This window comes from Bos taurus, chromosome 23, assembly GCF_002263795.3.
Source record: "Bos taurus isolate L1 Dominette 01449 registration number 42190680 breed Hereford chromosome 23, ARS-UCD2.0, whole genome shotgun sequence".
NCBI lineage: Eukaryota > Metazoa > Chordata > Mammalia > Artiodactyla > Bovidae > Bos > Bos taurus.
The window spans coordinates 51,972,226-52,233,449 of NC_037350.1; the positions used below are offsets into that span (position 1 = coordinate 51,972,226).

The window sequence follows — 261,224 nt, forward strand, 5'->3', positions numbered from 1 at the left end:
GGAGAGTCTGGGGCTGGCACCCAAGCCCATTTGCAGATGTTCCCCCTCCACCCCAGGGGGAACTGGAGTGAGAGTGAGTGGCTCTTTCTGCATTATTTCTTACAACTGCCTGTAAATCTACAACCATCTCAAAATAAAACCACACTGATACAGTTAAGGAGAAGACCTTAAGAGCACAGTGGAAGACAGCGGCGCCCACGACAGAGACGGAGCCCCGGACCCACTGGTCTCTCTGGGAGGCGCCAGGTGGGGCTGCCCCCTCAGCCCCACGCCCACTGCGAGAGTCCACGGCAGCCCTGGCTGGACGCCGGGCTCTCGTGCCTGGGTCTCACCTGCAGAAGCGTCACTTGTGGGTGGTGGGCGGGGCACGTGGGTTTCCTAAGCCCCTGGCAGTGCCGGGCGGGTGTCGAAGTGCCCGCCCCGCCCCCGCCCCATCCTGCTTCCTTCACTGCTGCGCCCTGGCGCTCAGATCAGGGGGTCCGGGGGACAGCTGGGCAGCAGAGAAAGAGCTAGCTCCGCCATCCCCCAGCTGTCAGGTTCCCCTGGGCCTCCTGGGCCCGAGGCCACCGCTCAGCTGCCCACGCAGAGAAGGTGCTCCCCGTCTGGGCCGTCACGGCCAAGCTGACGCCTATGGCCCGGCTGCCCCATCAGCTGCACACCCAGACCTTTGATTTCCACCCCAGTGTCTCCTGGGCCTTATCTTGCACTCTGTTCCAAACACAGAAGCTTGGGCGGTGGGGGGAGTGCTATTTTTTTGGTCTCCTCCAAAACCTTAATAGTTGTAACCAAGTTAAGAAATCTTTTGGACTCCAAGGAGATCAAACCAGTCAATCCTAAAGGAAATCAGTCCTGAATATTCATTAGAAGGACTGATGCTGAAGCGGAAACTCCAGTACTTTGGCCACCTGATGGGAAGAGCTGACTCATTGGAAAAGACCCTGATGCTGGGAAAGATTGAAGGCAGGAGGAAAAGGGGATGACAGAGGATGAGATGGTTGGATGGCATCACTGACTTGATGGACATGAGTTTGAGTAAACTCTGAGAGTTGGTGATGGACAGGGAGGCCTGGTGTGCTGCAGTCCATGGGATGGCAAAGAGTCGGACACAACTGAGCAACTGAACTGAACTGAAAGTGAAATGAAAGAGATTAAGTTATTATGCCTAAATAACCCCCAAGCCTGTTCCTTTAATCCTCAGGCTCTGAGCACCTCCAGCCCCTCCAGCGCCTCCAGTCCAGGGCCCTGAACTCTCCGTGGACTCACACAGCCAGAGACTGGGGTCACAGCCACCTCTCTCCAGGCCCCCTTTCCAACTCCTTTTTCCAGGCTGCCTTTTGTGATCTTGGGAGCATTACTTTCCTTTCCAGTTTTCAGTCCTTTTCGGTTCACCAAAAATCATCGTTCACTTCACCAGAAATCATCGTTCACATCACCGTTGAGTAGATACAGCTCCTGAAGAACCTAAAGTTGCTCCATGAAATATTAATACAAGGCACTTGGTTTCCGGCATGGGTTCAAGGAACAGATGTCACCTAAAGTGAGCTCTGCTGCTGCTGCTGCTAAGTTGCTTCAGTCGTGTCCGAGTCTGCAACCCCATAGACGGCAGCCAACCAGGCTCCCCCGTCCCTGGGATTCTCCAGGCAAGAATACTGGAGTGGGTTGCCATTTCCTTCTCCAATGCATGCAAGTGAAAAGTCAAAGTGAAGTCACTCAGTCTCGTCCAACTCTGTGCGACCCCATGGACTGCAGCCTACTAGGCTCCTCCGTCCACGGGACTTTCCAGGCAAGAGTACTGGAGTGGGGTGCCATTGCCTTCTCCACAAGTGAGCCCAGGCAAATGCGATTTGTTTTGTGGACACGAATCCTGTAATATAAGGGGAACAAAACTGAAGTCACAGGTCAGGAAACCCCTAGGATCTCAGCCCATGGAGTTGGCGTTGGGCCATGAGACACGTTTGCTCTGTAAGTCTTCATCAAGAAGTCAACACGTCCCCGGGTTCAGAACCAAGTGAGAGAGACACAGGCATAGATGATACTTCATATTCATAGAAGCTGGACCCGAGAGGGGCCAAGCTGGCCTGTACACAAAACCATTAATTATCAAAGCAGTTTGCAGTTATAAACATGCATTTTTGCCCCACTGAGTCCTACAATATCAACCTATAAAGCACATAAGAATAAGAATATTATTATACTCCAAGTCACATCTTTAAAGGGCATTTTACCTGAAAGTAAACATTGAGACATTGACAATAAGCACGAGTGAGTGTGTCCTCAGTCACTTCAGTCATGTCCAACCCCACAGCCCCATGGATGGACTGCAGCCTCCAGGATCCTCTGCCCATGGGATTCCCCAGGCAAGAATGCTGCAGTGGGTTGCCATGTCCTCCTCCAGGGGATCTTCCTGACCCAGGGATTCCTGACCCACGCATCACCTGCATGGCAGGCAGAGTCCTTACTGCTGAGCCATTGGGGAGACCCAACAATAAACATGAATGCCTTGTAAGTAAAACAGACCTTGTCAAGCCTCCTGGGTGTGATGATCATCCGTATCACTGGCCGCACAGATGCTCAGACATGACTCTAGATAGACATCTTCCGTTTGGACTTCTGAGGGCTGAGACCCAAACCAAGGTGAAGACAGACTTTGTCTGGATCTTGGGGCATCTGAGCCTCGGACCTCCCTCAGTAAAGAGAGATAGAAGGTGCAAGATGAGCTGTGGGATGGACCAGCCAGCAGAAAGATGGTTTAGTGTCTAGAGCCTCCTCACAGCCATGCAGAGCCACCTCCCACAGACCCTGAAATCTGGTCATTTCATCACCAGTTATAGACAGAAGGTATGCAGGGTCAAAGGGAAAAGGTCAGCTCCATCAAAGTCTGCTTCACTGATATTCAATACTTCTTGCAAAATATTGGAAAGCAAGATAATTACATAAAGACTAAAATTAGAGGTTTATGGTCAACTGTGAATTTCAGTGATTCTTATTTCCCTTCACAGTAATAAAAAAATGGTTGTATAAGAGCACACCTGGGTTTGGTTATAAGACTTCAAATCTTCCCCACTTGGAAGCACTTCACAACAATCTTTTAAAAAATATGACTAATATGCTTTGCCTGTAAGTCTTGGCATGGGTTACCTGAGAACAATTTCACTATCCTGGCTCATGGGCTAAGAAGTAGCCACTTTGACAAAGTTGCTGAGCAGCGTGGAGAACAGAAGAAGCACAAACTGAACGCGTCCTCCCTCCCTTTCAGCGTTAGGTTTGGTCCAGGCCGCTGCAGGTTTGGAAGAGGAAAGGTTTCCATGCAAACCATTGTTCGATTTCATTTATTCCAAGTCACATAGACGGGCGTTTTGAAGTTCCTCCTAACCAAACGTTCTGTGCATTTTTTAATGCATCTCCTCCTCTGAGACCACAACCTCTTCTCTACCAAGGTCCTCCCCTCCTGATTCAAGATCATCGTAGAACAAAAGGCAGGTGGCAGGTCGTGTCCAGCATCCCATCATGAGCTGTGTTGACCTTCACACCCTTCCGACTCCAAATCCATGGGAGCCGCCAAGACGGTTTTACATTTAATGTTCATTAATAATCCCAAGACATTCTGCCAATGTGGTAGTCAAAATCACATGACGACTGTTTTTCAAAATAACAATGAGAAGTGTGCAAACAAAAGCATTCCTGTGTGGAGTAGCCCAAAGTCTTCATGCTGCTGCTGCTAAGTCGCTGCAGTCGTGTCTGACTCTGTGCGACCCCATAGATGGCAACCCACCAGGCTCCCCCGTCCCTGGGATTCTCCAGGCAAGAACACTGGAGTGGGTTGCCATTTCCTTCTCCAATGCATGAAAGTGAAAAGCAAAAGTGAAGTCGTTCAGTCGTGTCCAACTCTCAGCGACCCCGTGGACTGCAGCCTACCAGGCTCCTCCATCCATGGGATTTTCCAGGCAAGAGTACTGGAGTGGGGTGCCATTGCCTTCTCCGAAAGTCTTCATGGGGCTTCCCAAAGGGACACGTCCTTAGTTTTAAGAATTTAGGCAAATTTAGAACATCATGAAGTTGATAGTGTGATTTGACTGGGGAAGTTGCAGGCTATTTAAGGGAAATGATGCGGTGCAACCTGATGTCTTCAGATGGTGTAGAAAATGTCCCACAGGTTAGGCTTGTCCTTTCTCTAAATTTAAGACCACAGAGGTATCCATGAGCTTCTTGGCTACCGAAGCGGGTCGTTACCAGTTTATGCTGGACCCAGTCTGTAGACCTCATGACTACAGATTTTAAAAAATGGTCACAGGAGATGAGTGCTGGCATGTAAGTTCCCCAGAGTGTGACAACAAGACGTTGGGAAGCCAGTCAGCACTGAGCAGTTCAGACTCATCTCATCCTGAGAACTTACCACCAAGAGTCACATTTTTCCAGAAAGCTTGACAGCGGCCAGTGGTGGGGAAAGACACTGACGATGGAGGAGGCCTGGAAGATTGCTGGGCTTTGGGCTTGGCACAAATAAACTCTGCAGGAATTTGGGCAACAAGTAGCAACTATTTGTCTCTTGTATTTGCTTGGAAATTTGTTGGAACAAAATCGTAGTGTTTTCCTGACACCTTTTCTGAGAAACTTTTGTTGACTTACTAATGGGAATAACATGGGACTGGGATACCATTCATCGCAAACCTGTTTTGCCCCTCACCATAAGGAAGCCTGGAGAGAAATGTTGCCCCTTATTCGAATTCTCCTCCCAGATGTTTAGGGTAATAATGTGCAGACACTGGGCAACCTTAAAAGGTGCAATAGATGTTACTAAGTGAGAGTGTTAGTTTCTCAGTCGTGTCTGACTCCTTGCGACCCCGTGGCCTGTAGCCCACCAAGCTCCTCTGTCCATGGGATTCTCCAGGCAAGAGTACTGGAGTGGGTTGCCATTGCCTCCTCCAGATGATTTCCCGACCCAGGGAATGAACCTGTGTCTCCTGCATGTCCTGCACTGCAGGCGGATTCTTTACTGCTGAGCCACTGGGGGAGCCCCCAATGCCTGTGTACATCCTGTGAAGCAAACTTGTAAACAAACGTGCTCTCACGACTTTAACATGCAGTGTTCAATACATGTTAACTGTCTGCTGTGACTCCTTCATAACGTTATTCCATAGCGCTCAGATTTTTAGTCACTAATTTTCTTATGAACATTCCTAGCTCTCAAGCAATGGTCAAGTTAAAGTCGGAAAGGCTTAAAACCATAATAAGATGCATGTGTCCTTCTAAAATTTGTGAGATGCTTATGAACATCCTTTTAAAGCCTCACCCATAAATCACAGACGTGCTTTTTCTAGGAAGGGTGTGGTGCAGTATTTATTCACCACATTTAGGTACCATTTCTTCCAACAAAGAGCAGAAGTGTATCCCAAAGCCCCAGTTACAGCAGGTAAATATTTCCATAAAGAACATCTGGCTTTTTGCAAAACCTTAGGTGGTTTCATGAGGGCTCCTCCCTTTCCCTGGCATGCTCCGCACTCGGATGGTGCAAATCCACTCCACTTGGGCTGTGGAGAATGTTTTCCTTTTACTTAAAAAACAATTTCTTTTGACTTGTTTTCTCTCCTCAGTATTCTGGTTCTGTTCCAGGCTTCATGGCCAGACTTGAGGTTCGGTGCTTCATTTTTCTGTCGTGTATGTTCATCTGCGTGTTTCCTTTACTCTCTAAGCTTTATTTTGTGCGTGAATGTTTGACGAGTATAATATACCAGTTAGTATCTATTATTTCCCAGACTCAGTTCTGTCTCATGATGCCAGACAGTTTATGTCTGTGAGGCTGATTCTTGGGGTCAGGATGGCAGATCCAGCACAGACTAAAGTCCTCCTCCTCTCTGACCAGATGAAAATGTCAGGCAGACTATAAAGTATTAGAGCCGACCTGCAAAGCCTGAAATAAAGCCCCAGAGGAAGCAGGGGCCACAGCAGAATTCACGACTGTAGTGCACGAGGGGTTGCAAGAGTCGGGGGTTTGACACTTGCTCAAGCGTCGAGTCAAATAGCAGGTCCCAAGCCTAAACAAGAAGCAGACCTGTTGTCCGCTGGAGGCTGGGATCCCGCAGCGCTGCCCGCGTGGACGCGGCTCTGAACCTCTCCGTCCACCGGCAGTGCTACTCCAGCCCCACCCTTGGCGCTGGCGGGCGGCTCGCGTCTGGTTTCAAGTTAGTGAATGGAAACGACGTTGCGAGATCTCCCAGTGCTACACCTACACAAAAATTCCTTTCAACCTAAATGTCCATCAACAAACGAATGGATAAAGAAAACGTGGTAGACGCATAAAACTGGAGTGTTATTTAGCCAGTAAGAAGGAAATCTTGCCACTTGCAACTACATGGATGAATTCTAGGGATTTTATGCTCAGTGAAATAAGCCAGTTACAGAAGAATTAACACGCATGACTCCACATAAAGGAGGAATCTAAGCTAATCAAGATGACAGAAGCAGAGAATGAAGTGGTGGTTTCCGGGGGCTGGAGGACGGGAGACAGTGAACTGTGATTCAACAGGTACTAAGTTTCAGTCACACAGGGAACACTCTCCAGAGGCTGGCTGTCCACTTGTGAGCTTAGAGCTGGCATAACTGCATGCTTACCGTTTTGTTATGAGGGTGGGTCTCATGTTCTGTGTTATTATCACAACGTTATTATCCCATCTACAGAATAATTTAACCCCAAAATTTTAAAATCTGGCAACCAATAAAAGAAACAAACGGTTCTGGAATAAAGCATCAAGTTCAGCAACTAATTCTAACCTCCCTCTTCTTGACTCTCCTCAAAAGAAGCCCAATAAGTGAGTCAAGTTTTTTTAGTGCTCAGTACCACCTCAGAACAGAGGACAAGCAAACTGTAGGGGAGCTTACTCCTGCCCTCTCCCCTTCTGAACAGCTGTGTGGACTTTACACCTCAAGGAGCCAGGCAAGACGAACAAAGCGAGTAGAAGGAAAAAGATAGCGAAGATTACAGCAGAAATAAATCAGATAAAAAATAGGAAAACAATAGGAAAAAATCAGTGAAACTGAGCTGGCTTTCTGAAAAGACAAAGTTGACAAACTCTTAGCTAGACTAACCAGAAAAAAAAGAGAGAAAACTCAAATAAATAAAACCAGATATGTAGAAAGAGACATTACAGCTGATGCCACAGAACGACAAAGGGCCGTGAGAGACTCTTACAAGCAATTATGCACCGAAAAACTAGAAGAGATGGCTAAATTCCTAGAAACATACTCTCTTTCAAGACTGAATCATGAAGAAATACAAACTCTAAACAGGTCTTTAACTAGTAAGGAGATTGAATCAATAAACAAAAACCTCCCAACCATGAAAAACCCAGGACCAGATGGCTTCTGGTGAATTCTACCAAACATTTAAAGAATTAATGCCAATTCTTCTCAAACTCCCCCTCAAATTGAAAAGGAATGAATACTTCCAAACTCATTTTATGGGCCCTGATATTAAAGTCAGACAGAAACATCACAAGAATAGAAAATTACAGGCCAATACTCCTGATAAATACATGCAAAAATACTCAGCAGAATACTAGCAAAATGAGAATTCAACAGCACATTCGAAGGATCCAGCACCATGATCAAGTGGAAGCTACCCCTGGGATGCAAAGTTGGCTCAACATACAAAAATCAAGTAATGTGGCACACAACACCAGCAGAATAAAGGATAAAAATCACACAATCTTCTTAATAAAAGAAAAAAAGGGTCTGCTGAAATTCAACACCCTTTCATGAATAAAAACTCTCAGGAAGTGGGAATAGAGGAAAAGCACCACAACATAATGAAAACCATAAAGGGTACTCACAGCTAACATCATACTCAGGAGACGGAGCTTTTCCTCTAAGGCCAGGAATGAGACAAGGACGCCCAATCTCAATACTTCTGGTCAACAAAATACTGGAGGTTCTAGCCAGAGCCATGAGGTAAGAAAAAGATACGCGAGGCATTCAAATTGGAAAGAAAGAAGTAAAATTGTCCCTCTTTGTAAACAACATTACCCCATATACAGAAAACCTTAAAGATTCCACTAAAAATATCTGTTAGAAATAATATACAAATTCGGTAAGGTTGCAGGATACAAAATCAACACTCAAAAATCAGTTCCATTTCTATACACCAAACACAAACTTTCTGAAAAGCAAATTAGGAACATGATCCCATTTATAATAGCACCAAAAAGAATAAAATACTCAGGAGTATAGTTAACTAAGGAGGTAAAAGACTTGGATATTGAAAACTATAAAACATTGATGAAAACATTAAAGAGAACACAAACAAATGGAAACGCGCCCTGTGTCCTTGGGTTGGAAAAGTTAACATTGTCCACATGTCCACACCACCCAGAGATCCACAGGGTCAGTTCAACCACTGTCAAAACCCCCGGACCTTTTCTATAGAACTAAACTGCACGATTCACGTGGAATCAGAAAGGATCATGGATTGCCCAACCCATCCTAAGAAAGAACAATGCCGGGGGCATCACACTTGCTGACTTCAAAATGTATTACGAAGGCACAAGGATCACAGCGGTTTGGCATCGGCAGGAGGCAGATGCATAGACCGATGGGACAGGATAAAGAGAGGCCAGAAATAAGTCCATACACAGAAGGTCAACTGACTTCAACAATATTCAAGGGGAAAGAGATTGTCCCTAGTGCTAGGAAAACCAGATAACCACATGCAAAAGAATCAAATTGTAGTCTTATTGTACCACACACACACACAAATCAACTCAAAATAGATTAAAGACTTAAACTTAAGACCTAAAACTGTGAAACTTCCAGAAGAAAACATAGAGGGAAAGCGTCATGACATTGGCCTTGGCAATGATTTGACAGAAAAGCAAAAGCAATAAAAGCAAGAATTGACAAACGGGACTACGTCAACCTAAAAGCTTCTGCACAAGGAAACAACAAGATGAAAAGAAAACTCCAGAGTGCGGGCCGGGGGGCCACATGTCTCCCAAGGGGCTGACCTCCCAAAATACAGAAGGAAAACGCAATAGCAAAAAAACGAACGACTGATTTAAAACGGGCTAACGACCTGAATAGACATTTCTTCAAAGAAAGCATAAAAATCTCCAACAGGTATACAAAACTGTTCCATGTAACCAAACATCAAGGAAATTTGAATCAAACCTCAAGGAGATACCATCTCATATCCGTCAAGGTGGCCACTATCAAAAAATAAAAGCCAACAAGCATTGGTGAGGACGTGGAGAAATTTAAATCCTTGTGCACTGCTGATAGGAATGCGAAATGGTGCAGTCGCTATGAAAACAGTATGGAAGTTCTTCAGTAATTAAGAGAACTACATGAACCAGCATTCCCAGCTGGCACTAGGGGTAAAGAACCCGCCTGCAAATTCAGAAGACATAAGAGACATGGGTTCGATCCCCGGTTCAGGAACCCCCTGGAGCAGGGCATGACAACCCACCCCAGTATTCTTGCCTGGAGAATCCCATGGACAGAAGAGCCTGGGGGGCTACAGGCCATGGGGTCGCACAGAGTTGGACGCGACTGAGCGACTGAGCGTGCACAAGCCCATCAAGGTGCTGAGACTCACGCCCTTCCTCGTGTGTAACCAGCACTGTGTCTCTCGCACAGTCCACCCTGCAGGCCCCTCGATGCACACCCAGGCCTCCTGGACTCCTGCCCTGCAAAGCGAGGTGTGATTTCTTCAGTGTATAAGCCCAGGAGCAGAACTGCTGTGTAAATGAGAGTGTGTATGTTTAACTAAGCACTGCCAGACATTTTATTTTTACAAGAAAATACTGAAAAGAACATTAATATTTTTTAAATTAAAGAAAAACACTTTAAACGCTGGCAAAAAAAAAAAGAAAGAAAGAAAGATTTGTTGTTTGGCCACCAGCCTTTTTTTTTTTTTAAATAAAGATATCAGCCATTCTTTACCCTAAAAACAGCATTACTACAGACCAGAATAAAGAAAACTTTCTCCACTGAATCACAGCCTGAGACTGAAAACATGTTTCTCCTCCGAGGCTGCCCATTTCCCGGCGGGGACGTAGCGGGGTGGCGTCCCCACGTCCCCGGGGCCCGAGATCCCCTGGGCCTGGACCCAGCAGGCACCTCACCCAGAACCTTTCAGGGAGCTGCGAGCTGATGGGGCCCAGTTTGTTCACACGGTAAAAGCTCAGACACCAGCCGGCCTAGTTCAAAGCTGGACATCTGGCAACTCTAAAAGCAAATTCAGTTGTCTTTCCTCAGAGAAAATTATGCATATCATATAATTTCTGAAATTAGGTTAAATTACAGCAAATTGTGGAGTGTAGAATTGGTAAATAAATACCACAGACGGACACCCCACCATCTGAGCTCAGCTCTGCAAGTGACACTATGCTTGATTAGATATGGCTAAACGCTATCACTGTTTACGATTTGCAGCATAAACACTGTGTAAATATCCTGTGGGAAAACTTACTTCTGTAGTTCACGGATTTATTTTGGTGTTAACTTCAAAAGCGACTACAAATATTTACGTAAAATTGTTTGCATAATTAGACCACCTCCACTTCTCCAGCACGCTCCTCGCCTCACCTTCGCGCGTCAGGGTGCCTGTCCTTCGTGTGCTGAGCGCAGGTTCCCTGACACCAGAGGCGTGGCAGCCGGGCCTGCAGGGCTCGGGGAACCTTGGCAGGTCAGCCCCAGAGTCAGTGCTCAGACCAACACCCCCGTCCCCGGCTTGTCCTCCAACACTGTCAGCCTCAGGCGCACTGCCGGCTTCACCTGCCTCAGCATCAGGAAACGCGCGCGTGTGCGCCCACGTGAGGCCGGACAGTGCTAAGATGGTCTTCACCCAGGTGTCTAAATTGTGCACAGCTTTAACATTTTATTTCGCCATCTCTGCATCATTACAGTATGATTCCAAGTCTCCTTACTGGGTAAGTTACACTAGCCCAGAGGACAGACGCAAGCCAAGCAATGCTCTCTGTGTAACCACAGAGCAGGCACGAAGCCTGTAACTGCTCAGGAGGTGCCTTTTGATTGTGAAAAATAAACCTTTTAAGGCAATTGTTCCTGATAAAAGTACACGGGTGCATTTGTGCTCTTATTTCTGAAGTGAGCAGGAGGGTTAGTATCGTATGTTATGCTGCTGCTGCGTCGCTTCAGTCGTGTCCGACTCTGTGTGTCCCCATAGACGGCAGCCCACCAGGCTTCCCGTCCCTGGGATTCTCCAGGCAAGAACACTGGAGTGGGTTGCCATTTCCTTCTCCAATGCATGAAAGTGAAAAGTGAAAGTGAAGTCGCTCAGTCGTGTCTGACTCTAGCGACCCCATGGACTGCAGCCTACCAGGCTCCTCCGTCCATGGGATTTTCTAGGCGAAAGTACCGGAGTGGGGTGCCATTGCCTTCTCCGATCGTATGTTATACTATAACACAAATTATATGAGTAACTGGAGACCACCACTCAGGGCAGCCCAGGTTTGTGTCTGGACGGGGAGCAAGGGTCTTCCCTGGTGGCCTTCCCTCAGGTCTAAGTGACACAGCTGGGGTCTGAGGCAGTGAGCTGCCCTGGCTTCAGTGGGGGGTCGGGTGACCTGGGGGTGACGGGCAGCCTTGGACAGGTAGGGAGGCCCCTGTGTGAGGCAGGGCACGCTGTAGCATGTGAGCTGTACAGCAGTCAAAAGCAGGTAGTGGCTGCTTGTTCCTGGAAAAAATAAGACCGTATCCTCCACTCGGGGTGAGTTTGACGAGAGCACCTGTATTACAGGGCTGAGGGTGGGCCAGATGACCTCTGAGCCCTCTGCCAGTTCTAAGACGCCAAGATTCTCCTTGTACATGGGAGATGCTCTGCATATTCGAGAGCTGACACGGCCAACACAAAGAAATAAGCCTCAGGAGAGACGGGGATGATGCAGCCACTGCAGCCAGAGCCGTGGACGGCAGAGACTCAGGCATCACCGCGGGAGGGAGGCCGCTCCTGCAGGTCCAGCCCTTCTACTGTGGCTGGGGGCGTCCAATCCCTTTATGCGTATTTGCTGTTGGCAGCGGCCGTGAGACCTGAAAGGAAAGGATGGGGCAGCGGGAAAACTGCAGAGTGAAAACCGTCAGCTTCACTCTCATCTCCAGGACGCCGAGGGCTGAACATCCCTGCAGACGGAACCCCGTTCAGGAGAACCAGACAGGTGACATTGTGTTTTGATGTCTTTAAAGTGTTTGTCCTGAAGAGGAAGAGAAAACAAATGAGCTAGTATGTTCCCAGTCACTGACCGTGTAAGGATCCAGTGAAGTGAAAGATTTTTCTTCATAAAGAAAGAATATAAAGTTAATCAATTTGGAATTTTTCTTTCTGTGATTCAAAACACATTTCTCCAAAAATTTTCCTATGTCTGAAAAATACATATCACCAGTTTTCTGAGTTTAAAAAAACGCTGAGTTAAAGAGTCAGGCAGTGTAGTTAGACATATATTCATGAAATATATATGAATCTGAGTGCCTGCTATATCATTTATTACACATAAAATTCCAATTTTGGAAATTCTTATGATTTTAATTAAATATTTTAATAAAAAACTAATTTTATTAAAACTTTAAAATATAAGTAATGTTTTATTCAGATGTCCAAACCCTAGTAATTGAACAAAAGGTTCAAACATCTGCTTCCAAAGCGGGCTCAGCAAACGCTAGACAATAAAACCATTCCTGCACCCTCCCTCGGATGTGCGAGCACTGCACAGAAGTCTCGGAGGAGCGAAGTCCCCTCAGCGTCCAGGCTTCCAGTCAGTCCGCCCGTCAGTCCATCAGTCTGGGCGAGCGCAGCGCGGAGACCGGAGAGGCAAGTGGACGAGGTGCGGACGGCGGGCCCCGACCGGAGAGTCCAGTCGCCAAGGTGTGTATACCTGATAAATACTCGCCAGAGACGCATTCCACGCTAAGATTTTTAAATGCCATAAGTTTCGGGCAACAGTTTTGTGAAGACACAATTCTAACACCACGTAATCCATTCACTTAAAGGGTAGAATTTAATGACTTGTCGTATTTCAGACTTGTAAATCCATCTCCACAATTATAGGATGTTTCCTCCCCCACAAAACTGCTCCCCTCCGCGTCCAGCCAACCCGCACCTCCTCCCCGGGGAACCCCGGCCCCCCCCAAACCCCCGATACACACACCCCACACACACACACCACACACACATACCACACACACACACCACACACCACAAACACATACCACACACACACACTGCCCACACACACCCCACACACACCACACACACACCCCACACACCACATACACACCTCACAACCCCCCACACACACACCCCACACACACACCACAAACACACACCGCCCACACACACCCCACACACACACATCCCATACACACCACAAACACACACCCCACACACACACCCCCCACACACACACCCCCCACACACACACCACACACACACACATCACACACACCCCACACACACACCCCACACACACACACCCCACACACCCCACACATACACACCACACACCACATACACACCTCACAACCCCCCCCACACACAAACCACACACAGCCCACACACACACAGCCCACACACACAGCCCACACACACATCCCACACACACATCCCATACACACCACAAACACACACCCCACACACACACACACCACACACACACCCCACACACCACATACACACCTCACAACCCCACACACACACCACAAACACATACCACACATACACATACCACACACACCTCACACACACACCCCCCACACACACGCCACACACACCACACACACACACACCCCCCACACACACACACCACACACACCCCGCACACACACCCCCACACACACACCCCACACACACAGACACACCACACACACACCTCACACACACACACCACACACACACACCACACAAACACACCACACACACCACACACACACACCCCCTACACACACACACCACACACACGCGCCACACACACCACACACACGTCACACACACACACACCACCCACACACACCACACACACCCCCCACACACACACCCCACACACACAGACACACCACACACACACCTCACACACACACACCACACACACACACCACACACACCTCACACACACACCCCCCACACACACGCCACACACACGCCACACACGTCACACACACACACACCACCCACACACACCACACACACCCCCAACACACACACCCCACACACACAGACACACCACACACACACCTCACACACCCCACACATACACACCACACACCACATACACACCTCACAACCCCCCCACACACACAAACCACACACACCCCACACACACACGCCACACACACCACACACACGTCACACACACACACACCACCCACACACACCACACACACCCCCCACACACACACCCCACACACACAGACACACCACACACACACCTCACACACACACACCACACACACACCACACACACCTCACACACACACCCCCCACACACACGCCACACACACGACACACACGTCACACACACACACACCACCCACACACACCACACACACCCCCAACACACACACCCCACACACACAGACACACCACACACACACCTCACACACCACACACACACCGCACACACACCCCGACTCCCACCCTCATCCCACCCTCCCACCGTCACCCCGTCACCCTCCTACCCCAGTGAACCCCGGCCCACCCCCATCCCCACCCCACCCTAATCCTGGACCCCCACACCCCCTAAACCCCCTCCGGACTCCCACCCCACCCCAGCCCACCCCAGCCCTTTCTCCCGGTGAGGACACTTCATGTAAATGGAACCAAACAAGACAAAGTCCTTTAAACTAAAGCCATTTTTAAAAGACCTAAAACAATTCACAGTCATGACGTCTTCAGACCTTGACACACTCTCTGTCAGTGATCGGGGCTCGGAGGGCGGGCACACGGGGTCTCCCGGCGGGGAGCCTGGCTTCCGGGGGCCCGGGCTCTGGGGGGCTCGGGCTCTGCCCACCGCTGCCCCCTGCCCGCACGGCCCGCCTTCCCGAGACGCTGCACCAGCACCATTAACTGGTATAAGATAGAGGTTTCCTATCCTTTCCCTAGAAACTATGAAGCTTTGAGTCAGTCCTAAAGCTCTTATCAAAACTTCACCCCAAAATGCCGCCTTTACTTTTTATCTTTCACAAGGACAGTGCTGAATCTTAAAGAATTTCATTTCAATCCTAACAAGAACATAAACTGGGAAAGCTCTTTCTTCACTATTTAAAAGAATAAGACCCTCTAGAGATGAAGATTTTACTAAAACCATGTGTGAAGACTACTGATTAAAAAGGAAGAAATATAAAAATTTAAAACATGCATAAATAATAGTACCTTATGTTAGATAAGTCATGGTCGAAAAAGTGGACGCGACTGAGCGACCGAACTGGACTGAAGGCTTAGAACTCCCGTGTGAATGCTATTTTTAGTTAGTTAGCAGTATCTATTGCTCTTTCAGAATTTCTAAATTTTTAAGTGGTTTTAAAATTGAAACTTTAATATTTACTGAATTTTTTTAACCTTAAGGGTTGAAGTTTTTTGAAATCTGAATAAACATTGAAAGAAAATAAAATTTACAAACCACTTTCTGTGGGCTTCATCATGTAATGTTTAGCACTCCAGCTTTGTAAACATTACAGTTATCTCTGGTTTGCTACTAAAACGGCGTAATCCTAGGACTAGTGCTTCAGATTCTGCAGTTAGCAGCGTCAGTAGGCCTTTAACCATTTTTCAAAACCGTCATCTCCAACCTTGCAGAAAGTTTAAGAAACTCTCAGAAGTGAATGCTCTATTTAATACACATTACTCTGAATTTCTCTCCTGATTTTAAAACAAAGAAGAAATACATCAAGAATTCCTTTTGGAGCAGATGCTGTGTTTAGGAGGATTTCAGTTGTTTCACTGTTACTTGTGTGTCCTGGGTGAGTTCACAGCAAGTACTTGATTCTGTTTTATGGAAATTTTAAAACATAGCCATGTACTGCCTAAGGCAAAGAAACTTTTAATCAGTTTATGTGTAAATAAATAAACTTTTGAGTTATAGGATGTGCATTGGGTTTACCACACTTTAAGTTTTTAATAAAATATTTTAATGTATAAATAAGATATGGATAATAAATTATGTCCTTTGAAAAATACAAAGTTTTGTATATGTGCAACATACAGGAAGAGGGAATTTTGCATTGAATCTGCATTTGGACATAAAGCTTTCTTTTCTGAAGGTTGACAAAGCAGACCAGGCTCAGGAGCCCATTCCTGCGCTCTGCACCAGGGACCTCAGTCAGCACCTGTCACTGGGGAGGAGGGGCCAAGCGGCGTCTCCAGCGTCGTCCCAGAGGAGACCAGGGCATTTCAGGGCTGCCAGGGGGACCTGTGTGTGTGTGTATGTATGTGTGTGTGTGTGCATGTGTATGTGTGTGCATGTGTGTGTCTGTATGTGTGTGCATGTGTATGTGTGTGTGCATACGTGTGAGCGTGTGTGTGGGTGTGTGTGTGTGCATATGTGTGAGCGTGTATGTGTGTGTGTGTGTGCGCGCGCGTGTGTGGGTGTGTGCGTGTGTGTGCATATGTGTGAGCGTGTACATGTGTGTGTGGGTGTGTGCGTGTGTGTGTGTGCATATGTGTGAGCGTGTATGTGTGTGTGTGTGCGTGTGTGTGGGTGTGTGCATGTGTGGGTGTGCATATGTGCGTGTGTGTATGTGTGTGTGCGTGTGTGTGGGTGTGTGCGTGTGTGGGTGTGTGCTGCCACATTTAAAGCATGTGGTACTCCCTACTCACTACCATCAGTTCCCTTTGCTGGTGGAAAAATGCACATACTTTAATATAGAAAATAATGCTGGGTGGGTCCCCTGGCCTTCTTTATTATGTAGCACTGCCCACAAGACTGATCCAGCCTGTCCCCTCTTAAATAAAACAGCCTCGTTTCTCATATGTTTCAAGCCTACAAAGAATATTAGCTTCTCTCATTTCCTGTGGGTTCTCTTTTAAACAAATATTTCTGTGCTTTTGTGTCTTTGCTTTCACTTTTGTCAAAAAGTCAAAGAGAAACTCTTCTTAAGTATTTTTATCAGTTAATTTATTTTGCATTTGGTAAGAAACTAGCTTAAGCATCCCTCCCGCCTAGAGAAAAGTAGTGACAGTCAGAGGATGCCGTCCTCTCTGGGCCGGGGGTGCTAGATGGCAGCGTCTAGTTCCACGAGCTGTGGGAGGGGAGCGGCTGTGCCGTAGGAGCTCTTTCCTCAGAAAACAGCCAGTCACCCTTCAGGCTCCACGGGCTGTGATGAGATCGGTGAGTCCTCTGTGGCCCTTGGACATCCTGGTGTGTACTGAGGAAGCAGCTGGAGTGTCAATGCAGCGAAACACACGTTCTGCTGAGGAGGCAGAGATTGGGAACAAAGACAAAGGCATCACGACAGAAGCAGCCACGTTGACAGCGGCCCCAAGGCGGGCGAAGCTACAAACCAGGAGCCTGGCCGGAGGGCGTGTGAAGGGGGAGTGTCTCCCGGAGACAGACGTGCTGTTCTGGCCTCTGGTGAGCCCGGTAAAGCCCCTGACAGAGTTCACCGACTACCCCGAGAGGTCCTGAGCACCTCCACGCAGCTAGGAGCTCCTGTTTTCGCTTCGGGGTGTCTGGTTGTAGCTCGTCTCTCACCAGCTTCTTCTCATACCTGCTTCTGCGTCTCAGACCTAAGTCCCTGTGGGGACCCAGAAACAGGCGGCAGTGACGGGCGTGTCCCGTCTGCATGCGGGGCCGGGGGCGATGGGGAGGCTTGCGTGCCCAGGGTCACAGCTCCGTCTGCACAGCGCACACTGGCATCTTCTGAACCAGTGACGTGTGAATGTGATGTTTCCTAAAGACCTCCCAGGAATGTTTTGAATGCATCTCACATGAACGTGGGTACGAAGCCCTGTGTGCCATCTTATCTGTGAAGAAACCATTTTTTAATTTCCCAAAAAAACGTGAAGGTGTAACCTCCAAATCTTCCTCTCTCGTTTTTGCTCTCTGCACCAGAGGACTGGGGCCTGACAGCATCTGGGGCTCCCCAGACAGAGGACAGGACTCCGCAGCTCCCCAACAGACAAGTAAGTAGACCAGAAGGAGGCAGAAAGGGCTGCAGAGGGCCCGTCAGCCTGGAAACCCCACCCTCCTCCAGCAGATCCCTCACTGCCTCCTCAGAGTGGACGTCATGGTCATCCTGGGCTCCCACTCCATACCCCACCCCACACGGACCCTCCCCAGCACAGCAGCCAAGTCAAGGAACGGGGTGAAGCCACCGTCACAAAAGTCACTCAGGAACGTCCAGTGTTAAGGAAGCATCTGACCCAAGTTGCTGCTGGTTTATGGGAGAGTCCACTTACTAGATTAAACTCAGAACTTATCATCACTTCTCATGACACATCCCAGACCAGTGTGCACGTCACAAATTCACGCTGATTTTGAACACTTAAGTGCTTCCTATGAACACAATAAAGAGTCACAGGTATATATGTATTTGGGTTTCCCTGGCAGCTCAGAGAGTAAAGAATTTGCCTACAGTGCAAGAGACGCTGGTTTGTTCTCTGGGTCAGGAAGAACTCCTGGAGAAGACGATAGCAACCCACTCCAGTTTTCTTGCCTGGAGAATTCCATGAATAAAAGAGCCTTATAATGCATATGAAAAACTGATATAATTAATTCCTTTAAATTTTGCTAAAAGCAGCAAAATGATTTCTAACTGTCATTTTAAAAAGAAAAATCACCTTTCCTAAGCAGACTATAACTGGGGTCTAGGGCCCTAGATACTTTAAAGAAAATTCTGGTGAACATACTGAATAACCAAGACACCCTGTGCCCACTGCTCAGAAGAGAAGGCTCAAAGCAAACTCCCACTCACCCTGCTTGTAACTGCCAGTTCTGCCCCGTTCTAAGCCTCTCTAACATAAATGCATCACATCACTAGGTGGTGAAATTGGAGGTGTCCCCAGATCATGGGCATAAACTATTTTCAGATCTATAGCACAGAAACCCAATCCTGGAGGGATAGGGTGCGCATGGCTCCACCACCCCCCATTGTGGGTGAGAAGGAGGAGGATGTTGTCTGTAGCAGGCTGACAGTCTACGGGGAGAGCACACACTCACAGGCTTCTGTACGACTGACTGGGCAGGTGAGCACACCTCCTCCCACGAAGACCAGGATTTAAAGCTATATTGATGACCCTGGTGGCTCAGCAGGAAAGATTCTTCCTGCAATGCAGGAGGCACAGGAGACACAGGTTCCATCCCTGGGGAGGGAAGATCCTCTGGAGAAAGAAATGGCAACCCACTCCAGTATTCTTGCCTGGGAAATCCCATGGACAGAGGAGCCTGGAGGACTACAGTCCATGGGGTCACAAAGAATTAGACATGACTGAGCAACTGAGCATGATGATAATCAAAGCTGATGAAAAATATATGAAGATTGGCACAGACTTCTCTTAGCAGATCTACCTAAAAGACCCCTCCTACAATTAGCAACCAGCACTATCTGTTTTTCTAGCACTGGATATGCATCCAAGGCTATGTCATTGCCAAGAGCATCTGAAGGAGGTTTGAGTCTGTCAGCCACTTAGCCACGCTGCTTCCCTTGGAAAAAGAAGTCCTTGCTGCTGTTTTGTGCAACTTCTCCTTTTAGAGCTCAAGTCCCATTAGACAGTAGGCAGAATAGAGCACTTCTCAATTTCCCCTCTACTCTAAGTCCTGTGTAAGAAATAGGACCCTAAACTCCTGAGTATTGGGCTACTGGCTCTGGTTCAGACTGACAGGAGCAGAGCTGACTTCATGGGAGGCGAAGGGGAAGGTGGAGTGGGCCCGCACTGTCTCCATTCTCAGTGACTTGAGTCCCCAGCACCCTCACCTGTCAGGGGAGGTGGAACCCAGGCATAACCCAGGCCTGCTTTCCAACCCCCCTCCCCCATCTGATGAGCAAACCCCCCTCTGTTAGTTCAGTTCAGTTCAGTCACTCAGTCATGTCCAACTCTGCGACCCCATGGACTGCAGCACACCAGGCCTCCCTGTCCATCACCAACTCCTGAAGTTCACTCAAACTCATGTCCATCGAGTCGGTGATGTCACCCAACCATCTCATCCTCTGTTGTCCTCTTCTCCTCCAGCCTTCAATCTTTCTCAGCATCAGGGTGTTTTCCAATGAGTCAGCTCTCCGCATCAGGTGGCCAAAGTATTAGAGTTTCAGCTTCAGCTTCAGTCCTTCCAGCAAATATTCAGGACTGATTTCCTTTCAGATAGACTGGTTGGATCTCCTTGCAGTCAGTCCAAGGGACTCTCAAGAGTCTTCTCCAACACCATAGTTCAAAAGCTTCAGTTCTTCAGTGCTCAGCCTTCTTTATAGTCTAACTCTCACATCCATACATGACTACTGGAAACACCATAGCCTTGACTAGACAGACATTTGTTGGCAAAATAATGTCTGCTTTTCAATATGCTGTCTAGGTTGGTCATAACTTTTCTTCCAAGGAGCAAGTGTCTTTTCATTTCATGGCTGCAGTCACCATCTGCAGTGATTTTGGAGCCCCCCAAAATAAAGTCTGTCACTGTTTCCACTATTTCCCCATCTATTTGCCATGAAGTGATGGGACCAGATGCCATGATCTTAGTTTTCTGAATGTTGAGTTTTAAGCCAACTTTTTCACTCTCCTGTTTTACTTTTATCAGGAGGCTCTTTAGTTCTTCTTCATTTTCTGCCATAAGGGTGGTGTTATCTGCATATCTGAGGTTACTGATATTTCTCCTGGCAATCTTGATTCCAGCTTGTGCTTCACCCAGCCCAGTGTTTCTCATGATGTACTCTGGCCGAGGATAAAGAAGGTTGCTGACCCTTCTTTGCAGGGCAGGCAGAACGGCCGCACTGCTAGGTCACAGGTTTGAACACTGAAAATCTTTCAGCAAAGACTGTAGGATTGCTGGTAAGGCAAGACTTAGAGAGGGTTTGTTCACAGGACAGGAGTTTGGAGAGGACCGTTTCTATGTTTCCTCGCAATTGTCACCTTAGAATTCTTTTTGCCTTCCATGAGCTTCTGTTACTTCTGCAGTTTCTTCCTGTTTCACCCTAGTTTCAGGTAAGTTATCAGACCTCTCTACACAGACTTCGGGGAACTCAGTACTGGTCAGCTGATCGATGGCTTGACAGCTATATCTTGTTAGTGGACTTGCCTAATATAAAAGTACTGTGCCCTCCTTTCCACAAGACCACAATTTATAGTAATACAGCAGTTAGGGCAGAAGGATAAGAAATGGTGAGCCTGGTTCTAGGGCTTGGGGAGCTGATCATGCTGAGACAGAGGATATCTGTCATTCCTCGGAACTTCCGCTCATGGGGGAAGCCTCTCTTTGGTCTCACATCCACAGCTAATCAAAATCGAGACAGGGTCAGGATGAAAGACTCCGTCCCACAGCATCCCACGTCTTGGTCTTCCTTTCAGAGTCTTCTAAGATCCACTTTGAGCTGGGTGTTGTATACTGTTCAGGGGCCCTTTGACCTATTCCTGTGAAATCAGAAGGAAGCCGGGTCTCCGTCTTCACCACACAGCAGCCCGCTGAGGTCTGTGAGCAGCGTCCCCGACCCCCGAGGCAGCCGTGGTTCCAAGAGCTTCCGTGCCAGTCGGTCCACACAGCAGACTGCTAACCCAGTCCCCATTAGCGAGTAATTCTAGAATTAGACGCCTCCAGGGAGAGTGGGTAACAGATGGGAGTTTACAGGGGACTTTATGGACCTTGGGGCTTCCCTGGTAGCTCTGCTGGTAAAGAATCTGCCTACAATGTAGGAGATCCCGGTTCAGTTCTTGGGTCAGGAAGACCCCCTGGAGAAGGGATAGGTTACCCACTCCAGTATTCTTGGGCTTCCCTGGTGGCAAAGAATCTGCCTGCAATATGGGAGACCTGGGTTCAGTTTCTGGGTTGGGAAGATCCCCTGGAGAAGGGAACGGCTATCCACTCCAGTATTCTGGAGAATTCCATGGACCGTATACTCCATGGGGTTTGCAAAGAGTCGGACACAACTGACCAACTTTCACTTTAAAGACCTTGAAGGTGGACAAACAAGTCCCAGGCAGGAGGGAGGAAGGGGAGGGGAATGAGGGGAGGGGAAGGGGAGGCAGGGAAGGAGGGGAGGCGACTGACAGGGCCCTGGACCCCTTCCAGCCCCATCCCATGTGTGGGCAACCCACATGGCACCTTGACTTTTCCAATATTGAGAGAAAAAGCAGCCAAGCTTTTATGTGAGAACGAAAAGCCTGAAGCACTTCAATTTCCGGTGTTAAACGAAAGAAGACACACGAGAAAAGCCAGTTCAAGTGCACGCCAACAGCTGGACAGAAGAGGATGGGCATTTAGCCTGAACAAAAGGAAAAGGAGAAACGGTCTCGCTATTTGGATGGAGCGGCCTTGCCTCACAGGTGTCTTTTCATAAATCCCTTGGGCGTCAGGGGTGGGATAGCAGGCCCGCGTCTCTCAGAGAGAGAACAGGCTCAGCCCTGCGTGATCGCCAAGCGCAGCTGTGGAGAGGTGAAGTCTTATTGCAGGCACAGACGGTGGTCTTCATTTCAGCCTGGGTGGGCCTGGAGCCCAGAGACACCCAGATTTCTCTGTGGGCCCACAGCCCCCGGGGAGCAGGGCCGCCCGCCCCACCAGGGCAGATCTTCCGTTAAAGTGCCCGTCAGCGAAGTCAGGCAGAGTGGAGTCAGGGAAAGCTACTAATCGATTCCAGACCTGCTTCTCTCAGGCCTTCCTGGGAACACTTGCTGGATTTCCTGCGACAGTCCTGCCAGGCTGTGACTCTGCCAGTCGCCGCTCCCGCGTCTCCTGGGAACAGGCTGGGGTGGCGGGCGGTGCAGAAGGACCTGGGCCGTCGCCCGGGCTTCCTGCAGGTGAGACGCGGGTGCCACCTGAGGGCCGCGTGGCCGCCACCTGCCTGTGTCCGGAAGCGCCTTCCCGGCACCTTTTACTGGCACTTGGATACAGCCCTTCTGGGAAGCGTAAGTGGACCACATCTAGTCGTCTCTGGGGAATCATGGAGAAGAGAGAACTGAAGGAAACTGTCAGGCGTGTCTGTTGGCCAGGGGCTCCCTGTGGCCTGGGTGGGGCGGCTTCAGTGATGCCGCCGCAGCAGACACCAGGCCGGCAGGGATGGCTGGTGCAGGAGACATGGCCCACGCCAAGCGACCGCCGGCCCAGAGAGAGGAGGCAAGAACAAACCGCCAAAATTTATTAGAAATGCAAGTTTAAGAAACACAGAGTTCTGACTGCAGTTTCACAGAAATAATTACACGGTTCCAGCACAGACAGCGTCGTGCTCTGGAGGAAGGCCTGGGGTGAGGAGCCACAGAGACAGACAGAGGTGCTGTGGCTGGGCGCTCAGGGTCCCATCACGGGGTCTGTGGGGCCCCGGCCCCGAGCACTCGGCCCAAGGCCAGACCACCATCCCGGCTCCACACCCCACTCCTCCTGCGGCCCCCTCCTCCACCCCCCACCCAGACGCCGGCCACACCCACGGGCCGCGCTTACCTGTAACAAGGTCTCTCCCACTCTTCAGCTTTGGAAACACGACAACCCTGTCCGTTTCAAGGCCAAGTTCAAACCCCACCTTCCCTGCCTGGTTCTCCTTTTCTCATCAGTAGATGGTCCGTTCCCGCTGCCCACGGATGCCCAGCGGCCTCACCAGAAACAGTCTCATCCAAGATCAATGGCTGCCTGTTACGGGTCCTGAACGGTTCTGCCGGCGGCTGAGCACGTAAACTGTACTTTCAGAGTCTGCGCTGGTCACATAGGCCTATCTGGATGATGGGGAAGGAGGGGGTCCGGTGGTCACGGTGGGCCCCCACCTCCGTAACCCCAGGAGGCGGGGCCCCACTCAGTCACAGGTCACACAGGACATGATGCCGCTTGTCATCACGAGGCTGTAGAGCTCTGCACCAGCATGAGAGTCAGTCTCCGCACGCCTCGAGACGGTCAGGCCCTGTGTTTGTTGACTGCCGGTCCTGGGTCTACACGGACGGGCCCTTTAAACGGAAAGCTCCACGGTTGTCATGACCCCTCCACCCCCGAGCGAGACGGGTCTCCAACACGCCCCCAAAGAGGACCTCAATGCACAGGCAGCAATGCTAGGTGCAGGGAAAACAGCAGGAATTTATTAAAAGGTCAGGGGACATGTGAGCACTTTCCCCCTGAGGCAGATGTAGACAGAGCTAGAAGAAAATTGGAGCATAAAATATATTACATTTCAAGCCAGTAAGCACTAGTTGAAAAGCTGTAAAGAGGTGCGGCTACACCGTGAGCCTGGGAGCCGGTCTGCCCAGCTCTGCTCCGGGCCTCGGAGGGTGCTGGGGAGGCTTAGGTCCGTGATCAGGGTTTACATTAATAAACCCAGTTTGTTTTGGAAGCAGATTTCTTCTAGAATGTCTTAATGGGCTATTACCACTTCTACTGAATCTCTCTCATTCCTACTTTTTTCTGGGATTTCAAGTTTGCCAACCACGGCAGTTTTGGGTGTATGGCTGATGACCATGAACCCTGTGAGCACAGCCCTCCCTGGTCCTGGGTCCCTGGGAAGGGCTTATATACAAACTCATCCGAAGGGGCTCCTGGGAGCAGGTCTCGCCTGACTCATGTCACAGTGCAGAGAGTGAGTCTGAGCTGCTCCTGTCAACCTTGAACTTGGATGTGAACCCCTCTGGGAACAAAACAGATTTGTTTACCATTCCAGGCGACCCAGGCATCCCAAGGGCACTTGACCCAGGCTGACGGTGAAACAGTGTGCCCCATCTTCCACCAAGACGGCTTTGCTCAGATGTGAAGGCTCGGCCTGTGAGCATCAGTTGGAAGAACTCTCATTCTGCCCCTGCAGACCCCACCCATGAGGACCCCGTAGGGTTTACAGAGCCTGCGGACTCTAATCAGACACGTGGTTGATGCAGAATGCTGGGCACTTTGCCCTACTTCCTACTTTGAATGTATTATTTTCTCCTTTTAAAATATTTTTTGCAGAGTGTAAAATTTGGATCAAGCCAAACCTCAGTCTTCATGTTTTATTTCTGAACGTATTGAGAGTAGACACTTGAAAATAAATGTCGAAGCACTTGGTCTCTTTTAACTAATCCATAACAAAGAATTTAAAATAAACTTCCCAGGACGCTTATCAATTACACGATGTACAAAAATTCCGCAAACACATGAAAATCTTACTTTTAAACATGTTATTTACATTATAAAAAAGATATCTTCAACATGTTTTTCTTCAACCTCCAGGCAGCTTTTCAGATGAAGTACCTCTAAATTTAAAGCAATGATCCTATTGTTAATCTGAAACAAAATTGCAATAAGTACACTCCAAATATTCTGGAAACATGGGGGAAATAGTATATTTATTGTATTTTTTCAGGCTAAAGATCAAACCTCTTATTTTAAATTTAGTTACTTTACCTAAAAGGTGTCTGGAGGTTGAGGGGAAACATATTAAGTATATTATTTGAAAATGTAACTAATAAACTATTTGAAATAAGTTTATCCTCTGTTGCCAGACTTTTCAGACAGCCTGGATATTATTTTGGCTCAAATAGCAGAGCATTTTACATGCTAATGAATTACATATGGGTCGCAGAATTACTGCCCAATAAAAACTAAAGACATGAGCTTACATATCGATCTACAGAAAGAGGTTGGTTAGGCAAGGGCAGGGCCAGAGTCTCTCTGAACCCTCGTCAGAGAAAAGAAACTTGAACAAAAGCTGGGATGGACACCGCCCCCAGGGACCAAGGTTCTGGAAGGCGAGAGGTTCCTGAAGGCCTGGGTCATCCAGCGATCCATCAGGCAGGCCCGGCACCCCTCAGCCCTGCTCTCCATCACCTCACTTACTCCACACACATCCTGAGTCTCTACCCTGCAGCAGAGTCACCATCCCGGGGAAGCTCTTTTGGGCATTTAGGCACCAAGTTCCTGAAAGGCACAAGGCTCACAGCACTGAGGCCCCTGCCCCAGATGCTCCAGACATGGGCCCAGGGTGCCGGTCGCACTGGGCACCCAACAGAGGAGACGTGGTCCCCAAGTCTTTGGAAGGTGGCTCCTGGGCACCCCACTGCTCACTGCCCCAAACCATCCCTGGGATGCTGGCAGATAATGCTAATGTGATGCTTCTGATGAAGAGACAAGCCCTACACATGGTGCTCAGTCGCTCAGTTGTATCCAACTCTTTGCAACCCCATGGACTGTAGCCCACCAGGCTCCTCTGTCCTTGGGGATTCTCCAGACCAGAATACTGGAATGGGTTGCCATGCCCTCCTCCAGGGGACCTTCTTAACCCAAGGGTTGAAACCAGGTCTCCCAATTGCAGGCAGATTCTTTACCGACCGAGCCATCAGAGAAGCCCAAGAATACTGGAGTGGGTAGCCTATTCCTTCTCCAGGGGATCTTCCCGGCACAGGAATCAAACCGGGGTCTCCCTCACTGCAGGCAGATTCTTTACCAGCTGAGCCACCAGGGACACACAGTTGGTGCCTTGCTTCCCTGGTGGCTCGAACGGTAAAGAATCTGCCTGCAGTGAGGGAGACCTGGGGTCAATCCCTCAGTTGGGAAGATCTCCTGGAGAAGGGAATGGCAACCCCCTCCAGTATTCTTGCCTAGAGAATCCCATGGACAGAGGAGCCTGGTGGGCTACAGTCCGTGGGGTTGCAAAGAGTGCGACACGACTGAGCGACTAACACTTTCACTTTCACACCTTTCACTTTCTTCAATTCTAATCTCAGTTTAGAATAAGCATCACAAAGCCACTGAGAGTAAAAGCACATTTGCCTTTCATCTCTGATGGGCTATGTTACACAAATCTGGGCTACATTACCTGCTTAGATTGTAAATGGGCAACATTACAATTTATTAATTGCCTAATGCCAGCTGGGGCTTCCCTGATAGGTCAGTTGGCGGGAAAGAGTCAGACACGACTGAGTGACTAACACTTTCACTTTCAATGTCAACTTAAGCGGTTTACATAATTGCTCCTGCAACTCCTACCAAGAAGCACCAACCATCCGTTTTCTCAGCCAGGTACACCCGTCACAGTCGTGGGAGCCAACGTTCACATACGGGCACATGCATATGAAAATCCCTCTGTTCTGGGAGACGTGAGGATGGTGTTGGGCGACACACAGGAGAGTCTCCACACCTAGTCCTTCCTCATGCGTCTCTGCTCAAAGTTCCCCCTATCAACACAGTCCACGAGGGACCGGGCCCCGTGCCATGCTGCTCATTCAACTTCCTTCACCAGCTCAGGCTCTCAGGAGGAGCCCCAAGACCTCCCCGCTCAACCTTCCCGACTGTCTATAAAGGTTGCCCCTCATCGCATCCCATGAAGTTCTCCCCTCCTCTGAACTCCGGCACTTGCTACGCACCCCTTCACCCAGTGATCACGACAGCAGACGTCACAGAGCTCCCGACTGGTCCTCGGCGCTTGACAAGAAGCTGCTGCCAGAACCCGCCGCTTTCCACTGGTCCCGACCAACCTGCTAGGGGGAGGCTGGGAGTGGCTACCGTCTCCGCATGGGGGTGGACCAGCTTCAGGCCCTCTGTGCCGCACCCGGGGAATCCTAGTGGGACTAGCTGGCGCCCACTAGGCTGGTCTCCCCTCTTCTGTGGTTCTGCCCTGGCTCTGGGGTCACCCCTAAACACACCCAGGTGGTCCTCAACCCTCATGCCGGCATCTGCTTCTGGGGCCCAAACAGAGACCAGCAGGCCCCACCGTCCCCCTTCCCTGGAGCTCTGGGAGGTTCTCCTGCCACCCTTCTGCGCTCAGCAGAGGCTGGGGCTTTGCAGAACTGACTGGGTCTGCATCCTCCTTCTCTGCCCTGAAACCAGCGTGGTAACTCATGAGGTCAAGACCCAGGTTGCCCAGGAGAGGCGGCTGCACGCCCAGAGGCCTATGGACCAGGCAGGACCGGCCTGCTGCCGACCACGCGGATTCCACCCAGAAGGAGGTTCCTGGGCTTACAAAGCACAGGTAGTGTCTGGGCTTCCTTGGCACCACTTCCCTAAGCAGGTCAAGGTTCTCCGTTGGATGGGCCCGGCACCAGGCGCTGCTCACCTTTCGTTGAGTGAACGCGCTGATTCTGATTCACAGAATCCACTGTTTACATGAAGACCCGCCGTCCACTGTCGGAATGAGAGCCCCACATGGTGCCCACTGGGCGCCCTCCCCCCCAGAGGGGGCCCCAGGAGACAGGACCCTTCCTCTCAGGCAAAGCCGCCCACGAGCTGCTTGGATTTCCACGATCACTTTTGCTGTCTCTCTGGATCGTTTACAAATTTTTTGCAGTTGTGTTTGGTCACACGTGAAGAAATTTTTCAAGCATTTTGAATTCGGTAAAAATCCAGAAGAAACGTTGCCAAATCTGTTCCCTTCTTGCATTTTAAGCCCATATACATTTAAAGGGATATTCAATCCTTTTGTTTTTGAACTGGTTACCCATACCCCCATTAAAGCGTTGTCTTTTAAAAGCTGTTTGCTATTCAAGGAGTCTTGGGAGCCCATTTAAAATCCTTTTTAAATCCTTCTTCTCTGAAACAGGAAGCTGCATTTTGCCCAGAGTAAACACTCTGACCTGAGTGCAAGCTCAGGTGTGTGAATCCCCAGGGGAAACCTTGATCAAGGCAGTCAGCATCAGAAAGCAATAAAAGGAAAATTAGAGGCTTAAATGCCACAAGGAACTTGTTTGTCTTCGATGACCAGAGAAGACGCCGGTTTCTCAGCATCTCGGGAGCTCCCGGGGCGGGCGGGCCGGAAGGCTGGCCTGTGGCTCCTTGCCCGGCTGCCTGGACTGCAGCCAGCCGGACTGTATGCGGCCCCAGTGACCATCTGGACTGTCTCACCCCTCACACTTCATGTCGCCTGTCACGGGCTCTTAGGGGGCACATGCCACCCAGGCCGGAAAAAGCGTGGTGAGCTCCCCTTTCTCTCGCTGCTTCCTGCCTCTTCATGCAGACGCGGACTTGAGGAAACCAACGGACGCAAGAACAAGCACTCAGCGGACGACCTCAGACGGCAGCAGTGCGTTCCTCCTCCCGCGATTCTGGAGCTGGCCACCCGGCCTCCTCCTGCCCAGGTACGACCACATCCTAACTACGAACACCTGCAAAGACCCTGTTTCCAGGTGGATGCGACTGAGATCCCAGGCGGGTCTAGGATCCCAGGTGAATGTGACTGTTGGAAGGATGCTCTCCCACCCTAAAGCACACCCCCTACTGGCCCCCATGTGGCTCTCCCACCCTAGAGCACAGCCCCTACTGGCCCCCCAAGTGTGCATTTGTCCCAAGTGCAATTTACACTCACCGCCCCAAGCTTCCCCAAGGTCTTATCTCAGTGGCAGCTCCAAGTGCAAAATTGCAAATAAATCTCATCGTATCAGCCAGATATGGATGAGACGCTGGAAAATTCGGAGGTGGGAGGACTGGCTTTCTAGTCAAGGCAAGGGGCCAAAGGGGCCGCCTGTCTCGGGCAAGTACAAAACAGAGTAGGTAAATTCTGTCAAGTTTCAAGGCCTGGTATAATATAGTAACATAATCAGCAGTATAATAATGCCCTGTTCTCCATGCTCTGGTGCCACAGAGACCTCAGGAAAAATGCAATCAGCTGGGAGGAACGCCAGCAAAAGGACTTCATAAATAAGCCAGTGACGTGCTAGGCTGTGTGGTGGGTATTCCGCACAGGTCTTCACAGTTAAATCACTGTACTTACCCAGAGGTTTCCCAACTTACATTGGGTAGCAGAAGTTGGGGCCCACGGGCTGGGCACAGTGGGGGAAGAAGAGGGCGGAGAGTTGATCCAGCCTTTCTTTCATATCCTGCTGTCTTCATGTCCAATTCCTCTTCCATCAGCTTGGCTAATTGTGCAGTTGGTTTTTTAGACCAACGACAGGACCTAGAGACAGAGGCAACCCAAGGCAGCAACTGTCAGCAGAACAACAAGGAGTCAGCTTTGGAGTGAGCCGCCCTCATGTGGACACGTGATAAAGGAGCCAAAATGGACCCGCCAGCTGGTGATCGGGGGCCTCCCAGGCAAGCAGCATGGGCAGCCCCCTGCCCCACACCCCTGCCCTACAAGCTGGGGTGCAGAGTCTCCATCCTGGGAATTCCAACAGAGCAGAGAGCCTCTGCAGAGGCCATCAAAACCAAAACACTCCTCTGCCCTTCCCAAGGACCCCAGGCTCTGCTCCACTTGGAAGCACCACTTCTTGTAAAAGACAAAACCAAGAGTTTCACGGCTGCACAAACTCTTCACCGACTCTTGACCAGGCCCAGTACTTGAGGTCCTTCCAGATCCAGCTCCAGCCCATGGCCGCCTGTGTTACCAGCAGGAAGCCCCCAGCCCAGACCCTCTCCTGAGACGTCCTCCTCTCTCCCTCCCAGACGTGATGCTCCAGTCTCCTCGCTGCTTTGGTAACTGAGGACCGCCACTGGGGCTCGTCTCAGGGCAGTTCTCTCACCATCGGTAGGGACGGAGTCGACTCAGGCTCCTCGGGCTAACATCACACGTTTGACGGGGCTGCGGCCCTACTGGGCTTCTGTGAGACACTCCGTCTTCTCTTCTTTCAAGCTCTCGGAGGCCCTGAATCCGGGGCTCAGGATGCTTCCTCATCTTCAGAGCTGGCCGTGTCCCATCTCTCTGACCTTCTGTGGTCACATCTCCCCCGACTCACTTTTCCTGCCACCGAGTCCACTTCTAAGGACACTTCTGGTGACCCTGGGTCCCCCTAGATAAGCCAACATCGTCCCCCTACCTCAAGGTCAGCCAGTTAGCAGCCTTAATTCCACTGGCAACCTGAGCTTCCCTGTGCTGTGGGAGGTAGGCTGGCCCAGTTTCCAGGCATCGCGGTGGGGCAGCTTGGGTCGGGGAGGAGGGGAATGTTTCGTCGCTCCCACACGTGGAGGCACCACGCCTCTGTCATGAGCATCTGCCCTTTGCTTCCGTCACGGCCTCACCGCAGGCTGGTCTGCACCATTGCCTGCTCACGGATGTATGCTCCACTTACTTGCTTCTTGAAGGCAAGGACCATGCTTTAAACACATCCTGCATCTGAGGTGACGTCTCGATACTGGCACGAAGGCTTCTCTGATGGTTGCAGTCTGCCCTTTCTGTGATTGTCTTGCAACCAGAGAGTCTCTTCACACGATGACCATATGATCATCACAAAGCCATCATCAAGGACACAAAGTCACAAATATCTTAAGTTATCAACACCTATCAAAGATTCTGAGGAATGCTACCGTTCTATACAATCTCAAAAAATGAAGCCAGTGATTTCAAGGCTAACAAGTTCAGACTCACTTTAACAAACCAACTTAACTGTAGCAACAGATCCATGATAGAGGAATCTTTTCACACTTTTCCTACAAATCTTGGTTTAAAAAAGGTGTAAAGCTTAAGATTTGGTAGTGTGGGATAGTTACGGAGAATTTCTTCCTATTATTCTCTATACTTTTGTGTTTATTTTATAATTTTAAAATATATATATATTTCAGGAGCGCTTAGAAGTAATACAATTAGCTTTGAGTTTAACAACTGAGAAGTCCCCCAAAAAAGCTCACGGAGAATGATCAACATTAAGAAACAACCATAGTAAAGTAGCTGGAATTTGGGAAAGAACTCTTTGAGTATCCAAAGTACATGGACAAGAAGCACACGTTAGATGAATCTCTCTGTGAAGAAACTGCCAGGCCAGCCTCAACTTCTCCCAAAGTCAAAAGTGACTCAGGAGACAGGTGACAGTGCCCGTGATGGCTTAGTGACACAGGAGAAGGCCCGAGACTGACACGTCAACTGAATTCTCACATAGGAGTCAACAGCAAGAGCACAGAACATGAAGGGACTCAGCTCCCGTGACCCTGGACTAAGGACACCACTGAAGGCTGGACTCGGGCCGAAAGCCGGCAGTGAGCACCGAGCCCAGCAAACTGCAGGAGCGGGAGTTTACATGCGGGTCGAAAACAGTGAATTCATGAATCTTGTCCGTGGAAGTAATGCCACAAACAGTGTGAGAAGAAAAAAAGAAGAAAGTACAAATAAAGCATAAATTTGCTAGTTTCATCCTCATCTTTTACTCTGGACAGACTGTGATGCCACTTGGAGCTGATGAATCAGGTAATAAAGGTATATTTAAAGATATAAGATAACATAAGAATAAAATAAAATTGCGTGATGGGGGAATAAAAAGGTGAGAAGGGAAAATATATTAATCATAATGTTAATAGAAGGAAGTCAAAGGATATTGTCTAAAGAAATGAAAACTTATAAACTTGATCATTAGAACAAAAATTTAGCCCATCCAAGTTATCAGAAGAAATAGTTAAAAAGGAAATAAAACCATATTATGAAACATTTAAATGAAGATAAAAGGTATATTGTCACCCTGCTTATTTAACTTACATGCAGAGTACATCATGAGAAACGCTGGACTGGAAGAAGCACAAACTAGAATCAAGATTGCCGGGAGAAATATCAATAACCTCGGATATGCAGATGACACCACCCTTATGGCAGAAAGTGAAGAGGAACTAAAAAGCCTCTTGATGAAAGCGAAAGAGGAGAGTGAAAAATTTGGCTTAAAGCTCAACATTCAGAAAACGAAGATCATGGCATCTAGTCCCATCACTTCATGGGAAATAGATGGGGAAACAGTGGAAACAATGTCAAGTTTTATTTTGGGGGGCTCCAAAATCACTGTAGATGGTGACTGAAGCCATGAAATTAAAAGATGCTTACTCCTTGGAAGGAAAGTTATTACCAACCTAGATAGTATATTGAAAAGCAGAGATATTACTTTGCCAGCAAAGGTTCATCTAGTCAAGGCTATCGTTTTTCCAGTGGTCATGCATGGATGTGAGAGTTGGATTGTGAAGAAAGCTGAGTGCCGAAGAATTGATGCTTTTGAACTGTGGTGTTGGAGAAGACTCTTGAGAGTCCCTTGGCCTGCAAGGAGATCCAACCAGTCCATCCTAAAGGAGATCAGTCCTGGGTGTTCATTTGGAAGGATGCTGATGCTGAAGCTGAAACTCCAATACTTTGGCCACCTCATGCAAAGAGTTGACTCATTGGAAAAGACCCTGATGCTGGGAGGGATTGGGGGCAGGAAGAGAAGGGGACGACAGAGGATGAGATGGCTGGATGGCATCACTGACTCGATGGACATGAGTTTGAGTGAACTCCGGGAGTTGGTGATGGGCAGGGAGGCCCTGGCGTGCTGTGATTCATGGGGCTGTGAAGAGTTGGACACGACTAAGCAAATGAACTGAACTGAACTGAAAAGGTATAATGTTAATAATCATGGCATGTAGCAACTGGTATAAGAATCAGATTAACAAGTACAAATGGCAAAACATACTTAATAATAGAAGCAGACTTAGAAGTTGTACCACAAAGCAAAACCCAACATTATGTTATATGTAATCTAACCATAGCATTTCCCACATAGCGCAGCGGTAAAGAATCCACCTGCCAAGCAGGAGACACGGGTTCAATCCCTGGGTCAAAAAGACCCCCGGGAGGAGGGCATGGTGACCCACTCTAGTATTCCTGCCTGGAGAATCCCCATGGACAGAGGAGCCTGGCAGCTACAGTCCATGGGTTGCAAAAGAGCTGGATACGACAAACTGAGCAAGCAGCCATATAACCATTAAAGTAAATGATGGTGAAAGATATTAGGCAAATACAAACCAAAAACTTTGTTTTTAATATTATTTAAAGCTGATTTTAGAGCAAAAGAATTAAGTCAAGCAAAGAAGGTAAATGCATTAAATTCTATAAGCCAAATAATATAGTACCTACATTCATAAATCAAATTAATAATTACTATAAGAAGAAATATACAGAAGTCCATTATTCTCAGAAACCTTTATTTCACATGTCTCAGCCCAGGACAGATCAAGTGACCAGAGAGATCTAACTAGTACAGCGAGGCACACCGCCGCAGCGACGGGACGCACCGCGCAGGTGACCTGCCGGGTTCTGTCAGACGGTCCTCCCCGACTCACTTGTCACCTGGATGGAAGGAAGCCCCTGGCGCAACCTTCCTGAAACCCGCGGGCCAGCCCCTCTCCCCAGCTGCACTGCAGTCCAGCCAGACCCATGCAGGTGACACTGGGCTGTCCACACAGAACGTCGGGTGCGTGGATGAGGATCCCAGTCGCACACAGTCAGAAGGGAGGGTAATGAGGTTCCTATTGGGCAGCTTCGTCCTTTCCCTGGGTTTCCTTCCCTGAGAATGACCTCAGGTCCCACCGCCTCTTTCCCTACAAGACCTGTGACAATTCCTCCCCAAATCCACTTTGCAGAACCCACTCAGAGCCTCGCAGTGACACCCACCTTCCCCGGGGTGGGTCTCATCTCCCAGGGCAGGCAGATTGCACCCCCAGACATACACGCCCAGGTCTGCTTTCTTAGGAGACCTTTCCCTGGACAGGGTACATACACGCCCAGGTCTGCCTTCTTAGGAGGCCTTTGCCTGGACAGGGTCTAAACTGGGCTTTTTCCAAAAGGTTTTTATAGAAATCCTATACCTAGTACCCATTGCAACTCTGAGTCTACAGTTCTACAGAAGCTACAAAAATGAACCGAACTTTACCTCCACTTGAGATGGGGAAGCCAGGTCCCTGGAAGAACGGGTGTCCCGTTCAGTCCTCAAAGCCGATGGGCGGTCAGCCTGTCCTCAGCCCGTCCTTAGACTTAGAGCCTGACCTTCTGACCATGAAAGAGCACCTCCCAGTGAGCACCGCCTTTCTGATTAAATTGGCTCCTTCATCTTTATTTTCTCACTGATACACTGAAGCTATACTTTATCCTGGAAAATTCAAGTGGCTGCTCTGGGGACGCAGGCTGTGAATGTGTACACACTGTGTGTTTCTTAGAAGAAAGAGCTCTAATCAATTCAAGGCGTCACTCTACCAAGATCGAGTTTTGACCCTGATACATGTCAGTGACTAATGTCATGCGTTTCAAAGCAAAATGTAGCCCGATATTGTCTGGGTAAACCAGGCATGTAAATTAACTCAGCCGTAAAACCTTCTTAAAAATTTTAAAAGAGACAGGCCTTGGCAAGTCATTAAACTGCAGAACAGCCTAAGTACTTCAGGCTGTCGGCGCTGCCCGCTGCCGGCCTGGAGGTTACGGCGGCAACACCCGCGGCCTGGCAAGGCCGGCGCCTCCGCGGGTGTAGACGTGCCCACACTTGTCCCTAAGGTCGTTGAGGCCGACCCCGCTCTCACGGAGGAGAGGACACGGAGAGGACTGTGAGGCGGGCGCCCAGCCCCATCTCCCGCCTCCAGCTCCTGGGCTCGGCTGGTGTAGAGGAGGCGTCGAATGGAAGCGGAGGGATAGCCGTTCGTCCTTTTTCTGTCCAACACAGCCGACTTTATGGCCAAGGCCATAACGGCGTCTTAACCCATGTGTGGCAGCTGGTGAACTGCATGGCATTAATGTCATGCCCAGAAATCTGAAATTTCTTTTTGTTATGCTTCGGTTTTTAATACAGAAACACATTTGAAATATGTTTTCCTGGTAGGGAATGAGATTGGCATAAAGGTAAACAACTGGAAGATCGTTCATAGCAATGAATTTGTGCAGTGGATTTTCATTCCAAAACTTCAGAAATTAGAGACTGTTCACCAGATGTTGTTAAAATTTTTTTTTTACTAATTAACTACTAAATTGCTAAAAGGTACACTCTGGCAAGTCCTCTTTTAGCTGAAAATGTCTGTGTATTGTTAGCTGTTTATTGAATAGAGTAATTATACTGCTTTTGCTGTTAAATGATATTGACATTTTTGAATGAAGGCTTTTGCCCAGAACTCCTTCCTTCCTTCCGACAGTAACCTTACATGTGACATTGAGACAAACAAACAAAAAGCTTGGACACTTGTATTCTTTTTCCCATTTCTCTTCCCCAGATTCTCTGGGTGTGATTCATGTTAGAACATACCTAAACATGAGGACTTTATCACTTATCATGGAGATGTTCGGGGTGAATCACTAGTGAGCTGGTGGCTGCTGGAGCTGGGGTCCATTTAGCCATGAAACAGCTGCTTTGCAAACGCTGGGGCAGCTGCTTGGTGATGGCAAAAAAGGGAAAGATGATTCTAAAATAGACAATACAACCACCATCCTTTACAACGTTGCCAGACTGTAATGCTTCATACAATAGGCTTCTTGGGATGCGGGCGCCGCAGCAGAGCAAAGCTAGTCTCCGGGTGGGATTGCCTGTTTGCTGCAGGCCTCGTTCTCCACGCAGAGCATTCTAGTTTAAGAATCTCTCAACTTATCTGTTATATGACTGGCCCTCCACAAAGCAGCTATAATTAGGCCACAGGAAGAGGGTCGTGGTGGGTCGCCCCTGTGCTCTGACACACTCCTTTCTTCTCTGTCCCCATTCCCACTGCGTAACAGAGCGTGACAGAAACTTGGCTCCACTGTCCCCCAGAACTCCTTCTTCCTTTAAAGACACAGTTCTGATTCCTGTGGAAGACACGAGTTGAATGCAGCCCTGTCTCACAAGGAATCTGTGCAGTGGTTTTCATTCCAAAATTCAAGGCAGATTTTTTTCTTTTAGGTTTCCCTGTCAAAAAGCAGATTTAGATGTCAGAATAAGTCAAATACAATCTCATGCAAAGGCCTAACACCAGCTGCGTCTACACAGCAAAGCACCAGTTGACGAACCAACTCCTTTAATCCAAGCCCGAGTCTGGAGGCGTTTGTTCTTCTTGAGCACCCAGAATGGCTCTCGGGAAAGCCCCAAGGTGGCCAGTTTCTTAGTGCGCTGTTTGCTCTGCTTACTTAAAGCCTATTCCTGTACAGTCAAGGCTTAACCATGAGGCTGAGAGATCTAGTCCCTGCCAGTCTGCTCCTCAGCACAGGTGCTGGGATGTCCTGAAATAAACAGGAAGACCCCAGCTCTGCAGTCCAAAATAGGCCCCTGATTCGAATGATCTCTGCTAGCTATGCAAACAGGCCTGGAAACACAGAGGGAATTGACAAAGGCTCCAAGTTCATCACAGTACAGGCGATAAACACCATAGAGCATTTGCGGTGGAAAATGGGGGGATTGAACGACTCAGAGTAGGAGATTACGTTCAGTCTGGAAAGACATGTGGGTGGCCGGTGGTGGGTGGACAAGCAGCGTGGTTGAGTTAGCCAGGCAGGTGAGGGGGACTGCCGCAGTCTGGCAGGCTGGAGCAGGACCTCTGGGAGTAGATGGGGGATGACCTTAGGTTGGCCTGAGTCAGGCAATGGGGTCCCTGGACATGCTGAGGAGTATGACTTTTGTCCAAGTGGCAGAGGTGTCTGGCTAGTCTGTGTTTCAGAATGATCACCCTATGACGTTATGGAGGTGGGTCGGAGGGACAGTAAAGAGAGACCAAGTGGGAGGAGAAGTTCTGAAAATTTCAGGCCAAGCCTCCTTGTTAGGTGGATGAGGATGCTGATGAAGGTGGTTCAGATTGCTGCCTCCATGGAGGGGCTCATCCCAGATGCAAGGAAGAAGGAGTTTGATCTGAGACCGGATGGTCTTAGGCGCTTGGGAAACACGGTGTCTGAGGGGCTTTCCTGGCGGTGCAGAGGCTAGGACGCTGCACGCTCACTGCCAAGGGCGCAGGTTCAATCCCCGGTGGGAGCTAAGGTCCTGCGAGCTCCTCGCTGATGCCTAAAAACCAGCAACAACCAAAAACATCGCAGCTGAATTTCCAGCAGATGGTATAGAATTCAGGAAGGATCACCAGAGCAAATATGTGTATTATGTATATGTGTGTGTATATACATATATATATATATATAATATGCATAAAATAGGGGCTTCCCTGGTAGATCAACTGGTAAAGAATCTGCCTGCGATGCAGGTGACCCCGGTTTAATTTCGGAGTCAGGAAGATCCCCTGGAGAAGGGATAGGCTACCCACTCCAGTATTCTTGGGCTGCTCTTGAGGCTCAGCTGGTAAAGAATCCGCCTGCAGTACTGGAGACCTGGGTTCCATCCCTGGGTGGGGAAGATCCCCTGGAGGAGGGAACGGCTACCCACTCCAAATTATATAAATATGTATTTTATATAGAATTATTCCACATCTCTAAAAGTAATACAGGCTTATTTTATAAAGTTTAGGACAATCAGCAAAGTGTGGAACGGAAGCTCTGCAGTGGGGCTGGAGGTACAGATTCAGCATTAAATGTCCTGAATGATCATTGCCCTCTTGTTCACATGTGAAGCATACATTTTCAAAGATTCATCATATGATAAAATGCATTGAAAGGCAAAACTTAATTGTACACAGGATGTAGTTTGACTTTCATGAGCTGAGAACAATCTTTAGAAACTGAGTCGCCATGAGAAGGAAGAGATCTGTATTAACTGCACAGAATCTAAATAACATTCACATCAACCAAACTGAGGCTTTGGGTGCGTGGGAACGTCCCTGCCACTCACCCAGCCAAGCAGGCCCTTTGGACACGGGACCAAAACCTCGCAGCTCATCTACAGTTGACACAACTCCTGTAATCACCCTCCTATTGTCTATGGACGGAATTCTAAGTTCTCAGGTAGCAGTCACCCTCCACACGAGCAAATCCAGGCTCCCAAATTCAAGAAGAATTTGGCTCTGTCTTTGGTCGTCTGTACAGCTAACGTGCACGACGAGGTGGGTCCTGGCTGAGGCGAGAGTACAAGCAGCCCCCACCGTGTCCATAGGCGAGTCTCACCCACGTGGAACCTACGCACGCCAGCTTTTTGCAAGCAGCCTGATTTGTCCAGGGTGCATTCCACGAGGTGCACAGTCTGGAGTGGACAGCTAGATGCCTTCTCACACATCACCTCCAAGGTCTAGACGGAGGACTCTTGCACTCAAATGGCTCCCTTCCCTGTTCATGAGGGCTGGTGGGAGGTGCTGGGGAGAAGCCACACTTGGGGGGCCCCGGGGGACATGGGTAAGACACTGTGAGTCTGTTCCATGGAGTGGTGTGCAGATGCAAGCTGGGGCTTAGCAGGCTGAGAAGCAGGAAGACGCCCGGGTGGGGCTGAGTCTTGGCAGCAGACATGCAACAGGACCCTTGAGGACCCTCTTGGGTTTAACAGCCCCCACCCAAGAGCCCCTGTCTCTTGAACTCAAGGGCCTCGCTCCAGGCCTCCCTGAAGCCCCAGATGCCCGACTTAGGAGTTAATAAGTAAGAAAACGTGAATGCCTGGTGTGCGAGGGAACAGAGGACAAGTTAAACAACAGAGCAGAGTCCGGGACCTTGGCTCCCCCTGAAGGGCGCAGGAGACAATGTCTGACATGCATTCCTAAGTGGTTTTAAGGAAACCAGACTCGCCCTGATGGAAACAAGCACGCGGACCCCTGACAGGTTAGGACCAGAAGGTTGAGGATGTGGCCTCCCAAAACACCACCCTGTCACCCCACCACCCACTAATCAAGAGGGTGTCCACAAGCTGATCGTGCTTCCCGAAACCCTCTGCCTCCTCCTCCCATAGAATGCCTTCCCTGACAACCACCACCACGTTCTGGTCTTCGGAGCCTGAGCTGCCTGTTCTCCTTGCTGGGAGCCTTCAGGAAACTGGGCTTTCCTTCAGCACAGCCCCAAGTCGGTAGATCAGCTTTGCCGGGCAGGGGACCCAGTTGAGTCCAGAAGCAAGAGGTCAGGGAGGAAGACAAGCGGCCTAGCTGTCAAGAGCGTCCACGGTGCTGGCTGGACGCTGGAGACAGGGTGAGTGAGGCACACATGGAAGGAGAGATCCAGGACAGTTCTCTGAAATGCAAGCAGGCGGGGTCTAGAGAAAGAAAGCGCCTGCAGAGAAGGGCCAGCCCCTTCATGGAAGGGTCTGCAGGGGAGGCACAGAGGAAGAGCCAGGCTTCAGATGAAGAAGGAGGAGAAATGCTGAAACAAGTGTTCAAGATATAAAGGAGTTCACTAAAAATTAAATGAGGGAGTCATAAGAACAGTCCAACTACTATTTAGATAAGGAATTAATTAATTAAAGCAAAAGGCCAGCGACCCATGTTAAAGCTGCCAAGCACTTCCCGTTGGGCAAGCCTGAGGCTGTACCACCCTCCTCCCCTCATGTGGGTACTGGGTGCTGACATGGAGGCAAATGCTTCACTAGGTCGCTCTTCGCAAATCACAATTTTAAATCAAGAACTTAGCTTGACTGTCCAACATCTTGTCAAATGAATTCTAATTAATGGCAGCATTTAATGCCCATCGGCCAGAACTTCAAACGCAAGGGTAGAATTATGGGAATTGACCCACTTCCCAGGGTTAAATCCCCTCCCACATAGAAGCACGTTCTCCTTCTGCGAAGCTTCGTAAGCTGGTGACACACTTGAACACTGCTAGAGTTCTGGTGTGAGGTGAAAAATTGACTTACGAGGACAATCCTTTCCCACTAAACACTCGCCTAGACGCTTTCTAATTCGGTGCATCAGGAAAAGCAAGGAAATAGGCGTCTGGCTTTGACGCTGTCATTAAATAAGTCCTAGGAAGGAACATATGACTTTTGAAATTATTAGACCTTAGTGGCTCGTAACTTCTCCTTGCGCTTATTTCCCTTGCCATATTATAGCATTTTTTCTTTAAAAATAACTGCTTTCCCTTGTTACAGAACACTCAGCTGATGGCAGCTCCTGGAAGCCGGTTTTTCCCCTTTGTCATGAAATTATTGGCATCATATCATCCAAAAAGTGTTCATTGAATAAAGGAAGCCAAAAGTGTTACAAGACCATCTTTCAGAACTAGTTGTTCTGGCAGTCTGATATAAAGCCTGGAGGACTGGATATCCACAGAAACCAGTCCTTGAGGGAGCAGGCGGTGTGGTGGAAGTGCCGGGTACCGGACGCCTGCCCGCCTGGCCGAGCCGGGCCCTGGTCCCCAGGCGGAGGCAGGCTCTGGAGCCTGCGGGAGGGCCTTCGGGTCTGTGCTCGTCCCGGGTACCTCAAGTTTAAGTCTCTGTGCTGCCCTCAGGAGTAGAGGGACAAAGCCGGGGCCTGTAGTGCTAGAAGATTCGCTGAGAGACCAGGAAACAGCTGGAGGAGGGGCATTGCTTCCAGCCGGGAGGGAGGGGGACCCAGGAAAAGAGGAGGCCCGCTGCACTCTACCCCACTCTCACCTGAGTGCTGGCGCCCAGGACTCGCTTTCTTTTTATTCCCCAAATTATCCACGCGTTCTTTCCATCAGGTTGTTTTAGCTTGATGTGAAATACCTTTACTGAAGTCAAGCCCATGTCAAAATATCAAGGGCAATTTCAAGTTGGAAAATGGCCTTTGTTGCCCACAAAAAGCACGATGAATATGTTAACCTCTGTGTGGCCACAGTCGCTCCCGAGGACGTGCTTTCACAGCCCTTTCACAATGACTGCCTCTCTGCTTCATCACCAGCACCCGGCTCTTGAGGAATCAGAGACGCACCGAGCTGGGCCTTGTCTGGTGCTGAAGCGGCCCATGTCCTCACTGTGCTGTCATACCCTCACAGGTGACCCTTCAGAATCACTGGGATCACTGAGAATGACGTGCAAGTTTCTAAAACCCAAATCCACATCCCAAGCAATGGCCACAGATGGGGTTTATTTTAATTTTCCAATACTTGAAAACAGCCCCAAAAAAGAGATGTAAAGTACTCATTTCAAGGAATGGCTGCTCAGCAGAATACGTGTCCAGCTTCCCAAACAACAACACTGAGGAGGCCAACGTTCACTCCAAACTCAAAAACTTTGTGTTATATTTTTAAAGTGATTTCCTTAATTTATATTATAACCAAATAATGTTTTATTAATGGGAGTTGTTTCTGACAGCCCACAAACCACTTATGGAAGATGCCAGCTGTTGAAATAGTAAAGTTAATATTTTCTCTCTTAAGTACTTGAAGAAATTAAAATAGATGTTGTGATTTGCAATTTTTATTAGATTCAGTTGAAGCATACCCATAGCCTTCAGACCTAGCATCCTGAGGACAGCTGCAAGCCAAGAGCAAATGGCCCTGCACACAGCTCTTAGGGTAGGACTCTAGACCGGCCACTCTGCCTCCTGCTCACCCCAAACCCACTCAGGCACTCCTGCCTGGGCACCTGTGCCCCTGCTGGCCCTTCCACACAGATAGCTCCAGCCTGGCGCCCCCGTCCAGGTCTCCGCGTCTTCCCTCAACGTCCTCACTTTATGTGAGCCCCTGCCCAGGCCCCCGGCCCCAGCCCTCCTCCTTGTCTTCTTTGGTGAGAAGATTCAGGTCCTGTTCTCTCAGCAGACGTCACGTATGCATTACGGGGCAGTCACCCTCTGAACACAAGGCGCCCAGACCTCACCCGTCTTGCGGCTGGACGCCTGCGCCCTGGTCTGCACCCCGCCGCGCCTCTCCTCCCGTCTGTCAACACCTGCTTTGCCTGTCTGGGAGTCCCGCGTTGGGTGCACAAACCTTTACAGACATCACATCCTCTTGCTGGACTGACCCTTTGCCACATAGCAACGTTTTTGTCTCTGCTCACCGTGTTTGGCTTGAGGTCCTCAGCACTTGCTTCCTCACGGTCCCTATCGCGTCTGACGTCTCCACACTCCTCACGTGTTTTGTTGTCCGTGTTCCCTGCTGGAGTGTAAGCCCTGTGCCCGCAGGGAGTTCTGTTTTGTTCCTGCTGCGTCTCCAGCACCGGAAGACAGCCCAGAACTCAGCAGACAGCAGGGAGTGTTCTCAAGTGAGCAGATAGAAGGGGGCTGCCCAAGCTCACCTGCTTCAGGTAGAAGCGCCGAGGGCCTTCGGGGAGGCCGGGGTGTCTGACACCGAAACCATCGGGTGGCCTCTGAGCCTCGCAGCCGCACCAGGATCATAGAGCAGGGGACACTCGTTAGCGCTCACACCCCGCTTTGCCCACCTTTTGAATTAGGTGAATGTTAGAGAAAGCTCCCTGACATCAGCAGATGTTGCCAACCCCCCCACCGCCCCCCGCCCTGTAACTCCAGGGCCGGGCCCCCAGAGCTGGAGCCCAGGGCCGGGAGCAGGCCCAGCGGCAGTCAGCGGCCGCCTCTCTCGGGCGCTTTCCACACCTTATTTTTTTCTCCTCATTTCTGCTGCTTTTCCTGGTGAGAGATCTAACTCCTGGCATTTTCAGTGGTGCGTGTTCACTAAGGAATGATGAAAGCAGTTAGGATCAGGACGGGAGTGCTGAGGCCTGCATGGTGACCAGGAGCCCTGAGCGACATGACAGCCCCCCGGACGGGAGCCCTGGCCCAGACAGCTCCTGCGGGCAACACAGGGTCAGCCCATGCTCGGGACGGGAGCCCTGGCCCAGACAGCTCCCGCTGGCAACACAGGGTCAGCCCATGCTCTGCAGGCTCAGCCGTGAAACCGCAGTGCTGTCCTGGCATGCAGAGTAGACGGGGATTTGCGTGGCTTCCTCCGCCGCCCAAGGTCCAGCTGCCGCCCGAGGTCCTGCCTGGCACCCCTTGAGCAGGCTCCCCCTCTTCATCTGGAGATCAAGGTTGCAAAGAGCTTCCTCCTGGGGTCCCCAGAGGCATCCACGGGACAGGTACTGCCCTGCCCAGGGCAGTCCTGCTGGACAGCGAGCCAGGAGCTCCCAGTGTCCACGAACAACACGGGGCCCAGCCCTGCCTCTTCTCAAGGTGACCACAGCCAACAGCACAGGAGTGGTGGCCAAGGTCAGGGTCAGGGTCAGGGCCAGGGTCAGGGCCAGGGTCAGGGTCAGGGCCAGGGCCAGGGCCAGGGTCAGGGTCAGGGTCAGGGTCAGGGCCAGGGTCAGGGCCAGGGTCAGGGTCAGGGCCAGGGTCAGGGTCAGGGCCAGGGTCAGGGTCAGGGTCAGGGCCAGGGCCAGGGCCAGGGTCAGGGGTCAGGGTCAGGGTCAGGATGGGGCTGAGCGAGCCTTTCCACTTGTCACTGTTTCTACCCTCAAGAAGAGCCGAGGTTTTATTGTTCACTTTTTTTAAAATCAGGTAGTTTATAAACAGAAGTAACACTGATTCACCACAAATGTGGGGTGCGTTCCAAACGGTTCTGTGCTTCCAAGTCCCCGGAGGCATTTGCTCCTTGCTCCCACAGGTGAGACAGCAGCTGGCTGGCCAGCGCCACCTCCTCCGAGAGCCCACGCGGCGGCATGAAGCTAACTCAGGTGTCCCGGCCGCCAGAGAGAAAACAGAAACACGAGTTCCCAAAGGGACAAGATGCCGCGGCTCAGAACACACGGCTCAGACACCTGCCTCACAGAGGAGCCGCTGCGGGCACCTCCCGGCCGGCCACCTGGCTTCCCTTGTCTCGTTTATTATTACTAACCATTTCAAAAACACTTTGGAGATTTTCAAGAAAGGGATAGATTGTGATCTCTGCATCGAGTGTGGTCCAGCAGAGGCCCACTGGCTTTTTAAAGGTCCCAGAGTGACACGGTTCGTCTTAACTGATATTTTCCTTTTAAAAACAACGGTCCTTTTGGGGAGCGCCCAGAAAGGATATTAAGGATTATGTTTGAATAAAAACACTGGAACTTGCTTTCCTGTGTCCCCTCTTTTTCAGGGAAGAAATCCTCTTGGAATGTGGAAAAGAAATGAGTTTGAGCATGCTAAATCCAGATCCCCCAGCCCTGACCAGCCCTCGTCATAGGTCAGCACAAGAGCAGAAAGCCCAGGATGCTCACCTCCCTCCGGGAGCGGGACCCTGCGTGAGATAGGCGGGTGGTCTGCAGCTCGGGTCCTCCTGTGAAAACAAGGGCACACACACACATGCTCAAGAGAGCTCCCTGAGGAGGCCTTCAGGGGATCCCTGGCCCCCAGTTCCTCTGGCTACAGCTGAAGAGCCTCGGACTGTTCAGACTCTCCCTGTGCATGTGCGTCCCCAGTCGCTCAGCCGTGTCTGACTCTTTACGACCCCAGAACTGTAGCCCGCCAGGCTCCTCTGTCTGTGGGATTCTCCAGGCAAGAATACTGGAGTGGGCTGCCGTGCCCTCCTCCAGGGCATCTTCCTGACCCAGGGATCACACCCGCGTCTGTTATGTCTCCTGCCTTTGGGAGGCAGGTTCTCTGCCACTGGTGCCACTGGGAAGCCCTCAGACCCTCCCTAAGTGACCCCAGGTGCCAGGCTCTGCTGTGTTCGCCTAACTTGACGCTTACTGGACTGGCCTAATCCACCCCTGTCTGAGAATAACCTCCCCGCTTCATACTTGATTCTCTTCAAACCCTAAACTGTGGTGGCCTCTCCTCACCATCCTCCAAAATGATCGTGAACCGGTGGATTTCAGGACAGCCAAGCCCCGGCTCAGTGACCCACACAACTCTTCGGTTCAGCCCAAACTTACTTGAGAGCATTTGTGAAGTCCTCACTCAGTGTGACAGCCTGTCTATCTGCAGGGCTGGGCCACAGGTACCCTCGATCGTGGTAGGAAAAAAACAGGTAGTTACGAGGGGTATTGCCTTCCAACACTGCCCCCCGCCCCCACCCCGAAAGACACACAGGTGTTATCAGTCTCCTGGGAACCGGTGAGACGCTGATTTCTCTACCGGGCATAAGTACTTCTCCTGAATTCTTGTACTAACTGAATCGTTTCACATATTAAAAATGTAATAAGTGCCCCCAGTTATGGAGAATTTTACAGCTAAAATGGAGAAATACCACAGTCAGAATATTTTATGAAAGAGCCAAAACGCGTGGTAAATTAAGATTGATTTGCATGAAACTTTGCAGATGCCCTATAATATAAAAAGGAAACACACTTTGCTTGAACCGCGTGGCTGTTTTATTCGATTGTCCCGTCTGCCCTGACTCCTGCTTCTGATCTAACACCTGTAAATGGCCATGGAAATTGTGTATAAAATGTACATTTCATATTGCAGAGGTAGGAAGTTCAAGCTGTATGAGAGTCTGAATTTTATTAGAGTTTCTTACTTATGCCTTTTCCCAGCCTTGAAAATGAGGTCAATCATTTCGATGACTTTTTGTAACTGGGAGGGTTTGGCAGGAGTTGCCAAAACAGTCAGCAAGCTGGGAGACATTGCTGGGCGTGAAGCACAGCCCAGAGGTGAACCAGACGAATCTGAACTTAATAGTCAACTTAATCTACTTTTAAATTAATTTCTTGAACAAACAGAAAAATTGGAGAAGCCCCCTGGTGGCTCCTGGAGTCAAGGGGCCGGACGAGGAAAGGAAGGCAGTCTGGCCCCACGGCCCCCAGGCAGCGGGGGCTCTGTGCTTTCTGTGGTCCATCCCAGCTTCCCTCCTTCCACAGTGGGACTCGATCCACTGCGACAAGCATCCGGAAGCTAAGGCGTCAATCAGAGCAGCTCTTTCCCAGGCCGCCACTGTGCACATCCCTCTGGCCGTGGACTCAGCTGGAGTCTTCTAGCCAGAGAGCTGGGCCACGGCTGTCCCTGCCGATGTGCTTGTCTCCTCTAGCTTCTTGTCTGGGCCCCTCTCTCCTCTCTCTCCGTATCTCCATCTCTGTGTCTCTCTGACTCTCTGTCTCTCTCTGCGTCTCTCGGTTTCTCTCTCCAGCTCTGTGACTCTCAGTCTTTATGTCTCTCCATCTTCATGTCTCTCCTAGTCTGTCTGTCATCTCTGTGTCTCTCCTCGTCTCTGTCTCTGTCTCTCCATCTCAGGAGGATGGTGCCCAGTCCCCCTAGTCTGTCTGTCATCTCTGTGTCTCTCCTCGTCTCTGTCTCTGTCTCTCCATCTCAGGAGGATGGTGCCCAGTCTCCACGACATTGTCTAGGAGAAAAGTACAGCCTGGGTCCGGAAGAAAGGGAAGCAGCCCGAGTCCTCACTGGCAGCCACAGTCGGGAAGAGGCTCCTCAGTGTTCGTGTCTCAGGCTCAGCCGTGCGTGGACACTCACCCAGGAATGCCCCCGGCCAGACTCCCAGGCATGCTGCCCTTGTTTTTATAAATGCAGGAAATTCCCTACGATTTTCAATCTAGAAACAAATGAGAGAGCTTTCCGAGGACAGGCGCCCGTGGCCCTGCAGGTCTCCCTGGCGCGCCCGGGTCTGCCTGCCCAGCTGCAGTCACAGCCTCAGTCGCGGGCGTCACGGGCACAGGAAGCAGTGCCACTGAGATCTTCACTGTTACTATTATTGTGCACGGCTCCTGTGCCAACGTTTCCAGTATCTACTTTCTAAATGGACTGAATCTATTGCCAGGCTTCAGGAATATGTGAACCGTGAACTTCCAGATGTTTAAGCTGGTTTTAGAAAAGGCAGAGGAACCAGAGATCAAATTGCCAACATCTGCGGGATCATCAAAAAAGCAAGACGGTTCCAGAAAAAAACATCTATTTCTGCTTTTTTGACTATGCCAAAGCCTTTGACTGTGTGGATCACAAGAAACTGCGGAAAATTCTGAAAGAGATGGGAATACCAGACCACCTGACCTGCCTCTTGAGAAACCTGTATGCAGGTCAGAAAGCAGCAGTTAGAACTGGACATGGAACAACAGACTGGTTCCAAATAGGGAAAGGAGTATGCCAATGCTGTATATTGTCACCCTGCTTATTTAACTTCTATGCAGAGTACATCATGAGAAACGCTGGACTGAAGGAAGCACAAGCTGGAATCAAGATTGCTGGGAGAAATATCAATAACCTCAGGTATGCAGATGACACCACCCTTATGGCAGAGAGTGAAGAGGAACCAAAAAGCCTCTATCTGATGAAAGTGAAAGAGGAGGGTGAAAAAGTTGGCTTAAAGCTCAACATTCAGAAAACGAAGATCATGGCATCTGGTTCCATCACTTCATAGCAAGTAGATTGGGAAACAATAGAAACAGTGACAGACTTTATTTTTTTGGGCTCCAAAATCACTGCAGATGGTGACTGTGGCCATGAAATTAACAAAAGCTTATTCCTTGGAAGGAAAGTTATGACCAACCTAGACAGCATATTAAAAAGCAGAAGCATTACTTTGTTAACAAAGGTCCATCTAGTCAAGGCTATGGTTTTTCCAGTAGTCATGTATGGATGTGAAAGTTGGACTATAAGAAAGCTGAGCACTGAAGAATTGATGCTTTTGAAATGTGGTGTTGGAGAAGACTCTTGAGAGTCCCTTGGCCTGCAAGGAGATCCAACCAGTCCATCCTAAAGGAGATCAGTCCTGAATATTCTTTGGAAGGACTGATGCTGAAGCTGAAACTCTGGTACTTTGGCCACCTGATGTGAAGAGCTGACTCATTTGAAAAGACCCTGATGCTGGGAAAGATTGAGGGCAGGAGGAGAAGGGTATGACAGAGGATGAGATGGTTGGATAGCATCACTGACTCAATGGACATGAGTCTGAGTGAACTCCAGGAGTTGGTGATGGACAGGGAGGCCTGGCGTGCTGCGGTTCATGGGGTGAACTGAATTGCTGAACTAGAACTAGAATCTAACCATCTGAAAAACTCCATCTGCCTGCTGCAGCAGCTCCACAAGCTCTGTTTGGTGTGAAAACACTCAAATCTTCTGGCGCCTCCACCAGAGCCTTAGGGACAGGGTGACCCCAGAACATTAAAACTCTGTAACTCTTCCTCCTCTATAAATGCGAACTTCCCATTCTTTCTTTCTTAATTAAAAAAAAAATTGCTCTTTATCTAAATAGCAAAATGATAACTATTATTTTAAAATTGACTTTTTAAAATCAAAGAAATGAAAGCAGATATCTAACCAGTTGTTACCTCTTCCCATCTACCACATGAATCTAGGCCTTCATTTTCAAACCTGCTTTCTGCTGGCAGTTTATGGCGCATGCCTGGGCTGCCCGACCCACCACTCAGGGTGTGGGCAAAGGTCCTGGGGCTTCAGAGTTTGGCAGGAAGCTCTCTGGTGCTGGGCAATGACATCAGGAGAGTCTGATGCCGGAACCTGGATCCCCAGCAGAAAGTGACTGCTTCACCCCGTTTGTTTTGAGTTTCCACCACCTGTTAGTTACTCAGCTTCACTAACAGCCCTAATTTGCGTGTTATACTCTGTTTATTGAGCTTTACTATTGACTACAACCTGGACTCACAAACTGCTTAACTAAGAAAAGTCTGAACAAAATGAACAAGTCCCAGGACAGGTCTGTGCACTAACTGGGTAATTACACATCCAATCCTTGGAACTGCCACTCCCGCCGCCCCCAGGCACCAGAACCCCCTGCTGGGCTCCAGTAACACAGTAGAGCTTTGGCTCAACTGTGGGACAAGAAATCCCAAGGGTCACTGTGATCCACTTATAAATTATAATTTCCCTCTGTGTAGAAGAAAATATTCAAGACCTATATCATTCACATACTTAGCAATGAAAACAACTTATTTTTGCCCTACTTTCTCAAATTGCTTGGAGGTGAAAAAATGTTAAACGGATAATATCTTTCAACACTGAATTGATTTCTCAGCTTAATTTAAACATGGAAATTATGTGCCAGATGGCATAATCAACATGTTCTGTTGAAAGACTGCAATTTTATTCCTATAAGAAAAAATAAAATAAGCGTTTTTCCACGTGGTCTACTCAGCAGGAAGGAAATTTTATACACTCTGCCTCCGACAATGCCATCTTTGACAAGAAAAATGACAATAGCTTTGAGTGTATGAACGCAGCCCTCTGTTCCACACCGCTGCCGGCCTGCACGGGAGGAAAAGGAGCAAAGAGAATCATCGTGAACGCAGTAAAACTTATCTTAGCGCCACTGGACATTTAAAGGCTTTCAGAAAAGCATTTCATTTCCAATCATGGCATAACTGTGTTTCACTCAATATCCTGAGCCTCATGCTATAAAATTGGAATATGCCCTGGCGCTCCCCTCCTGGGAGGTTGTCCAGAGACCTCCGAGTCTTGGGAGAGATGGGAACTGCCTGTTTTCACAACCCATTCCATTTTATGTGACATTCCCACTCTTGCATGACCATAAAGCGCTTGGCCGAGGAGCTCAGTCATGAGCTAAAGAGAAAATCACGATGTTTACGAAGAGTGACGTGCACAGTTCATGGTGCAAACATGAGTGTGAAGAGAAGTGGGTCGGGGGAGAGAAGGCAGGCACAACCCAGCAACTGATGGGCAACAGTGTTCCTGTGGGGAGAGCAGCCCTCTTCCCACGCAGATCAGCTTTGCTAGGGAAGACAGGTCGCTTCTGCTTCCCGTGAACAAGCATTTAATATTAGAGCAGATCCTTGGAATCAAATGTGTTCCAATAAAGCAAGAACCTCTCAGTCCACACTTTACGGGTTCAGTCGACACTCCTAACGTCACAGGGGCAAGTTCTTCTTTCAGCTCCAGGTTGAGACTGTTCCCTCCGATCTTTAAAACACCTGTATTTTGGTGCCTCATCAACTGTAGGCACCTCTGGCCCCAAAACGACACCCTGCTTGGCAGTATTTTGCTAGAATATGGTTTCCAATCTTCTCATATGAAAATAACTATTGAAGGTGCATTCACTTATCATATAAAATACATCTCAGAAGAACCATATTATGTTTATTCGGGCATCTAAATCTTATTCTGGAGTTTCAATTTTTCCCATCATTCTCATGATTACATACTCATCACCATATTCTCTTACACAGGATTGCATGATAGACCATCTTCTTTGAAGTTTACTAGGTGTCAAACAGATCACTATTTACATGGTTCAAAGATGACAAATCGCACCAGCTGGCATGTTAATCACCCCATACCTGCGATGTTACAAGTTCTGCAGGTCTGGGGTCAAGTATAAATATTCTAGGTGTTCCAACCATATTTCTATCCCCACATCAATGAAAATAGAATGAATTAAGGAAACTTATTTTCAAATGGTTGCTTTTTAGCTTACGTTCTAGAATAAGTAGCACAAATAAGTGGAACGTGGGGTGGAGGGAGCAACTCTTATTTATCAAACAAAGCGACAGAAGAGCCGCACTTCAGGAAGTGAGCAGCGTGAGGAAGAACGAGGCGCAGAGACTGCAGAGCCTGTGTCTGGAGCAGGGCAAGTTTCCAGAAGGAGGCCGCAGCGTTGCTGTCGAAGACGGTGCAGGGTCGAGGGTTCGGCTCGTCAGAAGTCGCTGCTTGGGAGTTAGGCTGTGAGGTGAGTCTGAGCCCAAGTAGCAGGATTTGGGGTGTGAACTTGCCATGGGAACATCGGCAACAGAGAGTCTTCTGCAGAATGTAGAGCAATCGTTCTCCATTTCTCTCCCTTGGAAGGAAGAGTGACTGCCTGCTCCATCGTTGCAGCTCCGCCCTCAGTTCTTTAAGTACTGTGTGTTTCTCAGATCTTTGTGTCCCTTTTGCACTCCACTTACTTTGCATCTGAACGATATTGAGTAGTCTGTGTCCTAGTGTTGACTTTTCCCCAGGGCAGAGCCTGAGAAAAGACTTGGGTGCAGTGAGGGCTGAGAGAGAGAGAGAAAGGGGAGGCGGGGGAGGCGGGCAGAGGGTGCTGAGCTGGCTGTGCGGATGGAGCTGAATTCTGCTGAGATCCAACTGGGTACCAGCTCAGCAGAAGTGCCCTCTTGAATGAAACCTTATTATATTTAACAAGCATCAGAATAATCATTTTCCTTAATGACCCTTCACAGACTCACAGACACACTGAATCTGAAACTCTGAGGGTGGGGCACAGCCCTCGGGGGTTTCTGGTGATGACCTCAGTCTGAGACCCTGTGAAGGGCACTTTCCTTTTGCAGAGACAAGGATGGGGGTTAGCGCTGGGGCTGTGGCACCCTCATTCCTATAGGGTCTCCAGTCAGAGAGGGCTCCCTCTGAGGGGACGCCCACCAATAGGCAGCACAGCTGAGAAAGGCTGGCTGGGCCACTGGAGAAACAGTGATTATCTGAGCATCAGATGGTCATCATCTATGATCTGGATGTAGGTACGGAACCAGCTGTGACTCCGAAAACCCTGCAGGACAGTGGCTAGAATTCCAAGTGTGAGGATCAGTTCTGTGGTTCTGGACTGACCTGTGGTTTCACACGAGAAAGACCCACAGCTGTAGAGGAAACCACAAAGGTCTGGGAATGGCAGGCAGAGGTGAACAGAGCCGCGGAGCGGTCTGCCACCACCACAAGGGGCCACAGGAAGCGTCGCGGGGAACTCGCTCCCTGCCTGGGAACTCCAGTTGCTCAGACGTGTCCAGTTCTTTACGGCCCCATGGACTGCAGCACGCCAGGCCTCCCTGTCCTTCACCATCTCCCAGAGTTTGTTCAAACTCATATCCATCGAGTTGGTGATGCCATCCAACCATCTCATCCTCTGTCATCCCCTTCTCCTCCCACCTTCAATCTTTCCCAGCATCGGGGTCTTTTCCAATGAATCAGTTCTTTGCATCAGGTGCCCAAAGTATTAGAGCTTCAGCTTTAGCATCAGTCTTTCCAGTGAATATTCAGGGCTGGGAACTTACTGAGTGTTTAAAATCAGTGAGCGGACTGCTCAGAAGGGGAAGGGAGTCTCCTAGGTTTCAATTCCACAAAGATATAGCAGTTGAAGCCTACATTTTTATTTCCCATTAAGGCCAGTTAAGAACATAATACAGCAGAGGGGTTATGTCAGAATATGTCATTGTTTCACTTTGGATTTGGATCCCATTTTTACATCTCTACAGACATTAGGAAGGGATGTGTCTTTGCAAACTTTGAAAAATACTGAAACTTTGTTAACAGGTGTGCTTTTACGGGAGAAATATTCAAATAAAGAGAAATTTTACTTCTCCAGCTTCAGCGTTTGGCATTACCACCAAGTCCACCACCTAGCAGACAGTGGCCAGAGCGAGAGGTGGCTGCCGGGAGGAAGGTCTGCTCAGGGCTTTGTGTGGCGTGTGCTCCCAGAGCCCTTAGACTCCCTCTGCTGGCAGCTCCTTCAGAGCCAGGGAACAGGGCATGTCAGGACTCCACAAAGAGCACTTAAGGTGGACTTTCAAGTCCTCAAACAGCTCCATGGCTAATGCCTGACCCCTCTGAGAAAAAGTACCTTTTCCTCACTGCACTGGAAATATAGGGACAGGGTTTTACTTTGTGGCAAACTTTAGTGCAGCATTTGCTTAATCATTCTTTAAACCAGTCCTTAATATTATAATTTTAATGTTAATACTTATACATCCTATCAAAGACAGTGTTTAATAGTCAAAGTGCAGAAAGACAAAAGTTCATTCTTTAATTGTGAATTGTCTGCTCTACAAAAATTAGGAAGACAGAAACTGTATATCTTTGCAAAGGTTTAGAACATTTAAAATTAGGAGAAACTTCAATTCTCTGACTTCAGTTTCTTTTTTTCCCCTTATTTCAATTGTTTTATATTTAATTCATTTTATTTTTTTTAATTTATTTATTTTAATTGGAGGCTAATTACTTTACAATATTGTGGTGGTTTTTGCCATACATTGACATGAATCAGCCGTGAGTGTACATGTGTTCCCCATCCTGAAGCCCCCTCCCACCTCCCTCCCCATCCCATCCCTCAGGGTCATCCCAGTGCACCAGCCCTGAGCGCCCTGTCTCATGCATCGAACCTGGACTGGCAATCTATTTCACATATGATAATATACATGTTTCAGTGTTATTCTCTCAATTCAAGATCAATATAGTGAAAATGCGTATACTACACAAAGCAATCTATAGATTCAATGCAATCCCTATCAAGCTACCAACGGTATTTTTCAGAGAACTAGAACAAATAATTTCACAATTTGTATGGAAATACAAAAAACCTCGAATAGGCAAAGCAATCCTGGGAAAGAAGAATGACCTGGAGGAACCAACCTGCCTGACTTCAGTTTCTTTGGCACCACTGTTTAAGCGCCAAGTCCCTCCGTCGAGACCACCCTGGGATGAAGCCCCTTCCCACAGCCTGGCCCTCTGCGCACAGCTGTCCCCTCCAGCTGCCCTGGCCTCTCCCTCAGCCGCCTGTTCTCTCGTCAACGCTCGCGAGCTTGTGGCGCCTTCCCTCCCGTGATCCAATGCACCCCACCTTCCTCTGGCCACACCCAATGCTTCTTCGATGCCCTTCCTACTTCCTAAGGGGGTCTGGGCCCCTCCAACCCCCCAGGTCATGAACCTCCACCTGCTGCCCCTGAAAACAGAAGGAAACACAACCCCAAGGCCTGCGAGACGCTGGGTCATCCAGTGCCGGCCAGACCTCTGCTCCTGCCCCCACCCGACCCTCACACCCTCCAACACACGCTCCCCACACCCGCCCCTCGCACCTGACCCCTCACACCCACCCCCTCACACCCGCCCCTCACACCCGCCCCCTCACACCCACCCCCTCACACCCACCCCCTCACACCCACCCCCTCATACCCACCCCTCACACCTGACCCCTCACACCCGCCCCCTAACATCTGCCCCTCACACCCACCCCCTCACACCTGCCCCTCACACCCACCCCCTCACAGTCGCCCCTCACACCCCCCACACACGCCCTCCGACACCCACCCCTCATACCTGACCCCTCACACCTGACCCCTCACACCTGACCCCCACACATGACCCCCCAGCTGCATCACCTTCTCAACCTCCAGGCACCTTCCCCATCTTGCATCATCTCACCAGTTGCTGTGTGGGGTGCTCCACCAGCAGAATGTACACTCATCCTGGTCAAGGGTCTCTTCTTGTTCAGCCACCACCAAGTTTGGATACAAGCACTCGCGACGTGGCCTGTTTAGTGAACCAAACAACGAAGGAGTCAATGGTGCGGTGAGCTGCCCGGGACTGTCCTGGTCACTCTGCTGGACCCCTGTGACCATCCCCACCTCAGCTCCACGTCCCCGGCACCAGGCAGGTCTCCCCCTCCTGCTCTCCTGGCTCTGGTCTCAGAGGCTAACGAAGGATGAGTGGAGACAAACATGGAGGCAACTTCAACAGTCTAGGAAAGAGCTAAGTGCCTGAGACACGGCCCCAGGAGGACTAGCGGACAGTGAATACACTAGAGATATTGCGGCGGTAGAACTGGCATCCCGGTGAGAAGCTGGGAGAGTCCCCGACAGCGGGGCTGCAACGAACGCCACAGACGGGGCTGCTTCAACGACCCACGCTCACACCCCCAGTTCTGAGGCTAGAACCCGAGACCAGGCGTCCTGCTTTCTTCTGAGGCGTCCTTTCTCCTAGACTTGCTGGTGGCCACGTCTCACAGTGTGTGTCTGTATATGGACAGCAGTCCTCGGGGATTAGGGCCCCACCAGTGACCTCCTCTAACCTTAATTACCTCCTGAAAGGTCTATCTCCAAATACCACCACACTGGGGTGAGGCTTCAACATGAATTTGTGGGGAACATGATTCAGTCCATAACAGGAAGAAGACTCATTTAGATTAAGAAGCATTTATAATGGTTTCCAAAATGATATGAGCTGCCTGATTATTCTTCATTGCTATTCAGTCTGTTCAGTTCAGTTCAGTCGCTCAGTCATGTCCGACTCCTTGCGACCCCATGAATTGAAGCACCCCAGGCCTCCCTGTCCATCACCAACTCCCGGAGTTCACTCAGACTCACGTCCATCGAGTCAGTGATGCCATCCAGCCACCTCATCCTCTGTCATCCCCTTCTCCTTCTGCCTCCAATCCCTCCCAGCATCAGAGTCTTCTCCAATGAGTCAACTCTTCGCATGAGGTGGCCAAAGTATTGGAGTTTCAGCTTCAGCATCATTCCTTCCAAAGAAATCCCAGGGCTGATCTCCTTCAGAATGGACTGGTTGGATCTCCTTGTAGTCCAAGGGACTCTCAAGAGTCTTCTCCAACACCACAGTTCAAAAGCATCAGTTCTTCAGTGCTCAGCTTTCTTCACAGTCCAACTCTCACATCCATACATGACCACAGGAAAAACCATAGCCTTGACTAGACGGACCTTTGTGGGCAAAGTAATGTCTCTGATTTTGAATATGCTATCTAGGTTGGTCATAACTTTTCTTCCAAGGAGTAAGCGTCTTTTAATTTCATGGCTGCAGTCACCATCTGCAGTGATTTTGGAGCCCAAAAAAATAAAGTCTGAACTGTTTCCCCATCTATTTCCCATGAAGTGATGGGACTAGATGCCATGATCTTCATTTTCTGAATGTTGAGTTTTAAGCCAAATTTTCACTCTCCTCTTTCACCTTCATCAAGAGGCTTTTTAGTTCCTCTTCACTTTCTGCCATAAGGGTGGTGTCATCTGCATATCTGAGGTTGTTGATATTTCTCCCGGCAATCTTGATTCCAGCTTGTTCTTCTTCCAGCCCAGCATTTCTCATGATGTACTCTGCATATAAGTTAAATAAGCAGGGTGACAATATACAGCCTTTGCTATTACAGATGTATTATTTATTTTATATATTAAGGACATTCAGTTCAGTTCAGCTCAGTCGTGTCCGACTCTTTGCAACCCCATGGACTGCAGCACGCCAGGCCTCCCCGTCCATCACCAACTCCCAGAGTTTACTCAAACTCATGTCCATTGAGTCAGTGATGCCATCCAACCATCTCATCCTCTGTCGTCCCCTTCTTCTCCTGCCTTCAATCTTTCCCAGCATCAAGGTCTTCTCCAATGAGTTGGCTCTCCACATCAGGTGGCCAAAGTATTGAAGTTTCAGCTTCAGCATCAGTCCTTCCAATGAATATTCAGGACTCATTTCCTTTAGGATGGACTGGTTGGATCTCCTTGCAGTCCAAGGGATGCTCAAGAGTCTTCTCCAACACCACAGTTCAAAAGGATCAGTTCTTTGGCTCTCAGCTTTCTTTGTAGTCCAACTCTCATATTCATACATGACTACTGGAAAAATTAAGGACATATGGTCATTTTAAAGGGCAGGAAAACCTTCTGTTACTTGAAGAGCACAATCTATAGATTAGCTTTAGAACAAAGGATCCCTCAGCTTCCAAACTACACCTGCAAACCTCTTAAAGCCAGTTTCTGTGTCATTTGGATAAAGTGTCTGGCGAGTTCCCTCCTTAAGTGCCTGAACTATCACTGCTGCCTCTCAATTCTTCTTGGAAAGATTGGGAAGTGCTGAGGACACCATGGTCCCTACAGAAGTGCCAGCTGAAGGCTGAGGGCTTGAAGATCAGAGCTTGCACACCCCAGGTGGGACGACATGAGTGATGGCACCAGGGTGCTGTCCCCAGGGGCCCCTGAACCTCCTGTACTCCTCCCGCGAAGCATACACAGGCCACTTCTGACCACATGGAAGCCCCTCCTGCCCCAGTCTCCAAGACCTCCAAATACCACACTCCACTGCACTGACTGCTGGGGCAGAATCAACACAGCCAAGCACGCCTCTGCTTGAAGCTCCATCACCCTCCAGCCCAATGGGCCCTCCTGCACCTCTCCTGGCCCCTCCATTTCCCCAGCTGCTCCATGCTCATGATTGTCCTCAGGACCCTTGCTCTCAAGATCACATCTGTGTCTCTAGCTCTGCCCTTGCCCACTTGGGCTTAGCCTTCATCCACGCAACACCTTCAAGCAGGATTCCTGCTGGTCCCCTCCAAGCGTCTCCATCACCACCCTTGGCACCGAACTCACTGTTAATGATGATAATGATACCCACTAATACATATATGCCCATTAGAGGCCACTCCTGTTCTCAACGGGAAACCTGCTCATTCTCAAGTTTTCACATGCTCTGCTCTGGGCTTCCCTTGTGCCCTAGTTTCTTAGGAAGGTTCCTCCTGTAGACGGAAGGAGCACAGTCACAGGACAAGGTCCCAGCTATGCTCCCATCGCAGGCCTCCCACCTGTCGGACCAGGGATGCTGTGAGTCTGCTCCTGAGCAACTTTGTCCCACCCCCTTGAGAGCCGTGCTTCCTTCTCTGGGAGAGGATCAGCTGGTGGAGATAATTTCCACAACTTCACACCAAGGAAAGACAGCCCACAGGAGATGCTGCCTCTCAAAACTGCAGCGGGGAAACTGTTCAAACACAACCTTAAGAACAGGCTTTGGTCGCAGATGCAGGGGGTCTGCGATGCTCTGGTCCACTCTCCCAGCCCGCCTCCACCCCACTTCCAGCCCTGGAAGGCACTCTGCGGCCAGCCCCGTCCCAAGGCGGTGGGCACAGGGTGGTGGCTGTGGACACATTTCCCTCCATCCCAGCTGTGGGGGCGTCTCTGTTGACCAGCTCAGGCGAGCGGCTCAGTTTCACAGCCGTCAGGACTCCGGGTAAACACGCTTGACTGATTAATGATAACAGCTCTTAAACCCCACAAACGTTTCCAGTACCAGAAATGTTTATTTTTTATACTAAATTAAATTCATTTTTCCTCTCACTCCCTCTAAGGAAAATGGTGACAAATTCAAATCCAGAGTGGCCTGCTCCCCTGGAGGTGGCCCTCTGCCATGACCTCTAAGCAGGCTCTGTTTTGGGTTTGTCTTTCAGCGGGAGGCGGGGGAGGGGGGTTGAAGGGCAGGAAAAGGGGAGTCCTGGGCAGTGCCCTGAGCCCACCTCTCGAGCAAGAAGGAACTTGATGAGTATTTCATATTCACCACGTCCATAGTTACTTAGATGGAAGAGAAGGAGCAACTGCCTGGTGCCAGACACCATGATGCTGGAAACAGAAGACATGGTCTCCACGGCTGATGATCAGAGGGGTTCACGTGCCCAGAGCACCGCCAGGCGGAACCAGGGCTTCACACATGTCTCAGGTCCCAAAGCCCATTTCCACCTCTGCGTGTTTATCCACACCGCCTCCAATGAGGAGGGCAGCAATACACTCTGACTTATACGGTGACTATTTTATTTATATAAATCATTCTGGTCTGGTCATTTTTCTGCTAAGAAATTTGTTACCTCTTGGAAATCTATATTGGACTAAACAGTCTTTGTGGTTCTTTCCATGTTGACCCAACCTGGCAGTTCCCACCATCTGCCCACTGACCAGCAGACAGATGCACTCGGACAAGTGTGTTCCTCCAAGGACCTCCTGCCCTGCACACCAAGCCTCTATCTCTGGACTCAGGGACATACTCAGTGCCTCCGGGAGCTGAGACAGGACAAGAAATTCAGATTTTGGGGAACATCATTTTAAAACACTGAGCTGAAATAAAGCCATGGTGTGTCAGTCAATTTCTAAGGACAATCAGACATTGCTTTTTTCCAGTTTTTTTTTTTTTTTTTTAATTTTAGTCATTGATGAAATTGTAAAGGCACATACAGTTCCACATAAAATAGGAATATATAAGGCTTAGCTGTGAATTATGATCTTCATGGAAAGAAGACATGTGACTTGCTGCTCAGGAAAAGTCGTCGTAAATGTTGGGCAAATCTTGACATCTCTGATTTTTTTCTACATGTTAAGTACAGGCCTGGATTTCCTTTGCTTCTTAAAGTGTGACTATTTCCTACATTATGTTGACATGAGGAAGGCCGGCAAGTTGGACTGATTGCTCTTCACTGAGCACCCGGGTTCAGGATCGCGGCTTAGCCAGACACCGCCGGGCACTCAGTGGGGACACAGGAGTGAGGGCAGAGGAACCATGCGAATGCAGGACTTGAGCCAAACTGTCAGCAACTGCTGGGAGAGACAGATTGCATTTCAGTACCTTGTCTCACATCTAAACAAACGAACACTCGCCCTGATGTAGTAAATATGGATTCTTTGAGTTTAAGGTTCACTCTGGAAGAATTCCAGGCCTTCCCCCTGCAGCATCTCAGCACGGTGAACCCATGAGCTTGGACTGCTGAGCTCCTGTTCATTCCTCAGAGCCCAGCAGAAAGGCCACCTCCTCCAAGAGGGCCTTCTGGATCCCCGAGGGCGCTCTGTGCAAGCTCTCCGACTATCTTAGAGACAGACCATCCTCTGCCCGACATGGCAGCCTTCTCTGGCGTTCGCCTGCGGGACACACGGCCCTGGTGGAGGTGACCTGAAGGCACCAAAGGCAGAGAGTTCTCCTGCCTCCTTCCTTCTAAAGACCCTCCTCTCATGGCACCTAGCTGATGCTTCTGACATTTGGTCAGATGAGGTCCCTGAAGCTGGGTGTGTGGGCCTCTGCCCTCCACAAGCCCACTATTTGAACTTAGTGCAAAAAACTGGGACAGTGATGTAGAGAACCCCGATCATGGTGAAGCAGTGCAGAAGGACGGGACCTCGTCTGCCTTCGCAGCAACACCACGTCACCTGAGTGGTGCTTTGCTGCCGTAACAATCCCGGACCCTCGGAACTGATGACAGCAGCACTTCTCTCTGGTTCTTGGGGTCCCCATCCTGGCTGAGGCTCTGCTCCACCCAATCCTTCTCCCAGGACCCGGACTGAAGAAGCCGTCTTCATCCAGAACAAGGCAGACGTCCTCCAAGAGGGGAAGAAGGGGACAGAGCCGGTGATGGCCATTCCTCCACTGCTGCTGCAGCTCCCCTGGGAAAACAAGCCTGGGAAAGAACAAGCCCGGGGGACAGGGAGCCCATCGCAGGGAAGGGAAGACTGTCACCCGCCACAACCTGTGAGAAAGACAAACCACCAAAGCAACTCAGAAAGAAACTAGCCCAGCAGGCTCCTGCAGAGTTTTACTGAAAACAGTCACTATATCGGCTGTCAGGTTCTAGGCCTCAACTTCTTCATCCATAAAATCAGAGGTTTAGTCCACGTGGTCTTGAGTCGAGCCTGAAGACTTGCCACTCGGTCATCTGTTTCAGTGTCTTATCCAAAGGGCAAACACCAACGTCATTTCTGTATTTCTCACCGAGTGTGGTGCATGAGAACATTTGCTGAATAAATAAGTTCAACCTAACGAATAACACACTTGAGTGGGAATTCCTCAGATGACTTCCCGGGAGCAGGTTTGATGGCTTCGGTCACAGCAAAGACGGTAGAGAAGAGGGAGAAGAGACAAGGAGGCGGCAGTTGGGGGCCTGGGGTACCTGGCTTGTGGAGACCCCCGAGGGCAGCTCCCTCCCCACAGGGCGGGACCCCAGATCTCCCCAGGGCTGGAAACTGCTTCACTTACGAAATGTGAAGGCATATATATATACATAGAGAGAGAAACTATTGCAAATGGAAAGAGGTTTCTTTTTTCCCCCTGTTTCTTATTTTGTGTAGGAAAACTGGATGAAGAGCACACCCCCAAACCATAAGCCTTCAATTATTGTAGGAAATGCTGCAGCATTGTGTGAAATGGGCATTCGTGACTTTACTGTGAAAAGGAAACGATAGCCTTTCAAACCTAACAAAATAGCTGATTTGCCAAGAAAATGTTTCCAACAAGAAGGAACTCTCCAGGAATAAAAATAGCCAGTGCTCAGGTCCCCTTGACTCTGTGTTTGTAAGGTGATGAATAATTGGTGTTTAAAAGCTCTCCTGCATTTACAATAAATGCACGGTATCCTTGCTTCAACAATGACAAAGCATCCTTTGGATTTCATGCTTTATCCTCAGCTGCAGACACGGGCATAGTCTTCCACCAGCCCTGATCCGCCTGTGAGTTCTCTCCCTGTTTTAACAATTGTAGTCCACAGTAATGCCTCAGTTATTTCACCCCTTGTTGTAAGAGTAAATCCAATGTATAGATTCACTTTCCATCAAGGTAGTGTGAAGGTGACTCAAGGCTTTTGTGTGGATTGAAATTAAATACAAGTAGACGCACAGCACAGATAAAACCCATCGAAATAACAGGGGCTGCTTTGTGAGCTCAACCAACATTGTGTGGCTGGAAAACAACCCTTTTTCTTTAACTAACTTCAACATGATGAGCTGAAAAACTCCAAATGCCATAGTGAAACCTGAGAAGTGAAAGAGAAAGCCAGTGAGGGAACAGAGTCAGGTACAGACACACAGCCCTGAAGAGTCTGCTGTCTTCCAGCTCTCCTGCCTTTAAACCAGTGACTAAGCATCTCAGTAACACACTTAAGGAAAGGAAGTTCTGCAGCGTCACTGTCTACCCCTCAGACACCTGTCCTCAGAAGAAGCCCACCCTCGCTTTGGGGCAGGAAGGGCCCCAGGTCCCCGGCTCATGACACACCCACCGACTGCAGGCTGTGCCACCACGGGGAGGCACCCGCCTGCCTGACACTGTGACTCACGAGCATGTTCCAATTCTTACCAAGTGTCTGGAGCGTGTCTGTTTCCAGCGGCTACTACTCCGTATGTGAGGGACAGTGAGAATGTTCAGGAAGCTTGGTATTTAACACATAACGCAGCAGAACCTTCAAGTGTTCCTCCACCACTACACTCACGAGCTGTGCAGCCTGGCAGCTCCCGGGCAGGGTGGGAGGCCGCCGGCAGCCCCAGCCTCAGCGCCCACAGTGGACTGCAGTTTTCCTTGGAGGCGGGCCATCTCCACAGGCCCTGCAGCTCCTTCCAGCCTCCTGCACTGCGCCGTGTCCGCGACCTTGCCTGGGGCGCCGGGACGGATCTCCTGCCACTTCCTGCATTCTGCACAAGCTCTAATTGAAAATTTGGGTGGCCTTGCTTATTTATTTTCCTGGAATGCAGTAGGTTATATTTTCATGGCATTTTCTCAGCAGTTCAGTGTTTCCATTTCAAACTAGGACAATGAGAAGAAAAGCCAGTCCTCGTCAGCAAAAGATGACTGTGCCTCATTTGGCTTTGCAGGACAGCGTTTATAAATTGCAACTAAATGCAAACCATCAGAAATGCCTGTTTTTTTCAGGAAACTAAAAAGACAAGTTGGCTTTCTCCTTTAAAAAAAGAAAGAAAGAAAGAAAACCCAGTGATGGACTCAGTTACCAGAGAAGATGAACAATGAATAGGAGGTAAAATTCAGAACTCTTTGGTAAAATTCAACAATTGACTGTCCATGTCTGAATCTTCATAAGAGGCTTTGGCTCAAATCCTCTGTCGGACTCCTGCGTGTAAGAAGGCTTCATGGCAGCACCAGAGTTTCTTAAAGATCACAGCCTGGCTGGCATGGGCATTTCTCTTTAGGAATATGAAGGCTAACAGTGGAATTTTTAATTTTATCAAGATGTTATCCCATGTTGTTCTAATAATCTACCACTGCTGTAAATTTTGTATTGCCTAATATTCAAAGGGGAATCTACTTCAATGAAGTTGTATAAAACACAATGTTGGCAAAAATTGAATTATACACATGGCTTAGAGAATTTACACCTTAAAACTGACTTTCCATTTCATCCTGAATGTGTGCGTCTTTCATTTCTGAGATGAGTGTATACAGAGAGAGTGAATTTTTAACATCTGATACATTTTGCATGAAATATTTTAAAATCATAATTTAGAACAGTTAAAAACAAATGCACATGTTAAGTAAATTAGTTAACAAAGACAAGTACTTTAATTTGACTCCCTGAAAGAATGCCAGTTGAGGGTGAAAAAATTTTCAGTTTTGCGTCTTATGCAGGGCTGGTCGAGGCCACTTTCTCAGTCGGGAGAGCTGTCTTCCCATGGTCTGTGCAGGTTTCTGCCCCTGGTGTAACTGATGGGCACACCAGTCACATGTCAGTTCACCCCAAATGGGACATTAGAAGACCTTTCCATGCAGCAAGACTTCCAAGGCTGCAATCTGAAAGTGAAATCTTCAGACATATCTGTGCTAATTAGTTTGGGCAACTGATGTGGGAAATAAAAGTTTTCATCCGTTCATTTTAATCAAACAACCAATAACATTAAATTGCTATTCTGAGTTACTTTTTAAAAAATGAAAAATAGTGCTAAACTGTAAAAAAAATCAATGACAATGCCACATATCTTCGTATGAAAATAAATACATGAAGGTGTCTGGCTGCTCCGGTGATCAAACTTATTAAAACTTCACTATAATTCTTAAATAGAACTCCTTTTCCATATATATTTTGTCTTAAAATTAAAGGTGCTAAAAGAGAAAAAATGTCTGCTGGGACTATGCAAATATTGCTGAAGTACTGATTTTGAATATACAGATGTGAGCTGAATAACATAATTATGGTTTTTCATGTGCTACTGATTATGTATTTGAAAGTCACTCTATAAGAAATGCTGTTCCTGTAATAACGGTAACACTTCATGTTTACACAGCTCTTCATAAACTACAAAAGTATTTTTCAACATATGTAATTGAGGTTCACAATAATTCTCTGAGGCTTGCTTGTTTAAAAAGCACATTAAAGTATGTACTTTAAGAAAAGGTATTAAAGGAAACTAAGTCTGTGTTTATTAAAAATACAGACACAGTAATGGAACCAAGTATGAAAATAGGAAAATATTACAGTTTAAATAAAGAAGACACTTGACCCTGGACAGCCGTGCCAAATGTTTAATCCAGTGTAGCTCTTTTGACCTGAACAGCTTAGAAAACAGGCTGGCAGATTTTCACTAATTTGGTAAATTCAGATAAATTTTTAGGATTTTTTCTTTTCATTTCACTTGTTTTAATAAAATGTTAAAAAGAAATCACATTATCCACATTCATATCATTTCTTCCAGTAGTGGTCTCTTCTCATGTCTGTCTTATTGGGTAAATTAGACCTCTAAAGAAAATAAATGCCATCGGATGCAGTCCATTAGGAGACTCGCCTTCTGCCGTTAAGTCAGAACAGACACGGGGGAAGGTAACACTTCACTACTTGTACAAAGTCTCAAAACTAACTTATATACTTTTAATATTTCCCGCTATTGTTTCCACTTTGCTGGAGTTAACAATAAATTTTAGCATGGCTGATGTGATGTGAAATGGCAAAATATTTTTAAAACGAAATGTACTTCACAGGGGAAATGAGAACCAAAGCCCTGCTTGTGACCAGCCCTGCCCTGTGTGGCAGAGAGCTGCTGCCGCTCCCTGAGGTCGGGCTGTGCGACACTGAGCTTGTGCGTTGACATAGCTCACAGCCGAATTCAGGAACTGCCCGGCAGACATTAATTCTGAAAATGTCTAAACTACTCCTGATAAAACTCCCAGCCTGGGCTGAGGGTTTCTATGACGAGGTGGCTGTTACCTGCAGTGCGGGCTCTGGGGGCACAGGCGGCCAAGAGGGTCGCGCAGAACAGAAAACTGAAAGCCTGAGTATGAACATCTCGTCTGTGCTTCCTCTTGGAATGTAACAACTCGGACAGCAATGAGGTGCACGAGCACTGTTGGAGACCGGGACTGCTGGATCTGTGTGTCGTTTTCAGCGTCTGACGTCCAACTGTACACAACTGACAGTTCACCTGATTCTGATTAGTTTATCCAAAGCGCAAGGCAAAATAAACCAGGTTGGTCCTGATTTCTTTTTCTTGAGAAAATAAGCTGGTTCTTCTGAACACTTTTCTGTAAGAGGCAAAGTGCAGTACGTAACTAAGAGAGCCAGACACCTAACAGACTTCCAGGCCAAGGCTCTGCCAGTGCGGACTGTCCACTCACTGCAGGACGAAGAGACGAAGCCCAGAGCCTCCCAAACACGGTTCCCCAGTTACACGGCCTCCGACGCTCTCAAGAGCTGTTGAAAGCAAAGCGCGGTTTACAACCTTCCTGTGATGAGGAGGTCGGCCACAAAAGAGAAGGGTGTCAATCGGAGAACGTTTTAAAAATTAGAACACTGCTGTCAGCATTCTTTTCACACACACAGAATTCTGCCGAAGGCCTCAATTCACAGGAAAGATTAAAGAGATGCAAGGAAAATAAATATTTGAACTGTGATTGATGAGACAGGATAACGCAGCTAGGTTAAACCAGGCTAAGACAGTGGAATCTGAACATCCAACGCCTGCAGCTCCCACAGCGCCCCAATCCTCACGCCGGCATCTGTGGGATTGGGCCTCCCAGGGCAGCCGCTCACTGTCCTGTAGTCTTATCAGCTGCTGATATCTCCAAACTCGGCTTTTCATTCTGTGGGTGTGTGTCTGGACATGGTGTGTGTGCGTGTATACATACATACATGTGGCTGTGTACACATGCATGTGTGCATATGTATATGTGTGGGTGTGCTTATGCATGTGCATACATGTATGTGTAGGTGTGTGCACACGTGTGGGTGTGCATGTGCACAAGTGTGGGGGTGTATACATGTGCATGTGTGTGTGTGTGTGCATAAAAAAGGTGGCCTAAAGAAGGTGAAAGCCAAAGCCCCTGAAGTCACTTAAGACTCTTTTAATTTTCTCAGAAGTGTTTGCTGTGTTGAGAAATGGAAATGGAAGGGGGAGTGTGCAGGAGGGGAGGGCCCCATATGTGGACCCCCCTATTCCCACTCCATCCGATCCCCCATCCTCACTCGTCAGCTGAGGGTCCTCGTCTGCCTGCCTGCTGCTCCTGCCTTTTCTGGTTTCCTAACAATTTTTCTCTACACTATGAAAGTGCAATTTTCAGAAAATCAAAAGCCACAGGATATAATCAACCCCTGTGAATCCATCATGAATTGTTTATGCAAAAGGGGTAAGAAGCTGACACCTGCTGCTCCTGTCACTGGTAGGTTCAAGGTCACCACCCCCTGCCCTCCAGGCTGGCAGCCCCAAACTGTCCTTAAGGAACTCCCTGCCATTAGGTTTACAGTGGCCTGAAGAGAACTCAACACCAGACGAAGAGGTTTACACCCCAGACTCCCACAGAGGCTGTACGTGAGGGAAGGTTTGGTCTGTTTCTCAGCAGTTGGTGACTATAATTAATTGTTATTATTAGCAATATTAATTTTAGTATAAATATTACAGGTATGTTAAAAAGCTAAGTCAGCCTAAATTCATATGCCAGAGTTACTAAAATGTTTTATTTTTAATTTTTTCATCTTTAAATCAGCTGCTTGTTTAGTCTTCTTAGAAGTGCAGTTCATTAAAATGGTTCTACAAAGAGAACTATTTTAATTTCCACTTTAAAAAATGTAAAGTTCCTAAAGGTTATAAAAGTTAATTTGCTGTTGCTGTTTAAATGCTAAGACAATATGAAATCTCACTGGGTAAAGGAGATGGCTTTGATTCCACAAAACAGTTACCTGGACCCTATATTTTATAAGCAAGGCCAGTGTTCTAAAAATTTAGGTTCACAAAATGTCATGAAATATGTAACATTTATAGTAATTTAAAACGTTTAACATGCAGTTATTAGATTCCTAGTCAGGATGGGCATATAGTTTCAAAGTACGTTTGAATGATTTGTTATTGTCCTTCTCCAAAATAGTGGTAATAATGTATATTTAATTGCAAATGTATTCTCATATGAACTTACCAAAGGCCTATATCTCTGTCTCCATAGAGACCACAACAACGTGAATGTGTGTGCACAGAATGTGGATATATATATTGCTTCCTACACGAATAAGGTTACATTAAAAAATTCAAAGGTTAATAGTGTATAGGTCACTTGCTTTGAAAGCAGCAAGTTTATCAGGGTTATTTCCACCCCTAATGGCTTACATAACTGTCAGCTCTAACCTTACCAATAACCCAGTCCTTTACTTGTCTCCGTTCAAAATTTACTGATTTAAGTATGTTAGCGTATGCTTGAAAAGCAAGCAGGAGAATCAGATTCTTCAGTGTTTAGCTGCTATTTTTTTATTTGTTAAATGTTTTCCCCCAAAAGATTCTCTCAGGCAATCAATTTGTTTTGGCCTGAATTGTAAATATTTATGAAACAGGACCTGCACACAAAAAATACCAAGACGAAAAACAGGATTTTTCATTTATCATCCTCAACTCCCACCAATCCAAAATATATTTTTCTTATTTTACTTTTGAAAAATAAATATTGCAAAAAATCATAATTATAATGTCTTTAATGACAGATAAGCTTAATTCACAGAAACCAGGAAAGGACGTGCAGGAGAGGAGAGCAGCACCCAGACTGCGAGGCGCTGCGTCAGTGCTTGTTGATCTGAAAGTGAGCTCGGATGGCTGCCAAGGGCTCCTACAGAGAGAGTGTCTGCATCACTGGTTGGACGATCAGTTTCATGCAGAAAATAAACTTCTGAAAGTGCTTTCTAGAATTCAGCTGCCTCTAGCATCAGTTAAACATAGATATCTTAAAACGTTTAAAAAAATTACTACCAGCTCTATTGAAGTAGAATTGAACACAAAAATCACACATATTTAATGTATACAATTTGGTGAGTCTGGAAATTAGACATCTTTAAAGGAAAGAGTGTGATGGTGTGTAAACCAAGAAAGGAAAGCCATGTGAAAATTCTGTAAGTAAAGGAGATAAACTAAAAATTCAAAAAGCTTGCCTCTGTTTGATGTAGGACACTGCTTGGTCTCATTCAGGAAGACATTCTCAATTCTTTAAGAACTAATTTGTCTCCATTTCTCTTAAAGTATGCCAACACCCCGGCGTGGCAGGAGGTGCAGACAGGGCTGTACAGCAATGCACTGCACCCTTTATATGGATGATGTCCCACTTTACATTATAGTTTCTGGTCTGAAATTATATTACTAGAAAAATTGCTGCCAATTTTTAAAAGCCAAATTTAAAGTCAGTCACTAGCTGGGCTTCCTAGGTGGCTCATCGATAAAGAATCTGCCTGCCAATCCAGGAGATGTGGTTCGATCCCTAGGTAGGGAAGATCTCCTAGAGAAGGAAATGGCAATCCATTCCAGTATTCCTGTCTGGGAAATCCTATGGACAGAGGAACCTGTTGGGCTACAGTCCATGGGGTTGCAAAGAGCCAGACATGACTTAGTGGCTAAACTACAGCAACGACAGTTACCAGCATGTTTATGCAAAGTACTATTAATTGGATGGTGTTTGATTTTTTTTCTAGCTATTAATCCATATTGTGTCTTGTCACACCATGGCTGGTCGCTCTTCTGTTAGACAGCGAAAGAGAATTAGCGCTTCAGACCAAGCCAGCATTGTAACCGAGGAAAATATGTTTTATAAATTCTGGTTCAAAAATTATTCTCCCAAAGAACAAAAACCTCCTTTTAAATGTGTTCTGACAAATACATGCTTACAAACAGAAGGCCACTTAACAGCAGTGAGAATGACACATTTAAACATATGCAAAGCTCAAATAATGTGAAAGGACTACCAGCAGCCACTGAAGTTTCCTTCCACAACCTGAAATCAGCAAATAGAGCATATACATTTCTAGGATAAAATATAATTACAGCATTAGAGACATAGTCTTCACAAATTTTCAAACAAAATTTTGTTAGGGAGACTCACAAGTCTACAGTTTGAAAAGCTCTTGAATATTAGAAAGACAGCATATGCACAGGGGGAAATCTGTCCGTGTGTCTGCACGTCTGAGCGCCTCTGCTAGTGGGGTGGGCACACAGCATGACTCGTGTGTGTAAAGTGCAACAGTGCAAACCAACACTGCCCCGCACATCTGGGATCCAAAAACATGAGGCCAAGCTTAGAAGGAATTACTTTATGGAAAGGTAGGAATTCAATAAAAACACAAGGCTGACAATCACCCCACATGTCTACATTACACTGTTCTTCTCTTTTTATTTCCCTTTACAGCTAACCTATTGTTGGTGTTCCACTCAAAACTGGGCCAGGGGAACAGAAGCAATGCAATCAGTTCACAGGGTTGCAGGGAGCTCGGAGGGGTGAATGTGATTCAGGACGGAGGGGCAAAAGTCATGCAAACAGCACAGGATCAATGACTGGCTTCAAGTTCAGAGAAAGTAACCTAGGAGTTCTGTTTTAAAATGGACTGCCTCATAGGTGGCAAATTTAAGGAACAAAAAATTCCTTTAATTGAATACCAAGAACAATTAATGTGACCCACTACCATTGGCACATAGAGTTATTCGGAAAAACGCCACTAGCTCCTCCCATATCCTGTCCTATACGTATGGTCAGATGGAGTTGCCAGAGGAAGGCCTGCAGTTCAGCCAAAATTCACTGTGGAATAGCTGCTTGTTGGGAAGAGGGGTCATGAGATTTGAGAGCTTAAAGGACTTTTCAGTGTCTCCAACCCACCGCCTTATTTTAAAAATGAGATGACCAGAACTCTCAAGGGGTCAGAGAATGTCTCTGATCAGGGTTCACATAAGGCCAGGCTCAGAATGTGGGTTTTTGGACTCTCAGTGTAATTAATCTATATCCCTATCTTCCTGTCCATGAAAGTGAAAGTATTAGTCTCTCAGTCATTTTCTGAGTCATTAGTCTGAGACTAAAGAGTCATTAGTCTCAGACTCTTTGCAACTCTGTGGACTATAGCCCACCAGGCTCCTCTGTCCATGGGATTCTCCAGGCAAGAATACTGGAGTGGGTTGCCATTCCCTTCTCCAGAAGGTGTTCCCTAGGGATTGAACCCAGGTCTCCTGCATTGCAGGTGGATTCTTTACCATGTGAGCCACCAGGGAAGCCCACTATGTATATTTAAACCAATGGCAATATAGTCAATTCCTGGTTTTTCAGGGACCGTGGATATTTGTTTCTTTATTTTTAGTATTTCACTGCTCAAACTCCACCAGGAGCACAAAAATAAAGTGAAAGTGAAAGTTGCTCAGTCGTGCCCGACTCTCTGTGACCCCATCTACTACACAGTCCATGGGATTCTCCAGGCCAGAATACCGGAGTGGGTAGCCTTCCCTTTCTCCAGCGGATCTTCCCCATCCAGTAATCGAACTGGGGTCTCCTACATTGCAGGCAGATTCTTTACCAGCTGAGCTACCAGGGAAGTGCACAAAAATAAGTTCTTACTCAAATCTACTGCCTACACTTTATGTTATCACTTTTGTTATAAGGGTCCAGTCAGAAAGAACAAAGGTATAGGCTGTTGTCTGAAGAGTGAATTGGACATTACCTTGGCTTTTAATTTTTTGTGTACTTGCCCCTCTGTGCCAAGCAAAGTGCAGAGGGAGCTCATCCCTGCTGGGGTCCAGCTGACAATGGGCCCTGAAGGCAGCAGCTGCTGCTTGCAGAGGGCAGAGCTCCCAGCGGGAGGGGGCCGGGGGCTGGGACGAGCCCCCCCGGTTCATGTTCACTACCCAAGAGAGGACAGCTTAGTTCACGATGTAGGTGAAACCTACCAAAGACAGGATGAGAAAACTGCCTTCAGGGAGTTTAAAATCTCTAATCGACTTTGTGGCAAACAAGGTGTTAGCTGAGTAATGAAGACTCAGATAAAAATCAAAGGAATAAGATTTGAGGCCAGGCTGACTATGTGTGCATGCGAGGCATTCCTGAAACTCCTGAGAAGTGGGAAGCCTTCACAAAGAAGTGTCCAGAGGACTGGGATCCTACATCAAAGCCGAGAGGCTGGCAACTACCTCTCCCTGCCTGGGTGGAACCGAAATGATGACATTCCTACACAGCAGAGGAGAAGGGCCACCCGGCCAGCCAGCGGCTCCGAGCCCCAGTTCATCAGGGCAGGGTCACATCAGTGGAATCAACTGGAAACATGGCACCATCTTCCATGGCCACTGACAGAGGCAAAGCACACAGGACCTTCAAGTGGAAAGTCTGAAGACAAAACACACACACGCAAAAACCTACAACAAAACAAAAAAAGCCCCCAACCACCTCCAACTGCCTAGCGATTTAAAATGAATTAAAATGCAACCTTATATTCAGTGAAGACCTTCAGTTAGAGCATAAAGAGGTCTAAATTCCTAGTCGGAGATCCCCAGCAGCAGCAGGACCTAGCAGGGCTGCACACCTCTCATCCCCCAGCAGTCAGTGACTTCCCACAGTTCCTCTGTTCTCCTCCAGACCACCTACAGACACCCAGGAGAGAGCCCGAAATAAACACAGCTGCGTCTTTGTGCCGGGTGGCAGCCGTGGAGTTACGCCATATCCTTGTGTAGACCAAGCTTTATTTACAGTTTTCTTAACAAAATATGCAAATAGAAGGTAAGCAGAAAAATATAAGGGCTCTGCTTTGCAGTAAAACTAGAGACATTTACTTTGAGGCCTTTGTGCTACAGAGCTTTGAAGCTGGAGACAGATAGATCAAGCGTCCACAAAGGCATTTGCTAGGAGTACAGGGTAGCAAGACTCTTTAACTCAGTAGGCCCAATCCAAGAATTGCTAAAACAGCCTCATGACCGTTACAACCTTGGAGGATTTCAAATCATCTTTGTGGTCTTAAACCATAAAGGATTCCAGCAAAGAATGACAAAGTTGGGTGGTACTCAATAAAACATCTCCACAATTCACATATCGTCACGATTTAGAGCACGCTTGGCTCACCACTGTTGCTTCTAAGTAAGCCGTGGCACATGTTGACACAGACCTTCTCTCAACTCTGCCACTATCATAACGTATCGTCATGGTAGTTTCAGTTTTCGATTCAACACTTATTTAGGTTGTGGTTAGTGCTATTACAAGGCAGCTGGCCTGATGTGTTGAACACCTGCTGTGTAAGGCTCTGTGGTATCTACAATACAGACAGGAATTTGTCGGCAAGGGGCTTTGTTAAACTGTGCATTAACAGAACAAACAGCGGTCTACTACTACTACCACTAAGTCGCTTCAGTCGCATCGGACTCTGTGCGACCCCACAGACAGCAGCCCACCAGGCTCCCCCGTCCCTGGGATTCTCCAGGCAAGAACACTGGAGTGGGTTGCCATTTCCTTCTCCAATGCATGAAAGTGAAAAGTGAAAGGGAAGTCGCTCAGTCGTGTCAGACTCTTAGCGACCCCATGGACTGCAGCCTACCAGGCTCCTCCGTCCATGGGATTTTCCAGGCAAGAGTACTGGAGTGGGTTGCCATTGCCTTCTCCAAAACAACGGTCAGTCTTTGGTAAAAAGGATCACTAGATATGACAGGTTACAACTGGTCTGAGGATTAGACTCTGTACTGACTACGGTCCATTGCGAACTGACATGCATGTAGCAGGAAACGCTTCAGATGCTCTTTATGTTCATAAAAACAACAAACCTATAGAATAGCGGACTGTGACATCAGTGTTTCCTGACTGAAACCAAAGGAATTCCATGCTTCAGAATTATTTTTTCCTCTCTAGGTCAAACGAAATCTGATGCAGAATTGAAAACACAAGCTATACAATGGTATTTAATTGCTTCAACAGCTACTACAGCAATTTGGGGTTTAATGCTTTCATTTCCGGCCAGCTTCTGCATGTATGGCACTAACATTTGCCAGCTGGCTCCAGGATGTGGACCAGAAGTTTAAGAAAAAAGAAGGGAAACACTTCCAGTAATTTTTACATTAGTAAAAGACTCTCTCCTTCTTCTGATTGTTGTCTCAGGGATACAGTATTACTTGTCTCTTTTTGATCCAGGAGAGACCTGTGAGTCCTCAAGAGTCATTCAAACCAGCTTAATGGCAGGATCGCCTGACTTGGGAATGACGCATCATGGAGACAGAAAGAGCAACAAGAAACAGGTTCAGCTTCACCATGAGGCGGTACCGCCAGCTGCCTGTGTTTAAGGGGACTGATCCTGGGGCAGCTGAGTTACTGCGCACAGGAGGGAGTATTCCCTCTGAGGTGAGGGGGAGAAAACTGAGTCACACCAAGTCCCACAACTCAGAGTGTTTGTTCAAAATTATTACCTTTTTCTCAGGATGTATTTCTCTAACAGGTGTTCAACACATATTCAAATTGTAATAAGTATCGGTTCCTTTTTTTTTTTTTTTTTCTGTGATAATGACTATCTTGGCTGGATTCCCCAGAAGCTGACCCTGAGATATGGTTTCCACGCTAGTATTTAACTTGGGAAGTGAGGCCAGGAAACATCAGGAGGGGATGGGGAAGTCAGTGGGAAAGGAGAGGAAGCAAAAAGAGGTGTGGGTGAAGGGGGGCCCCTGGGTACCGGGCCCCAGCCAGGAGGGGAACTCTGGACATGCTGATCCACTTTCCAGCTGCCCAGGGAGCCAGGCAGCTGGTCTTTTGCTGCAGCCTGCTTTCAGCCACCATGTGTCCAGGGGAGAAGTCCCGAGGCACAGGGACAGCTGTGAGAGCAGAGGGCAGCAGAGGGGTGGGCTCTGGTGAGCATGGCTGCGCCCTGTTGTGCTCAGGTGGTCTTTTGGTTCTTCACACTGATGTCACACCCCACCAGGAGTGTTTGACAGGTGGAGCTATGGGCCTGGGGCCAGATTTATCTTCCACTTTTACCACTCATTCTGGATTTCCCTCACTGTCCACCAGCCAGCCTAGGCTGCTTGCTTGACCATGAGACCAGACCTTTGTCCTGGTGGGGTCTGAGCTCCTGTTGCCATGTCTGCCCTGCCAGGGGTGCTGCTTCACCCATTTGCTGGAATCACCAGGCACAGAAAAGATGCCCAGGGAGCGCCCTGAGTCCAGAAGTATCCCTCCCTGCCCCGATTTTCCCCTAATTAGAAGGGTCATTTCTCTGTCGCCTGTATAAGGAGCCCAGAGGAGAGGGCTTAGGATTGAGGGGACCTTCGTACGCCCTGGCAGAGCATCCTTCCCTGCCGCGGAAGCCAGGGCTCTACTGGAGACACAGCACCAGTGTGGTATGAGGTTCACAGGAGTCCTTGCGGCCCACAGCACTGCACCACCGCCGCACTGCACCCAGCGCTGCAAGACGCTGTTCCCGGCCGGAGCCACAGCCGTGCCCTTGAGGCCGTTCTACCATCCCAGGGGGATGGCGGCTTCTTGGTGCGGGATGCGGGGCAGGGCAGTGCGTCCTGCGACGCCGGCCCCTCTGTCACAGCGCTTTCCCTCTGAAAGGCCTGTCCCAGGTGCCAGCAGCAGATGGGATAATACAGCAGACACCATGAGCGACGCTCAGCGCCTGCTCGAGCCCTGCCGTCACGGGAGACTAACCCGAACCCGAGCCCGTATCCGGCTCTGAGGAAACCGCCAGCCACCAGCTTCTGCCTGACCTCCGGGAAGGGAGGCCCGGTCCCCCGGCTGCACCGCGGGGCGGACGCAGCGCGCCGTTCTACCGCGGTCAGCACCGCGACACCCCCAGGGCCCGGGGCAACACCCGGGCCCATCTGCTGGGGCACCCGCTGGAGTGACCACACAGCCGCGTGGAGAAAAGGGCCGGGCAGGCAGCGGCGGAGGCCCCGGCCCGCCCCGCCAAACCTCAGCCCTGGACGCGCGCCGAGCCCGGCGGCCGGAAGAGCATGCTCCCTTCCGGTCCCGCCGCGTCCGGGGCGGCGCGTCATTTCCGGCCGACCCGCGGCCGGAGCTCCCTGTCAGGCAGCCGGTTTCCTCTGGCCCGGCCCGCAAGGGCCGTCATTCCGTGTCCGGGCCGGCGGCCGAGCCCGAGTGTCCGCGCTCAGGGCTGCTGGCCGCTAGCACCGCGCCCTCGCGGGCCGCGTGTCGCTGCTGCCCAGACGCGGGTCAGTCCGTGGCTTCTGAGGGACCGGGGTCGCGGCCGGGCCCTCGGCTCCCAACCGTCTCCCAACTCCTGCCCCCGCCCCGCCCCTGAGGCCCGGTCATCGGGCGCTAGACCCTCGGTCGCGCGGCCGATCGACGCCCTCGGCGCGGCGACGGCGGAAGTGAGGGTGCGGGCCGCTGGCCGCCGCGGCGCGGGGCCCTGTCCGTGCGGGCCTGCAGGTAGGTGTGGGGGCCAAGGCCTTGGAGAGGCTGCCGGGGGCGCGGGCGGCGGGCGGGGAGCCGGCAGCCGCAGTCAGGCCCGAGTCGCTCTGCAGCCCGGACTGTTGGAGTGCAGCTGCGGGCGTCCCGGAGCCCCAGCCCTGCCTACCAGGGAACCGAGAGGGTCTTGGAGCCCCGGCCCAGCTTCCTGGGCAGCTGCGGGCGTCCCGGAGTCCGGCCCCTCCTCTCTGCTAGCGCCCCAGGAGCGGGCTGACGCTCGGGAATGGGTTGCAGTTGGCCTCTCCTGCCCCTTGGCGCACCTGCTTACCTGTGACTCTGTAAAGCTGGAGTAATTATTGGTGAAGAGCGAATCCCAGAGGCAGGTTTTGCTTGTTTCCTTCGGTTGCGTCACTGGAGAGCTATACTGAGACTTACTCGGTGCCCGTCAGTGTTTCTCTGGGTTGACGGTGTCATCCGCGTTTTACAGACGGGGAGACGGAAGCTCAGAATGCTTGTGTAAGTAGCCTGAAATGGCGTTTATCGGCCAGTGACAGCCTGCAGTGAGGCCCTGGGGCCCGAACTCTTGTGTACTCTCCTAAGAAACAGCTGTCTGAATGGAAGTAAGCTTTTCTTACATCGCTGAAGACTGCTCCTGCTAATATGTGTGAGAAAACGTCTTTTTTTTTTTTCAGTCTGAGTAAACTTATAAGGAAAAATTTTTTAAAAATATTAAAAAATCTTAGCGAGTTCATCTGAGTGTACTGTTTTGAAAAGCTAATTCTAGCCGAGGTTGTGTGGATTCCTTTTCCAATGCATAGTAATATTTTGATTATTTTCTAGGCAGGCTTGGTGTTAGGGCACTGGGATTGGAAGCAGAAAGCTTCCTAAGGGACCTCTGTGTTAAAAGTTGCTGACCCAAAGGGAGACAATAGAAAGAGGGTGATGTGTGCTTAGTACTGAAATCTTCTCTTCTGTCTGGTTGAGTAAAAATTTTGTGGTTTTAAACAGAGAGTCCCCCAGTGTAACATGGAACAATGCTTGGAAGTTGCAGAAAATGATCTTTCAGGTATTTAATTTCCTAAACCGAATATCATATTGAAAATTACCTCTCTAAAAGATATTAACCTGACAAGTTAAATTTACATTCATTCCACGAAAATTTGAGAGCCTGTTATGGATAAACCTAGTGGGAAATGAAATTAGTACTTAACATTTTTGCACAGGCAGTCCTTGAATACATATAGAACAATTTCTAGTGTCAGGCCTGGCATCCTTGTACAGTTAGTGTCTCCATTACTTTTCACCCTTTCTCTAGTCTACTCATCTCATCTAGCCAGGATTCCTAGATCAGCACCTCCACAGAGTGGAGCTAACATGTTTGCTGAGTAGGTGAGTTTTAGGCCAATTTTAGACTGGCCTAAATTTAGGATTTAAGAGGATTTTAGATGGACTGGAATGGGAAGTAACGCTGGTAACTCTGGTGAGCAGTGTGCTAGGGCCTTGCTTGTTCTCAGATTCCTAGGAAGGTGTTCCTGGGTCCCCTGGAGTGCATGGTCCCCTGGTAAGACCGCGTGGTGGAAGTATTGAGTTACAGTCATGTGATTTTCCACACTGTTATGTTAGCTTAAAAGAAATATTGATACAAACACACAAACTTACAGCGACTGTGGAGAAATTACACACCTTGGAGCTGTGGACACACCTGCAGGCATCCTTAGACTGCAGTCTGGAAAGTTGGAGGTGGAGTTGAAGCTCCACCTCCGGGTCCATGTGCTGCCACTCCCTGCTTTGTAGTGTGGGCTGAGCTGTTGAGCAGTCTTTTTGGGCCTCAGTTTCCTTGTTCCTGAGAATATAGAAAACTAGATTATCTCAGAGTTTCCTGCTTTGAAAGTTTCCAAATCAGTGGATCCTGTAACCACTTAGCACTTGTCCTGTGTTATCTTAGGGGTTGTAGCTATTTACACGTCTGTCAAAAGAAGAAGCTCTTGCCAGACAGGGATTAGTCTTAGTCATTTTTGTGTCTCCCAATTTTAACATATGTCTGACACATGTTAGAAATAAAAGTGGTCTGGATTCAGAAGGGGATATTTTTGTCTTCTCCATTAAATAGCCAAGAACTAAGCTGCAATATTCAGTGTAAATACAATAGGAATTCGGAGAGGGGAGAGGATGTTTTGGGGTTGGAGGAATTGGGAAGGCTTCATGGAAATCAGTGGAGAAGGCAGTGCCACCCCACTCCAGTACTCTTGCCTGGAAAATCCCATGGATGGAGAGGAGCCTGGTGGGCTGCCGTCTATGGGGTCACACAGAGTCGGACACGACTGAAGTAACTTAGCAGCAGCAGCAGCAGGGAAATCAGACCCTAATGGGGGAGAATGTGGCCCTCTGGAGAGAAGGCACATGAATGTCTGGCTGGCTTACTAGGAACAGAGGCCCAGGGCTGAGATGTGAGTGCATTTAGATTATGGAATGCCTGGAGTTCAGGAAGAGGAGTTTGGAACTGACTTAATAAGGTTGTTTGTGTATTGTTTTTTTTCCTGGAAAATTGTACTGCGTTTGTTCAAAAGCTTCATTCAGTTCAGTCGCTCAGTTGTGTCCGACTCTTTGCGACCCCATGAATCGCAGCACCCCAGGCCTCCCTGTCCATCACCAACTCCCGGAGTTCACTGAGACTCACGTCCATCGAGTCAGTGATGCCATCCAGTCATCTCATCCTCTGTCGTCCCCTTCTCCTCTTGCCCCCAACCCCTCCCAGTATCAGAGTCTTTTCCAATGAGTCAACTCTTCACATGAGGTGGCCAAAGTACTGGAGTTTCAGCTTTAGCATCATTCCTTCCAAAGAAATCCCAGGGCTGATCTCCTTCAGAATGGACTGGTTGGATCTCCTTGTAGTCCAAGGGACTCTCAAGAGTCTTCTCCAACACCACAGTTCAAAAGCATCAATTCTTCGGTGCTCAGTCTTCTTCACAGTCCACCTCTCACATCCATACATGACCACGGGAAAAACCATAGCCTTGACTAGACAGACCTTTGTGGGCAAAGTAATGTCTCTGATTTTGAATATGCTATCTAGGTTGGACATAACTTTTCTTCCAAGGAGTAAGTGTCTTTTAATTTCATGGCTGCAGTCACCATCTGCAGTGATTTTGGAGCCCAGAAAAATAAAGTCTGACACTGTTTCCAGTGTTTCCCCATTTATTTCCCATGAAGTGATGGGACCGGATGCCATGATCTTCATTTTCTGAATGTTGAGCTTTAAGCCAACTTTTTCACTCTCCACTTTCACTTTCATCAAGAGGCTTTTTAGTTCCCCTTCACTTTCTGCCATAAGGGTGGTGTCATCTGCATATCTGAGGTTGTTGATATTTCTCCCTGCAATCTTGATTTCAGCTTGTGTTTCTTCCAGTCCAGCGTTTCTCATGATGTACTCTGCATATAAGTTAAATAAGCAGGGTGACAATATACAGCCTTGACGAACTCCTTTTCCTATTTGGAACCAGTCTGTTGTTCCATGTCCAGTTCTAACTGTTGCTTCCTGACCTGCATACAGGTTTCTCAAGAGGCAGATCAGGTGGTCTGGTATTCCCATCTCTTTCAGAATTGTCCACAGTTTATTGTGATCCACACAGTCAAAGGCTTTGGCTTAGTCAATAAAGCAGAAATAGATGTTTTTCTGGAACTCTCTTGCTTTTTCCATGATCCAGCGGATGTTGGCAATTTGATCTCTGGTTCCTCTGCCTTTTGTAAAACCAGCTTGAACATCTGGAAGTTCATGGTTCACATATTGCTGAAGCCTGGTTTGGAGAATTTTGAGCATTACTTTACTAGCATGTGAGATGAGTGCAGTTGTGTGGTAGTTTGAGCATTCTTTGGCATTGCCTTTCTTTGGGATCGGAATGAAAACTCTGACCTTTTCCAGTCCTGTGGCCACTGCTGAGTTCCTTTAATACTGTTTGTGGCATTTAAGACTGGGGTGGACTATACATTTTGGATTAAGTTTTGGTTTTGGTGTTAGTGGTTCCTTCTGCTTGCTGTTTCCCACTTACAGCTTGGTGCCAGTATGGAAAGGACGGTGGACCGCGGGACTCAGGAAGCCTGGATCTTTGTTAGAATGTAAGCTGCACAGTGTAGGTCCTCGGCCCAACCTAGGGTGTGCCTGCCGTAGGGTAGCTCTCAGGAGTCCTGCAACCCTGAAGAGCTGGCCCTCTGCCTCTTGCCAATGGCCTGTTTTTGGCAAGGTTGGCCTTTAGTTTTGCTTCTGTGAATTGTTTAGGACCTTACCGCTTGTAAAGTGCTGTGATTAGGCAGGGGGTGTATGATAACTTTTGTTGCATTATTGTTGTTCAGTTGCTCAGTTGTGTCCGACTCTTTGCAACCCAATGGACTCCACCGTGCCAGCCCTCCCTGTCCTTCACCATCTCTCAGAGTGTACTCAAACTCATGTCCATTGAGTCGGTGATAGCATCCAACCATCTCATCCTCTGTCATCCCCTTCTCCTCCTGCCCTCAATCTTTTCCAGCATCAGGGTCTTTTCCAATGAGTTAGCTCTTCGAATCAGGTGGCCAATTTATTGGAGCTTCAGCATCAGTCCTTCCAATGAATATTCAGGGTTTATTTCCTTTATGATTGACTGGTTTGATCTCCTTGCTGTCCTCTACTGAGTCTTCTCCAACTTCACAGTTCAAAAGCGTCAGTTCTTCAGCACTCAGCCTTCTTCATGGTCCAATTCTCACATCCATATAGAACTTCTGGAAAAACCAAAGCTTTGACTATGTGGACTTTTGTCCTCAAAGTGATGTCTCTGCTTTTTAAAGCACTGTCTAGGTTTTTCATAGTTTTTCTAACAAGCATCAGGCATCTTTTAATTTCATGGGTGCAGTCACTGTCTGCAGTGATTTTGGAGTCCATGAAAATGAAATCTGTCACTATTTCCATTTGTTTCCCCATCTCTTTGCCATGAAGTGATGGGACAGATGTTTATGTCGTGTCCTCAGCAGTGGCCTTTCTTCTACAGTTTGTGCCTGCCCTCTTCTCTGAAAGGTCACCTGATCCCTTGTTTTGTTCACATTTCTTGTCTGCATTCAGATAAAAATTCTTCCATACTAAATAGTTTAAAAAAAGTGCTTTAATCCTTTAAAATTGATTTAAATCCTTTTAATCCTGTTTTTGGGCTTACATTTTCTGCTTTTTCTCCCCTAATGCCACTACTTGTTATGTTTTTCTATGTATATTTAGTCTGAAGTTATGTAAAAAACCATTTACTGTCTTTTATTGTACCAGTAAGTCTTTTGGAAAATTAAAGATTGTGCCACAGTGAAATACGGAAAAAATTCAGAATTAAAGTTTTCTGACCTCTGTTACAGAAACACTTCACATTCTTGTAGTGTGCTTCATTAAAGGAAAAGAGGAAGGCAGGTTAAAATCAACGGTAATATAAATCTAAAAGAATGTGCCCTTATTTAAGTATTTATTATAGATTATAAGAAAACGTATCGGTCTTTATCTTAATGAAAGGCTTTTATAATGGTAATTTTCTCTTTTGACCTGTGATGGACAGGAGGTTAATTGATGGTAAATGGATGCTTTGTTAATCCTTCATCAGCTACTAAATTGGTTGGGGGAGTGCAGGTCAAGGCCACACCGGGCCTGGCGGCGTGTGTTCTCAGGAAACCGCATTTCTCGGCGGCGCGCCCCGCCCCCGCCCGTCTCCCTCTCCCCTCCCTCCCTCCGGAGTGACACTGGTGGACGCCCCTCCCCTCCGCCCGTCTCCTCCTGCGTTCCCCTCCCCCCAGTGACAGCTGGTGGACGTTGCGTGCGAGTTGAGCTGGCGCTGTGTGGTCCGAGTGTGTGGTCTCCCTCAGCCGAGAGGCTGCTAACAGGCTGGATGGGAGGGAGCACGACTGTTTACGTTGCTTCAGATGCCGGGACTGAGCCCAGAGCTCCTCCTAAGCCGGCTCCGCTGCCGCAGCTTCATCCTTCACAGCTGGGCTGCAGCCTCCTCCGGAGGCGTCTCCCCGTTTGATCCCCAGGCTCAGAAATGATGGCGCTGCTGAGTGCGGCGGGATTTTGCTTTCACTGTGTCAAGATTTGTGGCCTTGGGGAAGTTTCTTTTGAGGTAGAGCTAGGCAGTTAAAGCAGAAGTTTTAAGATAAGTGACGAAGTTGATGCATTTTTAGAAATTGGGAAAGGTATTATGTAAAATTTGGGTCAAATTAATCCAGCTCTACTCATGTAAAGGAATCTGGGAGTTAAGTGACATTCAGTCATGTTTAACAATTTCAATAAAAGTGACCAGTTTAAACTGACAGTTGATTCCTTGACCTTTTTTGAAAATCGACAGTGATTTTGGCATACCCATTTACTGTAGTTATATTTGTTAACAGTCATATTGACCTATTCATAGTAAAGATTACACAAGTGAAGACTACGTAGTAAAGATCTGACAAGTCAAGACTATCAAAAAAAAAGAGACAACAGGCCCCATATGGAAGTACTTGTGCTGAGCCCATGTCACCATGGGACAAATGAAACTTTGTTTTTATGCAGTAATATAAATTTAGGACAATATCTTTTTCCCCTAATTTTTTCATTGTAAATAATTGAGCAATAGTTTCTCAGTTGCATTCCTCAATCGTTCCTGAACACTCTCGCAGAGAAGGTTAAGTGTCTTGTGATTTAAGTGAGCACAGGTAGACTGTTGGTGGTATTGGGGGTTTCCACTTTTCACGTCTTCCTCTTCCCAGCAGTCTTGCTGGGGTGGAGTTAGTGTTGCCAATGCCTGTTAGGAAGGAAAGGCTGGGCCACTGACACTTGCCAGAGGAGCTCATATAGGTGGCTGGTTGTTCTGCTTTTCCTGCTGATGTTAACCCTGAGCTTCGGTAAATGATCTGAGAAGAAAAGCCTCCCTCCTGTCCCTTGCTTGCTTTCCATCCTGGCCTTGAAAATGAAAGGCTGTCAGTCGTGTCCGACTCTTTGTGATCCCATGGACTACACAGTCCGTGGGATTCTCTTGGCCAGAATACTGGAGCAGGTAGTCATTCCCTTCTCTAGGGAATCTTTCCAACCCCGGGATCTAACCCAAGTCTCCGTATTGCAGGCAGATTCTTTACCGTCTGAGCCACAATCAGAAGATTTTAGAAGTTAGCTATGTCAGAAGTTTTTTTTTTTTTTTTAAGTGCTGCAATCCTATATTTCCTCTTTGTGTCCTTTTTTGAGGGGTTCTGTGTTTGTGGTGATAGTGATAACCTGATGCTCCCAGGAATTCTTAAGCACAGTTAGCGTATCCCTTTACAGAATCACACACTGAAGTGTTTATGGGTAAGACAGTGTACCTGGGATTTGCTTTAAAGCGCTCACTGAAAACAGTGTAAACATATGTTGAGGAGGAGATGTGGTTGAAAATGGACAAAATGGGAATGGGGAGGTTCCTTATGCTGGGCTCTGTTCTTTTACGTATGTTTAAAATTTCCATGATAAAAATTTAAAAAAATCACATGGAGAATCGAATATCATGGCCCAGAGGCCTGGTTTTGAATCTCAACTCTGCTGCTCTCTACCTGTGACTGTGGACAAGCTAATCTCTAATGTCTTACCATTACTAATCAAACTGTTCAGCATTTTAGAATGCTAAACTTTTTCTGTACATTCTAAAAATCAATATATATATATAAACTATATAGTAACATATTTACCAGTGTATAGATTATCTAATTATTTTATTAAAAAGGAATTATATTTTTTTATTTGCAAAAGTTGAAAGTGCTCATATAAATTACTAGCTTAGAGGTTGAATTTCCGTTCAATTGATTGCAGGAAACAAGAGTCAGTCACTTCTTGCCAGCTTTGGGGCACTTTTCTAGGACTTTCTAGGCCCACTTTGAGGAAGCTGATACTCTTCAAACACAGCTGGCTGAGGTTGCCGGCCTGTTTCCTGCATCTGGACCTGCAGGTTGGCTGTGGCCCCAGGGGCCAGGAAGGACAGTGGTGCTTGCTCGGTGTCACTCCTGGGGGTCCCAGGCCTCCAAGGTCAGGACCAGGCTTACCTGTTCCTGGAGGCTCTCTGGGGCTTCCCTAGTAACTCAAGGCTCTCTGTGCTGAGCTGCTGCCAGCTGGGCAGGTTTTGCTCTTTCTTCACAACAGGGTCTTGTCCAGGAAGGTCGCTTGCTATGCAGGCTGCAGCTTTTCTAAACATCTGGTCAGGAAGCTATCCCATGGAAGCTTTGTGTATTGTGTTATGTGTGTGTGTATACACACCTACATCCATATATATGTGTGTATAGGTATTTTTGGTTGTTTAGTTGCTAAGTTTATGTATTTAGTTGCTAAATACATGTATTATAAAAGTTACAATATATAAGTACATGTAATATGTATATATAAAAATATATATATAATTTAAAATTTATAGAAAAGGTTTCTGGTAGTAAGTATTCTGAAATGACAAATATTTAGCTAAATATGTGTGTGTGTGTGTGCACGCACACACGTATGCCTACCTATGTCTTTTTTTTTTTTAACCACTTTGTTTAAATGTTCTCTTGGTCTTGCATTCTTTTCAGAACATTTAGAGTATCACCCTATCAGCTAATTCGTGGCATCACTTTGAGGCCAATCACTTCAGTTCAGTTCAGTCGCTCAGTCTTGTCTTACTCTGCGACCCCATGGCCTGCAGCATGCCAGACCTCCCTGTCCATCACCAACTCCGGAGTTTACTCAAACTCATGTCCATTGAGTCGGTGATGCTATCCAGCCATCTCATCCTCTGTCATCCCCTTCTCCTCCTGCCTTCAATCTTTCCCAGCATCAGGGTCTTTTCCAGTGAGTCAGTTCTTCACATCAGGTGGCCAAAGTATTGGAGTTTCACCTTCAGCATCAGTCCTTCCAATGGATATTCAGGACTGGTTTCCTTCAGGATAGACTGGTTGGATCTCCTTGCAGTCGAAGAGACTCTCAAGAGTCTTCTCCAACACCACAGTTCAAAAGCATCAATTCTTCAGTGCTCAGCTTTCTGTATAGTCCAACTGTCACATCCGTACATGACTACTGGTAAAACCATAGCTCTGATTACACGGACCTTTGTTGGCAAAGTTGGACCAATCACTTAGCTTAAAGGAAAGGAGTTAGAGTGTAGACATTATGAGCTTTTTCAGCTTTCCACACTAGAAGTAGAAAAGCCACTGAAGCATCCTGTGTTGTGTGTGTGCTCTGTCATGTCCGACGCTCTGCAACCCATGGACTGTAGCCCGCCAGGCTCCTCTGTCCACAGGATTCTCCAGGCAGGAACACTGGAACGGCTTGCCATTTCCTTCTCCAGGGGATCTTCCAAACCTAGAGACTGAACCCACATCTCTTAGTTTTCTGCACTGGCAGGCAGATTCTTTACCACTGGCAACACCTGGGAAGCCCTGAAGCATCCTACAGGTTTTGATTTCTAATAAAGTAAATATTAATTGCTATCACTTACATAAACCAAAGGCCCTTTGGGGGGTACCCCCTCTCTTTTTTAAAAAAGAGTTTAAGGGGTCTTGTGACCAAAACAGAAAACCACTGTGGATTATCTGCAGCTACTGTTGGCCCGTTTCTCACTGTGACCTCATAAGGAACTACTGTTAGAAACCACTTTAAAGGGTTTTTGTTGTTGTTGTTTTCTTATTCAGCATACAGTTTAGGGGACAGGGTGGAGGGGTGGAGGGATGAACATGGGGGGTGGGGTCTAGGTAGCAGGTAGGTGAGTCTCCTTTGCATGAGGGCCTCTCTGTGGAACGACGTGAAACAATAGTGACTGAGACTCTTCCAGTATTAAACAATCTGCAGATCCAGGAAGCTTGGAGAAGACCAGGCAGGATCAGTGCTAGAAAATCTGCATTTGACCATGTTGCATTCAAACCGCAGAGAATCACAAAGAGAACATCTTGGAGTAAGCCAGAGGAAAAAGATCCTTACCTGTGGGGCATCAAGAGTGAGAATTATATTGGATTAGAACAAATTAACTAAGTGTTCAGTCCAGACAGATAGAAAAGCAAAATAAAATACAAGGAAGAGGAATTAACACATGTTGAAGTTGTCAGAAATGAATTAGTAATGTTGCTCCTGAAAAAGAAGATAGAATGTATAGCTTACATTAGGACTGTTATAAAAGGTCATTAAAACAAAGTCTTGATGAGTCGAGCCACGAAGAGACGTTTACAGATGCTCAAGGCAGTGAAGAGCACAATAGAGCCAAGGCTCTGGGAGAAAGTAGTGTGACAGTCAACGTGAAAATCGGAACAAAATAACTGACTCTCGGAAAAAGACACGAAAATCGTCTTAAGATTTATAAACCGTAGACCCAGAATCATTCAGGTTTATAAACTACAGACCCAGAATCATGGTTAGGGTTAGGGCTTCTCTTTTGTCTCAACTGGTAAAGAATCTGCCTCTGCCTTCAATGTGGGAGACCTGGGTTCGATCCCTGGGTTGGGAAGATCCCCTGGAGAAGGGAAAGGCTACCCACTCCAGTGTTCTGGCCTGGAGAATTCTGTGGACTGTGTAGTCCATGGGGTTGCAAAGAGTTGGACACAAACGAGCGACTTTCACTTTCATGATCATGAAGGAAATAATCATACCCAAATAATACCCAGATCACACCCAATAATTATACCCAACATGGTACTAGAATGAGATGGTTTTATAGGCCAGTGGTTTTTCCTGTGGTCATGTATGGATGTGAGAGTTGGACTGTGAAGAAGGCTGAGCGCCGAAGAATTGATGCTTTTGAACTGTGGTGTTGGAGAAGACTCTTGAGAGTCCCTTGGACTGCAAGGAGATCCACCCAGTCCATTCTGAAGGAGATCAGCCCTGGGATTTCTTTGGAAGGAATGATGCTAAAGCTGAAACTCTAGTACTTTGGCCACCTCATGCAAAGAGTTGACTCATTGGAGAAGACTCTGATGCTGGGAGGGATTGGGGGCAGGAGGAGAAGGGGACGACAGAGGATGAGATGACTGGATGGCATCACTGACTTGATGGACGTGAGTCTGAGTGAACTCTGGGAGTTGGTGATGGACAGGGAGGCCTGGTGTGCTGTGATTCATGGAGTCGAGAAGAGTTGGACATGACTGAGCGACTGAACTGAACTGAACTGAGTCATTAAAAGAGATGAGTATGTGGGAAGATTCAACGTTGTAGATATTTTAACTGTTCTGAAATTACCCAGAAATTCTGTGTAATTGATACATTTGTTCATTTAACAAGTAATGTGTTAAGCATTCATCGTATGACACTCTGTTCTGCATTCTGGGTATACAGCAGTATATGGGGCAGACAAAACCCCTTCTCTACTGGAACTTGAGTCAGTAGACACAGACGAAAAAATAATAAAGTGTTTCAGGGTGGTGATACTTCCCATCCAAATCCTGGTAGGATTAGTTTTACAATGAAATAAAATATTTTAGAGTTCATCTGGACCAGTATCTGTGTGCTCTGGCTAAGGTAACTTGTTAAAGATTACTCGTACTGTCAGACAATTGATTATAAAGTAAAATTATGTCATCGTGCAAATTAGATCAGTAGGATGAAAGACGGTGCAGAAGCAGACTCGAAACGAGAACTTGCGTCAGTGATGAGAGTGGCATTCAGGTCAGTGGGGGAGCTGGGCTATTTGGTGAGATGGTATTGTGGTCAGCCAGCTATTCTCAGTACTCTAAAATGGATTCCAAATGAGTTAGATAATCTTAAAGGTAAAACAGCATTAAAATAAGGGGACTTGACTTTGAATGCGTGACTGTAGAGTAGCAAAGAAAAGGTCAGTAGGCTTGCTGTTAAAAGACTAAAAATCTCTGGAGGGCCAAGAGCACCGTTGTTATTGTTTAGTTGCCAAGTCATGCCTGACTCTCTTTCAGCCTCATGGACTGTCTGTAGCTCCTCTGTCCATGGGATTTCCCAGGAAGAATACTAGAGTGGGTGGCCATTCCCTTCTCCAGAGGATCTTCCTGACCCAGGGATTGATGGAACCTGCGTCTCCTGCTTGGCAGGTGGGTTCTGTATTGCTGCAGCACCTGGGAAGCCCTCAGGAGCGCCATAAGCAACGTGAAGAACAGTAGTGACTGGGAGACTTGGGCAGTGTGGCAGGGAGTGAGCATTCGCGTTAGAGGTTTGTAATTAAGGGAGTTAAACCTGATAAAAAGGTGCAAAGGGGATGAAGATGGGATCACACACAGTGCAGGTTGAAACTGTCGCTTGTGCTTTGCCTGTCAGATAGCTGCAGGTTAGACGGGCTGCTGCCGCCCACCATTGCTGGTGGGAGGGTGTATGATAGTGTGCAGGCCAGTTTGGTATTCATGTCACACTCTTTGGCAGCAATCCCTCTTTGAATGTTTTGAAAGGAAATATTAATAGCTGGGTAAATGTGCAAAAATCTTTTGTGGTCCAGTGTTCATTGTTATGGTCCAATAACAAAAAATCAGAAGCCATCTGAATGCCGTTTTGATGATGTACCCATACAGTGGAATACTGAGGAGCCTGAAACTAGTGCAGATTTGTATTTACAGACCTGGGCGGAGACTGGGCCCAGTGGGTTCCCTGGTGGGTAGAGCAGATTCCTGAGTATCTTCTGCAGGGTCCTGGGGGTCCTTGAGCTGATGCCAGCCCACCACTGGGTGGGGCCCATGGCTGACAGGGCTGGGTGCAGGCTCCAGGGCACCCCAAAGCTGGTGTTGGCTCACGGTGGGCAGAGCTGGGGCCCAGCGCTGCTTATTCACACAGGGATTCAAAGAAACAGTCAAGTTGATGTGGACCAAGATGTTTTTATGGGTAATTTATGTAAACCAAATTCCCTTGTTTTCCCCATGGTATTCCAGTATTCTATTTAGAAAATAATTCTTATTGCTTTATTAGTTTAAAAAGAGGAAGAAGAGATCATAAAAGGCTAGTACAGTGAGTTAAAATCTTGTGAAGAGGGGAGGTTCATATTCTTTGACTTTGAATGTTCATTTGTTAATAAGGCAATAAACACTAACTTGGCAGCCTTTATTTTTACATACTCAGTAAATTCCCACAATTCTATTTCTATCAGTAATGAATAATTTCCTACTAGATTTGGTGATAAAATACTTTGTTAATTTATTTTACTTGCTGATTTCTGAATTCCTTTCCTGGTGTTTTGAAAAGAACACAGAAACACAAGACCTAGGCAAGTCCCATGAAGTCTGGCTCCTGCAGTCTGTTTTGGTTTTGAATAGATTCTAATTCTTGCAGGTTATAATATAGGACAATTAAACTCTTGTTTTCAAAAGTAGTGTCTTAAAATTAATAATGCATAACCATTTCAGAGTGAAAGTTTAAGCTTTGTGAAGCTGTTTACTTTCCGATTCCTGAGTTATACTCAAGTGCTTGGTGAATATTTTCAAAGCTGTTTGTGAAGATTGTTTTAAAAACTACTTTTAATGCTTTAAAATTCCTTGACCTTGTGGGCATTTTTATAGACCTTAAATGAAAGGTAAAAAATGCAAAACAGATCTTTAACACAGAAAATTATAAGATCTGTATTTTTTTTATTGTGCCATCACACAGAAATGACATATCATGCTTGTTTCTAGTATCTTTTCCACATTTTCCTTTGGTTTATTAATTAAATGAGAATTTCTACGCTATAGTTAAATTCTCTCTTTTTACCTAAATGATACATCCCCTCTCCTTCCTTCCCTCTCTCTGTTCATCTCTTTCTCTGTTTCTTCTTTAATGAAACTGGGGAAATGAAAAAAACCTGTGGTTTGTCTTTAAAAATGAATAATTGCATATTTTAGTCTGTGGTAACTGTTATTACGGTTTGTTGCTGTTGTTCAGTTGCTAAGTTGTGTCCTACTCTTTTGCGACCCCATGGACTGTAGCCTGCTAGGCTCCTCTGTCCCTGGAATTCTCCAGGCAAGAATACTGGAGTGAATTGTTACTTCTTTCTCCAGGGAATCTCCCCAACCCAGGGATTGTACCTGCGTCTCACGTCTCTTATGACTCCTGCAATAGCAGGTGGGTTCTTTACTGTCTGAGCCACCAGGGAAGCCCATTATAGTGGTTTACTTTTAATAATTTATTTCTAACTTTGGATAATTTCTAACTTTGGATAATAATTTATTTCTAACTTTGGATAACTTTGGATTCTTTGCAATATAACTTTCAGAAATGAAAGGGATAATTAGGCTATCAGATTGTCCGGGCTCTTGCGGCCGCGGCGGCAACGGCGGTCGGTGCTGCGCTAGCGATGGCGGCGGCTCGGGGGACCGAGGGCACGAGCGGCCGAGACCATGGCTGGAGGCAAAGCTGGAAAGGACAGTGGGAAGGCCAAGGCCAAGGCAGTGTCTCGCTCACAGAGAGCTGGGCTACAGTTTCCTGTGGCTTCTATCATTGATACCATATTATATTGGATCTTAGATGCTACCTATTTGTAGTATGTACAATTATTTTACATACCACTAAAGAAAGAAAAACTGCTAATTTAACCATGATATGCCATCAATTATAAGATGCATCCAAATTTCAGAGATCTTAGAATATTTCAAGAACTGATGAAATACGAGAGTGAAATTATTTGAATTAAATGAGTACTTACTATAAAAAAAAATTAGGCTATCAAATACCCTAACATTGTAATATAAGATCTTAAAAATTCAGATTCTTCTGATATATAGAAATGTTTTATAATAAGTACAAGAAGTTTTAAATGAATAACAACGTGCTTTTATTATAGTTTAATTGTTAAAAGCTAGGAAGGCCAGTTTCTATAGTCTTACATTAGTAATTGAATTTAAAACCTTTGTCCTAATTAGTAAGACTTTCATAGAATCAAGAGCTAAAAAGTGACCTTAAGAGTAATCTCATCCAACTGCCTTATATACAGATGAGAAAACTGTTTGATGGCACATGGAGGTAACCAAGGGCTTTCAGTTGTCGGTGCCAGAGCCCAGCTTAGAGCCCAGATCTCCACACTATTAATAGATATTCAGTTTTTGAGGTTGTTCTATCAAAGCTTCATTCAGAGACCTATGGCTTGGAATATTTTTGGTTTATTAAAATATATCTAGATAACCATGTGATCTATTACCTAAAAAGATAAAATTTAAATGACTGTCTGAAACCTTTTTGAAGATACCCTTATTGTCCTTGTGTGATGTCCTTTGTTCTTATAGATAGGAAGGAATATATTTGCCACAAAATGATAACGCTGTGGTAAACCAGTACCTCACATTAAAAAAAAAAAAGGCATCAAGTTTAGAATTTATTTCAGCTTCTTCCAGTTCTTTATTTTAGAGAAACAGTGCTGAGAAGCAAGAAAACACTTAGGTTCTAACTTTCATTGTATCTACAGAATAAATCATTGACAGAATGTAGTATTATAGTGCTTCCTTATATCCAGAAATGTTTCAATGTAGTTTTTATTGTTCCACTAAATATAATTCACTAAAAACTAGACCAGCAATTCATAAGATACAGTGACTTTTTAATTCCATTACTGAAAAAAAAAATCCCTCTTTAAGTGTATGTTTTTTTCAGTGTAAACACATCAACGCCATACCAACATAAAAAGAAATGAGAGAATTGTCTGTCTAATTCCCATAAGGGTCCTCTTAGTCCTGTTTATTCCCATTCAGGTTCAGGTAGTTGAAAACTTCTTGGTAAATTAACATGAGTCTGGAGACATGTCAGAATTATTGCTTTTTAAATTTTTCAAAATTTTTAAGTTAAATATAATTGACTTGGGCTTCCCTGGTGGCTCAGTGGTAAAGAACCTGCCTACTGATGCAGGAGACACAGGTTGGGAAGATCCCCTGGAGAAGGAAATGGCAGACCACTCCAGTATCTTTCCTGGGAAATCCTAGGCAAGAATAGAGGAGCCTGGCAGGCTACAGTCCATGGGGTCACAAAAGAGTCAGACATGACTCGGCAACTAAACAGCAACAAATAACTGACTTATACTCTTGTATTAGCTGCCTCTTGAGAAACCTGTATGCAGGTCAGGAAGCAACAGTTAGAACTGGACATGGAACAACAGACCGGTTCCAAATAGGGAAAGGAGTATGTTGAGGCTGTACATGATCACCCTGCTTATTTAACGTACATGCAGAGTACATCATAAAAAACTCTGGGCTAGGTGAAGCACAAGCTGGAATCAAGATTGCCAGGAGAAATATCAATAACCTCAGATATGCAGATGACACCACCCCTATGGCAAAAAGCGAAGAAGGACTAAAGAGCCTCTTGATGAAAGTGAAAGAGGAGAGTGAAAAAGGTGACTTAAAGTTCCACATTCAGAAAACGAAGATCAAGGCATCCAGTGCCATCACTTCACGGCAAATCGATGTGAAAACAGGGGCTTTATTTTGGGGGGCTCCAAAATCATTGCAGATGGTGACTGTAGCCATTAAATTAAAAGATGCTTGCTTCTTGGAAGAAAATTTATGACCAACCTAGACAGCTTATTAAAAGGCAGAGACATTATTCTGCCAACAAAGGTCTAGTCAAAGCTATGGTTTTTCCAGTAGTCATGTACGGATGTCACTTGGATTGTGAAGAAAGCTGAGCACTGAAGAACTGATGCTTTTGAACTGTGGTGTTGGAGAAGACTCTTGAGAGTCCCTTGGAATGCAAGGAGATTGAATCAGTCCATTTTCAAGGAAATCAGTCCTGAATATTCATTGGAAGGATTGATGCTGAAGCTGAAACTAATACTTTGGCCACCTGATGTGAAGAACTGATTCATTTGAAAAGACCCTGATGCTGGGAAAGATTGAAGGTGGGAGGAGAGGGGACGACAGAGGACGAGATGGTTGGATGGCATCACCGACTCAATGGACATGAGTTTGAGGAAACTCCAGGAGTTGATGAAGGACAGGGAGGCCTGGTGTGCTGCAGGCCATGGGGTCGCAAAGAGTTGGACATGACTGAGCTGAACCGAACTGATTGTATTAGTTTCGGGTGTGCAACATAGTGATTCAATATTTATAGATTGTACTGCATGTAACATTATTATAAAGTAGTTCTGTATTTCTTGTTCTGTACGTTGCGTCCTTGTGATTTATATGCAGTAGTCGTACCTCTTCCTCCCCGTCCCCGATAAGACTCATCCCATCCCGCCCTCACTGCTGGTAACCACTGGCTTGATGCCTGTATCTGTGAGTGTGTTTCTGTTTTGTTGTTTTCATTCATTTGCTTTCTTTGTTAAATCCTATTTATAATAGGGTTTCCCAGGTGGCAAGACTGGTAAAGAACTCGTGTGCCAGTACAGAAGACATTAGAGATGTGGGTTTGATTCCTGGGTTGGGAAGATACCTGGAAAAGGGCATGGCAACCCACTCCAGTATTCTTGGCCTGGAGAATCCCATGGACAGAGGAGCCTGGTGGACTACAGTCCGTGGGGTCGTAAAGAGTTGGACACTACTAAAGTACCTTAGCACGCACATATAAGTGAAAAGATACAGTATTTGTCTTTGTCTGACTTTTTTCACTAAGCATGATACCCTATGGGTCCATCCATATTGTTGCAAGAGGCAGACTCTATTCTGCATAATAGCTAAGTAGTATTCCATTGTGTGTGAATGTGTGTGTATCTGTGTGTGTACGTGTGTGTATATCTACACACACCCACACACCCCGCATCTTGTATATCTGTTCTTCTGTTGATGGACACTTGGATTGTTTCCATATCTTGGCTATTGTAAATAAAGCTGCCATAAACTTTGGCAGGGTGCGTGTATCTTTTTGAATAACTGTTTTTGTTTACTTCAGATATATACCCAGAGTGGACTTTCTGAATCATATGGTAGTTACTTTTAGGTTTTTTTTTGAGGAACCTCTGTACTGTTTTCCGTAGTGGCAGCACCGACTTACACTCCCACCAACCCAGCGCATGAGGCTTCTTCACAGCCTGGCCAACGCTTTCTTCTCCTCTGTTTGAGGATAGCCATTTGACAGATGTGAGGTGACATCTTGTTGTGGCTTTGATTTGCACTTAGACTGGTGATGCTGAGCGTCTTTCCACGTGCCTCTTCACGTCTGGGTGTCTTCTTTGGGAAAATGGCCTGTTTGAGTCCTCTCCCCAGTTTTTATTCAGGTTGTTTGTTTGCTCTTGAGTTGTATGAATGTATTTTGTATATTAACCCATATTAGCGGTATTATTTGCAAACATCTTATGTTCAGTTGGTTACACTTTTGTTTTCATGATGTTTCCTTTGCTGTGCCAGAGATTTTTGGTTTGATGTAGCTCCGTGTATTTATTTTTGCTTTCGTTTCCCTTGCTGAGAAGACAGAGACAAAAAACACTGCTAAAATCAATGTGAAAGAGTGCAGTTCTTGTGTTTTCTTACATATAGGTCCTTAATCCCTTTTGAATTTCTGTTCGTGGTGTGAGAAAATGTGATTTGTTTGTTTGCATGTGGCTGTCCGGTTTTCTCAATACCATTTACTGAAGTGGCAGTTTCCCTCATTGTGTAGCCTTGCCTCCTGTGTCATGAATAACTGTATATTTCTGGGCACTCTGTTCTGTTCATGTGTATATCTGTTTTTATGCCAGTATTATCATTTTGTAGTACGTCTCAAGTTGGATCACGATTCCTCCATCTCTGCTTTCTCAAGAGTGCTTTGGCTATATGGAGTCTTCTGTGGTTCCATACACGTTTTAGGATTGTTTGTTCTAGTTCTGTGAAAAATGTCATGGATAGGAATTTGATATGAATGGCTTTAAATCTGTATATTGCTGTGGGTAGTGCAGACATTTTGATAAAATTATTTCATTCAGTTCGTGAACATGGGATATCTTTCCATTTCTTTGTATCATCTTCAATTTCCTTCATGAATGCTTTATAGTTTTCAGAGTATTGGCTTTTCACCTCCTCGGTTAAGTTTTATCCTAAGTATTTTATTCTTTTGGTGTGATTTTAAATGGGGTTATTTTCTTTCTAGGCACTTAATGACCACTATAGATGAAAGCTTTCCTTTAAAAATACCCTTGTTAATTTGGCATGAATTGTGAAACTAACGATGTTTAGAAACTACCGTTTAGCAACACAGCAGATTTTTGTATGATTCCTTTTTAGCAAACCTATAGCCCTGATCGGTACCTAACAGGTTTTAAGTGTGGAGCTAAGGCTAAGAGCCAGTGTGTAATGATTTGTGGCCCCTCTGCCCATGCCCGTGTGTTTGTGTAAAGTTCTGCTCCAGTGCTGTCGGCCTTTATCATCTGTCTATTTATATCACTGAATCCTCCATTATTAGTGTGCTTGGGTAAGGATATTGCCTTAAAAATGGCTTATTCTGTATCTGTATTAATTTTCCTTACTTGAGTAATAATAGCTCCTTTACCTCCTGCTTCTGTCATTCTGCTTTCAAAAGATAAAATTAGCTTGTGGTGTGTAATTTTAGATAGGTTCACTTTTTATTCCTTACCTCTTTCACTCTTATATGCCTGTATATTGTAAAGGCTGGATATTGTTTTAATTTAAAAAGGAGGCTTATGACAGCAAAGTCAGACTTTTGTTAACCTCTGTTCAGTGTATTTATATAAGAAAGATCTTAAGACAGAATTTCAGACTGTTGCTTTATCGCGTTTGTAAAATCCTTGTGAGGAAAATCCATAGGCACTTAATGACAACTATAGATGAAAGTTTCCCTTTAAAAGTATCCTTGTTAATTTAGCCTGAGTTATGAAACTGAAATGTTCATGAACTAAATTCTGTTTTTTTGAGGCTTAGAGTCTTTCTTGAGAATGATGGTAGTATATTTCATGTATTTCTGACTTTAAATATTAAAACATTATCTGTAATGCAAGATGCTTCTGACTGGAGGTGGGTTGAAAAGAGACATCTTCCAGGATTCATTCCATAGATAATTACGGAGTGCATACCTTGTGGGTGGGTACTGTCATGTGGATTGTGGATGTTGGAATGTGGCAAGCAGATGCTCTTATATTTGTAATTTAAATGGCTCACTGGTCTCCTGAGATAGTGGTTTGTCCATGCTTGAAGATATGTAGATGATGCTTCATGGCAAGGGGATGCCATTTAGTTTTTGCATATGAACCGATGTAATGAACACTGGATTTTCAGCTGCCTTTGATGTGTGTGTCTGGAGCAGAGCTGTACTTTTTCAGTCATAAATAAGAAAATAGATTTTGTGCTTGTGATTCATGGCTGTCCATTGTGGCCCAGATAATTACCTGTTATTACCAGATACCACTTTGTTTTTCTTGGACAAACTTTGAGGATGTCAAAAGTAAGATTATGATCCTCTGTAAATGCCTTCAAAATGGATTTAGAAATTTGGGAGTAAACTGAATTGTCTGTCCTAGTTGTTTTGTTGTGTGTATGCACACACATGCTTGCTTTTTTTTTTTTTTTTTTTTGAGTCCAGAGGTATTTTAATTTCAGTTCTGCTTCACAGCAGGATGAAGTGTTGTGGAAGGAGAGATCCAGGAGACTTCTTAGAGAAAGTGACCTGAGGGAGAGAGCCAGTCAACCAAGAGGGCGGTGGTCAGGCTCTGTCGCCCCACAGCCCTTACTCTCACCCCTCGTTTCGTAAATGCGTGGTTACGCAGCAGCAGAGATCACTCATAGCACTGCGCATGTACGCTGGACCACGGGCTACTTTTGTTCTGTAAGCATATAAGCTCCACCTGAAAATCCCTTGTGGCTACGTTATGGCAGCTGCACCAGTCAGGAGAGGATAAATGTGTCTGTAGTACCTACAGCTTCTCGAGTTTTCTTCCAGCTTCCCCATGCACCTTGCCTACCCTGGGTTCAGTGAACAGTGAGAACAGCAAGATAATTGGCATAGTCGGTAGATGTTACAGCGAGACAGTAACATTTAAGCTTGACTTTGAAATATCAGTAAGGATTTAACAAACTTGGAAAGACATTCCATTTAGTTGAAATAAGGTAAATGAAATCAGAAAGGCATAAAAGAACTCAGTAGTTCATAAGAAGTGAGTGGGCCCGTGTAGTTAGTGTCAGATGGATGACGGAGAGGATGAGGATGCCAGGTAGGGTAGACAAGTCTGATTGCGCCAGGTTTTAATAAGTGCTGAGGGTGTTGTGGGCACTGGAGACCACTGAGCAGTGGGTGTCATGGAGGCTGTTTTTGAGTCAGGAGTGATGATTAGACCTGTAATTGGAGGTCTACTCAATTGGAGAATTGATTCTGGTGTTTGCTGAGGGTAGATTGCAGGGGAGGGCTAGCAGGGACAGAGTGACCAGGTAGGAGCTGGCTGGCTTTGGCATCTAGGGAGAGAAGCAGTCGACCTCGCACTCTGCAGGGGGATTCTGACTGTTTGATTCACGGGGTGCGATGGGGAGGGAGTGGAGTCGAGATAGCCTCGGGTTCCATTTTGGTTTATTGGATGAACAGTAACGTGCTCTGGCCCTACCCCTCTTGCTGCTGCTGTTTTGCTGTTTTAGTCATGTTAGATGAGTCACACAGGTGTGACTGAACCCAGTCTCCAGCTTCCTCGCTTTTTCCAGAGGAGACAAGCTGATGGCACCTGGCTCCGAACCCCAGCCCCCTACTCACAGGGTTGCTCTCTCTGGTTTGGCAGCCCTGATACTGAGCTGTCCTGAGGAGCACGTACGAATGGTACTAGGGCTGTGGAAAGTGAAGACACTCCCTGGACTTTGCATCTCCCACCAGAACCCAGGGGCAAAGGCCCGTCACCTCCTTATTATCCCCCACACCCCAGACTCGCTGAGCTCTCTGCCAGCACCACCTCCATGTTTCTGGACTCCGTGGCTAATCTGCCAGTATCCTGATGGTCATTTCTGGATGAAATTTAAAACTCCCTCCTCTTCCCAGAAACACACCTGCCTATTTGCAGCGTTATTACCACTTTGGTTAAACCAACAGTTCCTACAGTAACAGGACAATATAAATCTTGTTTCTTTTGCCTCTTCTGAGTGTTTCAAGAGCTTTTATTCTTGGATTGATTCCTTTTCATGGCATCTTGTTCTTCTAAGTGTAAGAGTTTTCTCCTTCTGCAGATACTTATTTGGGATCAAAGTTTACTGTACTTTTGAAGGGTGGTTTGTTGTTGTTGTTGTTTTTTCTGTTATCCACTGTGTTGATTTGCTGGGGCTGCCATAACAAAGTACAGTAGGCTGAAACAACAGACATTATTTTCTCATGATCTGGAGGCTGGAAGTCCAAGATCAGGGTGTCACAGGCCTGGCTTCTCCGGAGCCCTTCCCTGGGCCTGGGGGCGCCACCTTCCCCGTGTCATCGTGTGGCCGTGCTCTGCGTGTCTGTGTCCTCGCGCCTCTTCTCGTGAGGACGCTGGTCCTGTGGGACCAGAGCCCATCTAGTGACCGCGTCCACCTCACTTTAGAGAGGATGGTCTTTAGAGTTCCGACTCTTAAACACAGTCACTCTCTGAGGTCCTGCGTCAGGACTTGGTAGAGAGAGAGCAGGTTAGCCAAGATAGCACGGTCAGGCTCTCTGGCCCCGTGGCCTCTTCCGCTTGCCCCGCATTTTGTAAATAATGATGTGAACAGCTGAGGCCACGTACAGCACTGCACACCACACGTGCACGTTGCGAGGTACTCGCTTGGCCGCAGGCTACTTTTGTTCTGTAAGCATGTATAAGCGCCACCTGGAAAGCACTTGGAGTTATTTTATGGCTGCTGCTAACGGCTGCTGCATCAGCCAGGAGAGAAGAGACGCATCTGCAGTTCTACGGCTCCGTGCATTGTCTTCCAGCTTCTTAGCTCACGCCTTGCCTACCATGGGTTCAACGAACAGTGTGCACAGTGAGATACAGAGAGACAGACTTCAGCACAAGTTTTGGGGAAACACTTTAGCCCACACCACCAGCCTTATCTCTGTTTCCTCTGGGTCTTTTTTTAGATCTTTCACCTCTCGTGTCTTCCCTGACCACTTTACAATTTCTGTCTGTCCTTAGGACAAGGCTGTGACAGCTGTTCGTCTCGTCTGTGCGTGGGCAGAATTGGTCTGTGTCTGGCTTTTCTCTGGGTGATGGTGGCTGCACGAGGCCTTCTTCTCGGGAAGACCTTCCCTGTTGGAGTCTTTGGTTCCCTCTTCTCAGGGCCCCTTAGCTTCTCCAGAGTGGCTGTTGTTGCCTGGACAGGGTGGAGTTAGGCTACAGGGTGGGCACCCTCCTCCCCCCGTGCCTGATGTGCCTGAGTCCTGGTCCTTTCTGTTGGGTCACGTCAGAGACTGAACTTCTCACCTGGCTGATGGCAGGGCAAAGGCAGGGGCCACAGTCTAACTTATTAGACTGCCCAGAAAAAGACAGGCAGCCAGCAAGTTCTCAGTGCTCTTCCCCTGAGCCCACCCTCCCCTCGTCTTTTGGGGCATCTCAAGTCTTCAGCACTTGAAGAGTTCTCTTCATTTACTGGGCTTCCAAGGTGGCGCTAGTGGGAAAGAGCCCACCTGCCAATATAGGAGACAGACCGGGTTCGATCCCTGGGTCAGGAAGATCCCCTGGAGGAGGCTCTGGCAACCACTCCAGTACTCTTGCCTAGAGGATCCCATGGGCAGAGGAGCCTGGCGGGCTGCGGTCCACGGGGTCACGAGAGTCGGACATGGGTCAGCGCCCGAGCACAGACACGCGCCCCGTGCACTCAGTGCTGTGCTTTGCCTGTCGGAGTGCCAGGACTAGAGAGCACAGCGTCTGGGACAGTCGGCAAGTCACTGCTTCTGCCTGCGTGTTGAAAATGTCAGTGTATTGATCTGAACACGTTTAAAAGTTGCTATGCCAAGTCTAATATGAAAACAAAATGAAATTCCATACACCTATGGGAACGGAGACGTTCTTTAACTTCTATGGATCTGTTTAGGTCAGAACCTCCTCTTTGAGGCGCTTCCAGCATGTGCCTCGGGTGCAGAGGTGGTGTGTGGAGCTCAGGAGGCCTCAGTCTGTCTTTCCTGACGTGAAGTCCACATGCCTGCTTTTCCTCCCCGCACAAGCTCATGTCCTGGGTCACTCATGTTCAGGAGATGTGGCCAGTGGGCTAACCGGCAGCTGAAACCCAGCACCGGTGTGTGAAGACGACGGCTGGTACTGTGTGCGTACCTCTCGCGTTTCTAGTGGATGCTGGTCTCAGTTGGCACTAACTCTTCTTTTTCTTTTCATAGGTCACTTCTGTAGCTCGACCTTGTTTCTTCAACAAGCACAATGTCTCGATCCCGACAGCCCCCTCTTGTGACAGGCATCTCTCCAAATGAAGGCATCCCATGGACGAAGGTCACGATTAGAGGAGAAAACCTGGGGACTGGGCCAGCTGACCTCATAGGTAAGGGCAGGGCCGATGCTGTGTGTTCATAGTAAAGGCATCTTTATGTTGGCAGCGAGGCAAGGTGCCAGTTCACTGTTTGGAAATAGTGAAGGTGGTAGGAAAACACCCCTGAGGTCTGTGCAGGGTTATCTGGATGGAAATGAAAGAATTATTTGGTTTTCTGATTTTTTGTTAAAATCATTATTTTATCAACTCTTGTCTGTGTTGTCTTTCTCCTGGTCCTGACACAAACCCCTGCAGTGGGGCACTGCCTTATTTGCTCAGTGTTGGCTTCCCTGCCGGGATTGCCAGTGCGGCTGCCCAGCTCTGCTTTCCTCTCCTTGCGTGGCCATCTGTGTTCCTCTTCAGGTTCAGGTCAGCTTAGCCTCTTCTGGTCCTACTGCTCTTGGAACCAAATCTAAATTCCCTCCACCTGGAGGAGCTTGTGCTCTCTTCCTGGCCACACCTGGGACCTGCGGGCCACCTGTCTGCACGAAGATGGCCTTCAGGGTGGGGAGCACCAAGGCTCCAGATGTACAGCCACAGGCTGTCTGTAAACTTATGCCTGTGGGTAGAGAGCAAACCATCGATGTCATTGTGTGGTCAGTTGTGAACTAACTCTGAGGGTGTGCAGATACATTCAGGACGAGGAAGGGAGGCATCTCAGGATGTGCTTCTGAATATGTATTCTGATTTCCCACTTTAATTTATTTGGATTCAGACATTCTGTTGACTCATTTCTTAATTTATGAAGGAACCAGAGCCTCTTGATGAGGGTGAAAGAGAGTGGAAAATCTGGCTTGAAACTCAAGATTCAAAAAACTAAGATCATGGCATCCAATCCCATCACTTCATCTCGAACTGAAGGGGAAAAGTGGAAGCAGTGACAGATGTTATTTTCTTGGGCTCCAAAATCACTGCAGACAGTGACTGCACCTATGAAATTAAAAGACGCTTGCTCCTTGGAAGGAGAGCTATGACAAACCTAGACAGCATATTGAAAAATGGGGGACATCACTTTGCCGACAAAGGTCTGTATACTCCGAACTATGGTTTTTCCAGTAGTCCTGCATGGATGTGAGAGTTGGACCGTAAAGAAGGCTCAGCACCAAAGAATAGATGCTTTCAAATTGTGTTGCTAGAGAAGACTTGAGAGTCCATTGGACAGCAAGGCGATCAAACCAGTCAGTCTTAAAGGAAACCAACCCTGAATATTCATTGGAAGGACTGATGCTGAAGCTGAAGCTCCAGTATGTTGATCATCTGATGCAAAGAGCCGACTCAATGGAAAAAGACCTTGATGCTGGGAAAGACTGAGGGCAGGAGAAGAAGGGGACGACAGAGGATGGGATGGTTGGACAGCATCACCAACTCCATGGACACAAGTTTGGTCAAAGTCCAGGAGGCGGTGAAAGACGGGAGCCTGGCGTGCTACAGTCCATGGGTTGCAAAGAGTCAGACATGACTGAGCAGTCGAACAACAGCAGCACGGTAAACACCAGAGACGAGGAGCTGCGCTTGTTTCTCCTGCAGTGTCGCTGCTGGCGGACGTTGGTTTTTGGCCGCCCAGAAATCCCTTGCCGAGGAGAAAGTTGACGGGAGTTGGGTACCATATTTAGTTATTAAGTCTTACCCTTCCCAGCTTGTTCTTTTCACTAGGGTTACCTAAATATGTCTCATTTTATGTTGTTTTCTTTAGCTATGGTTTGTGATTGTTAAGTAAATAAAACCTAAGTTTATTACCTTATGAAAATAGTCTTATTTTATGTCTTGGTTCTGGACAAAGCTCATTCCAGATTGTTCTTTATAAAAAGTGGGAACATCCCTAGAATTCTTGGAAATGACCGTCTAGCTGGAAGTTCTGCCCCGCAGTTTAACCGGTGGTCCCTGAGCCCCCACATGGGACTGCACAGGCCTGTGTGGAGGCAACTTCTTTACTTCAGGCTGTGTGGTCACTGCTGGGCTTCCACAAACCTGCTAGTTCAGCTCTCGGCTTGTCCAGGCATCGCCAAGAAACCATCTTTTTAAAAAGCAGAGTTAACCTACTAAACAATTTAAACATTCTTAACTCTGATGACATCTATACTAGCCAAGTAAAACACTTTTAAAACACTTTATTTGGAATTCTACAAGGTATTTTAAAAAAATGTTATATTTCATGAAGCAGATTTCTTAGCAGAACATGCTTAAGAAATAGATCTTATGGTTTTATTTAATTTCCATAACATTTAAAATGACCTATTTAAATCTGTTTTAAATAATATGATTATTCATTTTTTTTTTTTAGTACAAATACAGGGCCTATTGAATCTGAGCAACCTTGGTAACCGCTGCAACGGGATGAGCAAACTGTTACTCTGGTTCCTTTCCTGCAAACGCGGGCCATCATGGCTGTTATATGTATTTGCTCATCTGGGTGTGTTTTTACAACTTTGTCTGTATATCTGAAATCTCCCATTTCTCAGTTTTAATTGTAAGCTAGCTCCCCAACAGTGAACTTATATTAGGAACTTTAATGCATTGAGTCCTGATATTTATCATTGGGTTATTTCCTTTCTGAAGTTATTTAAATCACAAAATCTTGATATTATAAAATTTAAAAATATCAACTTATGTATTGACCTACAGTGATATCAAAATATCCAGCATCTGTAATTAAACAGTTCATAAATTAAAACATTTATTTCCATTTATTTAAATACATAGTCTGATGAATGTGTGCATAAAAGGTATTTGAGGAAATATGTTTTGAAGTGTTTTTCAGGCTTATCTTGGAGATGGAAAGGTGTTCCATGGGTGCTTACAGCTTCTTACATTGCTTACATTTTTCATAATAAAAATTAAGTATCAGGAAAACCAATAAACACTCCCATTTTGAAAAATAATTTTGAGTTAGGATTGCATTTTAAAATATGTAAATGTCATCACATTAAAAACAATAGAAAACTTAATTCTAAGGAACTTTTAAGTGCTGCTGCTAAGTCACTTCAGCATGTCCAACTCTGCGTGAGCCCATAGACGGCAGCCCACCAGGCTCCCCCGTCCCTGGGATTCTCCAGGCAAGAACACTGGAGTAGGTTGCCATTTCCTTCTCCAGTGCATGAAAGTGAAAAGTGAAAGTGAAGTCGTTCAGTCGTGTCTGACTCTTACCGACCCCATGGACTGCAGCCTTCCAGGCTCCTCCATCCATGGGATTTTCCAGGCAAGAGTACTGGAGTGGGGTGCCATTGCCTTCTCCTTTTAAGTGCTAGCAATAGAAAAACTAAATTTCTTACATGGATAAATAATAATAGATCTTGTAGGAAAATCTCTGAAATTAATTATTTCAATTATTATTCACTTAGTCTTATTTGACTCTGCAACCCCATGGACTGCAGCACACCAGGCTCCCCTGTTCTTCACTGTCTCCCAGAGTTCACTCAAGTTCCTGTCCATCGAGTTGGTGATGCCATCCAACTGTCTCATCCTCTGTCACCCTCTTCTCCTCCTGCCCTCAATCTTTCCCAGCATCAGAGTCTTTTCTATGAGTCGACTGTTCACATCAGATGGCCAAAGTATTGGAGCTTCAGCATCAGTACTTCCAGTGAATGAATATTCAGGGTTGAATATATTTCAATAAATTATTATAACATAATTATTTTCAGTAATTATTTCAATATATAAAGTGGAGTTGTTTTTATTCGTTTATGGTTAATATAGCATTCTTACTAAATAGTGCTTTAAGTTGTAACAAAAGATGGCTTGAATCCCTTGCTACATTTTTTTAAACTGAATTTGGCATAAATTGAGGTGTTCCTGGTATCTGATTTTTAAAAAAAATATTACATTTCAAACTTGACTGCTAAGCAGCATCAGAAGTTAAATGATGAGAAGCAAAGGCGCATGTGTTTGCCACACATACACTTTGGTCTCTTTTCTCCCTGAATGTTTACCACTTTGGTGTGTGTGCTGCAGAAAAGTGCATGGAGGGGTGTTGGTGCCCTGCTGGGACCATGTCTTCCCTGTGTATTCACTGCCTCACAGTTCACGTGGGGTGGGCAAAGATGCCAGGCGCCGGCTGAGCTTTTGGAGCAGAGTGTAGTGCAGCGAAAGGACCCTAGGAAAACACTGAGGCGGCAGGACCAGCACCGTTGCAGGAGTGACGCAGGCATGAAAAATGCACTGGTGATCCCGTGATGCCTGCGAGCACTTACTGGCTCAGCAGACTCCAGGCTGTGCTTAACGTGAAGTGTGCTTTAGTTCATTCTATAATATTAGGTGTAACTAAACACCAGGAAGAAGGCAGTGGCACCCCACTCCAGCACTCTTGCCTGGAAAATCCCATGGACAGAGGAGCCTGGTGGGCTTCCATCTCTGGGGTTGCATAGAGTCGGACATGACTGAAGCGACTTAGCAGCAGCAGCAGCAAACACCAGGAAAAGTATGTGCAGACTGTTGTTAGGAAAACGGTAAACTTTTTTTAGAGAATGATGTACGCGTTTATTAATAATACACTTTAGAACTTTATAGCAATAAGTTAGGCTTCTAAAAATAGCAACAATTTCCTAATTCCTATGAAGGCAATTTAAGATTCTTATAGTTAAGTAATCTAGAATGCCTAGCCGTTGTTATGGTTATTAGTTCCTTATTCTGTTGATGTTTGAAGAAAATTAAATGTAATTTAAAGGAAGTCTTAAATATTAGAGGAAAAAACAAATTAGCCAGAATTCGGTAGAGACCGTAGTTTATTTGCAAATAATATTGGCTATATTAAAAACTGGGAATAACTAGTGAACCAGGACATGTCGTTTCGTATTTGCTTCAGCTCGTGAAAAATGCCTAGTGACGCTAGCGGCGCTGTCCTCTTGTGGAAATAGCGTTGTTTTCTTCGTTACAGTGTGTGCTTTTACTCTCAGGTCTGTCCTCTTGTGGAAATAGCCGTTGTTTTGGACTCGTTACAGTGTGTGCTGTTACTTTCAGGTCTGACAATTTGTGGGCATAATTGCCTCCTGACAGCAGAGTGGATGTCTGCAAGTAAAATAGTGTGTCGCGTGGGACAGGCCAAGAATGACAAAGGAGACATTATCGTCACGACCAAGTCGGGTGGCAAAGGAACCTCCACAGTGTCTTTCAAGCTGCTCAAACCTGAGAAAATAGGTATCGTCTCCTGTGACTTTTCTCTCAAGAATAAACTAAAATTGGGTTTTGTCTTTTAAAATTGACAATTGGTAAATTAGTATAAAATTTACTTACTCTCAGATTCAGTTTGTTTCTTTCTCTAGGAATAGGGTATTGGTTAAAATTTGTATTACTTTTGAAAAAGCAGTTTACTGAGCTAACAGTAAACCCTAAGGATGATAATTCTTAGAAGAAAGGTTGTTTTAAGTTCTGTATAAAGTCTGCTCATTTAACATGTCAAAATGCCAGTTTTAGTTTCTTGATCATGAATACAGTAATGGCATTTCTTTCTGTGACAGATTAGCCAGTGATACCATCTGAATCATGTTTCATTTTTCTTTCCTTCCTGTGTTCCTGGCCTGGACAAGACTGATGGCGGAGGTGTGCCTCTCGTCTCCAGATTAGAAAAGCCCGCTGCTTGTGCACCAGGCAGCTCTGTGTTCCCTCTGTGCACTTGGCTGCACTTCCTGGTCTGGGGCAGAGCTTGGTGTGAGGCAGGACTCTGGATAGTCTGGGGGCAGCCCCCAGCTGTGGCACGGTGGCACCTAACCTGCCTGCCGATGTAGAAGACGCAGGAGGTGCAGGTTCAGTCCCTGGTCAGGCTGATCCCAGGATGATCCCTGAGGAGGAAATGGCAACCTTCTCCAGTGTACTTGCCTGGAGTGAACAGAGGAGCCTGGCGGGCTACAGTCCATGCGGTCGCAAACAGTCAGACACGACGGCTCATACACATAGCCCCCAGCTGTAGGTGGGAGTGGAGTCCCAGGGTCCTACGCCAGAGAGCTGATGAGCTGGAACATTCAGGGATGTGCTTAGCAAAACCCCTTACAGGAAGTAGGAGTAAGTGCTCTATCAACCATCATTTTAATTCTTCTAGCTCTCCATGTGCACAGCATCTCCCCTGCTTTATCTTTTTGGTTTTGTAGTATCTGGCACATGGTCAGCAGATAAATACTTATATAATGTGGAGCTATCACAGGCATAATTAAACCCAGGCCATACATCTCTCATATAGAAAAGCAAAGAATTTTGTGAGTATTGTTTTCTGTCTTAGAGCATAAAACCTTTTTTTACCATTATATCATTAACATTTTTAATACATAAATGATTTAAAAAAATTTTTAATAAAAATTTGAGGGATTTAAGGGAAAATTCAAAATGTGGTTTACATATAGGTACTTGCTGTACTGTGCTTAGTTGCTCAGTCGTGTCCAAGTCTTTGTGACTCAATGGATGTAGCCCACCAGGGTCCTCTGTCCATGGAATTTTCCAGACAGGAATACTGGAGTTGCCATGCCCTTCTCCAGGGGATCTTCCCAACCCAGGGATTGAACCCAGGTCTGCCACATTGCAGGCGGATTCTTTACTGTCTGAGCCACCAGGGAAGCCCTGTACATAGATATACAAATGTGTATGCAAATATATGTACACATTTTTATATGCACAGTATTCTTATTTTTGCTTAATTTTGTTTAATGTCTTTGAAAACTGAACTGTGAAATTACAAAGTAGGAGCTGGTCTTCAGTTTTCTGGAGGAACCTTTTTGATTTTGTCAAAATATTTTGACAGAATCTAGTACCATCTTGTATCATGTTTATACAGCAGATAAAGAAAACTTATTATCAAGTATTGACTTTATTCTAAAACGCTTTGCCCAGTACTTAGCACGTACAGGCTCAGGAAAGGCTTACAGAACCGCACTTGGGAGTGTCTGGACCTGCACTTCCCTCTGACAGCCTCCTTGCGTCCTGGCACAAGTGTGGTGCTGATTGAAACAGAGGGTTCACAAGGAGTCCTGCCACTGGAGGCTGCCTGGGCCCAGAGCCCTTCCTTTGGGGGCTCAGGCCCCGCCCTGCACTCTGCTTCACCCATCTCCCTGCCCAGCCCTTGGGTCTGAGCGGGGACCCTGGGAAGCATCGTGCCAGGGAGCGTGAAGAAGGGCTCAGTCATGTGAGAGAGGGTGCTGCTTTCAGAGATGACGTTTTGTTTTTCCTGAATGTCTCAGTCATTTCCATCACCCAAGTTGTGCATTCCTTGGAAGGTATTTGACTGATTTCTTTATATAAGGAATTGTTGGATACTTTGTTGATATACCAAATTAACTGTACTGCTTATTATTTGTAAAATAAAATTGTTTTAACAACTTTTTCTCAGATGTTAATTTATCTTCTGTATTGAATAATGTACAGTACAATGAAGAGGTGTTATTTTTGCCTTTCTATGGATTTTTAGTGCTTTTAACTAAGAAAGAAATTAAAGCTTTTGTGCCCTCAGATCTTTAAAAAATTACTTTAGTGTGCATTTTGTGTTAGGTCTTAAAACAGTAAAGCAGTAAAGTAAAATTTAGACAACACCTGGGGACCGTGTATCCTGTTAAGTCTGTGCTCCTTGTTTTGGTAGGCATTTTGGATCAGTCCGCTGTGTGGGTTGATGAGATGAATTACTATGACATGCGCACTGACAGGAATAAAGGGATTCCTCCCTTGTCCCTGCGTCCTGCCAACCCACTCGGCATCGAGATTGAAAAGTGAGTACTGCCTCGCCTCAGCTGCCTTGCTCTCCATGTGCTGAAGAGTTTCATGCATTCAGGCTCCAGAAACATGCAAGGAAGCACAACGGAAGATGCCTCTGTCGTTGGAGTCAGTGTCATTTCTGGAGCTGCTAGAGAGAACGTTCCAATTAAAATGTTGGCAAAACCTACCTACCTCTTTAATTTTTGAGTTTTCATTTTGTGAAGGAAAAAAGTATTTTGAAATTTTTAATAACTAATCCTTCTAATGACACGAGAGTTAGTGTGTTGTCTGGAGCTGGTAAGTTTAACTATTTAGATGGTATTTGAGATTAAAGTAGAGTTTTCCATGTACTTGATTTTTCAGGAAATATTTGATAGTAATTAGACCCAGGGCGGTCTTGTCATTCTGTTTACGTTCTCCACCTGTAATTCATACTTAATTCAGACTTACTTTCCCAGAATTACGGCAAGTAAATGGTATCTTTCAAAATGTCTTGGACCAGATGCAGAGTTCCCAGCGCTCTCACGTCAGCGCCTTTGTCCTTGCGTCTTCCTGCTGGAGCTCCCCTGCACATCAGTCCTGTCTGATTTGTCCCTCGGCCTTAGCAACTCTGCTGGCGATAGTGCTGCTGAGTGTTGCTTCATAAACACTTCTGCAGGTGACAGAGTAATCTGCTAATCCGTTAGCCATAGCTTCTCTAGGTTTCTCTAGGAATGGGGAAGGTTGCCACTAACCTCGATGTATTTAGCCTTCAAGCCTCCCCTTGAAGACCACCAGTCGGCCACCAGCAGGCTGCTTTTCCCCTGCTAGGGTCTGTGCTAGCTGAGAGGGAGGGGGCACGTGTGTCTTGGGAGGTTGTCCTGTTTTGAAAAAGGCCTGAGGGTTTTAAAAGGCAGGTTTCAGTGAGCGTGGACTGTTCTGGGCCACAGCTGTGATGCTCTTTGGCCACCATGGGTCATTCTGGAGCTGTTTTAAGGGTTTCAGTGCCTGATAAATTAAGAGTTTAAGGATAAAGAACATCCAGGAAAGAAAGGTAATTGCTGGGTCTTTATTTGAACAGGGTTTCCTGCACAAGGGGACCTTGTGGTTGAGAGTAAATCCTCCAGTGCCTGCTTTAGCGCCCTGGATTCTGCTTCTTTCTAAGGTCCACCACGTGCAGTGTGGAGCAGAAGGGCCCCCTGGGTTGTTCTTCTGAAAAAGATTCGCACAGGAGTATAGGAATACATTGTGACTTTTGTTTGAGCCTTAGACGGAACTATCAAAGTTAGGATTAAATTGGTTATTTCCTGTCATAAAATGAACTTCCCTTGTGGCTCACTCAGCTGGTTAAGAATCCACCTGCAATATGGGAGACATAGGTTTGATCCCTGGGTTGGGAAGATCCCCTGGAGAAGGGAAAGGCTACCCACTCCAGTATTCTGGCCTGGAGAATTCCATAGACTGTATAGTCCATGGGGTCATGAAGAGTCAGACATGGCTGAGTGACTTTCACTATCATAAAATGATTTCCTTGAGTTTTTGTTTATCTTGTAATCCACCCACAGTTTAATCTCTTTACCTTTTCATTTTTTGATTGTCTTGTCGCTGCTGCTGCCACTAACCATGAAGGGGGCTTGAGCTCTCTCTTACTGCCCTCTTCCTTTATTTTTCAAACCTTAAACTTTATTTTGTATTGAGGTATAGCCAATTAACAATGTTGTGGTAATTTCAAGTGAACAGTGAAGGGACTCAGCCGTACATGTACATGTATCTGTTCTCCCCCAAACCCCCTCTCATCCAGTAGCACCCTCTTTCTGAGTAGGTTTCAGGGTAACCCTTATGTGATGGTGGCCAGCCAGAAGGCACTCAAGGTGTGACTCTTTGGAAATGGTTTTCCTTTCTCCTCTGAAGGAGTTAGTTGGGTCCAAGCCCTTCTCTCAATTGGCTCCGGGCCCTCCCTCTGCCTGCAGGGTGACTTGGAGGCTGCAGGCAGGGGCCTGTGGTGGGCGTGTGAGTGGGCGGGGCAGGGGGGCTGGCTGTGTGCTCACAGCATATTAGTCAGTGCTCTGCTGCCCAGGAGAAGAATCTTTTCATGACTTAGGATTTCAGGGTGATAAATTGTATTCAGATCTTAAAATAGTAATATGTACATTCAAGAAGTGCTCAAATGGTGATAAAATTTACTATAATATTTCTTTCAAGCTGTTCCTTGAAAGTTTCAATAATAATTTGCTCAGTCATGGAATGACTAAAGGATAGTTTTAGAAAAGGTAGAAGCTTGACTGTCATACAAATACAAAATGCAGACATGTCCAAGCTTTTATTTAATTCATTAATTAGTGGGGAGCCCAGTGGAGTGTTAAGCCAGCTGAGAGGGAGTTCCAGGGCACAGGCAGAGTGGGCAGTGCGCAGTGCCGGGCGGCGCCATGCCGGCCCCGTACCTGCCCGGCAGTCTCCCAGGTGCACCCTCACCCGACAGGCCTCTCTGTGCCAGCCCCCTGGTCGCTCTCAGCCCCCACTTCCGCTTCTGTGACACAGAGAGCAGGCGTGCCTGGATGGTGTGGGGGCCCTGGCAGGCCTCCACACGGCGGGAGGACGGCCCGTGTGAAGTCTCTCACAAGTGTTCTCATCAAAAGGAAGAATGAATAGAGATTCCAGAAAGCAAGAAAATGGAAGGTGAAAGTCAGAAAATGTATCGAAACCAAGAGAAGAGAGTAGTTTTGGCCAGAAAAATGCTTTTCAGGTTCCTTCTTAGCTTTTAAAGATACTGTCAGGAAAGCTGCATTTGTTTTATTGAAGTCTGACCTCAAATAGAGAAGCCTCATTTTAGAAAAAGAGGATGGGAAAGGAAGAGCAGATGTTAAAATATGGGTATGGATTTTATTTCCCTGACTCACTTCATATTTTTTAGATAAAAGCTTTGGTCCCTGTAGAGAATGGTGTTGCACTCAGGTTAGAAGCCCTGGGAGCATTTCCTCTTACTGTCTCTTTTATTTCTGTTTATTAATGCCATTTGGGGCTTCTTTTATAATTAGAAGATGGGAGACAACCTATTTTTAATTTTTTAAAAAATGTCATCAGAGAAGGAATAATAGGATTTACTTACTTACTTGTTGAAATTTATCAATTGAGAAGGTTTGAAGAATTAGAACTACTTGTTGTAAAGTGCTGTGGTCCTGATTTATTCCCAAACTGCAGTGCTGAGGTCGCCTGTGGGAGAAGAGTCGGCTCCTGTCTGTGACAGTGTGAATGTTTATGGAGTTTCTTGTCCCACAGTCACACGCGCAGGATGGAGCCCGGCCTCTGAGTGTGAGCCCCAGTGAGAGGCAGCAGGGGGCGCTTCTCCCTGTATGCGCGTCAGAGTGCTGCTGTCTTTCTGCCCACAGGCCTTGCAGTTGGCTTTTTTGGGCCTCCTTCGGCTGCAAAAGGCCTTCATGGTTCTAGGCTTTTAACTGATGTTTTGCACACGCAGTGCCTTGAAACTTATAAAAATGTTACTAATTACTTGGAAAAAAATAACTTCACTTTGAACTGAGACTAAGATTTGCTTGTAAAAAGTCTGTATTTCTAATTTATTATACTGATTGTCACAAATGGGCATTTTTTACACTGCTTAAATTATGATGGAGACAAACCATTTAAACTGAAAAAGAAGATAAAAACAGGTTCATATTAATAAGTAAAAGCCTTCCCTAGGTTTTATTTCTTAAAAGTCCTCTCTATCTAGTAGGAGAGTATTTGTAAGTGAAACTTTTGGAGGTGGTACATATATGGATGAAGCACAAGCTGGAATCAAGATTGCCGGGAGAAATACCAATAACCTCAGATATGCAGATGACAGCACCCTTATGGCAGAAAGCGAAGAAGAACTAAAGAGCCTCTTGATGGAAGTCAAAGAGGAGAGTGAAAAAGTTGGCTTAAAGTTCAACATTCAGAAAACGAAGATCTTGGCATCCAGTCCCATCACTTCATGGCAAATAGATGGGGAAAAAATGGAAACAGTGGCTGACTTTATTTTTCTGGGCTCCAAAATCACTGAAGATGGTGACTGTAGCCATGAAATTAAAAGATGCTTACTCCTTGGAAGAAAAGCTATAACCAACCTAGACAGCATATTTAAAAGCAGAGACATTATTTTGCCAACAAAGGTCCGTCTAGTGAAAGCTATGGTTTTTCCAGTAGTCATATATGGTATGAGAATTGGACTATGAAGAAAGCTGAGCACTGAAGAATTGATGCTTTTGAACTGTGATGACTCTCGAGAGTCCCTTGGACTGCAAGAAGATCCAGCCAGTCCATCCAAAAGGAAATGAGTCCTGAATATTCATTGGAAGGACTGATGCTGAAGCTGAAACTCCAATACTTTGGCCACCTGATGTGGAGAGCTGATTCATTGGAAAAGACCCGGATGCTGGGAAAGATTGAGGGCAGGAAGAGAAGGGGACGACAGAGGATGAGATGGTTGGATGGCATCACCAACTCAATGGACATGAGTCTGGGTAGACTCCGAGAGTTGGTATGGACAGGGAGGCCTGGTGTGCTGCAGTCCATGGGGTCATGAAGAGTTGGACATGACTGAGTGACTAGGCGGACTGCCGTATATGGGAGTGAGGGCGTTACAGTGGGGCTTCTCCCCGACACCATACCCCGTTATTGTATGATCCACCGTGTGTTAGGAGTTACTACCTGGGAAGAGGTGTCTCGAGCAGTGCGTTGATGCCCCACTGGCTTCTGGGTTGTGTCCACAGAGGCTTTATAAGCCGCGCAGTCTGGTATGTTCCACACCAGGCTGCCTTCCAGTAACGAGAAAAGGTGACCCGTTTTCCTGCTCCAGTTAGAAAACAAGGAGAGGTGACAAAGTAGTTCTTAGTGAGAGTGTGGAAGGGAAGCGCCTTGGAGACGGTTACCTTTTAGAAGTCTTTAAGAACAGACTTGTGGACTGTGGTGCAGTGCCTGCGTCCAGAAACTGAGAGGCCAAAAAAGGGGAAAAGCACACAGCCCTGAACAGGCTGATGACATTTAACGCACAGAGCAGCACGGGCGCTGGAGTAGCAGCTGTGCGGACCACGCGCTCCCCCACTCCCTCCTGCCTTTCTGCCTGCGGTCGGGAGCTGGAGCGCACGGGCTGGGCTCAACCATGCAGCTCTCTGCGGGGGCAGGGAACTTTTCTCAGGAGGACTTTTGTTCTTCTGCTGACTGGAGGTCATCAGGTCAGTTTCCTCTTTGAAAGTGAATGCTGCCGAGTTGAGGACATTCCTGTAGTTCTGCACCTGCCCACTGTACCTGGGTCCTCATGGCTAAACCCTTCGGAAGGTGTAATCTGAGTTCACACTGCCATCTAATGGGGAGCGTGCACCGTGGGGGCACGAAGGTTGTCAGCTACTGAAACTGTTGGTTCCTTAGTGAAATCACTTCACGTGTTACACATTAGACTCTGTGTTGCTTGCACTATCTGGTTAGTGAGTTCGAAGTGTGGATTTAGTCACTTAGAATATGCCTTGCTGTTAATCTATGACTTCACTTAGACAGTCAGACCTTAAGACCCAGTTACTCTGGACAGAGGGTTAAGTCTCCAGACTTCATGCTCCTTTGACACGGTGTTTCTGCTCTTCCTCATGCTGTGACTAAGACCATTAGCAGTTCTCTGCATTCTGAATCTCTCCCTCACTTTCTGTTTTTCTAGACTTACAGCTATGTATGTAGACATTTTTCATAAGCGTCTCCGGTTGTTTATTTGACAACACAAGTACTGGGGCTGTTTCTTTGACTGTAAAATGGGATTATATAACTCATCATGTTGTTAGGAGAATCAGATAAAATGGTTCTTAATGAAAGACTCTATTAAATATAGAGAACCAAGTATAAAGACTGAAGGTAACAGAGTAACGTTTTTGAGCATTTATTAAGTGTCAAAAACTGTTAAGCCTTCCACATGCATTATCTACTTTAATCCTCAGCATTTTCTTAAGAGGAAGATATGCTCTTATTATCCTCATGAATAAATGGAGCCTTGCTACTGCTACTGCTGCTAAGTCACTTCAGTCGTGTCCGACTCTGTGCGACCCCATAGACGGCAGCCCACCAGGCTCCCTCGTCCCTGGGATTCTCCAGGCAAGAACACTGGAGTGGGTTGCCATTTCCTTCTCCAAAAATGGAGCCTTAGGGAGGTAAAATAATTTCCTCAAGGTTATTCAGAAACTCTGTAAACCTGTGCATGCTGCCCGAGCTGCCTCTGCCCCTGTGGGTGTGCTCCCCATGCTGCCCGAGCTGCCTCTGCCCCTATGGGTGTGCTCCCCACAGGGCGTCACTGCTTCCAGTGGTGTCACTCGTTGTCAGCTTTCTAGGTGTTTGTGTCACAGATCTTATTTTGGGGTAGATTCAGGGTGCCTTCAGCTGTAAGTAATAGAAAACAAAAATTCATTGTGGTGTAAGCAAGGAAGATACTTATTTCTCATAATATACGAAGTCCAGAGATGGTGGGTTCCACGATTGGTTGAGTCAGGACCCAGAAGTGTCACTGAGCCGCGAGGAGCCTGGCTCTGCCATCCTCCACCCGGGGCAGCACATATTTCTTCCTAGCTGCAGAGGGGCTGCAGATAAGGGACTGTCCATCAGCATCAGCTTTCCTTGAACTTGATCTAGACGTGTGCATAGAAGCGTGAGTGCTGTATAGATCTGCCTGGGTCAGCAACTGTTGTCAGCATCAGTGTGTCTTAAGCTAGCTCTCACATAGGTCTTTAACAGTGTTTTAACAGGTTGATTTTACTGTTTTTAATGTCAGTGTACCCAAATTTTGTCTATTGGATAGGAAATGATTTCATATTTGGACAGATTTCATGAAGTATCAACTCAGCCTCTTTAAGTTTTATATTCTTTTACTGATATAATTTCTGCATTATAACTAATTTTCTATCATATATATATACAAAGTTTATACATACAGCTGAAGTTTATATGGCGTAGGAAGTATATTTTTCACGTGTACAGACTTAGACTCCGTAATGTCTCATGCATCATTGTAATGATTTGTGTCCATGTCTATTGCTGTTGGTTACGTCTTTGTAGTAATAGCACTCTAAACACATCTTAAGCCTTTTTCCTCCCTCAGAGGTAAATTTCCCCAGAAGGACTTAGAAATGCTGTTCCCTGGAATGAGTGCTGACTTTACAAGTGAGAACTTTTCCGCTGCCTGGTACCTAATTGAGAACCACTCCAACACGAGGTGAGGGCGCGGGCAGTGCCGTGTGGCTTCTTGGGGTGCAGCGCATCAGGCGTGGAGGCGTGGGGTTAGCAGCCCTCTTGACCCTGGGTGCTTGTGAACACATCAGAGTATCTGGTCCTTATTTATAAAACGGGATCATTGATTCCAGGAGCCCTATTTCCTTCTACCCTGATGTTTCTGTATGTTTCGTTGTTTGGGCCACCTGGTAAAACTTGGGTCTTAGCTGTTGTCCTGCGTCTGCGTGTGACCCCTCCCTGCTCAGGTAACAGAGTTCTCAAGTACTGGTCTAAAACAAGGAAGACACCTCCTTCCTGACCAGAGAGCAAAGGAAGATGAGTTGTTTAACATTTTTCAAAGACTTGATTTAAAATCAGCAAAAAGTACACACGGGCCACGCACCCGGGTACAGTGCCCCTCTGTTCCTGCTGCTTGAGAGTCTGCCTGCCCTCTGGGCGACAGCAGGCCTGTGGCTCGCATGCAGGGCTAGCTAGAACACTCTCCTATAGTAGAAATGTTTGACTAAATGGCTTATTGCTTAAAATGTATATCCTTGAAACACCCCAACTTGTTAAAATACACTTTAGAAGAAATTCTTCCTTCACCTATTGGGATCAAAACCATCATAGAAAACAAGAAAAGTTGGTATATACTTGGAGTAAATTTGGCCTGGTAAATTTTTAGAGCAAATGTCTGAAGTCTTTCTTTGGGGAAGATGGTTCTGATTTCACATTATAGATGTGCTTTTCTGTTACCCTAAGTCAGGATTGATCTCTCGTCTCTGTGTAGTACCATCTTGGCACTCAAGAATATAGTCAACAATTTACAGCCAGATTTTCTTAGCTTTAGTGGAAATAAAACTTGTGAAATACAGAGACCAGCTGATTTTTCTCTGCTTGAGTTATAAAGATGAAGTAGTATGGTCTGTTCACTTAATGTGAATTTTGAGCTGACCCCCGTGATTCCTGTGAAATCACCATTAATGGTGGGGCCTGTCCGGGGGGTCCTGCCACCCAGCCCTGTGTGGTCCAGGCCTCTGCATCTGGGAGATGCTCTTCAGAACTCCTTACCTGGCAAATGCTGTGTTGATTTGGGTCAAGTGTAAGCATATCTACGTGTATAGTTACTTCTCAGGGGTCTGACGCATGAGGCTGTACAAAGCTGTTGTACAGCTGCTGTGACTTTGGTGTTTGTAATGTGTAAGGGGTTAGACCTGGGTAAGAATTTGAAAGCGTGGTCTCATCTGATTACATACTGTATTAGTCTGTCTTTCCAGTGTAGCTTCAGTATTTTACAACTAACACATTGTCTTCTCATGGCTTCTTCGTTTCACTTCAGTTTTGAACAACTCAAAATGGCGATCACCCACCTGAAGAGACAGGCTAACAAGAAGAGTGAGGGCAGCCTGGCGTACGTGAAAGGGGGGCTCAGTACTTTCTTTGAGGCACAGGACGCCCTCTCAGGTAGGTAACCCTCGGGCGTCTGCTGGGGCTTCCCTGTTGACTCCAGTCCTGAGCTTGCAGAGGGCTAGCAGGCTGTGATCCTGGGGCTGTGTGCACAGCTGTTAAGTGGAGAGAATCTCCTCTTTGTGACTGAATGCTTTTCCCATGCATATAGTTCTGTGTTCCCAATTTATGGACGTGAAAGCAGGCTGAGGGGTTTGGGTCACCTGCCCATGAGGTGTGGGTCGGATGGAGTGAAGCTTGTGTCCTGGGATTGCGCTGCCTTGGCTCAAATTTTGGGTTTGGCTGTATGACCTGGTCAACTTATTTAATTTCACTGAGCCATGGTTTCCCCATCTGTGAAATAGAAGTAACGTTAGAACCTCGTCACTGGCTTCTTATTGGATGCACATCGTGTGTTAGAAACTTATTACGGTGCTCTGCTTAAGGTCATGTCTCAGTAATGTTTATCTTGCTATTTTTTATTACTTTAACTGTGTCACAGTTTTGAATTTCAAATTGTATTTTGGAGATTTACTTTGAAAATTTTCTTAATGATTCACTTGAAGAAACCAGATTTGCTTTTAAAACTTCCTCTCATCAGTAGGTAAAAGTTTTTACATATAAATTAATGATTTTCTGATAATTTATCAGAATCATTCAGACATATATAAATACTAGCAAAAAAACTCTAATGTAATTTGCCCATCCACAAATTGACGTGTTGGTAGATGTTGCTAGATATTTCTTGAGAACCTCCAGGGAAGTATAGACGAGTAGAACATGAATAATATGTATTTTGCCATGTTATGTCCCACGGCTGAAATTAAATATTTTGAGGTTGATATATATCAAATAGTCGCATTTCTATTTTGTAGATGGTGAAACTGATAAGAATGACTTTCCTGTGGCCAAATACCAAACGTATTAGTAATTTAAGCCTTATTTTTCTTTTTTTTAATTCAGTCATCTTTAGTACTCAGCCTTCATGATCAGATGACTAAGTACATGTATTATGTACTATTTTAATAGCATTAAAGTACCGTGACTTCCCTGGTGGCTCAGAGGTTAAAACGTCTGCCTGCAATGCGGGAGACCTGGGTTCGATCCCTGGGTTGGGAAGATCCCTGGAGAAGGAAATGGAAACCCACTCCAGTATTCTTGCCTAGAGAATCCCATGGATGGAGGAGCCTGGTGGGCAACAGTCCACGGGGTCGCAAAGAGTCGGACACGACTGAGCGACTTCACTTTCACTTTCACCGTGACTTAGACTGGTGTCTGCTGGTTACTTTGCAGAGTTTTTGTGTGTTTGTGCTTCTTTCTAGCAGTGAAAATAGAACCAGAGCTGTTTAAAAATGTCTTTTTTGATGTAATATTTTGCCACCCATTAAAATAGCCTACATTTTAACTTGGTGCTTTTTTTCTAGCTATCCATCAAAAACTAGAAGCGGATGGAACGGAAAAAGTAGAAGGATCCATGACGCAGAAATTGGAGAATGTTCTGAACAGTAAGTTTTGTCCTACTACCCAAACTTATTTATGGACTTTATAACAAGCTTTGATAGAGTTCTTGGACCTGGTTTCACAGAACAAGGCAGTTAAGTTGTATTTTGTTATTTATTTCTAAATAGCAGTGATTTAATGAGCATAGAGAATAAAAATATTGAAAATGAATGTTCTCTTTCTGTTTGCATTTTATTTATGAGAAATCATCATTTGAGAGCAAACCAGTATGCTTCTTAAAAAGTAAAATTTGCCACCATAAAGGAGGCCAGTGCATAAATGACATCATCAAAGGAAAAAAATTGCTGTGGCTGTAGCCAGGATCATCATTGACCAAGAACATAGAATAGCGTCTTCAAGCATCTGCCAGTGGTAACACAGTGATAACATCAGCTGTTGGAAGTCAGATACCGAGCTGTCTATTTGTTTATGCCATGCCTTTTTCCAAAACAAATTTAAGACAGCTGCATTCTTGAGTGTTTCTAACTCTGAGACATTTTGTAAGAATTGTAGGCCAAGAGAAACTGATACATGGAATTCAAGGCTCTTTCCACCTCCCCTTCTTTCTGCTGACATATGAACTTCCAGCTACTTACCCTATAGATTTAGAAGAAACTCAGCAGATAAATCAGTCCCTGTTATAATATTAGTGGCTTGAAAGTAAACTGTTGTCTTCACGAATATAGTGAAACACTTGACAAGGAGCAGTGATGTCCAGGGGACTTTCCTGGTCGTCGAGTGTAAGCATGTAGAGCATACAACTTCACCAGGAAGTAGAGTCGAGAATAACTAAAATATTGAAGACCCCCAGCGTCGGCCCTTTAGTGATTCTATAATGTAGGACTGTGATAACAAGTCAGTTTTGCACTTCTATCTTAATTTAGTTCCATCAGCAGAAGTTTGTGGGCTTTTTTGTAATAATCTGTTCATAAACTTTGGGATCTCTGATAATAAGTGTTTTCTAGAAAGAAGTTTTAATTTGATATAGGCTTTCCTTGGTAGTAGAATTTGATTACTTCGATTTCATCTCAAAATTTATGAGTTTTACAACACTTTAAATATTTTTCTCTCTGTTTTTTTGTATTACTATCATTTTGCCTTGAGATTTTACCTCATTTCTTTTTCTTGTCTGAGTATCCAGTCACCAGCTTTGTTCAAATGAATATAGTCTGAATTCAGCCCAAATAAGCATTTACTAAAGCTGTTTCTGTATTAACAAAGTCAGACATTTTAAAGGGTTGGAAGGCTGTTTTCTACTTGGGGATGCTATTTTCCCTGGGGAAATTGCCATCAAACCATGATATCTGTTTAAAAAAAAAAATGATAGTAACTTTGAAAAGGTGATTTGTGAGAACAAGCTGGCTTAGTAAGTATCTCAATTTGTCAGTAGAAGAAAATGGATATTTGTTAATGTTGGAAAAAATTAAGATCCGTTTCATGGTGAGGCCCAGTGTAGTGTATAACTTTTTTCTTTTCAGTAGTTTAGATAATTCTCCCTTGAGACTTGTGGTAGTAAAATTTGTAAGGGAAATTGTTTTACTTTTATTCCTTTATAAGCACAAACTTTTTCTAGAAATGTGTCCTTTTAAATTTCTGCTGAAAGTTTGCTCTTTTTTGAGTAAACTGGCTTAACATGAATGTCACTTCTTTGAGAAATCCTTTGAGATTCAGGACTTTCTGGGATAAACATTTTTTGTAGAATGTATTCCTTTGTAACAGTCCCTTTTTCCTAGAAATATTTTTCTGTCAGCTGTATGTTGATGTTTGCTATTGTAGGATAAGTTTGTAGTTCAGGTGAGCTTGGCCAACTTTGGTACGGCTGATGGTGTCCAGTGTCATGCTGGGTCATGTGACTGGGGGCATGTGACTGCCGCCCTCAAGCAGGTCCCTGCCCAGAAAGTGGGACCTGATCACTGCTCTTGAGGAGCTGTGCAGAGATTATACAGGAGTGTGGGCACAGTCTGGGGCGTGATCACATGCTAACTTACATGTGCTTTTCCTGAGTTATTTTAAATGAAACTTCTTAAGATTTGGGAAATCCTTTTCACTTTAAGTTTCTGAAGGGTGACATTGGCCATAAGAAATTTAGTCCATTTTGTTCAGAATTTACCAGTTTTGAAACCTTTCATTGAAATGCTTAAAAACAGGTTCTCACTGATACATTTCTCATATTTGCTTTGGTATTTAATAATTCCTTCTTAATTTCAAAGCAGTGATGCAGTAATGACTGTTGATGTCTATAGATCCACATTCCTCTGTGTGTGTGGCCTGTTGCAGGAGTGTACAGCCACACAGTCCGGTACCACTTCTGTGTACAGTGATGACTGTTGATTTCTGTGGAATCCGCATTCCTCTCTGTGTCTGTTGTCTGTCCCAGGAGTGTACAGCCAGCAGCTCCTGTGGCAGTGGAGGTGTAGCTGTCGAGCACTTAAATCATGGCTAGTGTCACTGAGGAATGTAGTTTTTAATTTTAATTTCATCTGAAGTAGCCCCATGTGCCTGATGCTGCGGGTTAGATAGCGCCGGTTGCAGGGAGGGATGGTGTGGCCCAGGCGTCATGGTTGCAGCTGTGACCAGACCTCGCAGGCGCTGCTGTGACCAGCCCGGCCAGGCGCTGTTTCCGCACCCTACAGGTGCTGAGCCCTGCGGTTACTCTGGGAAGCTTGTTCTGTTGTCTTCATTTTATTGATGAAAAAGCTGAGGCTCAGAAGGACGACATGCATTCCCTGAGTCACTTGCGTAGTGAGTGGCATTTGGGCCTGGAGATCTGGCTCCAAGTCTGTGCTGTAAACTGCAGACAGGCTCTGCTGGGTTGGAGCTCGTGGCTGTCAGCGCCCAGCATTCTCACCGCGTTGCGTGAGTGCTCGCTTGGTTTCTGGCTGTCCACCCACCCATCGCTCACCAGTCACGGATGCCCAGCTGCCCTCGTGGTAGAGTCATGCTCAGACGCAGAGCGTGCCTGTGTGTGGCCTCCGCATCTCCCAGAGAGACACTCGCAGGAGGACGTGGTCCGCAGAGATGACCGTGAACCAGCACAGGGGAAACGGGGTTCAGAGCCCATCAGCTGGGGTGTAGACAGGCACCAGTGGGGCGCTGTCACCATGTGGGAGCCCCAAGGAGCTCGGTGAGGGTGTGCATCCCCACAGAAACCAGGAGGGTATGATGAGGGACTCACCTGGGATGCTTGGGACACGGTGGACAGGTGTGGACACGAGGGTGATTGTCGGAGCGCAGAAAGGATGCCTGATACATGCTGCAGATTTTATGACGAGAAGAGAAGGCAGGCTGTCTTGATAATGTTGTTTACAAAGAAATTAAGCACTTGAATTTTCAGTGTTTCTAATATTTTATATTAATAGTGTACTAAATAAAAATTAGTTTTACTGTTTTTTCTTTTTTTTTTCGTTTCTAACCAACAGCAAGTTTTTAACATTTCAGCAAAAATTTTTAGAAGTCACAAAATAAGCGTCGTCTTCCACTTGGTTGTTAGGGTTGTTTGCTTGGCTCAGCTGCCCGATCCCTGATGCAGTCCTGCACGCGGCCCTGCGCTGCCCTGCCCTCTGTGGGCCCACGTGCGTCCCCGGTCCGGGGAGCCACTGCGGTTCAGTAAGCAGGAAATGAGGGGTAAGGTTGCAGGTCGAGGGGTCTGCTTGTGAGGAGCTTTCCATGCAATGTCGTGGAGTTTGTCTATTCTGAGGCTACTGGTGAGCCCCGGAAGGATTTTAAATAAAGCAGTCACACGGTGAACTTAAACATTCTGCCATTTGTTGAGAATGGACTGGAAGGAAGCTGGGTAGAAACAGAAGAGGAGCCAGGGAGATGCGTGAGTGGGGGCGTGAGGCTGGTGGGGGCTCAGCCTCAGGCGGGCTGGAGACGAGCGCTGGGTGACTCGGAGAGCCACCTTGTCAGCTGGTGTCACCCTGTGAAGTCTGCCTGTCTGTCCATTTCTGGAGTTTGTTAGGAGAAACAAGACACATGGCAGGTTGCTCAGTCTCTTTGTGTCGGAGTTTTGCCATGAGTTTAACTGTATGTTGAAAAGTTTGCCTTAACTTTGGTTAGTTTTCCTGTTCCGGGGGTGAATAGCGTGATGGGTTGGGGAAGCCCTAGCTCCCCAGGCAGAGACGTGGGTCGCCATTGCCTGGGCTGTGCTCTGTGCCCGGTGCCAGTGCCCTGAGCAGGGCCACAGAGAGCTTGAGTCTGCTTTGATAGTCTTGAGGTGGCCAGGCACCTCAGAGTCACATGGTGTTTTCTGCGGGTGACAGTTGCTGGTGCAGGCTCAGGCTTTCCCATCATTGAGGGCCTAAGATCCGGGGGCAGTGCTGCAGTGACCCGTCTCCCCATCTTTTCCTCCTGCTCTGTTGAGAAGCAGTTGACACGGATATTGTGTAAGTTCAAAGCGCACAACGTGATGGCTGGATGACCATGTGTGATGCCATGTGTCGCCCCCCGGTACTGCCGCCATGTGCAGTGCCGCATGTGATCTGTGGTGGGAGGGTGTGAGATTTTCTCCAGTGGAAGTGTTGTTTTCCCTACATGGCTGCTGTGCAGTGGCGTTAGCTCTGTTCCTGAGGCTGCCCATCCACCCCCCCGGCCCCAGGCCGTCTGCCTCCAGGAGCCGGAGCCATGCAGTGTCCGCCTCTGGCTGCCTGCACTTGGAGCCCTCCAGGCCCGTGCCTGTCACCCTGTCTTAGGCCGAGGGACATGTCACTGCCCTGCCAGCCCAGCTGAGGCCTCTGTGCTTGCTGTCCATGCTGGGGGTGTCCGTCCCCGAGAGCAGGACACACTGTCCCTGCAAGGGGGAGGGACGGCCTTCAGTCCGGGCAGGCCTGGGGCTGCTATGTGCGATGGGACTGCTCCAGGGCGTCCTGCCTCAGCTCCGGGAGCCGGCCTGTCCTTTTCTTCTCAGTTGCCCCACAGAATGAAGACCTCAAGTGTGGCTGGTGAGCTGCTGCTGATTTTTATCTGCTGCCCCAATCTTGGCATCACTGCCTTCATTATTTTCTTACTGTATATAATCGTCCAGTTATCAGTTACGAGCTCCCAAAGTTAATATTGTGAATGCAGTAAAGTTCACAACAGAATAATAATTTATGGGCAAAGTGTTTTATAAATTAAAATCATAATTTCATAACTTAAAATTTGTGTGTAAATTAAAATTTTGTATATATTTCTGTATAATTATAATTTGATAGCTTATAATTTCTGCCTCTGCGATTTCTGTATTAAATATTTATATTATTTAATTTTAAATGGATTTTCTACCTGTACTTGTTTTCATGCTTTTTAGGAGTGTTTAAAATTATGTTAGTATTGTTTTATTGTCTTCAAGATGAAAAAAATCTAATTTTGATGTTTTGTATTCCTTCATTGTAGAGAAAGTGCTTGAGGATTTAACATTCACAGCACACACCTAAGTAATCAGCCTTTAAAAATACTCAATCCTCATTCAGGAATCTGTTCATTTATGAAGCCTCAATTCATGAAGTCTGTTTCTAAATGATAAATGCTTAATAATAAGCATTCCAAGAAAAGTACTTTTAACTTTAATCAGATTTCCAATATTCATTTACTCTTCATTATATGATTTGGTGGCAATAAGGGAATATATATATTTTTCTCATAGTAGAAATTTAGTATTGTACGTTAAATAATGTGGTGAAAATAGCTATACTGACAAAACAAAGTTTTTATATCAGGCCTTTAAAATTTCAACAGAATTTAAACATTATTTAGATAAAACAATTATGTTATAAAGACGACTTTTAACACACTCAGGCCACCCACAGTGTGGACTAGAGAAAGCGGCATGCCAGCCACCCAGCGAGACTGAGGTCATTTTTTTCATCTTTGCTTAAAGTATAGTCACTAGACCAGATAATGTAGAAACTTTATATGAACAGTGATCAAACAGCCAAAAAGAGTATCCTTTTTCTCCACTTTCCTTGTGACTAATTAAAAATAATTCACAAGTTGAAAAAGCTTAAGTATTTTTATATATAGTAAATTTTGTTTTAGATAAACTTTCGTTAGTGATTCATATAATTTGAGGCCTTTAAGGTAAAAAAATACATATGTATATATGTAAATATAAAATGTCCAGTTTGTGTATCATTTTAAGAAATGTTAAGCTGGTTTAAGAAATGTTCATTAATGATAGTGTGTTAACATTTGATATTTTAAATTGCTTATGTAGTTTTTCTGCCTGCTGCATAGATAATCTTACATAGAATAGGGTTAGGTCTAAAATACTTCTTTTGAATAACTTTTCTGAAAAATTTTTCTTCCTTTTTTTTTAAATTACTATGAATATATAGATACTAAATCCAGAGAATTAACTAGTGTACTTGTGTGTGCACACATCATGTATGTGTGTGTATTTTAACCTATTATCTGAATTAATGAAATAACCTAAGGGTCCATAATGCTGTAAAACTTAAAAGAAGCTGAAATAAATGTAGATTCACATCAGAGAACTTATTTGGGCCTGGTACGTATGGTTATTCTTAATTGGGTACCATTAATTGGTATACACATATGAAAAGACTTAGCAAGCAAGATGGAAATTGTGCTTAAGCAAACTGTAAAAAATTTAAAAAAACTCCAATATAATTGACTTTTAGAAAAGTCTGCTGAGTTATAATATCAAGTATAATAGCAGTCTAACATTTTGTTTCTTTTGTCCAGTTGCACGTTTTATGACTAAAATTAGTTTTTATCTAAATTTCTTTTTCTCCTTTTAAAACAGGAGCAAGTAACACTGCAGATACATTATTTCAAGAAGTCTTAGGTCGAAAGGACAAGGCAGATTCCACTAGAAATGCACTCAATGTGCTCCAGCGATTCAAGTTTCTTTTCAACCTCCCTCTAAATATTGAAAGGAACATCCAGAAGGTACAGTGCCTGTTCATGTGCCTGTGGGCGCAGATGTCTTACATTTTAGAGTTGTGAGGATGTTTTTTATCTTAACCAAATTAATTAAACTTTACTGACAATCTCCAAAATGTTTCTTTATTTTAAAGGGTGATTATGATGTGGTTATTAATGATTATGAAAAGGCCAAGTCACTCTTTGGGAAAACAGAGGTGCAAGTTTTCAAGAAATGTAAGATTTATTACTTTAAGATTTTTTACTTTGCTTTTATAGGAAAATTGTGAAATGGATTTTGCAAAGAATGTTAACATGCATTTTAGCTTTTGTTTATATGGTGCCCCTTTTCAAGTGTAAGATGGGTACTTCAGAAGTAGCTTAGTGGAGTTTCTTAGTGACCTGGAGAGAGAACTACAGGGCGGGTGGACATCCTTTGATGCTTGATAATTGTGATGCTACTTAGGTCTTTTTTACTGGAAAGAATTGTTACAGGTATTTTACAGAAATGGAAACCTACATTTTATTCTTCCCTCTTTAGAAAGACTAATAATATATTTATGAATTCTAACCCTACTTTAAGCAAATTTTGAAATTATCTCTATGGTAGAGTTACAGAAAATAAAGCCTAAAATGCCTTATTAACTGGGAGAACTATCACAGGACTTGATTAAATTTGTAAAGAAATCCAAAAGGACCCAGAAAAGTTTATTTTTATTGTGATAAATTTACAGTGTGTGTGTGTGTGTGTGTGTGTGTGTGTGTGTGCGCGCGCGCGTGCACGCACAGGCTCTCACACTGCACACCAGTGAGTTTGACAGGTACACACACCCTGTAACCCGAACCCTGCAGGGAATGTTTTCATCGCTGGGGAAGTTCCCCTCCTGCCTCTTCTCAGTCAGCCCCTCCGTCCGCACAGCCAGTCTGCTTTCCATACTTTGATTTTAAACTTTCATTCTGTAAATCATGTAATTATTTCCTTTTTAATTAGATTATGCTGAAGTAGAAACACGGATTGAAGCTTTAAGAGAATTACTTCTGGAGAAGTTGCTTGAGACACCATCAACTTTACATGACCAGAAACGTTATATAAGGTAAACCTTCTGTGAGAGTTTTAACGAATCACATGTATCTGGGTGATGCTGGATACGTCCTGTTGCTCTTACAGAGACTCGGGGAGACTGGGAGAGTGATGAGACGGCAGAAGGGAAGACAGGCAGCAGAAGTGTGGGGACCCATGTAGGACAGCAGGTCTTGTGTGTACTCAGAGACTGGGGAGCAGTCACCCTTTAAAGGCAAGAGAATCCTGCCAGTTTGGGTGAAGGGAAAGCGGCCTCATTGCCCTTCTCCTGTCCACAGGATCTAGCCTGGCTGGGGGGCTGCTCCCTGACTGGCTTCGAGGGTGGCGTTGTCCCACGGGGCTCCAGTGCTGCAGGTGGGGCAGGGCTCAACAGCTGAGGGTTCTGAAAGCTTCCAGGCTTGAAAAGGAGGTGGGGATGCTGACTTGGAAAGGACGGCAGTAGCAGCAGAAGCGTGGGCCCCATGGTGTGGTGGGAACCGTGTTGCTCAAGAGGGAGGGAGTTTTAACGTGGGCTGGCGTGGGGAGCTGGGGTGCCGGCTGCCCCCCAACAAGCCACGCGGTCGCTGCGTGGCACCTGGTCACACTTGCTCCACAGGTGGGGGGCCTCTGGCTGTCTGCCTTCACAGCCTGTCTGTGCTTTTCTCTAAGTGTCCCCAGAAGAAAGCACACACAGGAATTTTTCTGGCTTGTAGAATCATAGAAATTTAATGCTGCTAATTAACTGTGTGTTGTTATCCAACTGCCTTTTTTTTTTTTTTTTTAACATGTAAAGTAACAGAGTTCCAGGAAGGCTAATCTGTCATCTAGGATACAAAACTGTTTAGCGTCTTGTCTGTGTTCTGCCATGCTGCTTCACTAATAATTACAGTTATTCTGTTACATCTCTTGGTAGGAAAATGATGTTAAACCTTATCGAGTGCAGGATTTCTTTATGTAGTGAATTGCCGTTGTGTGATAACTCATGCAGTTTCCGTAACCGGTTAACCTACTGGATACCGTTTAAAAGATAGTAATATTAAAAAAGGTTCTTTTAAATGGCCTATTGCTTTATTCCCTGTCCTTTCAAAAGGAAAAGAACAAGAATGTCACCGAAAATGTCAAGTAATTTATTTACTTTTTAATCTTTATTTTTGACACTTTGAAACTACATGGAGCAATTTATCATCCTTTTTTAAATTAAGGATTTAGTTATTAAAGAATAGGAAAAACATCACAACCAGGCCAAACATCTGTTGGAGTTTGGAATCTGTGATGAGCCACCCTGTGAGCACCAGGTTGGGGGGAGCCCTCAACTTTATCGCCAGCAGGGCTGTGCGTCTGAGCCCCACACACTGGGAGCTGTGCACAGCGTGAGCATGGGGCTCTCCCCTGTTGCCGTGCGGTTGTTCAGTGCTGACTCTGGTTCGAGGCGTTCTCACAATTTCTTCTCTCCCTCCTCTGCTGCTGCTAGCAGCTTGATTGAGAAGCAGAGTACCCTGTAGCAATATCAGTGTGATTCTTTCCTTGGTCATTGTTAAAAATCATGTCTAAGTATGCCTAACGGCTCTAACTCTTAAATTTTAAAATTTGAGTCTATGCTCACCATAATTAACATTCCTTACCTTTTCCCCACTAAAAAGCCCTTTTAAAAAGTATTCTTTGGTAACGAAGTTTAAAAGGAAGTAGCAATACTCTGTATCGTATTCTAAGCCAAGATTTTTGAAATGTAGTTTACAGTCTTTAATGTACATCCTAAAAGAAAAGTTACTGGATTAAGTCATTTAACCAGGGGAAAGCCTTAACACAAGTTGTACTTTTGAACTGAAACACTGTAGAGTTCCTGAGACAACAAATTTATCTTTCTTTATAAAACTCTTTTGTGTAATACCCATTAACAAGATGGTAGAAAGAGGATTATTCTTAAATTTTGGAAGGACTGAAGGGCCTTACAGTTTGAGGGGGTGCTGAGCAGAGGGACGTCTTGATCGCCTAGCTGTGCTGCTCCGTGCGTGCGTCAGAGAGGAAGGCGGGCGCGGGGCGGGGGTGCTGCGTTTACTGCTGGTGTGGCTCCAAGGGTGCTGTGTGAGCCCAGGCGTCTGGAGGAGGTGCTGCAGGAGCCCTGGGGGCACACACAGCTTCTCCTGCCTGAGGCGAAGCTCCAGCAGACAGTCCACAGGCTCAGCACAGTGGGCTCCAGGCCCCTGTGAGTGGGGCCAGGATCGCGCCCCCTCCTGGAAAACCACCGCCTGGTTCGTCCTGGAGCGGGGCAGGGGTTGTTCCCGAATGCCAGGTCTTGTTTATCACTGACTTGCTTCTCCTCTGGTTAGCTGCTGGCTGAGAAGCCTGAGTAAGGAAGTGCTTGCTGCTGGAGGGCCCCGGAGAGACGCCCAGTTGTGTCCCTGCGAGAGGCCACGCTTGTGACTGTGACTAGTGACTGTGTGTTCTTAGACGAAACTTCAGCCCCAAGACAGTAGACAGCTTATGGTTTGTAGTAATTTTAAGACAGCAAGTCCAGCTTTTGGAGTTGATTTAATTTGCTTTAAGTTGTTATATTTACGTATTTCATGAGGGCTAAGTTTTGAATAATACTTGTCAATTTTTCAGCAGAAATCTACTTCAGTTGTCTATCTGGGTTGGAAATTTTCACAGACAAATAAGACTTTAAATATTTTTCAGCCTGTTTTAAAACCAAGAAAAATGCCCACCTCCACTGTATATTTTGAGGAATGTCTTCTCACGAATCAGAGTTTAGGCTTACAGGTCAGTGTTTGCTGTCACCAGACCTCTGTGATGTGGTCCAAAGTCTCAGCTGCCCTGTTCGGAGCATAAAGAAAGCAGGGTCACACTGCCATCTGGTGGCCGTGAGTTTCAGACCAGAGAAGAAGGTCGTCTGGCGGAGACTGTGCTGGTGTTTCCTGTGTGGCCGAGAGCTGAGCAGGCGCATTCTGATCAGGACACTGCACGCTGTCTCTGTCATCTTGGTTGTCTTTTTATAAAGTCCTAGCATTTTAAAATGTACTTTTATTGTTAATTGCATGCAAAGAAGTTTAAATATGTTTCATTTAGAACTGAATATTAAAGAGTAAGTATTGATGAATGCTTTACTAGTTGACGAGAGTTTTAAGTATCCTTAAAAGCCGTGACTTTAAGATACACTAGCTTTCGTTTTGACCTTATGGCTGTGCAGCAGAAGCTGACTCGGTCAGCCATTGCCTTGCCGTTTCAGGTACCTGTCCGACCTCCACGCGCCTGGCGACCCTGCGTGGCAGTGCATCGGGGCCCAGCACCGGTGGATCCTCCAGCTCATGCACGGCTGCCGGGAGGGCTGCGTGCGGGACCTCAAAGGCAAGGCCCTCCCCTGGTCGCTCGACACGCTCTGGGGGCACTTGGCTGAGGAGGGGCTCATGTTCCCCGTGCCTGTGCCTGTGCCACCCTCCCCACCCCAACCCCCACCTCGAGCACCCTCCCTGAGCCAGGGACTGAGAGGCATGGGGTAAGCCTCAGCACGCCTGTCTCGTGCGGTCTGGCTGCATGGACAGAGCTTTGGGCAGCGGACAGTAACTCCAGCAGAAGTGACACGGCGTGTAGGGATGGTACCTGTGTCCCTCAGCAGAAACGTGCACTCGTCACTCCGTCAGCTGCCTGCTGGGCTCTTCTGCACACGAGGCCCTGAGCCAAGTCCAGGGGCGCAGACATGGGCCCTGCCCTCCCCTCTCGGCGACGCTGGGTTTGGGAGGAGAGTGAGGCAGTGTGGGAGCGAGGCTGGCGCAGAAGGGAGGCCGCGGGTGTTTGTGACAGCCTGTCGTGGGTTAGCTGGCTTGGATTTGAGTGTTCTCTAGTTGCGAATCAGTTTTTTTCTATTCTTAATGTTTAGGAAAACCCAAATATCTCTTTCCTGATGCCATATCCAAACTCCTGTTGTGCCATTAATTATTTTAACAAGTTTTAACAAGTGAAAACACAAGCAGCACACATAGTCTGAGGTCGATGTGGATGTCTGGAGGCCTCAGTTTCTTGTGCTTGGAGTCTGCTCAGTTGGGCAGGCTCTCGCCCCGGGCTGCCTGACACAGTCCCCTGGTGTTTCTGAAGACTGTCGCTCCCGGCCTCCTCCCCTCCCCTCCCACTGTGTTAGACTCTCTCCTGGTGGCGCCCACACGCCAGTGGCTTTAAAGCTTCCAGGTGGTGGTGCAGCAGGCTTGGCAGGCAGTGCGGTGGGTGCGTGCTCAGGGCTGAAGTGCTGTGCTGAGCGGACCCAGGTGGTCTCCAGCCTCTCGGAGCTTGTCCTCTGGTGAGAGAGAAGTGGTTTAAAAAGCCACATGGGTGTTTATTTGTCACGTAAGTATAGTTGTGAGAGGTATTCCGAAGTGGGGAGTACAGAGCTCTGCCTCAGCCTGGTTAACCGGAGGCCCCGGAGTCTTCCTGGAGGAGGTGCTGTTGCCACTGAGCCTCCAGGAGGAGTGTGGTTTTCCAGGGAAAGGCCGCTGGAAGGTGGTCAGATGGCCCGGAGTACAGACAGGGCTGTGGTCTGTCAGAAGGCTTCCCTGCTCAGGCTTGTAAGAAACAATCTGGCTGCACGTTTAGTTTTGAAAATATTCAAATTTCTGGAAAACATGTCTAATTTATAAAGACCGCACAGGAAATTTCATGCTCATTACATCCATACCTGAAAGCTCTGATACTCAATATCCCATCACTAGTCTGGGTCCTTCTTGGAGGTAAATGGAGATGCACCCTTACCTGGTGGAGTCCTTCCTTGTCATCTGGACGCTTCGTGCTGCTAAACTCACTCACCCACCACTGCCGAGAGGCAGCATCTCCGGGAAAAAAGACATTCGCTTCTGTGTGACTGGAGACCTGCCTTTTTATTTACTCTGACCAAGCCTGTTGTAGAGGTTGTTCCTTGCTGGCGGCATGGTTGAAGGAATGTGCGTTGACTGGAACCTCTTGTTAGTGATGAGGTTTAGGTAAACTTATTTCCATAAGTTGGTCTTTTTGATTGAAGAGTGCAACATAACAGTTTATAGCTCTTTGAACTTACTCCATAAATTTCATGACAATGCAGTATAAGTTTCCTAAATCCATTAGCCAGATGTTTATAGATTATGATCTTAACTGTCTTTTGACGTTCAGAAGAACATCCTGAGCCATACCCACCTGTTGTCAGCAACACAGCTAACACAAACAATATAGACAGTCCTAACAAGTCCATACTCTTTAATTGCAAATCTGGTGTATTCTTTGAGCTCACATCAGAAGGAGTTTATTATTTTGGAGAATTCCAAACCTATTTAGGAGCACTAAGGGTGACCCCATGACCTCTTCTGTGTCTGCCCAGTTTAGACAGTTATCTGCTCACAACCCGTCTCATTGTACCTACAGCTCCTCCCTCACCCTGAATTGCTTTTGAAGCAGGTCACTTCATTTCATTTATAGTTATTTCAATATGTAATTTTCAAAGATAAACATGCTTTGTGAAAACTATATCACTTGAACTTCTTGAAAGCTATTATCATTACTTGAAGTGTTATCAGTACTTTCTTGATATCAAGCATTCAGTTAACTGTCAATTTCAAAAGCAGTTTAATATGTCCAGTAGCTCTTGAAGTACATAGATACTGTGACTTTTTAATCGATGGTCAGTGCAAAGGCAGACGATGGCAGTGCGGAGGCGTCACGCAGATGGAGACAGAACTTGTATTTCTTACGAGAATTAGCCATTGGCGACGTAGCGTCCACCGTGGCCGGTTGGCCCCTGGATGCTTTCCTGGTTGTCGTCATCAGTGTGTCTGTCCCTGGGCATGTTAGCTCTGCACTGTGCTCCTGTCTGCTGTGTGCAGGTATGTAGTGATGTAGTGAAGGCGTGTGTGTATGGTTCAGTTCAGTTCAGTTGCTCAGTCATGTCCAACTCTTTGCAACCCCACGAACCGCAGCACGCCAGGCGTCCCTGTCCATCAGCAGCTCCCGGAGTCCACCCAGACCCATGTCCATTGTGTCGGTGATGCCATCCAGCCATCTCATCCTCTGTCGTCCCCTTCTCCTCCTGCCCTCAATCTTTCCCAGCATCAGGGTCTTTTCAAATGAGTCAGCTCTCCGCATCAGGTGGCCAAAGTATTGGATTTTCAGCTTCAACATCAGTCCCTCCAATGAATACCCAGGACTAATCTCCTTTAGTATGGACTGGTTGGACCTCCTTGCAGTCCAAGGGACTCTCAAGAGTCTTCTCCAACACCACAGTTCAAAAGCATCAGTTCTTCTGCGCTCAGCTTTCTTTATAGTCCAACTCTCACATCCATAGATGACTACTGGAAAAACCATAGCCTTGACTAGACGGACCTTTGTTGGCAAAGTATTATCTCTGGTTTGTAGTATGCTGTCTAGGTTGGTCATAACTTTTCTTCCAAGAAGCAAGCGTCTTTTAATTTCATGGCTGCAATCACCATCCACAGTGATTTTGGAGCCCAGAAAAATAAAGTCAGCCACTGTTGCCACTGTTTCCCCATCTATTTGCCATGAAGTGATGGGACCAGATGCCATGATCTTAGTTTTCTGAATGTTGAGCTTTAAGCCACCTTCTTCACTGTCCTCTTTCACTTTCATCAAGAGGCTCTTTAGTTCTTCACTTTCTGCCATAAGGGTGGTGTCATCTGCATATCTGAGGTTATTGTGTCTGTAGGTGGATGTTTATATAAAATATTGGCTTTAGTTATAAGTTTGCTTGGAATAACTAGTTTTTGTTGTTGTTGTTAATTCACAACCAGTTGTTCTGATGGACTCCCGGTTTACAGATATCCTAGTTATGTGTAAGAGAAATGAGGTCAGTACGGGGCAGGATTCCTAAATATCATTTGGACTTTCTGTTGGCATCCTCTCATAATTACAACCTTGTGGGTCTGGTAGAAACCTGGGAAACTGTCTGGTTCAGACATGACTTGGGTCTACATTTTGCATATGAGGGAACTGCCTCAGAGGAGCCGCATGACTGCTCAGCTTCTCTCAGTCGGGCACACAGTGCCATGGACCTCTGTTCTGTTGCTGAAGCTAATGTTCCATCAGATGGGTTTCTGGACACAATGAGCTAATGGCGTGGTGGTGGCAGTGCCTGCGTCTCTTCCAGCACGTCTCATTTCTTGTGAATCTTCTTCACTTTCATTCAGGTCCTCTCAGGAACCTGTTTTCAAAACAAAGGCTTGTTGGGTTCTGAATCTAAAGAATGGATTGTGAGTTCTGTTGTGACATCTGCACTTGGACTTGAACACCAAAGAAGAGAAATTGATTCACCCACCCCAGGCAGAAGGGTTACGACCTGAGACAGTGTTTGTGATGTGAAACTAGTTTTAAAAGATAGAGTGTAAATACTTCAGACAGGAGAAGATGTCTTTGTAAGTAAAGCTGGTTTTTATGCATTAATTTAAGGAACCTAATATAATTTTTAAAAAGTTTTACATGGTGGTTTGTGTTAAAAATGCCAATTGTATTTGTCTTGTGGTCTTCAAGAAAAGCTCATGAGCAGAGATGGTGGCAGATTTTCTGAGCCAGGGAGACCTGGTGTGCTGCAGTCCGTCGGGTCGCAGAGAGTCAAACATGACCGGGCTGAGCCAAGTCCTCCGTAAAAGCTGTGTTTTTCTAGGACAGGTTGTTTGCATATGAAGCTTTGTCCGCAGAGGTAGGTCCCAGGGTGCTATTCTTGTGGATGCTGCAGCAGCACCTTCTCTGGATGCCAGTTTTATGGTCATAGCACAGACCAGCCTGGTGAGTGGTGCCTGATGGTACGTACCAGGACTCAGACAGGCGGTGACCGCGGCCCCTCACACGGCCAGCCGGGCACCCGGGAGCGCGTTGCTGCTCCTCGTGGCCTGCCTCTGTAGCCCACATGCTATCTTTTGGCTTTTCTAAGGGGAGACAAAGATGGGGAAAGAGCAGGAATAAAGATCGGCATTAAAGAATTCATCTTTAAAGCGTAAATGCCTGTGGACGAATCTGTTTTCTTCCAGCCTGAGGTAGTTAACTGTTCGGCTTCTCTTCCAAAACTTTTACCACCTTATGAGAAGTGTCATTTGTCTCTTAAAATTCCTATGAAATAGGGCCAAAATGAGACTAAATCTTCAGGTTTCCTGTCAGGAAAAGCCTTTGGTTTAACCCCCTACCGACATTCTCAAACAGGATTTTTAAAGGTAGCCTTCAAAGGCATTTTTTCCATTGTTCTGAAAACAAGTTTAAGTCTTAAAATACATGCTGACTCTTATCTAGTAACTCCAGGGAGCATCAGTCTGCTGCGGCCTTAGGACTTCCCAGCGACGTGGTGGGGCAGAGGCAGAGCAGCGCTTCCAGAGTAGGTAGAAGCAGGAGCTTCTTGTGCACAGTCACATGGCAGGAGGAAAGACTCTTCTGGGTGGCTCGGGTTCTCTTTGGAAATGTAGACTGATACGTCACACGGGAAAGGTTTGATCTGAACCATCACAGTATGGATCTGTTATAAAGGGAAAATAGTAAGCATAGGCAGGCAAGCAAGCAATTGCTCAGTTGTGTCGGACTCTTTGCGATCCCATGGACTGTAGTCTACCAGGCTTCTCTGTCCATGGGATTTTCCAGTCAAGAGTACTGGAGTGGGTTGCCATTTCCTTCTCAGGGGATTAAGCATAGAGGCTGTGCTAACTCTCTCCTCTTTTAAATATTTCAGACATTGACCAGATTATTAAGCTAATTATTTGCTGAAATAAAAATATTTGTTTATCCAATTGTCTTAAAATATAAAAAGGCTGTATTTTTCAACTGAAGCTCACCAAAATACATGCATAAATTATATTTCAAATTTATGTGCAGTTTTGTGAATGGATGCAGTATAACTAAACTTTTTTTTCTTGATATTTAAAAAATACAGCTGGGACCTTTATGTAGACAATCAGTGGGGTTACTAAATTTAATTCTAGTGTTTCCATAACGTAGGTTCAAGTGGCTCCTGGGCAGCTGGTTAGGTGTAGCCTCCACTAGGAGACTTGGTACAGATTCCTCAAGTCTTCTGCAAAACTACAAAAACAGCTCTGTGCTTAAAAAGACAGTAAACGTCTTGTTATACGTATATTAGATGCGTTAATAAAATAAGTTTTATTTTCAGTTCAGTTCAGTCGCTCAGTCATGTCCAACTCTTCGCAACCCCATGAATCGCAGCACGCCAGGCCTCCCTGTCCATCACCAACTCCCAGAGTTCACTCAGACTCACGTCCATCGAGTCAGTGATGCCATCCAGCCATCTTATCCTCTGTCGTCCCCTTCTCCTCCTGCTCCCAATCCCTCCCAGCATCAGAGTCTTTTCTAATGAGTCAACTCTTTGCATGAGGTGGCCAAAGTACTGGAGTTTCAGCTTCAGCATCATTCCCTCCAAAGAAATCCCAGGGCTGATCTCCTTCAGAATGGACTGGTTGGATCTCCTTGCAGTCCAAGGGACTCTCAAGGGTCTTCTCCAACACCACAGTTCAAAAGCATCAATTCTTCTGTGCTCAGCCTTCTTCACAGTCCACCTCTCACATCCATACATGACCACAGGAAAAACCATAGCCTTGACTAGACAGACCTTTGTTGGCAAAGTAATGTCTTTGCTTTTGAATATGCTATCCAGGTTGGTCATAACTTTCCTTCCAAGGAGTAAGCGTCTTTCAATTTCATGGCTGCAGTCACCATCTGTAGTGATTTTGGAGCCCAGAAAAATAAAGTCTGTCACTGTTTCCACTGTTTCCCCATCTATTTCCCATGAAGTGATGGGACCGGATGCCATGATCTTCGTTTTCTGAATGTTGAGCTTTAAGCCAACTTTTTCACTCTCCACTTTCACTTTCATCAAGAGGCTTTTGAGTTCCTCTTCACTTTCTGCCATAAGGGTGGTGTCATCTGCATATCTGAGGTTGTTGATATTTCTCCCGGCAATTTTGATTTCAGCTTGTGTTTCTTCCAGTCCAGCGTTTCTCATGATGTACTCTGCATATAAGTTAAATAAGCAGGGTGATAATATACAGCCTTGACGAACTCCTTTTCCTATTTGGAACCAGTCTGTTGTTCCATGTCCAGTTCTAACTGTTGCTTCCTGACCTGCATACAGATTTCTCAAGAGGCAGGTCAGGTGGTCTGGTATTCCCATCTCTTGCAGAATTTTCCACAGTTTATTGTGATCCACACAGTCAAAGGCTTTGGCATAGTCAATAAAGCAGAAATAGATGTTTTTCTGGAACTCTCTTGCTTTTTCCATGATCCAGCGGATGTTGGCAATTTGATCTCTGTTTCCTCTGCCTTTTCTAAAACCTGTTGAACATCAGGAAGTTCACAGTTCAAGTATTGCTGAAGCCTGGCTTGGAGAATTTTTAGCATGACTTTACTAGCGTGTGAGATGAGTGCAATTGTGCAGTAGTTTGAGCATTCTTTGGCATTGCCTTTCTTTGGGATTGGAATGAAAACTGACCTTTTCCAGTCCTGTGGCCACTGCTGAGTTTTCCAAATTTGCTGGCATATTGAGTGCAGCACTTTCACAGCATCATCTTTCAGGATTTGAAATAACTCAACTGGAATTCCATCACCTCCACTAGCTTTGTTCGTAGTGATGCTTTCTAAGGCCCACTTGACTTCACATTCCAGGATGTCTGGCTCTAGGTCAGTGATCACACCATCGTGATTATCTGGGTCGTGAAGCTCTTTTTTGTACAGTTCTTCTGTGTATTCTTGCCACCTCTTGCTAATATCTCCTGCTTCTGTTAGGTCCATACCATTTCTGTCCTTTATCGAGCCCATCTTTGCATGAAATGTTCCCTTGGTATCTCTAATTTTCTTGAAGAGATCTCTAGTCTTTCCCATTCTGTTGTTTTCCTCTATTTCTTTGCATGGATCACTGAGGAAGGCTTTCTTTTCTTGCTATTCTTTGGAACTCTGCATTCAGATGCTTATATCTTTCCTTTTCTCCTTTGCTTTTTGCTTCTCTTCTTTTCACAGCTATTTGTAAGACTCCTGGTCTTGTTTTTGTTGACTGTATAGAGCTTCTCCATCTTTGGATGCAAAGAATATAATCAGTCTGATTTCGGTGTTGACTATCTGGTGATGTCCATGTATAGAGTCTTCTCTTGTGTTGTTGGAAGAGAGTGTTTGCTATGACCAGTGCATTTTCTTGGCAAAACTCTATATTAGTCTTTGCCCTGCTTCATTCCATATTCCAAGGCCAAATTTGCCTCTTACTCCTTGTTACTTCTTGACTTCCTACTTTTGCATTCCAGTCCCCTATAATGAAAAGGACATCTTTTTTGGGTGTTAGTTCTAAAAGGTTTTGTAGGTCTTCATAGAACCGTTCAACTTCAGCTTCTTCAGTGTTACTGGTTGGGGCATAGACTTGGATTACTGTGATATTGAATGGTTTGCCTTGGAAACGAGCAGAGCTCATTCTGTTGTTTTTGAGATTGCATCCAAGTACTGCATTTTGGACTCTTTTGTTGACCATGATGGCTACTCCATTTCTTCTGAGGGGTTCCTGCCTGCAGTAGTAGATATAATGGTCATCTGAGTTAATTTCACCCATTCCAGTCCATTTTAGTTCGCTGATTCCTAGAATGTCGACATTCACTCTTGCCATCTCTTGTTTGACCACTTCGAATTTGCCTTGATTCATGGACCTGACATTCCAGGTTCCTATGCAATATTGCTCTTTACAGCATCGAACCTTGCTTCTATCACCAGTCACATCCACAGCTGGGTATTGTTTTTGCTTTGGCTCCATCCCTTCATTCTTTCTGGAGTTATTTCTCCACTGATCTCCAGTAGCATATTGGACCCCTACTGACCTGGGGAGTTCCTCTTTCAGTATCCTGTCATTTTGCCTTTTCATACATGGGGTTCATGGGGTTCTCAAGGCAAGAATACTGAAGTGGTTTGCCATTCCCTTCTCCAGTGGACCACATTCTGTCAGATCTCTCCACCATGACCCGCCCGTCTTGGGTTGCCGCACGGGCATGGCTTACTTTCATTGAGTTAGACAAGGCTGTGGTCCTAGTGTGATTAGATTGACTAGTTTTCCTTGAGTATGGTTTCAGTGTGTCTGCCCTCTGATGCCCTCTTGCAACACCTACCATCTTACTTGGGTTTCTCTTACCTTGGGCATGGGGTATCTTCATGGCTGCTCCAGCAAGGCACAGCCACTGCTCCTTACCTTGGACAAGGGGTATCTCCTCACCACGGCCCTTCCTGGCCTTCAACGTGGATAGCTCCTCTAGGCCGTAAGTTTTATTTTAAAGTTGTTATAATGAGGATATATATTAGGAAGTTTCTAAAGTTTATTTTTTGGAGATTTAAAAAAACAGTTTCTCTCCTGAATGTTTTTCACATTGTTGATCACGGTGTTGATTTAAAGAGAAAAGGCAAGTCCCAGTGGGCAGTGCTGGTCGTGTTTCCCCCAACCCGAGTCCTGCGTGGCTGTGCCCTCCTTGCTCGCCCTTGCTTCAGTGGCTTTAGAAGAGGCCGTGCTTCCAGACTCTTGTAGTAGGATTTTATTCGCTCTCTTTGAGATTTGTAAGCCATAGAGGATATACAGAAGAAAGTAGATCCAGGAGAGAGGGATCGGAGAACAGTGCCAGGTGTGACTGCAGTGGGGCCTGGTCGTCCTTTCGCTTTTGTCCTTCTTCAGGAGGAGGTATCGAGATGATGTTCAGGGTGCTGTGAATCTGATTCACGGTGCGTCCCGTTAGAATTGCTGCTGTTGCGGGTCAGCAGTGCAAGTTTATTTAAGCCCTTTTCGTACTAGATGCAGCTCAGCAGTGTTTTACACGATTGTGCATTTGTCTCTTAATCTAATTTGAAAAGACAAAATTAGCTTCCAAATTAAAATGGAGACTAGTGATAAGTACACTGGCATTTGAACATCTGATTTACTGTTGAAACAGTGTAGCATTCACTTGCGGCCCTGTCAGTGACACGTCAGCTTCTGGGATGTTCACAGTGTGGGCTGGGAAGGACCCAGGCCGGGCAGCTGGCAGCGGGAAGAGAAATGGGAAGCCAGGTCCCACAGCCCAGAAACAGAATCGTGGATTCAGAGGCTTAACGGGAGCAAGCAGAGCTTTCTGCTGCAAGTCTGCTCACTAGACCCTGTGCCTTCCTTTCCCAGCCAAGCTGCTTTTCAAAAAATGAGTTTTCATCCTGGTTTTTATGTTTATGATCCCCCGCCTCTGTTTTCCAGACATTAATTCTAAAATGATACCTAAGTTTTGTGTCTGTACTAAGCCAGAGTAACAGATTTAATCCTCCAAATCTGTATGGTGGGAGTGACTTTTAAAAGTTATTTAGACAAAATATTTCTAGTTCTACTTCAGTTGATGCCTTATTTAAAAGATGGAAATTTAGAGCAAGGTCTAAATTTCAGTCCATTTAATTACCTAGTAATTTCCAGGAGTCCAAGGAAACACCGCCTCTCTTTTCAGGGCCCCCAGGCCTTCACAGCACCTCGCTGGACCTCGACGCAGAGGTGCGCGCCTCCGCGCCCAGTCACCTCGGGCAGACGGCGTCGCTGAAGAGGGGCAGCAGCTTCCAGCCTGGTCGGGATGACGGTGCGTGTCTCCCTCCGCTTCTTTCAGATTTGTGTTTGTGTAGCTGCCGTTTTTCTCCTGGAAAATTCCATAATTACTTGTGTTCCTGCTGCTGTTACCAGCCATCATGCTTTCTACTTGTTAAGTAACAGCCCAGAAATTAAACTTAGCAAATCACAGTGTATTTTACATTGCACGTTAAAGAAATGCCATTTGATTTTTTAAGAAACCATTGGGCATAGGTCAGTGTTACTCACGTTTCTGTGGTTGAATTTTTCAAAATATGCCACAGAAAAAATTCTCTGAGAACTTCTTCAGGATGAATGTTGCAACAAAAGTTGATTTCTGTAGGCAGTACAGAAAAATAGTAGACAATTCTTTACCGAATTTTAAAATTTGGTTTGAAAAAGAGTTGCTCATTTAATATTAATCATAAATTGGTAATCGTCTTTCCTGGGGTAAGTAAGGCATCTCAGATTGTAATTGTTACATTTATTCCTGAGGTTGACATTTATCTGTTGTTTGTTTTCATATGTGAGATATAAAACACGTGGTCACAGTACACTCATGTAAAGGTTGATGCTGTCAGTCACTGGTGACTTACAACCTCAATAATCAATATAAGGAATGCAAATGAGGTAATAGAAACATGTCTTATTAATTTCAAATACCTCTGAAGGTTATTTCAAAGTATTTCATATTATTCTTTCAAGTATTAGAGTAGAGACTTATTAATAATATGAATGAGTGTCCATCGTAAGCACAACTTAAAATCAGATGATTCTTTTGTGCTAAATGAAAGGCTGTCTCTATAACTGTCAGTGTTCCCCCTTCCTACCCTGCTCCCACCAGACACTGGAGTAAATATCGGGAAGAACGGGGCTGCTTGCTTCTGTCCAGTGTGGAGCATGTAGCCCTGTGAGCAGAGGCCACCAGGGTCTGATCCACAGTCAGACTGCTGAGCATCAGAGCACACCTCCTTCCCTGACAAGGGCGGTGCGGTGTCTGTGAACCCTGTGTGCACCTCTCCCTGCTGCTCTGTGCTGCCCTGCCTCCAGCCGACCCTCTAACAGGCTTAACTCAGAAGTGACACTTGAGGCTGACTGAATTATATCTCCATCTCGAGTCAATTCAGTTCAGTTCAGTCACTCAGTCGTGAACAACTCTTTGTGACCCCATGGACTGCAGCGCACCAGGCTTCCCCTTCCATCACCAACTCCTGGAGCTTGCTCAAACTCACGTCCATCAAGTTGGTGATGCCATCCAATCATCTCATTCTCTCTCGTCCTGTTCTCCGGCCTTCAGTCTTTCCCAGCATCAGGCAGGGTCTTTTCCAATGAGTCAGTTCTTCACATCTGACCAAAGTATTGGAGTTTCAGCTTCAGCATCAGTCCTTCCAGTGAATATTCAGGACTGATTTCCTTTAGGATGGACTGGTTGGATCTCCTTGCAGTCCAGGGGACTCTCAAGAGTCTTCTTCAACATCACAGTTCAAAAGCATCAATTCTTCGGTGCTCAGCTTTCTTTATAGTCCAAATCTCACATCTGTATATGACTACTGGAAAAACCATAGCTTTGACTAGATGGACCTTTTTCAGTGAAGCAATGTCTCTGCTTTTTAATATGCTGTCTAGGTTGGTCATAGCTTTTCTTCCAAGGACCAAGCCTCCTTTTAATTTCATGGCTGCAATCACCATCTGCAGTGATTTTGGATCCCCCCAAAATAAAGTCTGACACTGTTTCCATTGTTTCCCCATCTATTTGCCATGAAGTGATGGGACCAGATGCCATGATCTTAGTTTGCCATGATCCATGTTGAGTAGTTCAGATTTATCTTGCCTGGGTTTTGTCAAGCTTCTTGCATCTACTTTATCACATTCTGAAAGTTTTCATCAAATTTGGGAGATTCTGGGCAATCACTTTGTCAGACTTTCTGCTTCCTTTTCTGGACCCCAGTGGCATGTCTGTTGAGCCAGTGGGTTATCCATAGACTGCAGAGGTCTGATCCTCACCCGTCTTTCCACTCTGCTTCATTATAGAGTTGATTACTCTGCCTTCAGCTTCTCTGATGTTTTATCTTCAGTGGCTAACCTAAACATTTCACATTGTTTTTTCATCTCTAGAAGTTCCATTTAGTTCTTTTGAATTTCTTCCCTTTCTTTCCTCGTCATTTTCGTGTTTTCCTTTACTTGAACATTGTCCTTGTGGGTTAATTCCATCTCTGTCATTTACTCTTAACTAGTTTTCTCCCAGTTTTCTCGTTCTGATTCTCTTTCCCCTGCCTTTCATCCTGGCTAGTCATGTTTTTGTTTCTCAGACACTGGGAATGTTCAGAGTTAAGTGTCTGGGTTTTGTTGTCTCCCTTTAAAGAGTGTGAGACTTTATCAGTTACTTGCAAATAAGTGTGTTTCTTGTAAGGCTTGTGGTTAATTTGCTGGAGCAGTAGCCTTCCTTCTGGAGCCCCTGCTGAAAGGACTGGGCTGGTCAGGAGGACTGCTCCTTTCCTGCCTGTGGGGCTGCTGGGCCCCTGCCCTCCCCACTGCCCAGCTGTGAGGCTCCCTGGGCTCCTGGATCCCTGCCCTCCCCACTGCCCAGCTGTGGGGCTCCCTGGGCTCCTGGACCCCTGCCCTAACCACTGCCCAGCTGTGAGGCTCCCTGGGCCCCTGCCCTCCCCACTGCCCTGCTGTGAGGCTCCCTGGGCCCCTGCCCTCCCCACTGCCCGGCTGTGAGGCTCCCTGGGCTCCTGACTGCACCACTGCCCTGCTGTGAAGTTAGTTGTGGGTTCAGCAGTTGTTCAAAGAGATTTTCACTCTTGATTCAAAAGTATATTAATACTGTTACCTTCTTTTCCCCTTTAGCGTGGAGATGCAAAACTCCCCATCGGGTGGCATTTGTTGAAAAATTGACCAAGCTTGTTTTAAGTCAGCTGCCCAACTTCTGGAAACTCTGGATTTCATATGTTAATGGAAGCCTTTTCAGCGAGGTATGTGTACAGATTTGACTATAGATGTAGCTCAGTCATTGTGAGTTTCTAGTTTTAATCATTTTAGATTTTGAAGTGACTTTTTTAAAACCTCAGAAGCCCAGAGCCTCTATTGTCAGATATTTTAAGATTAGTTGAAAATTCTATTCAGCCCTAACACTAATAGCTGTGTGGCCTTGATCAAGTGCCCTCCCTGTTCTGGCCTCAGGCCCTCGACTGTAGAGAGAGAGTAGTGAGTGTCTCCCAGGAGGTGGGTGAGGGTTTGGGGAGGCGGCCACCCAGAGAACAAGACTCTGGCGTGAGGACAGTGCCAGTCAGGCCGTGTTGTGGGTGAGACTGTTGTGCAGTTAACAGGAAGCAAATGACAAAACAAGGAGAAAATGCTCGCATCTTGCACCGGGTCTGAAGTGAGAAGGAATTTCCCGGTTGGACAGAACATAAAGATCCTGTTTTCTGGCCCCTGTGTGATCCACCTGAGAAGTTGCTTAAGCCTTTACATTCTCAGAAGCTGCACATGTGCTCAGTGTCCTGATCATAGTTGGTAGCACAAAAGTTAGGGACGTAAAGAAGCGGCTCTGCTGTCCCCCTTCCTGTCCACCTGTGACCGACCCCCAGGTCCCAGGGTGTAGACTGAGCCTTTTGTTAGTGGTTATAAAAAAGCTCTGTTGAAAGTTAATTGTGCAGAGGTCAGTCTCCCATACAGCATGTACAGAGTTTGGCCTTCACAAATGCAGACCTGCTTGTTGCTGCCCAAGGAGGAGCATGCTTTCAGATGTCCTGAAGCAGGTTTTGTCAGCGCTCCACTGCACACGGGCCCCACCAGCCCATGTCTTCATTCATCATGGCTGTGAGGGTAGCAGCCTCTGTGGGAGGCAGCGCCCCCACTGCCATGTCGTACCCTCACCCTCTTACCTGCCCCACCAGAGCAGGTCCCTCTTGAGACTGGAAAGAGGAGGTGCCTCCACACCAGTGCCTGGACAGGTGTGTTCATAGCTTCTTGTGCCGAGTGTCAGCGTTTGAACACCCAGTGTGTGTCGCTGACTAGCTGTGATGTGGCAGCTAACGGTATGTGAAATGCTTATGACAGTATCTGGCAGATAAATAAGATGTTGCTCTTACTATTTGGAGAAAGTATTCTTTCCAGTATTTGAAGTGTCGTTGGCCTGGCACACAGTAGGTGTCTCATAGCTGTAAGAAGTGAGGCAGTGGTGTTGACCAGAGATGTGCAGGGCGACGCTGAGGCAGGGGCTCACATACCTAAGGGAGCGGCGCCCTGGAAACTGGCTGAAACTCATTGTTGTTTTTTTCCAGCAGAGTGTTTTTCCTTCCAGTTGTATCAGTTTCTGGAGGTGCTCTCCCCCTCTGCATGGACAGTAGTTATCTCATCTTGAGTCTTTTTAGAGTTTTTGATCTGGAATAATGTAGTGAAAAGGGACTATATTTTCCTGCCTTACAAGTTATACCTAGTTGTGGTAAATGTCTAGATGAAGTATTTAATTGCAGATGAAAACTAAATGAGCTCAGGAATAATATTAGCCCTGAAAAAAAGAAATCACTTGTAATTAGTTGTATGAGTGGATTTGCCTCTGGAGTTTCTACCTATTAATAGTCATAAACTTCTCTTAAAAGTTTATAGTAATATTAGTTAAGTGTAATTTACTCCACAGATTTGGGTGTGTTTTTAAATTAAGTTACCCTCTACTGGAAAGCTAGTAAGACCCCAGAGGACAGTGGGAGGAATGGAGGAGTTAGGAGAGGGAACTGTCACGTCATGAGTGGAAACCAGAGACTTAAATTAACGTTGGGAAGAATTCCAGGGTTTTTGGTATTTAATTTCATACAAGAAAGCTCTGAAATATTTAGTCGCAACTTACTTGAATTTCTTTTCTTGTTGTAAAACTGTTTTTGTTTTATTTAGAGTTCATCCGTTAAAAGATTTAGATGGAGTTTCCAACAGTTTAACAAATAGTTCTTCAGACTAGTCACGGCCATGAGAAGTAACATACGTGAATCAAAACAGTGCAGTCTGACCGTTGGTCTCACCACAAAGGAGTTTTGGTCTGTGTGTGCAGGAAAGAGTTAAGGGTTTTAGCTAGTGAAATGGTTAGTAGTAGGGTAAGATCTCACCTTTAGATACATTTTAAATGTAGTGTATTTTCAGGTGAAAACTTTTAAAGTATCCAGATTTTTAAATATTAGGAATCAGCATTTTAAAAAATTATGTAACTCATAGTAAGTATGTAAATTAAAATGTTCTTCCTGTTTCAAAATTTTCTTTTTAAAAGCAGGGCAAACTGCACATAATTCAGCATGTTGGAGATATTCAACTCTTTATCAAATAAAAACAATAAGTAACAAATTTTTTTAACAATTGGAAGAGGAAGGCCTTATAACTGGTTCCCCCACCCACTCACTCCACCTGCTCACTTCTTTACGTGATTGGAGACGCCCTCGGAGTCTAAATGGTTATTCTGTCCAGTCGGCGTCTTCATGCATGCACTAGCACCTGTTTGGTGGGCAAAACTATTGTGGAAAAGTTTAGCCTTAATTTTAGTATGATGTTTTTAACAGTTGATTTTTACTCTTTCCGTTGATTCAGAGCTATTTCACAGGACAAAGGACTTTGAAGTAATCTTCCCATTGGACAAGCATTTAGTGCTATGGCAGATATAAGAAAAACACCATCTGGCAGTCAGGATACTTAGTTTTATATGGGCACAACCCTTCACGGAGACAAATTACGCCTTCTTTCAGAGTCCCTCGCCACCGCCACAGCGTGGTCAGGGCTCAGAAAAACAGCTGCTAGGATGTTGGCTCTGTTTTCAGCAGCATATATAGAGAGAGAATGGATTTGTTCCAAGGAACTGTCTCCCAGGACTGTGGAGTTAATAGCCCCGAGGTCCGCAGTTGGCGTGCTGGAGACCCTGTGGTTCCCAGCTGCAGGCCAGCAGACTCCAGACCCAGAAAGCCACTCTTTCACTGTTCTGCTCAGGCCTTCTGCAGACACCAAGAAGGCAATCTGAAATTCAGATTTGGAAAGCAGATCTTTCTGCGAGGAAAGATTTGGGCTGGAAATGTGAATTTGGAGCTGTGATCTTGTGACTTATAATGAGAAGTATGTACTTGATCTTCACTTCTGATATTGTGACTTCCTAAGTCACAGTGCAGGCATGTTAGTGAGTGTCTCATCTCCCCGCTGAGGCCAGGCTCGTTGTCCAGAGGACCAGCCGTGGGTTTAGAGGGTAGGAACTTTCAGTGCCACCCCAGAGAGAAGGGCTGGAGGCTGCGTTCAGTCGCCAGGGGTCTCGTCAGGTGCGTCTGCATGATGAAGCCTCAGTAGGAGCCCCGGGGACGGGGACACCTCGCCCTGGGCCTCTTGTCCTTCCAGATGGTCACTCCACCATGAGCTCCTCTGGTCACATCTCACCACAGCTCTGCATCACTTCAGTTGCTTCTCAAGTGTCTTAAAAATAAAGGGAGAAAAGCATCAGTTTCTGTAAATCTTGGTGTACAAAGAATTTTGAGTGTTGTTGGCCAAGAGACTTAGGAATTCGCTTGTTGAATTATTATCGTGATTTTTCATTCTTTCAAAAAAGCATCACTACAAAGAAAAAAACATTAAAAGTTGCACAAGAAGTGTGAGTTACTGCCAGAGAGGGGTGTGTGTCTGTGTGTGCCTGCCTTGTCCGTCAGGGTGTCTGACTCTTGGTGAAAACACCAGCATCCTTATCCTTGTCTTCCTCCTTCAGGTCAAAAGTGTTGATCATGTAGATGACTCTCCACAGTTTCTCTAGCTTATACCTAAAAAAATGACATTACCTGAAGTATTTTAAAATTACCTTGGTGTCAGTATCACAGTCATTTATAATGCAGTTATTCCTAACTTAAAGTTCTCCACCTAAATACACCAGTGTTTTACCTTTTAAGGTTATGGTGGTGAGTTTTTTTATGTCATTTCATGATGACTTGTTCCTTCGGAAAGTGTCCTAAGTTTGTCCTGCTAGGACATTCTATAGAATAATATTTGGTTGTAAGAAAATTTGATAATAAAAAGTTAACTGAAATCCAGTTGAACAGATTTCTCTCTTAATCAGTGTAAAGTGGTCTTCTACACATTGCTCTAAGGAGAAAGAGAAATCAGAGGAAAACATGACTCTGCAGTCAGTTCTAGAATACATTCCCTCCAAACTGGACTAAAATCCCTGGAAGAAGAGTGCTGATGCGTAATTTTTAAAAAATAAAATACCACCATTCACTCTTAACTCTCACAGTCGCGAATACTGTTGGGGGGAGTGTGGGGACAGGGTTTCCCAAGTGGTGCATTCGTAAAGAACCCGCCTGCCAATGCAGGAGATACCAGAGACGCAAGTTCAACCCCTGGGTCAGGAAGATCCCCTGGAGGAGGGCATGGCAACCCACTCCAATGTTCTTGCCTGGAGGATCCCATGGACAGAGGAGCCTGGTGGGCTACAGTCCATGGGGTCACAAAGAGTCGGACACGACTGAGCACACACACACACTGAGGGAGGCGGGCGGTGGACCCCCCCAGAGCTGCTCCTGCTCTCGTCTCTACACCCACTCCCGGGAAGTGGTGCTGGAGCAGCATTGTGGGCTGCATGCCTGTAGGTTTAACCGTAGAAAGTTGTAGACGAGAACGGCATGTGACATTCACCTACAGAAAGGATAGCTTCAGCTTCATACTTAGGTTTATTTATGGGAATTGTACTTAAAGCTTTTAGAAGATAAATAGCTTCTTGTTGGAATAATGAGGGTTTTCTAATTAGTCATCCCTTAATCAGAGACTTAGACTACTACTTATACGTTCCTTTTAATCACGTTATAACCATATTTCACGCTCTCTTTACATACAACAGCTAAGCATGTCTTATTTTTATGAACTATTTCTAGAGACAACTAATAGGTTTTTTGTTTTTTTATTTTCATTTTTCAGACTGCTGAGAAGTCAGGCCACATTGAGAGATCAAAGAATGTAAGGCAAAGACAAAATGATTTTAAGGTAAGTTAAGGATAAGTATGTAGACTCTTTCTTGGGGTAGGGCGTTCTCAAACAAAGTGACTGGAAGGCCTGATATACATTCAAGACATTCGTCTTGTGCAGGCTGACTCCCCCACTTGATTCAGTCAAGTTTGATGCCTTTTAATGCAGTTCTGCTTGTTCGTTAACATGTAGAAAATGATCCAGGAAGTCATGCAGTGTCTGGTGAAGCTGGTCCGTGGGGCCCTACTCCCACTCGGCGCGGCAGAGGGCAGCGGGCGACAGCTCGGAGGCTGGGAAGGGAAGGCTGAGCTCTCTGGACCGTGGCTGGCTCACGTCATCCAGACCCTCAGGTAAACGTGGGTGCATTCTCCAGAGAAGGGGCAAACATTTTTGTCTTTTTAGGGGAAAAAAAGACACACTCAGCAAAAGTTTTGCTCTGTCTTTTGTGTCCGCTGTTTGCTGTGTGTCATCTAATAACTCAGCTCCTAAGCCTTCCTGATGCTTGGGTCTGATGAGAGTGTCACCTCTGTCACTGTTTAACCAGTGTTACTGTGGCGTTACAATCCCTGTCATGGATTGTACAATCCTGTTTTCAGCATACAGTGGTAGCCTGTCAGTGCCGCCGTGGAGCGTGGTGGGACGCCAGAACGATGCTAGGGTCCACTCCAGGCCCCTGTGCTCACCTTCGTCTCACTGTGTTTGTTCCACAGGCTGACGTATGAGTCGCTGGCCGCCCTTGAGATCCCTAACGACTTGCTGCAGACCATCCAGGACCTCGTCCTGGATCTCCGCGTGCGCTGTGTGCTGGTCACACTGCAACACACAGCCGAAGGTCTGCGGAGAACCTGATGACGTTGGTTCAACAACATTATCCACACACGCCTCTCTGTCCAGTGTCCAAATCCTCAAAAACAAGAAAGATGCTCTTATAGAAATCTGAATATTTCAGATTATCTGTCGCTGTTCAATGTAGTTTTTGTTTTTTTTTTCTTTCAAATCCTGTTTACTTTGAGATGCCGGGCCATGCAGAAATTAAATGGATACTCTTGAAAAACACTTAAGGATATAAGACCATCCTTATGGAAAATGTCAAATGGAAAAAGTAGACTATAAAATGTGTATAAAGTATGAACTTAATTTGGAGAATATACATGTATATTTAAAATTTTTGATTTAGAAACATCAGCATTAAGTCAGAAGAAAGACTTAAGTTTCTCTTAGCAGCAGAAGCTACAGGCGATGCTCATTTTCTTAATACTTTTAGAGTTTTCAGGGTTTTTGCATATAGTCATAGACAAGAAAGATTATCTTTACGGAGCAGCCTTTTGGGTGTGACGTGTTTCAGAAACAGTTGAGAATGTTGTTAGGAACGGCGCAGGCCGCTAGTGTCTTCCTTGGGACTTTGTCGTAGGCCGGCCATGTCTGCGTAAAACTGGCTCCTGCCCCTGGTGAGGAGCTGCGCCCTTAAGTGTGCCCAGGTCTGTTCCTCCCGCCGTGGGCATCGCGCTTTTGTTGTTGGTAACGTGCAGGACAGAGAGAGTCCACACTGGTTGTTAGAAATCTCGGGGGAAGTGCCTTGTGTCTTATACTGTACCTGTTGAATATTACCAGGAGTGCTGAGTAAGTGTGAAGTTGTCAGTGAACCTGGCCTGGCATTCTTCATATTGGGCTGCATAGTAGGCAGTTTTATTTACATTAATGTTTTATTAGAAAAATCCACTGAGTAACACACATTTAAATCCTTGAGTCATCCAGAATTAGGTGTGTGTTAGTCATTCAGTCGTGTCCGATTCTTCGTGACCCCATGAGCTGTAGCCCACCAGGCTCCTCTGACTATGGAATTTTCCAGGCATGAACGCTAGAGTAGGTAGCCATTTCCTTCTCCAGGGGATCCTTCCCAACTCAGGGATTGAACCCACTTCTCCTGCATTGGCAGGGGAAGTCTTTACTGTCTGAGCCAAGGAAGCCTATCCCTGTTTTCACTAATTTTTTGTGAACTTATATAAAAAAATTAAAAACCATAACCTTTATGGATTTTTATGTCTCTGAAGTTGAGTGAAATAACCATAGTAAGATGTGCTTGTGTACTTGTGTTCACTGCAGACATAAAGAGATTGGCTGAAAAGGAAGATTGGGTTGTCGACAGCGAAGGCCTGACGTCTCTAGTAAGTTTAAATTCCTCTAGACATTAGTGTCTGTTACATTCAGAATAATTGATTTATTATGATGATAATGAGTGAGTGCACTGCTGCAACCCTAAAAATTTTCTGGAAATGGAAAAGCAAACTTCTTAAAGTTTTCCTTCTCATAGTCATTTTTGGTTAACACTAACCACATATGCTTAAAAATTAGTAAAACAGTGGACCACCTTTAGAGTGATCATGCTTCATCCTGTAACTCCTGTTTGTTTGTGTTAACATTTTTTAATGTAATTCTAAGCTTCCCAACAACTTGAATTTTTCAGAACAACAGGATAGAAAAAAACAAAATGTTGTTGCTATACCCTAAGGCAAAACAGAGGACAATGAGAATTTCTCCAGATACACACAGAGTTGGGTGGGCGGTTAAAACATAGTCTCTCACTCTAGCACTGTCATCTTTTCAGAGGGGACTTTGAGGTTTTTCAGAGTCCCCTTGAAATTAAGGTCAGGGTTCGTGAGTTGTGTGTCTTCAAGTCTGTCTCATGGATCCCACAACAGCCCTATAGGTGGGTTTTCAGTTCAGTTCAGTCGCTCAGTTGTGTCCCACTCTTTGTGACCCCATGAATTGCAGCACGCCAGGCCTCCCTGTCCATCATCAACTCCCGGAGTTCACTCCAACTCATGTCCATCATGTCGGTGATGCCATCCAGCCAGCTCATCCTCTGTCGTCCCTTTCTCCTCCTGCCCCCAGTCCCTCCCAGCATCAGGGTCTTTTCCAATGAGCCAACTCTTCGCGTGAGGTGGCCAAAGTATTGGAGTTTCAGCTTTAGCATCAGTCCTTCCAAAGAACACCCAGGACTGATCTGCTTTAGGATGGACTGGTTGGATCTCCTTGCAGTCCAAGGGACTCTCAAGAGTCTTCTCCAACACCACGGTTCAAAAGCATCAATTCTTTGGCGGTCAGCTTTCTTCACAGTCCAACTCTCACATCTATACATGACCACAGGAAAAACCATAGCCTTGACTAGACGGACCTTTGTTGGCAAAGTAATGTCTCTGCTTTTCAATACGCTATCTAGGTTGGTCATAACTTTCCTTCCAAGGAGTAAGTGTCTTTTAATTTCATGGCTGCAGTCACCATCTGCAGTGAATTTTGGAGCCCCCAAAAATAAAGTCTGACACTGTTTCCATTGTTTCCCCATCTACTTCCCATGAAGTGATGGGACCAGATGCCATGATCTTAGTTTTCTGAATGTTGAGCTTTAAGCCAACTTTTTCACTCTCCTCTTTCACTTTCATCAAGAGGCTCTTTAGCTCCTCTTCACTTTCTGCCACAAGGATGGTGTTATCTGCATATCTGAGGTTGTTGATATTTCTCCCAGTAGTCTTGATTCCAGCTTGTGCTTCTTCCAGCCCAGCGTTTCTCAGGTGGGTTTTAGGCAAGGTTAAACATGCAGTGGCTTAAACAAGGGGGCATGTCCTTTTTCTCTCGCACTGAAGAGGTTGGGACTGGTGTGGCAGCTGCAGCATGCAATGCAGGCAGGGTCCAGGGCTCCTCTGACCTCTGCTTTGTGATCCTTAGTGTGGCTTCTTTCTCAGGATACCTCATGGTCACAGGGTGGCAACTGCAATTCCAGCCATCACATTAGGCCTTATTCCTGTCCACAGGGAAGTCCAGCATTTTCCCAGAAGCCACAACTGACAGCTCTGTTCACATCTAATTGGCCAGAATTTATCCACATGCCCACCACTATCTGCAACAGATGTGGGGAAAATCCAGTTTTTGAGCCGAGCACACTGCTTGTCCAGGCGCTTGTCTTGCCTCAGGGGACAGGGGCACTAGAATAAAGTGGTCTGCCTCGCCCGCACTAACAGGGTGGTGGGCTGCCCTTGTTGAGGGGAGCCGTCCCCTGTAACGCTTCTTCACGCCCTTGAATTTTTGTGTGTGCTTGTCCACAGTCTTTCTCTGACAGTTGAGGAATTTTTGACAAGCTGAAATTCTTTCCTTCTTTTCAAAATTCTCTTTTAAGTTAATACAAAGATATGCAAGTGTGTGTGTGGAATACCACATGCTTCTGAATTTTTGTAAATTAAATCAGGCTGAAATTAGGAAATTTATTTTTAATAACTCTGTTACAATTATATTTTAAAGGATTTTAAAAAATTTTTGTTTTATTTGGTTTATTTTTCATATATTTGTGTTTAAATACAAACTCTCCTATAACTAAATATTTAGAAGGAGGAGGTATGGAACGACCGTGTACCATTCAAACTGCATGCAGCCACTTGGCACATAGCTTCAGACTCTGCAACTCAAAAGAAAAATAACTCAACTTTTTATGTTGCCTACATGTTGAAATAATACTTTGATATATTGCATGTTATAAATTAAAATTTCTTTCACTTTCCATATTGTGGTTCCTGGAAGCTAAAATATTTCACCCACAGCGTGTGTCTGGCTGGCCGCTGTGCTTGTGTCGGGCATGGTGAGGAGGCGGCGCTGCATGGCTTCAGCATCTGACCTGGCTCTCCTTGCTGTCTCAGTATGGTGCATCTTCCGAAGCTACTTAACCTCTCCGCCTCTAGTTAAAGAAGCAGGAGAACGTTTGTTCACTGTATTGTTGGTTAGAATTAAACAAGATGCTATAGAAAAACGCTGTAACCCACAAAGCTTTACACATATACAGAGGATTTTAGTTTATTACCACTGTAATAAAAGTACCCTACATTTACATGAAGCCTTACTGTTATCAAAGCTCCTCCTATACTCCTGTCCTTCCTAGTTATCACAGCGAGCCTGGTTGGCAGGCCACAGACACATCACTGGACCAGCCCCTCTGAATACCTGCCTGGAATGACACAAGCCAGGGCAGAGCAGATAGTGCCGGCCTGACCCTGGGTCCTGGTTCCGGTTTCAGATCATCTTGTACAAAGAAAAAGATGTATGTTCATTTTGAGAAAACACAGCATCTGCTTTCAGGGATTTATGTTCATTTAAAAAAAGAAAAGTCTGACAGAAATCAAACAAGTTAGTCATAAAATAGGTATTGGCCTCAGGCCCTTCTGCCGGTCAGTGTCCCTCGTACACACGTGTAGTGAGTGTGGTGGGTGCACACCTGGGTCCACAGTGTGTGCAGAGTTGGCCACGTCTGAGGTTGTTTGTAGACAACGAATCCCCTGGAAGGTCCTCTGAGATGGTGACTGTAGAGACTTGTTCCTAGTCAAGTTAAACTATAATGTGGTAAGAAACTGTAACCGTAGAATCGCTGATTTCATGTCTCATGACACACAAGCCAGAGATCTAAACCACTCATGGTGATTTGGCGCCAGCCAGCATGTCTCATGACCGTTGTTGAAGAAGCGTGCTCACCCCATCAGCCTGCCTGAGCTGGGCGGCTATCAGCCCAGGGCACAGACTTCCCGGGATAAAAGATGAAACCAGGCTCGGGGCCACATACAGGGTCCAGTCCTGAGTGTTGACCTGTAGTACATCTGGAGTTCTCAGGTTTGAACAGAGAGTCAGTTGTTTCAAAGGCTGTTACACACAGGACTTTGTTGTCTTAGCATTTTGTAGTACTGATCCCATTTTTTGACATGAGGCTGTTTTGCTTTCCCTGTGAGTCCTTATCGAGTTAAGAAAATGCACACAAGCTTTGCCCCATGCCTGTGCCTGAAACACTTGCTGGAGAGCATCCTGTTTTCTACAAGTGCTGAAAATGTTTTCTGCCTTCTTTCAGTTTGGATAATTCTGAGAATTTTCTTCTTTCAGAATAACTGGAATGATACCATGACAACTTACAATGTGCTAACTCGGGTGATTCCCTGACACAATGCAGAGGCGGTGCCTTTTCTTTCTTTTCAGAAAAAAAGAAGTAGCAGCCGTGTAGACTCACCTGATCCCGTGCCTTCTGGCCCTGAGGCTCTCTGCTCACTTTCTGACCCTAACCCTGACCCTAGTGCAGGAAAGCAGCATTGAACTGCCCGCCGTTGAAATTTGGGGTTGAGCTCCCAGTGTTATTGTGGTAACATCTTAGATCTTCCTGCCTTCTGGGGCAGGTAGGCGGGTTCATCAAGGCTGATCTAAGAGGCTTTTCACTCTTTAAATACTTGGTGTGGGTGGCATTCCATTCTGTATCCACCCCCAACCTTCTGTTTTCACTTGGACTTTGGCATGTTCTCTCTGGTGCCCTCTGGTGGCTCCAAAGTGCAGTATTAAAATGACATCAAGTTGAGGTACCGTTAGCTTTTCTTAGGCTTGGATTCCTTCTTGTGAGAGAGCATGAACTTGTGTTTCTTTGGTTTGTATACGATGTCTCCTTTTTCTGTTCAGTTTCCCCCCACGTTGTTAATAACCCAAGCGTGTGTGGAGGAGAGTTCTGCCTGCAGGTTCTGCACGGGGCTGTCCACACAGGCTCTGCTGCCCCCCCCCCCCCCCCCCCCCCCCCCCCCGCCTCTGTCCATGCCCCGCCCCCCCCCCCGCCCGCCCCCCCCTCCCCCCGCCTCTGTCCATGCCCCTGCCCTTCAGGCCTCGCTGTCCCAGGGGCTTCTCCTGCCGCGACAGATCCCTTCGTTTATCTTCCTCTGAGGGCCCCGTCCTTCTCTCCATTGCATCTACTGTTTTATTTCTGTGCCTTTTTTGTAAAAAGTGACAGTTTTGATTCCACTCCAGAATGTACAAGTAACAGGAATGCGTGCTGCTGTCCCCTGAAGTGGACTCGCACAGAGGGAACCCGTAGGAGCAGCTGGGGCTTGTTCAGACTCATCTCAAAGGAGATATTTTCAAGTTTCATTTTCTGACTTGATGGACACAGAAGGTGACTGTAGAGACGGTACTGAATGGCAGGTGCCAGCCCTCCTCCGGTCATGGTTGCCGGCACCTCATGTTGATGGGTCCAGAGATGAGCAAGGCCTGGGGCTCACGCTTCTCCCCGAATGTGTCACGGCTGTGCTTCATTCTGGCCCCTGCCCTCTTCCAGAAGAGAAGGTTGGAGAAGAGTTCTTGCTTTACCTGACTTGTGTTCTAGTTGAGTTAGACGTCCTCTCCACTGCTGGGAGTCACTGTCTGTCAACACCCGGTGCAGACTGCGCTGGCCCAGGTGGCCGGGACACCGCATGTGGCCCTGTCCTCTCTGCGCACCTGGAAGCTGGGTGTCGGGGCCACGTGCCCAGGCCTGTCTGCTCTGTCTCCGCAGCCCTGCCGGTTTGAGCGCTGCGTGGTGCTGTCCCTGCAGTCGTTGCGTGGTGTCCTGGAGTGCAAGCCCGGAGAGGCCAGCGTGAGTGTCGGGGGGCAGCTCCTGGGCAGGGGGCGCCCAGGATACGGGTTTGGGTCATTGCAGCACCAGAACTGCCGCCCTGTCACTCGGCTTGAGGCCGGCTCTCTGTCTGCGTCCCCTTTCAGAATCGGGTTACCCACCCTGGATGCCCTTGTCCATATGTTCACTGTTTACATCAAGCTCCATGAACAAAAGGTTTTTTTAGCTAAGTACAAAAATTCTCATTCCTCCTTACAGGTCTTCCAGCACCCTAAAACCCAGGAGGAGGTTTGCCAACTGAGCATCAATATCATGCAGGTACTTTGTAGAAGCAGTGGAGACTTGAGACAGTGCAGACCGTTGGTCTCCCTCCTGTTTATAATCAGTGTAGAGCAGATGCTGACAATTGTATGTGTCCTTTTGCATTTTGTGTGAGTCCATAATAGTTTATGGTAGGTAAGTTCAAGGCAAGAATAGTTGCAGCTTGCTTAGCAGTACCTCCCCCAGTAACTCATTGTTATTATGCTGCCTGTTCTGTGTTCTCGTGGGACTTTGTACATGTATATTTGTATATGTCTGTGTATATATATATATGTTTCTGCTGGAGCACAGATTAAATGACAGTGATGTACATTTTATCTAGAGCCCCAAGTTCCTTGGGGCCAGTGCTTTGTGGGCACATATACACAGTTGAACACATGAGTGAGAGGAAGGAAATAAAATATATTCATCAACTTAACAGTGGGGTCAAAACATAGGTGCTGTTTTTTTTAATCACTTAGCATTATATATGGGGACATGTACTCCCAGTGCTTATGCTCTTAAATGTGCATGTGTAGATACGCCCTGTATATGGGGTGCAGTTTATCCCTAACAAGGCATATATACATATATACCACTTGCAAGGCATACACTGTATTTCTGGTTACTTATGGAAAATTATCTTTGCTGTCCAGACAGATGAGCATCTGAGGGTTCCTGTCACTGAAATGTCCCATTTTTGACTTAGGTTTTTATATACTGTCTGGAACAGTTGAGCACCAAGCCTGATGCCGATGTAGACACTGCACAGTAAGTAGAGCTGCGATCAGCCTCGCTGGAGCGTCTGTGCAGACTGAAAACACAGCCTCCCGTTCCGTGTTTGGTCTTGTATCCTGAGACTCACAATACGAGAGCGCGTGCTCATGTGAATCCCATGTTTCTGTATTTGGCCTCTATTCTTCCCACAGTTTCTTCATCTTCTGAACTTGTCTCAGCTTTACTAGAGGCACTTTGAGCAAACTGAGTACGTGGTTAGCTCCCTAACTGTCCAGAGGAGCAGGGTTTGTAATAATAGAGGGAAAATGCACAACTCCTCGTCGTTGGCAGCCATGTGGTTCTGTGTTGGGCGTTGTCCCAGCTGCTGTTAGAGGCCCGCAGTGTGTGGGTGGAGTGATGTCCCGGCCGGCTTAGTTACCTGAGCCCAGAGCGCACACCTAAGTCCTGACATTTCCAGATCCGAGAGATCGTTCTGTCATCGTACTGCTCCCTGGGGTTGTTGAAACTTCGTCTTTCTGAATATTTGGCACATGGGACTTACTGTACCTGAGGTTTCTGCTTGCACACAAATAATACTGAAATAAATGCCTCTTAATTAAAGCTGTAATCTAACTGACAGCTGGAGATTTTCTCATATTTGTCTGGTTTTTGCCTCTCACTGTATAAGACATTTATTCCTCTGAAGCCTAATAAATATCCAGTTCTGGTTTGTCTTTGATTTTTTATGTTTAGCACATTCATTTACCAGGAATTTATATTGTTAGCAGTTTCCTGATATTTTTGATTAAATAAGTCTTGTTTTGTTACGATTTCTGTTCCACACGTCATTGAATTGTAGTAGTGAAGGTATTTCTGAACTTTTTCTGCTCTATTTACTCAGATGTTTCCTATCAGTTTATATTGTTTTAATTATCATTATTTTAACTTCTTTCAGATTGCTATCCTTTTATTGCTTTTTCTATTTTAAAATATTATTTGATATCTTTTTCATCTTCCATATGAATTCTAAAATCAGTTGGTCAGATTTAAAGAAAGAGAGCCTGCTGAGGTGTTACTTGTCACCTGCCGTGTCTTGTAAATTTACTGGTAGCTCTTTGGTGTCTCCTCCCCTGCATTTCTGTGTATCTGGTCACTTGTGGGTTAGTAACTAATTTCCTAACTCAGCTCTCCTGTTAGTCATTTACTGTGAACATGAGCTTGAACAAATTCCCTTTAGATTGTGATGGGCAAAAACATTTCAATTATGAGAGTCTATACCTAGAAATTAAATTATTGGGAAGACCCCACAAACACATTTTATATGGCCCATGTTAACAGATAGTTCACAGTTTCTACTTCGAGCTGTTAGGTATTAAATATTAAAAAGCAGAAAGTTATATGATTTTTGACCAAAAGATTTTAAAGTCAAATTTACATAGGTTTTATGGAATTTTTTACTGAGGTATAATTGACATTATATTAATGTTTTTAATTTTAGTGCTTTAACTATAACTGTTCTCTTCCTTACTTCTCTATTCAGTCTCTCCGTTGATGTTTCTTCTCCTGATTTGTTTGGAAGTATCCATGAAGACTTCAGTCTGACTTCTGTAAGTGAGATTGTAAAGAGATGATAAATAGAAAGTGAAGCATGTCATTGGACACTGCACAATGGCTGCGCATAGCTCAGCCTGAAAGTCCTTTGTTGCTGCGTTATTGCTGTGGTCTAGTGGGCTGTTGGCCCCCCGGAGAGAAGTCCAGGTACAGATTTGTAGATCAGCAGTGTGAGGCCTGGGATGGGATGAGGGTATGAGGGACAATCCTAGTGGCTGGAGAGGAGACCACATATATAGAAATCCTATTGGGGTTCAGGATTCAAGGGGAGGCCTGAAGAGAGAGCCTGGGAGCTCCAGAGAAGGAAACATCAGAGAGGAAGAAATCCAGATGGAAAAGCAGACTGCTGGAGTGCCTGCGGGTCAGACGGAAGCCAGGGCTCGTGGGGGTGTGTGGACGGCTGTGGGGCACTGCCTACACTGGGTCAGGGGTGAGTGGAGGCCGTCTGTTGAGTTCAGACGATGCTTCCACTATGAACATGAAGAGAAGGCTGGAGAAGCACATGCCGAGACAGTGTCCTTCTCTGTGGAGAGGAGCGCTGCCCCTTTCCTGGTCGGTGGGACAGGCCCTGTTGGCACACGACAGTCTTCCCAGCACGGAGGCGGCTGCCGCGTGCTCGGCATCTTCCTTCTCGGGCTGACACCGCCCGCTGGGCCTGGTTCTCCTCAGAGCCTGGACCCTACCTCGAACCACGCCTTAGCCTCCATCTGCCTGCTCTCAGCCAGAAGCCTGAGTGAGTCACACTGTCTCCTGTCCCCCTCTCCTGAGATTGTCCCAGATTTGGTGCCAAGCTCAGTCCCTGTGCTTTTCTCCACTAGATGATACTGCATTAGATTTGGCCCTGGGGATTCAGGTCTTTGTAGGGTCTTGTTCTGGTTCTCAGCGAGGGCAGCGTGGGAAGAAAGGGGGCTCATCCCTGGTCCTCTTCTGGCTGCCGTTCACTGACTGAAGGGCTTCAGGCACCATGGAGAGTGGCCTGATGCCTGCATCACAGAGATGCTGCGGAGGGCCAGGACGGTGCCTGAGGCCGTGGAGTCCTCGGTCTGCAGATCCTGCCGTGGATGGGCCACAGAAGAGGGCAGAGGATACGCGGCAGGCTGGAGCAGGCCACTGGCAGGCGGGGCAGGGGGAGGGTGCTTGGCGGCCAGCTCCCCAGGAAAGGCGAGTAAGGATGGACTGTGGGCCTGGGAGACCAGCGGAGATCAGATTGGCTGCAGAGGAGTCACGTGACTGCGTCCCAAGTGCCTTACAAGGGCCATATGGTAGCAGCAGGGGGCGCAGGCAGGGGTCCAGCCTCCCCCAGCCTCGCCTGTCACCCCCGGTCTCACGGTGCCCATCTCACGAGGTTTGAAGGTGGAGCATGGAGTAGGGTAGATTACAGCCCATTTTCCTTATTTTAGCCTCCACTTCTCATCCATAGAGTCATCCAGGCCGTTTCATTGCTTTAAAAGCACCGTAATAATTCTGGGCCTTTTAATTACATTTTTTGATGACCACAAAAGACAGGTAGATCACACTGTGCCAGAACTAAAGAATAAAATTTTAAATAAAGACCTAGCAATGTACACACTGTGAAGACACTGAATGGGATTCTTGGGTGATGTGGGCCCAGCCAGGGTGGCCCTGTGGTCTGCACACCTGCCTTTCTGTCACTGACCTCAGTCACTGATAAGTGCACCACAGCGAGCCCAAGACGGGCGGGAGTGTCTCCTGGGGAGGATCTCTGCCCTCGAGTTCAGTCAGGATCTAAACCGAGGCCTCAGATTAGTCACACTTGTTCTGGAGAAACCCTCCCCTGAGGAGATGGGACAGAGCTGTTCCTAGAACTTTCCTTACAAGCCAGTTCTTCTGAACTCTACGAAGAGGACTGATTCGTCAGCCTGGGAGTCTGGTCACTTTGATGTGAAATCACCATGAGCAGCCAGAAGCCTGGGGGTGTAGCATGGCCCTCTCCGTGCCTGACTGGGCGGGCGCCCGGCTCTGTCCCCTCGCTCCCCCCAAGAGGGAGACTCCATGAGGAGGGCTGCAACAGCCTCGTGACTGAGGGAGCCATTACAGTTTTCTTCCAAGTTATGAAAAATTTAGAAGTTATTTTCCAAGAGTTTCACCGTTTTTTGGCACTTATTTTTAATACTCATTTTTATAGCTATTTTGGGTGCAAAACATGTAGAATAAACAGCAAAGTAGAACCCTTTCCTAAGAACTGCTGCTGCTGCTAAGTCGCTTCAGTCGTGTCCGACTCTGTGTGACCCCAGAGACGGCAGCCCACCAGGCTCCCCCACCCCTGGGATTCTCCAGGCAAGAGCACTGGAGTGGGCTGCCGTTTCCTCCCCCACCTAAGAGCAGCATCTGGCCCCACCTCACTGGTTACCTGTGCTCCGTCCGTCTGCTTTCCATACAGCTGTTAGAGTTCCAAAGGAATTTGAGGTAAACGTGGTTTGACTCTTCAGTGTATTAGGCGGTTGGTTAGTAGAATTACAGATTTGTATTATGTTTCTCTGTTACTGGAAAGAAGGAACCAAGATAAAGTGCTGAATATTGATATGAAACATGAAGAGATTGGAATTAGCAAGTGGGAAATGTTATCTGTTAGACTTTCAATTTGTTACTAGAAATGTAATTTTTAAAATTTTGTTTTGGTTTTAGGAACAGCGACTTTTGATAGTCCTAAGTAATTGCTGCTACCTAGAACGTCACACCTTCCTAAACATAGCAGAACATTTTGAAAAACACAACTTCCAGGGAATAGAAAAAATAACACAGGTCAGTGGTCTTCACACCGGCTTAGTTTCAGCTGTTTTCCCGGTGCCACCCCCTGCTCCTCCCACCCCGCTCGCCCCGCCCCTGCTCCTCCCACCCCGCTCGCCCCGCCCCCTGCTCCTCCACCCTCACTTCCCGGTCCCATCTCCTCACAGCTCACCTGGAGTTAATGCTCTTCTCTTTCTCTGGAGCAAAGTCCTTGCAGGGGTAGAGCTGGCATATTACCCACCCAGGCTTCCCAAAAGTGAGGGAAGGAAAGGAGAGAAAGGCTTCCAGAGGCATCTCAGATGCGGCTCCTTTCAGGTTAGAGCTGTCACCAGCCAACATCAAGCCCCAAGCCTGCACAGTCTCCTCTCCTTCCTCTCTCCTGCTCCGGGGACCACAGCAGAGCTTCTGCGTGCCTGCCGAAGTATTTGCACGGGTGCGGTGCAGACACACACACGTGTGCACACACATGCACGCAGGCACAGCTCTAGGTTGCTTTGTCTTTGCTGAAAAACACACCCCTTCCCCTCTCCAGTCCTGCATGTGGAGAATTGGACAAAAATGAGTCCTGCATAAATAAATAATTGGAGTGTTTTTTTGTTTTTTTTTTTTAATGATGTTGCACTTTGGTGTTTATATTTTTCAAGTAATCAGAAAAGAAAAAGATGAAGTAATCTTGTTATTATTAAAGGTTGCTTGGTTCCTGGGCAAAGGTTTATCAGATTTCTAAGTAAAGCAAGCTAGAACCACTTTTTTTTTTAATGTCAGTGCAGTTCTCTTAGTGCAAAGAATAAGATAGTGATCTTGTTAATCTTACAATCAAAAAGTGCTCTGGATAGATTGCATACTTTTTACAAATGATGGTTCCAGTTCATGAACTTGATTGGGATTTTTTTTAAAGATTGAAAATGTCAGAGTGGGTGGCTATGTCTTGTTTTCCTGCCTTTTCGTAAAGATTAATCATCCTGATGAGAAATGTTGTGACTTAAGGGCCAAATGTCGAGTTTATTTCCAGAAATTTTTGGTTGAGAATTGCAAGGTGTTCTCTTGCAGTAAAAAGTTAGTATTTGTAGAAAGTGGGCATTTTGTTTTTATGCAGTAATAATAATGACACTAACATTAGTATTGGAGAAGTCTTTTATTATTTTAAAAATACATGAAATGATTAGGAATTGCATATAAAAGCAGGGAAAGATTTCAGATCAGTCGCTCAGTCGTGTTTGACTCTTTGCAACCCCATGGACTGCAGCACACCAGGCCTCCTTGTCCATCACCAACTCTTGGAGTTTACTCAAACTCATGTCCATTGAGTCGGTGATGGCATCCAACTATCTCATCCTCTGTCGTCCCCTTCTCCCCCCACCTTCAATCTTTCCCAGCATCAGGGTCTTTTCAAATGCATCAGTATTTGAAAAGAGTATTGGAGTTTCAGCTTCAACATGAGTCCTTCCAATGAACACCCAGAACTGATCTCCTTTAGGATGGACTGGTTGGATCTCCTTGCAGTCCAAGGGACTTTCAAGAGTCTTTTCCAACACCACAGTTCAAAAGCATTAATTCTTCGGTGCTTAGCTTTCTTTATAGTCCAACTCTCTCATCCATACATGACTACTGGAAAAACCATAGCCTTGACTAGATGGACCTTTGTTGGCAAAGTAATGTCTCTGGTTTTTAATATGCTGTCTAGGTTGGTCATAACTTTCCTTCCAAGGAGTAAGCGTCTTTTAATTTCATGGCTGCAGTCAACATCTGCAGTGATTTTGGAGCCCCCCAAAATAGTGTCAGCCACTGTTTCCCCATCTATTTGCCATGAAGTGATGGGACCAGATGCCATGATCTTAGTTTTCTGAATGTTGAACTTTAAGCCAGCTTTCCTCTTTGACCTTCATCAAGAGGCTCTTTAGTTCTTCACTTTCTGCCATAAGGGTGGTGTCATCTGCATATCTGAGGTTATTGATATTTCTCCCAGCAATCTTGATTTCAGCTTGTGCTTCCTCCAGCCCAGCGTTTCTCATGATGTACTCTGCATATAAGTTAAATAAGCAGGGTGACAATATACAGCCTTGACGTACTCAGTTCTAACTGTTGCTTCCTGACCTGCATACAGGTTTCTCAAGAGGCAGGTCAGTTGGTCTAGTATTCCCATCTCTTTCAGAATTTTCCACAGTTTATTGTGATCCACACAGTCAAAGGCTTTGGCATAGTCAATAAAGCAGAAATAAACGTTTTTCTGGAACTCTCTTGCTTTTTTCGATGATCCAGCGGATGTTGGCAATTTGATCTCTGTTTCCTCTGCCTTTTCTAAAACCAGCTTGAACATCTGGAAGTTCACGGTTCAAGTATTGCTGAAGCCTGGCTTGGAGAATTTTGAGCCTTTCTTATACTTAGAGATTTTCTGTTAGAGTCAGCCTGTGTCAGTAAGAAGCAGAATGAGACTGACCGTGTCCTTCCACGTCTTTGTCCAGGCTCTTGTGTTCTGAAACTAAGGTGATTTGAGGATCTGGGGGGTGCTATTTGTGGCACTCAGAATTTGGGATTGAATATTTTGAAAGCTTTCAACTAAGCATTAAAGGAATAGACAGTAAACTAGATTTATAGTCTCTGTGCTGTTTCTGTTTTTTATGAGTGAATTCCTTAATTTCATGATGACAATGAAGTAAAATATATTTCTTGCATTAAGGTAAAACTGCCAGCTGCCCCTGTTTTTCATGGTTCCCTTCTCAGGTAACGTAACTCTGGAGGCCCAGATCCCAAAGCAGTCCGGGGCATTCAGATCCCCTGAACACTGGTCACCCATGCTCTGCTCTGCTGTCAGAGGGAAGGCTGCCTCAGAGCTGCTGCTGGGCGTCTTCACCCCTTGGACCCCACCTCTCACAGGTCTCCCCCGAGCTGTGCTTGGGGACTTGGCGAAAGTTTCTCCAGGCATAGTTCCTTCTGTATTCTGTTTCACGAAGACCTTCACTGGTCTTTTCAGTCCCCTTTATCTTGCTCTTCATCTGCAAGAGTAGAATTAATTTTTACATAAATAATCATGCTTGTTAGGAGTTTATTAAAATTTAATTATCATTCATCCTTTGGGGCTTGCTTCCCTGGTGGCTCAGACAGTAAAGAATCTGCCTGAAATGCAGGGGATACAGGCTGGATACCTGGATTGGGAAGATCCTCTGAAGAAGGGAATGGCAACCTTCTCCAGTATTCTTGCCTGAAGAATCCCATGGACAGAAGAGCCTGGTGAACCACAGTCCATGGGCTTGCAGAGTCGGACACGACCAAGCGACTCACTCACTTTTTCACTTTTCATTCTTTAAAACTAGAATGATTTTTTTACAGTTTTGTTTGATGAAAATAGCTCTCTGAAGTAATTAAGGAAAGTATTATTAACTCTGTTTTTCATGCAGAAAGATGCTCAGAGAGAGGGAGGTTAGCACAGCAGGCCTCCAGTTCACGTTTTCTCAGGCTAAGTCCAGAGTGCCTGTTGGTCTGGCATCATACATGCCCTAAAGTAAAGGACAAAATTGTTTTTTGGTTTTTTTTTTAATGACAAAATTGTTTCTATGAGAAGACACCAGAGGAATAGGATCTGACGCCGGTTGGTTAAATGTATATCATTTTGAACTTTATAAAGCAGCATTAAATAATAAACATGAAACTTGTCAGCATTTCCAAATCCTCTTTCTCTGCGAGACACTTGGTCCGAATGAGCCCCGTTGGAGGCCTTTGTTGGGCTGTGCTGTGGAGCCCTGCGCGCCTGTGCATTTCCACTTGCGGTGCCAGCGCCTCCCAGTCTCAAGTGTTGGAAACGTTTTTTTATTGTGCATTTTCTTTTTCTTATTATAAAAATGAGACCTCTGGACTTCCCTGGTGGTCCAGTTGTTAAGAACCCACCTGCCAGTGCAGGGACCCAGGTTCAGTCCCTGGTCTGGAACATTCCACATGCCGCAGGGCAGCTAAGCTCATGCCCCGGGGCTGCTGAGACTCTGGAGCCCATGCTGTGCAACACGAGGAGCTGCAGTGAGAAGCCCTTGCAGCACAACCAGAGACGGCCCCCCAACAGCAGAAAGCCAGCACAGCCAAAGCAAACGTTCTTTTTTTTTTTTTTTTAAATAAGACTTAATCATTTTTTAAAAGGAGAAATACTAAGAAATGTAAAAAAGGTTTTTTTTAATCACCTGTAATCCAGCAAAGATAAACACTGTCTTATTTTAGAATATATAGTAATTAGTATCTTACATAGACCTGTGTCTGTGTATGTCATTAAAATATGAAACAATTTTCTGAATTTAGTTTATAACGAATATAGCTCTTTCTCTTGGCTGTTCTGTTGGGAGCACTTCTCCATTTTTATAAATGTGAGTTTCATGGCTTTATAGTATTTGTTACTGTTGGATGTGCCATTGTATAATTCTTGTTTTCCCTTTTTCCTGCTGGGAACCTTCAGGTGGTTTTTGTGGCTGTCACTGAGAGGGAACGCTGGCCGCGTCACCCTCCTCCCTTCCTCACAGTAAATTCCTGGAAGTGAACTGCCGCTGCAGAGGCTCCCTCCCGGCAGACTCTGCCTGCCGGGCTGCTGTTCAGAAGCTGCGCCCTTGCGTTTGGCCATCACTGCCAATTAGTTCTCATTTGATAGGAAACATCCTCTTGTGGTGTTTTCTTTTGCATGTCTTTCCCTGCTTAGCAGGTTAACACTTTCTCATATGCTCATTGGCTAGAATGGTCTCTTTAAAGGGGCTCAGAGGCTGCAGGCCAGTCTCTGAGCCCTTTGAGAAGGGAAAACCAGAGCTGTATGGTTAATAAACTTTGGCTTATAATTTTATTAGTAGCTGTAATTACATAAACCCAAGGAATGACCTTTACATATATAAAAAGCTGGTGTACTCTGTGCCAGTCTTTTTAAAAGAATGATCTAATTTGCAGTTTGGATAGTTGCAGATTTTTGATCTACCCAAGAATGTTATAATAGCCATTAAAGTCTGGCATTAAATTATTTTTTTTAAAGTCGAATGCCTAGAGAGAAATGGATAGGATGGGGCCCCCACCCCCAACCTCTTCTATCTCCTGAGACATTCACAGGCCAAGGAGGGAAGGCTCTCTTTTCTAGACATGTATACTCATTTTTATGTATTTATTGCTTATTTGGCGGGGCCACATCTTAGTTGCAGCATGTGGAGTCTTTTAGTTTGGCATTCAATTCTTGAGTGATGTTTTCTGTGATGCCTGTAAATCTCTTTCCAATATTTCAGCGTGGAGATAGAGAAAGGACAGGTTTTGTTTTTTTTTAAGTCCAGGGAAGCTCCTTTACAGCAAACAGTTTTAAAGATTTTTGAGTCACTTGAACCATAGGCAATATATTTTACATATTTGATTATTTTTAGCATAATTGTATATAATTTTTTTTTGCTGTATTTATTCTAGTTAAAATTTTGTTGTTTTTTTAAAATACAACTGTCAAAGGTTACCCTCCATTTACAGTTAGTACAAAACAGTGGCCCTGCTCCTCGTCTTAGAGTCTTGCACAGTCCATCCTTGAGCCTCTTGAGCCTGTCTTACCCAGCAGTCTGCACCCCTGCCCACCGCTCCCCATAGTGGTTCTGATTATAGTTCAGTGAGTTTATTTCTATAGCGCTGGCTCAATTAAAAGTGCTCTTTCTGTCATCTTTGAAATGAAAATAACAGGGCTTTCTTTATGTTATTTTTTTCTTTCTCAGAAGTTTAATTTTTACTAATTATTCTTACCAAAAAAGGTTTTTAAATAGTAAACTAGAAAATTTAAGTTGGAAACATTAAAATAAAACCATGATTTTATGTTTCTGTAACTGTTTTGAGTGAGCTTCAGAGCGCAGTGTAGACAGTGGGTAAGCAGGGCGCCTGCCATGCTAGAGTGCTCTTTATCACCAGCGGCGAAGCAAAAGTCATGCCTTTTTGTGGGAAAGCCGGTAAGTACTGTTCAAACCTACTCAGCGTTTACTTACATTGTTTCACTGTTTTCTTCACCTGCGAGTAGACGCCGTGCGTGTTCCACTTGTGTGTGTGAGCAGGCGTGGCCTCACTGGGGTGCTCTCACTGTGCTCACAGGTGAGCATGGCCTCACTCAAAGATCTGGACCAGAGGCTGTTTGAAAGCTACATTGAGCTGAAGGCAGACCCCATCGTGGGCTCCTTGGAACCTGGCATTTACGCTGGCTACTTCGACTGGAGGGACTGCCTGCCCCCAACAGGTGGGTGGTTTCAGTTTACTGGTCTCCAGGTCCATGCATCCTGAGACGTGAATATAGATTTGCTTTTCTTGATACGTGCTTAAGATGCTTTTCTTTTTGTTCCCATTTTTTCCATATTTACTAAGGGATTGACTTGATTTTTAAATCTTTATTAACTTAAACCCACTTTTTGATAGTTTGGAGTTTAGGAGACTTTAAATTATTAGTGCTTAAAATGGCTTAGAGCTAATCTTAAATTCCAGAGGATAATTAATTACACCTCAGAGTATGTGATCATCTCAGTAACACACACTTGCTTCCTGGGGTGCTTCTTGCTTGCATAGAAGCAGTAGACTGAGTGAAGTTTTCTGCAGTCAGAAAACTGCAGGAAATTTACTTAAGACGTTTGATCGCTTCTACGTAAGACCCAGTTACAGTTGCCGAAGATATGAAAGATTCAAGGAGAGGGTATGGGAGTAAGAGCATCATAATTTAGCAGAGAAAATTCAGCTGCGGGAAGACGGCAGACAGTTCCAGTATTATCACTGTGACACCAAATAAATGTCACTTAGATCACTTGGTAATGTGTGTTTTAGAAATAACTTGCTCCTTGAAAGAAATACATTTTTGATTGATAGACACTTGTTTCTTTGTTTGAAGTACCATGGAATACATAAAGCCAGGCCACCTACTAACGTGTTGGTGTCGCCTGGTGTGAAAATGGTTCTGTTCTTATTAGACATCAGGTCTTTGGGGCGTGTGTGGCCGTACCCGCGACCTGCTGGAAAGTTGTGTTACCTTTATTCGTTCAACAGCGTGTTGTGATATCCTGTCGTTATTGTTGTGTGATGCTTTTATTAGATGGTGATAGCATCATTTATTCTTCAAACATGTTTTGTTTTTATTGTTACCGTTCATACTGTTGTTCAGTTGCTCAGTCGTGTCACTCTTTGCAACCCCATGGACTGCAGCACGCCAGGCCTCCCCGTCCCTCACTATCTTCTAGAGTTTACTCAGACTCACGTCCATCGGGTCGGTGATGCCCTCCAACCATCTCATCCTCTGTCGCCCTCTTCTCCTCCTGCCTTCAGTCTTTCCCAACATCAGGGTCTTTTCCAGTGAGTCAGCCCTTCACACCAGGTGGCCAGAGTATTGGAGCTTCAGCTTCAGTGTCAGTCCTTCCAATGAACATTCAGGGTTGATGTCCTTTGGGATTGACTTGTTTGATCTCCTTGCCATCCAAGGGACTCTCAAGAGTCTTCTCCAGCACCACAATTTGAAATCATCAAGTTGTTCATATTAGGGGTAATGATGCAATGATGCCGGAAGTATAAGCTAAGAATCAGAATCATTAAATTAGTAATGTTTATGTGATTGTAGCTATTTAATTCCTGAAGTCACCATCTATCATTATAGACGTTTGAGCCTTCTGCCTAAAGCAGATCATAGTTGATCTTTCTCCCCTAAGGGCATTCATTACCTTCCTCAATGCTCCTTCCTATAATACCTTCCTAAAGGTCCCAAATGTTGAAATTCCTAAAGTCACCTAGCTCAAGAGTTTTGAAAAAGATTGCAGATCGAAAGTTCCAGAGGCTATTCACAGATGACCTTGAGACCAGTGATCTACCCTGGGAATTAGGTTTGTTCATACATACATTCTTTTCTGTGTCCCGACTGGATGACAGCTCACATCCCAAATACATCCTTTTACAGTATGTCAGATCCTGTCAGAAACTTGCTTAAAATTTTTGTAGTGTCTTACAGTAAAATCTGCAACGCGGTTAGTACTGACCCTACACTCTACCCCATGGCCTCGCCAGCTGCCCATAGCACACAGGGAAGACTTCCCACGTCCTCCCTGCAGGATCTTCCCATTGCCCGTATGGTCAGGAGTCCTTTGTCCTCAGGCGTCTGCTTAAGTGTCAAGACTCCAGCCATCCACTCTGCACGTGTGATACGGCCAGTGGAGGGTGGGCGTGGTGCTTTAGATGGAACCTATGGGAATTATGCGTGTTTTATGTGCAAGATAATTATCTACGAGGGAGTATCCTGTCCATTGGTTCCAGCACTGCCCTTACGGTGGTGGAGCTTCTTACAGCCCGGTCCGTGAGCTCAGGGGTAGTGGTCAGTTACCCAGGGCAGTGGATGACATGCACCTTCAGTGTAAGCTGAGTTCCTGACTTCGTATGAGCACACCTAACTCCCTGGGTGGATCACTGGTCTCAAGGTTGTCTGTCAACAGCCTCTGGAGCTTTCGATCTGCAGTCTTTTTCAAAACCCTTGGGCTAGGTAACTTTGGAAATTTCAACATTTGGGAGCTTTAGGAAGGTAATATGGTGCATATGCCACATTTCATGTTACATCCCAGTAGCGATTCCGGCAGGGAAATGGGTGAAATTAGATTAGGAGTGATAATCAAGATCCTTGTCAGTTCAGGTGACATGTGCCCACTGTGCAGGTTTATTGGGACTTTGCAAATTCACAAACAAAATTTGGACCCTGCTGTACCAAATGCTTGTAACAACAGTTAACCAATCCCTGGTTCACAAATAAAAGAGTTGTTGTCCAGCAGGCCCTGCACACGTGCACACTCATGCACATGCTAGGTGTTTTACTCCTCACAGTTTCAGTCATTTGTGTGCCTGTAATGCATGTGCCTTGTGTACACTTACCTCTTAATACTTACTCATTTCAGTTCAGTTGCTCACTCGTGTCTGACTCTTTGCAACCCCATGAACCGCAGCACGCCAGGCCTCCCTGTCCATCACCAACTCCCGGAGTTCACCCGAACTCATGTCCATCGAGTTGGTGATAACCATCCAACCATCTCATCCTCTGTCGTCCCCTTCTCCTCCTGCCCTCAATCTCTCCCAGCATCAGGGTCTTTTCAAATGAGTCAGCCCTTTGCATCAGGTGGCCAAAGTATTGGAGTTTCTGCTTTAGCATCAGTTCTTCCAATGAATACCCAGGACAGATCTCCTCTAGGATGGACTGGTTGGATCTCCTTGCAGTCCAAGGGACTCTCAAGAGTCTTCTCCAACACCACAATTCTAAAGCATCAATTCTGCGCTCAGCTTTCTTTATAGTCCAACTCTCACATCCATACATGACTACTGGAAAAAACCATAGCCTTGACTAGATGGACCTTCATTGGCAAAGTGATGTCTTTGCTTTTTAATATGCTGTCTAGGTTGGTCATAACTTTCCTTCTGAGGAGTAAGCATCTTTTAATTTCATGGCTGCAGTCACCATCTGCAGTGATTTTGGAGCCCCCAAAAATAAAGTCAGCCACTGTTTACCCATCTATTTGCCATAAAGTGATGGGACTGGATGCCATGATCTTAGTTTTCTGAATGTTGAGCTTTAAGCCAATTTATTACAGTTTTCTAAATTTCAGCTGTCTTAAGACAAATCCTGGTTCCCTCTGGAGGATGGGGGAAGGTTGGCCAGGACCTCAGGCTCTGAACCCCCTGAGCTCCTGTCGCTCTGACTGCTCACAGCCCCACACATTCTACTTAACAGCTCAGCGTGAACTAGCTGTCTGGGCGGTGCCTCGGAGATTCCACCTGAGGCCCGCGTCCTCTCGTGTCTCTCACATCTCCAGCCATCCTGGGATCCATGGCCGTGCTGGCCTTGGTGCTCTGCGGAGTGCTTCCAGGCTGGTCCTGCTCCTGGGAGAGACGCCCCCCATGCCCTGCTGCCCTTCCCCTGTGGTGAGCGGGCCCCAGCCTCCTTCCCCTGCGGCCCCTGCACTGGGAGTGGCCCTCGACACCGGCTTCCCTGGGGTTGCCAGTCCCTGTTCAGACTCCGAGATTTCATCCACTCGAGCAAGCTGACTGTTGCCTCCAGCATCCACTCTGTGGCCTGACCTCCCTCCTCCAGGGACAGATGTCTCCCCCAGACTTTCCTGCACCCTCCTCACCCCTTGGGTCAGCTGCCAGGGTGCTGTTCCTCCTCAGGCCCTAGTTCTGCCCCCACCGTGCCCAGTTCCTGCAGGGCGCCCCGTGTCACCTCAGGGCCACACCGTCTTCCTGTCCCCAGCCCCTTGTTGGCAAAGCCCATCTGTCACCCCCTGCTTCAACCCTTCAGGCCTCCCCTCTCCCCAGGCTGAGACCTTCGCTCATGGGCACTGGTCCTGCTCGTCCTGCTCCTGGCTCCTCCCATGCCACCTCCAGGCAGCCAGGGCCTCTCCTGGTTCCCAGGGTCCACCTCCCCACCAAGCTCCAGTTGTGCAGTGGGAATTCATAGTTCACAGTCTGAGCGAACATGGGTCATGCCTCAGTTTATCTTTCCGTATTTGTTCTGTGGTTCGGCAGTGATTTTTCTCAGTTGCTTTTCGATAGGAAAGTAAATTGTGTGATGTTCTCATTTCCATTAATCTTCTTGTTCACTTTTTAATAAATAGTGCACAGTGGATATTGGTATTTGTTTAATTGAGGTGAGCGTTTTAGCACTTGTGCCCTGTGGAAGCTACGTGCAGTCCCTCAGTCATCAGTAATTGCATTTGATTTAAACACGAGTGTCAGGGATACCTGACGTGAGAGCATTTCTGTGTGGCGTCTCTGTGCACAATATAACGTGCTGTTCAGGGACAGTTGAGGTGCATCTTGCTCAGTCCTTGTGAGGACTCAAGAGGGCGAGGGCAGGGTAGGGGGGTGCATCACCAGGCTCTTCGGGTCTTCCCTGCTGCCAGGTGTGGACTGACTCAGTGTCCAGGTCTGGGGTCCTTCTCTGCCCCTCACATCTTCCCAGCCCACACTGTGAGTGATGATGGATGCAAAGTGATGTCATAGTTACCAGGGAGGTTTTTGTACAAACTGAGGTGCTGCTGGCCGTGTGGCATGGAGGTTCTGGTGCTTTCTTTCAGGCAAGCATCCTCTCCTTGGCATATGCACACAGCACTGTACCACCCGCCATTCACGTGCCATTCCTCTGGTGCCAAAACCTCTTAGAAACCAACACCCACTTTTACAGACTTTTCTAAGCTATATCTAGTTCTGTTCTCAGTGTAGTTTTGACTGGATGCCCAGCTGAACCTCAATCTCTCATAGTCATAGAGCGACTTTTCGTTTCTTTAAAGTTGACTGAAGTTTTGAGACCAAGCTGAGCAGCCACAATAGTTTGACTTAGTCCTCCAGAAGAATTTCAGTTACCTTAGTATTATCTTTAGAATTTTCATGTCCAATTTCATTTTTCATTTCAGAGCTGAATTTTGCAAATCATATAGGTACCTGTGTATTGCTGTAGTTTCTGACACTGTAGTAATTTTTTTTTTAAAATCCAGTTGATCACCTCTTTAATTTAATATATATCAGGAAAGATCGTTCTGGTTAGTTCTGAGTCACTTAACTGACTGTCATTTTTCTGTTATCCTCAGTTGTTAAGAGCTCTGAGTACTTGCGTTTGATAAGTTTTAGCTCAGTTAAAAATAATCTTATTTACAAGTACACTTGAAAGTTCAAATCTTAAGAACATATTAAATAAGAGAAGTAATCTTTCTTTAAATTTTCACTTAAATATTTCTTTTCTATCTAGAACATGTATGTTTACATATATTCGTAAAGGTAATAGATTAATTTAAAATCAACCATTTTTTAATAAGTACTTAGCCTATTTTTGCCTCAAAATGCTTTCCTGTTAACTGTAGTCATTGGAAGTATCGGGCGAGGGAAGACATCTGTGTGGTGGATGCTGTGAGTGTGGGGGGCCAGGTGGGCGGGGAGGGCAGCTGGCTGGTGTGGGACGCGGGGCGCTTCCCTCGTTCCCCGTGGATCCCGCATGCGGAGGCAGAGACCAGCCTGCAGCCGGTGCTCTTCATCCTAGGTGACCACCTCTTCCTGCCTGTAGATGCATTTCCACTGCCGTGTGAAGAGTATCTTGATTGCCTGTTGTATGTCTCTTTTTTCCCCAACACTTTTCTTCTAATACTCTTTTGTGATTTAACCAGATCCTTGTATTCCAGTGAGCTAATTGCACTTACCTCAAGTGAAGAACACTGGGGTGGTGGACAGGCTGCCTGTCATTTGTCTCATGAAATCAGCATCTCCATGGAAACACCCATCTCACTCCTTGTTAAACTGTGCACAACCCTAGGGAGAATCTTTTCCTGGAGTGTGTGGGGAGGTTTACTAAGTGCTGGGACAGCTCCTTGGATCCTCCTAAGAGAGGAGTAGTCGTGTCCCACATCAGAGGGGCGGAGAGGAGGGACTCTCACCCATCGCTGCTTCAGCCTGCGTGAAGGAAAGGCAGGAAACACCATTAGAATCTCTGGGCCCCAGAACCGGTGAAGGACAGTCGTCTCTCCTGACCTCACACTGATCAAAGGATAAGACAGAGGCACCAGCAGGCGGGGATGCGGGGGCCGCAGGGTCCAAGCGAGCCCAGCCCTCACCAGCTCCTCCTGCAGGTACCTGCTCTGCCCTCTCGCTGCCTCCCACAGGCAGGGCAGGGAGTGTAGAAGAAGGGGACAGAGCCCGTGCACTGCCATCCCCCCAGGGGTGGACGAAGGCTCTCCTCCCTCCCGCAGGGAAGCCCCACTCGGAACCCAGCAGTGCCAGGAGACACCGTTCTCCTTAAACCCAGTCTCCAGCCAGGGCTGGCTCCAGGCGTGTGGGCAAAAGATAAGAGCTGAGTTCAGCAAAGAAAAAGTTTGTTTTGTCCCATTAATAAAGGAGTTATTTCAGCATCCAAATATTAGTTCCTATTTCTAATAAAATAGCCCAGCCAGCCATTCAAGGGTCAGTTCACAGCACGTGTAGACCTAGACAGGGACTCAGCAGTGTCTCCCCTGCACACCCATAACTCCTCCCTCCCTCTGTCTCCTCCCCACTGTCTCCAGGCCTCCCTCCACGCCATCCCCACCTCTGTGCTGTGGCCTTCCTAGGTGCCGGTGTAGAGAAAACCTTCCCTAGTACATTTCCTCCATCCGTTGGTTGCTTAGTGGGAAACACCTTGGCATAAATTACCCAAGCCAGAGGTGACAGGGAAAACACACGTCAAGTAAAATACTAATTTACAGTTTGGCTTTTACCCTAATAGGTATTTTCAACAGGATATCAGATTGAATTATTTTTTAATTCAGTTTAATGTTGAAGAAGAGAATTTTGGTTGATTAAATAAGAAAACAGTTAGCAAAAACACGATGGGAGCTATTCATTTAGAAGTAATTAGATTATTACAAAATAGGTGTAACCCAAAGGTCTCTTGAGTGTCATTCCACCTTTCCAGATTGACTCTGAAGACCAAGCCTTGCAGAATTCTGAGGGCGCCTTTGTGAGCATCACATCCCTGGCGCTGTGCGTTAGGCCCCGTGCACGTCTGCTCTCGTCTCTAGCTTGGAGCCCGAGTGGCAGTGCCCGCTAGCCTGCCACGCTCTTGGCCGCCCTCCACAGGTTTCTCACGCCCTATTCTGCTTTTAACCGAAAGAGAGCCCAGTCGAGTGAATTCTACCTTTGAAGAGACATCCAACTCAGTGGTCTTTCCTGGTGCTGAACTCAGAGTACTTTTATCAATTCCTTGAACTGTTTTTCTTAATTTCATTTAAAAATACTGTCAGGAAGATTTTAATAAATTTGTATTTCATTTATTTATAGGAGAAAAGCAGTTTTATATTTTTCAAAGGAGGATGACCCTAGTCAGTCCTCTTTTTTTCAAATCGCACTTTCATTATTTAACTTTACTTTTTTCCCAGCCATTTTTCCTTTTTTATAAGCAGTTTACCGCATCACTGTCAGTGCTGTAAAACCGTGCAGTGCTTTGGACATTTGGTTGCAGCGTCTGCCAAGCGTTTTCAGTAAAGCTGAGTGTTGGCTCTGATGGTATCAATGTGAATTGCATTAACCTTGAGATGACCTATGGCCTACATACTTTCGTCATTGCATGTATTATCTGCTGAAGTATTTATTTTATTGTGTCTTAAACTGATAGCTCTTTGGCACCAGGGTAAATTAACGTGCTGTTGTGCAAAAGGCCATTGTTTGAACTTACTTTGGACATTCCTAGAGGTTGATCACAGCAGAACAGGGAAGCGCAGAGCTGACTTCGTGGCGGCTTCAGCAGCCCTGAGCTCACGGCCAATCCCCCGCCCTCTCTGGATGAAGGGTCGTTTCATCCACACATGGATCAGATAAGGATGATGTCTTTGAAAATGTAGTCTCAATGCTATTACCAGATCTGGGAAAAAATGTAACAATCCATTAATTTTATCAAATATCCAGTTGAAATAGGAAAGAACCTTTTGTATTCTATTACAGATTAATCACTCAAGGGATGGTGCCTGTAAGCTTAGATTGTACATGGCTCATCTCTGGGAATTTTGCCGCCCAGGTCATGAGCATCAGGCTAATAAAATGCTTTGGTTTAGCTCACAGGAACCCTCTGCACCAGGCCCCCTGTGAATGGCTGCAGGGAGGGAAAAATTCACACATGCCCTCTGGAGGCTGGCAGGAACAGGGAAGTGTTTGGCTTTACTCCCTCCCCTTTCAGTGTAGAAGGAGCCTGACTCAGGCAAGAAGGTTCTTTAGGGCATGAGCCCACCATCCTCTCGGTTTGCCAGCTTTCTGAATAAAGCCACGTTCCTTGTCCTGACAGCTCGCCTCTTGATTACTGGCCTGTTTTGCAGCAAGCAGTCTGAGCTTAGACTCTGGAACACAGTCAGTGTCCATTCTCATAAAAGTTGTTTAGACAGTTCAGTCAGATCAGGGCTCCTGTCAGGGTCTGTGTGTTGCTTTTACTCGCATGTCTCTGAAGTATTTTTTCCTATCTCTAGGGCCTTTTCAATCCTAAAGGAAATCAGTCCTGAATATTCATTGGAAGGACTGATGCTGAAGCTGAAATTCTTAATACTTTGGCCACCTGATTCAAAGAACTGACCCACTGGAAAACCCTGATGCTGGGAAAGATTGAAGGCAGAAAGAAAAGGGGGTGACAGAGGTTGAGATGGTTGGACGGCATCACCAACTTGGTGGATGTGAGTCTGAGCAAACTCCGTGAGTTAGTGATGGACAGGGAAGCCTGGCGTGCTGCAGTTCATGGGGTCGCAGAGAGTCGGACATGACTGAGTGAGTGAACTGACTGACGGCCCTTTCGTCAGCTTCTTTGTTGAATAAATCATGGTTCTACGGACGCTCTCATTTTCTGGAGTTTCCATGTTGTTTCCTCCTTGTGTCAGCAGCATGTTTCTCTGCTTCTTGTGTTTCCAAACTTACGATTAATGAAGTTTTATCAGTTTCAGGCGTGATTTTAATTTGGATTTTGTCACCAGGATGTCTGTAATGTTTGATTGTCTCCCTGTTGGTGATAGGATTGAAAACTGCATTCAAGTGTTATCAGCTCGCTCTACCCTTTAAAACGGTCAAACTTTTCATCTATTAGTTTTAGCACCATTGGTAATTGTTGCCATGATCTTTTATTTCCTAGTTGTTCAGTCGCTAAGTTGTGTCCGACTCTTTGCGACCCCATGGACTGTGGCACACCAGGCTTCCCTGTCCTTCACCATCTCCTGGAGTTTGCTCAAGCTCATGTCCATTGAGTCGGTGATGCTATCCAACCATCTCATCCTCTGTCATCCCCTTCTCCTGCCTTCAGTCTTTCCCAGCATCAAGGTCTTTTCCAGTGAGTCATCTCTTCTCGTCAGGTAGCCAAAGTATTGGCCTTATTTCCTTGGAGATTGCAAACTAATGATTGGTAGCTGGAGCATGAAATTAAAAAATAAAAAATTTCATCAGCGATTCGGTTACTCTGAAGTCCAGTTCATACAGGAAAGGCAGGGTAAAACTTGATTTTACTTTCTAATTCGTTCTCAGAATGAGTTGGTTCCGTCACCATTTTTTTTTCAAAAGGTAATGAAGATGTTTTCTAATCATGGCTTGAGCATATTTTTCTAACTCAGCTTGAGCATATTTAATTGAGTTTCAATTCATTATCATAGTGCTGCTGTTTTAGTAATCAAACTGTCCCCTCTCTGGCTGGGAGTCTTTGCACAGGGGCTCCGGGCCCTGCCTGCTTTCTGTGTCCAGGCCACACCCATTGAGTGCCCTCTCTTCCCAGATGTGCAGCCAGCCGTCAGTCGGGAATGAAATGATAGGAAATGGGGAAAAACTTGCCTCTGTCAAATTTGTCTTACTCTTTCTACGTTTGTGTCTGTCCTCCCTAGAAGCCCCCTTGCCTTTTGTAATCCCTTTCTCTCTTGTTAAACTGCACCCGGAAGTCCTGCACGAGCAGACGAGCGCTGCACTCCCTTTGGTTTCTTACGTCCCAGCAGTGCCATCGCTTCTGTTCAGTCACATCAGTGGCCCATTCCTTAACCACAGGTTCCTGCCTGTCAGGTCCTGCCAGGCTGTGTCCCCTCTGGTGTTCGGGAAACTGCATGGACATCTCATAATTGTGAGTCTGCAGAACTTCCGTTTCTAGGTCCTGTGAACAGTGTCGGAGGTTTTTTCACTCACTTCACCTGATTTTGTCTAATGACCAAGAGTCATTTTCTAAAGCGTGTGTACGCCGTGGGCGATGGCGGGGCCCTCGTGCACATCCTGCCCTTTGGGCACTCCTTGCTGCTTCCCAGCTGCTCGTCACCTCCTGTGACCTTAGCTGCTGTGAGCTCGGTGCACACTCTGAACTTCCAGGTGTTGTCTGCAGACGGTTCTGGGTGAGGAGTTTGAAAGGGCACCAAAGGGTCTGCCCCGGCTCAGCCCTCCAGCTCAGCGCACGACCTGGAGGCTGGCAGAGGCCGTGGCCCAGCGTGCTGAGCCGACAGCGGCACTGGCCCCTCCGTTTGTCCACAAACCCAGCCCGTGAGCAGGCGGGCACCCCCACGCGTCCATGGAGTGGACACCGCGGCCCAGCCAGGAGCACTGGCCCGTCATCGAGCAAGCCTGGCCTGGCTGTTGCAGCCATGCTGTCTCCACTCAGATTCCTCCTCAGAGCCAAAGGCGTGTGCCTGTCCTCCCAGTGCTGCTTGGCGCTGGTCTTCGACTCAGCGTCGGGTGTGGGTTTCCTTGGAGCGCTGTAGTGCCCCTGTATTTGGGGGCCCAGGTGTGTGCGTAGCATGGTAAGAAGACAACTCCAGATTGTTGCTCTGACCTGAAAATGGGGACAAACGCTCCCTTTCCCAGTTGTTTAAAACATGCCCCACAGCAGAAAGGTAAGGTTCAGATGACTCCAGTTGTTGTATTTTGACTAACAAATTAGGTCACCATCAAAAGTGTTTTAATAAATTAGTGGTTAACAGACTCTGAAGGACTGAAGTCACGGTAGTGAAACTGAGGACAGACTGACTAAAGGAAACCCGGGAAGCTTCCGGTGCACGGGTGTGTGTGTGTGTGTGTGCGCGCGCGCGTGTACATGGTCTCCTCCCTTTACTGACGATCGTTGATGACATGGTGCAGTTGTTACCTCTCCCACAGAACTAGGGAACCTTGTCAGCACACCACTTCCACCTCCCAAGACAGCCTTACCTCCAACCGTGGTGCAGACGTTTTGATTTCAAAGGGAGCAAGAGAAATTACAGAACAGCCATGGGTAGACAGATCTGAAGACTCAGTGTGGAAAGGGTAGAAAGACATTAAGGACAGAACTTTTTTCATACTTCCGTATTCACTTCCACTGCCTGTGTTCTCTCACCTACCTTCCTAAAGTTTCTGTTTTGAACTTCGCATTTCCCTTTGGTTTCTGGAGTGGGGTGGGTCAGTCAGGGCCCCCAGTTGCTGTCTTCTAGGCAGAGCTGCTCTCCTCTGTGCAGGAATAGCGATGACTGTTTCTGGAGGGTTTGCTGTGAACCCCAAAGTGTGTCGTGTCATTTAAGTTGTGCATGAGCCTTCCCCACCGCTGGCTGGGGGAGAATAGCCCCGAGCCTCTGCTAGCTCGGCTTCAAGGCTTCCCACGCTGAGGTCTCTTGCAGGGCGTGCTCAGGGACGCCTCTTCACCCTCACTTGGCATTTCACTCGGAAACTGCGAAGTTCACTGGTTCCAGGAGAACACCAAACCACGGAGTGGTCTTTGGATGTTTCACCCCCTCTGACCTGTCACAGCTGGACCAGAAATGCCAGCTCTCTGTGTCTCTCCCAACTCCAGGTGAACTTTCGTGACTGTCTTCTCTTAATAATGAGCCAAGAAAGCCAACCCCTGACTATTTTGAGTATAGCTTAACAGCCATTTTGATGGCCCTTTATTCTGCACATTCTGGTGGAAAACTTGTGTGTGTTTTAAAGCAGCGTCTCGAGAATTTCCTGGGAGCCCACGATAGAAAGGAGACTTCCAGGCCGGCCTCCCTCCCTGAAGCCGAGGATGCATGGCTGACAGAAGCAGGGCTGCTCTGTGTCTCAGCGCAGTGAGCCAGTGCTCCGGCAGCCCCCCGTCTCCACCACTCACATGGGGCAGCGGCACAGCTTACCCCACAGTCAGTTGGGGATCAGGTGTTGGTGACAGGGCACCACAAATGCAGGGCAGGTGTCCTCCACAGGACACCTGGAAGAGACTGAAGAAAACCTTCATGTTGTGCAGGAAGGTACTTGAGTAAGAGTTTTCTTTTGGATCGTTTTACTTCAATTTTCTGTTAATATCTCATACTAATAAAGTGTTTGAGTGACAACCAAAGTATATTCACAAGCATGATATATTTTAAAATGCAGTTTTCAGCTTTGCAGTTGCTTTCATTACTGATTGCAAATGGTGTGACAGCCTGTGATTACAGTAATAAGGACCTGAGATGTACGTGGAGTGCATGTCACTCTGAGCAGGTTTGTGTATTGAAGGAGAGATGATGGTAGGCTTTATGAAACCACAAAGACACTTTCAGGGACTTCAGATGTGATGGAAATGAAAGGTACACACCTTCTTATATTGCACGGTTGGGTTGTGTTAGTGAAAAGAAAAATTGGTGTATGTTCTTAGATTTTTTCCTCTTTTTTCCTTTGTGCTGTGGCTTTTTCATGTTATACTAAGGAAAATAGGTGCAGAAATCCTTTTTTTTTTTTAAACTAGAGCAAGTGCTCCTTTTGGACACATTCATGAGTCTGTATCCACCTAAATGGCATGTAGACTGCTGCTGACATGGGTGTTTGGGATGCAGGGTCGCTCTGCTCTCCCCGGGAGAAGGCTGGCAGAGCCGGCAGAGGCAGCGGTGTGCTTGGCAGAGGCCCGCCCCCTCCCAGGACGTCCCCGAGGGCAGCGTCTCTGCACCGGCAGGCGGCGTCTCCACTGCAGCTCTGCCTGAAGTAACTGGAAGCCGGAGACCAGTCAGTGCCCATAGCATGGAGTGGGCACGCGAGCGTGACGTGCTCATCCAGGCAGGGAGACCCGTCCCGCCCGAGGCCAGACTCTGACGTTGAAGAGAGCCTGGAGTGTGGCGTGCTGCTGTGCGTTCCCTCCCCTAATGGGGAGTGCAGGCAGCAGGGCCACCTCCCAGTCCTGGGCCCACAGGGACGAGGTCCGGGAGTGTCTGCGGGGAGCAGGCTGCCGCGTCTCCATCAGGATGCTGGTACAGGTGTGTGTGGGAAACAGGATTTACGTGCTTTCCTAGGTGCGAGTTCTGCTTAATTGGAAAAGGGGACAACTCCTACTTGAGACTTAGAAACCTTGCCAGCAGAACATCACAATTAGCAAATGGCCATTGGCGCTGTTTCCAAGCTCACATCTTGCCGTGGTGCTTTGCATTCTCTCCGCTCTGATAGCCACAAGGTCAGGGTCTCCACGGCAACCGGCCAGGCCTGCAGCCCTTCCTCACAATTACTCTTCTCCATATTCTGACTCCAGAGATCCCTTCTGATATAAATGAAGACGAAGCTCCAGGACAATTCTTGGCTTTCATGGTTTTCTGCCTTTGATTTCCTTACAGCTCCTCTGTCTTTGGTTTAATAGCAGAAACTTGGCCTAGTTGGACCTTGCTTCTTAAAATGTGGGCGGAACGCGGTCCTGAGAATGGCGCTGTGTGCTCTGCTCACCATGCCAGCCCAGCACTGGAAGCAGAGCTCTCAGGGCCAGGCCACCTGCAGTGGCCACACAGCGTCCTCAGCCGCGGCCGTGGCTCAGATGGTGGGGCTGCCATCCTGAACCAGGCTGTCAGGCTCCAGAGCCATGGTCTGCAGTCCGGCTTCCATCACAAGCATTTATTAGTTTGATTTCCTTTGAGGTCATTCTTGTTGAGGGCTGGGGCGGGGCTCCTAGAGATTGTGAAATCTGAAGATTCTACAGACCTTTATGAAGTATATATGTAACTGTAACACCTCACAGTGTGAAACAAAACACATTTGTGTGCATAGAATGAGTTCTATTTTCCTGTCACCTTTATATTTTTAATTTTTAATTAAAGGACAATTGTTTTCTAATGTTGTGTTGGTTTCTGCCATGCAGCAACGTGAATCAGCCATAAATACAACATGTATCCCTTCCCACTTGGCCTCCCTCCCACCCAATCCCACTTGCCCCCTAGGTTGTCACAGAGCACTGAGCTGAGCTCCTTGGGTGATACAGCAGCTCCCCACTGGCTGTTTCACACGTGGCTGCGTATGTGTCAGCGCTACTCTCTTGATCCGCCCACCCTGCCCTCCCCCTGCTGTGTCCACAGTCTGTTCTCCATGTCTGCATCTCTATTCCTACCCTGCAAATAGACTCATCAGTACCATTTTCCTAGATTCCGTATTTATGCGTTAATACACAATATCTGTTTTTATTTTACTTCACTCTGTATGACAGGCTCTAGGTTCGTCCACCTCAGTTCAACTGATTCATTCATTTTTACTTTTCTAATTGAAGTTGCCTTCTAATGGAAACATTTTTTCCTGCCAAAAGAAGAAATTGAAACAAATAAAATTGATTTATGTTAATGTTATATTAAATTTTTATACCTTTAAGTCTAAAATTCAGTACCAGTTTTGAATGTTGAAACGGATATTTCACCCTAAGTGTGTCGCGTTCTATACTATTTTAGGTCAGAATAAGCTCGCAGACTCTCTTACACTCAGGTTCTGACCTTGAAATCGGACAGACTGTGACTCCCTTGCCTGTACTGGAGTCTTCAAAGGTAAAGTCTGCCTCTGAAGTTTATGAAAGCTAAACTCTTACGAATATACATCTTCCTAGAAATGGAAAAAATGAGCCATGAAATAAATTTACTGTTTCTTTATGGATGGTGATATTGTATGTTCTGTTTTCATAGGACAGAGTTTTCTTATTCATATTTAAAAACTAGGAGATATGTTCAGTCCAGTTGCTCAGTCATGTCCAACTCTTTGCAACCCCAAGACCTGCTCCCTGTCCATCACCAATTCCCGGAGTTTACTCAAACGGATGTCCATTGAATCGGTGATGCCATCCAGCCATCTCATCCTCTGTCGTCCTGTTCTTCTCCTGCCTTCAATCTTTCCCAGCATCAGGGTCTTTTCCAATGAGTCAGCTCTTCACATCAGGTGGCCAAAGTATTGGAGTTTCAGCTTCAACATCAGTCCTTCCAATGAACATTCAGGACTGATTTCCTTTAGGATGGACTGGTTGGATCTTGCTGTCCAAGGGACTCTCAAGAGTCTTCTCCAACACCACAATTCAAAGGCATCAATTCTTCAGCGCTCAGCTTTCTTTATAGTCCAACTCTCACATCCATAGATGACTACTGGAAAAACCATAGCCTTGACTAGACGGACCTTTGCTGGCAAAGTAATGTCTCTGTTTTTTAATATGCTGTCTAGGTTGGTCATAACTTTCCTTCCAGGGAGCAAGCGTCTTTTAATTTCATGGCTGCAGTCACCATCCACAGTGATTTTGGAGCCCCAAAAAATAAAGTCTGTCACTGTTTCCACTGTTTCTCCATCTATTTGCCATGAAGTGATGGGACCGGATCCCATTATCTTTGTTTTCTGAATGTTGAGCTTTAAGCCAACTTTTTCACTCTCCTCTTTCACTTTCATCAAGAGTCTCTTTAGTTCTTCTTCACTTTCTGCCATAAGGGTGGTATCATCTGCATATTTGAGGTTATTGATATTTCTCCCAGCAGTCTTGATTCTGGCTTGTGCTTCATCCAGCCCAACGTTTCTCATGATGTACTCTGCATATAAGTTAAATAAGCAGGGTGACAGTGTACAGCCTTGACGTACTCCATTTCCTGTTTGGAACCAGTTCTAACTTTTGCTTCCTGACCTGCGTACAGATTTCTGAAGAGGCAGGTCATGTGGTCTGGTATTCCCATCTCTTTCAGAATTTTCCACGGTTTATTGTGATCCACACAGTCAAAGGCTTTGGCATAGTCAATGAATCAGAAATAGATGTTTTTCTGGAACTCTCTTGCTTTTTTGATGATCCATTGGATGTTGGCAATTTGATCTCTGATTCCTCTGCCTTTTCTAAAACCAGCTTGAACATCTGGAAGTTCACAATTCACTTATTGTTGAAGCCTGGCTTGGAGAATTTTGAGCATTACTTTGCTAGCATGTGAGATGAGTGCAATTGTGCAGTAGTTTGAGCATTCTTTGGCATTGCCTTTCCTTGGGATTGGAATGAAAACTGACCTTTTCCAGTCCTGTGGCCACTGCTGAGTTTTCCAAATTTGCTGGCATATTGAGTGCAGCACTTTCACAGCATCATCTTTCAGGATTTGAAATAGTTCAACTGGAATTCCATCACCTCCACTAGCTTTGTTTGTAGTGATGCTTCCTAAGGCCCACTTCACTTCATATTCCAGGATGTCTGGCTCTAGGTGAGTGATCACACCATCATGATTATCTGGGTCATGAAGATCTTTTTTGTACAGTTCTTCTGTGTATTCTTGCCACTTCTTCTTAATATCTCCTGCTTCTGTTAGGTCCATACCATTTCTGTCCTTTATCGAGCCCATCTTTGCATGAAATGTTCCCTTGGTATCACTGATTTTCTTGAGAAGGTCCCTGGTCTTTCGCATTCTGTTGTTTTCCTCTATTTCTTTGCATTGATTACTGAGGAAGGCTTTCTTATCTCTCCTTGCTATTCTTTGGAACTCTGCATTCAAATGGGTATATCTTTCCTTTTCTCCTTTGCTTTTTGCTTCTCTTCTTTTCACAGCTATTTGTAAGGCCTCCCCAGACAGCCATTTTACTTTTTTGCATTTCTTTTTCTTGGGAATGGTCTTGCTCCCTGTCTCCTGTACAGTGTCATGAACGTCCATCCATAGTTCATCAGGCACTCTGTCTATCACATCTAGTCCCTTAAATCTATTTCTCACTTCTACTGTATGATTGTTAGGAATTTGATTTAGGTCATACCTGAATGGTCTAGTGGTTTTCCCTACTTTCTTCAATTGAAGTCTGAATTTGGCAATAAGGAGTTCATGATCTGAGATATATTAATTAAAGACCCCCCCCCCCAAAAAAAAAGTGTTCTGAGAAAGAAAATAGAAAATTGTAGAGACCTATTTATTCATTCATATACTACATTCGTAATGTATTCTTTTGACCCCCAAGCATTCATTTGGAAATCCCAGATACGTCAAGAAAGAGCGAGTTTAACATGAAGACCTGGACCTGACGCCGTCCTCTGCTCCAGCACAAGTGGTTCTGCTGCACAAGGTTCGAGCCTTTCCAACTGACAGTGTTGATGCCGTTTCTAGTTGCTTCTGATAGGCAGTAATTTCAATAATGTGTCTTCGCACTGTAATTGAATAGATGATTTACTTGAAAAGAAATACCCCAGAGTTCTTTCATGTAATGTTTCAGTTTGACCAAAAAAAAAAGTACATTGTGGGATATTTATAGTATTTTTCAATCTATTTTTATCTGTAGACTAGGACTGGTAACTGATTTAGGGCACAAGGGCTAAAAACAGGAAATGTGGTTTATAAAGCAGGCAACCTCTCCAGAGTTTCCAGAGTCACTTTTGTTACTGACTGAGTGCAGCGTTTCAGAACAACACGAGGCAGGGGTGCCTGAGACCAGCCGTGTGTTTACCAGGAAACGCCTGGGGAGAGCTGGGCGTGTGCAGGGGCACCTGTTCAGTGCACGCAGTGTCTGTCTGTCCACTCTTTCTCAGACACTCCATTCTGTCGCTCTGAGTCTTATATAACAAAGTAAATTTCCTTTGACCTTTGTATTTTGCTTGAATTTTTCTTACAGTGTTTTGATGGAAAGTTTTGTCATCATCATAGTTGAGAAGCACATATTATGGTTTTTATTAATTATAGTAAGTAGAGAATCCAAGTTAAGAAAGTAAAAGAGCATGAGGAAGTGGGGGTTTAATTTTGAGTAGCCTTTTCAATTTCAGGTTGGCAGAATGGATCAAAACCTTTGACTCAGCAGTTTCACTTCTGGAAGGTACCTGAGTAAATTATTCTCTGAGAATGTAAGGACCGGGAGCCTCGTGGTAGTGTTTATGGTGGTGTATACTGAAAGGTAGCGTGACTGCCGAGTAGTTATGAGTAAGTAGAAATAATGTAACAACCTAGAATAAATAGGATAAGTAAGTCACGGCACGTCCACAAAGAGCCTCAGCAGCCAGTGAAGGTGCGGGCAGTGTGTGCACACCAGCACGGAAGGGTGCGTGGACATCAGGGGAAGAAGCAGCAGGACTCGCTATTTAGGAAAAAAATCACATTCATAGGAAAAGATCTAGAAGGCACACCATGCTAGGGAGAAAGATAAAGGGGAAGCTGACTGGACTTTTATTTGTTATTAGGAAAACTTACAATTCTTTGTCTTCTTTTCAGTGTGTGTTTATTTAATATTTTCAAAACAAGAATATAGGCTTGATCAGTCCAAAGTTTTCACTATTCTGGTCTTTAATGTGGATACTCTCTAGAGAGGTCTGCCTAGCCATTTGTCCAAATTATTATAGGAAGATTCAAGTCTGCCTGTATAACACTTTTTAATTGAAAAAAACAGTCCCCCGTATTTCAAGGAAAACCTGAAGCTTCAGTCACCGCGTGCCCCTGTGCACCCGCGTTTCAGGCTATCGCTGAGTGTTGTTCCTAAGGGAGGTGCAGAGGGGCTCTGCTTCCTCTCCACCTGGCAGGGCCCGTCTCTCCACAGACAGTGCTGAGGGGTCTCGTCAAGCAGAGGCGCTCTGTTTTACTGCTGCAAGCGGTCCTGTTCCTGGCGCCTGCTTTCCTGAGGGCTGCTTCCGAGACCACTGAGGAACTCTCCTGTGCACAGTGGCCGTGTCCCCAGGGGCATGAGGGGGCTTTGTTTTTTGTGAGTTTGTTCTTGAGGCCACTCTTGTGTCCCCAGCACATGGAACAGAGTCTGGCAGGTAATAGTAATAGGCATTCACTAAAAATTCTGGTAGTTATTCCAAAATGGTGTCCTCCCTATTTGATTAAAACAGGAAACCAATAAATACAGCTAGAAGAGAGACTTCTTTTCCACTTTGATGTATGAAAAGCAAGACCTTCGTTTTTGGCAAACATGTCCTGAGATCCAGGCCCCTGTATGAGAAGCCTACCCTGCCGGGGGCCCAGGGACTCTTGCCCAGAAGAGCTGGGCTCTGCCTTCTCCGTGGGGAATTCCCGCTGGGCCGCTGGGCGTGCTGCTCGGTGACAGTCTGGGCTGGTGCTGTGTGGGTGGGGACACTTCTCTCGTCAAATACCGTGACACACACTGATTCCACATTCAGAGTTGAAGAGGCAAGATTGTAAATACTTAGAAGCTGTTGTCATTCTGTGTCTGAAGAACATGGAAACTTGTGGGCGTTCATCTAAGAGGAACCTTCTTACAAACAACACCGACTGCCGCATCACAACAGCGGTGCTTGCTCTGCCCTTCCTGTGCCTGCCCACCACCTCGAGGCCCTGAGGTTGGCGTTCGTGACCCGCCGCTGCTGGGCCGACCCAAGAGCCAGCACCCGTCCCGAGTGTTCACGGTTCTAGGAAGCGGGCGTCTTCTAAGTACCTGGCATAGTGAGCGTTGAGGCCATGTTGATACTCTGTTCTTTGGAGCAGGCCATTTGCTCAGGGATACAGCTGGAAAAATCAGACGGAAAACAGATGTATTTAGCCTCAGCAGTATTATATTCTGCTATACTTTCTTTATTCAAGTTGTATTTTTCAAATGGATCCTGAAAACTTATTTCAGAAGGCTGTCTTTGTTTTCTTAAATCCCCTGAAAGGGGAGAGACTCGCCTTAGCAGACCCCCAGTGTTGACCCTCTTTGTGGACACTGCAGAATCCTGCCTGTACTTTTTCTCTCACCTGTTTGTTCACTCACGCGTTCACTTTTCAGCTTAAGAGGGCTCAGTCCTAGGAGCGTCGTTGTGAGTAAGCACATGCTACCTTTGCCCTTTTGTTTCTTATTCTGTGTGGTGGGTCTGAGGCTCCAGAGGTGCGGTGAAGGGGACAAGCCCCGTGCCCACGGAGCTGACAGTCTGGCAGGGAGACAGCGTTAGCCAGGCCTTGGCCGGGGGGCCTGGGGGTCCTGTATGCTGGCATGGCCGCACTGGGGAGAGCTCCCCACCCTGCTGTCCTCTGAGAGATGCCCCTGTGTGGAGCGGGCAGTATCTCTGCTGCAGCCCCAGGCAGCCCACCAGTCAGGGCTGTCCAGGAGCTCCAGGGAGGCTGAGCACGGCCACCAGGGAGGCTTGAGGTCAGGGCTGGCTGGGGCCCGCGGGTCGGACTTCTGGTTCTCGTTTACTCAGCCCAGTGCCCTGATGTCACCTGGGAGCCAGGTGCCCCTTCCCTGGGGCGAGCGACATGCACCATCCTTCCCAAACCCGTGCAGAGAGTGACCAGAGAGTTCCAGCGGGCTCACAGCCTCCGGAGGACTCCGTGTGTGTGTGTGTGTGTGTGTGTGTGTGTGTGTGTGGTCACTGGACTCCGTGTGTGTGTGTGTGTGTGTGTGTGTGTGTGTGTGTGTGTGTGGTCACTGGACTCCGTGTGTGTGTGTGTGTGTGTGTGTGTGGTCACTGTGGCGGGCCCAGGAACTGCGTCTACCTCTGGATGTGCAGAAGCCGGCCCTCCACACGGTTCAGTTTAAAGACTCAAGTCTTGAGCCAAGTGGTCGCGTTGACCAGAGCGCAGCGCTGAGCCCCACAAGCCCCTGCCTGGCCTGGGGGGTGCTCCTCTCGGGGAGACAGCTTTGCTGGTCATCGCACTAGTCGCGTGTTTCACCTTTCACCTTCGCGAGGACGGCTGTTTCCTCCCAGAGAGGACTCACTACCCTGCAGCTGTCCTTGTTCTCAGGAAGAATCATCTTACTTCTGGATTGTATTTAATTATGTTTCAATCTGTTTTCTCAGTTATTCCATCAGCAAAATAGAACCAAAGAAATATTTATGAGATTGGCTCCTCAAAAATTGTGAGCATCCGTACATGGCCTGGAACACAACAGACTGACGCAGCTGTGTGTTCAGAACCCGCGCGCACTGGGTCCTCACGGGGGGTGGTCCAGCCCTCCAACTAATCAGCAGCTTGGGCGGATTGCGGGGAACGTGAATTTGCAACACAGTAGGATTTTCTGTTTCAGAAGAAATTCTCAGTTTGTGCTGTTAACTCTCGAAGGCATCCTGAAATACTATTCTCCTCCAAGTGAAAGTAATTGTTTTAGAGTTACTAGAGCAGTATTTTGTTTTTATAGTTTTTCTTGAAAAATAGCACTGGGGCTCTTAGGAACCCTGTGAGCACCAGGGCCTCCTCACTGCAACCCCACAAGGGTGCGAACCTCGCACTTGTGGATGGGAGATGGGGTGGCCTCCTAGTCCTCCTGCCGCAGGTCCTGGCTCGTGAGGAGGAGACGGGGCTGGACCCACACTCTCACCTGCTGACCGCCCCTCCCCAGCGTGTGCCCGTGCTGGAGGGCAGCCCTGCCATCCTCGGGTCATGGATTTGTCCGGTCCCTCACTTGCTTACAGAATTACGTGGAAAGTGTCTTTTTCAGAATTTTCTCCCAGAGTTTATATTTTTAAGATCAAAACAGTCATTCTGCATAATTTAATGTTAAATTTGGAAGCAGATGCTGCAGTAGATGTGCAGCGGGCATTTTGTAGACTCTGGGGAATGTCCTCCTCTGGTCTTCCGTGCGTGTGTGTGTGCGTGCATATGTATGAACACGTTGACGGGCAGTTTTAAATTTCACTTTTGAAGCAGACTGATTACAGAGGACAGAACAATGACAGAAATGGAAAAACTATGAAAGAAAACTTGCAGTTAATTCCACCTTTTAAAAAACTTGTATGAGCATAGCCCTCTGGCCATTTGCCCTCGGGAGCCCTGGGCCTGTGCTGTCCCTCTGCCTCCTGGAAGGTGCGAGGCACTCGCGTCTCCACTGAATGCCTTTCCCTCCCCCGTCTGATTGCAGGTGTCAGAAACTACTTGAAAGAAGCATTGGTGAATATAATCGCCGTGCACGCAGAGGTAAGCTGTTGCTAGCTATCCCTAAGGGGTGTGGGTAACTAGGCAAGGGAGCAGGGGTAAATTCAATGGTTCTTACAGGGGGTCTTCTCCCTTCAGAATGTATTTTTAGTCTGAGTAAAACACAGATTTGAGTGTTTCACTGAGTTTTACTGAGTAAAACACAGTATCTGGTTTCAATACACATATGTGCATGTTTTCACTGTGAGAGTCTTTTTTCGAAATGTGGTATGTTTTTTCCTCATAATTAAGACTAATGGATATTAGGCAGGTAAAGCGATAAGAGGGTGAAAGGGTGTTTTCTCCACCTTGGGCATCCGCTTCCCTGGTCTTCACCAGTGTACCAGTGAGCATTGGCGTCTTATTCTGGCAGCCATGGTGCATGCTGGAGGACAGGCTTGGCCTGTGGCAGGGCACAGGCGGTGGCCTCCCTTGCGTGGCTGACGGTTCCCGGACGCTGGTGTTGCCAGTCACGCCTGGCCCGCTCCCGGGGAGCTTTCCGCTAGTGTCCCATCCACCATCGTTCAGTCTCGGCTGCAGCCCATGGGCCGTCGTCCAGCAGAGGGGTTCTCGGTAGAAGCCTGCTGCTGTGGTGACCACTGGCAAAAGCTCCTCCTGAGTGTCTGCCTCTGTGCAGGCGCGTCAGGGGGTGAGGCCTGCATCACCCTCTGTGCCCACACGTGCTGTCTGGGTCACCTCGGTGACCTGGAGATACGTGGTCATGGAGGCTGAACCAGAGTGAGTGAAGGACACAGTGCTGCCTGCTTGCCGAGGCAGCCAAACCCAGCAGCCTCCTCAGAGAGCGGCCCGCTGTGTCCATCCCTCGCAGGTCCTCGTGAGGCATGGTACACTCGTTCTCCGTGAAATAAAGTTTTACGTGGTTTAGCTCAGGTGGGAATTTACCACGTACACCTTTTTATGATGAGTGACTTACTTTCAACTTTGATACTTTTTATACATCAGAGACCTTTATAAAAGCGCTCTTCTGTTAGGTTAGCTTCTGGGAAAGTCAGTGTGGCGGTAGATCCTCAGGCGGTGGAGCCGGCCCATCCCAGGTGGTGCCTCAGGCGCTGCAGGGTGCCTGGGCCTTTGCGTGATGACGGTGACTCCTGCTGAGGCACCACTGTCATCGTTTACAAACAAAACAAAAAAAGGCTTTTCCAGTCCCTCTTCCACACATCCCAGTGGCTGAAAGTAGAATTCTGTACATAACATTTACTGTTTACTGCTCCCAAACAATCTTACCTTGCCCAGAATTTTCTTCAGTGCTCAGGTTATGTTTGGATTGACCCGAAGGTTTAATACTAGTGATTGAATCTGAAAAATGGAAAAGCTAAAAAAAAAATATGATTTAGTTTAACATAGACGTCAGGATAGTAATGTTTCACCAAATATAGTAATTCTTAGTTTGCAACTATCAAATTCAAAACTTGAAAATGGTGGTTTTGTCAAATGAAAGGAAACATATTTTTAATTCAGCAGATAGTAAAATTGGGAACTCTTGTGCAATACAGAGTTATGTTCCCAGCATGAAGTAGCAGTTGTTTTGATCCAAGGAGAGCCTGACCCAGTATGTTTTTATTTCTACAGTTTCCTCTTTAGAAATCACGTTTCTTCTTATGAAAAGGATAAGAGGAGGAAAAAAATCCTTAAAACTCTTTCACCTTGTCACCATCAACAGCACCTTTCAGAATTCTGTCTGCCGATCTATTTTCGGAGGTTACCTTTTATCGAGCATGGTGAATACAGCTTGAGTGTCAGCCGTGTCTCCATTCTATTCGTGGCTGAGGAGACCTGGGGGTGGTTTTGCTGTGTGCATCCCTTTGTTTCCAACACATTCGGGTCGAGGAAGCCCCCATAACATACCCTTTCTTTGTGTTTTCAACCTTCTATCAGGTGTTCACTGTCTCCAAGGACCTGGTGCCCCGGGTGCTGTCCAGGGTGGTGGAGGCAGTCTCTGAGGAGCTGAGCCGGCTCATGCAGTGCGTCTCATCCTTCAGCAGAAACGGGGCTTTGCAGGTACGGTGCTGCTGCCGTGCACGTGGACTCAGTTGTTTGAACCACGGAGATGTGTGTCAGCTGTAGTCCCAAGAGGTCCGCACAGGCTTGTGTTATTTTCTCGGTGCCTCTGCCAGTTACGGGGTGCATCATCCCCTGGGACCACATGCAGGACGTCAGTGGTCCCAGCACTGCTCTCCCTGCAGAGTGTGACAGTGCTTGTGTTCCTGTCTGAACGCAGAGCCCTTCTGCAGCTCGGTGATGTTTTTGTTGTTTGTTTTACAAATGTCTTCACTACATTTAATTTAACAGGAAACTTTTAGCAACTTACTTGTAAATAGTCTTTGCAGAGCAGTCAGTGCAGTTTGTATAGAAATGACAACTATTTCTTTCTAGTCATACTCCATTGGCTTATGTTGCCTTTCATGGAATTACATAATTACAGTAACAAATGTAACAAATGGGTCTGGGTTTGCATGTGGCCAGATTGTAGCAGCCAGGCCTGCAGACTTGTGGGGGCCTGAGCCCCGCCAATGGGCCTCATGGGCCTTGTGAGGGTTTCTAAAAGTCCCTGAAGTGTTGCTTCTAGTACTGGCTGAGGCCCTCCTCTCAGGCCAACCCCCTTCAGATAACAACTTAAACCTGAGTAATAGTAAAAATAAGAAAATGTATCAGTAAAAAGAAAAACCTGAAGACTCTTAACAGGAACCTTGTGTGTGTGAAGATGAATTAAAGGGAAGTTGCAGTATCTGCTTTGGGCCTAAGGGGTCTTGAAAGTGAAAGTGAAAATTGCTCAGTTGTCTCTGACTCTTTGTGACCCCATGGACTGTACAGTCCGTGGGATTCTCCAGGCCAGAATACTAGAGTGGGTAGCCTTTCCCTTCTCCAGGGGATCTTCCAAACCCAGGGATCGAACACAGGTCTCCCACATTGCAGGCGGATTCTTTAGCAGCTGAGCCACCAGGGAAGCCCAAGGGGTCTTGGAATTACAACAGAAATCCCCGCTCCCCACACCTTCTCTGCAGCCCATCTAGCTGATGGCCGAGTTTCTCTCACCGCTGACAGGAAGGGGCCGGAAGAGACGTCAGAATCAGCTGGAGGCCCAGCCTCCATGCCCGCCTGGCCTCCCGTGCCCTGTGCCCCCTGGAGACACTGTCAGTTCTATTCTGAAAACCTCTGCCCACTGCCCTTGGGGCTGCCTGTGTGTGACCTTCTCCTCAACAGGTGACCAAGAGGGCTTGACATGAAGGGCTGAGCGGCCACCAGTCTCAGACCTTCCCGAGAGCCAGCCAGGGGGAGTGTTTGCTGGCCAGCAGCCCGAGTGTTTTGTGTGAATCATCACAGCTCTTACAATAGGTATAATTTATAGGTTAATTAAAGCATTTTATCACTTTGTCTGAATAAAGTTTCTAGCAAAGATTAGTTTTATAGTGGTTTAATCCATCTCCTAAAATATTGAGCTGAAAGTTCTATCTTATTTTTTCTCTTCGATATTCTCCGTGTAGGTCCGTTTTTATATATACTAGAACGTAAACAGTAAAGACAGATAGTCCCATGAACACTTTCTCATTATGAGCTGTTTCAGGCTTCTAACCCACTGAGAAATGGGACCAAATATCTGCTTTCTAGACTGCACATTTACCTTATGTAAGTCAGCCTTCCTCTCTGTTGGTGGATTTAAGCCCAGCCCTGGCATTCGTCCTTGTTTGTGTGTGTGTGCCTGTGCTGCTGAGGGCCATGCATCTTAAACAGCCTCCTGGGTGGCTCCAGGTCCATCCGTGTGGTAGCCTGCGTGTGGTGGGCGGCTCCAGGTCCGTCCGTGTGGTAGCCTGCGTGTGGTGGGTGGCTCCAGGACCATCTGTGTGGTAGCCTGCGCCGTGCCTTTTTGTGGCTGACGTTCCATTGTGTAGGTATGCCGCCCCGTGTTTGTCTGCTCATCATTTGATGGACATTAGGGTTTGCACTTTTTGGCTGATAGGAAAAATGGTTCTGTGAACACTTGTGTGCAGATTGTCTGTGGCCACATGTTCTCATTTCTCTTGGGCAAATACCAGGGACTGGAATCGCTGGGTTATTTGGCTACTTTCAGAGTAGCCGTAGCTGCTTTCCTACCAGCGGTGTGTGAAGATCCTAGATTCCCCACATCCGCATCGGCAGTGTGTGACTGGCTGGTTGTGGCCCTCCCGTGTCTGCCAAGGGTGTCTCCTTCTGTGTGATCATCACGCCTGTGATGATGTCCTTTGTAGCAGAGGATGTTTTACTTCTGAGAAATTCCAAGTTTTCTCTTTTTTCTTTTGTCACTTGTACTTGCTGTCATTCCTAAGAAGGCAGGCCTAGCCTAACATCACAGAGATCCACTCTGGCTTCCTTCCAGGTGTTCTGTAGTTTCATCGTGTGCGTGGTCTGTGCTCTGCTTTGAGCTGGTGTCTGTTTTAAGGCAGAGACTCAGCTTCAGCCCTGGGAGTGTGACCTCCGTGTCCTGCTGTCCCAGCACCATGCGTTAGAGAGACCACCTCCCCCGCCGAGTGGCCCTGGCACCTTGTGGAAAGTCATTTGATTGTAAATGTAAAGATTTGTTTCTGGGACTCAGTCCTGTCCTGTTGATCTACATGTCAGGCCATGTGCCAGGGCCACACTGTTTGAATTATTGTAGCTTTGCAGTACATTCTGAAGTCTGGAGGTCTGAGTTTCTCTAGCTGTGCTATTCCTTTTCCATGTTGTTTGTCTGGGATCAACTTGTCATGTTTTGTTTTTAAAAAGAGAAGAAAAAGCAAAAGAGAAAAGTAGCTGCAGCTTTGACAGCACTGCACTGAGTCTGCAGCACTTAGCACCACGGGGCCTCGCGGTGCTGGGGGCGGCTGGGGGCGGTGAGGCAGCCTGTTCCTTGCATCCCCACCAGCCTCGGCAGTGAGACCTCACTTCCTCCCCGAGGAGACCAGGGGAGGTGCTGTTGAGTGGTGAGGCCCGGTGGCTGGACGGCCCTGGCACAATCTGTACCTTTCAGAGCAAGACCCCTGCCTTCACAGAGTCAGACTTGACAGCTCGTGCCCTTGTTCAGTAACAGAGAACGTTGTCACAGCCAGTCTCTTGGGGCTGATTTAGAAGGTCTGCTGTAAGGAGCTGCTGCTGTGGCCGTGGCGGTCTGCTCTGCAGGGAGTAGGCTGGGGCTCACCCTCGCTTCTCTCTGCTGGACAGTCGACATGGTTCCTTGTGGTCACCTGTCCGTTTCTCACCCCAGGCCAGGCTTGAAATCTGCACCCTGCGGGACACTGTGGCGGCCCACCTGACACTGGAAAGCAGGTGAGGTGCTCCATGCTGCGTCCTGCACGCCCCGGGAGCCCCCTCGAGGCTCTTGGTTCGGGTGGTGGTCCCACACACGCACTCGTGACTCGGCGATCTCGTGTTTTTATCTGACCGGTTGTCTTGTTAAACGCACGAAGTGACACCAAGCCAAGGACACATAGGCTCTTCCTCAAGGTGGGGATGAGCCTCGGGCTTGTAAGTGTTATCACAGAGCATCATGTACTTCTTTTGAAAAGGAGAAAATAAGAATTGAGTCAGTTTACTCATCGCAGACTCTTAGTGAATATCAGCATAAGAGGAAGCCTTGTGGTTTCTCTGCAAAATTTTGTAGTGGAAATTTGATGATAATTTTTAGCTGTTTTGAATGAAAGTCAGGATTTCCTATCATTGAGGCATCATTAGGTGAACTGAAACAGCTCTGCCTACACAAGACTGTTTACCCCATTGGCAGTGCTGCCTGGGAAGTGCCGGGTCCACAAGGAAGCTGTTTAAACGTGTCCCATGATGCATTTGCCATTGTTCCCAGCTTTGGATGGCGTGTTCAGGCCTTCATCCTGACTGTCACCATGCAGTCGGGAAGACTTTTCCTTTTCTTCCTGACACCTGAGGTTGTTCACCAGGAGCTTGTCTGATGGCTCCCGCCGCCGTCTGCTCTGCGTTACTACTTGATTTAATTACTCTGCTGGTACTTTCTACTTTAGAAACTTAGACATACCAAATCATTCTTAAAATTCTCTCCCTTTTCCACATTTCACGAAATGAAATGATGTCGAGTTATGCATATATATACACATACCTCTCCATTATTGTACAAATTTTAGATACAATAGCTAAGTGCGCTTAAGACATGTTCAGTTATTGTAAGAAGTTGGCTGTACATCAGGCCCGGCACGTGTCAGTTCCAGAAGTGCCCCCTTTGTATCATTTTGCACAAGATCACCCCTGTTCCTACCTAGCTCCCTTCCTTTCTTAGCAGCTGCTTTATTTGTATAGTTCAGTTTGTTTTGAAAGTAAAGACCTTTTTAAATTTAACAACAACACACCAAGCTCTCATCTACTATTAGAAGCACCTTGTGTAAAATTCAGTTTCTCCTTTGCATTTAAAGTCATGTTTTATCTCCTGATTTGGTTCTTCTGGCCCTGCTTCTGCAAACCCTCGCTTTCATTTTCACTTTCCCTCCTGCTCTGCTTGCCTCACCAGCCTGTGAGTTCCTCTGAACATAAGGCATGCTTTTCTCCAATGTCCCTGTTCCCGGTGGGGCCGGCGGGTCCCCACCTGGGATGCTGTCTCTTACAGATCCAGTTTCAAGCAGGCCCTGGAAGCCCTGCCTCAGCTCTCGAGCGGAGCAGACAGAAAGTAAGTCTTGAGCTGCTCTCGGGTGGCGTGTTGTCACCTGGACACCTCCTCTTCAGGCGGAGCCTGGAGGGAGGTGGGACTCGGTGGCCCTTGGACACGCCTTGTGTTAGCCCGTCTCCCACATGGCAGGAGGAGGTGGAACCTGGTTTATGACGTTTCAGAAATTAGTTCTTTCCTTGTTTTAAGTAACTATACCAGTCACTTAAACTTTTATAAGAAAGTTTATTTTGACTCAGAAAACTGTATTATTATCTGAAATTTGTAAGAAGATAGTATTTAGAGAAATGTGAAAGAGAAGACAGCATGGTAAAGTCAGGATTCAGAGACTTGTCTTTCAAGTAGGCCCGCAGCGTGCATTCGTGCTCCGTGTGGCGTGAAGCATCGAAAGTAAATGTGCACACGTGACGGAATGAAGTCACACATGTTCCACTAGTTCTGTATTAACAGTCTCGGCCTGGCCTTCAACTTTGCTACTCATGTAACAGGAAATTCTGACCTGAGACACAGTCTAGGCCAGGCAGATGTCAGTGTGCCTGGGCTCTTCCCCAGCCCAGCCAAGGTCCCCCACCCTGCAGCTGCTGGACAGGTCGTGGGCACGGAGCCCCGACCACGTGCAGCCCTCAGGGTCAGCTGTGACGGCGCGGGGGAGCGTGGTGGACCCACATGGGCAGGGGGGCCCCGGAGGCGTGGACAGGGCTGGGAGGGCAGGGTGACCTGGTCTGGCTGAGAGGAGCTGGGCAGCCCTGTCTTCCCGTCCCACCTCCTCACTGACCACATGTTCAAAGCCTGTGCAGTCCTTTAAAAGTGAAAGATTTAAAGCCTCACTTAACCGTCAGCCCATGCAAGTGGGGCTCACTCGTCTGCTCAGAAGACTAGTGGTTTGCGGCGGTTGAGAGAAGCAGACACCGTGAGGAAGGCCAGACGGGGTCTGCTGGGAGCATCGTTAAACCAGGAAGTGATCCCTTGACCCAAGCACCAGCAAGCTTGTTTCTTGGTTGCTTCATCTGAGCCCAGTGAGCTGTCAGACCCCTCATGGCTGTGAAATTATCCAGTTGTATCTGGCCAGCACAGGGGCCAGATGGAGTTACTGCTGCAGCACAGGGGCCAGATGGAGTTACAGTGCAGGAGTTACCCTGACTCTGTGGGTGCCTGCTTCACCCCTTCAGTTCACCTCTCCAATACTTGTTAAAGGCAGAAATGCAAAATAAGAAGAATGGAAAATAGACCAGTCATTGCCAAGGAGTGGGGTGAGGGCAAAGGTGACTGCAGATGGGCAGCACAAGAGGGCTTGTCCTGACATGGGGGTCGTGAGATGCTGCGCTGTGTTATCAGAGTCAGAGAGAGTGCCTGTCAGAGCTCTGGAGTGCCCAGACCCCAAACATCACTCTGTTTAGGGAGGGGTCCAGTTAATTCAGGGGAAGGGGCAGAAGGACGGTTTTGTGTATAAATATAAGTATGTCTACAGATAGATGTTCCCTTAGAGGACCTTCTTTAGTTGACTTTCTTTTGTCATGGAATTCAGAGCCCATAGAAAAGTGACTTTTCTGGCTGGAGAAGCACCACGGGGCAGGAGCCATGTGGCTGTCTGTGTCTCTCCCACAGGCTGCTGGAGGAGCTGCTGAGCCGGGTCAAGAGTGGCATGCACCTGCAGCTGGCCTGCTTCCAGGCTGCCCCCCCACCCGCCGTGAAGACGTAGAGCCTCCAGGCGATGCTCGCTGAGCGCCCACAGGTATCTGCATGGAAGCTTAGGCTGCCCCTCTCTCTTTTCTTTCCCCTGATTGGGGAGCTTAGAAAGATGTTGGTGTGTGTTTTATTTCAACCAAACTGACCTGATTTAAAATGCCCAGGAAGTGTCTGCTTTGCCATTCTTCCTACCCTAGGCCCTGTATGCCGCCTGCGATGCGGGAGGCCTGGGTTTGATCCCTGGGTTGGGAAGATCCCCCTGGAGAAAGGAAAGGCTACCCACTCCTGTTCTGGCCTGGAGAATTCCATGGACTGGACAGTGCATGGGGTAGCAAAGAGTCGGACATGACTGAGCGACTTTCACAGTGTGACTTTAAAATACCTTTCTAAAAATTAGGGAGCATGTCGAAGCTACGTGCTGCGTGGTGAAGGCTACAGAAGGCAGGGCGGCTCAGACCCAGAGCATCTTCCTGGGTTTTCTGCAGCTTCCCAGGCACCTTGGGAGGGGATGCGTGGGTTAGCAGAAAGTCACACATGAACACCTGGAGCTGCCCTAAACTCTGCAGCCGTGTGAAAGCCTTCATTTCACGCCGATGGCTCTAGCACTCCTAACCCAAGTGGACTTTCAGAAAAGCGTGCGGTCTGCCTACCAAGGTGTTACGCTGGGGAGGTTACTTGTGGGCCTCGGTTCCAGAGTTAACTCTGCCGCCTGGCTTCTGTGTTCACAGCGCTCACGTCGTCAGGCCTTTTCTGTGTGACTCACCCTGAACCCGACGTGGGCCTCCTGCCCCCGCGACCCCTGCACACGTGAGGGGCTGCAGTCAGCGTCTCCTCCAGAACCGGGCGCCCTGCTGCCCACCCGCACCACTTCTCTGGCCTCTCCGGCGTCCTGCCTGGTGGCTCGGGGTGTCTGCCCTGGTGGTGTCTGTGTCAGCAGGCACGGGAGCCACCGGTGACACTGTCGCCAGAACAGGTCGGGCCGCCGTGTCCTCCTGCAGACTCGGCTCCCCTGACCTGCCTTCGTCACACCATTTGCTTCAGAAAGCTGAGTCAGGTTTTGGATCGTTCCCCAAGGCCACAGGCCCATTTCTGACGCTGGCGTTAGTGTATCAGTACAGGGAGCTCTGAGGTCCTCCGTGGCCATGTGCTGTGTCCATCACTTGAAGTCAGTCTTGTGTTTGTTCGTTTGGGGTCAAGGAAGGTTTTGTCTTGAACAAAACTTATGAAGAAATGCACTGAAGGCGGAGCTCTCCTAGGCATGTTCACCCCTGTGCCCACTGTGGCTGTGACTCAGAGTGCAGAGCCACAGTCCTGAGCATTTGCCTTATTTTAAGTGTATGATGAAGACCCTTCTTCAGTCATTAAAGAATGTGTCTTTAATACGAGACATAATTGGTATTTCTTTTATTTCAACACTTTCATTTGCTGTGTAATTTTTTTGTATGTCTAATTTTAACACCCAGAGTAAACACTTAAATCCCGGTTTACCTGTGTCTTCTGATCGTTGTTGGATACCATTACTAGGCGTCCTGCTAACTGTCCTCTTGTCGGTGGCTCCCCCCTGCCAGGCCCCTGGGAGCCAGACGAAGAGCGTCGGCCTCGGAGCCGCACAGCACCCGAGGACAGTGGCGGTGATGCAGAGACTCAGCGTGTCCAGTTCTGAGTGGAGCGTGGGCACACATGAACTCCAGACTCAAAGCCGGGCTCACGGAGGAGGCAGCTCCTGGAGAAGACCTGCTTGGGCTGTGGAAGAGAATTTAGTAGTTGAGGAGGTCACTGGATGCAGTGGCGTTAGGAGGAAGCCAAGAGGTAGAGCAGGACGTGGAGCAACCTTACAAAGAGGGAAAAAGGTGCTGAGCAGTGAGGTGCGCAGAGGCCCTTGCGTTTGGCATGGCCACAGCTGCACGTTGGCCTGGCCTTCTGCGCTAGGAGAGTCCCGGAAACAGTCTGGGTTTGCAAAACCGTGGCATCCGTGAAAGTGCATTCCAGAAACGACCCCCGTCATCGAAGACAAGCGTCACTGCCGTGGGGGTGGTACCCGAGTCAGTCCCGCCCCATCCTGCAGCCGGTTTTCTTGAAGGTGAACTGAAGAGATTGCCTTTTACTCTGACATGGTTTCAGAGAATGCTGCCTCTGTCCTGCTCACGTGCTTACGGGCTCGGCCGGTGGTTGTATGAGGGTCAAAACGTGTCTCCACCAGCTTTTAATGAAGACAAGTTTCCTAAAATACATACAGTTGAGTGTCTCTCATGTATTAATACTCGTGTGAAGTAGCTGTCCCTAGTCAGTCCTCTGGCAGGACTGGGGCAGAGCTTTTCATGCAAGTGTCCACGCTGCTGTGGCCCTGATACCACACAGGCTCCTGCGTTCACTGTTGAGGAGAAGGAAGCCCCGGCTCCACTGTGGTGGGTTGGTGGTGGGGGGAAGCTGCCTCTTTCTTAACAGCCTTTGTGGACTGCTGGGCTTTATCCCCATCTGGGGAGTTCCCGTAGCACAAGCTCTTGACTCTCGGGCTCAGTTCTGCAGTGAACCAGGCTACATCTTTGTTCTCATGCCGCCAACTAAGGATCGAAGTTTGACCCATCAGTTTCCACTCACCCATACTCTTGGCAGCTTTTAAACTCCTGTGTGTTTATTTAACTGTGGTTTTAACTCTGTCTATGTAATTACATCTGTGTTGTGTGCAGAAGGTGGACTGTGCGTGCACTGGGCGTGAATGGTGTGTGCACACACTGCTGTGTCATTTTCGTAGGGTTTGGTTAGAGGTAAGGTTAATGTGTGGTTTCAATCTGCCGTCTGTAACTGAAAGTTCAGGTTAACTTTTTGTTTTTTTGTTTTGTTTGATCGTAACACCAAACTGCTTACATGTGCGTGCTTCGTATTTGTCACTCACAGACATGAGTATTTATGGCAACTTTTAAAAATTGAAAAAGGAGCCATGAACCTCCTGTTTTGACGACCCCATTCCCCATGCCAGGAGCTGCTGGTACCAAGTCAGACTGAGTGTGCAGAGCATACCTTTTATCCCATAATCAGAAATACATCTCACAATACAACGACGAATTCTTGCTAAAAAGTGAGACTTGAAGTCTGGGTCTGTCTACCTCATAATCCACAGGAAATACAGGGGAGTGAAGAGCATGCCGTGGATGATGAGCAGAATTGCTGCGGTCGGCCTCGACCGTGGGCTCAGCCCAGGCCCCCGCAGTAGAAGGGGCGAGCATGAAGATTGGTGGATTCTCAGAGAGCGTTTACACTGCACGGTAAGTTGCAATGGCATACCTAAAAAGTGTACATACTTCCGTTAAAACATGCTTTATTGCTAAGCAGTGCTGACCGAGCACCACCCAAGCCCCAGTGAGTCACGGTCTTTCTGCTGGTGGAGGGTCTCGTCTCTGTGTTGATGGCTGCCAGTTCTCAGGGTGGTGGTCGCCAAAAGTCGTAGTGGCTGTGGCCGTTCCTTAAGATGAGTCGGTGAACTTTGCCTCGTGGATTGACTGCCTCTCACCAGTGACCTCTCTGCAGCAGCAGTGCTGTTTGGTGGGATTTTACCCATAGTAGAGCTTCTTTGAAAATTGGAGTCCAGCCTTTCAAACTCTGCCACTGTTTTAGCTTTTAAGCTTTGTAGAATATCCTAAACCTTTGTTATAATTTCCACAGTCTTCACAGCATCTTCACCAGGAGTAAATTCTGTCTCAAGCAACCGCTTCCTTCGCTTATCCATGGGAAGCAGCTCCTCCTCTGTTCAGACTTCATCCTGAGGTCCATGCGCTTCAGTCCCGTCTTCAGGCTCCGTGTGTGACTGCAGTCCTCCTGCTGTTCCAGTACACTCACTGCTGCTTCCTCCACTGAAGTCTCTTATTCCTTTTTTTTTTTTTAAATTGACGAGTATTTCTTTACAGAATTTTGTGGGTTTTTGTCATACATGAACAAGAATCTTGAGCCCTGAGAAGCCACCCCTGAGGGCTGGGATCCACTTCCTGCAGCTCCTGTTACTGTGGACGTTCTGACCTCTTTGCACAGATCACAAACGTCCTTGGCAGCATCTGAAATGCCGACTCCTCTCCAGGAGGTTGCCCAGATCCATCGAAGAACTGCTGTCTATGGCAGCTATAGCCTTGTGAGATGGGTTTCTTAAATGACAGGACTTGAAAGTCAGGGCTCCGTGGGCTGCAGGTTGGCTGTGTTAGCAGGTGTGAAACAGCTCGAGCCTCATCATCCGTCAGAGCTCTTGGTCAGTGAGCAGTAATTGGGAAAGAATCTTGTTTTCTGAGCAGTAGGTCTCAACAGTGGGCTTAAAATAGTAAAAAAAAAAAAAAAGAAAGAAAGAAAGTGTTAGTTGCTCAGTCATGTCTGACTCTTTGTGACCCCATGGACTGTAGCCCACCAGGCTCCTCTGTCCATGGAATTCTCTAGGCAAGATTACTGGAGTGGGTTGCTATTTCCTTCTCCAAAGGATTTTCATGACCCAAGGATCAAACCTGGGTCTCCTGCAAGATTCTCTACCATCTGAGTCACCAGGAAATTTTTTAAAATAGTAAACTATGCAGTAAATTGCTGTCATCCCAACTTTGTTGTTCATTTACAGAGCACAGGCAAAGTAGATTTAACACGATTCTTAAGGGCCCCAGGATTTTCAGATGGTAGATGAGCACTGGCCTCACTTGGTCACCAGCTGCCAGAGCTGCTACCAAGAGCGTCAGTCTCCCTTGGAAGCTTGGACGCTGGCATGGGCCTCTCTGAGCACCAGAGTCCTGGATGGCACTCCTTCCGCTGGACGATGGGCCTCTCTGAGCACCAGAGTCCTGGATGGCACTCCTTCTGCTGGCGTGGGCCTCTCTGAGCACCAGAGTCCCGGATGGCACTCCTTCCGCTGGACAATGGCTGGTGGCACCGTGGCTGCCGTGGCTCCATCCTCTTGGCACCTGCCTGCGCTTTGGCACCAGCGCCTCACAGAGCACTCCTGTCCCAGAGGCGGCAGCTTCCCAGCAGCCCCGCGAGCCAGCCTCTGGTCTCACGCTGCTCTCCGGCAGCCTCCTCACCTGCCTTGGCCTCACAGTGAAGGGAGCTGGGCCTTGCTCTGGATCACACGTCAGCTGAAGGGGATGACGCGGCTGGTCGTTCTTCTCTCCACTTTCTCCGTATCAGCAGTGAGGCTGTTTCACTTCCTTGTCACCTGTGTGTTCAGGAGGGCAGCGCTCTTCATTTCCTTTAAGGACTTGTCATTCGCTATTACGGCTTGGCTCGCTGGCACAAGGGGCCTCTCGCCTTTCACTAAGCTTAAAGTGAGAGACATCCATATATCATCCTCTTTACTTCTGACACAGTTGAAACTTTCCATAGTAAAATTTTAAACAGGAAAGACATGCAAAGATAGCCACTGAGTAGCCCGGCTCAGTTATACTAAAGTGTAATCAGTTGGAAAAGACCCTGATGCTGAGAAACATTGAGGGCAGGAAGAGAAGAGGGTGACAGAGGATGAGATGGTTGGATGGCATCACCGACTTGATGGACATGAGTTTGAGCAAACTCCGGGAGTTGGTGATGGACAGGGAGGCCTGGTGTGCTGCGGTCCATGGGGTCGCAAAGAGTCGGACACGACTGAGCGACTGAACAACAACAATCAGTAGAGCTAGTAGAGGTGACTGACGGGAACCCTTTTGTGATTGAAAAGAGATGTCTGGAGGGTGAGCGGGCGTCAGGCCCAGCGAGGGGCCGTGAGGCCCTGTGAGCACCACCACTTGCCTGCATGCACTGCCAAACAAGAAGGTGTGGCTGAGGCTCTTGGTTAAGGCACGTTGTCCTGGGTCATGTCCTGAGGGATCGGAGCTGCAGTCTCGCCTCAGCATAAGGAGGGCGCTGATGACTGCTGCCATGGCACCGGCCACAGATTCCAACAGGTGGAGCAGACCTTCCTGCCAAATTGCTGTGGGTGTATTCTGAAAGTAACTCTCAGAAAAAGATGACCTCTATGAAAGGAGACAAATTTACATAGAAAAAACAGGTATTTCCCTTATGCATCCTAGGAGTATTAGTGTTTTGAAGTTGCTCAGTCGTGCCTGACTCTTTGCAACCCCATGGATAGTAGCCTGCACCAAGCTCCTCTGTCCATGGGATTTTCAAGGCAAGAGTACTGGAGTGGGTTGCCATTTCCTTCTCCAGGGAATCTTCCCAACCCAGGGATTGAACCCAGTCTCTCACATTGTAGACAGATGCTATTACCGTCAGAGTAAAGCTTAGTCTTTCAAAAGGTAGGGTTCTAATTCTCCTTGCTGGGTAAAATCCTCTCGGATAACTCTTGGGGTTGACAACCAAGAACTCTGGCCATCGTCCATAAGGCAACCACCTGAAGGCCCTGAGGAGTGGACGGAGCAGGTGGCATCCACTCGACGATCATAGTGCCTGGAGCAGTTCCTGCTTCTGTGGCCTGTAGCTGGGAACCAGATGCAGTTGGCACGGTGAGGAGGGTGGCAAGGGGCTCCAGGGGGGACTGATGTGCTTCTGCTTTTAGAAGATTGTGTCCAGAAAAGCACCCCTACTGGAGAGAGAGGAGGGATTTTAGGAAAGAAGGAGCCAGAGACAAGACCCCCAAATTCTACCTAACTTTCTGGCCAACACCCCTGAACACCTGAGAAGTAGAGCAGTTGAGCTAAAGACCAAGATACAGCCTGAGATTAAAGCTACAGGCAAGAAACTCGCACAGACTCTCTGCATGTAAGTCTAACCAACCAGCTGCAGTTGGTTGCTGATCAGATTATTAGCGATTTATCTCCAGGAGTTGGTGAAGGACAGGGAAGCTGGTGTGCTGCAGTCCATGGGGTCGCAAAGAGTCGGACACAACTGAGCAACTGAACTGATCTAGAATTAAAACCCCCAAATCACCTAACACATGAACAAGGAAAATGGAGGACATTTTCAAGAGAACAGAAAAATCAACTGAGACTGACGTCTACAGGTCCCTGGGTTTAATCTAAAATGTAGGATAAAGAAGAAAATATTTGGGATAAAGTATTAGATGTTGTCAGATAGTGTGACATGTGTAACTGGACTTCTAGAAGGATAACAGAGAGAGGCAAAAGGATCAAGAGCAAATCCAGTAGCAGCAGCAGAGAAACAAGTTGTCTCAGACAAACAACCTCTGGATTCACTCTGGCCTCACTTCAGAAACCACAGACCCAGAAAAGTGAGATGACTATGTCTGAGGTCAACTGGAATTCTACATCAAGGAAAATACTCTTCCAGAATGAAGGCAAAATACATTTTCAGATAAAACTCTGAGGACGTGTTGCTGAGGACGTGTTGCCAGCAGAACTCGACCAAAAGGAATGCTAAAGGAAGTTCTTCAAACTGAGAGGAAGGGACATCTGATGAGGCCTCAGGTCCTCAGCAGTGGACGGAGGGCATCTGGGATGGTGGATACATCTCAGTATTTGTACAGATACCTGCATGCATCGCATAACTACATCTCAGGAAATGCAAAGTTGTTTTTTTTTTTTTTTGCTTTTCTGTTAAGACTTTTAATACATATGACATACACATATCTGATTGTTTAGAGTAAAAATGAACAATTTTTTCATGTGGGTTTATAGAATTTGAAGATGTAACGAGAGAACAAGGTATGGACAGACAGTTGCAAGGTTTCTGCAAGTTGCATGAAATATATATTGACTGCAAATGGACTGCAAAGGGGATGCACTGCAATCCCACAGCAATCACTAAAACAGTTATATAGAGGAGTACAGCTGAAAAGCAATAGAAAAACTGAAAACTTCAGTTACAGTTGAAGTAATATGTTGTACTCTAGTATTTAAAATGTCTGAAAGAATAGAAAGCAAACAATAGAGTGGTTTACCCAAACAAAACCACAGCAGTGGTTTCATTAAACATTAAAAGGCTAAACATGTCAATTAAAAGCGCAAAAAGGATGTCAAATGGATATTAAGCAACATAAACCCAAATTACGCTAAATACAGAAGATTCACTTTATATTTAAAGACACAGAAAAAAGACGTACTTTATAATTAAAACCACAGATAGGTTGAAAGTGAAGTGAAAGTTGCTCAGTCGTGTCCGACTCTTTGCGATCCCATGGCCTATACAGTCCATGGAATTCTCTAGGCCAGAATACTGGAGTGGATAGCCTTTCCCTTCTCCAGGGGATCTTCCTAACCCAGGGATCAAACCCAGGTCTCCTGCATTGTAGGCGGATTCTTTACCAGCTGAGGCACCAGGGAAGCCTAGATCGAAAGTAACTGGATGGAAAAAGTACACCATGCAAACAGTTAAGCATAAAGAAGGCTGAAGTGGCTCTACTAATATGAGATAAAGTGGATTTCAAGACGAAAATGTCACAAGCGACAAAGAAGGACTTTTCATAATTATAATTCAAAAAGATGATTCTGCATGTGTCTGACCTAAGAACAAATAGAGCATTGAAATACATGAAGAAAAAATGAGAAAGGGAGGAATGGGCAATTCTGATATTACCATATTTGGAGAGTTTTAAACTCCTTAGCAATTGATAAAACTGGACAAAAAAAAAAAAAAATCAGGAAAGATGTAGGTTCTGAGTAATACCACCACCTATCTTAATCTGAGTGCATTCATGAAACTCTACATTCAGCACCTGTAGGATACACGCTGTTAAGGTCCATAGAACATTCGCCAGGACAGACGGAGCTTACACGGGGCTGCAGACAGACCTAACACACGACATATGTACATCGCATGGAGAATTCAAGTCAATAAACTGTGTCAACTTTTATTAGAAGTCAATAAAATAAAGCTGAATATTCCAAAGTTAACACACTTCCAAATATTTGGAACCTAACCCAAGGAGGAAATCACCAGAGAATTTAGAAAATACTTTGAAATGGAAAGGAACTGAATGAAAACAGAAAATTGGGGGGATGCAGCTAAGGGAGTGCTTAGAGGAGGGTTGCGGGCTTTAAAGGCTCGTTTTAGGTGGGAGGTGGTGGTGGGTAGACGCTCTCCACGCCCATGGTTGGGAAGAGCAGAGGAAGCCCACATGAGTGGGCAAAGGATGGCATGGGAGGCTCTGGGTGGCCCCTCTGTCCAGCCTCCGCTTCAGCTCTGCAGCAGCCGGGATGCGCTTCAACTCGCGATGCATCTGTTGACTCATCTGTAGCAAGTGGTCAGGCTCAGACGACACACGCAGTGCTCTAGGTTGCTAGGTGCTTCCGAAGCAGAAAAGCAACAGAAGTGGGGTTGTAACCGTAGGCAAGTGCTGGCAGTTGCTCAGTAAGGATGCCAAATAAATGAAGCCTCAGAGTACAACTCCGTCTCCAGGCTGCAAGATCGGCTGGCGTGTTCTCTCAGTACTCAGATGTTTCTCAGGGGCACAGACGTGGCACAAGTAGTTCTGCCTCAAGCACCAGACGGTTGGCTTCCCTGCCAGTGACTTCCCTGCCAGTGACCTTGTTCTCAGTCAGTGCAAACCAGAGGCAGGAGATCCAAGCAGATTTCTATTTGACTTGCTCCTGAGGCCCTTGGAAAATCACTGTCTTTGTTCTTTGGGTCTATTTCCCCTTATAAGTTGCCTGCATGATTTTTAAGATTTAATCAGATACTGAGCAAAGTCAAAATTTTCTGCCTCAAAATAAATTCTGGTAAGACAGGTACAAGGAGCATCTCTGATTTTTCCCCAGCTCTCATTAAAGGAGGTTCTTTCTCAAAGTTACTGGATTCCTGCAATAGCAGTTTAGAATATGGTTTAATGTTCAGAAGGAAGCACACCTCACTGGATCTTACAGTTGAATAAACCGCCCTTCTGAGTAGTACCAGACCAGCTCCCAAGAGGCTGCTCCAACAGCTGCTCCAGCAGCTTCTCTGGGCTGTGGGAGGCAGTGGGCTCCCTGGGGCTGACCTTGTCCCACTGAATTGGGAGGTACAGCCAGAACGGTATCTGATAAGCACAGTATTTGGAACAAAACACCTCCAGTTTGCCAACTGGCAGCATTAACATACTTTTTGGCAAAAATGTCAGAGAAGCAACACTCATAAATTTAATCAAAAAGAAGCACGAAACAAGCACGTCTAAGGGACAGTCCACAAAGTGTGGCACTAACCGCCTCGGGACGCAGAGCCACGGAAGACGACCGGGCGCTGTCCCAGGCTGGAGGCACGACAGTCCCCTGAGACGGGAAAAGGACCTCCACGGACACTTGGTGATGCTGGAATAAGATCGGCAGATGCATTAATAATAAGTCTTTCCAATGTGGATTTCCTGGTTTGGGTCATTGTTCAGTGACTAATATATGGAGAAGTTGGGTGAAGAGAAGGAATATGTGAATCCTTCATACTATTTTTTGAAACTTTTTATGTCTTAAATTATTTTAAAATGAAAAATTGCCCTCTTTTAAAAGAAAAATATAGAAAACTTTCAAATCAGTGTATGTTGGTGAGGAATTAAACAGTGGAATTAATTTGAGGGAAAGCGAAGTATAAAAAAGTAAATAGAAAATGTGAACACGAAAGTAAAAATATTTTTAAACTAATTAAAACAATATCACAATGTTTTCAGATAAACTAGAACCTCAGATTAGAACAATAACAAATTCCATGTACATGGTATTTTTAAATATGTTATTTCTGGATCCTAAGCGGGCTTCCCTGACGGCCCACCAGGTAAAGAATCCGCCTGCAGTGCAGGAGACAGGAAATGCAGGTTCAATTCCAGGGTCAGGAAGATCCCCTGGAGGAGGGCATGGCAGCCCACTCCAGTATTCTTGCCTGGAGAATCCCAAAGACAGAGGAGCCTGGCAGGCTACAGTCCACAGGGTCGCAAAGAGTCAGACATGACTGAATGCCTAGACACACACAGGTCCTAAAAGATAAAGATTCATAAAGATTGAAAGCAAAAGAATGCCAGGCCAGGGAAAAAATAAAACAGTATGCCAGGAAAATATTGATGAAGGCGGTAGTGCTAATTTGATATCAAATAGAGGAGACTTTAAAGCAAAATGTGCTCAGGAATAAAAATTGTTACTATGTAATGGTAAAAGTAATAATTCTCCAGGAAGATAAAATAGTTCTAAACTTAGGGTACACTTAATGATATGATCTCAAGAAATATAATTTAAAAACTGCTGAAATCCACAGTCAGATTGGTAGGTTTTTTTTTTTTAAAAAAAAAAAACACATTCTTCTTAGTATTTCATGGATTAAGAAGGCAAAATAATTATAAAATTTAAAGAAAACTTGAAAAGCACAATTAGCAATCTGGCGGAAGTTTATAGAAGCCTACTATCATTAGAGAATTAATCATATAGCAGCCATAAAGCAAGTGTCAAGAAATAACAATCAGCATCACGTTCCCTAACCACAAGAAAACTGTATTAGAAATTCGTGATGAGAAGGGAACTTAAAAAAAAACGTACACGTGTGAATTTTAGACCCGATTTCTGAAGAACACATTGGTCAAAGAAACCATCGCAAAAATTAGAAAAAATAGCTGAATAGTAATTTCACACCAAAATGTGAGATGCAGCTAAAGAAAAACTCCAAGAGGAAGAGATGTTGAAAATGAGCTAAGCGTCGAACTCAAAGGTGATAAGGAAAGGCCATCCCAAAAGAAACGGGTTCGACAGGGGCGGTCGGCTGCGAAGGCTGGACAGAGGCAGGCCCGAAGGTGGGCCCGAAGGTGGGCGGCGTGAGGAGCGGCGGAGATGGAGCCAGATGGAGGGGAAATGGGAAACGCAAGCTGCCTCTCAAAAACAAGGTGGCTCTGTGCTCAAACAGGACCCCTGGCCCCGCCGACGGTCAGCGGGCAGCGCAGGCCCCTTCTCCGGCCCCACCGGGGCCCAGCCTCTCGCCCAGCTCCTGACACCGGCACGGACAGGGCCCAGGCGCGGAAACCCCAGGCCGCAAGGCCTGCGCGCCGCCCCCCAGACCCTGCACCCCGGCCAGGCCCCATGATCAGGGGGCCCTTCCCCCGTCAGGCTCGTCTGACTTACCAGCTTTCATCCTCATCGCGCCCAGCGGCCCAACGTTTCTGTTTGGGTTTGAAGAAGCTGGATGTACCTACTCAGGACCCCCAGGGCTGTGAGAACGAGAAGGCACGGAGGGACGGATCCCATTGGCCAGGAAGACCGGCGGGTCCAGGACAGAACTCCTGGGTCAGGGGTCAGGGCGCGTGCAGGAGGCACCAGGGGTCCCAGTGGACACAGAGGCTCTGGAAGAGGTCACACTGAAGTCCACTTTTTAGAAGAAGTGTTCAGACCTGGTGCCTTAGCTGACTCACGTCCTGGAAAGTCGGGGGTCCCTGCTCTGACCACTTGTGCTGTTTACAAACACCGGTGCCCAGTCCTCCCCCTACCTCGCGCCTCTCCCTGCCAGATCTCGCTCCATTAAATCCAGGGCTGTGAACCCAAAAGGCTCTAGCCAGGCTTCCGGTGGCTCTTCCAAGGTGGCTCAGATGGTAAAGGGTCTGCCTGCAATGCGGTAGACCTGTGTTCAATCCCTGGGTTGGGAAGTTCCCCTGGAGAAGGAAATGGCAACCCGCCAGTACTCTTACCTGGAAAATTCCATGGACAGAAGAGCCTGGTAGGCTACAGTCCAGTTCCAGTTTAGTCCAATTCAGTCGCTCAGTCCTGTCTGACTCTTTGTGACCCCATGAACCGCAGCATGCCAGGCCTCCCTGTCCATCACCAACTCCCGGAGTTCACTCAAACTCACGTCCATCATGTCGGTGATGCCATCCAGCCATCTCATCCTCTGTCGTCCCCTTCTCCTCCTGCCCCCAATCCCTCCCAGCATCAGAGTCTTTTCCAATGAGTCAACTCTTCCCATGAGGTGGCCAAAGTACTGGAGTTTCAGCTTCAGCATCATTCCTTCCAAAGAAATCCCAGGGCTGGTCTCCTTTAGGATGGACTGGTTGGATCTCCTTGCAGTCCAAGGGACTCTCAAGAGTCTTCTCCAACACCACAGTTCAAAAGCATCAATTCTTCGGCACTCAGCTTTCTTCACAGTCCAACTCTCATATCCATACATGACCACTGGAAAAACCATAGCCTTGACGAGACGAACCTTTGTTGATAAAGTGATGTCTCTGCTTTTGAATATGCTATCTAGGTTGGTCATAACTTTCCTTCCAAGAAGTAAGCGTCTTTTAATTTCATGGCTGCAGTCACCATCTGCAGTGATTTTGGAGCCCCCAAAAATAAAGTCTGACACTGTTTCCACTGTTTCCCCATTTATTTCCCATGAAGTGATGGGACTGGATGCCGTGATCTTCGTTTTCTGAATGTTGAGCTTTAAGCCAACTTTTTCACTCTTTCACATTCATCAAGAGGCTTTTGAGTTCCTCTTCACTTTCTGCCATAAGGGTGGTGTCATCTGCATATCTGAGGTTATTGATATTTCTCCTGGCAATCTTGATTCCAGCTTGTGCTTCTTCCAGTCCAGCGTTTCTCATGATGTACTCTGCATATAAGTTAAATAAGCAGGGTGACAATGTACAAAATGACTTACTCCTTTCCCTATTTGGAACCAGTCTGTTGTTCCATGTTCAGTTCTAACTGTTGCTTCCTGACCTGCATACAGGTTTCTCAAGAGGCGGGTCACGTGGTCTGGTATTCCCATCTCTTGCAGAATTTTCCAGTTTATTGTGATCCACACAGTCAAAGGCTTTGGCATAGTCAATAAAGCAGAAATAGATGTTTTTCTCTCTTGCTTTTCCAATGATGCAGCGGATGTTGGCAATTTGATCTCTGGTTCCTCTGCCTTTTCTAAAACCAGGTTGAACATCAGGAAGTTCACAATTCAAGTATTGCTGAAGCCTGGCTTGGAGAATTTTGAGCATTACTTTGCTAGCGTGTGAGATGAGTGCAATTGTGCAGTAGTCTGAGCATTCTTTGGCATTGCCTTTCTTTGGGACTGGAATGAAAACTGACCTTTTCCAGTCCTGTGGCCACTGCTGAGTTTTCCAAATTTGCTGACATATTGAGTGCAGCACTTTCACAGCATCATCTTTCAGGATTTGAAATAGCTCAACTGGAATTCCATCACCTCCACTAGCTTTGTTTGTAGTGATGCTTCCTAAGGCCCACTTGACTTCACGTTCTAGGGTGTCTGGCTCTAGGTGAGTGATCACACCATCGTGATTATCTTGGTCGTGAAGCTCTTTTTTGTACAGTTCTTCTGTGTATTCTTGCCTTCTCTTCTTAATATCTTCTGCTTCTGTTAGGTCCATACCATTTCTGTCCTTTATCGAGCCCATCTTTGCATGAAATGTTCCCTTGGTATCTCTGATTTTCTTGAAGAGATCTCTAGTCTTTCCCATTCTGTTGGTTTCCTTTATTTCTTTGCATGGATCACTGAGGAAGGCTTTCTTATCTCTCCTTGCTATTCTTTGGAACTCTGCATTCAAATGGGTATATCTTTCCTTTTCTCCTTTGCTTTTCACTTCTCTTCTTTTCACAGCTATTTGTAAGGCCTCCCCAGACAGCCATTTTGCTTTTTTGCATTTCTTTTCCATGGGGATGGTCTTGATCCCTATATCCTGTACAATGTCATGAACCTCATTCCATAGTTCATCAGGCACTCTATCTATCAGATCTAGGCCCTTAAATCTATATCTCACTTCCACTGTATAATCATAAGGGATTTGATTTAGGTCATACCTGAATGGTCTAGTGGTTTTCCCTACTTTCTTCACTTTCAGTCTGAATTTGGCAATAAGGAGTTCATGGTCTGAGCCACAGTCAGCTCCTGGTCTTGTTTTTGCTGACTGTATAGAGCTTCTCCATCTTTGGCTGCAAAGAATATAATCAATCTGATTTCAGTGTTGACCATCTGGTGATGTCCATGTGTAGAGTCTTCTCTTGTGTTGTTAGAGGAGGGTGTTTGTTATGACCAGTGCATTTTCTTGGCAAAACTCTATTAGTCTTTGCCCTGCTTCATTCTGTATTCCAAGGCCAAATTTGCCTGTTACCCCAGGTGTTTCTTGACTTCCTACTTTTGCATTCCAGTCCCCTATAATGAAAAGGACATCTTTTTTTGGGTGTTAGTTCTAAAAGGTCTTGTAGGTCTTCACAGAACCGTTCAACTTCAGCTTCTTCAGTGTTACTGGTTGGGGCATAGACTTGGATTACTGTGATATTGAATGGTTTGCCTTGGAAATGAACAGAGATCATTCTGTTGTTTTTGAGATTGCATCCAAGTACTGCATTTTGGACTCTCTTGTTGACCATGATGGCTACTCCATTTCTTCTGAGGGATTCCTGCCCACAGTAGGCTACAGTCCATAAGGTCACAAAGAGTCAGACAAGACTGAGTAACTTCACTTTCACTTTCAGGCTTCCAGTATAAATTCTAAGCTTCTACAGCCTCAAGCCAGTTGGGTAAGGCCTGGCCGGCCACTGAGGCCGCTTCTCAGCAGGACACACGATGCCGAGTGAAGCTGGGGTGGTGGTTCCCCACGGATAGGGTGGCCGCAGCCCCTGACTCAGCCTCACCAGCCAGGCCTCGCTGGCTCCATGGAGGTTCACCTGCCACACCGTCTTGGAAAGCTACAGTTACGCCGATTTCCTGTGACAGTACCTGGCACCTTGGCACTGAGTCTTTAAATTAATATACTGTTCAATAATACCTGTCTTCAAGTATTTGAATGGCTGTCTCATAGAAGATGTATTGAACATATTTGTAGCCTAAACAGGTGGATTTGATGAGTGGAAATTATAGGAGGACTAACCTTGCCAAAGAAAGTGGATAAACATCTTTAGTACTGAAACAAATTGCCCATCTGAAATTCTTTACCAAGTCAGCGTAGCTCTCCAAAATGAGGGGGTAGAGTTTAGGTGTTTTCAGACCAAGTAAAGCAATTCGTTCCCAGCAAAGAAAGACCTACTTTATAAGAAATGTTCAAGGAAGATTTTCAGTCAAAGGGGAAGACGCTAGGTGGAAATTATGACCTACACACACACTGAAGGACACTGAATGTTTTAAAAATGAGAAAGAATATACATCAATGACACTTTTTCTTAATTGCTTTAAAAGCCTGTCTAAAACAAAAGTAAGAAAACGTGTCATGGGGTCTGTAACCTGCAGACGTAGGATTCATGACGGAGCCCAGGGGCGGAGGAGTGGCCTGTAGCTCTTCCACACTGAGGGCTGGGCGCGCCGTCTTCGTCTGCAGGGCGCGAGTCCCGGCCCCTCCCAGCATCCTCACCCCGCCTATGACCCTCTCAGCAGCCCCACGCTCCCTCTTGGCTTCGCCTGGACCCCCCGGCCCCGCCGAGACCTTGGGTACCTTGTCTGAGCTTAGGACCTCGGGTCTCTGCAGCCAGGTCTCGGGACTTGGCCCACATTGGATCGATTGGCAGATCCTGTTGTCTGCCTTTAAAGTGTGTCCGGAACTTGCCCCTGGCAGCCTCAGTTCTCACGCTGCCCTGGCCAGCCTCCTGGTAGGGGGAGCCCATCAACTTGCTCAGTGGTTGTGGGTTGAGCTCAGATGCATCACAGATTTGGGGGCTCATTTTTCTCATCTGTAAAGTGAGGGGGACTTGCTGACGTCCAAGCTTCCTTTTTCTTAAAAAAGTGTCTAGAAAGATGGTATGGGTCTGCCCAGGCCGCCACAAACAGCAGCACCACAGACAGGGTGGCTGGGCCAGGAAGGTGTCCGCACTCAGCCCTGGAGGCTGGCCGGCCGGGCCCAGGGTGTCCTCCCGAGGCCACTGTCCTGGGCCTGCGCGTGCCGCCCGTGCCCCTGCCCCCAGGCGGTGGTCGCCCTGTGCGTGCCGTGTGGCCTGTGTCCTCACCTCCTCTTGGCCTGAGACACCAGTCCTGTGGGGTCAGGACCCACCCGAGGGACCCCACTTCACCTCTTTACAGGCCCGTCTCCAGGCCCGAGGTGCGGGGTTAGGGCTGCAGCGCATGAATCTTGAGGGGACCAGTTCAGCCCCTGACGGATGACAGGGGTGCAGCCTGGGGTGCGGCGTGTGACCGCCGGCCACCAGGGGGGACCTGGTGCCCAGGCCTCAGGGCGCTGGCCACGGAGAGAGCCCATCGTGAAAACAGCACTGAGCGAAGAGAAGGCGGTTTCGAGATTGCTGTGCTTCCGACTCTGTTTATTAGAAGATTTTCCAGTAAAGCCTCCTTGTGAAAAAGTGGGGATTTTTTTCTCCCGTTGTTTTGCTGCCTGATCACCACCCAAACAGGTGAGTGGAACACACGCTTCGCCCAGACGGCCGGCTGCCCGGCGTCACCACTGCCGAGGAGGCTGTTTTCAGCGAACTCTTTCATCTGGTTCATTGTCTTTCACTCTGGTTTAAATATAGACACAAACCCGCGTGGCACTTCAAAGGCAGCTCACCCGGGCTGCTCATCCTGGAGCCTCCTGCGAACCTTGCTTCCGAGGGCAGGAGGCCAGGGCCCCAGCCCCAGCCCCAGGCCCCCAGCCCCAGCCCCAGGCCCCCGGCCCCCTGGTCCCCGGACCCCGGCCCCAGGCCCCCGGCCCATGGCCCCCGGCCCCAGGCCCCAGGCCCCCGGCCCCCTGGTCCCCGGCCCCCGGCCCCAGGCCCCAGCCCCAGGCCCCCGGCCCCCGGCCCCCGGCCCATGGCCCCCGGCCCCCGGCCCATGGCCCCCGGCCCCCTGGTCCCCGGACCCTGGCCCCAGGCCCCCAGCCCCCGGCCCCAGGCCCCCGGCCCCAGCCCCAGGCCCCCCGGCCCCCTGGTCCCCAGTCCCTGGTCCCAGGCCCCCGGCCCCCTGGTCCCCGGACCCCGGCCCCAGGCCCCCCGGCCCCCTGGTCCCCGGACCCCGGCCCCAGGCCCCCCGGCCCCCTGGTCCCCGGACCCCAGCCCCAGGCCCCAGGCCCCCTGGTCCCCAGCCCCAGGCCCCCCGGCCCCCGGCCCCAGGCCCCCGGCCCCCTGGTCCCTGGTCCCTGGTCCCTGGCCCCCGGCCCCTGGCTCACATTCCACAGCTGGGGCCTGGGGCTGGGCCCCCACAGACGCTGTGTTCTAGGAGTCAGGCCGCCTCCCCAGGGTGGCGGACACCATTCACATGTCAACAGAACAGCCATTTTCTCACTTCAGCCCTTAACAGTGTAGCCCTGTCCCCACAGGGTAGGAGCTGTGACCTCTGAACTGGTTTCTGGGGAAACTGCCGACCTCAGGGTCCCTAGGATGCCTGGGCCCCAGCCTTTCAAGGGGCCTGGCACCCCACCCACCTGCTGCATGCTGACCATCCTCCAGGGCTCCCGGCCCAGCCTCACCCTGGGGTGGACCTGTGTCTCCTGCCCCCCGGATGTCGGCTGTTGGCACAGCCCATCTTGAGAAGGCGCCGCTGGACAGGGGGCTCGGCCCGGGGCCCAGCCTGGAGCGGGCCCCCTCCCTTCGGGCGTCCTCGGGTTTCCCCGGCACCTCCTGCCTCTCGGCCCCCTCCTAGTGTTCCACTGGGGGCTTCTTGTTTCTTGTAAAAGGCAAGATTAGAGTAACCACGGGGCCTATTCCCACCTCGTCTCATAAACACAACAGGGAAATGCCGGTGACACACGCGCCGTCCTGAAACCACTTGTTTTGAGCTGAGTGGAAACACGACTTCCTCCCTGAGTCAGGCCGGGGCCGCGGCTCCGCTGCCCAGGCCCCTCGAGGCTCCATCACTGTTTCCACCGAGGCGCCTGCTCTCCCGGGACCTTCAGGAGCGGTGGGTTGTCTGTGTTTGTCCTGTGCTGTGTTAAAGTCACCAGGTGGGTTCTGAGGGGTAAGCGCCCCTCGTCACCCACCGTCCACCTTCCCAACACAGTAGAGCGCCCCCTGACCCCGGCTCCGGACAGGCCGGGGGTGATGCCTGCTCAGCGGCAGCAGGAGCCTTGGAAGCCCGGGACCCCCGGTGGGCGGCTGCGGCCCGCACAACAGCGGGGCCCCTCCTGTCAGTCAGTCTGCAGCCCCCTGGTCACGCTGCTCTAGAACTTTCCCTCCCCCGCCTGGCACTGCCCCACGGGCGTGTCCCGCCCTGCATCCTCCGGGCAGGCCGGGGGAGGGGACTGGCGGGCTCCACACCCTGGGAATCGGCCGGGGAGGGACGGGGAGCCCCAGCCTGGAGGGGACACAGGATCGGAACCGGGCAGGTGTTCAGGGACAGGCCGAAAATACGTCCCTTAAAACCGTGAGTTGGCGGCTGAGCCTGCAGAGGTCCGATGCCCCTGCGTGCCGTGAGCGAGGCCCCTGCCCTCGCCTCCTCGAGGGCTGGACCTGCTGGAGTCCAGCGCCCGGGCCTCCCGACCCCAGGGCCCACGAGGGCTGTGCACTTGCAGACTCGGGGGTCTCCACCCCAGGGTCTCCGAGGGGCCCGCCGTGCCCCTCACCCGTCTCTGATTGTTGCTCATTCCGGCTGTGCTCTGTCAAGGGCAGGTGTGGTCATCGTGGCCGATCCACTTGCTGCCGTTTTCCTGCAGTTTCTTTGATCGGTTCCCATGACAGCTTCCGGAAAGGCCAGACCTGGGCTCCGGGCGAAGCTCCACGCCTCACCAGTGTTTGTTCCAGACTCTGTCGTAACGCCCGCTCGGAAGCCACAGAGGCCAGTGGCATGTCATGGAGATGTGCTGGGCTGCTTGTTTACCCTGATTCTTATGAATCCCCTAACGGATCACTTCAAAGTCTGAAAAACCAGAAAAACAACAAAACAATCACCGCTGTCATCAGGGAAGGAAAAAGCAGAGCCCCGTGTCTCTGGGTGTCTGCGGCCCCGCCCCCCACGGCCGCTTTTCCATCCCTGCAGCCTCACTCTCTACAGCCTCTCAGCTTCCTCTCATGGGCTGTGGTTTTGTCTTTGATTTCAAGTTCATTCAACACTCAGCACCACATTGTCACATGGACTCCCCTCGTACTTGCTCCGTGCCCCCCAGGCTTGACGCCCCCGTTGCCCCTTTGAGGCTGGCACTGCCCCCAGTGAGGCAGCAGGGGAGCTCCCCCACCCCTCGCTCCTCTGGGTGCTCTGAACTCACCTGTGCCCCAAACATCCAGACGGGATTGACATGTGGCCCGGTCCTGCTGTGGAGACAGCATGCTAGCAGTGAGGAGGCTGCTGTCCCTGAGCCTGGATGCGGGGGCCAGCTTGCATCCCGGGACCCTCAGGGGGCGGAGCGGGGTGGCCACCCTCCATATCCATGCAGTGTCTGATGTGGACACAGCGCAGGCGCAGGGTGGGAGACCCCAGCTGGCATGAAGGTGGAACTGGGGGCTTTGAAATGTTCCCTCCTCAAAGCAGGGCTGAGCGACCTTCCTTCACCCACAAGGAAGCCCCCAAACAGGGCTGATGCACCAGGCTCTCTGGTCAATGATGTAGGTGCCATCTTCCAGTCTCCCAGAAACCCGGCGGGTGGTGGCGGACTCCCAGGGCCAGGGGGCGCCTGCCAGCCTGTTGTGGGTATCACACGGGCCTTATGCCCTGGGCTCCGGGCACAAAGCGCTGATGACCAGGGACGATTCTGGTCTAAGCCGCGTCGCCTGTGAGCCGTCCGTGCTGGGCTTCCTCCGGCCGTACATCCGCAGGGCTCTCCAGGGAAATTAAACTTTCGTGTGTTTCTAATATTTCGTGATGTTCTCTTTGACCATTCTTTTTTTTTTTTTTTTTTGGCAAATGAATGTGCATTGGAATCTGATTTCAGGTCAACTAGATCAGAGATACGTCTTTGGCACATTTATGTCAGGAAATGTTGAGGTAAACCCAGATGAATCTGAACAATACAAAATTGTGGACTTTTAATATAATCCTTAATTGATTTGCTTGATATGTTAAATAAAAAGTTTTCTAAGGCATATGTGCTTTTAAAACTCATTTATTTCTTGGTGTGATGCCTGGGACTCATTTCACACTAATCCTGGGAGTGAGAGTAGTGTCAGGGTCACAGATGGAGCAAGACCCTCACCCCACAAACCCAAACACAGGGAACCATCAGAGCAGCTGAGGGCACGGGCCCTGGGCTGCGTGCTGGGAATGGCCAAAATTTACACTTTGGGCAGAGAAGGTCATTTAAGGCATCAGAGCAATTCCTGGTGCTGCTGTCGATCGTGGAAATTGTTCGATGAGGTCACATACCATTCAATGAGGTCTGAGAAGTGTTTCACATTTTTTTTAAAGGCTGGTGAAAACTTCAAACCCAGTCAAATGGCTTGGCCCCGTGGACCGTGCTGTGCAGACTCTGCTACAGTATCTGGTAGAGACACATCTAAGACAAAGGCACAAGATCCCCAGCCCTTCCCGGGGGCCCTCCCGGGAACTTGAAATGTCAGTTTCCACAAACGGAGCCCGACTGGAGCCGCGGTCACGGGGACCCCAGAAGTGTTGTCTAACGCGGTCCCCCCACAGCGGGCCCTCAAGGAGCGGCCGCAGAGATGGACAGAACATTCTGGGCTGTCCCTCCCGCCCCGCCCCGCCCTTGGCTGTGTGTCTGCTTCCCTTGGGAGCGGGCGCCTGGGTGTCGAGCAGAGAAGACAGAGCCCAGCGCAGAGCCAGATGACCCAGCCTGAGCCGGGGCCCTCCCCGAGCTGGGCCCCTCCCCGTCCACGGCGGGACCTTGGGTGACTCTTCACTTGTGTAAAGTAGGGGCTTGTAGTTCTTCCCTCGTGGAGCTGTGAAGGGAGTCAGTGCACTGACACCTGTAAATCACAGCTCTTTGCAGGTTTACTGTGATTATTACCCTTGAAGTGTCTGAACTCCTATCAGCAGGTCCCTTGAGTTGATTCCCCTAGATCTACCTCCGGGCCAAAAAGGCCCCCAAAATCTGAAAGCCCCACATGTTCCCCAGGCACGTGGTCCCCCTGCCCAGTCTCACCAGGTTCAAGCAGCTGCACTTCACCTCCCGGCTTCCCCCCATCCCCATCGAGGACGCCACCCAGCACGCGGGTGACCCTCCCTGCCTCCCGCCAGAGTGCACTCCTTCACAAGGACACATGCCCCGAAGAGGCCCCAGAAACGCTGGTCACGTGGTGGGCTCTCCTGGGGCTCCTGCTCCCACACAATTACCTTCCAGCTCCATTTGCAGCTCCGCTGCACCTGCCTGTCTCTAACTTAGAGAAGATTCGGTCCCAGGGAGCTGCGGTCTGGATGCCTGTGTCCCTGAGTTCATCTGCTGAAATCCTACCCCTCAGGGTGTTTTCCAATAACGACCCTGATGCTGGGACGATGGAGCGCAGGAAGAGAAGGGGACGACAGAGGATGAGATGGTTGGATGGCATCACCGACTCAATGGACATGGGTTTGGGTGGACTCTGGGAGTTGGTGATGGACAGGGAGGCCTGGCGTGCTGCAGTCCATGGGGTCGCAGAGAGTCGGGCACGACTGAATGACTGAACTGACTGAAGGGAACGGTCTCAGGATGAGGGGCCTCTGGGAGAGGGCTGGGTCTCAAGGCTCATTGCTCGGGGCTGGTGGCCCAGTCAGAGGGACCCTGAAAGCCCCCGCGCCCCCATCATCCACCACGTGAGGACACGAGCAGAGACCTGTGTGCCGGAAAGGTCCTCCCAGACACCGCGCCCGCCCACACCGCTGTCCTGGCCTTCAGCCCCCAGAACCATGAGGAGCAGACGCGTCTTGTTTCTAAATAGGCGGCAGCGCTGCAGCGGCCCCTGGACCAGGAGGCGGGGGTGGCACGGGGGGTGGCACGGCGCAGCCACCCCGGCAGCAGCATGACGGCTCCTCAAGGCCCTGACAAGGGAGCGCCACGTGGCCCAGCGGTCCCACGCCGGGTGCGCACCGGGGGCCAGGAGAGCCGGGCCTCGAGAGCTACTCACACTCGCATGTTCCCCGCAGCTAGGAGGTGGGAGCAAGCCCTGTGTCCGTCCGCAGAAGGACAGACAACGTGGTCCATCCACACAGCGCTGAATCAGCCTTCAAAAGGAGGGAAGTCCCGACCCAGGCTACACCGTGGACGGACTCTGAGAACGTGACGCCCAGTGAAGTGACCCAGTCGTGGTGAGACAAATGCCGTGTGGCTCCGCTCACAGGAGGCCCCTGGAGGAGTCAGGCCCAGGGCCCGGGGCTGAGGCGGGCGGGCCGTCGCTCTGAGTTTCAGAGGACAGCGCTGTGTGGCGATGGCCACACTGCAGGGTGGCTGTGCGTGTGGTCGCCGGGCCGCCACGTCAGAGCAGTCAGGACAGTCGGTGTGACGTTCTGTGTATAAAGCTGGAGTCAGAGCCGGCGTCTCCCCTCTGGAAGTCTTTCAAGGGCACAGTGTTGCAGGTTCTTCAGAGAATTCACAACAGTCGTCAGTGAGATTGATCTGGGGAGGCAGCCAAGTGTTACTCAGGGTCCAGGCGGCGCAGCGTTTGGCTCCAGGGCTCACACGTGGGACCATCTCAGCGTCTTGAGCCTGGACGCCCAGGCCAGCCCGCAGGCCCCGAGGCCGGGAGGCAGGGCACGTCGGTGCCCGTCCCTCTGATCATGGCGGCTCCTCTGTGGCCAGCAGACCTCCGCGCAGGAGCCTCTGGGTCAGAACTCCTGGCTCTGCAGGTCCTGAGCCAGATGCGGCCCTTGAACTTCAGAAAGAGCTGCTATGTCCCGTCTCCAACACAAAGTTCATCTTAATCAAAAACAAGTGAGGCCACTGAGCCGGCGGCTCTCTTCGCACACTTGGCTCGTGCCAGTGACTCAGGCCAAGGACGGGGAACCACGCAGCGTTTCTAATAACTGAAGAACTGCATTTGACCTGGGCGTTTTCCCCTGAAAGCGAACGTTGATTGCTGCTGCAGAGCGAGATGAGTCACTGCTCTGACCACTCGTTCTGGCTGTGGCTCCTCCTAGCTGCGTCCTCGCTGCTCTGCAGGCCAGGCGTCTCGCAGGCAAGCCCCCGCCCTGGCATAGAGAACAGACACCCAGCACACGGAGGGTCCCTGGGCGGTCCTGCCTGGCCGGGGGAACGGAACACACCCCCTTTAGTGTCACTTGGCCGATTCTGTGATTAAGGTAATTCTCATGTCAGTTATGAAATGTCCATTCTGAGTGTGTGTGGTCAGAGGTGCTGTGCAAAGAACTCATTTGAGGTTGCTCACCTTTCCCCTCTGTTTCCCCCTGCCTGGAAGAGGCAGAGCCAGGACAGGAGGCCAGGCCGTCGCGTGGAACCAGGCGTCAGTCCCTGAGGACGTGGGTCCAGTCAGACGCAGCCAGCAGCACGAGCAGCCCCAGGATGCAGTGGACAGAGGATGCCTGCACCCAGGGACCCGCATCTGCACAGCACGGCCCGCCAGGGGCTCAGGGAGCGTGCAGTGTGCTGGCCAGGAGAGGAGGGACTGCAGACCCTGACTGGAGCTGCTGCTCATTTCCTGGGTCCTGGCCTTCTGCACTCTGTACAGCCAGAGAGAAACGCCAAGGGCCGGGAAAGGGCCGTGAGAGCTTGGTGACCGGCGAGCCCCGGCCCTGCCGCACCCCCTCCTCTCTGTCCTCAGCTCCCGCCGCCCATCAGCTCTCTGGGGCCCAGTATGTGTCCACGCACATCTGAGCAGAGGGCGGGCGGGAGGAGGCCTGGCCACCAGGAGGCAGCTGCACGCAAGCCCCACGGGCAGAGCGTGGTTCAAGGCTGCTTGAGGGCAGGGGCGACGCTCAGCGTGGAGAGGTGTCTCCTAGAGTCACCCGGGGTGGCGCGAGGTCTCGTGCTCACATGCCCCTGTGGGTTGGGCCTCCACCCTGGACACAGGCCAGAGCCCGTCAGCTGAGCCTCAGCTTGCCTGAACAGCGGCCACAGACCGCGGGCGAGTCACGCCGTCCACCTGCTCCCACCTCCTGCCTCTGACGTCTGCTCGTCCCCCCAGGTGTGTTGTCGCCCAGTCCTCTGTCGCATCAAAGCTCGTCTGGATGCGCCAAAGCAAACAAAAGGCAAAAACAACCCTCAGAAAGGGGGAAAGTATCTGCAAACAAAGAGGACAATGGATTCATCTCCAAAATATGCAAACAGCTCACACGGCTCTGTGTCAAAAACGCAAACAGCCCAATCAAAAAATGAACAGATCTAAATAGATATTTTTCCCAAGAAGACATACAGGTGGCCAAAAACACATACAAAGATGCCCGGCATCACTAATTATCAGAGAAAAGGCATATGGGAGATTTCTGATAACGTGTTTTTAACAACTTGAAGTGACTGATCGTCTGAGGAAGTGGCACCCTTCTCAGAACCCTGGGGAGGTCACCCCCTAAGGGCCCCTACGCCTCGCTCTGCACCCAGGGAGCATTGAGCCTGAGGAGGTCACGAGGCTGTCTAGGTGACCCCTTGGAAGTGGAACCCAAGCTCGCGAGTCTCCACGGCCTCCCCGCCCTGCACCGCCATCTCCACGTCCGGAAAAGCGGAAGGATGTCCACCTCGGGTCTTACGGCGTTAAAGGCAAAGGACGCTTGCTTCTCTGCGCCCCTAAACGCGGCCTGCAGCCCCAGCGGCCATGGGTGAGGCTTCCCCAGGACCTAGAGGATTGCCAGCCGCTGTTCCCTGAGCCACGAAGGGCACGTGGCCCGTTCACTTGGACGACACTTGTGGGCAAAGGGACCTGTAGATGCAAGAAAGCCAACTCACTTTGGTTCTCAGCGACTCATACAGTTTATTTCTTTCTTGTGGTTTATTTATTTCATCAACAGAGGACCTTGATGTAATCATTTCCCTGTAATCTGGAGATAACATCTCTTTCACTAAATATAGAAGATGCCTCTGTCAATGCATTTTACAGGCAAGCCCTATCTCGCATGGAAATTAAGCAAGAAATTGGGATTACTAATAATGGCATACCGGTGGTGTGGGTGGGCAGCTGAACTCAAGGTGTCCACATTAGAACAGGATGACTGGAATAAAGATGCAGGAAACAGATTACACCCCTGTGACCCCAGACGCACGGCCTCTGAACCGGCCCCTCTCTACACAGGGCTCTGCACATCAGTTCAGACACCTGGTAAGACTGTGGCCTCTAGAAACAGGACTTCGGTGGTCCCTCCTTGTTCCGAGGGGCTCGGTCTGCACCTGGAGAACTGGCCTTGACTGTCGGCGTCTCAGGAGCAGAAAGTGGGGGGAGACCAGACAGGTCACCCAGGCGCGGTCCACCCCGCGAGGGCGGAGCCCAGGTGGCCGGCGCCCTGGTCCACGTGCGCCCTCCGGGTGAGCCCTCCACCCAGCCGCCAGGGGAGCCCCCGGGAGTGCCACGCCCCTGACGGAGGCCGAGGCTCAGTGTCCACCCACACCCGCCCCCCTTCTCTCCGGAGCTCACCCCCTCTCTGTGGGTGCCGGGTGGTGAGGCGGCCTGGGGACGGGGCCAAGCAGATGCCATCAAGGAGAGAAGGTGGCACGCACTCTGGGCAGAGCCCCCCGCTGGCCCTGCAGTCACCCTGCCCGGGGCACACCCTCTCCTGCTTCCTAGACTTGGGGGGACAGGCCGCAGGGTGTCTCTTCTGTGTCTAGGGAGGGGCTCCATGAAACACCTGGGGGGCTGGAGAGCCTGCCCTGGGAGAGACTCGTGGTGGCCAGGAGAAGGCCCCGGAGAGAGGCTGGCGATGCCCAGGGCTGGGCAGCCACTGTCGGGCGTGCCGAGGCCAGTCTGTGGCCTGGAGCACCCCCGCTCGACCCGTCCCCCTCCCCGGGCCCCCGGGGGACACCACAGCTGTCCCTGTCTTCCACCTTCCTCTCTCTGAGCCGGGCTTGAAGGGGTGCCCCCAGGGCTCACAGACGCAGAAAGTGACTTGGGGCTGCGCCGTGTTCCGCAGCACAGACACGCCACCTGTAAACTCCAGAGCAGAGATGGCAGTAAACGGTGGCCAGGTAATTTGAAAATAATGAGAATTTGCTATTTTTCTCTTATTATAATTTATGATATTTAATTTTCAATAATGGCTCTGTTTAATGACCCTGGAGCCAGCAGACCGAGCCCCGGCCTCAAGATGGGAGGAGGTGGAGGCTGGACCCGTGATGCCAGCTCGCGCTCAGCCACGCGTGTGCACTGGCCGCCCGCCTCCTGGGCCCTCACGGCAGCGCCAGCAGAGCTGGGCTGTCTGGGCAGAGGGCACGCCGGCTTCTGACTCATGGGAAATCTCTCGAGGAGGCAGCGGACCCCGGGAGGCACGTGGAGACACCTGGGAGGGCAGCCTGGAGTCCAGTCCCGTTCAAGGGCGCCTCCCTGGGCCTGGCTCCCTGTGTCCAGCCCAGCCACTGGCCCAGGGGCGCCCTGCGGGCCCGTCCAGCTGCCCCTCTTTCCTGCCTCAGAGCCCCCTCTCTGGCCAGCACCCCGGTCCCTCGGGCCCTCCCCATGGGCCTAACAGCCCCACAGGCCCCCCGCCTTCAGCAGGAGGGTGGGAGCTGCAGCCCCAGCCCCAGGAGGCCTGGTGGCCTGAGAAAGCCTGGGTGCCTGATCCCAGGGGAAGGGGAAGGTGGACACCCTGCGGGACCCCCAGGGGCAGGGGGTGTGGAGCCCTCAGATGGGGGCCACGGCTCTTCCCTCTCATGGCCCGCAGGGACCTAGAGCCACAAGGGTGGGGTCAGGGGGATAGGGGGTTGGGGGTCAGGGGGATGGGGGGTGGGGCGGTAGGGGATGGGGTGGGGGTGGCGGTGGTGTGGGGATGGGTGGGGGCGGGGCGTGGGGGTGGGGGCGGGGCGTGGGGGTGGAGGCGGGGCCCCGGGCCCGGGTGTCAGAGGAGGAAGGTCTGTGTTTCCCCTCCTGAGGTTTGCCTGCTGCCGGGCGGTGCTTTCTAATCGCGGAGCAGTTATTCATCGGCTGCGGGGGCTTTTGCTGGGCTTCCAGGAACAGGCGGGCGCTTCTTGCTCGGCGGCGGGGCTGGGGGCGCCCGGGGGTCCGGCGGTGGAGGTCCGGGGGTGGGGTCCGGGAGAAGGGCTGCCGCGGGTCCAGTGCCCTCCAACGCCCGGCCAGGGGAAGACGCTGGGGGTCCCTCAGAGACGCACTGGCCTGGCCGCCCTGGGAGACCGCATTTGTTGCCCCCGCCCGCCCCCTCCCCGGCCCGCCGCCTCCGCAGGCGCCTGGACCCGGGCGCATGGGGCCCACCCGGCGCCCACTGCGTTTTCTGCCCCACAGGTCTTGTTAGTCTCTAAACGGCCGTGTGAAATGGTTGGATGTCTTGCTGCCTTTCCAGGGGGGCTCCTGAGGACCCTTTCCCAAGAAGACGTCGGTGTTAGTGGAAGGGTGCAGACCCCTGCCCTCCCCTGACCCATCCTAGACTCTCAAGTGGGGAAGCGCCCTCGGCAGAATCTTTGGTCCCCAGGGTATTGGAGTCCTGGGTCCAGCTGGAAGGAGTGCGGAGCCCCGAGGGCCGCCGCGGTCACAGACAGGGAGGAGGAGGGGTGACGAGAAGGGCCTGCGTCCGGCCCTTTGCCCACACCCCAACACCTTCTTCAGAAGGAGAAAAGACACTTTCATCCACACGGGAGCTGTTTTCCCCACAGTGTAGCGCTGCACGAGATGACCGGGGCCTGGGTGTCCGTGGACCTTGACTTTGCTGCTGCAGCTTGTTTCCCAAGGGGAAAGCAGCCCTCGCAGCTGGGTCCCAGGCAGCTAGGGTCCAGGCATCAGGGTCCCAGGGAGACCAGGGTCCCAGAGTGAGCCGGGGCTGCTGGGCCTGGGAGCCCTGTGCACGCCCTTCTTGGTCCTCTGGCAGGGAGAAGTCGCTGGCGAGTCCCGGTCTACAGAGAGGAGCTGCGTGGAGAACCCCCAGGATGCAGGCAGGCGGGAGGCAAGAGTCAGGGAGGCCCCAGCCTCCAGGCCTGTCCCACCTGAGCGCTGGGGACCCTCTGGGGCCCGGAGCCGCCCGTGGGCGCAGGGTGCGTTAGGAGCTGCCTTGACCCATTTCTACACACTGAACCCTTGAAGCTTTTTCAGAAAAAGAACCTGAGATGTATTACAGCATTTTCACTAATAGGAGATTTCATTGCCAATGAAAGGCACCGGGTTAGAGATGGAACATATTGATATTTCCCGTGAAGTCAGTAGTCAATTAAGAAATTAATTCTTTTTAATTAACTTATTTAATTAATTTAACTGGTTAAATAATCCATTGATTTGACAAACACTGACACAAAGACCACGCCGTGTTCCTGGGAAGCTGAGGACCAAGAAGGCTGGTGTCTTCCCTGGAGGCACATTTCAGATGCTTCAGGGGAGGGTGTCTCTACAGTCATGTTGCTTCGGTGGATGCTGGGAAATGGGAATAAAACAATCACACCCACTATGTGTTTACAAACTGCCACTGCTTACAGTGACGCTAAAGCAGACATTTAAACTCGAAAAGTGAGTCAACCTAAAGGGTTTATTTTTTAAGTACTTTTACATGTATTTTGAAAAGTCACATTTTAAATGATAACAGTGAATTGAATAAGGATATTTGTCATAGACCCCAGGGAACTTTTTGGCCAACCCAACAGTAACTTTAGGGTTCCTGAGCCTCAGTTTCTTCACCTCCTTTACTGAAGGCCATCCTGCCACTGGCCAGGGAGAGCCTGCCCACGCCCTGCTCTACCATCCCTGGATGAGGATGGCCGGGAACACAGTGGGTCTTCAGGAAGTGCTTCAGAGTGAATAGCATTTGGTTTAACGTTCCAACCAGTGTGGCGAGGGCGTGGAGAAACTGGAGCACCTGTGCAGTGGTGGTGGGCATGTGAGCCCATGCAGCTCTGTGGAAAGCGATCGGAGGGCCCTCGAAAGGTAAAAGTGAATTACCTCTGGTAATATGCCCCAGAGATTTAGAAGAAGGCTCTCAAACAGGTATTGTATTCACATATTGACAGCAGCATTATTCACTGCAGCCCAAAGGTGAAGGCAACCCAAATGCCCATCTGTGCAAGGATGATGGATGAGCATGTGGTCCTTCCCCCAAAGGAACATCACACAGCCTTAAAAAGGAAGTCCCGACACAGGCCACAACATGATTGGACCTTGAGGACATTATGTTCATGAAATCAACCAGTCACAAAGGACAAGTCCTGAAGAATTTGACTTACATGAGGCCCTAGAAGCCTCTGATTCATAGACTGAAAGTGGATGGTGGTTTCCAGCACCCGAGGGAGGGGTAGGTGAGGGAGTATTCTTGGGACCATTTCAGTCTGAGAGATGAAGAGCTCGGGGACGACGGTGGTGATGATGGCACAGCGTTAGGTGACGACTTGGTGCCACTGAGCTGTGCACTTAAAAATCATACGTTTTACTTCAGTGCTGGACCGCAATTAAAAATCTACATCACTGTTCTTTTCCTTCCTGTTTTCAAGCAACCTTCCCTTTTACCATTCACATGAGGTAAACAGTAGAACCAAAAGCAGGGTGAACCTGCAGGAGCAAAGAGGATGGGGGAGGGGGGAGGTCCCCAGGGAGGGTGGGGGGATGGGGGAGGGGGAGGTCCCCAGGGAGGGTGGGGGGATGGGGGAGGGGGAGGTCCCCAGGGAGGGTGGGGGGATGGGGGAGGGGGAGGTCCCCAGGGAGGTTGGGGGGGATGGGGGAGGGGGAGGTCCCCAGGGAGGGTGGGGGGATGGAGGAGGGGGAGGTCCCCAGGGAGGGTGGGGTGATGGGGGAGGGGGAGGTCCCCAGGGAGGGTGGGGGGATGGGGGAGGGGGAGGTCCCCAGGGAGGGTGGGGGATGGGGGAGGGGGAGGTCCCCAGGGAGGGTGGGAGGGATGGGGGAGGGGGAGGTCCCCAGGGAGGGTGGGGTGATGGGGGAGGGGGAGGTCCCCAGGGAGGGTGGGGTGATGGGGGAGGGGGAGGTCCCCAGGGAGGGTGGGGTGATGCAGAGAGGGGTCACCTCAGACACAGAGGGGCCAGAGTGGAGCTCAGCACAGTACAGAGCTTCCCTGGTGAAGAGATCATTTTGAGAGGAGAGTGTCCCAGGGGAAACAGCAGAAAGACAAAGGCCCAAGGCGGGGCGGGCCGGCAGGGCAGGGCTGAGCGCGCAGGCCCCTGCTTCCCGCCAGCAGGGCCCCGTGCTCACGCTCCGTGCCCTGGGAGACAGGCCACCGTGCAACCCTGACGAGCGTTTCTCCACCGCACATGCTGCAGTGGCCTTTGCGTAACCCACACGTCCCACACTGCCTTCTGAGTCTCGAGGGCAGGCCCCGCATGCACCAGGATGCGAGGCCCAGCACCTGTCTTCAAGGACTTTATGAAAGAAAATTAATGAACAGAGACTACAGCACAGAATGCAGCGTGACCAGGGTTGCGCCGCACACACAGCAGGTGCAAATCTAAGTCGTGGCTGATGTTTTTAAGAAATACGTCGTGTTTCACTTAGCAGTGCAATTTTCATTTTAGCTCTTAGTCCACCAAGGGAGCTCGACCTCTGTTCCCTTCGGGTCGCACCCCTTCACTCGAGCTGGCACTAAATTTGGTGCTGGCCCTCAGTGTGGCCTCCACTCAGACACCCCCAACACCCGCGGCTCAGCCCAGCCCGGCGTGGAGCATGGACTGCTCCTCCGGCACACTCTTCTCAGGTTTTCTCCGCGGTGTCTCTTTCCAGGAGCACAGCTGGCCTTCACCCGGGAGAAGCTGATGCCTGGACACGCGTACCTTCTCACGTGGCCCCTTTCCTCAGCTCTGAGTATCTTTCTCTGGCCCGGGTGAGCGTCAGAGGGCTGAAGGAGCGGTTGATCTTTCTTAAACTCCCAGCCTCCTTGAGCCCTCCCTTTTCCCACCAAGGACCAGTGCTGTCTTTCTGCCTGGGAGTGAGCCAGGCGGGGTGTGGGGGGTGTACACAGTGGGGCAAGAAACGCCTCCAGAAGGGCCACAGTCGGAGCTGGGCCCTGGGTGAGGGGCAGCGGCCGGGCGGCCAGGAGAGGCTTTCCGGGAGAGGAGGCACCAGGCTGCTGTGCGATCCTGACCCGGAGGAGAGACCAGAGGAGGCAAAGACCCCTTATCTGCTGAGACGATTCTCTGCGAAGCCACCGTCATGCCCACCTGATGGGAAGGCAGGGGCAGGTGGTGGTAGGTGGGAAGGAGAACGGTAATTTCTAAAGAAGTGAAGCAACAGCTTTCAAAGATCATAAGATGTCCACAGATTCCAAACTTCTGACCATTAGCTCAAGGACTGGGATAAAATGAACCTTATAATATTTTGGACCAGACGCCCACTGACAGCTCCAGGGTCCCCACCCTCCAGAAAGTCTGCCCAGACAGCTGTGGGCCACACGCTGTCCCCTGGCAGATGGGGGTCACTGAAGAGTTCCTGGCTCACCAGGTGCCCGGAACAGCCCAGGACTCATAACTAATTCAGAAAACACTGACCCAGTTGCCCAGGTCAGCTCAGGGACAGCATCTCCTGGAAAAAGATGACCTCACTTGACCCCTGGAGCTTCTTTGCAGAGAGATGACATGGAAGATGATGATTCTCCCAGCAGAGGCATGCTTCATGTAAAAGGAAATGCTTGTCGAGGAGACTGAACCCGGACAGCCAGACCTGCCCTGTGGGTGGAGAAAGGCTTACCCCTGTGGTACCTGACAGATGCGGAGAATCACCTGAGACCAAGCTCAAGGGCACAGAATCCCTTGAAAGCCTCTTTCAGATGTAACGCACAGACAGGTTGTTTGAATAAAACTTGCTGTGAGACTAAGTCCACCTACAGTTTCTGAGCAGACAGAGCCCCCAGAGCAGTGTAATAGTTTATTTCCCCATTATTTTGATTTGGTTACCACTTAGCAAATCTGAAATTATTCAGATCTAGCATTCTAGGATTCCTAGATGCGAAGGACACGTAGGCTTCTGAGAGCATCACACAGTCTCCAGCTGCAAGGATTTTAACAGCACAAGCCGGGGCAGGAGCCGGGGGCTGAAGATCTGGGGGAGGGGCGCAGGCCCTGGGGTGGGGTTCTGTCTCATCTGTGCCCCACCGCACGCAGCTTATCACTGTCCACGGTCTGGATGCTGGTGAACTGACACCCCCTTCCCGTTAGCAACAGCGACGGAACAGAAGGAAGCGTCGACACAGGTCCTCAGCTCTGAGACCCTCACGGTGGTAGGGAGCGAGGCAGGGTGCTGCTTGACACTGGGATGCGTGGCAGGGTGTGTGTTGTTTTTTTTTTTTAAACAAGCTGAACATGTGAGATCTGATTTTTGGGAGGCTCACAGCAACCAGGAAGGAAACAGGCTGCCAAATGCAACAGAAGGAGGAAGTATTTAAAAAGCTATCAAGATGAGGGTTTAATAACACACACAGCCCATAAAAGACTGCTTTTTAAAAAAATCTTTATTAAGATTCTAAAATATCACAAATATAAATCTGCTTTGAAAAGCAATTTACAGCAAAATTCATGACAAGATTATGTACGACTGTCCAAGGACTGTTCAGCCTGGAGCAGTCCCAGGAGGGAGGTTGGGCTGTGGGAGGCCCTCTGCACCTGCAAAGCCCCCTCCCCAAGAGGCCAATGGCGAGTCTGCCCTGGAGGAGGCTGGCCTGTCTCTCCTGTACTTCAGCTGTGCTCCTCACACTTGCCTTCTTAAAAGCCGTGAAAAGAGAAACCGGGAATCGGCCCTCACAGTCTTCCACATCGGGAAACAGGGCTAGACGAGACCACTCCCCACACACTGACACATGTCCAGCTCCGAGTTGGGGCCCGAAAGGTGAGTTGCAAGATGATGCACACGGCAGGACAGACCGTGTGAGCTACGCCAGTGAGCTCCAGCTATTTAGGGAGACAGGTAACAAAGATGCTGAGCTTGTGGAATCTCAGCACCTTCAGAGGGGATTTGCCTGTGGAGAAAGGGGGGTGATGTGACCACAGGAGAATGGAAGGGCTTACGCTGTGTCTGGATTTTCACGAATAAAATGATTCACAGAAATAAAAGACGGTCACTGGTGCAGGCTTCCCTGGGGATGCAGCTCGGTCACCAGCCTGAGGACACAGCCCATGTCAGACCTGCACCCGTGCTTGCTCGCAGGGACCTGGGAAGACAGCCTTGTTCACAGCTGAGCCCATAGATGCCTCTCTGCTCATGCTGGGTACAGCTGGACTCAGGTGGTCCCCACGGTCGTGGGCTTGCTGGGCCACGTGGAACAGTTCCTCCGTTGCAAAACAACTGCCTGGCTGGATCTCTGCAAGGTGACTGAGGAGCTTCCGAAGCCGTGGTGTGAAGGAGCTCTCCGTGGTGCTTCAAAGACACTGGTGTCTGCCCGCGGTGTGCCCAAACCTCAGGAACAAGAAACAAGCCAGGGGTGCCCCCGAGACCTTCCCCGCGGACCTAAAACTCTTCCAAATAACAAGGGCCTAAACTCGACAGCATCCTCCACTAACAACAGGCTAGACTGAACTGCTGAGCCCACGTCGGGGTCCCTCACCCAGACTGCTTCATGGTTCATCTGCTGCCCCACGCTGTGGGTCCCCCAGACCACAGAAAGCCACCACACACATGCGCTATGCATGTGGACGGGCTGTGGCCCCAGCCAACAGCATCTGCCAGACACGGAGCTCGAGTCAGAGCAGTTTCATGTTGGAAAAGGAGACGAGGGAGCCGCACGTCTGCTTAGAGGGCGGGGTGCCGGCCACGCAGCAGAGCCACGCAGTGGGCCCGTGGTCTCCTGCCCCCTGGGGGTAATGTACCCCAGATGCTCACATCTATAAGATGCATAAGTCACTGTAGCCCACGGAGTGCAATCTATTGTCAGAAGGGGTTCACTCCGCGTGGCTAATGAACTGCTTAAACTGCGCTGAGGGCCTCAAGGTGGGCTTGGCAGAAGTGCCCCAGAGCAGATGAATCTGCACGTGTGGGGGCACGAAGGACCCCTGAGATTTTTTAAGTTTGTGTGTTTCTGTAGAAAAGTAAAATCTGTTGGAAGAATCAAATTCTTCTTATGGGTACCTCTAAGGAGGAGAATTTGGATTGGCAAAGGGTTTTGCCTTTTTATACTGTCTAACATTTCTGTAGTTAATATGTATTATTTCATCCCTAAAAACGCCTGCCAAAAAAAAAAAAAGAAGAAGAAGAAATGACATTTCCAGGCCTCACTGCTTACTAAGCTGGATAAAAGCGACAATCTGTCTAATGCAAGTTTGCTGAATGACTTAAAGACACAGACTAGGATAAGAGAATGTTGGTTCGAACACCGAGCCTAGAAGTCATGGCAATTACTTCCTGCTGCTGCTGCATCGCTTTAGTCATGTCTGACTCTGTGTGACCCCATAGACGGCAGCCCACCAGGCTTCCTGTCCCTGGGATTCTCCAGGCAAGAACACTGGAGTGGGTTGCCATTTCCTTCTCCAATGCATGAAAGTGAAAAGTGAAAGTGAAGTCGCTCAGTTGTGCCCGACTCTATCGACCCTGTGGATTGCAGCCCACCAGGCTCCTCCGTCCATGGGATTTTCTAGGCAAAAGTACTGCAGTGGGGTGCCATTGCCTTCTCCAATTACTTCCTAGCAGGACAAAAATAAGCTGCTATACCATGGTCCAAATATCAGTACTTTTCCAAAAGGAACAATGAATAAGTGGTCAGGTTCACTTAAGCAAGTAGATATCTTAGTAATTCTATAAAAAGCTGTGTTTGGAAAAAGCCCAATAATTTTAAGGCCCTGTCAAACTGTCACTGGCATGAGGAAGCGTATAATATACAAAATAAGCAAAAACAGCTCCCTGGGCCTGCAGTTGCTCAATCTGCAGAGCCCCGTCCTGCCCTCGCTCGGGGCCTCCCCCAGGCCAGGCGAGGGCTCCTCCTCGTAGTGTTGCCACGGTAGCCGGTCTCCTAACAAACAGGACAAGAGGGGAAACGCTCACCAGGCTGCAGAAGTACATCTTGGGCTGTTGATCTGTCAATCTTTCTCTTTTTGCTATAGCAATAATTTCTATAGCATTAGAGATAAAAAGACAAACAAAAAATATCTTAACCAGTCAGTACGAAGTGACAAAACACAGTGCTCAGGGTGGCCCTAATGCTTTTGGCTTGAGAAACACCACAGGGTCACACCAGCTGCGTTCTGGGCCTGGGGGTGCGGGGATTGCAGACAGGAGGTGGCGGGCCACCCAGGTGGGGACCCCCGGAGCCGAGTCTGTCCTGCCGTCAGCGTCCCGAGGCACGTCAGCCACAGCGGCTGGCGCACCCCTCCTCTGGGCAGAACGGCCTCACACGTAGATTCTACTTCCCTGAGAAACAGACTGGCACTTGGGTACCTCCGTGCCATCCTAGTGGTCAGCGATGAAGCACAGGTTTCTCGGTCTTCATGAAAGAAAGAGTTCACATCAGACTGAAGACTGCAAGTCAGTAAATGTAAACCACATGATGATGAGTTTTCACATTGTCATCAGGGTCCACAGAAGACCCTGAAAAGCATTCTTTCTTCTGGAAAAAGCTCATGTGTCAGGTTGATTTTCTACCAATGTTCTCCTCAGGAGGAAGTCCCCGTTCCCACATTTCACAGAGAAAGAGCAGGGGCCCAGCCAGCCGCTCTCCTCGCGCGTATTCACGCGCGCGCTGTCTCTGGCCCCAGGGCTCTCACTCCTGGATGGAGGAGTGGCGGGGGGGCCTGTGGAAGTCCTCCGGGCCGCCGACGTGCTCGGGCAGGTCATAGCCCCTGAGGAAGTGTCCGCTGTTTTGCTGAGCAAAATAATACAGCTGTCTGGCCAACAGAGGCTCAACCTGCAGTGAAGATTGAACAAGACATCATGGCCATCTGGCAATAACCCTCCACACCTAAGGACACGGTCACACGTACAGTCAGGTGCTGCGACCGTGAAGACGTGTCACGTGAGGAGCCTTCTGGAGGACACACCGACCTACAAACAGGATCTACTGAATTCTACGCTTCAGTTGAACGGAAAGGTAATAATGCTGTTTGTAAACCAACTGCCGCTTGAAATGTACACTAAACTAGAACTAAATGAAGCACATTGGTAAAATGACCACATTAAGGGTGGATTCACGGTGCGTGCGTGCTCAGTCACAGCCGTTGCGTCCAACTCTTTGCAACCCTATGTTCTGTAGCTAGCCAGGCTCCTCTGTCCATGGGGTTCTCCAGGCAAGAACACCAGAGTGGGTTGCCAAGCCGTCCTCCAGCGGATCTCCCTGACCCAGGGATCAAAGCTGAATCTCGTTAAAGTTTAAGGTAATCCGGTAAGTTAGACCAATGGACTTAATTTTCCACCTCTGCCGTTTAACAGGGATGGTGGAAAAAGAGAAGCTAACTGACCCCAGATGCCTCTAGTCTCAGTACGAGGGTGGAGCACATTCACCGAAGAGAATTCAGTGCTCAGCTTCTTCTGAATCACAGTAAGAAACGAAGCACATTCGTCCTGGCAGATGTGCGAGTCCACATACAGTGGCTTGAGCATAACTCATCTGAAGCCACTGAAGCAAATCCAACTCATGGTAAGAGGAGCAAGGCTCCTGGGTGCACCCAGGGTGCCGGCCGACCCAGGCCAGCGCGTGCCAGCCCCGAGACTCAGACGCAGGGCTCACCACCGTCTTCCGAGGTGTTGTGTGCCCGCGCCGAGGTCATCCAGGCCTTGGACAGTTGTTAACAAGAAGCCGTTATCATATCAGTAACTGTTGGCCAGTGAGAGTTCACGAGAAAACTCCAAAGGTTTATGGGGACTACATTTCTGCTGGTTGGTCAGTTGTTTTTTGATTTTATGACCAAGAAGCAGGGGTTGTGTGGATACATATACATGTATGGCCAAGCCCCTTTGCTGTCCACTTGAGACTATCACAACATTGTTAGTTGGCTATACTCTAAAATAAAACTAAAAGTTTTTTTAAATTTTAATTAAAATCTTTCTTAAAAGACGTGACCTGAATTCTATTATTGTTTGGTGTGACTTTCCCTGCTGCTATTTGTCACCTGGGCCTGTTAATAACTTTCACAGGTCACAACCACACAGACGCTTCAATTTCAAATTTGAAAATCCCAAGTACTCAAAACTCTGCTTTCTGTGGCCAATCAATGCTACATGTTATTTCTCTAAACCTTCCTCTTTCCTTTTCTGTGAAAGGTGTTTACTCAGTGCAGGTGAGCCCACGCTAGACTCTGCTGGAAAGCGTGACCTGGCCTGAGCTGCCCAAAGGCCATAAGAGATTCCGCTCCACCAAACACACACAGCCCTCAGCTCCTGACAATTAAATAAATGCTAATAACCAGAAATAAAAGAGGATGGGGGCCTTTTGGAGGGGGCTTACACAATACTCAAGTCAGGGGGAAAGCTTCCCCTTAAGGGAAGATCAGCTAGAAGGCATTTTTAAAGTAACATTAAATGTCAAGAATTTTAAAGGGCAACTTTTAGCCCCATCCTTTTAAATCCCTATGAAATGGGAATATGACTATTTCCTTGGAAAACAAAACAGATGGGACGGGTACAGTACAGGCCAGAGGTCACCCCCGGTGGTGATGGGCAGGTGTCCAGGGCGGGGAGGCCCTGCTCGCCGGACACCCTCCCTCCCAACCCGCCCAGGGTCCGGAGCGCTTATTTCCCATCTGAACTCCTCTAAGTGGGGCCCTGCCCTGATTCACGTGAAGGTAACCGGACACTCACGTGGGCAGTGATGAGCTTGCGCTGCCTCTGAGGATCTGGGAACTCCTCCCCGAAACACAGAGTCACCTGGAACCTTGGCAGTGGCCGGCCGTGGTGCGCGAACGCCTGCAGCTCTGCAGACCAAGGAAGAGGTTCAGAGACCCACACGCTGGACACGGGGCGGGGATGGGAGCCCACGCAGATGTGGAGGCCAGACAGCAGTGAGGGCGGGACCAGAGGCGGGGTGCACATGAGTGTTCCCACGGGTCTCCCCCGGCGCTTCGCCTTCACCTCTAGGGGGCTGCACCCCAAGAGGGGGTGCTCGTTTTGCAGCTTTGGACCCACAAGGAGGCAAAGGTCTTAGAAGGAGTAGGGGAGCCCGAAAAGGAAATGGAGCTATGTTGAGCCAAAAGAATCGTTTACACAGAGGACAATCTGCTTTTTCCAAAAAATCAGAAGTTTCTGATTTGACCCAGAACCTCCAAGCCACAGTCTGTGGTGCCCACGACCTCCGACACCGCAGAGTGCAGGATGTTATCTTGGAGACCCAGTGACTCTGAGCTGCTTCCCTCAGAAGGGAGGGTGGGATGAGGCCCCGGCCCCGGCCCACACCGGCCCACCTTCACCAGCGCCCTGGCCCCGCCCCCAGAGCACATGTCAGTCCGCAGAGGAGAGGCTCACATGGGCGCGGCCGCATGTGCACAGCCGTGGTGGCCTTATCAGATGTGCGCGCGGGCTGCGGGGCTGTCCCCAGGAGGTTGCAGATCCTGAATGGGTAGATATCAAAGATTTCCACTGTTCTCTTCAACCGAAGAAGTTTCTAGCTAACTCAGTGGACCATTGACTTCCTGCTTTTTTTTTCTTCCAGAATTCAAATCAAACCTAACTGACTTCAGCAGAACATGTGCCAGGCTTCCACACTGTGAGGGGGCGGGGGTGACACCCACGCCTCTGCGTTGGCTCAGTTCTCTGAAACAGTTGGCTGAGAGGCCTGGAGGCTCGAGAAGGTTCGCGGGAATCCCTGACTGGAGGGGCCTGTCTGCACAGCTGCAGCTTTTAGTTCACAGTTTCCTCCTCGAACCTCAGAAAACACTTCAGACAGAGGTTGCACCAGCACAGAGCACAGCCCTGGGTCACAGGGAAAGAGCAAAACCGAAGCAGCTCCTGGTCGGAGACAACATGAGGGATGCACAGCCCCACATGAGGACATGAGGGACACACAGCCCCCCATGAGGGACACACAGCCCCCCATGAGGACATGAGGGAGCACACAGGCCCCCATGAGGGAGCACACAGCCCCCCATGAGGACAAGAGGAAGCACACAGCCCCCATGAGGACATGAGGGAGCACACAGGCCCCCATGAGGGAGCACACAGCCCCCCATGAGGACATGAGGGAGCACACAGCCCCCCATGAGGGAGCACACGGCCCCCCATGAGGACATGAGGGAGCACACGGCCCCCCATGAGGACATGAGGGAGCACACGGCCCCCCATGAGGACAAGAGGGAGCACACGGCCCCCCATGAGGACATGAGGGGACACACGGCCCCCCATGAGGACAAGAGGGAGCACACGGCCCCCCATGAGGACATGAGGGGACACACGGCCCCCCATGAGGACATGAGGGGACACACGGCCCCCCATGAGGACAAGAGGGAGCACACGGCCCCCCATGAGGACATGAGGGAGCACACGGCCCCCCATGAGGACATGAGGGAGCACACGGCCCCCCATGAGGACATGAGGGAGCACACGGCCCCCCATGAGGACATGAGGGGACACACGGCCCCCCATGAGGGAGCACACAGCCCCCCATGAGGACATGAGGGAGCACACAGCCCCCCATGAGGGAGCACACAGCCCCCCATGAGGACAAGAGGGAGCATACAGCCCCCCATGAGGACATGAGGGGACACACAGCCCGTCATGAGGGGGCGTATAGCCCCCCATGAAGAAGCACACAGCCCCACATGATGGGGCCCACAGTCCCAGAGGCTGACAGCCATATCCAACAGAGCTCCCTTCCTACAGCTGCGGGGCCAGAGACACCCCAAGAAGTGAGGACCCCTTCTCCAGGATGAAGCCCCTCCCACCCACAGTGAACCTTCTGAATCCAAGACCTGTTACCTCGAAGAGACCCAGAGCCAGGCTCTTTCAGACTTGGCCACGGACCTCAGACTCCCGGCTCCTCCTCGAGCCCCGAGGCAGGCGGTCCACACGCTGGGCCCAGGGTGGACAGCCCCATGTGTCGCGAGCCCTGGGGGTTGCTGCCAGGGACCAGAGGCTAGCTCTCCCTCCTCCTCCCGGTTTGCCTCTGGGGGAGGGTGAGTCACCAGGGACATGTTTACTTGGGCAACGAAAGAGAATCTAGAGCAGCCTCAGCAAATGTGAGCCACGAACCCTGGAGCTGAGCATGGTCTCTGCTGGCAGACTGCAGGGGCTGTGCTCCAGGTGAGCTGAATCAAGAAGCAGCTTTGGGGAAGGGGAGGCCCAGGAAAGCCCAGACACAGGCTGTTTCTGAAGGAGGCGCTTATACAAAAAGAGCTAAGGATGAGGGAGAACCAGCTCTCTGCCCAGAAGAGGCCTGATGATGGGGGCAGCCGAATGGGCACAGGACGGACTCCCCCACAAGGTGGCCCAGGACTCACAAAAGCCCAGACCCGATTTAGCTGCCACGAAATCAATACTAGGAAAACAAAACCTGGTGACTCTGGAAAATGTGATTTGAAATCTAGAAACAACTCATAATTTCCCCTCTGCAAAATCAGTTCAGCACACTCACCGGGGTCCCACCTGCTGGGAGACATCTGCTGAGGGTGACACATCTCACAACCATGAGCGTTGGCGACACAGCTCTACCTTAAACTTTTCTAGGAACCGTAAAAGAGCTGAAACACCAGCAGATATGCTTGCTGAGACCACTTGTGCCAGTAAAACAGGAGCCTTATTGGCCGGTGAGGAGTAGGTACATCCTAAAATTTTAAGACCTCAGCCTGAACCACAGCCCCGGGACAACCTCCCACTGTCCCCAGGCCCCCGCAGATGGGGTGACAGGTGAACCAACAGGAGACCTACTCCGGAGTCGGGCCTGGTGGGTGCAGGGCCGCAGAGAAGGAAGCCCTGCTGAGCGACCTGCTGCCATGACCCTCGCGGGGGCACACCAACCATCAGCAGCTCCACACTCCCAGGCCCAGCTCGCACAGGCGCCCCATTCCGGCCAAGCCTCTCCACCTCACCTGACAGGAACTGCTGCGTGTCAAACAGCTTGCAGGTCTGGTCTCTCTCCAGCTTGTTGGGCCGGTCGCTGCATATCGCCAGGGGCCCGTCCCAGTAGATTCTGCTCTGGCACAGTCTCTTGGCATAAAGCCCATCGGGGGCCATCCAGAGGACCACGCCCCTCTCCAGGTGGCTCAGCAGCTTCTCGATGTTCTTCCTCTGGCTGCTGTCCTCTGGGTAGGGAAACAGGACCTGGTCCAGGCTGCTGGCGTCGTAGGTGTGGCCGTGGGAGATCCGGCAGCCCTCGGGGCTGGACGTGGTCAGCTCCTTGACCAGGACTTCCCGGTAGTAGAGGCAGATGTGGAGCCGGCAGTCTGCAAGCACAGCGCTGACGGTCAGTGCGGCTCCGAGCCTGGGGCTGATACTCAGCAGGGGGCCGGGCGACTGCCCGAAAAGAGCATCCTTGGTGGGACGCCTGTACCAAGGAGTCTGGGGGGAGACACTGCAAGGCCTATGACCCTCTCTGAGCCTGAGCCCGCCCGATGGTGGAGGACTTCTGCATCAGTCTGTGACGCTCTCTAACCCAGCATTTCTCCAAATGTGTGGGACACAGAATCCGGGGGAGAGCTCAGTAGTGGTGATGACAGCATTCATGTCTAACGCACCACGTCACACGCCACCAAACAGAGGTCGTTTTAAGCCTGGCCGTCAGTTTTGACTTTGGAAGAAGTACCCTACCTTAAATAATTCTTATTAGCAAAAAAGTACAATGATCTTTCAGAAAAAAGGCAAATATGTCCACAAATCCAAAACTACACTAAAAACATCAGTATGATGTCATTTAGGAAAAGAAAATCACACACATAGAAACACACTGAAGTCTGGGGAAGGACAAGCCTTGATGACTGGTGAGCTCTGAGTGGCGGCACTGTTTTTATTTCACATTTTTGCTTTGCTGATTTTTACCTTATTTTCCCACTGTGCATATTCTACTCTTGTTATAAAATTACCTCGTGGAGGAAACAGCCCAAGCGTAAAGGCAGCTGAGACGCACCTTGCTTTCTGTTTGAGTCTGAGGATGGCTCTAGAGTCGTGCTTTCTCCAAAACTAAACAATATGAGCTCATTTCTGAAATATTGCTGATTTTAGAATCCTCTCTAAAATCTGACCAATGGCCTGAAAGGACCAACCTGGTTTGCCGAGGGCCCCAGACCTGAAATACGAGGGGCAACCGTGTGGGGCTCAAGCCTGAGTGGGTGGCCGACCTTGGACAAACGGCTAGGATGGTAATCTGTACTGAGCGCAGCCAAAGAAACCCACGAAAGCCTCTCATTCCTCAAGGGTAGGTTTTGAGACTCAGACAATCCACATTACTGCCTCCAGCCGCCTCTGCCGCTGTGAACCCCAAGGAGTGGGTGTTGGCTACCCAGGGTTTCATTTCGTTGAACGTCATCCGAAATCACGAGGTCACAGGGATATAAATAGCTGTTTATTTCCTACTTTCTAGGCACACACTCAAGTCTTAGGTGCTTAAGGAAAGGGTTTGAAAGTTTCTAAAAACAACACAGGCCTTTCTGCTCAGACACCTCTGCTCCCTCCACCATCCAGGAGCATCTGAGAAAGGCAGCAAGCCTTCTTCAGAACCTCAGAACCAGAAAGAGCCCATCGGCCAGCCCAGCTCTCCCGGGAGCAAGGGAGGGCCCCAGCTGTGCTCTCTTGAAACCTGGAGAATCCAGCTTGTTTCCTGTCGCTGATTTTCAAAAAGGGCAGGGAGCAGGGTGAGAATTCCAAAGCATAAGCTATTCATTTTTAACATATGCAAGTCTCATTTTAAAACAATCAAAACATTATCTAAAAGATAAATATACATATATCACACCTGCTTAGTACAGCTCAAGGTGTTTTCCATAAAACAGGTGAGATGGCTGAGATCCAGGCCTCTTTTAGAGATGAAACTCTAAAGACCAGATCTGATCTGGATTTGTTTGTTAGACACACCACACTCAGAGGAAGAGCAAGATGCTGGTTGCGAAGGCACTGTACGTGATGGGGAGAAAGAACCCAGAGCTAGCATCCTGGGAAGCCCACAGGCCACCTGTCTGCAGCTAAGCCTGCAAGGACGATGAGGAGCCCTGCTGTGTGGTATGAGAAGCTGCTGAAGGGTGGGGGGCCCTTGGCAAACGGAACTGGGGCAACTGCACATTCCTGAAGAGCTGACACGGCTCAGATCCACCTGGAGAAGTGGGCCAGCCTGGGAAGCTGGCCCCGGATGCTAACTCTTCTACCCACTCCAGACCCCAGCTGCGCTCACGGACCCCTCAAATCCACCCAAAGTGAGAGGACCCTCGCAGACGCCGCCTCCGGGGGGCCCCACTCACCTGAGAGGGCCAAGGCTTCGGCAGACCTTATGCTTGGCTCTATGGGGATCCCGGGGGCCTGGGACTCAGGCGGGGCACAAGCATAAAAGGTTCCTGTGACCTGGCAACCTGCATTTGCAAATAAAAATCAGATGCCGTCTAACAGAGTCCCTCGGACACAGAGGGAAGTTGCCTCTGCCTGAGGGTGGCCCGTCAGCCCCGGGGGTGCACCAGGCTGGGAGGGAAGGGCCTGGGCCCTCTAGTGCGACACTGCCCACCCACACACACCCCTCCCGAGAGGCAAGGAGGCTGAGGTCCTACTGAAAAACCGAGGCTGAAGAAGGACGGAGCCTTTTCGTAGCCGTAGCCGGAAGGAACCTTGGCGTTGCCTCTGCAATCTTCCTCCCTCTCTCCCTTCCTTCCTTCCCTGCTTTTTTGTCATTAACCCCTCCAGCGCCTCACAGTCACCTGTGTGTGTGTGAGTCTGCTGAGAATGTTTGAGACCTACTGTCCTGGTCACTTTCCAGGCCACAGGGCAGCGTTCACCGTGCACGCCAGGCTCAACCCCCAGGTGTCACTCGTCTCCTGGCTGGAAGGCTGTGCCCTGTCCCTGCACAGCTGATGGACAGGGTGACTGAGTCCAGAGGCTGTGCGATTCACCCCATGTGCACAGCGAGCTCACCGCAGAGCTGAGCCCAGGTTTCTACATGAGTTCCAACCTCCAAAACCCTACACGTTGCTAGGCCCGGTTCATTAGTTGCTGCTCCTGGGTTCAGGAGGAAAGGGAACCACGTCTCCAGCCGGCACAGCAGCTGTATTGTGTGAGGTTAACAGAGAGTGTGTGCCAGAACCTCAGTTGGCTGGCGCATCATGTAAGGTCACTTATGTGTCAAGATCTGTCCACCAGCCTGCCCTCTGCACCCGGGTCACTAGTTCAGCGGAGCTGATGCACCAGACCCGGGTCTGAGCTGCATAAACCTGTCCAGCATCAGCTGACTCTCCCACCACAATATGGAAAACCGACTTTTGCTTCAAATCACTCCTAAAAAGCTAATAAAACCAAATTTTGTGATTAAAAAAAAATATGTCACTCAAAACCAATCTTAAATCATAGGCTACTTCTTCAATTCCATAAGCCAAGAGTGAGCTGGACATGACTGGGAAAAGGAGCCGATACTACCAGAATATTCAAAAGATCTAGGTGTTGACGGGTCTCAGGATTGCTGTGTAAACAACTAACTCACAGGTCCTGACGGCTTCTGCTCTGATGCCCTGGACACACTGCGTGGAATTTTCTCTGCACTTAGCAGACGAGTGCTTCTGAGACGGGCCTCGTTCTGAGGGTGGGGGAAGGCCTCCAGGGGCCACGGCGTCCAGTCCAAGAGCAGCACCTGCCAGGCCCTCTTCTGCGGAGACCTTCTGTGTTTCCTTCACAGGATTTACACGGCCCTTTCCTACTATCACCTCTAATCCCAGGAACGAATGCCTGGACACACCGCTGCTTAAGAGAAATCCTTTGGGTCCCTGTGGGCTGACCTGGGTGCAGGGGGGCTGGGCCACAGCTGTGGGATGCCAGCTTTACAGATGTGTAGACAGAGACAGTCAGGATTAAAGGACGGTCCAGCCTTCTCTGGGAACACTAACAAAATCAACTACTTCTTGCCCAAGATTAAAAATAAAATTTAAGATTGTTCAAGGAGGGAGAAACATGTTAGCTTACTAAACATAAAGTCGGCCAGTCTGAATTCTGATGTTCCCTGTCCTGTGTAGCTGGGCTCTGGGGTCAGGGGACCTGGAAGTGGTCCCCAGCCCTCAGTCTCACTGGGCAGCTGTGGGCATACTGCTTACATTCTGTGAAAAGCAGGGCAGCTTCCTGGGGCCTGGCGTGACCCCTGGTTCCATGACGCAGCCCCGAGTCTGTCCAGGCACACGGTGGGCTGGGCACCGTGGACCTGGAGTCCTCTGGGACACGTGCCCTCCTTTACCGCATGCAGGGCCCTCCCCGGCAGCTCTGAGCAGGGAGAGAGCCACGCGACTGCCCTGAGGTCAGGCCAGGAGGGGCCCTCTGGCCCCAGGCCCTGCCCTTACCATTTTCACAGGCTGGGCCTTGCCAGTGGTGGCCGCGGGGTCCGAAGGTCACGGGACACTGGTACGGGATCTCTGCGTGCGGCTGGTCTGGGACGAACTCCCTCCAGCCCCGGTCGTGGGGCGGGATCATGTAGTTATGAACCTGCTGGAGGAATCAGAGGAGGGCTGGGGTGGAGAGCGGCCAGCTCAGGGTCGGCCTGGGGGAGCCCTCCAGACTCCTCGGGGACCGCTTGTGTGGCGGGCAGCCAAATCCTCTTATTATCAGAAAAGCTGTGGTGGAAACTCGCCACGAAGAATCGAAAGCACAAATGAGACAGTGCTGTAAAGCGACGCTTTATGTGAGGCTTTATGTGACGCTTCATCATATGGCTAAACCAAGAGCCCTGCTGGGGGTTCTGCCTCCCTTCCAGCAAAGTGAATAAAACAGAGCTGGAATTCACATCGAAAAGTCTGACGGGGTCAGCTGCCCTGTGGTTTCACATGATAAAGCCCTGCTTCCAAAACCTTTGGCTTCCACAAAAGGTCTGTTTCCCAGAAGATTTCAGAGTCAATGGGGAAATCTAACCAGCAAGCAGATACACCCACCCTCATCTCCCTCTCCTCAAACCAGCAGCACCAGGTAGAGACTGAAACATTCATCCAGTGACCTGGGATGTGGCTTGGCAGTTTGACAAACAGCAAAAACAGAGTTCTGTTTGCTTCTGTTCACAGGTCTCTCCCGCACGTAGGGTCTGGCCCAAGTGCCTCTCGCAGGCCGAGTCTCCCCTGCCCCTCCCATACCTGAGCAGGCAGTGAGGGGTAAGGAGTCGGCATGCTGTACGGGTGGCTCATGGGCATCTGCGGGTCCTCCAGGGTCAGCTGCTTCGCTCCTGAGGGTTTGGGGAAAAGGGAAATGCACAGTGTGAAAAAGGAACTGACAGGATGAAATGCCAAATCTTAGAAAAATACCTGAGAGTCTAATTCCTAGAATGCATAGCACAGTGTTGACAAATAAGGCATTTTTCTGCAATTCCCTTGGGCAATTGTTTGTCTGGGCCATTAAACTGGTTCCTACAAGGTGCCACAAAGCGAGCACAAGTAGAGAAGCCCGAGGACGATGGGCCTCGTGGCACGAGCTCCCCCAGCAGATGTCCATCTAGTGAGGTCACCTGTGGTTTGTTAAACTGGGCCCTGCTCTGGGTCAGAATCTTGGAAAGTGGGAACCTTAGTTTTAACAAGCAGCCCAGTTGACCATGGCAAAGTCTAAATGTTGACACTTCTCTTACTACAAATGGTAACGATGTGTAGGTCATGAACCTTCCCTTCCTCAAAATGGCTAATCACGAGAGACAGATGAATAAGTAAAGCTTCAAACAGCTTTCCCATTTTTGGCTTGGAAGTCTGGCCCATATCTTGGGAGAACAAACTAGAACACACACACATATGCACATGCACAGCAGGAGACCAGGAGTCTGAGACATTATCCTGCACTGACACCACGGGAACTTCAACTTGTGACCCAGAGAAGCTGGGAAAACCGCCTGCCAGGCTTGAGTGGGAGGCTACAAAAGCGGCAAAACAGGGAACCGTCGGGAGGCACAGGTGCAGGCGGCCCCGGCCCGGGAAGCCCACCTTTCTTGGCTCCCTCGGGGACGATCCGGTACACTTTGTAGGGGTCCGAGATGTCCAGCTGGCTCCGCTCCACCAGCTCCTCGAAGTCATTGCTCTTGTTCAGAGCACACCGCAGGCGTGTCTTCCAGGTGGGAGGGTCTGGCTTGTCGATGCCTTCTCGAAACTTCCCTTTAAACAGTGCCCAAGCCTGGTGGGAAAGAAGCGGGGAAAAGTTAAAATGCAGGTCTTTCGAAAAAGAATCTGGAAATTGTATTTCTAAAGGAAAGAACGGCGGCAGGGGTTTCAGATCCACAGGAATGTGGGACAGAGACACACACACAATGTGTTTATGAAAGACAGGTAAGATTGAGGACCCGCAAGGCCCACCCACCCACTGGAGCAGTTAGGCTGGAAGCAAGGGCAGAGCTGTGGGCTGAGAGACCACCACAGGGCACCTCTGGACGTTAGGGAGCCTGAGGCAAGCCTTACTCTTCGGGCAAGTTCCCTGAGGAAGTCCCCTCCACGCTCTGCCCACAGGTGGTGGGGCTGGGCCTTAAAGCACTGGCCGCTGGGTGAACTGCCCAAGGGGAAAACGGTCAGGACAGGGACACACACACAGGGCAAAGAGAAACCCCCAGAGAGAGGCCCAAAGGAGACCCTGAGAGGGAGAGAGAGGAGAAAGAGGAAGGGAGACACGGAGAAAACTTTCCAGGGAGAGACTCGGGAAGAGGGAGTCACACAGAGACAGTGAGGTAGAGGGAGAGACGCGGCCGAAGGACTAGAGAGAGCCTTTAGGAGAGCGCTGGCCAGAGAGGGGGCCCGAGGGAGGGACAGCGTGGAGAGGGGCGCAGCGCACACGCCTGCCCGCGCGCAAGGAAGAGAACAGTCGATCCGCGGAGGCGAGGAGGTATCCAAAGTTCCAGAAAGAGGGCCCCAGGGAAAGACAGGCGCGGCCTTGGCCCACCCCTCTACCCGGCGGGAGCGCGGACGGGCATCTGACTCCGGGGGACCGCGCGCCCCACGCGCTCAGGCGTGGCACCGGGTCCGCCCTCTGCGAAGTTACCAGAGGAGCCGCGGGACACCCGCGCTCCCGCACGAGGCCCGGCGCGCGCGGCGCGGACCGGCCCCCGGAGCCCGGGTCGGGCTGCGCGCGGGCCCTGGCCCCTCCCAGTCCCGCCCTGGGCACCTTGAAGAGCGCGGCGTCCTCCTCGCGGTTGTAGTCCTGCTTGCCCGCGTGCTTCCAGGGGATGCGGAAGATGCTCTTCTCCTCGTTCTCCCACACCAGCCCCGGGTACTTGCCGCTGTCGATCTGGTCGATGAGCCACTGGCGGAGCTTCCCGTTGCCGCAGCTCACGGAGCTCATGCCGAACTCGCCGCCTCGGCTGCCGCCCTCCAGGTTCATGCCCCGCGCGCCGACGCTGTCCCTTCGCAACCCAGGCTCCGCTCCGGCACTCGCTCTGCGCTGCGGGGAGAGGAGGAGGCCCTCCGGCAATGACCACGAGGCCGCAGAGTCTCGGAGGCGGCGAGGCGCGCGCCGCTGAGTCTGTGACGCCGAAGACCCGAGAGAAGGCCCTTCTCGGCCGCCCCGGCTCGTGCATGCCCTTGGCGCGCCGTCCTGCCGCCACCCTGAGCCCGTCCGCGACCTCACCTTCTGGACGCTCCACTCGCGTTTTCCCCCGCGGCCCGCGCGCTGCCCAGACTCAGGGCTCTGATCTTCGCGCACCCCCGAAATCCGGCCGCCACCACGCGTGGCCCTCCGTTTGCTCACTCGTACTCCCGCTCCCCTGCCCAGGCCCAAGCCGTGGACGGTCCATTTCCCCTGCCACGGTCAGTTTTCGCCCGCGCCCTCTCCCGAGCCCCCACTCCCGGGTGGCCCCGCGTGTTCCGCACGCGGGCTCCCCTGTGGCCTGGCTTTCCAGGTGCCGGGCGGCGGCAGCTCCCCCGCGGCTCTCTCTGAAACCCGCGCACTCTTTGCCCCAAGAATGCCCCGGAGCCCCAGGCAGGTAGCAACGACCAGGTGGCCCGGGAGCCACATGCGACAGAGGGACCTGGCCTCAGGCGGCGAGCGCAGCCTAGTCGTGGGGGATCCCCGCGCCGAGCATCAGCCGGGCAGGGAGGCCCGCGGGCGGAGCGGGGGCGGGAAGGTGCCGGGAAGGCGGGGGTCGCGGAGCGCGGGGCCCCTAGTGGCCTGAATTTGGAGCGCCTCCTCTTCCACCACCGGTTGGGAAGCCACGAGCTCGGGGCCGAGGTGAGTTTGAGCCCAAGAGCGAGGAGCAACAGAAACAGCCTCGGGAGGAAGAAGGGTCCGTCCCCCGCGGTTAAGCCTGCCGCCCGGTGTGGGTCGCTTCGACGACCCCCTCGGCCGCTGATGGCCCGGCGACCTCGTTATCACATCCGGTCCCGCGCGTGGCCTCCCGGGGCCCGGGCTCGGCCGACCCACGGACGCTGGGGCCGCGGGACTCCCCGGCCAAGAGCAGATGGGGTGGGCGTCGGGGCTCCCTCGAGGGGCGTGCTCTCTCCTGGCGCCGACGCTGGGGTGCCCTGCGCTGCCCCGAGGTGGACCCCGCACGGCTGGCCTCGCGCCGGCTTCCTGCGTTCCCCGGCTCGCAGCCCTGGTCCTTCCCGACCCAAGTCTTACCTCGCCCCGACTCGAGCTGAGGGCAGCGGTGAGTCCCAAGTCCAAGCAGTGAAACTAAGCCTCCGAGGTACGAAAGAGGAACTTTATAAAGCTTAAAAGCCGCGCTTGGGGCGGGGCCTACGCGGGGCGGGGCCAACCGGGGCGCCACCTGGCGGGGTGGGGGCTGCGGGCGCAGAGCTGGGCGCGCGGGGCTGGTCTGGGGGTTCCGGGCAGAGCGCCGGGCGCGCGGGGTGCGGCGAGGTCTGCGGACAGAGAGCCGGGGGCGCGGGGCCGGAGCTGGGCTACGGGCTGCGGACGCAGAGCGGGGGGCGCGGGGCCGGGTCGGAACCCGGGCTGGCGGAGCGCCGGCTCCCAGCTGGGCTCGCGGGGCTGGTCTGGGGGCTCTGGGCAGGGAGCCGGGTGCGCGGGATGGGGTAGTGGGCTGCGGACGGAGAGCCGGGGGCCCGGGGCCGGGCGGCGCTGGGGACGCACCTCGAGTCGGGCGCACGGGCCAGGGGAACCTCACTCGGGCGGTTTCCTGCCGAGGGCAAGGCGCGAGGGGACCTCGCCTCCGCGCCGGGACCGCTGAGCAGCAGCTCAGCTACGGCGGCGCTGCCAGGGCGGGAAGTGGGGGCGTGCAGGAGCGGGAATCTGGTGCGAAGGGGACTGGGCTTGCAGAGCTCGTAACCAAAGACAGAGGACTGTCCGTGTCGACCGACCGTGGGTGGGTGGGGGGCACCCTTGGCTGTCACCGAGAGCCCCGCCCCTCCGCCGTGTTTAGAGAACATCACACTCATTGAAAAGAAAAAAGGAAATGGCCCAGATACCTTGAGCTATAAACTGCGCTCACACGCTGTCTGCTCTTGAAATGCTCGCATCCTGCTGGTCGGCTCAACTGGAGGACTTCAGTAACTGAGACAAGCACCCCCAGAGCTTTAGTTGTGGCAGCAGGAAAGAACTGGAAGAAGTGCCCTGGTCCACCTCTCAGTGGCATAGTTTTAACCTCAACGTGGGAGAAACGATTTACAAGTGGGAGTTTAAATGGCCAGAATAAGAACAATATTTAAACAGAGGGATTTTACTTCATGTTCCAAGATCTAACCACCTCCCCCCCACCCCCCACAGCATCTTGAATGCTTCAGCATGTTTGTGTAGTTACCAATTTCAGGTAAACCGTCAGATCACTGGTTTCTATATGATTTTAGACCACCGCCACCCTAGGTCAACTCGCAACTTTTGAAAAGCTTTTGATTTCACTTATTTCTCAGTTTTTCTTTTAAATATCAGGCCACTGTCTCCCATCCAAAGAAACAACCAAGCTCAGCCTAGAGCAAAACAGCCATGAGGTACAGAGTGGGTAAGCTTTTCCTCAAACTAACGACTTTCTCAGAAATTAACAGGATGCTCTGTTTTTATTCACTCAAGTAAGTTTTCCACTATCAGAGTCTATGTAGTAAACAACAGGGTATTTTTCAAAGAAAATTCTGGTCACGGCGGTTTTCCTTCCTTTCTTCTTTCATGGATTCATTCATTCAACAGATATTTTTGGGGCCCCTCTACCTGTCAGGAGCTGAGCTCAGCACTTGGATACTTCAGCCAACAAAGTGGACGTGGCTGCCTCCCCGCTGCCTTGTGCTTTAACCAGTGGATTGCTTTCCCCAGCGTGCTCACCAGCAACAGAAGGGAGATTGCTCAGAACAAATACGGCCAGCTAGAGCTTTCTGCGCTTCGCACACGTGTCCTCTGCCAGGACTCGGTTGTCTCACCGTTCCCCTCGTGCACTTTCAGACACTGAAAACCACATCGGCCTTGTTTTAAAATGTGATTGCAAACCTTCAACGCCATCTTCTGGCTTACTCATTTGTCATAGTGATCTACCAGAAGTGGTAGTTTCTCTGTTATGATGAGGTGGATACAGAGAATCATGTGTTCTAATTATTGAACTCTTGAAGTCCTCACTGCCCCAGGAGGTGGGGAGGGAGGGCTTGGCCTCACCAGTTAGCTGCTCACTGCAGACTTTTCTTAGTCACGGCTGAAACAGAAGGGACAGAAGGTTTAGACTGACTCTCCCCCACACGCTTGAGGAGATCTGAGTGCCCCTCAGAGAAGACTAGACTTTACCTTCAAATGGCGCAACCTGTGAAAAGGTGAAAGCAAGTAGGAAATCAGTTAGTTGAACGTGCATCCGAAACAGAGCCCATCAGCGTGTTCTGTGAGGGGTTATTTGCTTCAGCCACTTGTCTGGATGTCCAAGTGCTGTCGTAGACGGCGCCACAGGAGCTCAATTTTCACTTCACATTTATCACAGAGAAACCATAAAAAAAGTTGAATTTACCTAAATTCAGTAATTTAGAAATCAATCTTTAAAATTATACATTCACATGCAAGAAAAGTATTTTAGAAAAACCCATACTAGATACAAAAAAAACTTGTTTTGGATAAAACTATTTTCTCACTAATTTATTTTTCAAGAAGGGAGGAACTGTTGTTCAGTTGCTCAGCCGTGTCCGACCCTTTGTGACCCCGTGGACTGTAGCCCACCAGGCTCCTCTGTCCATGGAATTCTCCAGGCAAGAATACTGCAGTGAGTTGCCATTTCCTTCTCCAGGGGATCTTCCTGACCCAGGGATCGAACCCACATCTCCTGCATTACAGGTGAATTCTTTACCACTGAGCCACCAGGGAAGCCCAAGGCGGGAACGACAATGTATTAAAAACAGTGCAACTACGTGTATCATTGAAAACATTTATAGGGCAGTGGTTTTAGGTGCTTATAAAAATCCAGGAAAATACTAAAAATGTTTGGTTGTTATGATGTAGTTCATTTAGATAAATATCTCCTCTAACACTCTTTGGCTGTTTGTATGCTGCTACTGCTAAGTCGCTTCAGTCGTGTCCGACTCTGTGCGACCCCATAGACGGCAACCCACCAGGCTCCCCCGTCCCTGGGATTCTCCAGGCAAGAACACTGGAGTGGGTTGCCATTTCCTTCTCCAGTGCATGAAAGTGAAAAGTGAAAGGGAAGTCACTCAGTCATGTCTGACTCTTAGCGACCCCATGGACTGCAGCCCACCAGGCTCCTCCGCCCGTGGGATTTTCCAGGCAAGAGTACTGGAGTGGGGTGCCATTGCTGTTTGTATGCAGTGCTAATTATTACCTTTGACCGTGGCACCCTATATGACAGTATTTTTATGTTATTATTGTATTATTAGTAATATATAGTAGGCCATGGAATTCTCTCGGCCAGAATACTGGAGTGGGTAGTCTTTCCCTTCTCCAGGGGATCTTCCCAACCCAGGAATTGAACCAGGGTCTCCTTTACCTGGCAGATTCTTTACCAACTGAGCTATAGGGAAGCCCCTGAGTTGGTGATGGACAGGGAAGCCTGGCATAATGCAGTCCATGGGGTCGCAAAGAGATGGACACGACTGAGCGACTGAACTGAGCTGATTGGTTATACATGCTACGTGGTAGCACAGTAACACAGTGTACGCCACTGGCGCAGTGCGGGGACGCCTCTGTGTGTGCTGGGCAGCACACCCCGGCCCTCTAGTGAGGCTGTGCGCGCGTGTTATGGTGCTCAAGTAGTAGACCGTCTGTGCCACTAAGGCATCACGGTGCTCTGTGATGGCATGGGGCTGGATTCTGCAGACAGTAACGTTTCTGTGTGGTGTCATTAACAACTCGACGCTCGGGCACGGAGGCAGCAGCCCTGGCTCCGACTCCCGAGGCCGGAACTGACCGAGGTTTTCCCTTCCGACTTCAGTGGCGCTCCTGGCTTTCCTGTCTCCCAGCGTCCTGCGGGAACCCAGGCCTGACACACCCTGTGTACAACCCGTCAAGACTCTTGTCACTTATGCGTCAACATCCAGAGAAACCTCAGAGACTTTTCCTCACTTGATCTCCAGCTGAAGCTGCCCCGGGGGCAGGGCGGGCAGCACCCAGGCTGTGCCCAGCTAAGGAGAGAGAGATGGCCGCCCTCCGAGACCCCTGCGGCTCCCCTTGGCCACGTTCCGTCCTCCCTGCCGCCTGCAGGGCCTTGGCTGCTGTCGAGATGGCTCCTAGGCGGGTCTGTCTGCTGGGGGCAGCACTCCCAGGGCAGCCAGGCCCCTGCTCCGGTGAGAGAGGAGAGGCCTTCCGCTGCAGAGGCTGGCTGCAGGGACCAGGGAGACTTCTCCCAACCCTAAACAACTGTTTCCTCGTCTGCTCTCAGAACCAGCGGCCTTTCAGGTTACAGTGAGTTCAGAGTAAGAAAAACGGCCTTTTCTTCAAGCCGCTGACCTAACTTTGGTCTCCACTTCATTCTTCTCCATACAGCTCCGTTCCACACTCAGAGCATCCTGCTCGCGAATATTTCATCCTCTGGGAAGTCTAACCTTATCAACCACTTCCACAGAACAGAAGTTGCAGTGGAATGCTCTGGATGGAAAAGACAAGAACCTTAAATGCTGTCGCCACCACACACCCAGTCTAAAGGCACTGAGCTGGACTTTCCACCATGACGAATCCCTGGGCAATATCAACAGTACCCCTAAAGCTGATCGTTTTTTATGCAGGTCTGTGTACACTTTTCCACTTAATTCAGTGGCCTGAGCTTCTTCCATGAAACAGAGCAGCCTGGAGCGTTCTCAGAGCCCAGGCCTGGCTGGGGACCCTGTTGCGTGCAGGCACAGAGAACAACCCCCTGCCAGGCACGCAGGAAGATGGGTCTGCGACTTTAATCAATTACATGACAGAAAGTCACAGAATCAAAGATACTGTGTAAACAGCTGTTCCCTCTTGTCTCCTCTTCTTGCCAGTGTTCTGAGAAGCCTCTGTGACGTGTCTTCCTGACTCTGCATCAGCAGTGACGTGGCTTGAACAAGGGACCCTGTGATTCTGCCAGCTCCCTTCACCAAGCCAACAAAAGGGCAAATGGTTTGCAAAGACTTTGGGCAATTTTCTGAAAGTTGAAGCAATAGGTGAAAAGCCAATTCCTCCCGTTTGCAGCTGGGTTCTTCTCAAGCTCACCCCTTCTTCCAGCTGGACACTGTGGGGCACGCGTCACTTGACACATAAGAAGTGTCACCCTGAGCCTTGCGGGTCCTGTCGGGGGCAGGCTGTGATAACTGGCTCTGCCCGGCACCCAGTCCCTCCAGTCTCAGGGTCTTGGAACCATGCAGGCTGCCTCTTGTTTACACGTGGCCATCACCACTCTGAGAATTCAGGCCAAGCAAGCTGCATGCACCCAGAACGTTCCTGGTCACACAATGTAGAGATGGTGCTGGTTCTCTGAGCATTGTCTCACCATGACCCCTGCACCCTTGGTGGGAGGTGAGGACTCTCCATGGAAAGCAGGAGGGCCTGGGTGAGGCAAGAACCCAGGGCCCCAGGGAGAGCAGGGGCTCTCAGTCCAGGGTGTGTGGAGGGTGGTCAGAGGAGGGCAGAAGGGGGCCTGGGTGCAGACAGCTGGAGCTGAAATAAGGTGTTTCCAGGCACAGAGACTGGGGGTGGGGGCAGCAGGTTTCGGGGTGAAGAGGACACTGGGGGCACACCTCCCCGACATGGTCGCGGGGGGTGATGGCCCCGCTCCCCCTAACTGCTCCCACGCTGGCCCCCTGAGCCACCTGGGCAGCCAGTGGTGAAGACTGTGACCTGCAGGTCCTGCCCTGCTCCCACCGCTGCCCCCTGGGTGGGGCTGTTGCTCTCGCCTCCTGCCTGCGTGTGGCCGGCGTCTCCTGGGGGGCCTCGCTGGGGGTTCAGTCCCGTCTGCCTTAGTTGAAGGTCCCCAGACTGGACGCCTGGTGCCCTCAGAGCCCATCCAAGAGCACTGGCCTGCATCCTGCCAGTGCCTCCCCTGGGCAGGGCTGGGGTCCTCCTCACCCCCAGCCAGGCTGTCTAGGACCCTGACCCCAGTGGCCAGCCTGGAGGAGCAACGGGGCTAAGTCTGAGGGATGCGTGTTGTCTGTGTCGATTCCGGATAGGGGAGCAGCAGCCTCGTAGGAAGGGGCGCTCCTGCCTGCTCACAGCTTCCAGGACAGGCTGCGGTTGGGCTCCGCTCAGGGACCCTGCAAGCCCCCTCATCCTCACCTGTGCCCACCACGGGCTGCGCCTGGCCAGCTTCCCTGGGTCTGGAGGCCGGCACCTCTCTGGAGGTTCTAGCAGGGGAGCCGAGGGCGACGGTACAGGAACTCGGGGAGCCTGGAAGTGGGGCCGGGGTCTGGAGGGGGCTTCCATGGCCAGGAAGCAGCCTCGTCCCCGTTGCCTGGAAGTTGTCGGTTCCTTGCTTGCTCTGTGCTTTCTGTGTTAGACGCCCTTGACGCTCAGCTGTTTAGAGGCTCTGTACGCATTAAGTGATTTTAGCTTGAGTTGCTAACCTTAATTTGGATACTAAAAAACTTTCTTTCCGCTACTCTCCACAGCTTAAAAAATCTGAACGTATTTTCTCTTTAATGCTCTAAGGTCTTCATTTATGAATGAGGATGTTTCACCCTGTTTCTGAAGTGTGAGGGGGCCAAGTCTGACTGCGTCTGAGGACACAGGTTGTCCACTGAGCCCGCCACGCTCCCAGGGCTGTGGGAGCAGATGCCCTGGGAAGTGCAGTGTGGATTCTCGGCTCTGGGGGGGCCAGGCCTGGGTCTTCCCTCAGAAGATGCACGCAGGACGCCGCAGACCACGCTGTTCTGCCCCTTCCGAGCTCGGTGGGTGGCAGGGTGGCGCCATTGCCTGTCCACGTGCTAGTGGGGAAATGAGACAGGTGTTAGGGCTCCATCTGAGAGGTAGACACTCGTGAGTGGGGTTGGGGCACTGATGTCAACAGGACCTGCTGGTCCGTGAGGCCACGCAGCTTGCTGCAGCCCCCGGCCTCGGATCTGTCACCGGCCTTTCTGCGAGGCCTCCAGGACCTGGCCCTCACGTGCCAAATCCCCGGCTCTGCCGGTCCTGAGGAACAGCTGCCCACCGCCCTAGCCACCCTCCTGCCCTCCCGTGCCTCCCGCATCAGAGCGCTTGCTGCCCAGCTCACCTTTGTCCAGCGACCATGGCGGGAGCAGAGGGGTGGCTGGAGGTCCCCCCGTGGAGTCCCATCTGGGGGCTGGACTTCCAGCCTTCAAAGGTCTGAACGGTCTGTGTGGCCAGGGAGACAAGGCAAGCAGGATGCTCATGGCCCCTGGGGAGTGACAGGGGTGGGCTGGACACTGGCAGCTGTCCAGCTTCTTGAGAGCTTGCAGTGGGTGGTCTTCATAAGGCTTACCCTGCCGCGGCCCCGACGCCAGCAGCCAGGGCAGCTCTGTGGGAATGACCGAGGTCCCCGCGGGTGCCCACTCTCCCCCTGCTGGCCCTGCCAGTGTCCGGCTGTCCTTGCCTTCTGTCCTCTCTGCTGGGTGTGGTCCCCCAGCACCCTGGGAAGTCTGACCCCAGCAGCTCCTCCTAGGTACCCCGTGTCCAGGAGGCTCTCATGGGTTACGGAAGTAGCCTGTGTCCTTCCTCCTGTTTAAAGTGAAATTTGTCTTGAAACTCCCCTCAGAAAATCCCTTTCTCTTCTAAAGGTTGTGCTTCTTCAGCTCTTTGCAAAATCGTCATTCAAAGCCAGTAGGCAGGGCACTTTGGATAAGCCCATGGACCTGAGTGTCCCTTTCTGCTCACTGAATTCTGTTCTGTTTTCGGTCGATATTGTCTGGAACCAGCTTATACAGAAGTAAGGCCTCACAGGAGCAGTGCTGTGCACACCCTAGTCACACTTCTTTGGCTCATGCACTTTGCTTGTATCTTGAACAAAGTGTTGCCAGCGTCCCTGATGGTCACAAGTGGTGAATGGATTCTTACAGGTTGTTCTCCGAGGTGTTTGTTCTGGGTGACCCGCATAGAATCTTCAGGAGGCTTAACATTTTGCCAGTTTGTGATTTATACCAATTTTTATTTTATAAATTAATGTGTCATCCCTCTGGGGGATACATTTTTGTTGTTCCTTGACTTTGTAGCATCGATAATGAAAGTCTTCTAACCCATTCTTCTGTGCTTCCATCTTTATAAAATCCTTTTTAAAAGTTTACTAAAAAAAAAGCTCAATGAAATTTCCCAATTACTTCAAAATTTCTTCCTTTTGAAAATCAAGTTCAGGGTCCATCAGCAAAGTCCTTATTTGTTTCCTTTGCATCTCAAAGCATCCAGTTGATGAGTGTGTATGAGTGAGTATGATGAGTGTGCTGTTTTTTTCTCTTAGCTAACAGGATAATGCTCAGAAAAAAAAAAGCTTATTCTTGAAGCCCTGAAAATCACGCACAGGTCTCAGTGGGTGGTGCTTCAGTCCTTTGTGAGGAGGCCCCATGAACCCCCCATGTCCCTCCGTCTGTTCATCCTGAGGTTTCTGTTCTGTTGTCCAGGTGTCTCGACCTGCAGCAGCAGAACCTCAGGCCCAGGCTTGGCCACAGGCTGCAACCCCCACTGTGGGACCAGGTCTCGGAGAAGCAGAAGCAGGTGCCCCAGAGATCCAGGCCCGAGCACCTGTCCAGGTCCCACCCTCCTCCATGGGTCAGGGACGGTCCTCCCCTCGCAGCAGTGGACAGTCCTGCGACTTCAGGGTCCCCTCTCTCAGTAAGATTCTGCTGTGGCCCCTCTCGTGGGAGGCAGGGCTTGTAGAAGCAGGGTCCTGAAATCGGAAGTAAGGACCCTACTCTCCCTTTCAGGCTGCAGTCATACCTTGGATCTCTGCAGAGATCTTCTTCTGACATTCTCGGGGTTCCTGGAGCCAGGCTCCTAGGAACCCAGGAGGAGGGCCCGCCTGACCCCAGAGGAAATCTGGTCAGGCCACTGGAAGGGGGCGGCACTGAGGGAACTCAGCGTCACAAAGATGGTGTTTGACCTGGAGCTTGACGGCGTCAGTGTTACAGAGGACGGGAAGGACGTTCGAGCTGGGGCCCTGTGGGAGAGCGTGGTCCGGACGAAGGGGGACTCGGGGAGAAAGGGCCAGGAAGCCCACGAGAGCCTCAGGGAGGGAAGCCGTGGGACCCGCACTGTGTGGGCAGGACCCTGGCTGTCCAGCATCACTGGAGTCCAGGGTGCAGACTTGGACACTGGGCCCAGAAAACTGCATTTCTGTCCACTTGTCTCTGGGGTCCCGGGACCACTCACTCTGGACACAGCTGGGAGAAGGGGGCCGGGGGTCAGGAGGCCACTTCACAGCGGGGGCACTAGGGGTCGGAGGAGCCGGCTCAGCGGGTGAGAGATGGGGCGCTGCTTGGCCTGGGGGTGCCAAGACGCAGGCTCAGAGGGTGACCGCATTCAGGGTGGAGGATGGGAGCCGGACGGGGGGTCAGGGCCGTTGGGGTGGACTGTCCTCTGAAGAGCAGTGGAGTCCTCCTCAGAAGCCTGGGGGCGGGCAGACAGGCCCTGGCAGGCAATGAGGTGGGGGTACTCCAGCCTCTCTGGCATGGTGGGACCCCAGAGCGCTCAGGCTGGGGAGTGGAGGTCAGGAGGGACACGGTCCCCAATGTGGTCCTGTCACTTCCCTTCCAGGAGGTTTCCTGGCACAGCTTTGGGGTGGCCCTGATGCAAGCCACCCAAGGCGACTTCCTTCAAGGCTCCAGGTCCTGGAAGGACATGCGCTGGGGCAGGAGGGAGGAGAGGGTCGGGGGGGGAGGGCAGGGGTGCCCCGAGGAGGCAGCAGCTCTGTGGAGGCTCTTCTCCCAAACCGAGCCTGGACTGTGACGCTGCCCCACCCCGGAAGTGGGGAGCTGGCTGCGTGTGGTCAGGGACCTGCTCCCACGACTGTCCCCACGTGGCCTGCCCGTGTCGGGAGGTCAGAGGTCCCCACAAGGTGAACCTTTGGCTTAGGGGGCCAACCTCGCCTCTGGCCGGCAGCTGCCACACAGGGCTGCCCACAGAGAGCAGGCAGGACGGGGCGGGTGCTAGGGTTCTCCTTAGGGATGAACCCTTGAGATCAGGGGGTGCTAGGAGCACCCATGTCAACAGATGGGCGGGACACAGAGCCCCTCAGCCACCTGCCTCCTGTGAGCGGAGCCCAGTGCGACCGGCATGAAAACCATGGCACAGGAACAGCCCTGGGTCAGACGGTCCTTCAGGTCGGAGACCATTGGCCTCCGCTCCCGTCACTGTCCTGGCCGGTCACCCACGCTCGCTCTCCGGAGGGCAGCCCGTGAGGGCGGGGCGGTGTCCGCACACACCAGATGCTCACAGCTTGATGCCACCTCCTGCCCTGCATGTTCTTCTAGCCCCTCAGTCTATGCCAGCCCCACGCTCCCCTTCTTCTTGCTGTAAAATTCTCCTCCAACGTCTTTGATGCAAGTTATGCATCTTCACGCTGGTATGCTTTCCTGGATTGTCTGAAGTCTGGCTTGGACTGAAGCTCTTGGCAGGGAAACACAGAATTCCACTGTCAGAATTCCAGGATGGTCTTCTGGATGCGTTGGGTATTTGGGCAGAAATACAGAGATTTACTGGGCTTCCCAGGTGGCTCTAGTGGTAAAGAACCTACTTGCCAGTACAGGAAACAATAGAGATTTGGGTTCGATCCCTGGATCAGGAAGATCCCCTGGAGGAGGGAAAGGCTACCCACTCCAGTATTCTTGCCTGGAGAATCCCATGGACAGAGGAGCCTGGAGGGCTGCAGTCCATGGGTCGTAAAGAGTCGGACACGGAGCAACTGAGCATGCGTGCACAGAGATGTAATAAATACAGCGAGCCTGCTGCCCCTGACGCGATCTCAGTTGACCGTCGGTTCTCTGGTCTTCACCATGAAGAAGCTACTTTTATTAATAAACCACCAAGGACATTCTCCTGGCAGAAATCCAACACCCCCTCCTTTTTCTGAGTCTCAGGGCCTCTCGGCTCCTCTGCAGAGGCCGACCAACCCCTCCTCCACAATGGGCTCAGACCTCCTGCTCTGTCTTCATTGCTTTCATCTTCCGCTGGCATCCAGCTAAATTCCTTTCCTGCTTCTCAGCATCTCCTGGCCTCATAGTACTCTCGAATCAGCCCTGATCATCTGACCAAATACTTCGGAGACATCCATCTTCCTGATACAATCACCCTTGTGACCTTGGACCCAATGGCCTATTCTGTTCTCTTTAACCAGAAGCTCAAACCTCACTGATGTGTCTCAACTCCACCACCTCCGTCTCCTCGTGCCCGAGTACTGTGTCTTCTGTGGAAAAAGGCAGGTCTCGCTCCATCCCAGAATACTCTCCTTGCAGCCCAAATTCGAGCATTCACCCACAGCTCTCGACTGCGTCTTCCTGGACTGGCCCTGTCTGTGCTGCTCACTTTTAACAGGCTGTCCCTTTGCTTAGCAGGAGTTCCACCTCAGAGTTCATCTCATGTCTCTGTGCATGGCTTCTGAAAGTCAATTAATTATGTATTTAAATTGTGAGCTGCTATATTGAGGTCTGAATGACTTGTGAAAAGCTGTACCTACTTAATGTATATAACTTGAGTTTGGGAATAAGTGTCGTCTGGGACGTGATCAAGGCCACAAACATATCCATCCCAAAGCTTCCTCCCACCCCTTTTATTATTACTATTGCTACTACTATTGTTGTTGTTACTCTGCGGCAAGAACACTTAATACAGGCCAATCACCTCAGCCAAGTGTAACTGCGTCACGGCGCCGTCAGCCGCAGGCCCCAGGCTCAACACTGACTCCAGGACCTGTGCGTGCAGCTGGTGCCTGCGGCTGCCGGCGCTGTCTGAGCATCACCTGCTCTCCTCCTCTGGCCTCCACGGCCACTCTTCTCCCCTCTGCTGTGAGTGTGACAACTTGAGATTCTGCACACAAGTGAGGCCACACAGGATCTGTCCTGCATCCGCCCGCCTCCCCAGGTACGAGGTCTGCCCTCCTCCCCGGGTTCAGCATCTGCCCACCTCACCGAGTACAACAACCATCGTCAAGGTCCGTCCATCATGTCAAACAATTCCCATGTATGTATATAACACATTTCTTTATCCACTCATCATAAGCATTTTTAGAAATTGTCAGACATTTTATTCATGGATCAAATATTCCTGAGTACCTTTAACAACATGCACGGCACTCCCTGGGCTGTGAGGCCGGCACTGGCAGGTTGGCACCATCTTCAAACAACCGCACGCTAGGGCGCCCCTGGTGGCCCAGTGGTTAAGAATCCACCTGCCAACGCAGGAGACATAGGTTTGCCCCTGATCTGGGAGGCTCCCACATGTCCTAGGGCGATTGAGCCCCCAGTGCTCCAGGACTTCCGAGCCTGCGCTCTGCACATACTGCAGTCTACATGCCCCCGAGCACCCACTGCGCAATGAGGAAGACCACCGCACGAGAAGGCTGCCCCGCGCCTGCAGACAGGCTGCACCCAGCAGCAGAGGCTGAGCGCTGCCAAAGATGTGCAGACAGCGATTTAACCCCCAACCACTCGCAAGTTGGAGGCTGACGACTAGAGTTAGCAAGTGCTGTAGTTGAGGCAAGTGTGTGGTTAATGATTATAGGCATATTTTAATCTTTGATTTGTGTCTTCATCTTGCGATGCCTTATTTCCCCCGAGGTTCTAAGGGTAAGGATCGTGTTTTCTAATTCTTTTCTTTCTCCAAGGACTTACAATAGTGCTCTACACGAAGCAAGTTCTCAGGCAGGCAACAAGAATTCAAGAATTCAGGCAGTTTTTCAAATAAGACTAAATTAATTAAAAAAAAAAAACAGACATCTGCGTTTGTACCATCTTAACTGTCCGTCTCCACCTCCACACTCAGGTGCTTTTCCCTCACGCCTCATTTCATCCCGACAGAGACTTCGGGGCCACGTTGCCCTGGACTGGCGAGGCTCCCAGGTGAGGCCAAGCTCAGGCCAGGCTCACGAGCTTCTCTGCATCTCAACCCTCATCATCTCTTTGTTTTTTAGGAGAGCAGATCATTAGAACTTTTCTATGGTTTCTCAACGTTTCCTTGTCTTGCATGCCCTTGGGCTCATGCTCTTGTGGAAAGTGTCAGCGTGAGGACTTGCCTGGTGTTTCCTCAGTGCAGAGTGGTTGAGGTGGCGCATTTCGTCAGGAATCCCATAGAGATGTGCGTGGTCCTCTGCGAGCATCACCTCGGGGTGCCTCTTCTTCCTGGAGATGGGCCTTCCTCACCGGTTACCACGGTGCTCTCCACGATTCGGACTGTGCGGTTATTTTCTTTCTTTTAAACTGATCAATCTCTGGGGAGCGATAAGTTGCCTGTCTTATCATAAGACGTATCTTTCATAAGAGACTATGAAAACATCCTATTTTCCTCTCAAAGTCCCCTGACTTGTGTCCACGAGCAGATCTTTCCTGCAATGTCATTTACTGTGAAGTTTGCCTGTTGGTGATTCGGCCCTTTCCTCATTTTTTCCACGTTTGTTGGCTTGAATTCTTCTGTAAGGAGGAGCTGCCTGGCTCTGTCCTTTGCTTATCTATTTATGTGTTTATATCCATCACTGTGGACTCATGGACGCTTACTTTGTTCCATAGATTAGGACCCAACAGTTGTAATCCATGGGTTGGAAGCTCCTGTCTGCTGGCCGCTCACATTAGGCGCGTTTGCCTGGAGGTGGGAGTGGCCGGGCTCCTGTGCCGCCACTGTGTTCTCAGCTCCTCCCTCTCTTCCTCAAGCCGGCCAGGTTTCTGGCCCCACGCATCTCATCTCGGGTTCCTGGGTAGTTTCCCTCACTTCGCCCACAGCAGGTCATCTTGCTGGAATCAGCCCTTGGGGCGGCGGGGCTTGAACTTGACTGTTTCTGAGTCTTGTTTCACAACCACAGTTGTGCCCAATCCACACCTCCTGGAGCAAGGCCCCTGCGTCCATCCCTGGCAGAGGTGCCCCTCAGCCCCCACCTCGACCCTTATCCACCCTCACCCCACCCTCGCCCATCCCCCTCCCCCCACCCCTGCCCGCAAATTGCTCTGGAGCCAAGCCTGCATGTGGGACACAGAAGGAATCAGGCTTTTAGGCAGTTCCAGCTTCTGCCAGCCTGGGGAGCCGGAAACTAGGAATCAAGCGTCTCATAATTCTAAAAGTAGCTGGTAAGGAAACAGAGTCCAGGAGAAGGTAAGTCACCCTGAGCGCTGTCGGAGCAGCCAGGACTCAGGACAGGTGTGTCTTAGGACATCGGCGGGCAGGGCCGCTAGGGCACATAGGCAACAGGTCGTCAGGGCTCCTCTGCATGCTCGTGGGGGACACACAAGCCCACGGGGGAGGCGGGGGTGGTGGTGGCGGGCGTCCAGAGCTGGGGGCAGCCAGAGCTGGAGGGTCTAGAGCTGGGGTGTCGAGAGCTTGGGGGCGTCCAGAGCTGGGGGCATCAAGAGCTGGGGTGTTGAGGGCTTGGGGGCCTCCAGAGCCCGGGGGCATCCAGAGCTGGGGGCGTCCAGAACTGGGGCATCCAGAGCTGGGGGTGGGCAGCCCCAGGAGCGAGTTGGAGGGCGACACACCGTCCTGAGCGTGACTGTTGAATTCACCTAAAATGAAGCACTTTTACTTGTATCTTTATTATTGTGAGAAACTCTGATACCGGACTTCTCTAAGACAAGGCCTGAGTGAACCCCACCTCTGTGTGAGGGTGGTACCCAGGGCTCCTGGCGGACTCCTAGGGCCCTGGTGCTGAAGGTGTGAGGCAAGCTTACAGGGCACATGTGCTGTCTGTGTCAGC

General features: G+C 48.6%; 2 protein-coding genes and 1 long non-coding RNA gene across 15 annotated transcripts; 1 reads left to right on the plus strand and 2 right to left on the minus strand.

Moving 5' to 3' along the window:
* Positions 1-23,539: 23,539 nt before the first annotated feature.
* Positions 23,540-54,130, minus strand: LOC101904512 (uncharacterized). The gene is made up of 3 exons (XR_001494959.3): positions 45,356-54,130; positions 44,699-44,757; positions 23,540-29,967 (listed from the first exon to the last, which is right to left on the minus strand). It is a non-coding gene; the product is annotated as an uncharacterized lncRNA (long non-coding RNA).
* Positions 54,131-74,846: 20,716 nt separating this feature from the next.
* Positions 74,847-197,812, plus strand: EXOC2 (exocyst complex component 2). Of its 10 annotated transcripts, XM_059880305.1 has the most exons (30): positions 74,847-75,245; positions 75,712-75,888; positions 99,331-99,488; positions 104,430-104,606; positions 107,029-107,155; positions 114,229-114,342; positions 115,678-115,802; positions 117,209-117,289; positions 124,030-124,175; positions 124,304-124,385; positions 125,140-125,242; positions 128,435-128,553; positions 138,648-138,773; positions 141,611-141,735; positions 146,687-146,752; positions 146,927-147,084; positions 147,445-147,566; positions 148,838-148,899; positions 154,068-154,148; positions 154,386-154,445; positions 155,137-155,198; positions 156,685-156,751; positions 159,402-159,518; positions 165,573-165,714; positions 187,932-187,987; positions 189,881-190,003; positions 193,221-193,282; positions 194,583-194,642; positions 196,245-196,371; positions 197,054-197,812. In XM_059880305.1, the coding sequence occupies exons 3-29, from the start codon at positions 99,371-99,373 to the stop codon at positions 196,336-196,338; spliced, it is 2,775 nt and encodes a 924-aa protein (XP_059736288.1). In that variant the 5' UTR covers positions 74,847-75,245; positions 75,712-75,888; positions 99,331-99,370; the 3' UTR covers positions 196,339-196,371; positions 197,054-197,812. The 10 variants fall into 10 exon arrangements, 8 of the variants coding, with proteins under 8 accessions (XP_059736288.1, XP_005223920.1, XP_010816896.1 ...); XM_005223863.5 differs by lacking the exon at positions 75,712-75,888; XM_010818594.4 differs by lacking the exons at positions 75,712-75,888; positions 138,648-138,773.
* Positions 197,813-229,460: 31,648 nt separating this feature from the next.
* On the minus strand, positions 229,461-246,677 carry IRF4 (interferon regulatory factor 4). 4 transcript variants are annotated; one of them, XM_005223856.5, is made up of 9 exons: positions 246,617-246,677; positions 245,165-245,440; positions 244,000-244,186; positions 243,169-243,257; positions 242,389-242,530; positions 240,322-240,429; positions 237,964-238,317; positions 234,746-234,858; positions 229,461-232,856 (listed from the first exon to the last, which is right to left on the minus strand). In XM_005223856.5, the coding sequence occupies exons 2-9, from the start codon at positions 245,378-245,380 to the stop codon at positions 232,713-232,715; spliced, it is 1,353 nt and encodes a 450-aa protein (XP_005223913.1). In that variant the 5' UTR covers positions 245,381-245,440; positions 246,617-246,677; the 3' UTR covers positions 229,461-232,712. The 4 variants fall into 4 exon arrangements, with proteins under 4 accessions (XP_005223913.1, XP_005223912.1, XP_024839231.1 ...); XM_005223855.5 differs by having other exon boundaries at positions 242,389-242,533; XM_024983463.2 differs by lacking the exon at positions 240,322-240,429 and having other exon boundaries at positions 242,389-242,533.
* Positions 246,678-261,224: the final 14,547 nt, after the last annotated feature.

Coding starts and splice junctions, on each gene's coding strand:
- EXOC2 (XM_059880305.1), top strand. CDS start 99,371: ATGTCTCGATCCCGACAGCCCCCTCTTGTGACAGGCATCTCTCCAAAT. Junction 124,386..125,139: donor GGTGCAAGTTTTCAAGAAAT/GTAAGATTTATT, acceptor CTTTTTAATTAG/ATTATGCTGAAGTAGAAACA. Junction 187,988..189,880: donor TAATCGCCGTGCACGCAGAG/GTAAGCTGTTGC, acceptor ACCTTCTATCAG/GTGTTCACTGTCTCCAAGGA.
- IRF4 (XM_005223855.5), bottom strand. CDS start 245,380: ATGAACCTGGAGGGCGGCAGCCGAGGCGGCGAGTTCGGCATGAGCTCC. Junction 243,258..243,999: donor CCCCGAGGGAGCCAAGAAAG/GTGGGCTTCCCG, acceptor CCAAACCCTCAG/GAGCGAAGCAGCTGACCCTG. Junction 240,430..242,388: donor AGGCCCAGCCTGTGAAAATG/GTAAGGGCAGGG, acceptor TTGCAAATGCAG/GTTGCCAGGTCACAGGAACC.